Below are 280,267 nucleotides of genomic sequence, written 5' to 3' on the forward strand. Positions count from 1 at the left end.
TGTGAATAAATTGACTGAGAACAGATGCATAGCATACGAAAGCATTTTACCGTAAACGTAAAATGTATTTAAATCATCTCGAAAATCAACACTGCTGGAATCATACTGACCAATTCGCTATCGGCAGTACCGTATTCAAATTGCGAAATACATACTCGGACAACGTTAAGTTACACGAAAGCGGATGCGTGAGTGAGAACGCCTCTTTGGCGTGAGAATACTTCGCACACTCTGCGTAAATGTATTGCAACAACTGTACAACATACAAAAGTCGTGTGTAGAGACAGACCCGGCAGCACAGACATATTAAAACATCTCGAAAACCAATATCAACTCGCCAACGCTTATTGCCGATACATCGTACTTGTAGGCCTACAGTGTATTGTACCGGCGCGGTAGATAGATAACCGGAACATTTTACTTTCTACAGTAGGTGTATTACCATAGTCGTTTTCAGTGCTGCAAACGACTATGGTATAACATCGAAAGCAATAGCCCACACGAAAGTCCGGCAATTGCTGCCTAATGCAACACAGTCTTCTGCACATGGTACCATTAGTCATTTTATCGCGTGCAAATTTGAAAAAGTGTCCTCATTTCAGATTTCCAAAATATGGTAACCCTACGATATACTGAGTATCCGATAAATATTTACCCGCGACAAGATAACAGAGAATTCCGAGCACCAGATTGTGTCGCATTGGACAGCATATACTATGCGCGACATTTACGTCATACCATAGCAATTTACAACGTAGTAGAAAACGTTGTGAATTGCTGATATGTCGTACACATGCATACAGATGAACTAAATATTGTCATTTTAAATCTTATGTTTCACATATTGTCGGCCATGACTGAAATAATTTTTTTAAACAAGGCTCGGTTTTAACCATTCGTGAACCCGTGTTTACACAACACAACAATATCTCATAACCATTGCAGCTGGAAATTCGCATATAGTTCACAGTGACCACATTTTACCATAACGTTATATTTCCCACTTGTTGAAAGCTTGTTAAAGAGCATGATAAAACGAACAAAAAATAACAATCTTTAAGGGATAGGCGTAAGGCAAATATCAACGTTGAATGAGTGCCTGGCGCTGTTGAGCGAATGTACGAGTCAAGTCGGTACAAAATACACACGACACTGCACAGTGCACAGTTATTGTTTCTCAAGGCATTAAACGCCTCAAATGACTCTTAAAAGATCGACTTCCTTTATTGCTGTCGTGGAGTTGAATAGAGATATTAAACTTCGTGAGGTTTACGACAAATATATATGTGAACAAGACGCGTGCGAGATTGAGCTTTAGTTGCAATTCATTAAAACTGACGGGTCAAACACGACTCCGTCAATTTTACGAGTTGTAGAGTTTACTTTTTCGTCTAATGACAATGGAGAAGATATTTGTTCTGGCCTTACGCCAGCAAACATGCAACCAAGTATAGCCCTCATCGAATCGAAAATTCTGCGTAAACGCATCCGATCTGCAAACCCGTGAACATAACACGACAGCTATATCTCATTTAGAGCCGATATCGATAATTTGCACGTTCACCGATAACCCCGATATATGCAGCCGATATTTAAAAAATATAGCGTCTAGATTAATGCGCGTTTCCAAAACTTATGAGCATTTATTAGAATAGCTATACAATCATTTATATGCTTGGACGCGGAATAAACTAGAAAATCGGCATCAGGAAGCTGGAAGCTGAGATCGATGTTGTTGCTATTAGTGGCGTTCATGGTGTTTGTCGACTGCAATAGTCATTTCCATCAGGCCGATATCCTTTATTGTGATTCCGTTGCTGCCGACTTGCCGCGCAGCAGCGTGGTTGCGTGCAAAAGACGCGCAATTGCGTTATTGCTAACGCTGTGCTTGTTGATGAAATCGATGGATTGTGACGCATCCGTGACAAGACACTGCTCTCGGTAGGCTTGTCACCCGGTTTATGATCCCAGCTTTCGGTTGATAACACAGCACCGCGTCCTGCGCGTCCACGGTACCCTCTTTTGTACCGCCTGAAATTGAGACTGAATTTATTAGCAGTCGTGATTTTAATTCTAATCTAATTCTGGCTTTACTGAAAATGGTAGGAGAACTGTATGATTGTCAAAGTCTGCAATTAGGCATACGCATTCAGGTATATAGGTTCTTAAAGCGATTCCTGTATTTTTTACGCGCAATGATTCATAATATTTATTTAAATGTTCAGTTCATGCATGTTCATTCAGAATCGACCTTGTATATATACCTGTGATATAAATCTTTCCCCCACAAGCCGTGACACCGCAGTCGTCCAGTGGCTCCTTTGTGCGCGCAGCTTCGGCCCAACCGTCCGTCAGTGGGTCGTAACAGTACATGACTTTGGATTTTCCGCCTGTTCCAGTATGATTATGAATATTTCAACATCTGATTCCATCTCGAATAGACTCATTCAACGTTCCTTACCGACTACGTATATCAAGTTATCCAAGCTGGCACCCACGGCGCACCTTTGCGGTGCTGGAATAGGAGCTTTGTATGTCCATTGGTCGACGTCTGGGTCGTAACACTGCACCTTCACGTAGATAGCTTAGTTTGTTGCGGAGATCGGTGTTTACTTTGGTCAAAAATCGCCTCATACCTTGTCTGTAGCCCTGGATTCGTTATTTTCGCCTCCGACGACATAGATTTTTCCGTTGCACGCCGCCATGGCGCAAGAGCTGACTGCGGTCGGCATCGGCGAAAGTTCTTGCCAGGAATTCGAAAAACTGCGAAGCAAAAGAGCATGCCATTACGGATATTTGAAAGCGTTGCGTCGATATTGTGCTAATAAATCCGACAAGGGATGTTTCACCATAGTGTCCTAAATGGTGTGGACACAGCGATATCGAACGGCTCACTGCATTTGGGCTACGTCTTAATTCCATTTGACCAAAGGCAATTTGGCCGGCTTGCCAAGCGCTAAATTTGATAAAATAGATATCAATGGAAAGCTGCTGCTGTACTGATTACGAAAATAGAAATTTTGTTTTGCCCATAGCTCTGGAACCCCGAAATCAGCCTCGAATTTTACATTGTGATGGAGTTTGGCTTTGTGACGCAACAATGCTGTTTGGCAAACCGAGACGGCAACTCAGAAGCCAGAGCCAGACAGCATTGTTGTGTCACAATGCCAAACTCCATCAGAATGCAAAATTCGAGGCTGAGATTGGGGGTTCCACGGCCATGGGTAAAATAAAATTTATATTTTCGTAATCAGTACATCAGTAGCTTTCCGTTGGTACCCGTTTCATCAAATTCAGCACTTGGCAAGCCGGTCAAAAATGACCGTAAAATTGTCTTTGGTCAAATGGAAAGTATGACGTTACCCAAATGCAGTGAGTCGTTCAATCTCGCTGTGTCCTCACCATTTAGGACACTATGTTTTCACAGAATATGATAATGAATTCTTATATACGGCACTCAGTGGATTCTGGATTAGCAATGTAATCCCTATTATGTTATTATGAATCAATATATCATTGATAAATTCGAAAATGAATGTTTCACACAATATGAACGTGAATTCTAATATACGGCACTTGGTGAATTCTAGATTAGAAATGTATAAACTATTATTATTATTATGAAAGCGTTGCATCAATATTGCATTTTAATAAATTCGAAAGTGACTGTTTCGCAGAATATGACCTTGAATTCTGATATAACGCATTTAGCGCATTCTGGATTAGCAATATATTAACTATTATTATTATTATGAAAGCGTTGCACTGGAGCCTACGATATCGTAGGCCCCGGTTGCACCAATATTGCATTGATAAGTCCGAAAATGAATGTTTCGCAGAATATGACCGTGACTTCTGATATACCGCGCTTAGAAATACAATCACAATTATTATTATGAAAGCGTTGTACCAATATGACTCTCGGAACTTGATATGTATGTATTAATGTATTGGTGTCAAGGGTTTAGGGTTGTTTTTGTTTTTGCTAATCATGGTGTTTCGACTACATTTGTCATTTTACACCAAACCGATATGTTCTTTATTTTTGTTCCGTATTTACCGACTTGTAGCTCGGCCCACATCTACGCTTTTTATAAGACACCGTTTGCGCGGATCACGTGGTGAGGAGGAGCCTAGATAAGCCCACAACCCATTGGTGTTGTAGCTGTAGATTATACCACTTAACGCTATCTCGCCCGACTGGGTTTAGGGTTGGGTATTAGTCTACGTTTAGAGGTAGGTTCGGGTGCACGATATAAACAAAGGGCGGATCGGGACTTCGATTGAATCATTCTCCTTCCGCGCTCCGGGAAACAGGCATTTCGCGGGCACGAGATTCCTTCAACCTCGACGAAAGCCCAATTCCCGACGGGCTTGTTGACAGTGGGCTAATTTCAACTGGCCATCGACGCGCAAACCCAACATATATAAAGCAGCTCCATTTATCGACCGGTTTTGTGATCATTGTCGGCGAGGTAATGTTATGAAGCGACTTTCTTCAGACGCTACCGACCGGCACGCACCTGTCGTATCGACATATCAGACAACGTTATCTTTCGTGTGTAGCCGGGTTACTGCCGTTTCATTGTGTATTTGTTTCAAAATGGATTAGCAGATTCACCCTTTTGTGGTTATTGATGCTATTCTATAAAGCACCCGACTATTCTTTTACTTCGTAGTCCAAAATATGATATGCAATGTTTTTTTTCAATTCTCTACTAGCTGCTGACGATTACCCCTGACTTTTGTATCCCAATGGTACTTATCCGGGGTTCAAGGTTCACGCTTACCCCAAAGGTTCGCTGAGCCAGTCTCGGGAGTCCAGCAAAGGTCAAAACACATACATCCGACTCGTACACAGCAGAATTTACGCTGATTTGCAGGACATATTCATCTTGTTTTGTATCGAAATAGTGTTTTAATGGTCGGTGATGCACATATTGTGGTCGATTTTTGTGTTTGTGACTGTAGTCGAAATTTTATGGTTTGCGGATGGGTTCCCCAGGTTAGTAAAAGTTGATAACCACTGTCGCATTCCGAAACTCCTCGGTGAATTTCGCATTACCCATCACACTGTTGAATTTACAATGTGTAGTATCGTGTAACCTCCCTTAGCCGCCGCAGAGCCAATTATAATTTTTATTTATTAAGAAAAATAAAAAATTAAGATTTCAAATTTTTCTGTCAACCCCATGGAATTGTTGAGTTGTCTTCAAAAACATTTTTGAAGACAACTCGACAATTTCATGGGGTCGACAAAATAATTAGAATTTTTTTTCAATTTTGCTTAATATCGGTAAATTAAAAATTTTGTGGCGGCTTACACTTGTTAGCATTTAACCAAATTTGGTGTGCCACGTTTTTTAGGGTAACCTGACAATTTAATCAGTGAATGGCTGGAATCCGAAAAAACAGTTCTTTGTGAACAACCCTACTGTACACGTACAGTGGAAGCGGAGTTATTGCCGTCGAAAAATTTGGATTTGATTAAAATAGTATTTACGGTGAGCAGAACTATAATAAATAAACAAAGAATCGGTCACCGTAAATACTATTTTATTCAAATCCAAATTTTTCGACGGCAATAACTCCGCTTCCACTGGTTGGAATTGAACCAAATTTGGTGAGCATCGTTTCTATAGACAGCCTAACACTTTCATGGGGTGAACAGAAAATTTTCAAATTTTTCTATTATGTATTTTTATATAATAAATAGAAACTTTCTTCTCCTGTAGCCAAGCGGTTACTGGCTGGAATTGAACCATATTTTGTGTGTAGGCTTAAATTAGGTAACCTAACAATTTTATCAAGTAGCCAGTACGATTTGAGAAAAAAAGTCATTTTTGAAGAGCCCTACTGTGCATTCTCATTGACCACGGTTAAAAAGGCTGTCAGGCGACCAGCACCAAACCCTTTTGTTCAACATACAACAACAACAACCTGTCGTATCGCTCCACGCTGGCCAGCTTCGATTTCCCGTCGTACCCGCCAACACAGTAGACATGACCGCCCAAGGCCGCCATACGATGCTGCCGCCGGCCCTTATGCAGCGATGCTCCCCTCACCCAGCTGTTCAGATGTGACTGAAAGAGAGAACAGGTCAGGTTTATTCACAGGGATTGCCGCAATGATTCGACTATACTCGAATCTGAATCGAGTATTAATCCTAATGATTCAATTCTAGTAGTAAGATATAATGTCGTTCGAGCACTGGAACGATACGCTACTTGCCACTGTAACTCTTATAACAGTTAATTTATCAACGAAAATTATAGTTTCGATACTATTTTACACTGTGTAAGCCTGCAAACCTTGATTGATCATTGCGTACGAAGCATGTTGTTCGAAACACAAACAAAGTGTAATTAAATATTGGCGTTATTTTATTTGTGGTTGCGTAAAACGCATATATTTCGACTTTAAACGTCATTAATACAGCTGCGATGTCATAACGCGTGATACTCGACTCGAAGAGAATCGTCGAGAGTGTGAAATGTTGTGATGGCGATGCCCTTTTGTGATACGCTTTATCAAAACATACGCATAGTTTTATCGCACCTGCGAATTCTACGTTACCATTCAAATATAGTCAACGGATTTTTGATTGTCAATATTCGATATCCGCGCACATTCTTTATCGCGAGCGCCGAATAGCGCGATTTAACAATGGAAAACGTAAAGCCGGGAATAGCACGCGCGGGCATTGTGCATTGTACACCACCAATCGTGGATGACGCATACAAGGTTAACTGATTCGGTTAATGGCTAGTTTCATGTCACGATTTCAATTATTGCGCCAAACGTAATCTATGGCTCAACTGAACATAGCGGAATTGGCCATTATGAATTAGACTAATTAGAACGCAATGCCGCTTATATAATTCCAAACGTTTCTACGCTCAAATCCAATTTCTGGATTTCCCGAAAATGCGGACTTGAAAAACTAGATAATCCGAGTTGCCTAATTAAACTAATTTAGAGCAAAATGCCGGTAATGTAATTGTAATCTAATTTGTGTAATGTTTCTACGCTCTAATTTTAATTTTAACCGAATTTCTGCTTTTCGTAAGACTTGGAAAACTAGATAATTCGAGTTGCCTAATTAAACTAATTTAGAGCAAAATGCCGGTAATGTAATTCAATCTAATTTGTGTAATGTAATTCGGGATTTATTTCAATGCCAGAGTTTTTGCAAATTCAGCAATTCTTATTCGAATCTGATTTGGAAGAAAATCGGTGCAGCTATAATTCTAATTCCAAACAAATTTTAAAATGCTTGAAATTATCTAGATTATCTATTTGCTAACACCGCTCCTAAGACGCAACCCGCACAACGTATAGCAAGCGCTCACCTGATACAGCCAAACATCTTTCGCGTGGATTTTCCCGCCGCTGAGTATAATACTGTTCCCGAACGAAGTGACTGCGTATTCCGCTTTGGTGTAGGCCGGAATTTTGGCTAGCTGGGTCCAGGTCTGCGCGACCGCGTCGTACGCCTCCACGTAGGGCATGTTGTAGCCGCCGTCTCTGTCGCAGCCGCCCACGATCACGACAGCCTCGACGCAGCCCGTCGAGCGCCGAGGTCGGGTGCGCGCGCTGTTGGATTCGTTTACGGTGCCTGAGAGTTGGACAATGGACATTAGACAACTATAGACATTTTCACCTTTTCCATATCATGATCAGAATTAGAATTACAGCTACACAGATTTTTTCCACAATAGATTTTGATTCGAATAATAGCTTCACAGTTTTGCCCAAATTATATTATTATTATAATTACTGAATACGCAGAAACTTTGAAGTACGTGCGTGCACTAGGGCTCTTCAAAAATGACTTTTTTTCTCAAATCGTACTGGCTACTTGACAAAATTGTTAGGTTACCTAATTTAAGCCTACACACAAAATTTGGTTCAATTCCAGCCATTAACCGCTTTGCTACAGGAGAAGAAAGTTTCTATTTATTATATAAAAATAAATAATAAAAAATTTGAAAATTTTCTGTTCACCCCATGAAAGTGTTAGACTGTCGATAGAAACGAGGCTCACCAAATTTGGTTCAATTCCAACCAGTGGAAGCGGAGTTATTGCCGTCGAAAAATTTGGATTTGATTAAAATAGTATTTACGGTGACCGATTCTTTGTTTATTTATTATAGTTGTGCGATTGTTCGACGATTGGAGTATTTGGTTGTATTAAGGTAAGCATCGTATTGTGAGGCGTGAGCCCTTGCGATGTGTTGACCCTTACATATTTAACCAGACTTTCCAATCACTCTCACACCCAGGACGAGTATGGCCGCCAGGCTTTCATAGTCCGAAACCGGGATCTGAAACCGCTTGACGGGGCAGTATCCCAGGCACAAGTATGGTAGCGGAGGGATATGCGGCCACTGACGCACCCCTCCAAAGCCTGCTTGTGCCAGCTCTTTGGAGCCAACAGGGCAGGGTTTTTTCGCCGGGTTCTCCGGTTTTTTCCCGCAAAACCCCTGTTGGTCGCACCGTATACCCGAAGAGTAAAATTAAGAAGAAAAAAGAAGACGAACCGTAGTAAACATGGGTTCTTCGTGTCCTTTTCGACACCTAGTAACCCTATTACCATCGGGGAGTGCCTACAGCTGGGTGGAATATCTCAGCTGTAGTCACAACTATCCCCACGGGGGGAGGTTGGCTGTGGCCCCTCCAGACCCCTAAAAAAATGAGCATCGTTTCTATAGACATTAGACAGTCTAACACTTTCATGGGGTGAACAGAAAATTTTCAAATTTTTTATTATTAATTTTTATATAATAAATAGAAACCTTCTTCTCCTGTAGCAAAGCGGTTAATAGCTTGAATTGAACCAAATTTTGTGTGTAGGCTTAAATTAGGTAACCTAACAATTTTGTCAAGTATAGCCAGTACGATTTGAGAAAAAAAAAGTCATTTTTGAAGAGCCTTAGCGTGCATACAAGGACGCACCCAATATATGATATTTTCTTGTCTCGAGGAGGATTTGCTGACAGTCCGGATTACCCGCGATCATCTCGTCGCATTCAATGTCATTCATAAAGTAGCTCGGATGGATCAAAGGCAGTCGGACGTAGGACAAAATTTCAGCCAACTCGCGGGATCTGTAAGGCAGTAAAATAAAGCGTGCTGGAGTTGAAAATTTTCTGTGCGAATCCACAAGCGGGGCTATATGAAGGAGCTTCCTGCCTTACCGTGATTCGATATCGTGTTGGATCCATCTTTTGACCGCTTCGTATACCACTTCCTCGCGCGGTACATTTATGGCGTCGTCCATGATATATTCGACGATCCGATGTTTTGGTAGCTCCATGAACTCTTCATGCTGTCACGAAAATAAAGCTCAATGGTACGGCACCTATCTTAAAGATAAACTCTGGAGATTGTGCTACGGCGTGCAGGCCCCCGTTTACATAATATATTCGTATCGACATAAACCTAAATATTTTCGGCTGACACCCGTCAGGGGTTAGATTTCATCTTCGAAATACGATAGTTGATATACAATGTTCTTTCCAATTCTCTACCAGCTGCTGACGATTACCCCTGACGAGCGTCAGCCGAAATATTCGGGTTCACTTCAGTATGAATATATTATTCAATTGTGTATTGCAGTTCCGCAGTTCCAAAAAGCTCTTCAAATAAATTCTTCTATAGCAGTTTATGTATATAAGTGCCACTGTGATTATGGCTACGTGGGAAAAACCAAACAACGTTTGCAGGACAGTATAAAATAGCATGTCGCTAGATTAGAACACGCGCGTCACGCTCGGTGAAAGGCTTGATTCAGAACAAGCAAATGTCATAAAAGTCTGCCATTGGCAAACATTTGTTGGATAATCCTGTTTGCGCGAAAAATTATCGAGACGTGTTGTCGGTAGATGTCGTTCACACTTTCATTTGGGTGCCTTGAAGTCGACTTTTATCAAAATACGCCAACCAAATCTGTGCTTACAGAAGGAGTTGTGTTCCTTCTAAGAACAGCACATTGAGCTTAAGCGCTCTCTTCGCCCCGATTATTCGACATTTCATGCCTGAGTTGATATGCAATGTTCTTTGCAATTCTCTACAAGTTGCCGACGATGACCCCTGACGAGTGTCAGCCGGAAATATTCGGGTTCATTTCAATATGAATATACTGCACTACTGCAGTGTTCATTTGTAAATTCTTCCATGGTAAATCCGCATTTTCCAGAGTTCTAGCGTCATCTAACGGAAAAGCTCACACTCACTCGGGTCACATCAGAAAACCGTTCCGTGATCATAACAGATGCCTTTCGGTGCAAATCGGCGAGCGAATGTGCCTCAGCGAAGTCTTTCATTCTTATGCAGTTACACGGGTCCAGCTGCGCTTCGAGGAAGCGGCTACAAGCCTCGGTAAGGGGATTGATCTGAAATAGATCGTATACAAGTGAGACATATAAATAATTTATCTATTTGAAGATGATATTTAAAAGTCAAACTTTTGGTGGCTATTGAACACAACGAACAGATCATCATCATTGGTACGCTTGTAAATGAGAAATAACATTGAAATGGTGCGCACATTAGTCATAAATAGGTAAATATCGCATTCGTTTTTAGAAAGTATCTCATCAATATGTTTCAGGCCCCGGGGGCGGGAAAGTTATAAGACACATATGGAAGGTGGTATCCGAACTAAGAATTACGCCCACCATATGCTGTGAAATTCGACTGTACGACGCCGAAAGTCGTAATAGGGATAACTTAATTCGACCATTGGATAGTAAATTCAGACCAAAGTGAAAACAATCAGCGTTGCTACACTCAAATACCTACTTGAGTACTCCGTAAAAGTACAAGTACTTTGTTACTGTTTATATACACATCGCATATATTGTCAATACTGACGACCGGAGCCTAAATTCGATGACTATTCTAGTGACATAGTTAATTGTGTGACTTGGTGTCATTTTCGAAATGATGTTATGGTCAGTTTCGAACCGAATGCGCGAACTTAAGTCTTCTGGCACGTTTTCAAGGCTGTTCATCGAATCCTATGATATCATTACTCTAAGTTTAGCTTCAGCGGTCAGTTGGCAGCAGATATAAACGACTATACACGAACGAAATAATCTCAAGAGTTGGGATATCGCTATAGCATAAAAGTGAGAGAGTTGTGGTCGGTCAATACACAGAGTGCTGGAAGTTTATCTAGGCTCCTCCTCGCCATCCCATCTATGTATGCGGCGTCTTATAAAAGCCTAGAAGTTGGCCGTGCTACAAGCCGGCATCTACGGAATACAAATGAAGAAAATTGGCCTGGTGTAAATGGCCAATGACCATAGTAGTTGACAAACACCATGAATACCACAAACAACAACACAGAGTACTCAGACTATCGACCAAGACAACAGCTGTGTGTGTGACCGAACATAACATTGCCAGTCTGATTGTAAGCTCTTCAAAGGCAAATACCTGAAACAGGTTGGACGCCTCTAGCAGCAATTGCACATTCGCGGCCGTTATTGTAACGGTAGAAGTGTACAAATACCCCAGCAACAGTTCCATGATGCGGCCTCCCATCCCGTTGATTTGCACCAGCATTTCGCGGGACTCGCGATGGTCGTTGCAGAACATCGCGCGAAAATATTTGCTTTCTGTTGATTTCAAAACAATTCGTGTCACGCGTGAACTCGCGAACTCCATTACGTAACTACATCGTCCGCATACGCGGGTGTGTATTTAGCGGCCAAGACATGCTTTGTTATCGATATCACAAGGTCCGGGGAACATTATCTACACAAGCAAAGCAGTAGGAGACTTCTGGTTATCACGTGGATAGATCAGATTTCAAAATATTGTTCTGTGGGAATGGCCTACTGTAAATATTCCTGCCTGAACAAACATCGGTCCATTAGGCTTGTAGAACCATGGATGCAACTATGCAGGATGAAAACTTGAGAAGGACCATGATGTTGCGTCGCAAACTCGCAATAACTCGCTCGAGCTCTAGTCATAATGAATAAGTCGAAAACTTGATAGTTAGCCGCTCCCCGGCAACGCCCACGCGTGCCGCTGGTACTACGTAGAGTTCAGTGGACATTATGCAAGCGACTATCATGTCGCGCAAGACAAGTATGCTGCTGCGGCTATATACGCTTACCTGCAACAAGTACAGCTCTGTGGCACGGAAATTCGCGACCGTCAGCCGATAATATGACATCAGTGAAGGCGTTCTCGGCCCGAAGCTGGTTGAAGCACGATAAAACCGATGCAGCGTGCTTTTCGTTTTTGAATGTGAACTCGTTGTCTGGTCTTTGCGCTACGTCCATGGCTTGCTTTTTTATAACAGGCGGATTAACAGTCACAGACGAACTAGTCCTTCTTAAGCGTAGCGGCATTACTAATTAATATATCTTTTGACTGTTAATATAGATGAGACAACTATTAATTCATATCTGCCTCCGATATGTATGTATTCGGATACATTTCCTCCGGACATCAATAGTAATCAATAATCGTCAGATTATATCCTTCGCAAACCGTTCGAGATTTCATTCACTCAAGCTCACGTGGGTAATTCCGTGACTAACAGTCACCCAGCATCAGCAAACGACACAAAGACATTAGCCTGAACCCAAAAAGATCTGCGTTATATCAACTATGTTGAATCACGTGATTTCGTGGATCCGCTGAAACAAAGAACAGTTGCGCGTCTGGAATTTGAGAATTTCGTACTATTATGGCCTGTGTTAGCTAGCTGAACGCTGTCCCTTCAAAGAGACACTTAAAATATACATAAACGCATGTAGGCCTATACGGAGTGGAAATTTTCCGCTCACCTACACTCGACTACATTACATCAAGGTAAACAAATGGAAAGCGTAGTAAACATCTCTCTCTTTCGCGCTATTGATGACATGGTCATCTCGTGTTTGAGAATAATTCAATAGTGGCGGTAAATTCCCTTCGTGAGGTGATTTTCACTTTTGATTGTTATCATTGGAGTGGGTTTCGTAATTGGCTAAGTCTGAAAAGTGTTCTTTTTACGTTACATGCATTTATTGTTGAACTCGTCGGGATTAAGTTTCAATATTTGCTTCAAAATGTGAAACACAGACTAACATAGCTTCTTTACGGTATAGTGCTCCTGTTTATATAATTCTGTCTTAATCTGGAATAGAACTGGCAGTCTGGTTCCAATCCTGTTTCCGAAAAACTGACCGTTTCCTGTTTCATTGGAATCCATCATCATGATCCTGTACACAAGATGAGTTCCTGGGTCTATCGATATACTACCACTATGCTAATAATTATCGACGGATTACACCACTTTAATGTGAGATGTGCATTGTGCAATGTGCATGTATCGATTGACTGGTAAAGGACGATTACTAATCTCCTGCAAAGGCTACGACATCTACTGAACAAGACATAGTCTGATGCATGGAGTAATTGACAGTAGAAACGTCGTAACAGTGAAATTCAGTTCTCGTTACGACATTTCAAGTTAGCATTATAGTTAAGTTCTACTCGCTGATTGCTAAAGCTGTTTTTCGTAACGTTACCTCGCGAAATTCATGTGAATTGTACGTTTACGACGTAGCCTACTTGTGTTACGTTGCCATAAGCATTAGTCATTATTTTAGGAGTTTCGTGTTCATTTAGTCTTATTCTCCAATCGCTTTTCATTCTTTACTCAAAATTAGACTCTGCACTCTGCAGTCAACCACTCGCATATTATATCTTGTTATAGCTTGAGCTGTATACACCTCGGATGAACTTGGCGAGAATGATGAATCGTCAGCGATGACGATACGTAATGCATGTGATATATTGCAACCTAACAAGTAAATGACGTAATAATTTTCAAAATTTAATACGAATGACTATGTTGTCTTCAAATATGCGTTCAGTCAAGTGCATATAGCATAAATGTAATTCCATGTAATCGTAATCGTAATCGCGCGATTACGAAGTTATTCTAATCGCAATAATCATTGACATTTATGCAGTAATCGTCCCATGTGTGACCACTATTGCTATGCAAAATCTTCGATGAGGTGCCACGTCACGTCAAAGCGCAATTTCATTGACTGTAATCCACAAAGCCAAATTTGATTAGATCCCTGTTATTTGTTCAAGAGTCCTATGTATTTTTGTCTGGGTGATAAATAGATCACAGTTTTCAATATCAATTTCACCTACCTACAAATGCCTCTTCATATTCATTATCTGTTTTTATACTTCTGTTTTCACTATTTTTTCGTCATGTTATTCTCTTATTGGTGGCTGTAGGCCATAAGCACAGACCGATGGTGGCAAACCTGCGGCGTAGAAGGAAATTAGTGCGGCTGTGGGATACGTAATTCAACTAGTATGTGTTGGCTGCCGTCGACATGCAATTGGAATTTACGAATTGACTCCCGATTTCTTGAGAGATTTTAACTGATCGTGAAATTTTCTTCGCGCTGAGCACGATTCAATGGGACTTCGTTTTTGGATCTAAATATATAGTAGCGCCCTTTCCAATCAGCGCCCACAGCACAGATTCGAAGAGCATTGGAAAATGATGCGCCCCATATTGCTATACAAACTCGCAATCGTGTGGGCCTAACTATACCAACAATCCTGATGGGAAGTCACGAAATAACGGCATGCAACAAAGTGACTAAGAACAATTGGCTCACCCGAAGACGCCGCATCATTTATAACTTGCCCTAAATTTTAGAAAACGCCCTCTCCATCAACTTTACCAGTGAATCTGATCACATGGGCTAAGAAAGGGTAACAGTCTGATAGTAATCTGTAAAACTACTAATATTAATGAAGAAATTCATTAGTGAAACTGAAAAATAATTCGCGACTGTGAACAGTCCCATAACATGACCATGACCACGCAATCATCACTCACGACTTTGCTGCGTATAGTAAGCCTATGATTAAATAGCTTAGTCCGGAGTTAACCGGAAATGGCCACAGACACTTTAAAATGAGTATTTGACGTCCAGCTAGTTCATTACGACAATGCCCTGGAATGCGGCCGTAGGCTACATCAGTTGTCAAAATGCGGCCATGAACGGCAAACAGGTTGGCCAGCCCTGGTAGCCTATATAGACCATGACAAGTCGGTTCGAACCCTTCCTTTTTTTCCACCACATCCCTTTATCGTTGTATTGGAACTGATGAAGCTCTTAATAAAACTAAACGTTCAAACACCAGCGATTTCATCAATTCTCAAAAACAGGTGAATTTTTCCCACTTTGTGATCGGTTGACTAAAAAAAAGGTCATCTTTTCCGCTCAGAGCTCAAAATACCGTTTTTCTCTCCACATTACCAGGTGGATGGCTAGAAAAAAAAAAAGGTCAAATTTTCGCTCAGAGCTAAATACACCCTTTTTCACTCCTAAATACCCGCCGGAGCTTCACTTCTGTGCTAATTTGCGGCATATCACTCGCAATTTGCTCTAAATCTGACCTAAAATTTCAAAAAAGAGGACAAAAGGGCATCCTCCGAGGACACTTTCAAAAAAGAGGACAAATCCTCTTGAAAGTAAGCCTAATCAATCAATCAATCAATCAGGTTTATTAATATTTTCATCGTTTCAAGACATCATAAGACTGCGATACAATGAAAAGATAGGAAGGTGTCGAAACAACTTGGAGTATAGCCATTAAGATCAGACACCCACCTTAGCCTAGGCGAAGTAGGGGAGATGTGGTACCGATGGATCCATGGGACCGAAAATACTTTGAAAATTCTCTATGATAATTCCATGATTACACTCCGTGAACTTGTCTACAATTGCATGCTGGCAAAATCTTTCCTCACATACATAAAAATTCGACGTGCGCGAGCTATGGGGTCTCTCACAGATGTTTTTTGTTTTGGGGGGTGTAAACTAAATTTAGATCGACATATACCTTTTTCTTTGTAACCTTCAACACAAACGAACTAGCAATCATTTTTATTTTGAAGTGTAGGGCTTGTGCCAGGCTATATAATGGCACCTATTATTTTTTTCAGTACCTTCCTTGAGTTGAATTTTTTTCGATTCATGTATAAAATTCGTAGGGTGGGGACCGATGATACAATAGCCAAATCAAGCAAAATAATCAAGCATACTAATCATAAAACAAATGAAACATGCATATGTACAGAAAATCTTCATGTAATAATTGCATATGACGTTTTATCGCTATATCGAGGTATTTGGAAGTCACACTGTCGATTTTCAGGCAATATGTATGTACACTCAAATTTATAAGTTCGAGCCTAAATCGAGACGTGATTTTATGACAACATTTCAGTTAATATTTATTCTATTTTTTGACGGTTGCGACCTAATATTCTTCTTTGGCTTGTTGTAGCTTAGATTATAATACTGAGCAAGAAAAGTTGTCACATCTGAGTTTTTTAGGGTGTATGTGTCATAGGTCCCCGGGTCGTGTGCCATTGGACCCATCGGGTGGGGACCGATGACACGTTCGAGCAACAAATTTCGAACGTCCATAAATATTTTTTGAAAAGACGGATATTCATGTATATGTGCGCGATAGGTAGAGCTTGTATCAAAGTGCTGAGCCAGCAAAAGATCTGCTGTTTTCGGCTGAACATTTTGGGGCCAGCGTTCATTTTCCAATTTTTGATCCATCGGTACCACATCTCTCCTGAATAAGAGGCATGCACACAGAATGAAAAGTAATGCAGAGAATATAAGACGCAAGCGACCAAAACCTCAAGTGAGAGTAGTGCTACTAGTTGGATAGAATATAGTTGCTTTGGAAAGCAAATTTTGGTAAGGGGCAGATCGATGTGTAGTTCGATTAAAATGGTATCTACAATGCACGGGATAAAAAGGACGGCAACAACAACAACAACAACAACAACAACAACAACTGGATAGGACATAATATCTTATCTATCAGCGATCAGCATCCAAGCCGTCCCTTCACTCGACCCCTGGTGGTTTGTCACAAACCAAAAGTATCAACACTAGAGGTCCCTGTACCCTAAGAATGCCGCTGGTTGTTTTTATGGTGATTTTAGAAAATACGGTACTACGGTAGATCTCGTTCCCGGGTCGCGGGTTTGCTAACTGGCTATGCGCTGTTCGCTGCCGTGGGAGGTTGAGCTGCGAATCCAGGTATATGCGTAATGCGCTTAGTTGAGTTATGTCGAATGACAGCGAGAGAAACTTTACTGCCATCAAAATACTTGATTTAGTTATAGTAATTAAAGCAATAAATATGACATTGTTGTCCACTGTCCAGTGAAGCTATAGTATAAATTCATTTGTTCTCCCAAGTCCCATCGGTTCAAAATCACCACAGGATTGCGATACGACAGAAAGATGGAAGGATCCAAGGTCTATTTGTTTATAACGCAGCAAATTCTTGATGCATAGCATGTCCTAATCCAGGTATATGTGTCCCTCCTATGCTAGAGCTATGTGCCTAAAGCCCCGTCTCCCTGAAATAGATCAAAAAGCTATGTTTTAGTCTTGTAGCTATGGCGTTAGATGAAGTTATTTGACGTTAGCCATTTAGTTAGTGAGCTCTTCGAATTTGTAATAATTGCTAAGGTTGAGTATTTTTCCAACCAGTTAGCAGCTATAGCCTAGCAGTATTCGGTTTGGATGAGATGATGAAAGATTGAAAGATAATGAAAATATTGGTCATCTCCTGACATATAAGACCTTATTTTTTATTGATGTGTTTTGCCACCATTGCCCGGATATAACTTCACTAAAAGTCCTATAGGCAAAAGGAATATTATGACTGGTATGTCTTTTACACTTTACAGCGTCGCTGATCGCTACAATACCTGATTTGTAGACCATCATGTGGACTGATCATTAATTGAAACGGATATACAAGCATGGATAACAGCACCGAAAAGTCTTCCGATGGACACAGGAAGAGTGCTAATGGATTTACTGGGAATGCCAATGCGCGGAGCAAACTTGAGCTGATGCGGAAACAGTTTGTTAGCAAGCAGGCGGTTCGGTCAGCTCAAGCAAGACAAGTAATGTGCTTCATCTTCAAAATAAATTGTGATGTCATATTTCTTTCGATGCCCCTTGTGGTACATTTCATTGTTGTGTCTTTATATAAAATGCTCTCTTCAAGTCTCTTCTACTTGCTGACGATTAATCCTGATGTTTGTCATCCGAAAATATTCAGTCTGATGATCTTGACTATGCTGAAGTATCACAGAAGTATATTTGTTCGTGACTAGAGAATTAGCTAACGGGACACAAAATAGCCATAGACCAGTGCTTTTCAACCTCTTTGAACTCCATCCGCACTTTTTTTTGCAAAAAAAAATTTCGTCCGCACAAAACCACCGTAAATTGTCCCACGAGTAAATCGGAATCTTGGGCAAAGAAATTCACGATACCCCGTGTGTTCTGCTGTTTAGCTCTATCTATCTTGAATTCGTATAGGAGTTCAATGACCTTGAAGCCCTGGTTCTTTAACTTTCGGAACCATGACAAAATTATGAGTTTTAGTGGTATCTCGCGAGCGAAACCTCACACATCAAAAAAAATGCCTTTTTAATGTTATAATAGTATGCTGCGATTTTACGGGCATGTATGACATCGAAAACGCGTAGACAATAGCCCAACATAGCTCCGCGCAATATGTCGGACACACGTGATATCAAATTGAGTGAATTATTTTACACTGCGCGTCGCGATTGTACTACTACCTACTCAGGTTGCGAGAATGTGACTATTTAGGGCTTGACCGAGCGTATTAACGTCGAAAGTTCTGGCCAACCAGAGACCGTCATTTTTTGCCAATGATTTGTCGCCACCGATCTTTTTGGCACCTCTCTTTCCCACCGGTATATTGACCAAAACTTCACGTCTTCATGAGTCCCGACGCTGAAGGGGTTGGCCCTTGAAGTTGCAATGAATGTGCCCCCCACCCCCGTTGCACACCTACTAAGCCTAAAGCAACCCAAATATCATCGACAATGTCTTCCAGAAATTCTAGGACAACACTTATCAATTTAAACCAATTTGTGATACAAAGGTCAGCACAGTTTCATGATCAAGCCATAGTTTTGCCCGTGTCGCTTGTTGGCTACTGTACCCAACGCAATGACCTTGGATATATGAAAGCTATCCACAAGAAATGTTTATTTTATGGCATACATATTAACAGATTGCTCTGGTGACGTGCCGACCCAAAATTGTACCCTTTGCTAACCATACTTTGAGACCCATTAAAGGGAGAAAACTTGAGTTTCAGTAACTGGCAAATGCGAGACTGTAATGATGGTATTTACTACTGTCTTTGTGCCTCGTGATAATCGAACCGTTATTATGAGACTATCATGATTGTTCAGAAAAAGAAAGCTGAAAGTTAATTTTACGTCATTTTTCCCGCGCGTCGCAGGCTCAGACCGACTGATAAACCGTATGCGTGCCACCTCAACTGCTTTTGAATGAGACTTCGGATCGCGTAGTGCGCAAATAATAATTCACTGCATCTGGTGCGAGTCAAAGTTATTGTAAATGCCAAGATTATAGTGGTGCGTCGTAAGTCAAACAAGTTTTTACAATTGCGTACGTTTTTACAACAGTCGGGGAGCCACTGCACCGAATTTCCTATTAGGTGTACTCGAATTATTCCATGTCGGAAAAAGTGAGGAATATCCATGGACAATTGTCACTTAGTCCGGGTTCTCATCCGTACCGGTGCGCACCATCACAAAAGTTGAAAATCACTGCCATAGACGTTCAATAGTTTGGATTCTGTACAAACTTTTTACCACTGATGTGACAAAGAGACCCCCCCCCCCTAATCATGTCCCTCTCTCTGTGATTGTTTTGCAGTTAGGCAATAAAATTAAATTATAGATTGATTAACTATTTAATTCTAATTGATTAATTAGAGTACACCAATCGACCGATGGATAGCATGTAAATATACCCCATATTGGCATAACCCTCAGCTGCAACATGTGATTGCTTTGCTTGATGCATTTATAAACCGCTATCCAGGAAAAAATTATATATATTGTTGAAATGGGCTGATGATGTGGCTGCAAGCCACCCAGAGTATGATAATATATAAGCCTACATGTGGTTTGTATTTTTCTCAGTATCAAAACCTATTATCAATTGTGACTGGAGCTGAGCAGCAACACCTGAATACTCATAACCAAGTTCCCCATTGAAAGAATGTTATTCGAGCAGCCATTTTTCAAATTCCTTCAAAGATATGAGTATCATAAAGTCAGCAAAAGCGTTACGGACACTTTGAAATTCCGATTCTAGTATCGTGTTCAATAGCCTACTTGAGACACCTGTACGACCTATCTACTTTTATTTCAATTTCAACAGCGCAAGTTTCTTATTCCTTGTTAATGTAGTATCTTGATTCCAGAAGACTCAAAGCGAAAATTCGGACAAGAAAAGTTCCCTGCCGCGTCAAGTTCAAAACGCTAGAAGTTCCACCGCCGCCGGAACGCGAAAAGACGTCAAACTATCAAAGCTGAACCCCAATGGTAGGTCCAAGTTTTTATTCAACTCTTCTCTTATTAATTTATTTGTAGTTTATGGTGCGTTATAATGTATGAGTAGATTTTTTGTATTTGTACGCGTGAGATTTGAAGAAATTCACTGAAAATGTATAGATAGTATTGTCGATTTACATATAGCTGTCCTACTGCACTGCTGCAGGAATACTGCACAGTACGAATCTAGCCAAGCTTGCTATACAGACATTTTCTATTCTGGTGCTTACGAGATTGAACTCTGGTTCGATATGAGCTGAACTTGGTTCAATTTTCAAGGTTTCACGAATTCAGTAAATATAATTCTGACTAATCTAATTTTGAAAACTTTGTGTAGCTATAATTCAAATTAATTTTCTTGTCTGTGTGCTTAGTTATATAATGAATGTTGTTCCCGCTTCGAATGATTTCCTGTGCTCGGTCTAGTGTAAATTCTCGAGACTAATCACCGTTTGATTTAGATCCACAAATCACGACAGAAAGCAGCTCCAAAAATAAGTCAGACGAGGGTCTGGTCAAAGTCATGCCGACTCATGATAGAAATGGCCCCAGCGAAAGCAGTGAGGTTAAGGAGAAATCCAAAAGGCAGCACATCAGAAGGCCTATACACCGGGCCGGTGTGACGTACCGCGTCAAAGACCACGGTAAGGTTTTCCTTAACTGCAAGGATTCTAAAACTGCAGTAGGTTCTAAACAAAGTCCCGTTTTTTTTTATAAGTTCAACACATAAGCCCTTTGGATCAGGACCAAAAATAGGCCTGCAACCAATTATTTATGTTTGTTTCATACATCTACATTATTTGATACCATTTTGTTTGAAACAAACTAGAAATCATGCTGAATTGGTTTGACTTATCCCATATCATCTCAAAAATATAATGCTCATAAACATCGTGTACGTCATATTTGCGATCACGTATTTCCTCCTGTTTTCTCTTCACGTGTGTCGATTTTGACTTCACGAGTCATGTGAATTGCTATCGGTCCCGGCTTACCTGACAGGTTGACATTGAAGTTGGTTTATTTATCCTTTTCTCAGTTCAAAACATCACAAATTTTAAAAGATGTAAATGATTCGAATGGTCTCGGCTTACAACAAAATGAATGATAATTGTATAGCCCATAGCAAATAATAAAATACCATTAAATTGCGTGAAACATCTTCGTTTTGTGCTAATTTTGGCTTAGCTTGTTTTCCGGTGTACCGGTATGTGTAAATATTGTACAAAAGCGATTTTGAATACTTGAATGTTTGTTTGGTTATGTTATATTTCAAATACACTTACTTTTTTTATTCCAAACTGGTAATTTGATTGTTTCTTGTCATTGTTTTCATGCATGTTTTTTCCTGTGTAAATGGTGCATGTGTTTTTCCATTGTAGGCTGACGCTTGAATTGAAATTGTTTTAAATTTTTGCAGTAAAACCTCCCAGCGACGATACGGAGCTGCAGAACGAAAATATCTTGAATCAAATCCGTGCCAAAGGCCCCATGGTGGGTAAACAGTGTAGGCCTATTATCGCAATAATAATATAGGCCTATGTCTGAGACAATTTGTGTTGTGAGAGTGATATTTCGTGCTGCCTTGGCAGGTCGTTAAAAACAATGCTACCGTGACTGAATTAGAGGCTGGAACGGAAACCAACAAGGCAAATTGCACCATTCCTGAGGTGAGATGTGATAAGTGTTGCCTTTTTCTGCGTATGAAATGTTTCTCTCTCACTTTGTAAGCCGCTACTACAACAACTGCAACAATGTTTGTTATTGTGTCAGAGCGGCATATGGAATTTGTCATTCAGAGGCAAATAGATGCTTCAACCTGACAGCGCAATGCAGTTGTGTATACGTTAGGTTGAATATCCGTCCTTAGCTGCACTCAAACTGTGGACAGAATAAGTGATAAAACTGACATGATACAAAATATGTAATTACTTGCATTGCATCCAAGAATCATATCGAATAATACTATCTTTTGATCAGTTTTTGAACTGCATAAATACTATGTACAGGTTTACCAATACAGGAATTTAACAATTCAGGAAACACTTGGTGGTTACCCTAACTAAAGGAAACATAAGATATGCCCAATAGTGAAGCCCACTACAGTGGAATGATATACAAGTCTTTATACAGTGTATAATTAGTAACTGATGGCTTTAAAATGGACAATTTTTCTTTCTGCTAGCCTAGATGGATACAGTATATATTTTGGTTAAATAACGATGAGCTTCTTGGTACAGAACTTCAATATTACAGCTGAATATCATATTGATATAAGCACAAATCTATTTTCGGCTGACACTGACCCCTGGACATTCGGGTTTAATTAAATATGAATATACCATTCGATTGAATAAGACTTTAACAGCTTGATGGCACTTTGCACTTTACCTACAGAATTTTAGCCCATATCCTTTGATGTTTCTCTGTGTACTTTACTGTGATAAACCATAATTTTCTGAACGAAGTCGTTGTTTTTGTTCCAATATGATTTTGTCCTTTGAGTTTAAATTGCAATATAACGTTGGCTGAACCTTTATTAATATTGATCATGAATTCTTAGAGTAGGTTATAAAAAATTAGAAACATCTCAGACAATGATTTTTATTGGCAGACGAGCAGGACAACAAGTGTGACGTCGCCGAAACTTGCAGGGAATCGTGCTCAGGTATGCTGTAAGCAGGGCCGCGCACAGTGATTCGAGTATTAATTCCAATGCTCCGAGTCCAGTAGCGTCAGAGCACTGAAATTTTACAGTCTTTGCCACTAAGAGTTAATTTCATCAACGAGAATTATTGTTCCGATACTGTTACGCGCCGCGGGAAGCCTTGAAATCTCAATCAGTCATATCGCAGCATGCCAAATATGTAGTGCAAATCTATTGTAAGTAGGGCATACCAAATCTTCGACGGTGCCCTTACCCATTTGCTTTGCGGACAGGCCAGCGACCGGGGGAGTCCGAAAATCAAAAGGATATCAAGTCCGGTGAGCCGTGCGCCGGTGAGGGGCCGTAACCCCTCCCCGAAGGGCCGCAATCCGTCTCCGTTGAACAGACCGCCATCGCCGAACACAGACGGAATATCGCCCTACAGTCCGGAAGACACTGCAAAAAAGGTATGTCGATATGTTGACAACAGGTATTTCGGGTAAACTCGTTTATTTCTGGGAGCGATATTTGGTTTTTAAGATTGGATTTTGAAAAATAGAAAGCAGTTTGGAATCAGTTTGCGTTGCTATTACGAGTGGAATTGTGCCTGCACCGCTTCGACTGTAGCCTATATATTTTCGAAGGTTTCACGTATTTGTAGTTTCATGAGTAGGGCGAGTTTTTGTTGCACTTAAATCGTGAGAAATTTTAACAAACGTTACAGTAAGCTACAAAATACCGACAGTAGGGTTGTTCGAAAATATTTTTTTTACCGAATTTCGGGGTTTCACCAATTGAATTGGTAGGTTGCCCCAAAAAAAACGCTGCACGCCAAATATGGATCGATTCCTACTGGTAGATGTGAATGCGCAGGAGTCTGAAAAGTTTGAATGTGTTACAAAAAAATATTTTTATAAAGCGTCAAATTTTTCTGTCAACCCCGTGAAATTGTTGAGATGTCTAAAAGAACGATGCTTAACAATTTTTGCACACTTCCAGCCGGTGGAAGCGAATTTTTTGCAGCTGAAAATCTTGGACATGCAAAAATAACTTGACTGGTGGGTAATCCCAGAATCATCAATGAGAAGCTCAAATAACTGAATGTCGTTGCATTTCGGGTCCGTTTTTTCTAATTTCTCACCCGTTTAATTACAATGCGTCACAGACGTTCGATGCTTGACTTACATTCCAAATATGTCGATAAATATTATTTACGTTTTCATGAACACAATACACGTTCCCTTTGATACCACGCCGCAGTGTTCAAAGTGGTTCTTGAGGTTTTCGAGGCATACTCTGGCGGTCCTTGATGCCCTTGTTCGCTTGTACAAAGTATTTGATCTTTGATCTCTTATTGACGAGCGTTTTCCTCGTTTGTTCCAGGTCGCCAGGGTGATGAAGGCGCGACTCTACCTTCTGCAGCAGAACGGGCCCAACTCATTTCGTATCGGAGGTGACTCGCCCGAGCATAAGTTTCGGATTATTCTGGGCCCTCAGGTACGGTTCTATGTCAATTCTGGATTGTTTCCCCGTATTGCTGTCCCGAATTGACATGAACGTATAATAATTCTGTGGTAATTTATAGAGCTTGGCAATATCGAGTGTCTTGGGCTTGGGTTGAGTATTCGAGTACCATTGGTTATTACTAGGACCTAAAAAACGGAAGATTTTGACCTAAAAATCAAAATTTTGACATTGTTTTACCTTACAAACTGAATTTTGACAAAATTTAGCCCTCTTTAATGTAAATTAGGCATTTTCGCACATAGTGTTAGAATTGTACTACTCATCTTCATTTCTGGATGGAACTGTCTGTCCTCCTTACGAAGTAGTTTGGCTTGAAAAATCTTTTTGCCTTGAAAACTGACAAATTTTCATATGAAAAAACTTTATTTTAACGAAATCTGGACCTATGAAGGATTCTAGTAGTTACATCACGCGTTATGGTAGAAATAATAAAAATTTGTTGTAGTGCAACGGAAGATAGTTTCCTACATTCTTCGGTAGAAAGTGTCTGTCCTTACTAAGTAGCTTGCCAAGACTTGAGAACGTTTAACAGCAGCAGCTGTTGGCTGGCAACACTCAAGTTGTGCGTACACTGCTGGCGACACACCGCGTTTCTTCATTCTGACAATGTTGTCCACACCTTAATACAACCAAATACTCCATCGTTTCAGCTTACATTACTTTATGGACTCTGTTTTGCAGACTTGCAGCTGCGGCCGAACGTTCTGCGCCCATCTCCTGTTTGTCATGTTGAGAGTCTTCAAACTGGACCCTTCCAGCCCGTTGCTGTGGCGTCGGAAGCTGAAAAATTTCGAGGTGCGTCCCGACAATAATATATTCCGATATATTCTCCTTAAGTCATAATCCTTCTCGTTTAGGTGGAAAGCCTTTTGCGGGATTATCAGGAACGATGTAACTCTAGAATTTCTCCCAAACGCAAGTCAAGAGTCAAGCGAATGGTGAATCAGATATCCCACGGCAATCAGCAGGAGACTTCCAGCAACAGTGATGACCAGTATGTATTCTCTTTGGCCAAACTTGATAGTTGTATATAATTATATAATTAGACTAAATGGAGTGAAATGTTTCTATGCTCTGATTATAATTCTTGTCCAATTTCTGGTTTTTGGCTCAATCCCAACCAGTAGAAGTTATCGGAGTACAAGATTTTGGATCTGCAAAATATAGTATTTACTGCGGCAAATTCTTCAATTAAAATTATTTATTACAGATCCACCCACCGTAAACACTACCGTATGATTTAAAATCTTAAATTTTGAATGTCAATAACTTGGCTTCCGCTGGTCGGAATTGAGTCAAATTTCTTGCGCGTCGTTTTTTCAGACGACTCAATAGTTTCACGGGGTAGCCAGTGAAATTTGGAAAAAAATGATATTTTTATTTTTATTAAATGAATCGTAAAATTTTATACCACAAGAACTTCACGCCGGCAGGTTGAAATGGAGTCGAAATTGGTGTGCAGCGTTTTTTTAGGTTGCCCAACAATTTTTTTATCAAGTAGCCAGTTAAATTTGAAACAAATAGTTACTTTTGAACAGCCCCGCCAAGCTTTGTGTACGGACGGACACTTGGCATTATCGTGCTTATGAGATTGAACTCTGGTATGATTTGAACTTGATTTTTGTAGTATTTCATCTAATCAGGAATTTAAATCAATGTCCAAGTTTTTCCGAATTCAGTGAATCCAATTTTAACCTGAATTGGAAAAGCTGGATATTTTCTAGTTGTTGGCGTTTTTGTGAAGTTTTCTGTTTTAATCACCTTGTAATGGATAGTTGTATCAGCAGATATCCACGTTGTTGTGGTCGCGCACGTTAAACAGAACCGCCCAAAGGCACCGATGATATACAGAGGGCCGTAATTACGTTGTGTTAAATTTAAATAATCTAGCAATTTAGCCTCGAGTTATGGTTGTATTATTTTAACGTACTTCTAGTCGACTGTTTGGATTCCGTATAACGTTTTATGATTTTTCGCTAAACCGTAAACGTGTTAATAATTGCCACAGTCGTAATGGTCCTAGCGATAATTTTGTCATTGAAATTTGATATTCTCCCTCCCCCATAATTATGACGCTCAAAGATGACTCGGCAAGGTAGCTCTATCTAGCAAGGACTAGTTCTAAACGAGAAATCGGTATAAAACTGTAAAAATAACGATCACTGCTCCATCCTGTATCAGTTCTGTGAGTTTGATATCGTAAGATCAAAAATATTTGAAGTTAGAATCTCTCTTTATGGACGGCATTAGACCGCAAACACGCTTGTATCATTGCAATCAAGTTGGTACATCATGCCTCACCAAATCGGTTTCATTCGAACCTCTGTTTATATACTTGTTATTGTGGAGTTACCTCTTGGTAAGAGGCACAAGTAAAGTCTACCAGTAAATTATCCTGTGAAGACAACAAATTCACGATTATTTTATTCTGTGTACATTGTATTCAATCAGCCTGGTATCAATAAATGCGCGCAGGAAACTTGGTAACTGTACTAATTGCAAAATCTGCAAAAACAGTGGTCTATGTGTCATGTCTCTGACGGCTTTATACGTATTTTGTTAACTATGCCGGACTTCTTGTGTGATGTATCATTCACTCATGCATCTGAATCGTACTTTCGATGCTTCAAAGTTTATTTAAATTGTATTAGATATGAGTGGGAACGGGCTGTGCTATAATACACACTCACACGAATTGCAAAAAGTCCGAAAGATTTTCAGAGTCTCGACAGTCAATACTATTTGATATGTCATGTAATTCAAATGTGACTTGTGTTGGGGCGTTGTTGTGTTAGGTCTTTTCATAAGGGTGCGGGATTTGGTGTCTTGTTTTGATACAACCATTGCGCCGGTCATTATGTACAGTGATACGTAAAGCCATGCTTCAGACGTAGGTAGAGTTATTTTGTCTGCGCTCGTTTGAGAGCTATTCGTGCGTTAAGAGTGACTGGATTTTCAGTGCTTAAATTGGCAGGTTCTATTGTATCTCGAGTCGTTAAGTTATCACATTTGTGATCTGCAAAAGTAATAGTCACATTTGGAACTATTTCAATTGCTGGAATTCTGTTTATCTGAACACTTGGCCAATTTTTACGGTGAAGACCAAACCCTACTACGTGAAACTTCTATCACCGATGGCGTTGCATGCTGTGATGCTCACTAATCCTTGTGCAACGATCTGTCATTTGTTTTAGACAGTACGCCTCAGTTAACTGGATTGGTATTTACAATCGTTGTGGGCGTACTCAACAAAATACGTTAGCTTCAAGACTACTTTGTAATAATTCTGCTCATACTCGATCGACACATTATGAATCACTCTCCAATGCGTAAGATGACCGTTACGTCAAAGAAATCAATTAATTGTCGTTTGACGTTGCGATTTTGATTGATATTGTTCCTTTTGACCTGTTGTTCAGCCGTTTCTGATACCATTGTATAGTGTGGTTCACGTTTTCGTTTTTGTAAATTAGCGAATCGGAAAGTCCGCTTCGTGATAGTAACGAAACATGTATTGGCAGTGCCGTTGTCTAAGGGACGTTTCTGTAAGTATGTAACGCGATGAAAATAATGATTATGTACAACAGTTGAACACCAAAAGTCATGTAAATATGTTGTGTGGATGTCTTGAAATTTCTTGTTTCTTTGTGTATTGCAGTCGTGTCGAATGATTCTATTTTGGGGCAGACGTAATCACGTTAGCACAATATCTGATTCCGTGCATACGTTTAAAAGCAATGTTCCGTTTTATTCTCTGTATTTTGTTGGTTAAAGTTTGCATTACTTGCTTAATAACTCAATGCTAGCCTACCTTCAGCCATCTGTTTCCTATCTCCCTAGTATTCATTTTCAATGTGCTGATCTTTTCATTGCTTAGGCTCCTGGTATCGGCAGCATTTTAGTTTCACGTATATCAAGGACTCGAGGTTAATGCCAAAGTGACACAGCTCCTATCCTAATTTGACTTTCAAGCTATGTTTAGTTTGCAAAAAGTTGGACCTACTTGGCTACTTGTAATTAAACGGCCCTTTTTTGAGCCAGTATTTTCAAATCATACACAGACACTAGCGTTGTTCAATAATAACTTTTTTTTTCCGAATTCCGGGGATTCTCTGATTACATTTTTAGGTTGTTTAAAAAACGATGCACACCAAATTTGGCTCGATTACAGCCGGTAGAAGCGAACTAATTGCAATTGAATATTTTGGATTTGCAAAAATTGCCTGGACGGTGGGTAATCCCAGAATTATTAATGAAAAACTCAAATAACTTCGCCTCTACGGGTTGGAATCGCGTCGCGTTGTTTCGCGTCGTTTTTGCAGACAATTCAACAATTTAATATGGTTGACAGCATTATTTAAAATCTAAAAAAAAATTATAACAAATTCTAAATTTTCAAACTCCTTTTTAGGCAACCAAAAAATTTAATCGGTAAATCCCCGGAGTCCGAAAAAAAAGGTTAGCCCGAAATGAAGAAGGTCATTATCGTCATGGAGCCTGCAAAATTATAATATTTCGATCTTGTAGATTTCTGCATAGATTTTTTCAAATAAAATTTCAGGTTTTAAATTTTGGTTACCGCCAGCATATAGTTCCATTTCTTTCCCCATGTTTCTGATTAAAACAGGCAGGCCCGTTTCAGCGTAAGACTCCTCGTTTTTGCGTTATCGTTTGGATTTTTGTGTATGTCTGTCAACTTTGACGTCTCTCGTTCTCAATACATAATAGGGTCGTTGCTAATTTTGTTCCCTTTTCCGCAGTTCGTCGAAGGGAGAGGAGGAAAACTGCCCGATATGCCTCCTGCAAATGATCGACGACGAACCTATCACCGTGTGCGAGGTCGGATGCAGAAATAAACTGCACACACACTGTGTCGACATATGTAAGTATCACTATCCAGACTCACATTATCTAATTAGACTAATTAGAGCGAAGCGCCAGTAATCAAATTCTAATCTAATTTGTGAATTGTTTCTATCCTCTTATGTTAATTCTAATCCAATTTCTGGTTTTCTTGAAAATGCTGGGCAACTGTAGCCTATGCCGCGAAACCAGCCAAGCTTGCTGTACAGATATTTGGCATTCTTGTGCTGTGAAAATGAACTTTGGTTTTATACCAACTGTACTTGATGGTTGTCGTGTTTCTTCCTGATTCGGAGAATAGTTCAATGTCCAAGTTTTTTCCAGTGTTTCGAATTTGATTTGGAAAAATCTGCGCGGCCAGAGTTCTAATTCAAATATAATTTGGAAAAGCTGCAAGTTTTCAAGCTGTGCAGTAGGGTTGTTCAAAAAAAACTTTTTTTTCCAAATCTCACTCGCCTAGTGACTAAATCGTCAGGTTGTCTAAGAAAACGATGCACACCAAATTTGACTTAATTCGAACCAGTAGAGGCCGTGCAATCTTGAATTTAAATTAAAATTTATTATTTAAAATTAAAAAAAAAAATTTCAAATTTTTCTGTTAACCTCATAAAATTGTTGAGCTGTCTTCAAAGGCGATGCAAAACAAATTTGAGTCAATTCCGACTTGTAGAAGCGGAGTTATGTGAGTTTTTCATTGATAATCCCCGGATCAAAGATAATCCGAGAATTATCAACGAAAAACTTGAATCATTCCGCTTCTACAAGTCGGAACAACAATTTCATGGGGTTAACAGAAAAATTCTAATTTTTTTTTAATAATTTTTAATGATAAATAAAAAAATTTAATTCAAGATTGCACGGCCTCTACTGGTTCGAATTAAGTCAAATTTGGTGTGCATCGTTTTCTTAGACAACCTGACGATTTAGTCACTAGGCGAGTGAGATTTGGAAAAAAAGTTTTTTTTGAACAACCCTACTGTGCAGCTGTGCTACCATGGTCTGTGTCGGTGATCCTGCTGCAGCTAGATTGCCGCTACCTTTCCAGGGGCGGAAGAATGCAGGAGAAACGCGGACGCGTTAAAGTGTCCTTTATGCCGCGTCGTGTGGAAGCCGGCGGAAACGACACGGAGGCCGTTTATGGTGGAAATTCCCAGGGAGTACGAGGACACCGCGGACACCTGGGTTCGGGTGAGTGCTGGGTACAACCGAACTAATATCGGATTTTTGACACGATAAATCTGATAACTTGCACCTTCGCTGATAAGCTAGGGCAAGTTTTTGCAACTTTTTCTTTACAACTTCCGACAGCTTCCTAAATACTCGGAACTCATGTGGTGTGGTGTTTTAAGCTGTATGGAGCGATCTTATATTGCAGCTTTTTGCAACCTATCTTTATTTTTTCATGCAACATTCTGAAACTCTTTTCGATTTTTCATGCAAACAACTTTTTACTGGAAATATTTTGCGCTATATGTAAATAGATCGCTTGATTATTTCAATATCGTATAAAATTGAGGTCCTTTCTGATTTGGCATACGCTCAGGGTAGACCGCTGAAACTTATATTTTTATTGGGTCAATTTTTACATGTGATTGATTTTGTTGAAAATAACTTAACATATTCGGCCGATATTCAAAGGATACGGCATCTAGCACAATGCACGTTTCCAGAGTATTTCTTAGAACAGAGTCACAACCATTGTTACGCTTGGAAGTGAAATAACCGAGAATGGCTGCATCTGGACACCTGTCAGCGAATGTGGTCGATAGGGTTGTTCAAAAATAACCTTTGTTTCTGGATTCCGGGGATTTACTGATTAAATTGTCTAAAATAAATAACACCGCGCACTAAATTTGGCTCGATTCCAACTGGTTGATGTGAACGCGTGGAAAATTTTGAATTTCTTGAAAAAAAGTTTTGAAATTTTACTGTCAACCACATGACATTGGTAAGTAGTCTGAAAAAACGATGCTCAAGAATTTTTGCTCACTGGCAACCGGTAGAAGCGAGGTTATTGCAGTTTAAAATTTTGGCTTCGTTTAAAATAACCTGGACGGTTGGTAATTCCAGAATGATTGATGAAAAACTAAAATAACTTCGCTTCGACTGGTTTGAGTTGCGTCAAATTTGTTTTGCGTCGTTTTTGTAGACACCTCAACAATTTCATGGGATACAGTAAAATTAGGAATTTTTTTCAAACTTTTTATAATAAATTAAAAATTTTCAAACTCCTGTGCGTTCACACATCTACTAGTTGGAATCGAGCCAAATTTGGTGTGTTGTGGTGTTTTGGGTAAACTCGCAATCTAATAACCAGCGAATGCCTGGAACCCGGGAAAAAATGTTATTTTTGAGCAACCCTACGTAGGGCGGAGGATTAGATCAATGTTGTCTAGTCTGGCAGTCTGTCTGCCAATTTTGTTTACCTCAAACGGGCGATACCGATATTTCTTTGAAACCGGGATATTGACAAGATGTTATGTGCGATGATTTCCCGATAATTGACTCGAGCCGATCGAATTTGACTCGGATTTTTTGCTGACACCGTTGTTTTTCCAGGCTTTCGGTTGGGAGCTCGTCACTTGCTTGTTTTCCTCGCATGCCAACATCAGGGAGAACGGTCTGCGGAGATTGTCGCATGATATCACGGGGGCGCTACTAACTACGCAGCCATACGACATCCCCGATGATCACTCTGAAGATTCGGACCGGTGAACATGCTTACTTTTGTTGGCAGTTGTATAAGATTTTCCAAAAGACGTCCCGATATATGGCCCCTAATATTGAATGATATATTTCAACTTTTATCAAAATACACCAACCTAAACAGAATTTTGAGGTCCTTTCCGATGTGACGTACATTTAGGCGGGACCGCCGAAAACTATATTTTCGCTGGGTCAATTTTTTCAGGCTGTTGATTTTGCTGCAGTCGCCGACATTGAGTTTCTCTACAGTGCCTTGGATAGGAAATGATTCGAGGATCTCACACCCTCATAATTTCGAGGAACTTGTCCATGAATGCAACTTTTTAACGCAACTTTTGTGAAAGTTAAATGCAACCTTTTTACTGCAACTTTTGCGAAAAATTATTGTAACTTTCCACGGATTTGACTGCAACAAAAACTTATAGTAATCATCTTGTGGGCCAGATGTGGTAGTAGGGTTTAAACGAAATTTGATATAGACATCCAAACACGCTTGACGTGCACGGAAAAATTTTAATATTTGCAGGGGAAACATTCATCATAATATCGTTACGATCCGAAGCCGTCGCGTTATTTGTATATAATTCACATTGCAAGTGGATTATTTTTGTAAACGCCGTAACCCGTCCTGGTGATGGATTGCCGCAAATTTTCAAAGACACCCGTAGATTGCCAAGTCACGTTGTCTCTCTGCCAAAAGTAGGTTCTGGAATTGCTCGGTTCCGCGACTGCCAACGACGCCACCGCCTCTGTTTTGGATAGTAATCAATACGGGCTAGACGGAATCTCGCCTGTCACGTGCGCGTTTCGAAAATGTGCTTCCCAATATTTTGTTATCTGATGTAGCGAAGAGCCGTCAGACTTGTAGAATTGGATAATTCTAGTTGTCTTATTGAACTAATCAGAAAAAAAGGCCGGTAATCTAATTCTAATCCAATTTGTGAATCACTTTTATGCTGTAATTCTAAATATCTAGGCCTACATGGGAACTGTATAGTAGGGCTCTTCAAAAATGACTTTGTTCTCAAATCGTACTGGCTACTTGATAAAATTGTTAGGTTACCTAATTTAAGCCTACACACAAAATTTGGTTCAATTCCAGCCAGTAACCGCTTTGCTACAGGAGAAGAAAGTTTCTATTTATTATATAAAAATAAATAATGAAAAAATTGAAAATTTTCTGTTCACCCCATGAAAGTGTTAGGCTGTCTAGTTTCTATAGAAACGATGCTCACCAAATTTGGTTCTATTCCAACCAGTGGAAGCGGAGTTATTGCCTTTGAAAAATTTGGATTTGAATAAAATAGTATTTACGGTGACCGATTCTTTGTTTATTTATTATAATTGTGCTCACCGTAAATACTATTTTATTCAAATCAAAATTTTTCGACGGCAATAACTCCGCTTCCACTGGTTGGAATTGAACCAAATTTGGTGAGCATCGTTTCTATAGACAACCTAACACTTTCATGGGGTGAACAGAAAATTTTAAATTTTTTTATTATTTATTTTTATATAATAAATAGAAACGTTCTTCTGAAGCAAAGCGGTTACTGGCTGGAATTGAACCAAATTTTGTGTGTAGGCTTAAATTAGGTAACCTAACAATTTTATCAAGTAGCCAGTACGGTTTGAGAAAAAAAGTCATTTTTTAAGAGCCCTACTGTATAGTGCGCAACGAGCCAAGCTTGCTGCGCAGACACTTGCTATTCTCGTGGTTATGTGATTTAACCCTAGTATACACTTTGCGAATGTGAATTTTTCTTGCCAAACCAATTAAATAACTCTCTCACTATTTCTGGCAATAGATCGTCGCCAAGGGGTGCCACCGCCGACCCTGAAATATCCACGCTAACGTCGAACGCCAACCTCTGTTCGTGCTGCGCAATCCTGGCGATGGTCTGCGCCGATCCCGAATACAGGGTGTACGTTACCGCCTTGGTACGTTTTGCGCTGTTGTATTTTGTGTGGCTGATGTCACACATCGATTTGTTCCTGCGCAGAGAACGCTACGCGCCATGCTGGCTTACACGCAGTGCCTTTGTGTCGCCGATGTGAGCGCGTTTCGGAAGATCTTGTCGCCTGTTGTCGAGACTATTTTGTTGCGATGTGCTGACAGCACTAGGTGAGTGTTTATATACACAGTATAATTGTCTTTTACTGACCTCTACTTGAAATACGTGATCACACCATTGTCAACATGTCGATGGTTCCCAACCCTTTTCGACTCCTCCCCTCCTTGTCAAGCTCGCACAAATTTTCGCCCCTCATATCTACGGATCTGGAAAAAGACATAAACGGGAAATTTATCCACCCGACTCTGATCGCTGCTGAATCGACTAAAAAAGGTCATTCTTTCCGAGTACGTGCTCGGAAAACCGATTTCCGCGTGCAGAACTAGCCGTGGTAATTGAATATATGTTGCCGGACTGAATACAGATTTTAAAATACTTTCGTAAGAAGCGTTTATTAGCTCGAAGAACTTTTCGTGTGATCCTTGTTAAGAGATACCGGTTAAGTTGAATGCAAGATCAAATGATGTATTGTGCCGCTGTATATGAATGACGAATTTTCATGTCTTGCAATGTCACATTTCGTGTTACGACTGTTGATATAGGCTTACAAAGTTCTTTTGAATTCTCCTCTAGTTGCCGACGATTACCCCTGACAAGTGTCAGCCGAAAATATTGATTTTTTTTTCAATACGAATACTTTATTTAATTGTACATTGAAATTCTGTACCTCCGAAAGTCTCTTGAAAAAGAACTCGATATCAAATAAACCATCATCGAAATCTCGTACTGCTCTTACGCATACGCGGATGTTTTCTTTTTGTGTATTATTTAACTAACAACAGGTTATTTCAAGAAAATTTAGTAATTCCAGTGTTGTTTTTGACGCACGGCTCAATGCGGCGATACTGATTTCTTGCATTTTGACGTCAGACACCTCCGCAAATGTCTTCGGGAAACGGACCGCATTCACGTGATTGTGTTGACGCAATTTTTTGTGCAATTGGGTGTGTCGTGGTGTGTGGCTATTTGTGATCGATGGCAGTCATTATTATGTAATGTTCCGCACTTCGTAGCGTCGGAGTTATATTCCAAAACGTAATATATTCACGTCCCTCACGCACAGATCGCTATGTGTCTAATAATGCAATAATAATATCTCATGAGATGTAATATAATTTTTTTTACATCATCGGAATCCGTCAGACTCACACCTTCCATCTCTTGCTTTTCAGACGTGCCTTACAACTGTCTGTGAGTACGATCATGGAACTATGCAATGGTCAATCCGGGGAACTGGCCGTGGGCAAGGAAATTTCTGCGGGCACCGGTATTGCGTTTGGGATATTTGTTTGTTGTGCTGTGTAATATATCGCGACGATCCGTTACATGTTATCTTATGCGCCTTATGCGAAATCCCAACATGATCTGCATCTTCATCAGTGGTAATGTCATGCTGGCTTGGTCATGGTCACCCTAGTTAACACAATGGCTTGATTGTGTTTGACTCGATATCCTAGATGCTATATGCCAGCGGTCGGGAACCTGTGGCTCGCGAGCCATATATGGCTCTTTTGGGTATAAGATAAGGCTCTTTTTCAAATAAATATTTTTTTTTACTGAATTGATCAATATCGCAGCAACTGGTTAGTAAATTTTCATCACGACCACAATAATTATTCTCGTGAGCGTATAAACATGTCTTTGAGAGGTAAAGAAAATGCCGTCTTCAGGGTTAGGGGCTCGGACAGCCCTTTTCAAAATCCCCAAATTGAAGTTACTGTCGCGCCGGCGACCAATATCACTCGCGAATTCGATGTACCTGACCCGAAATCTTGGATTGCACGATACGTTGATTGATCAAAGAGAATAGCAGAAATGGTGATGCCCATAAATGACAACGTAGTTATCAAATATAGCCTATATACGCACCGTTTTCCCGATCTACTGCGCGAAATGAACTGCCGTGGAAGTGACATTCACAATTACAAACAACGCCATATCCACGTTCTTGATTGGTGTGTCGCTTTGTGACACCAGCGATAAAATGTAGGCATGTAGCGCAACGTTATATGTTCTCGCCAAATACTTTCAGAATTGAGAAGTCGATCAGTATTTAGATTTTCGGAATCAATGCAACAGTTACATTCGGTTCACATCAGTTATTATAAATTCTAAGCTATTCACGATGAATTGCGGTATCCATGGCGAAGTTTGGCCCGTCTGTGCCTTACCTATCGCATTGGGCTGTACTTTCGAATAATAAATATGCAAGTCGCCTAATTTTGGGAGGAAAATGTTCAAAATTCAGTCATTCATTAACATCGATAGAAAATACCAATAAAACTAGCAATAGTAATTGAAATTTTCACAATTTTCGTTCACTCATCGTAGCGACAGGTGACGAACTGCCTCGCTTGCCTCCCCTGACCCCATGTCACTGATGTATCACACCTTACATTGGGTATATACGGCTGTAGTGATCATGTTTGGCTCCATTTACGCATGTGATCATGGGTTGTCGCATTTAAAAGCAGCATCACGACGAAGCTACGTTCTCGCAACTCAAATTTCGCATGCTTGAATGCGGTTACCAGCATGATTAGTACGAATTTTTACAGATAAAATGAGGCGCACACGACGAATCCCCAATGTGCTACCATGACGTCACAAATTTTCAATTGTGACGTAACAGTTGATCGACATGTATGGCTCTTCGGGAGTTGAAATGGAAAAAATTGGGCCAATATGGCTCTTCGGACGAAAAAGGTTCCCGACCACTGCTATATGCTATCCATTATAGTGTGGATACAGTGTTGTGGCTCGAGTCCAAGTTCAAGTCACTTGGTTCTCTGTTCAGTAGGAGTGCTCTAAAATGACTTTTTTTCTCAAATCGTACTGGCTACTTGATAAAATTGTTAGGTTACCTAATTTAAGCCTACACACCGAATTTGGTTCGATTCCAACCAGTAGCCGCATTGCTACAGGAGAAGAAAGTTTCTGTTTATTATATAAAAATAAATACCCAAAACTTTGAAAATTTTCTGTTCACCCCATGAGAGTGTCTATAGAAACGATTTTAACCAAATTTGGCTCAATTCCAACCAGTGGAAGCGGAGTTATTGCTGTCGAAAAATTTAGATATGAATAAAATAGTATTTACGGTGGGCACCACTATATTAAATAATTAAAGAATTGGTCATTGTAAATACTATTCATTAAAACCGCCAGCCTTATCAGTCTCATTTTTAATTGAATTGAAATTTTCAGCGTTGCTTTGCCTTGAATACCCAATTCTGACTGCTTTGATCAAAAAATCTGTTGATTACGGCGATGTTTATTGACATTGCACAAAAAGTCAAAATTTTTTCAAAAATTGTCAAAATTGTCTATGAAGTCAAAATATTTTTGCAACCTGCATTTCGTTGGTGTCGCAGATTCCGTTTTTTAGGTCGAAGAAATATCCATCTGAAATCGGAAAAAATGTAAATTTTACAAAAACGCGATTTTAAGTTTGATAAAATGGACATACGCTGCGTTAATTCCACCGCGACGATATCTCGTCAGCACCTTGAAATATTGGCGACATTAGTTTTTACCGGTCGTTCTTTTGTTTGCAAGAATCACTTGGCGTAGGCGACGTCGATTACTTCCTGGAGTTTCTCGAATCGGAACGAGCCCCGGACTCGGCGTCTTGGCAGTGGCGGCTAGGACGTCTGAACGTCCTCAACGAACTGTTTAAGGAATTCAAGGAAAAATTCACGCATCCGTGAGATTCTTCGTCTGGCTTTTGGTGATTGTATCGTGTCTCAATTCGACAAAATTTTAACAGGGAGAGTCACACCGACGGTGCAGTGTCTGCTAGATTGTCGAAAGTGACCAAGTACACTGCCGACTGTTTGAGGATATCGAAGCATCAGTACGTGGTGAAGATGGCGCACAAAGTGTTTGTTCAGGTAGCGCGAGTTTGTGACTACATAATGACAACAGTTTAGATCACTCATAAACAAAAGCAAAAAATCGTTCATCTTTTACTGTAACATTACTTCTCCGAATTTGCTGTTACCAACTATAGATTTGAAGCCAACGCATCAAGCAATCTTTCTGCAGAGTGATTTACGGAACGACCTAAAACGCTGTTTCCACAAAAAATTTGCCTTTTCTGTTTTGTCTGAAATTAAAAGCTGTTAACGAGAGAGATGGCTCGGAATTGACGACGAAATGTGGTGTGCTTGAACTCAATCGCGTTGTCTATGTTCGCGTTGACACGTGAAGATGGAGTTTTGTGTGCCACCAGCTAAAAAAGTTTGGGAACCACTGATTTAGATAGATCGAAAGAGAGAGAGAGAATCTCTTGAACTACGGTAGCTGTGTACTGCCTACGATAGCAATCTGATAAAAAAAATGGTGAGGATAATCGACTTGAATATACAATTGGATAGTATATTCATATTGAAATGAACTCGAATATTTTCGGCTGACACTCGTCAGGGGTAATCGTCAGCAACTAGTAGAGAATTGGAAAGAACATTGTATATCAGCAATCGTATCACAAAATATGACGTCACCAGCTTGAAATTTCAAACGGTGACGTCATATTTTGTGATACGATTGTTGATTGACAATGTTTTTTCCAATTCTCTACTAGTTGCTGACAATTACCCTTGTCGAGTGTCAGCCGTAAATGTTCATGGCTATTTCAATATGAATATACTATTCAATTGTATATTGAAGTTTTGTACCTCCAAGAAGCTCTTCAAATAATCGACTTGTTGTTCATTTTCTGCAAACAAAATGAACACCGACAAGTTTTCTACCTGCGCTGCGGCGCATATGAGATATATACTTGACCGCCAACTTTGACAATCTCATTCCGATTATTTTCACAACGCAGGCAGTCAATTTCGGGAGCAAGGACCCGCAATTCATGAACGTATGCATGCAGCTCCTGCAGAACTTGGATTATCCCAGGCTGCGGAAGAGGGTGGCGCAATTTCTACCCGAAGACGTATCGGTGCCAGTGGAATGGTACGATATCGTCTCATTTCTTCTTTACTCCCGTATCTATCCGTGTCGAATTCTAGGGGTAATCTGTCGGGGTCGTGCGACGAGCAGAGCGATTGGATCACCGGTCCGGCCGCGATTAAGAGCCCGGTTTTGGATTCCAACCCGGGGGCCGGCGAGATCGGGATTGCGTCTTCGAGCGTGGCCAGATACCCGTCCTACGTGGTCACGTCTCACAGGGCCACGTTTCCGTCTCCGAGTCTGGCCGAGGCGTCCATGCAACTGGCGTCGTCGCCGTCGACTAACGAAGAATATGACGAAGGTAGGTTTCTGGCAGTGGGTAAAGTTTTTTGGGTTCAGATTCATAAGTCAATCTGACTTTTGTAATTTTGACTCGAGTCAAGTCGACTCATTGGTGATTCATCACCGAGTCAAGTCCAAGTAGGTGAGTAGAGGGTCGAGTCCGGGTCATGGTGTCGTGAATCGAGTCCTATAGTCCAAGTTATTGTATTCACTCTTCGGTTTTGAGTTCAATCCAATTCAACCTAATTCTTTCAACTCCGCTCAGGTGATACAGAAAGGCTCACATTCATGATACACTAATTTCCATAATTCTTAAAAGTTTCTGACTCTATTTTCCAAGTATCAGGACTGATAGACGAAACACCAATCGTGCGGTGACTTCACTATTCTTCGAAGTTACAATGAAATGTATGTCTCGGCCGTCCTAGTCGCGAGTCATATGACTTGGTTCGAGTTTTTTCGAATTCGGTTATTCTAATTCTGATCTGGTTTGGACAAGCTTATAGTTTTACACTTGTTCATCTCTGGTGACGAAACCTTTGATTATTTGAATTTTCATGACCGTGACATATTTTGTGTTACGATTGTCGATTTACAATGTTCTTTCCAATTCTCTACCAGTCGCTGACGGTTACCCCTGACGAGTGTCGGCCGAAAATATACGGGCTCATTTCAATTTGAATATACTGCTCATTTGTGAATTTCGCAGAATTGAACAACATGCATCGAGATGGGATACTTCTGGGCGGATCGTGCGCGCACCCGCCTACCCCGCCCCCATCGTCGGACGACACCACTAATTTAACGGACGCCATTCAGGTAAGACTGACTCATGACTCTAGTACAACGGTACGAATTATGTGGAAAGTTGAAATGTGCACGTTTTATGAAGTTGAAATATGCACGTTTTATGTGACCATGAAGATAATTTGGTATTTTTCAACCATACGTATTTCAAGGCACTTTGTGGTGACAATGATGTATTTTGATCATGACCTCACAGTTACGTCATTTCCATTAGCGTGCGTAGTTGGGGTGTTCAAGTTTCATCGGCTTGGTTGTCAAATTGTCGGGTTACCTAAAAAAAAACGTCGCACACCAAATTTGGCTCAATTCCAGCCGTTAGATGCCGAGGTCAGCCAGATTGAAATTTTGGTCATATTTGGAAATAGCAGTGTTATGGTGGCAAATTTAGTCACTACTCAACATGGCCAAAAATCGTATACCCTGAATGGGGCAGGGATGTTTTTCTACTGTGTGATTTGTATGCTACGTAAGACAAGTCAAGGTCTGTAGGCTTTTTCAGTGAAAAGTTGTATCGTAACTGTAATTCTCATTAGTAAATTTACTCTTGGTGGCGAGGAGGGTATGATTTCAGTCTTTGAAAAAAAATATTCGTTTTGCGTCGCGGCATAATCAAATCCTGGGACTACTTTTTGCAGGTCAGCCTGTTTCGACCGATTCGCAGCGCCAGCCCCGGCGCGGATTACTCCAACGCGAGACCGCCCGTCTTGGACGGGCGTCACCGGGACATCTCGGCCGACGTCCCGCCGCCCCTGCCCGCCAAAGAAAAGAAAGCGGACCAGACAAAATCCGTTACAGACTCGACAGCGTCACCAAACGCGCGTCGCCAGCGGCCCACGCTGCTACGCCTTAGGTCCGAAGTGTCCGCGTTTAGACAGACCACCTCTAACACCATGTCCAAAAAGGCCAGGACGCCGGATTCAGACGCCAGTTCGTCGTGTAGGGAACGTAGCAGCAGCAGAGAATCAGATTCGTCTTTGGGCAAAAATTCGGACCGGCGGCTCAGCGTTAAAGAGCTGGCCGAGAGCATAAACAGAAAACACACCCGGCCCACCGGTCCCGTCCTCAAAAAAGACCCCAAAAATATCACGACACCGCAATCAAAAATGACCCCCGGCCCTGGTTTTGATCGTGACGAGACATTGTCAAGCACCCTGGACTCGCCCACAAAGCCCCCACCTTTACCGCCACCGCATACAAAGCCCCACCCGCCCGACCCAGACCCGGGGCAGAACCCGAAAAAGCCTCCGATGCTGCCATCAAAATACGAGAGTCACCCAATCAGCCGTAACATAGCCCGTCGGGGCACTATGGAGCGGTACAAAGAAAGGAAGAGGCTGGAAGGGTTCGCGAACCACCCGCAAACATTACATGAGGTGCGCACCCCGGACGAACCGCCGGAGGCGTGCCCCGACAAAAGTGCCCCGCCGTTAAATTTGTACAATCGGTCGGCGGCTGAAATTTCGTCGAATAAAACTAGACTGCCGATGAGGGGGATATTGAAACACAGTGGTAGTGTGGAGGTGGGGCGGCGTCCGGCCCCTGTCCCGGCACGGCAAAAATCAGTCACAACTGATAGTGGTCATGCGTCGTCCAGCTCGATTGATTGTGTGTCAGATGATAAGGATAATTTTAACCCCGCTTTTAGCCCCGGTAAGTGCCCCGATGTGTTCCCGGGTCCGTATGACGATCACAGGTTAGAAGACGGGTATCCGTTAATACCACCCCCTTTACCACCGAGGCCACAGCTTGAGTCCGGGTCCGACTCGGATTGTGTTGGTTCTGAAAAGCGTTTCGGTAACGCGAGGGACTCGTTAATCGACCACCATGGCGCGTACAGGGTCACGTTTGGTAACGGGCAGGGCGCGAGGCCTATGCGTCCGAAACATTTGAAGCGCAATGCGAAATCGCCGACCCGCGACTCAAAACACAGTGTGATGTCACCGACGGGCCCCCCTAAGACAGGCGTGACCCACGTTACAGAATCTGTCCCGTCTAAGGACGGGAAGGAGTCGTTGTTTTACGTGCGGACCGCGAGACAAGATGAGGAAAAGTGAGTCGTAGGTTATTTTCTCTTGGGTGGTCATCGAATTTCCAATATAATCATTAGGGCTGTTCAAAAATAACTTTTATTTCACATTTTAGCAGCTCTTTGATAAAATTGTTAGGTTGGCTAAAAAATCGATTCAAACCAAATTCAGCTCGATTCCGAAGAGTAGAAGTGCAGCTATTAGAGTTGGAAAATTTTGAATTTATTACGAAAAATCTTATTGAATTTGCAGCTATTAATTAGAGTTGGAAAATTTTGAATTTATTACGCAAAATCTTATTGAATTTTGCCGGCCAACCCATGAAATTGCCTACAGAAACGCTACAAAACAATTTTGACTCAATTCCGACCTGTAGAGGTGAAGATATTTGAGTTTTTCATTAATAATTCTAAGATTGTCCTCAGTAAACAGTAAGTTTTCTACTCCAAAATTTTCAACTCCAGTAACTTCGCTTCGACTGGTTGGAAAGGAGTTAAATTTGCTGTACATCGTTTATTAGACAACTTTACAATTTCGTAGGGCGGAGTTATTTTCGAACGACCGTAAGCCACAATTGCAATTGCAAGCCTGAGAACCCTCGCGTCCGCTTTTTTGTTCTAGCCACGAATGCTTTTTTCATTTGCAGGCCGGGCACCAGCGCGCAAATGAAGCTGCGTACGTCGTCGGACCAGTCCGGAAGCCAATCGCAATCCACCAGCGCCAACACGCCAGAGGTAATAGCAACAGCCGCATACTAAATCCGCGCGCACACCCTGAAAACATTTTTCAATTCAGAGCCAAGCGACTCTCGAAGATCTGGAATCGGACACTTCTCAAGCCGACAAGACGCCAATCACTTTCAAATCGGAAATAGGTGATCTGTCTTGCCGTGTTATGTTTCTTTCTTTTTTAACATTTGTTTTTTTACCTTATCACATTGATTTATCCTGGCAGACCAAAGCTTGGACTGTGTTCTGCGCTGTGCAGTTTTTTTCTAAATTATAAGCATACTAGAATTACGGTATGTGTGTGGTCGCGCGGGGAGCGAAAATTTCGCCCCTCGAATGGATTTCGTTGAAAATGTTGGTAGTTTCACATATTACTGTCAAAATTTTATTCATTCGCAGCTCACATGATCAGATTAACCGTAGAGCCGATGGAGGGGTGTCTTCGAAAATTTTGGAAACAAAATTAACGATGACGCATCCTTCCGGTTTTTATTAATGATCACTTTGCAGCATGTTGTTATTTCTTGGCCTCCCGTAAGGATTGTTTGTATTGTTGTTAGAATCAATGACAGCAGTGGTAATCGCCTGGTTTTACGGTTGAATGTGGCCGTACGTCCGCAGGTCGAGCACCCCTGGCCTAACCGAAATAAAGATGAACATTTGAGCAAGGCTGACACGTATTGGAAATAGTAAATACGAATCAGGGCTCGAGGTTGCTGGATCGCCATCTGACGCAGTGGTTCGCAAAGTCGACCCCCTGGCTGCGCAATCATGTATCCTGCGCTATTTATAAGCTTGTCGCAGGAAGCACCGATTCAAAATGTCTGAGCTATAGCGGTGGTTTCCTCGAGAATCGTTAGACAGATATCACAAGGTGAACACACGCCAACTCCACCCTGTTCTACTCCAAAAGAAACTAATAAGTCCATTACCAAAGGCAAAATGATGGGAAACATTGACATCACATTGTACGATATTACACATCCAGTCAACCTGTTCTGAAGCGTAAACTGGCGTATTTATTGTGATAGCTACAGTCATCGTCTCATCGGTTCATTATAATACGGATCTGGTACACCCTTGTGCACCCCATCCGAGCGCTACACCCTTCAAAAATCATGGTAAACCCTAGGGTGTACGAAACACCAGGTTGAAGAACACTGAAATAGACCACTTCAACTCTTGTTAAAATGTCGGCCTGAAAATGTCGGCCCTCAGTAGCTTGACGTAACATCGTTTATGATTGAGGATGACGGCTAATCACATGCATTATGTTACGAATTAGGATTTGGAAACGTATGACGTAACAGTTTGAAGCACCGACCTGGTAATTCCTAAGGTTACGTAATGAGGTTACATGTACAAACTTGACTTCAGAGAAATCGCATTTCCGGTTCAGATTATACCGCCTATGGTTTCAGTCCACACGTTAGGTTAACATCGTTAAATAGATTTGATGATCACTCCCGTCTCGAGAACAAACGAACACGCATCTTCGGCTGATCACGTTGAGAAATTTAGGTTACAGAAACTATTTTCACAAATGCCCGAATCTGTGGTGGGCTCACAAGTCAAGACTTTTGATATTGCGAGCCTTGCAACACATCTTCTTATAGTTGTGTTTTCGTAGTAGCGCAATTAAAAATCGATAACGCCGCATCAGTCTGTTCGCAGCCAGTATGTATTTTAATCAAATCCATTCTCTGACGCGATAGTTCCGGCCGGCGCGTCAGATATCATGTTTCTACACAGCAGGAGATTACAATCGCAACATTTCGCGCAGTATCGAGGCCTAGGTCTTGTCGTCACGCGTTGCGTCTTCTAATGACTTGCGTTCGATCAATGCATCGCTAATTGGCTCACGTGAGCAGCAGGATGTAGACAAAAGACATTGCTCATGTCTAGATAGCACAGTTGACCAGCTAGCTTACTTGTCTGAATTGCGGTTTAGCTGCATACCCAAAATATTTACTAGGTAGGTACGGCATATGCTATATAATATAGGATATATGTAATGTAGGCCTATATAATCTGCATATTGCTTTCAAATATATTGTTATACATATTATTGCGTTGGACTTTTTACAACATATTTTTGTCTTCATATGTGTAGGCCTGCCATGTGTCCTCTTCTAAAAGGATTTGTCATCTTTTCTCCACGAAAGTGTGAATGGTCCTCCGAGGACGCCTTTTCTCTCTTTATAAATGATCGTTACTGGCAAAAGTCGAACCGCAGAGTATTCACGGACTGAATCTGAGAAATAAATTTGATTTATTTTTTTGGTGTTTTTGTAACTTTTACGTGCAACAGTGGCCGTACCGCTGGCCACCATTTCACTGAATTATTACCTGTTATTTATTATCCTGCCTGTATATAAGTGTCTAGACTGCCCCGCTGCTGTTTTCAGGCGACTGCCTCACTCCCGGCGACGAGGTCAGCAACACGACCGATTTCAGTGCCATTGTAGGCGGAGATTATTCGACCGACATCACCGCGGCTTGCTCCTGTCAAGCTTCTATCGCGGAAGAGGAGAATAAGATTTTTGCTAGGGCGCTGGCTGTGAGCTACGCCCAAGATGCTATACCCGTGATACCCCATTTGTCGTACTCGGAAGACGAAGCAGAGTTTATTCGTACCCAAGATGAGGTGAGTGTTTTAAATCCAAGTGGAGTGTATCAATAGAACAGGGGTTGCCGATCACTAGGACTTGCCCCGGGCCCATGGGGGCAATGAACAAATTTCAATAAACTAACCAAATTTTGAATTTATTTTAGAAAAATTGACAAAAAAAAAATCAAATTTTACTGTCTACCCTGTAGAATGGTCAAGATGTCTATTTAACGATACACAGCAAATTTGGCTTAATTCCAACTGGTAGAAACGAAGTCAATGGAGTTAAAAATCTAGGATTTGAAAAAATTAGTATTTACCGTGGGTAATCCAAGAATTATGAATGAGAAATTGGAATAACTTCACTTCTACGTGCTGGAATTGACTCGAATTTGCTTTGCATAGTTTGAGTGGACAGCTTAACAATTTCATCGGTTAGCCAGTGAAATTTATTAAAAAAAATCAGTTTTTTTTCTATTAAATTCAAAATTTTCGAACTCTAATATCTTCACTTCTACCCGTTGGAATTGAGCCAAATTTTGTGTGCAATGTTTTTTTAGGCGGTCCAACTATTTTAGCTGATGGCCGCAAAAATCGGAAGGAAAAATTTATTTTGGAACAACCCTGTTGTAGCTTTGTGCTATGTTTTTTGCGTACTTTGATACGACTAATCTAGGTTTGAAGGCCTCCACAGTTATAAATAGTATTAAAACCACAATTTTTGTTGATAAATAACATCTAACTACGTGACTTAATTTGAGTAGTCCAAGCGATGTGTCCAGCCAGCCCGATTAATTAATTAATAATAATGGCCAGGGCGAATTTTTTTACCTAAAAACAGGAAGATTTTGACGTAAAAAATCAGAATTTTGACAGCTTTTTTACCTAACGCTACAATTTTGACAAAATTTTGACATGTCAAAAAAATCACGCGTCCGCAGAACACGGAGAAGGCACGCGAGTATCGCGTTGACAAGCAATGGATCAAGGGACACCAAATCGGGCTCGGCGCGCTCTCCTCTTGTTTCCAAGCCAGGGACGTCATCACCGGGACCCTGATGGCCGTCAAGCAGGTGTGTAATTTTGGGTTGCATAGGATTTTATGACAGTGAAATAAAACACGTAGAGTAGGTATTTTTCAAATTTTACAGGCTAGTTGATAATATTGTTTGGGAAGCCCATAAAAATCGCTGTGCACCGGGGTGGTAATGACTTGACTCGAATAATCTTTTCGAATGCGTAAAATAACTCGAGTCAATTTGTGTGTTAACTCAACTTGTTTCCGAGTCATTGTGCATGACTCGTACTAAGTCATATGACTGGAGTCTCAGACTTCCAAGACCAACATTTCATTGTAAATTTAGAAGAATAGGAAAGTAACCACATTATTGGGATTTCGTCTATTGGTACTGGTACTTGAAAATGCGACCAGAAACTGTTACAAGTGAGGAAAATTAGAATACCGTATTTTAAACGCAAACCATTCGATATCACTAGAGTCATAAAAATTGGATTTGACAAGACTGAACTCGAAACCGAGCAGTCAACACGATGACTTGAACTCGGACTCGACTCGGCGGTGAATTGAAAATGACTCGACCTGACTCGAGTCAATACTATAAAAGGGACATTGACTTGTGACTCGGAACCTTCTGACTTGGTCACAACCCTGCTCCACACCAAGTCTGACTCAATTCCAACCGGTAGAAGCGAAGCTGTTCGAGCTCAAAATTTTTGATTTGGAAAAAGGAGTATTTACGGCGGAAAATTCTTTAATTAATAATTATGTAACTACAGACAGTAAATATTATCATTTCAAACCTCAAATTTTGACCTCTAATAGTTCCGCTTCTACTGGTTGGAATTGAGTCAAATTCGCTATCCATCGCTTTTTAGACGACTTAACAATTTCATGGGCCAGTAAAATTTGAAGAAAAAAATGTAGTAAATTAGAAATGGAGTCAAATTTGGTGTGCAGCGTTTTTTAGCCGGCCTGACAATTTTATCGAATAATGTTCATTATTGGAATTGAAGCGAAAAACATCAACCATATGATGTGGGTTCCGTTGTTGTGATTCAGCGGCCGATTCCTTTTTCCATCCTCATTCAGGTGAATTATCAGCGGTGCTCCGAGAAGGAGCAGGCTCAGGTCTTGGAGGTGATCGACAAAGAGATCGAGGTGATGCGCCGCCTGTCCCATCCGAACGTGGTCCGGCTCCACGGGGTGACCAAGGAACGCGGGATGTACAACGTGTTCTTCGAATGGTGCGCGGGTAAATAGCGGCGTCACTTCCGGATAGTATCGTTTTTCGTTGAATTTTTTTTTACTTTGAAGGCGGGTCGGTGTCTACTCTGCTCGGCAAATACGGGGCTTTCACGGAGTCTGTGATATCGAATTACACGCTGCAGATTTTTCGCGGGCTGGCTTACCTGCACGAGCTTTCCATCGTGCACAGGGATATCAAAGGTATTTATCGCGATTTCAAGACATTTGAGCATGCGACATAACGCAAGCATGTGACTTTTTAACCCCAAAATTCTTCCCGACCTAACCCTAAATCCAACCCTACCCTAATTGGAACCCACGCGCTCAAGTGCCACAGGCCCAAATGACAAGTGTAGTGTGTTGAAATTTCGCGTGCTCATTAGGGCTCTCCCAAATTCATTCTTTTTTTCAAATTTCACTGGCCTGGCCTAAACTGTAAAATTGTTCGGTTGCCTAAAAAAACGCTGCTCGGCAATTTTGGCTGAATTCCAACGTATAGAAGCATTGCTATATAAGAAAAATGTTTTAGATTTATTTAATAAACGTGAATGTAAAATTGTTTCAAATTTCACTGGCTGACGCGTGAAATTGTTAGGTTGTCTGAAAAAAAAACGATGTACAACAAATTTGTCTTAATTCCAACCTGTAAAAATGAAGTTACTGATGTTCGACCGCAAGGGTTTCAAATCATAGTATTTACGGTGGGTAGATCTGTAATAAATAAATAATGAAAGAACTAATAAATACTATTTTTTTCAAATCCAAGATTTCGTATTCCAATAACTGGGATTTTTGTTATCGTAACCCCTGCCCTCGTTTTTCAAGGTGCCAACCTTCTCGTGGACTCAACCGGGCAGCGTCTGAGGATCGGCGATTTCGGGGCGTCCGCCAGGTTAGCCACAAAAGCCACCGGGGCAGGCGAATTCCAGGGCCAATTGCTCGGCACGATCGCATTCATGGCGCCCGAGGTACGGGCTCTCAAACTTTTTTCAACTGCATACCTTTTCATGCATGTAGAGTAGAATGTGAAATCAAAGCTCTTGTACGACTGTCGAAATTCAAACATTCTTTAGCCAACAAACTCTCCTGCACTTTGACGGTAATAGGGGATGCCATATCTTCGCCTCAATGGAAATTGAAATAGCTGAAATCGAGTAGCCAACAGAAGTTCCCGTACCAGTGCCCCAGTTCGATAACCCCTGGTATAGGCGGGTACGACTGTTGCCCACAGTTATGTGTATTGCAACAGGTGCTTCGCGGGGAACACTATGGTAGAAGTTGCGACGTCTGGAGCGCGGGATGCGTGATCACGGAAATGGCTACCGGTCGCCCGCCTTGGGATGCGGACCAGCATTCCAACCATCTCTCGCTTATTTTTATGGTGGGCTAATATTGGGATTCTCCTTCGTTTAAAGATTTTTCATTACTATATATACTGTTGATTTGTGTATTCATATTGAATGCTGTTGACGTCATATTTTGTGGTACGATCGTTGGTATACGATGTTCTGTCTAATTCTCTGCTAGTTGCTGACGATTACCCCTGACGAGTGTCAGCCGAAAATATTCGGGCTCATTTCAATATGAATATACTTATCAATTGCATATTGTAGTTCTCTACCCCCAAGAAGCTCTTTAATATACTGCTCATTGTCTGTCCAACGTCTTCCGAGTAGTGCATGATTTGATTCCTCTCATTTCTTTGTTATGACTTTGCCTAGCGTTCTTTTATATTATCACACTGTTTTGTCATGCTTCGCCAATTTGGTTTTTAGTTGAATCTCTTGATAATGGGCACACGAAAAGGCCACCAGTAAATTATCCTGCAAAGAGTCTCGCACTCGTCAGGGCCAATCATCAGCAACTGAACTTTGCTTATCGACAGTGGTATCACGCAATATGGCATCACTGGCACATACATTTTAAGATTATACACAAACTCCTTATGTGTATAATATATTCTAAAGTAGTTGATTGAACCTGCATTGTACACCATATTAATATTAACTACAATTCATATTAAATCAGAGTTCGGTGATTAGTGTAGCATTTCCAGGAACACCAATAATTAGATTAGAATTAGATTACCGACATTTCGTTGTAATTAAGCGACTAGAGCGATCTTGTTATCAAAGTTTGGTCGAAGGTATGTGTTTATTATCGCCGTTAGATTTACACACCGATCGTTTTCAGATCGCCAGCTCGCCCAGCACGCCAATTATACCCGATCATCTGTCGCCGGCTATGCGAGACCTGTGCAGGAGATGCCTCGAAACCGACCCCAAGGAAAGGCCGCCCGCGGAGGACCTTTTGAAGCACCCCGTGTTTATCCGATGGTGAAATCACGCAAATCATTGTTACCAACTGCACCATTTTACCGTGCTTTGAAGTCGTTAAAGTTGCTTTTATTTTTACTCTAATCGCCGATACTGCTTTTTCTTTTAAAGTGGGATATCGATTCGATATTATCGGCGAACTGATAATAATAATCGGTCCGGCTCTACCTATTACCATGCTGCCGCTATATCGCTGTTTTTGTAAAAGATCACTTTCATATATCGCGTCACTTTGTACTTCTTCTGTCCGTAGTCTCTTCATGCTTTTTAACCACCGATCGATTACAGATCACGTCAAAGAGTTCACGGATTGGCAGATTATGTAGTTTTTTTTATGGATATATATGGTGGGGGAAGCAATGCGATTTCTTACCTGTTATGAATTTATAGGCTTTACCGCCGCCCCGTTTGCAGTATGCATTTTAACGGTCTTCGATTTTCTGTTTTAATGAGGCAGTTTTTCTGTTGTGTGATGCACTAACGCAGTCCGGGCCATTACGCTGCTGCTTTTTGTAAGATACGCTGCTTTGTGTTTGTCGGAAATTTGTGAAATATATATGTTACGTTCGTTCCGCGTTGACTTGTTTGTCGGTCTGTGGTTTTTGTAGATTCCTTATTTCAAAATTGAATGCGTTTGTGACGCCGTGTTACGCGCGACTTGTGTTCTGTGAAATACGTATTCGCCCGATGCTAGTGGTGTTTTTTCTATCAAGATCATTTGTTAATAAAGCTATCTCTAGTTGATTTACTGCCAATGTGCGATGCAGTGGTTCTTAACCGCGGGTCGGTGTGACAGTCTCAGGGGTACGCTATAATAGGGGTCATGAGCTAGAGCCCGACCGATATTGGATTTTTGGGCCGATACTGATGAAACCGATATCTAACACCTTCGCCGATATATTCTACCGATATTCAAATATGGTGGAATCTACCTCAAAAGGCACATTTTCACAACTTCAGAGCACATATTTCAACAGCGTTACATCCATTTTCATACTTATACATGAAGTAAACTAGAAAGACTGCAACTGGGGACCTTGAAAGTGTAAGCTATATGAAATTTAGCAATATTCCCAGTCTAGCGGCGAAGGATTATAGTTTTCTGACTTCCTACCGCCATGTTGTGACGTCACGAAAATGGCCGATATTTTTTCACCAATGGCCGATACCGATAATTCTTTCAAAGCGTGATATCATCGGCGAACCGATAATCGGTCGGGCTCTAGCTCGACACGCACGGCAGTGGTCACGTTGAACTGCGGTATGCTATAGGCTAACCTTGTGTTGTGTGAAATCATGCTTTAATGGTTTGTACGTTCAACACTGTTGCTGATGCACAGTTCATGTTGTTGGCAGTATTCCATAATACTCGATTCTCTTCAAATCTGTGGTTCCCTCCCAACTTTTTTCGTTTGTGGCACAGCATAAAAATTATAAAACGCTCGTGGCACACTTAAGAAAGTTGCCTAAAAATCCATTCTCGTGGTAACGCGATTGCGATACTCTTATATACGAACATACATTCGACTGGAACGAGGTTTCATTGTTGGCATAAATCCCCGCATTTCGTCGGTTTCCAAGCAGCGTCTCTCGGTTACAGCTTTTACTTTCAGTCCAAAGGGAGAAAAAAACATGTTCACATACCCATTAACTGTACCCACCCATATTTGTTTACAGCAAATCCTGAAAAGTATTGCAGTGTAAGATGAAGTCAAGACAATGTGATCATAATTTGCGGCGAGGTTTCTTGTTCATAAGTTGATTAGATACGAATCAAAGAATATCTTCACGACATATAGCAGCCCAATTATGATGGGGTCATGGTCAATGCACATTGCACAATGCACATTACTCTACTCGTCTGCACTCCATGATCCATGGAAATGGCTGGTCATCTGTGATTATTATTTATATCACCTATTGTTGAAATTAGACCACTTAAGAGTCTGATCTGCTTGTCTGCACGCCTTATCTTCAATATTATACAGTCCCTTTCGAAATTCCAGAAAGACTCGCGGCACACCTGCGAATTTGTGGCGGCTCACAGTTTGCGAATCATCATCAATGCATTTTTGATATTGGTAATATGCTACATTTTTAGGGGCATATCTGACATAGAGGCCGCCCAGACAACGATTGAACGCAAGGCAGCTTTCCATGAAGCATGTCTGATGCAAGTGATTTCAAATTGGGATCCATTATATTATTAAATTATATCCTTCGCGACCAATACTTTAAGAACAACGCCCTTGTTATGTTATCTTCTATTTATATGAATCCAGTGTGCACTGTGCACGTGCAGTGTGCACTCGTGCAGTGCATGCTGCCTCCTCTTTACATATAGCCTAGGCCCAGATAGGTGTCTGATTTTAAAAACTGCTCCTAGTCGTTTCGACACCGTCCTATCTTTACTGAACTGGATGTATTGGATGCAATGTGGCAGATACTTTTGTGACTAATAGATAAATATTTGATGTTCGCTGTGGGCTTGCAGATTACAGTAAGGGTTCGCCGATCGCCAGGTTAGTAAAGATTAAAATCGACTGTTGTAATGTAGGCTAAGGGCTGTTCGGTTTCGGTGTAATAGTTATAATATCGCGGGCTGGGAGGATCGCTAGCGCAGAACCGAAAAAGACAATGGTTATTCGATCCCGTGTTGACATGATGGCTTGGTTTATAAGAGATTCCCACGCCACGCTAACTGCTGACGTACGGTTTTCCAAACGCGGAAGTTCAACTAGAGGCCAAGGCCCACCGAATGGAACTCTTGGACTAAATAGTCAATACGTGCTGACAACTTGAGCATCATGGTTAGTAGTATTCAGGTAAAATCTACATCAGGGTTGGACAACTCAAAACGGGTCGTGGGCCACTTTTCAAATTTCGTAGCGGCCGAGGGCCGCATGAATTCAATATCGATATGAAGTAGGTATAACCACGGTTTATAATTCTACGTCAGTACAACGCCGTGCTACCTAACATAGGCGATGGGCATAGTGACCACAAAAGAAGCAATCTTTTATTAAAGGAATAAAAATACAACAACGGATCACTGTCATCAATCTCATTTTATTTTGAACTCTGAGCTGTGCTTGTGCAATGTGCACGTGTGCACGATACCTGAAAACGCTTTTGGGGGCCATATCGAGATACGTTACTAACTGAAAGACCATCTCGATCCACGTCAAGCTTGATCGCGTGGGGCCGAAGCCCTTCGCCAGTGGCTCTCTAACCTTTTTAGGCATGCCCCCTATATGAAACTGAAAACTTTCGAGTCCCCCTTCTCGTCATATCACAAAATGCATCCATATAATGCTGGCAGTTCCCAACGGATAGTTTGATGGCATGGATGGTTATGAATGTTGATGGGAGAATTCTATAATATGAATTCCATATTGTACACAGAGCATAACTATAACTATCAAGTCGATGTAAATTGCGCTGAGCGCGAAATTTTTTTACAGTAGACGGCAGCTCCGCGCCCCCTTCAGATGCTTTCAGGCCCCCATAAGGGGGGCGCGCCACCCAGTTTCAGAACTACTGCCCTGAGCCGTTTTCTAAGCGTCTCGGTATTGGCAGTGTTTGTGCCATTGCACGTCAATTTCAGCATTTTAAAATGTTTTCTTAGCTTTCTTCCGAAATCTCAAATCAAGTTGTGGGCTACAAAATAAGACCTCGCGGGCCGCGTGTCGGTGACCCCGGATCTACATTCTGTGTAATATGTTACAAAATGCCAACTTCGTAATCCGAGCTCACGTTAGTCAAAGTTGTATATCATAAAATTTACATCTCCGAGTTCAGTTAGAATTATTCTGTTTTAATATAATGTAAGAATAGTCTTGATTCTGGTTACAGAATATATAAATTTCCGGTGTATCACTTCATATCCCATTCAATATACCTATGTTACGGCAGGCTCTACATCCGTACGATACGAATGACTAAACGTGTATGACTACTATGGCTTTCCAATCTCCTTGTGAAATGTATGAGTCGTTTGATTTATCTGTAACGCTAACCACGCGCCGGCAGCGTAATAGTATAATTTGGTCAAGGGAGGCTTATATGACTTTGTACTTGATAAATGATTCAGTGAAGCTGAACCAGCCCTTCGGCAAAACAACATCATTAAGAGTACACAATAGTAATGCGATATTTCGTAGTTTGCCGTACACGCTTTTACCATGAAGCGGCAATAGGTTTAATTGCGCGGTATAGCTTGCAGCAAGATCGATCGGGTGATTTCATAGTACACGTACACGAGTTTTAGGAGATAAACTACGTATAGCCAGTATACGCTGTAAGCTTATATGAACGATTCAGCGTCAAGAAAAATAGGCTAAGCAATGCGTACAAAAACTGCCCAAAGAAACAGCGAAAGAGTAGCAACCGCGAAGCCGGCTGTGTCAGATTTTCAAACAACCAATGAGACTAGGAAGAAATATTATCCGAAATTACCTTCTGTTGAAGTATTTATTTGCACGCTGTTGTGGGGTGGAGGAGTTATCGTCACAGTATGCAGTTTGATTCCGGTATCGTCGTCTTACGAGAAGAAATTAGTAAAGGAAGGACTTTTAGATGACGGGTGGATAGATTGGCTTGGGCGACACTTGGATAATACCGATTCCGAATGGTCACTCTGGAAGGACTACTTTTGGGATGGCTACATTCGCGGATTTATTGGACATTTAATTATTGGTAGACTGGCAGACAATATATTCCCGGAAAGAAGATTCCAAATACTACTGGCGTACAGCTTGGCATTCACAGCGTATTTCCTGCACATCGAGGGCTTCTTGTATCTACTGTTTCATGTGGCGATCCAATTTATGTCGGTCCGTTTGACAAAAAGCGTGACAGCCTGTTGGATTACCGGTTTAGGATTGATGTACTTTCTTCACAACACGAACGAAGCGATGGCAGCATTCTATAAAACCGATCCTGATAAAATGTACATCTTAGTGATTTGCGTGGGTATGAGCAACTTGCGGTACATAGGCTTCGGGCTCGAGTATGTTTGGCAACATCGACGAAAGAGTGAGCTGAATGCGGGAAAGTCAAAAATGTTGAAGAAGACTAACACCCGATACTACGATGATGGCGAAGATCCAGACCTGACCTTTATGGACCTGCTAACGTACCAAATGTATTTTCCTCTGCTTCTTGGCGGGCCTGTTATGAACTACAACGAATTCGCGGAGCAAGCAAAAAAGCCGCCACCTCCTTGGACATCTGGAAGAACCACTAAATTTATAATGAATTTGCTAAAATACGCGACTTTTCATGTGTGTATTGACTTCGTGCTGCATTACGTGTACGCGTCGGCGTTGCTGTACGAGAGTTGGTCATCCAACGAGAAATTGAAGATATATCATTTATGCGGACTTTCAATGGCTCAAGTTGGATTGTTCTACTTTAAATACCTAGTCATGTACGGTTTACCCGCTCACATCGCAACATCCGACGGGATGGACCCTCCCGGACAGCCTCAATGTGTATACTCCAAGCACAGGATGACTGATTTCTGGAAACTCATTGACAAAGGTCTTCACAAGTGGCTCGTACGGTATATTTATATTCCTTGCGGAGGCTCACGAAATGGGTCGCTCAGGGCCATTTTAAGCTTGACAACTTCATTCACGTTTGTGGTGCTGTGGCACAGACCAACGCGGCGACATATAAAATGGGGTGCCATGAGCTGGTTTGGCGTGCTGGTAGAGTTTATTGCGATGGAGATCTATCGCACGGACGCCGTGAAAGAGTTGGAAAGGAGATACTTCACGCCTCAGTGGAGCAGACGTTTCAGAGGATTTTTGTCCTGTTTTATGTTCGGGTTTCTCATCGTCACCAACTTGATTTTTCTGGCTGGTGTCAAGATGGGGGATGTTTACATTTCGAGATTTTATACCGAAAACCTTCTGGCCACCATTCTCATCCATGTTTCGTTGTATGGCGGGGCGCAGAGCTCTATGAATTTAGAGTAAACCGATAGGATTTTTGAAACAAACTGTTATTCCGTGCCTTACTTTTAAAGCTATTTCTAACACGCAACTCATTCATGAATGATGAAATTGACAAGAAATCAATCAGCGAAAAACAGTTAATGAACGATTTAGGGATGGAAGAGATGATAGGTAGGACCGAGGTATAGGCCTATTACCGATCATTACCCCCTTAGCAAACGAATATACTATACACTGTAAACGAAAATCGAGTGATCTATGGATTTCCACGCTACCTAGGGGTATAAATAAGACATCGGCATTTTCTGGCTCAAAATTTTGCATTCACACCTGTTCCAGCTCGTGTAGATGAGTCAAATGCATCATTTCGCATGGTGATATATGATGTGGTGGATTCTGTTTGCGCGTATACCTCTACGAAAAGCGCATAGAGATGAAATGATTTGCGCGCTATGTCATATGGTTATCATCTGGCAGAAATTTTGCAGTTCTTTTGTACCCATTTATTGACAGTTTATACTCGGTAAAATTAGGGCGGCTGTTTCGTAGAATATATCTTGCAATAATAATGTCTTATTGTTCTATGAAATGAAGCACGTGCTATTGCATATATAGTAGATATAATTCTCGTTCACGATATTTCGAATGTTTATCTACGTAGTTAAGTAAAAAATATTTCATTTCTGTAAAATACGTATTCTTTTCGTTCATTTTTGGGTGTCTTTGAGTCATTCGATTTTGATCTCATGTCGAGTCCAAGTCAAGCAAAGCAATCTTGGAGCAGTAGCTCGAGTCAAGTCAATGGATTCAGAAAATGTGACTCGAGTCATCCCAAAAATTGCTCAGGTTGTGAATAATGATCAACACACAGACACATTATCCTCGGAAGTACACGCTGGAAATGATGAAAATCGACGAAGGGTATGAATAGATCTCTATAACCACTTAGTTGTTGACCAGTGACGTGCGGGGAGGCAAGTGAGGCACTGCCTCGCATGTGGCCAGGATGAGTGAAATTAAATCGTAAAACCTTCAATGAATATAACACCAATAATTTACGGGCATTTTCTATCGATATTCATGAATAACTGAATTTTAAAAATTTCAACACCAAAAATCAGAGAATTTGCATACTTATTGTCAAGAAATATAGTGTGAAAGGAGAGGTGATGAGGCACAGACGGCCAAAGCCTCGCCTCTAATAGCGCACTTCATCATAAACAGTTTAGAATTTATAATAACTGGTGTTAAGCGAATGTTATTGTTGCACTGATTCCGAAAATCTAAACATTATTCACGTCAGGGCATTAGAACCCCCTCAAAATAGCCAAGGAGTGTGAGATTATCGGCTTTGTTACGTGTAATGGCAGCGCAGAGAAACAAGGAAGTGAGGCACAGTCACAGTCACCACACTCACCGTTAGCTAGGGTTACCATACGTCCTCTTTTAAGAGGATTTGTCCTCATTTTTGACTTTTTTGTGTGTCCTCGGGGGACGCCCAAATGTCCTCTGTTTTGAGAATTTTGTTTAAATATAGGGTATAATTCGAGTGAGATACAGTAAATCAGTACTGAAGAAATGCTCCGGCGGCTATTTCGGGAGCTGAGCCGGAAGCTCACATTTTTTTCTTTTAGTCGACTGACCACCAAGTGGGAAAAATTTACCATTTCCTAGGATTTTCCTCCGGTGTATTGCAAGTCTGAATATTTTGAAAAAGTGTCCTCTTTTCAGATTTCCAAAATATATTGGTAACCCCACCGTTAGCTATCAACTCACACGTCACTGGTTGTGATTTACATTAAGATATCAGCTGGATTATCGATCGGGAGAGAGAATCTTCATTTGTCAAACGTGTAAGCCTAAATCAAAAACATACGCAACAAAACATAATTGGGTGAAATATGATATGTTGATATACATGGTATAGACGGGAGGATCGATCTTACAGAGCTTGGTCAATGATCAGTCGACGGTGATCTTCCACCTCTGAAGTTCCATACAGCATTGAACACCCGTATAGTAAGTAAAATGGAACAGAAACGCTATTTGAAAGCTTTCGCGGTAAAACTTGTTCCAATACGCATTTCCGATGTCCATTCCAGATTGAAAATACACGTTTATTGTTAAAGCTGATCCAAACATAACGGAAGACAGCATCGCCCGAATCCGTCTGCTCCACGCCCTAGTCAAATACTTTGCTTCAAACATCTGTACGTGTTTGATTCGGTATATCTTCAGCGCTAATCCTTCTGCGAAAACGCCCATCCAGCTAAGCACTGCCCAGTACAAATATTGATGATCACCTCCATGCCAAATCGCAGTAAATAAGAACGGTAAAAACGTATTTATTATCAACTGATGGAGCTTAACCTTGGACCCCCCTAAGGGAAAATATATGTAACGCACAAGCCATTCGTGGAGCCCCTGATCAAACGTTTTCCACATATCAGTCAAACGATGTTTCGAATAGACACAGTGCGGGCCCTTGGGCGCGTTGAAATTGTCCGAGGTTGCGATGTGAGAGGGGAATCCGTATAATATCACGTGTTTTATGTAAAAGAATCCGACCTGAGCGACTCCAAGTCCGAATGCATGAAAAAACGATGGCATCTTGGTGATTATACGTTCGTCAGACGATAAGCTAGGTAGATAATAGAAATGCAGCGTAAATTCGATGAAAAAGATCCAGAATGCGAAGCGTAGGATTCCAAAAGTGAATTGTCCTATTTCCCTAACACTCCAAGACCTCGGAGCATTCTTAGTTTCGGTAACGAATCTTTTATATGACATGATAGGACCCCCGTACATCAACGGGTAATAAAATTGGAATGTAAGCAAGTCAAAGAAAGAAAATGCATGGCCATTAAAATCTCGTTGGGCTGTCATTGTTCTTTGAATAACAATCTGAGATGCATTGCGACGTGGCACTCCATAACCCTCAGAATTTATTTCAACGCTGTCAGTTTGACCGGATGACTCCATCAGTCGATCGGATTTTTGTGCTTCTTGTTCCCACACGTACTCGAGTGTGAATGCTATGTATCGTAAGTTGCACATGGCTACTACAAAAACTAGGAAGTCCGCTTTATCGTCATCTCCCTGATAAGGCCTCACAAGTTTTAAAAACGTAAACCCGAAAATAGAATCTTCAGAAGAAATGGAATCTACCAGCGATAAGCAAAGTAGAAACCCAGTAGCCCAACATATCATTACACTTTTTGATACCACAGCGAAAATATACTGGATCGCACAGTGTACAATGACAAGAATAGTTCCCGAAAACCCGAAAAAATATACCGTGAAAGCTATTCCGTATAAGCAAAGGACGTGAAACCTCCGTTCCCACCATATCCTCTCCATTATCCGCGCCACAACGAAATGTCCAGTAAATCCTACAAGATATATATCCCACATGAATTTCGTCATCATCATCCACTGATCATCTGACGCGTCTTTTAGTTTTCCTTTGATTGCACTGTTGCTGGACACGAGATTTCCAGCATAAACATATCGATCTTCGTTTTCTTTTGAAATACCGTAAACATGTGAAACCGAATAACAAACACATCCCACATAAAAGATAAAATACGCAGCTACTTCCGTTTTTGGAAGGCAAGGATAGTACGATGGCATGATAGGACCATGACCTTTCACACTTTCTTCTTCTGTCTGCATTCGACTCGCAGATGTTATACGGTGACGTACGAGTATTTTCTTGAATGCATTAATCATAATAAACCTTTCTTAATCCCTTCAGTAGATAGATATCACGAGACTATTGCAGATTTCCACAAAGTCACATCTCCAAATGTTTAGAGTTTCTACCAGCATAATCAGGTGCAATATTAGGCTACAGCAGCGCTGATATTATTTGACTTGCTCATTTTGTTAGGCACATGTGATTGAGTAGCCCGGGGCGACAAAACCGTTACCTGAGACAATTATTATATTCCTGCCTGCATTTAGTAGAAATTATGTGGACCTACCTCCGCAGAGCGCACACGTGCATTAGTTTATTATTCTAATCATAATATCGTTGAGTCGGTTGCATATAATAAGGAAATAACCTCGCTAAGTGGATTTCGTAAAGTATTTTCAATAGTATGTCCTCATGGAAGTTATCGTTATGACTCAATCCCAAACGGTGTTTGGAATGAAATTTTAGGACTAAGAGTGTGGAGCCTCAGCCTATTCAGTACTGGGGGTCGCGTGAATCACATAGAATTCTAGGTGGCCGCACTTTTTTGTCACTTTCAAAATCTGTATGAAAACCTAAAGTAGCCCATACACGAGCTGCAAGAGCTCTCTCGTGGCTGAATAAATGAGTCTTTTCCCATGGTATGAATCGTGCGATGTGTACTCGAACTGAACATGATGCTATTTGCAATGATCAATTGTTCATTTCAATGTTTTCAGCAGTTATTCCGTAGAGAAGCCTAATCTACGGCAGTGATGGAAGCGACATGTACTGCACGAACACTGTAGCACTGGTCTACTTGTACGTAAAGTCGTACACGTACAAGTTGTTTAATATAGGTATGTAGGAACTCGTTTCCTACTGAGTAGTTAACTAACTACGTAACTCTCATTTCGATACTGAGAACGCCAGACAAGTACAGTTACACTCAATCTGTAATCACAACAACAATAATATGAACATGCTCTCTGACTGGCACCTTTTGAGCGTGCAAGTCAGAGCGGTACGAATGTATCAGAATGTTAATATTCGAACGGTAACGCGTCAGGAGTAAGCGTAATACATTTGTGAGTCACGATCGCTTGGATATAGTTTGTAGGTGTATTATGTGTAGCTACACCACCCTCCACCAGATCGTGACTAGCCTTTTCATGCTCGGAATCGAGGGGGCACGTTAATCATTCTTCCGAAGCGAGTCTTCATCTGCTTGTTGCGCGTATACGTCGTGTCATCCTGTTCACGTTGGGAGCTTTCGGGTGATCGTTGCTCATGATCTGGAGATGGTATCGAACGATCACGCAAGGGCGGTCTACCTCTTGTAGGTGGTTGCGCCGCCACGAATGGATGCTCTTTGTCAATGTAGGCTGGCTTGAGTCTGTCCGCCGAAACCAGTTCTTCGCGCAAGCCAATCCTCAGTCTGAAGACCTTCTCTCCTGGGGAGATTACCTCGTATGGTCCGTCATACGGTCTTGTCAGCGGGTGCCCATGTGCGCCTCTTCGCACGAAAACGAATTTACTGTTTGATAAGTCCGAAGTCACGTGAGCTGATGTGTTTCCATGAGACGAGGTAGGGGTTGGGCGCAAACTTCCGGCAGTTTCTCGGAGGCGGTTAAGCAGTGGATTGTAGTTTGTAACGGTCTCAGGCGTGGCCATGAAATCTGCTGGCACTGCTATTGTCTCACCGTACACAAGCTCCGCCGAAGTCGACCCTAGGTCCGCTTTTGGCGTGGTTCGAAGTCCAAGTAAAACCCACGGTAGCTCGTCTACCCAGCCTGGATGCGTGCATCGAGCACGCAAGGCAGCCTTCATAGAACGGTGGAAGCGTTCCACCAGTCCGTTGGCTTGGGGATGGTACGAAGTGGTCCTGTGAAGTTTGGTGCCAAGAAGTTCACAAACTGCGTCCCATAGTCTGGAAGTGAACTGAGGCCCTCGGTCAGATGACATATCTGCCGGAACGCCAAATCTCGCCACCCAATTATACAGCAGTGCGCGGGCACATCCGGCGGCGGAAATGTCGGAAATCGGTATGGCTTCGGGCCACCTGGTGAACCTATCGACAATTGTGAGGAGATACGTGTATCCCCGCGAGTGAGGCAAGGGGCCTACGAGGTCGATGTTCAGATGACTGAAACGCCTTTCCGGAACACGAAACGTTTCAAGAGCAGTTTTCGTGTGTTGGGTGACCTTCGACTGTTGGCAGGCGATGCAAGACCTGCTCCACTGGTTCACGTCTTTTGCAAGACCCTTCCACACATACTTGGCGCTTACCAAATTCTTGGTGGTCCTAATGCCCGGATGGGACAAGGTGTGTACAGCGTCGAAAACCCGTCGTCGCCACGATGGTGGAACCACCGGCCTCGGTGTCCCAGTGCTGACGTCACAAAGCAAGGTGGACCGCCCACCGTCAAATGGAATCCTCTGTAACTCAAGGCTGGTATCGCGTAGATCAAGGTCAGTTTGTTCTCGTGCCATCGCTTGGAAATCAAGGCCGTCGTCGATAGCGTTGACAGTGGCACGCGATAGTGTGTCCGCTACCGAGTTGCTTTTCCCAGAAACGTGCCGTATATCAGTCGTGTACTCACTGATTGCGGCCAATTGTCTGGATTGCCTGGCCGACCACGGTACAGATTTCTTCGCCATAGCAAAAGTCAACGGTTTATGGTCGGTGTAGACGGTGAAGTGACGTCCTTCCAGAAAGTAGCGGAATTTTCTGATGCTCAGATGAATCGCCAGCAGTTCCCTATCAAAAGCACTGTACTTTCTTTCAGCATTATTCAGTTGACGGCTGAAGAAGGCTAACGGCTTCCAAACACTCCCCAACTTCTGTTGGAGGACGCCTCCAACAGCCACATCCGACGCGTCTACTGTTAAGGCGGTTGGCGCGTCTGTTTTAGGATGCACCAAGAGCGTAGCCTTGGCTAAAGCAGCCTTAGTAGCGTTGAAAGCCGTGGTCATGTCTGTTGACCACTGGACAGTTTGAGTCTTGGATTTACGACCTGCGGTTGCTCTGTATAGAGGCTGCATAATTTCCGCAGCACTCGGTAGAAATCTGTGGTAAAAGTTCACCATTCCATTGAATTCCATAAGTTGCTTGACCGTCCGAGGCGCAGGAAAATTGCGGATTACCTCCACCTTCTCAGGAAGAGGCTTGATGCCGCTGGCTGAAACTCGATGGCCGAGGAAATCGAGCGTGGACCGGCCAAATTGACATTTGGTGGGGTTTATCACAAGCCCGTGTTCACGAAAACGGGAGAATAATGTCCGTAAGTCTGCTAAGTGCTGTTCTTGGTCTTGGCTCGCAATTAAGACGTCGTCAAGATAAACAAACACGTTTTGAAGCCCTTGACAGACAGAATCCATCAAGCGTTGGAATGTTTGTGCCGCGTTTTTCAAACCGAACGGCATTCGTAGAAATTCAAAGAGTCCGAAAGGCGTGGTGATTGCAGTCTTCGCCACGTCCTGTGGCCTGACGGGGATTTGAAAATATCCCTTCACAAGGTCGACTTTTGAAAACACCGATTTTCCATCCAAGTTGTGTGAGAAATCTTGAATGTTAGGCAGGCGCGTATCCAGAGCTCGAAAAAGGGGGGGGTTTTGCGTTACGAAATTGGCTATTGTGACGTCATCATTACGACCACTCGTCTCCACACCATGGCGAATATTTAATATATTATAGTTTAATAATAAACAGAGATTTGCGGTGAGTGGGAGATGTACGAATACGATACGGACATTGCCTGAAAATCGCGTTTCTTTTACGGTATGATTGAAAGAAATTCGTAAATGCTCACATTTAGTCATGAGCCGGCAAACGCCGCCCGTCTTCAAGCGCCTAGTTCCGGTCAGAGATGCGCGATTTTGTTGGGTTTTGACGATATTATGCGCACGCTCGGTAGTATCGCAGCGGACGAACAAGCGCGGAATAGGGCGGTAGCATAAACGAGGGCGATCGCCACAGAGAGGTGTGGTGTGAACAGTGTACGTCGTACACGAATGTGTGCTTTTCGATGGCTTTACTAGCCGTACGGCTGAGCGTGTAGTACGCGCGAAGATAATTAGACCTTAATTGCAAGCACGCAAGTCAGTCAACTAATACAGAGTATACACTGGGATAATAACTTGATCGACAGAGAAACTTGTCAGCCGATATAATTAGGTTAACTTTACTACTAGGCCTACTCAATTCTCCCGTTCAGCGACAACATAGGCCTGTATTTGGACGACAGCAAGCCACCTAACAATCGAGAACGTGGATTGCTAGGCTTGTATTTTGAAATGTGAATGTCAATCCTAGGCCATTTCTCGCCAATAATCGCGAATACAATGTGGATTTGAGAATAGCATTGTCGTACTGGTGCCGTCGTGTCTGCGTCTCGCTGATCAATCAACACGCCGCGTGCAATTCTTAATTAGGATTTCATGGCGAGCAGGTGCAGCGAATTCGCGAGCGATGTTGATTGCCGACAACTTCGTCTTTCCAATTACGTATCGCGTCGGCCAATTAGATTAGATTTTCCTAAAATGCGTCTCTCGTTTTAGCAAGGCGAGAGAGAAATCGAGGGAAGAAAGTTGAGAACGTCGGCAATTGCCACAGCTGAAATGTAGCTGAACAAGCGCAGAATTCGTATGGAATTAGCGAATTATAATGACCTATTTTATCCTTTCGACTAATTCGGCGCATAATTCCAATATTTTGTAGGGGTGTTAGTCCCCTTAAATAACATTAAGACGCCATATTCGCCTTTTCATACGTAAAAACGAATATGTTAAACTAATAAATTAGCAAATATTAGAGGCTATATTTGACATCAATTTTTATGATTTTGAAAAGGGGGGGTTCCGACCCCCTAAAACCCCCCCCTGGATACGCCACTGATGTTAGGTACCGGGTAACGATCCGGTGTCGTGGCATCGTTCAAGCGCCTGTAATCGCCGCAGGGGCGGCTTTCGCCATTGGCTTTTGGAACTACATGCAGAGGAGACGCCCACTGGCTGCTGGACCTGCGTATAATCCCCAGTCTTTCCATGTTGTCAAACTCATCTTTCGCGGCTTTGAGACGGTCAGGGCGCAATCTGCGTGGGCGCGAAAAGACGGGTTGGCCGGTCGTTACGATGTGGTGTTCCACACCGTGTTTCGGCTGTTGTAGTTCAAAAGACGGTTTGGTAATCTCGCTGAATTCATCGAGAAGCTTCGAGTATACCGTATGTGGATGCTTTTCGACTACATGGAGTTGCATGTGACGAGACCATGACAGGTGGCCTACGACAGCTGTACGGCATGTAGAAGCTTCAAGGAGCCGTCGCCCACCTATGTCAACTAGGAGGCTATGCTGCAAAAGGAAATCTGCTCCGAGAATGGGACGAGAAACGTCCGCGAGGACAAACCGGCACTCGTACGTTTTGGTACCGATGTGCAGTATTTCCGTTCTGTATCCATAAGTCTTGATCTCTGAGCCATTTGCTGCTACCAGAAGGGGACCGGTATTGCGAGAGAGGCGATCAGAGCGTAGAGCGGGAAGGATGCTAACCTGGGCTCCTGTGTCTACCAGGAACCCGCGGCCGGATTTGGCATCGTTGATGATCAAGAGGCAGCTACGAATTCCACCAACCGCGTCAGCCTCTAACCGCGATCGGCGTCGTCGTTTCCCTGTCGGGTCTTTCTGCGACGGGCGTAGCGCACCGTGTGCGGTGCCGAAGATTCACTTTTCTGCTCAGACACCAACTGGGCAAATGTGCACCCTTGTTTGCAGTTCGTAGCCTTCATACCGAAAGTTTTGTGGTAGTGACAAATGAAAACTCCGGTTGCGCTGTCTACTTCTGCCTGTGCGGCGATATCCTGCGCGTCATGGCGTAGGGTGCTCACGTTGACTGTCTGAGTTGCGAAAAACACTCTATCCGCAACTTCGGCCAGTTTCTCAACATCTGTTTCTGCGGATGTGGCCAGCGCTGTTCGCACTGCAGCAGGTAGCTGGGCCAACCAGAACGCTCGCAGTAATGTCTCTTGACTGCCACCTAGCGCACGCATGTGTCTCAACAAACCAGACGGCTTTCTGTCTCCTAAGCCGGCTATGTTAAGAAGTTCAGAGTCCTTAACTTCTTGTGGCTTGCCATATACTTTGATTAGCGCGCTTTTGATAGCAGGGTACTTTTCTGTTGCTGGCGGTTCAGTAAGCAGAGAGGAAATTTCGCTAGCAGTGGCGTTATCCAACACCGAAACCACATGGTTAAATTTCTTATCATCTCGAGTGATGCTTGCAGCCTCGAACTGAGCTTCAGCTCTAGCGAACCACAAAGTAGGGTTGTCAGTCCAGAGTGACGGAAGTTTAACGCTTACCGCATTAGCTGACGAAGGGATGACGAGTTTCTTCAGTGCGTCGGTCAATCCTTGCATAGCGGCGGTATCCATGTTGGAAAGCGTCCGTATAATCCTGGCTGTGCACAATACTTGCGGTCTTCTGGAGTCTTCCAGGTAGTTCGGGGTCACCAATGTAGGAACTCGTTTCCTACTGAGTAGTTAACTAACTACGTAACTCTCATTTCGATACTGAGAACGCCAGACAAGTACAGTTACACTCAATCTGTAATCACAACAACAATAATATGAACATGCTCTCTGACTGGCACCTTTTGAGCGTGCAAGTCAGAGCGGTACGAATGTATCAGAATGTTAATATTCGAACGGTAACGCGTCAGGAGTAAGCGTAATACATTTGTGAGTCACGATCGCTTGGATATAGTTTGTAGGTGTATTATGTGTAGCTACAGGTAGGCTACCCCATGTTTGATTGCAGAATCATTTGAGCCCGATTTGACCTTGAAAGTCCGTACAAATATCCGCTTGACTGCAATGCTACAGGTACAGGTACACTGGTACAGTGGTACACCCAGCGATCCGCATCTAAAGCAATTTATAAGGACGAGGCTCCGAAAATCATGCTGTCAGCCTGCCACTACATATTTTTGAGGCAGCTTGCGTTTCGCCTAATATCATTCCAGTGTGTTCTCGATTTCTTGGTGGTTGCCCGGTTCGCCCGCCTTCGCATTGGGTTTCAAATGTGCTCGCGGGCCGAATTCTAATATCTGATGACGCCGAAGCATCAATAACAGGGGTAGGCTAATCATTGTATTTCCAAGTAGGCCTTATTTGACGGGACCTTGTAGACTGGCATTACACAGTACACACACACATCGTGAAAATGTGATGTACTATCCCATCGTTATAGAATGCCGATGGTTGCCATACCGACCTGCTCCGATAGCGAAATCCGCTACGGTACTCAACGCGCGCTAGGACCTTTTGATATATTATATCAATTAAATTGAATTATATACCTAATGACAGTTTGATAGTATTATTGTTGTGTACATGGCATTACCAACCCACAGCATTCCAAGTTTGAACCAACTCAACTCGGGTTATTTTCATTTTATCATCTATAGTCAATTCGAGTTCGAGTAATTCTACGATAGTAGCCTACACGTGTAAGTCAAAATCACAATTTTCAGTCACGAATGGTCAGAGGGTAAGGTTTCATCGTCATGAACAGGTAACGTGACGCATAATAACATATATTATATGCACTCAGGACCTCAACATTTGCCGTATCACCATCTGACATATCGACCTCGCTTTCCGAGCGAGATAGTGTAATGGTTATGCGTCCGGCATCTCGATCGGTATGTCGTGAGTTCGATCCCCGGCCGGGTCATACCAAATTAAGACTCGAAAATTGGTATCCGCAGCGCAGACTAGATCACCTCACGGCCGTATTGCAACTCCGTCGTCAAAAGCATCTCGATGGGCAGGCGAAAAAGAATATCATATCTCTTTCATATCTCCGTCACAAGTCACTGGATTTTGTCACTTATCATTTTATATTATCTATTTTACTTTCTTTCAGTGTGCAATGTGCATGCCTCCCATATTTACATCGCCTTGGCCCAGGTGGGTGTATGATCTCAAAGACTACTCCAAGTCGTTTTGGCACCTTCCCATCTTTCATCGTATCGCAGTCTTGTAGTGTGTTGAAATGGTGAAATTTAATGAATAAACTTGAACTTGAACCGTAACTGCCGCACCCCAAAACGAGCGGGTTCGAAGGGGGCCCAAAATTATTTGAAAATGAATATAAATTAGAGAGTTTTTTTTGAAAATTTGTGCAACGTTTTGCAATTTTTTTCGCGCTACGCGCGAGTTAGTGTTTAAGGGTTTGTAGAGCAATTCGGCGTCGGTCATTACCGCGCCACACTAAGCAGACGTATAAAGTTTACGCCAACATGGGACGCCGTGAGGTGTGCCAAAAAGTGCTGCAGCGTGAAAATCTTGGCCATAAAGGACTGCCATTATGTTCACCGGAAACCTCGATATATACATGTCTAATTATCCGTTGGCGCCTAAATGGCTGGTGAGGAATCTCCCTGTCCTAGCAATCTGAACCAAACAGGACAAATGCTATCTCACGGAGAGAAAATGGCAGTGAAGAAATACCAATTTGGAATCGTGTGCGTCTTTTACTTTAGTGTACGTATGGGCGATTTCAATATCTTTTCACATAACAAGGGTTATGAAATAATAACATGAAAAGAAGTAATTTGCCAACGGGCCCCTCCGAATATGTTTAAATATTATTACGGGCCTTAAATCTTCCAAGGCAACACATCAGTCACCTCCGTCGTTATTCTGATTACGATGACTGAGAGAGGATAAAGCATTTTTAGCAGAATATATGCAATTACCAATATCATTGACCGATTCAATCATGAATAAAGGAAAATCCTCGCGCTTCGCGCGATCAGTTCACATAAAGTAACTAATTACTGCAGTAATTAGTTAGCATGCCGTACAAGAAATCTCGCTCACAAGCAGAGCTGGTCATGGTCAGTAACGAAGTACTTCTACTTTTTGGAAGTACTCAAGTAGTTTTCCTCTACTTCTGGTACTTACTCAAGTAGATCTGATTTTCTCTACTTCTACTTCGTAATATTTTGTGATCTACTTACTTACTTTTTGCTATTTTCAGTTTGTCAAGTAGAAGTAGTTTAATCCCCCAATACGAAAGATAGCCTCATGAATTTCGGGGCAGTTTTCACGGATTACCAACATTTAATATTCATAAAAGTCAAGTAACGCCCAGAAATTTTGTTGCGCTTCGAGCACAGTAGTTATGGAGTGACATATATCTTTTCACGAAAGTATCAATGAAAATAATTTAGGTACCGGATTACTTATGGCTCCGCTCACACCGCATTGTCGCCCATATCAAATATTTCAACACAGTTAATATGGCCCACCATAACGTTTGAAACTACCGTTTCGCAATCTAGCAATTACCTATCCTATCGTTATATAGCAGCCCATGACATGTTCTGCCAATGTGGAAAATCCGGCTTTTTGGAACGTTACACCTGTTTAAGCAGATATCACCTTTGAAGCTTTATAGACAAAAGACATGAAATATATGTTCCGCTTTCTAGAAGTGGTATTTGTATTTCACTTTCAATTCCGAGTATGATACTCGGAGTATCATACTTTGAGTTCTAATTACTTTTCAATCAATTCTTTTGAACATACACGTTGAAGCATAAAAGCGAGTGTAGTAATGCCTCTATTTTCCGAAAATAAAGCTACACTAAATATAAATTTTACGATTCACAATATTCGTTATGAATGTATACTATTTGCGCAAAGTGTTGAAACCGTATCCGATACAACTTCTCCGTATTGCTCTTCGCTTAAACTTGGGGCCTTGTAATATGGGTTAGGGCGCCGTGCCATGATATTCTCTAAAGCGGGGTCTTCTAGTAAAGAAAGGGTTAGTATCGCATTTTCATATCAATACTATAATATGCATCCCATGATGCGAAAGAATTCTTATTCTGTCGAAAATTGATACCTCTTGGGATGCATCAATACGAATCAAGCTTTCTGCACCTTCCGCATAGCTCAATTTGCAGCTTTTGACAGTCCATGCGAACGTATTATGACCGTTTTCAAAACTACTTACCTACTTGAGTAAATTCAAAGACAGTCTATTCTACTTCTACTTCAAGTAGTTTTAGGTGGCTTATGGAAGAAGTACTTCTACTCGTACTTGAGTAGATTTTTTCGTCACTACCTACTTCTACTCGAGTAGCTTACTTGACTACTTTGACCACCTCTGCTCACAAGTAGCGGTGAAAACGAAGAGCCCGTGGGGGGGGGGGGGTTAGGGGGCGAATCCACCCAGATGTTTGGTTTATCACTCTATGGGGGCCCCAAGACCAATGTTTTTTTTTGGGGCCTGAGGAAGTGCTGTTTCGGCCCTGCTCACACCTCATGGTAGCTATTTAAAGTGTTGCTCTGATGAAGTTTGATGAGTAGTTCAAGGTTTTTGAAGCAGTATTGGAATGATCTCAAATCTAAAAAAGATATGTGACAGTTAAATATTGTCCAATAACCTATACTTGAGAATCCAAAATGCCGACGCGGGCCGCATAAAATGTTATCGCGGGCCGCATGTTTGAGACCACTGAAATAGTGGATCAATGTTCGCGACTGCCTAGTGACGAACTCAGGAATGCAATAACCTCTTATCCAGAAATATTGTATTCCTAGCTATCGACTTTCCTTCTTTGATCGAAAACATTTCCATTTAATTGAAACTCCTCTTGTAAAGCCACAAGTCGTCGATTAATTGGTATACCTGTGCTAATCAATTACGTCTACAACTGGATTACTGGTAGACAAATTTGCAATAAATATTTTATACGAGGACATGACTGCGTGATTTCAGATGTATTTTTCGTGCTGATCCCGAATATGCCTTCAGCTTTTTTCTACCACATCACAGTTTCAAGATATCGTCGAATTCATATTTTCCGAAAAATAAAATATAGCGGTCAATGTCCCTCAAATTTCAACGACTACTTCACCACTGAGTCAAAAGCGCACAAGAACAGCACACGCACGTCAACGAAGAACAACTACCATATGATCAGGACGGAATACAAGAAAACGCATTGCTTTGTCAAGTATGCCGGACCCCAATTGCGGAACAGCATCTCACCGGTCGAAATACAAGCAATTTCTTCTAAATGAATGCTAGCCAGCCTACAGGATTACCGGACCACGACCTAACATCGACCTCGGCCTCTACACATGCCACTGCCACTTCATTTTTTCGCTTGCGTCTTATATTCTCTGCATTACTTTTCATTCAGTGTGCATGCCTCATCTTTACTCCGCCTAGGCTAAGGTGGGTGTCTGATCTTGAAGGCTACTCCAAGTTGTTTCGACGCCTTCCTATCTTTTTCATTGTATCGCAGTCTTGTGGTGTTTTGAAATGATGAAAATATTAATAAAACTGATTGATTGATAAGACCTAGAGATATTTTTGAATGTCACTCGAAAATATTAGCACGAACGGCGGCACGGTGAGATCTTCATCCCCGGTCGGGTCAGACCAAAGACTCGAAAACTGGTATCCGCGGCTATCCTGCTAGGCGCTCAGCATTCACGGATAGCACGGAGGAAAAGCCGGGGGTGCAGACTAGATCAGTGGTTCTCAACCGCCGGTCCGCGACGACATTCCTACCGGTCCGCCAGGTATATTACAATTTTATACCTTAATTTCAAGATGCAATGTTGAAAGCATGTCCATTGATAAAATAAATGAAACTTCAAATTTTAAACTGATTCAGAACTTCGTGAGGTAACATTAGGGGTCGAAACATGTTCGATTTGACTTGAAGTTCAAGACGTGTCATTTGACGACACGTGAGCGACAACTATATAGAACAGATGCGAGCTGACTCATCGGTAAACAGCGCAGTTTGCGCGATCGTTCGTTTTTGATTGATTCATTTTGTGCAGGACCGTAACTGGGGCACCCCAAACCGCCCAATTGGAGAAGTGCCGGGTTGTAAAGGGGCCCGAAATGATACGTATAATTCATAGAAATAGGCATTTCGGCGCCAGCCATTACCGCACCACGACGTATCAACAAATAATGAAGTTTAGATTAACATGGGAGTCAGAAAGATGTGCCAAAAATTCGGCAGCGAGAAACCCGATTCAGTCATGAATGATCGAAAATGTTCGCTTTTGGCGCAATTAAGCTACCTAAACTCTCTACTTACACTGAGTAAAATGAATGTGCTCACAAGTACAGGTGAAAACATCCACCCAACTGTGGAGTCTGGGGCGAAGCCCCGGAAGTTTGGCTTATCGCCCTGTGGGGGCCCAAGACCAACGTTTTGGGGGGTGGGCTGACGAAGTGTTTTTTCGGCCCGAATTTGCGGATGGCTGGTATAGCTGCCATAAGGTGTTTTTGTGCGGCGCATTGTATTCGTAGTTGCCAGAGTAGCCTGCGTCTGGTGGTAGTGGGCAATGCGCAAGGTAGCACGACAAGGTGCTTGGTTCGACTCCGAAATGCTTCTCTCGATATTGTCAAAGAGAAGAATATTATTCGAGTTGACGTGGTCAGTTAAGACTGTAAACGACTCTCGGCGGTAGGACGTTTATCTGGACAAGGCAATTTTACCTCAACCCAGCAGACTCACTATCGTAAAATCCCATGGATGCCAACATGAAGATAACATTTGCGATCAAAACCCTCTAAATGTCACTCTCTAGCACCATATAATTGCAAAAATCGGTTGCATACTTTGCATTTTGGCTTCATTTCAATTTTTGAAAGTACACCGGTCCGCCAGACATTTTTTGAAATTTTACCGGTCCGCGAGGTGAAAAAGGTTGAGAACCACTGGACTAGATGACCTTACTATAAAGGCCGTATCGCATCTCCGTCGTCAAAGCATCTCGATGGTGCAGGCGAAAAAGAATACCATATATATCTCTCTCTCTATTCTGGAATCGGGAAAGGAGGACATTTTTGGCAAGTCATAGAAGTTAGCTGACCGAAAGTGAAAACAGCAGATTTTGATATATTTACTGGATATCTTGTTGTGTTGGCAAAAAAAGTCATCACTTTGACTCGACTCCCAAATGACCCTCTCGAGCGTCCATTTACATTCGATAGTATTACCTATTTCATGTCATTCATGCCGATTTTCAGTTGACCTTGTCCAGTGTCCACATTATCATAAGCTGTAAAGGGGGACGAATTGTCAAAAAGGAGGACGTATGGTAACCCCATATAATGGCTAAAATCGGCCCAAAAGGCGACCGCGGCCTCAGCCAATAATTATTAGAGCATCAGTTGCTTAATTGCCACCAATTTCTGATTGTTCTCAACTGTGCAAGGAAGGCCTACATCTACGAAAACTAGGTCCGGATCGGACAATCGCGAATTGACTGTAAAATTTTACAGTGGGACACGAGTCACCCCAAAGCCGTCATATATAATGTACATCAGGGGTCACCATTGAAAACACGGACCGAAAAACTCCGATATAGTTATATCTACTCGCAGGAACTTAAAAACTCAAAGATCAAACCCTTATCTGAAGTAATTATGCCAACTTGGACTTAGCATGTGGTTTATTTCCATGAACGTCTCACTTTAACTATTGATTCGAGGGTGGGTAAGGTTGTCCTTTTCTTTCCTTTCGTGAAATGCACTGATCCGGTTCCGACCAAAAATGAGAAAATCCTGCCGGATATCCAGCTCCACTAGCGACGTCCCATATCGAAAACTATGGAGTAAAATCTCCTTGTGTGAGACTAACGCGCATTTCAATCTCGTCGCAGGGCTCCTTATTTTATCCGTGGGTCTCATTTGCACGGTGCGACTCGCTGCGGGCATAGGACTATTTGGCATCGGTCATTTCGACGCCTGGGCATTATGGCGCGGCTATGGCACGCGCTACCTGAGTATGGACTATACGCCGCGTTCCCTCTAGGGTCCGCAACAGAGAGTCGGCGAATACGTTGGCCAGCACTTTATTGTACAACATAAACTCGAACAGACTAAGGATAAAACATTGGATAAAATAAACAGCGTTGGTCGTGCAGCGTCGGTAGATCGTCAGATAAAAAGCCGGCATGCATCTAACGAAGGTCTTCTTTATATAGTCGGAATGCAGACACCGTCGCGCACAATGATCAGCAATGATTGTTAATCGTTCGTCCGACGTCGAGAGGGTATGTGCGGTACACCAATCCGCCATAAGGGTCCCCCCGCTTGGAAAAGCTTTAGGTACCGGATGAGAGCGATTCAGATCGAGGAAAAAAATCATTAGAACGGAGTGAAATAGCATAGCAATCAGGCATGTAATACACACATCGAATAAACAATACATGTTCAGTACGTACCGAGGGGTGATAACAGTGAGACACCACAAGCGATAAAAAAAATTCAAATCTGCATTTCAAACACTGGTGCGAGTATGAAATTCTGCAAGTGACTGGGTGTTCTGACAACACGACCACTATTCGTAATCGTTGTAGTTTGAGATTCGGGAAGGGTTGCGTTTTGAGCGGTATCATTAGATTGGCAGTTTTCAAAACATTGCAAGGGCAACCGACCCGGAATCAAACGATCAGTTGAGGCGTCATAAGGACCTTTACTAGTCTCGATAGTAAAACACTTCGGAGTGCGCTTCAACACTTTGTGCGGACCAGTATAAACGGGGTCAAGTGATCGGCGTGAGCCGTCGATCCTTAGGAAAACGTGGGTGCAAGTGGTTAAATTATTGGGAACCTGTGACTTTGGGTTACAGTGAAAATTAGTGGAGGTTTGACCAATGGTCGAAAAGAATCGTCTCATATTGCTCACGAAGGTGGGATTGTCGGTGCTATTCCTACACGGAACGGGATCAACTAATTGACCAGGCAAGCGTAATGAAGTACCATAAGTCAATTCGGAAGACGAGTACCCTTAATCCTCTTTTATTGCACAACGCAACCCCAAGAGTACTAAGCCTAAATTATGATACCAATCGGACGGGCTCTCCTTTGTACGCAACGCGTCTTTCAACGTGCGATTAAATCTTTCGACCATTGAATTTTGCTCAGGTTTACGGGCTAGGGTAGTAATATGATGAATTCCAAGCAATTGCATAAGTTGGGACCATTCGCTAGACGTAAATTGGCTACCTCGATCAGTTATAAGTTTCCTGGGTGCGCCGAATCTAGATATATAGCCGAGGTTAAAAGCGTCAATGACTGTCTGGGTGCGCATATCACACATAGGGATACACTCCGGCCAACGAGAAAATCTATCAATGCACATCAATAAATATGAAAAACCGCAACTGTTAGGCAAAGAAAGGATATCAACATTTACGGTATGAAAACGTTCAGAGGGCACTGGAAGGTTGGTTATTGGCGTTCGAGTATGTCGGGTTATCTTCGAGCGTTGACACGGGAGACACTGTCGAACAAACTCGGTTATATGCCGCTTCATATGAGGCCATACGTACCGGTCCGTTATCAGCTTCGTAGTCGCTCTAATGCTAGGATGAGAAATGTTGTGAAGTCCGTTGAGCACTGCGTCGCGCAAAGAATGCGGTACGAACGGGCGATGTTTGCCAGGCAGCGACCTGTCGAAAAGAACGGGGCCATGCAATCCTTCAACTGTTACCTCCACAAGATCCAAAGAATGTTCGTCGGAGTTAGACAGTAGATCTCGCAATTCGTCGTCGTCTTTCTGGGCGTCAAACAGCATCTGTGGAGAAATCGGTACGGTATCCGGGAAAACCACATTGACTTTTAATCTTGAAAGAGTGTCGGCGGCAGTGTTCAGCGACCCCTTGATGTGGCGGACGTCGCTCGTAAACTCCGTGATGAACCTTAATTGTCTTGATTGGCGCGCAATGAGTCTTTCAGTAGGGTTCTGCAACGCTTTGACAAGACCATCATTATCTGTGACTAGTTGAAATTTCCTGCCCTTCAATTGTACGTGAAAATGTTTGATAGCAGAATACGCTCCTAAGAGCTCGCGATCGAATGCTGAATACGTTCGTTGGGTACGATTAAGGGTCTTCGAATAAAACCCAAGAGGTGACCATATACCTTTGTGTTGCTGTTGCAGAACTGCACCCATTCCTACTTCACTTGCATCCACGACTAGAGAGAGGTCCGAGTCATGAATAGGATGGACAAGTAATGCATTACCCGATAGATCAGATTTGATGCGGTCGAATGCTGACAATGCGGAGTCCGACCATACAATACGTCTGCGTTTGTTGGATGATTGATTTGCTATATCGTAGAGCGGCTTCAATATAGTTGCGCAGTCTTTCACAAATCGATGATAGTAACACACAAGTCCAAGAAAGGATCGTAGTTGCTTTACGTTATCTGGGCGAGGGTAATTTGTTATCACATCAACCTTTGCAGGCAGGGGACGGATTCCTTCGAGACCAACTAAATGTCCAAGGAATTCTATCTCCTTTTTACCAAATTCGCACTTGTCAACTTTAATAACCAGACCAAACTCACGGAGCTTCGAAAACAGTGTTCTGAGCGTCGTCAAATGTTCCTGTTCAGTGCGGGTGGCGATTAAAATGTCATCTAAAAACACGAAAATATGTTCGATTCCGGATGTAACCTCGGAGATAAAGCGGCTAAAAGTGCTGCATGCATTCGTCAATCCGAACGGCATGGTAGTTGGTTGAAACAGTCCTTCGGGGCAAATAAACGCGGCCTTCTCTTGGTCCTGGGGGTGGAGAGGAATCTGACGGTACGCCTTCTGTAAATCAATCTTGCTGAATATGCTGCAACCGTGCAATTCGTTAGTGAAGTCTCGTAAAAAGGGGACTGGCCATCGATCTTTGATTGTTTGATTGTTTAACTTACGGTAATCGACGCAAATCCTAATGTCGTCTTCACCTTTAGGTACAACGGTAATAGGTGACGCATACGGCGATTTTGAACGGACAATGTCTCCGGACGCTAAAAGCTCGTCCAATCGATTCCTTATACCTTGCGTCTCAAATACGGCTGTAATGGGCGACAACGCGAACGAACAGGACCGCCAGTAGTCAATATCCGGTGTACAGTGCCATGCTTACCACGTAGGGACGCAATCTTTGGTGTGGTCAAATCTTTGAATTCCTTCAAGATATCGGCATATGGTTGCTTATGGTGGGGTGAGACTAAGTTGAGGCCGAAAACAGACGCAGGTTTCTTCCTACCTCTCACGAGAGTGTTCGAATTTGGGTCCAACATTACGTTATTTCTAATATCGACTACAAAAGAGAACTCCTCCAGGAAATCAGCTCCTATTATCGCAATCTTTGTATCAGCTACGTAAAATACAAATTCATACGTGTACCCGTTCGAGAGTCGGATCTTGCGAGATTTCATACCACGAGTCGGAATAGCGGTGCCGTTCGTTGCATACAGGTTTGGTCCACGGTCTTTGTTACGACGATCTTGCCATGTGCTGGGCATGAGTGAAACGGATGCGCCTGTATCTACTAAAAAATGAGTTCCAGAAATTTCGTCCTGTACATGTAATAGAGACACATTATGAGAGTTGTGCGAAACAACCAATGGATCTGTACGGCGTGGACGAAATCCTACGCCGTACCTCTGTCTAAAAAAGGACGAGCAGATTCGTAGTGTACACAACCAGGGCGACAATTTCGCGCACGATCACCAAACCGTTCGTGATAGTAGCAGAGACCGCATTCCTGACTTCGCGGAGGGCCGTCAGTACGCCAGCCATTACGAGAAACGGGATTTCGATGACTAGAGTCGGTATGCACGTCTTCAAATCGAGGGTGGTGACGAGTCGTTGCCCCAGCGGCATAGGTCGGTCGTGGAGGCACATGGACAGGAAGTGTATCCCGTACAGGCGGTCGAGATTGAAGCTGCCTAACGTCACGATTCAGGCTTGAAATTTCTCTTCGCATCTGATACAAGTCAGAGTTACCGGGCGCTTGATGATTGGTATGACGAGACCCGCGGGCGTAGATATTGTCAGCTCGTACAGCCAGTTCATCCGCGGTATCAGTTACGTGTGACGATAAAATATTGGCGAAGGAATCAGGCAAGTGGTGCAGGAAGGCCTCCCGGAGGTAGCAATCGACACCAGGCCCTCCATGGGACATTCCCGTCACAGTCCTCAGCTTCTTGAGTATCTCGGACGGTTTCAACCCACGACAGCGTCCACTATATAGCTCTTGAACACGATCTCGTAGCGGGACAGTATATTCATCTAGCAGGATTTGGCGTAAAATTACAAAGCAATCGGGGTTCTCGATGCCAGGAAGCCGTATTCGGATAGATTCAAGTTGGTTTCCGTCAAGGCAGCGCAAAACGTAGTTGTACCGAGCAACATCATCGTCGACGCCATAAGACTGGAATCCAGCTTCTGTAGACACAAACCAGGACTCCGGTGCATGCGACCAAAATTGCACTACAGGCATAGCTCCCCGCAGATGGGTGTTGAAAGGCTGGGCAGCAAGCTCCTGTCGTTCATCGTGCACGGCTCGTCGTCGGCGACTTCTTGTAGACATCACGTTAAGCTGTAATCGCGTCGTCTTCAAGAATAAGCTTGGATCACGTAAGGCGTTAGATCACGTCAGGCTTTGATCACGTCGGGGTCACCAAAAGTATGGCGCGGCTATGGCACGCGCTACCTGAGTATGGACTATACGCCGCGTTCCCTCTAGGGTCCGCAACAGAGAGTCGGCGAATACGTTGGCCAGCACTTTATTGTACAACATAAACTCGAACAGACTAAGGATAAAACATTGGATAAAATAAACAGCGTTGGTCGTGCAGCGTCGGTAGATCGTCAGATAAAAAGCCGGCATGCATCTAACGAAGGTCTTCTTTATATAGTCGGAATGCAGACACCGTCGCGCACAATGATCAGCAATGATTGTTAATCGTTCGTCCGACGTCGAGAGGGTATGTGCGGTACACCAATCCGCCATAGCATATCAACACTCAGCAAGGAACGTTTTGGCCAACATGCGGCGGTTATTTAATTTCAAAACTTTATCACTGCCAATCATGGGAGCTCAGTTAACGAAGGGGCATGTTTCACCAAACGTTATATTTGTTGGTGTCTCCTGGCATAGAAACACCCAGCGCCGAAATGACTGTTCCTAATGGCCGCGTTTCCACAGGCTGCACCCCTAGACTATAGAGCAGGGCCGGCCAACCCGTGGCCCGCGAGGTAATTTCCGAAATTTCTAATGTTATCAAAAATGTATTACACAGATTGCGAACTTGTGAGGCCAACCACTTGAGATGTGATGACTAAAATATCAGTTCCGACGCATTGACAGATCCATGGGCCAGTCACATATTGGTAGATCTTCGTACACTACAATAAAGCAGAATAATTTGTGATATATTTATCAAAAGTAAAAATTTTCTACACGTTTCGCGCAACATGTTGTCACTAGATTTCTTGCTTTTAATATTGTTGCCCCTTTGTGAAAATGAAAGAACGCCTAATGTATCAGATTGAATCTAACTATATTCGCGATTACGAGACAGAGCATATGCCACTTTGCGTTTGCACTCGCAGAAAGACCGTCGACTATGAAACCTACGCACCAACTGATTGACGCATGTTGGTCGAAACTTTCGATATCGATATGTCCAGACGCCAATAGCCCAGTCCTTGCTAACTGAGCCCAGCGATATACAGCACGCCCGCAATATAGTCAGGTGACAATATTATTGACCTGTGAACTTCAAAAAAATTTCGCGCTGCTAGTGGCCCGCGCAACAGTTCGTCAATCGAATGTGGCCCTTTGGCTGAAAAGGTTCGCCAGCCCTATTATAGAGCATCCCAACGGCCACATAGATATTATCATGCTGTAGTGTATATTAAGCATATTTTGTATTCTTTCGATGTATTTTTTGGGTATCCACAATAAATTTTTAATCCGGTCCAACTAAATCGCGCCAAGCGCGGAGAAAATTTTCAAGATAAACGGAGCCTGTGACTAAATGCCCTACTTTATATTGATTTACGAAATAACTTTTGGTCACCTTCGAGCTTTTTCATTTTGAACATTTCTTTTTGACTTTTTGCCACAAACATGATTATAGCCTGTCGGGTGTGTCACTTCATTTGGCGTGCCAATTGTGCCAGGCCAGGGGTTGCCGACCCCTGCCCTAAACGATTGTAGGTAGAGCAGCCAAAGCCCGCGGCGCGATAGTTCAGGCCAGCGACGGTATCTTACGCAACACGCACGGGGCTTATTACAGATGCGATTGCTCAGGCCAACGATTATATCTTGCGCACATGGCCTGTTGTAGATGCGATTATTTGTTCAGTTCTGTCGCTGACGCGATGAATGAGCGAGGGTGGCCGCGCGCGCGTGCAGCAATCAGTGACCTAATTTCGCTCGCGTACAAATAGCAAACCAACTCAGCAGGAGATCGCGTGCTGATGTGCAGCGCAGATGAATCTCGCTAATTGGCAGCGCGCAACGTAATACGAATTACTGGGCACGATGGCCGAATGTGATGCGCGATTGAAAACAAACATGAAGAAAGGGGTGATTTCAAGTTTTATTTCCAGGGAGATTTTTTTAAGGTTTGTACCCATGCCTGATGCGCACCCCCGATTTTTGGACAAAAATCGGTAAAAGTTTGCGCATTATACATGGGAAATTACGGTAGTAACCCCGGACGTTTTATTATCTAAAAAAGTCATTACCACTCCACTCTACCAGTATCATTGATAAGTTGATTATCATTGATAAGTTGATTATCATCAAAATTCATTCAATAGCACTCTGGATGAACACAAGCAAATATATAAGGCCAATAAATTCTACACACACATGATTGTAAATTCTAAACCTGATACACATAAACAACCAAAATAAATATTTAGTTTTAGCTATGTAATGTGCTATACACCAGCTCTTTGAAGTTCCATAGACGTCTGACAACCAGAATAGTGAAATACAATCAAAAAAATTGCAAATTGACAGTTTTCTAAATACAGCCTCTTACAGTACAGTAGTGCCACTTGAAAGTTAACAAGGAAAAATAAGTTTGACGTCAACAACAGAGATTGAAGAGGCGCAGACAGTAGGGCTCGAATACGACGACTCCATCCAAGGGTTAAATATTTGGACTCGAGTAGTCTAACGTATTCCGTTTGATAAATTCGGTAGCTCACACTTTCCACACACACACCAAACCAACTCAACAGTGCCCAGTAAGCTTGACCGTACCCAAATCCATGCCAGATATACACGAATGCAAAAGGCAACACTGAATTTCTCACGAATCTCCATAAACACACTTTGGACCCACCGAGTGGGATGTATATGTATCGTACGAGCCACAGATGCAAACCTTTGTCAAAATATTTCCACATGTCCGTCATTCGGTGCTTCACAAAAACGCAATGCGGCGGACCAGGTACATCTAAGTTATCTGACGACGCATAAAATGACGTGAGACCATACATACAGACATATTTCAAGCAGAATAACATCACCAGTGCCAGTCCCAAACCCAGCAAGCTAAACAGTGGCAGTCTAGATACAAGTGCGAAGTCTGAAGAAATTGTAGGCACATAAAACCAATGTAAAATCAAGTCCACAATAACGTGCCACATCAGAAATCTTGCCATACCAATTAAAAACTTGAAGGTGAAACTCAAGCTCCATGAAACGGGAGGCTTTTTCATTTGCAAGGCAAAGTCATTGTAATTAATCACAGGCCCACCATAACACAAGGGATAATACATTTGATAAACAAGTAAAGCTTTAAAAGGGTAATTCACTTGTGCACGCTCATACTTGGTCCGAATACTTTCAAGAACTTTGAAAAGCAGCGAACGTTTCGGTCGCTTATCGACTTCATTTGATTGATTATGAGTCAAAACATCTATAGACCAAACATATTCAATACTGAAGGAGATATATCGTAAATTACACATTGCAGTGGTGAAAAGAAGAAAATAGGTTTTATATTCTTCCGCTGGATAATACGATTGTAAATATGATATTAATGTGGCATTAGTCAAACTGTAGGCCAGTATACAGCCTGACACCCAACACATGATAATACTTTCAGTAAGAACAGCTATAAAGTATTGCATAGAGAAATGAAAAAGCATAAAAAGCATACCGTGAAGTTTGAGGAAATACGCAGTGAACATGATACCATAGACACAATAAATGTTATATCTATAATCTGGGTATTTGACATCGGCTATTCTAGCAACAGTAAAATGTCCGACAAAGCCAACTACCACAGTAATAAAGAAATAGTGTTCCCAAAAATTCCATTCAAAATCAGCGATATCTTTGTGACGACCGATCCATTCATGCCATCCAGTCGCGAGATTGTCATGGGCAAGATACTTGAATTCATTTTCACTTGATACAGACACGAGCGTGTGGATACTGCAGATTATTATCGAACAGTACACGAAGAAGTAGTTGAAGACTTCGAAACTTGCGAGAACGGGATAATATTCTTTGCTGATCAATTTCTGATTCTTCATTTTGATTCTTAACGCGAATCACAAGCCCAAAGAAACGGCGAGGTAGGGTGCTGCAGTTACAGACTCGCAAAGTAACTGCTGCAAAGTGCAAGAACGTTTCCACTTGAAAAACAAGCTTCTGTAGTATATTTGGAATCATTTATCCATAACGAAAAAAAAACACAGCTCCACCATCTAGTGTACGAGTAATCGTAGTGCAGCGAATAGTGAGCCATCCGTACCATAGTTCTGGTGTTCGCGGGCGTTTTCACTGAGATTACGGGCATGTAGTGTTATTATTGCCTACCTTACAAAGCCATCTCTGAGAAAGTTAAACTGCTGGTAATCTCAGCATTACTCTTCATCAAATGCTCGATACTAAATTTTCTTTTACGATCAGTCCCAAAACAGTGTGCAAACTCAAGTTGCATGGAGTGACGCTACTGTTTTCTAAAGTGGGTCTCGCGAAGTTATGAAACATGGATCGTCAGATTTCTAAAACGTAAGTAACACGCTGAATGGTAGGAACTTTGAGAGTATTAATTACGTTTCATGTACCAGTCCCGTGAGGTTGCTAGCTGAATTCAATGTAACCCTACTTTAATACTGTTATTTTAATTAAGTCATTTTGGTTTAGAAATGATCGTGGGAAAGTAACCCTGGATGGCAGGCTGCTCGGGAGGAATCACGGGAAGACGTCGATGGGATTTACAGGTTTCAAAATTGTAAACTCCAACCTGAAAGTCATGAAACCGGTTGAAGTAAAAAGTTCCATCATCCGACCGAAACATGACTCCGTATCACCACGAAAACTGAAGATTCCATCAACCGTCGTGTCGGTACAAAATGAGAAGCCAGCAAATCCGGGCTTGATCGAAAACGAATCGCCTACCAAGCAATGTACGACCGACGCTTTGAAAGAAATGAGGGAGCGAGTTCAAGCAAAGAGAAGAAATCATGGGTTGTCACCTCAGATAAGTCCTATCAAAAACGGTATTCACGTGGATGCGTCCGTTGCTTCAACCGATGCTATTTTGAAAAAGAAGCTTACTGCATCATTAAACTCTCATGTCGAAAGTGAGACGTTACAACAGATTTCGGTTATTAAAAGTCAACGCGTGGATTCAAAGCACTGTCCTCCGGAGATGTTATGTACTGAGAATTCGTACGATCGAAATCACACAGACGCATCACCTCGCTCTAATGACAGAGAATCTGGTTTATCTGCGAACCATTTTGATTCTCCCAAGGGCAAAGAATCGCAAACATCCTCAAGATCAAACGGTAGCAATGAAGATTATAAAAGTACAAATCAAGGCAAGCGACATGATGAACGCAATAACAAGAACCGCAGACGAGCAAGACGTGGTTCAGGCGACGATGATAGCCATGAAAAAAACACTGACGTATCGCGAGATCACTCATCTAACCGCGGCAAACACAGCGTACACAGTCGTCTTGGAAGGAAGAGAGATTCTGAAAAGGATAATTCTCATTCAAAACCCGATCATCACTCAAACCGCTCGTCTCAGAAACATTCAGACTCTAGGTAGCATTGCTTACTTGAATTAGATTTAGAGTTATCTTTGTATAGTGGTACGGTATCTATTTTTGGTAGAGAACTGGAAAGAACATTGCATATCAACAATCGTATCACCAAATATGACATCACTTGCATAGAATTTTGAATAATTGGGGCGAAGAGATCGCTTAAGCTTTGTATATCAACAGTCTTAGCACCAATTGATACAATGATATCGATGTTTCTTTGAAATTCTCTACTAGTTGCTGACGATTACCCCTGACGAGTTTCAGCCGAAAATATTCGGGTTCATTTCAAAAGGAATATACTATCCAATTCAATATCAATATAATTATTTTGCAAATTGATTTTTTTAACATACGGTAGTATGGTTTGCGGTTTCATATAAACCAGTGGCTCCCAACACGTTTTTAAGCTGATCAGTTCGAAAAAAATTCAGATCAGTAAAATCTCACAGCCCCAACAAATTATTAGAATTTTTTTTTTGCAATATTGGTTTGAGCACTAAGTAACGTTTCTTGAATACGGGTCATGATGTCCACGTTATTTTTTCGCCTCAGATACAATATGCCTGAAAACCCATGCGTTGAGAACCACTGTTTTGGACCTAAGTTTACGTGGAATTCAACTTGACCATCTTCTGGCAGCGCCTTTTTGATTTAAAGACGTACTTCGTAGATGACGCAGCTCTAGTGCTGTTGGGATTGTTAATGCTACATATTGCCACAATAACATATAAATGATATATTATGTTCTTTAATTTTGATTAACTCTTATATTTGGAAATTTACTGCATCTTGAATCTTTCAGGAAAAATAATGATCGGAAAAATTCACCGCACCGCGAGCGCCGTCACAACGACAAAGATAAATACGAATCTTCCAAGAAACTCGCATCGAGAGACAAGTCGAGATCGCCATACCGGGATAAAGATAGGGATGTATATTACTGCAGAAGCCATGCCGCTGACTGGGACAGCTCCTATCGCAGTAAAGAATATTCTGAAAGTCATTCCCGGTAAGCTGTGCTTTGAGCATCAAAATATTGGGATATTGCACTGGGGTAGGCCTCTTCAATGTAAAATAAGTTGCGGTGTTATTTATAGCTTGGTCGAACTTGAAACGCTACTGTTGCATCATTGAGCTTGCCACTGTATATATTCAAGTCTTTTTTAAGCTAGATTCAGAACAGGCATTGGCCAGGAATTTTGCGATTGGCAAACATATGTTGTATAATTCTGCTTGTGCGAAAAATTTCCCGGAAACGCTGTTCACACTCTCATTTGTTCTCCTTGGAGTCGACTTTTATCAAAATACGCCAACCTAGTTTGTAGCAGTCATGCACCAACTAAAAATAGTGCATTAAGCTTAAGTGATCTCTGCGACTCGTTTATTCTAAATTTCATGCCGGTGACGCCATGTTTGGTAATACGATTGTTGATATACAATGTTCTTTCCAATTCTCTACTAGTTGCTGACGACTACCCCTGACGAGTGTCAGTCGAAAATATCTGGGTTCAGTTCAATACCAATATATTATTCAATTGTACATATTTGTTTTTATAAATTTTTCATCAGTCGACTGTATGTGTTTTATTTGAACTGTTTTCGTTTGTGTGTTCTTTTTTTTCTGGTTCGCCGCGTTTCATTTTTTACAAAGAAATTGATATTTAATGTTAGATTCAATTCAATCTACGTTGGCTATCCTTTTTGTTAGGCCTATACAAATCTAAGATCGTCTTGAAAAGCAATTTGCGCAAGTATAAGTAATTATTCCTTTGCATCATCGTCATTTTTTTCGGCAGGGAGAAAAAAAAGCAGAAGACGTCCGCTCGGAAATATTCCCTCCATGCCAATTCTAGGGATAGTAAATCTCAGTCTTCGCATACCTGCTCCCGACATAGTGACGCCAGGAATAAATATGACCGTGCCAATAGTCTACACGGCAGAGGGTAAGAAAGTGACACCGTTTTGTATATTCCCCGACGCTACAATCCTAAATAGATAGCGAGATAGGTACCATTGAATATCTGTTGAAGGATTGGTGTTAGTGAAGATTACAATATAGGAAACGATCAAGATGCTTCCAAACTCAATTCAAATTCCGCTGTTTTTTGAGTGAGCCGGTGTAACGGGGTGCAATGCCATCTGATTCAGAGTTGAAGAATATAATCGTGTTGAAATCAACGCGAATATTTTCGACTGACACTCGTCCTTGGTAATCGTTAGCAAGTAATAGAGAATGTGAAAGATAATTGTGCATCAACAATCGAATCACCAAATATTCTACTAGTTGCAGACGATTATTACGCCAGACGAAAATATTCGGGTTTATTTCAATATGAATATACCGTTCAATTGTCCTGTTCCCTCCAAGAGTCTATGCTGCGTAATAGGTTTCAGAAGTTTTGAGACAAATCACGGCCGAGAATACTTGCCCTTTTCCTTACTTGGAAATCTCTCCCCATACTTGTACTCGTGTAGAAATTTACAACGTTATGTCTGTTTCAGCACCAAAATGACTGCTTTAACCGTCTCTGCAGGTCGTACATCCTTTCTAGAGTGTGATTGTGAGATTCTATATTGCCACGTGGCAAAGTTTCAGTTCTAAAATTGTAGGGAACAAGACTGCAGACATTCATTTCTGCGATATAACTAGGTTGTAGATTTTCGAATAAAAACCGTACCATTTCATTAATTTATTAGCTTGCTCGTGTATCACCGGGTTTATATTTTACAGCCACTCGCCAAGATCACAGAGACGGAGCGCGGAACACTCGAGTGCAACACAACATTCTAGTAAAACCTCTTCCAGGCGTATCGGCGACGAAGGCAAAAACGAAAACGACGGTTCTCGTAAAAGCGAAAACTCGCGATCCGAGAATGCGACAAAAACTACCGTTAGCAGTTCTGACGACAGGAAGAAGCGTACTAAAATTGACGGTGGATTATTTTCGAAATTGTCGATCGCGTTTTCGCTGGAGGGCGAGGACGAGGATTATGAAGTCGAAATGTCTGGTTCCGAGGAGGAGATGTCTACGGTAATATTAGATTTTCTATGTCTCGTGTATTATGTACATTGTGCGTCTTGAGAAGAACTCCCGACTATAATAATGAAACCGTGATCTCTCCTGTGCGATTTTGAATTGATTTAGTGAAGCTGATTCTATTTTGTACAGTCTCATTTTCTCGTGTGCACGACTGAGCGTAAGTGGCCTCCTAGAAATTGTTCCGAACCAATGAAAAACTTTAAATAATTTACTCTAACTATAATTACAATGATAAGATTTTGCTTGCTTCTTGTTATCTATATCGTCTGCTATCGGCTCAACGAATTATTAATAAATACAATGACAGATTGTGAGTGTGATATTTTAAAATTCAGTGAATTTAATGGAGTGAATGTTTCAGTGCAATAAGTGTCCGACTGATGCAAATTTTGGTATATGCGGCGATTGGTTGGCCTATTGATGTTTTGCCTTTGTTGTTTAAGCCTAATTTGAATTTAGCTGTGATTTTGAAGCGACTACCCAGAATCTCAGTAGTAGATAGACTTCATTGTATTTACTACGCGATAAAACGATAGATCTCCTCTCCATGTGTTAACTGTGATTTTTCATGGATCATTTCCTGCTGCCGGGTTATACTAGCACTCTCCAACATGCGCGTCTAATCAATTTGTTTGTCCTCACAAATTGATACATTGATTTATTTTCTGATAGTCTCAAGTTTAGGGGTCATTCATCAGACCATCTCGTGTTGTTTGAATCTGTTTAATTTGATTTTGAATTCCACCATGTTACTCGAAAGATATAAGTTGGCACTTGGCAGCATACTGCTTTTTGAGATCTGATTTAACATACCCTCATCTCGCCAAGAGCGTACTGTAACGATCATATTCAGTGAGTGGTAAACTAAATAACATTTGTGGTGCTATTCAAATACGCATCTCCCGGCCTAGGTCTAGGTGCTTGGGCGGTTAAGATGCGAATGAGTCTCTGAGTTATCGAGTCTGCACTGCCATTTATCTGTCCATGCAATACCAGTGGTCTGACCTCATAGCGGGGATATGGATACCTGTTTCACGGTCGAGTCTCTGGTCTGACCCTGCTGAAAAGGGATTGAACTCGTGACCTACCTAGCAAGGAGAAAGATCAGAGGTGTCAAACATTCGGCCCGCCAGACCATTTGATCCAGCCCGCGAAGCAATTCTGATTAGATGGAATAATGCTTGTATTATTCAGCACAATTCTAACGAATGTTGAGGGTTCTGTAAGAAGTACTCCCATTAAATATCAAATATCGAGTATGTTTATTGTTCATAGGCCACATTGACCACGTGACAGCGGTAATGTGGTGTCACTTAGGTCGCCAGTACGAAGAAGTCGGGGACATTGACACCCTATTCCAAGAAGGCAAAAACGTACACGTTGAATTCCCTCCAGAGTAACCCAAATCACGATAATGAACCAAATTTCAACGTCTGCTTTTACAGTTAGATCTCTTGTCACTGTTTTAGCGGTTTACAAAAACGATCAATAACAGTCTGTTGAAGTAATTTTAGTCTTATCAAGATACTACAGAATCAACAGTTTAGAATGCATTTACGTCGCAGGCCGAAACAGATCGAAGCAAGTGTCAATCGGAAAACGCCGCAAACGCTGTGAAATCTTTGCCAGGCCACGCGCCGTCACCAAACTGTGATACAAACGATGAAAACACTGACGATAGTTTCAACGCCACTGAACGAAACGATGACTCGAAGTGCGATTCCGGCAACGATTCCGCCGACACGGTGTCCGCAATGATGGTCGTCGACCAATGTGGAATTACAGACGACAGAAATGACTTTGACAGTGCCGACAGTGTGTCTCACGATGAAGATTCTGCCGAGAGACATCCGTGTAACGATAAGGACCAAGACGACACTGGGTATACTTTTAAAACAGACTTGGATACTGTAGCGGAGTCTTGTAATCGTCACGATTCCGATATCGTAGATTACAACGTCTCTATTCCATCCCCACCGACCCCTCTTATGGACGAACCTCAAGATGATACGCGGTATGTTAGCCGTTGTACTGATGGCAATTATACGACACATAACGTAACACCTGTTGCGTGTCTCGTATCTGAAACTTCAAACGCGGGCTCATCTCGCGTTGATTGTACGACACAAAATGTAACAACTGCTGTGTGTTCTCTGTATGAACCTTCCGAAGTGGGAATATCTCGCGCTGATACAGTTTCTGTGAAATCGAGTCCGACTCAAGTGTTGTTTGAATGCACTGTTCCTACATCTGACGCAAAAACGTTGGCAACTAACACTGTACTTGGCGATACGGACCGTGAGCAAAACTCATTGTTTGAGTTTTCCGATTCCGGCGGGAATAGCGGTTCAAACCCTGTAAAGTCTACACCGGCGGCGTCCGATATTGATACCGCATTTCCGAGCGACTCACCCGGTAACTTTTCGCAAAATAGTAATCTCACTTTGCCGGGAACTCATAAAATACCTAGCATCACGTCGAGATTGCAGAACGTGTACCAGTCCCTTTTGGAGACTAGTTTTGAGAGCGATGAACACGACATTGCGGGTATCGCAGACGATAGCGCGGTAAAGCATGCACCCCGGCCGAACGGCGCTGTTTTAAAAAGGTGTGGCGAGCCTGATAAGAAAATCAGCTCGTCAGATATACCTGACTTCAACACGACCGATTCTAAAGACACAGGGAATGCTGAAGACTTCACAGAAATCAAGATAGCGGACAACGGGCCAGACTTCTGTGATCTCACATCAGATAGTATGATGGACAATGAGCTGGACGAACCTAGTGCTGTGAATTTGCCTCATAAATTAAAACTGCACGCCACCACTAAAACTCCATTGCCTGCCAAGAAATCATACGTGCAGCAAGTTCATCCACAGCTGGAGACGCAGAATGCAGAATTGTCGCCTTCTTCGGTTTCTATACCGGCGGGTGTTCAGTCTTCAAGTAAACTGCAGAGCGATCTTACTGAATCGTCTTCGTTAAAATCTGCGCGCAACAGTCCGAACGGTCACTGTGCAACAAATTCGGAAGCAGTCGGGCTGCGCCCTGATGAAGCCGGTGAGTGTATTTAGTTTTCAAAAATCAATGGCCACCACGTAATTTTTCAACCTTTGGAGACTATGAAGAAATGTTATTTCAAATAAACAACAGGTTTGTACAGTAACGGGCAATCAACTACGGTATGTTAAACATAAAACACATTGAAGCTTATGATAACTTCCATCATACTTCCTGCTTTTAGCAGCGGTAGCCATTGTACGAATTTTAAATGTTAGTATTATAATAAATCTGAAAGTAAAACAAAGAAAGTAAGCTCGAAAGCAAGATGTAGCTTATTGCTTACTAGTGTACCAGCATTTTTGTAAAATTCTACTTATTTCTGGTTTGGTGATTGTGATATGTTAGCGGTTCATGTCCGTGATTACGTGTGCCGCATTGAGGACAGTTTCCTGAAGATATTGGTTGCGACTGTGATGGTTGTAGGAGGACACACAGTGATAGTTGGTGTGCGTGGCGAGTACTTGGTTGTACACTAGAAGCTCGGTACTGTTCAAAGGATGATACGTGTTTATCGAACACGTCGTAGTTGGAAGTGGTTGCCCAGCGTTTGAGCATGCGACACAATGAGAAATGACAATTGAGCATGTGACACTTCAGAATGCGTCGCCTGAGCACGTGTCTTTACTACCACAAAGTTACCGTAGCTCTAATTCCAATCCTAACTGTTGGATTAACCTTTACATATATCCTAACCCCAACCGTAACCCACCTCAATGACTTAATACAATTCGTTCAATATCTACATTGGCACACCTACTAAATACTAACTTGAAAAAAACTTTGCACAATTGTATGTGTGTGGGGTATGCACTATATTTTGTGGGTTCAATTGTAGATGCATGTTTTTGTTCTGTAGCCTAAACTGTGGGTTGAAATTTATTTTCACTCGCACACCACTGCTGTTCCGTGTTGGCAGTCTTATAAATGATGAATTTGTTTCGGAGATTCGATACCTACCCACTTATGAATCATCTTACAAATGTTACCAATTTTTCAGGTCTGTCTCGGCAGGACTCGGCCAGCTCGGGTGGCAATGATAATGAGGAAGGTAAGAGAAGGGTGTTGTGTTAATAGAAAATTTGCTGCGGTGTCTATGTAACTTGCTACTTTGCTATGTTCTGACCATTGAATAGGTCAATATGATTGCTCCACGCTGTTGAGCTCCTACTCTGTAATCTAAAAATCAACCAAAAGATTTTTTAAGCAACTTTCTTTTAAGTGCGCCGCGAGCGTTTTAAAATTTTTATAGTGTGCTACAAACGAAAAAACTTTGAGAACCAGTGGTCTATATCAATTTCAAATATTCAAGATATTGAATGCGTTTGATATTGGAGTTGAAATGCCGACGTCATTGTCAGGTCCGAGAAGGTCTGCTCGGATACGCACGAAAAAGACGGAAAGGTCGATAATAAAAAAGCGTACTTCACTTTCACTCGTCGAGAAGCAACAAGCCCAGGTGAGTCTCACACACACCGTTCGTGCTTCAATCCGCTCAATTCATCTCAGTTATTTCGTCGCACACAGCTTCAAGATCCGGCGGCATCCACTGTGGTTAAGTCCGAACCAATTCAACTTTCTTCCGTCGCTGTTTCAGATACCAGTTGCAATATTCCTCAGTGGTTTGTTACTGTATTTTGATGCCTTTGGCTAGTAACTATGTCTCTGTAATTTTTGGTAGCGCCATGAAAGATCTAACAGAGGAGGAGATATTCAAGTTGAAAATTCGCCTCGCTGCCGGGATACCGGACTGTCCCGATCGATTTGATTTACTGGAAGAAAATCTATACCTCACTTCAATGTATGTTCGCGCTACTGCTATGTGTATATCTTATCTTTCGCAATTTTTTCTCAAATGTTTCCATTACGATGAAGTTTACAGCAGTATCTACTATCTTTCATATTGTTAGTAAAACAGATTTGGGTTTAAGACATTTCGGGGGTTGTTGGGAACTGTCAAATGACCCGCCCTGTGCTGTGGAAAGATGTGATCAGTATGGAAGTCATAATAGGTGAATTTGTACTCGCAGGGTGCTGCCACATTAGCTATATGAGTGGTTGTGTTTTGAGACATATGCTGTGTAATGTTCTCGAGACTCGTTACTTTGAGTGAGGTTGTGTGTTTTAGTGAAGTTGTCATAAACGCTCGTGTTATATTATTATTTAATCACAACCGCAGACGAGGCGCCATGCGTCCTCCATAATTTTGATAGCATTAGCTGCGAGAACACTATTTATTATCATACGGTTGATTTCGGAAGTTCAAAGCGTCTGTATATTGCTTCAGATTCAGATTATATTTGGCAGAATTTTACTGCGAAACTTGTTACAAACACCATGTACTACGTAGATCACCGTTGTATCCTCTAGGCAGTTTTGGCCTGACCACCGTTGAAATATATTTATTTCTATCCAAGGATGAGTTTGTGTACTAGTTATTCACTGTGAGACGACTGATAAAGAAAACCGTCAGTCCGTTGGCAGCGAATTGGTCATTTGCCATCATGGTGTGTAGGTTGAGACATGCTGTGAAATGGGTAAGAGCATCTTTATTGCTACACTGTTAAGACCCTGGAAACTAGTCCATTTCTGACTAAGAGTATTACGCTGCCAATAGAGGTTTGTCGCGTGGAACATCGTGTGTTCTGTATGGAACTGTGAAATATCAAAGTCTGAAGCTGCTGTGGTCAATGCCGTAAGGTTTTAATTTCCATATTCGTGAATCACTTGATACGGCGGTGAGCGGTGACATAGTTAATCGCTACTGTGAGATTTGAATCGGCACTGTAAGCTGTTTTCTTCCCAGTAACAGTTTCATGTTGAGGATATGCGACATGGTTCTTTTGTTATGTGCTACCTTTTTTTGTCTTGCGATACAGGTTTTGTGATTTTTGTGCTTGCAAGATTATCGTAACAACACGCACACATTCGTCAGCTTATTAGATCCATAATTTTATGTTCCTTGATAGAAAAAAATCACGTGCCCGCAAAGAAATCAAGAGGATGGTCTGCGAATGTGGTCTTGACGACGGTACGGACTGCGGGGCGCCTTGCGCAGAGAACTGCCTCAATCGTTTGCTCATGATTGAGTGCTCGTCCCGGTGTCATTATGGCAGCAAATGCACAAATAAAAGGTATGTTGAATCGTACGATCTTCCGAGTTATTCTGTGGTGGTAACTGGTGCTTCTTGTGATTGATAAACACCTCAACATTCGACACACTTGGCATTCAGGTTACTAATGAAATCTGCGTTTTTTTTCAAGTGTAAATTTTCTTCCTTGTTTCACTACGGATTTTGCCCTGTTGCTGCCCCGCGTTATACACATCAAGTTACATATTTGGTTCGTTACAAGTCCGGTTGAATCTTCATTATTATCATGTAGGCCTAATTCAGCACTTATAGACCTTTCTTAACCTTGCGAACCCTTATGCTTTATCTGCAGGCACATCTAATACAAAAGTAAATCCACAAAATGAACTGTACGTGTACCCGAGTGATTCAATTCTAAATCGAGTATTCGGCTGAGGACTTGATATGATGTTGAAGCAGTATTAGTTTTGTGGAAGGCTCAACTATGTATATTTTATGTGCCCACATTGAAGGTTACTTGGTACTTTTTCAGCCATACCTATTTCTTCGCACTTTGTGACAATGCTGACACATGTGTCATTTCCACTGATGTGGGTAGCTTTGGGGTACATGTTTTGTATGCGACGATACGACCAATCAAGGTTTACAGCCTTCCATAACGGGAAACAGTATCGAAACCACATAATTCTCGTTGATAAATTAACTCTTAGTGGGAAAGGAGCGTGTAATTTCAATACTCGGAAAAATCATACCTCATTACTCTACTCGAATCATGAATAATGACAGCCAATCTGTGTGACCTGTGCTGTATGTGTATGGGCCTTTGGCGAACCCCTATGACTGGCTCAGCAAACCCCTGGGGCTCGTGTGAACCACCGATATTTCAACTTCCAAACCTACTAGGATAGGGAAAACCCATTTGTATCGATTTTGAGAATACATATTCCGATTGCTCAACAGTCCCTTTTTGTCGTTCACTTTTAATAAATGACACGGCGTGGCGTTAGGTTTCAGACGCGCAATTACGCCCCCACCGAAGTCTTCAAAACTCACTACAAGGGATGGGGAATTCGGGCCGCCTCCGATATCGTACCCGGCGAGCTTGTCATGGAGTATTGCGGCGAGGTCGTGGACCAACGCGAGTTTACCAGACGGTCGCTGGAATATTCGAAAAGCAACCACGCCCATTTTTACTTCATGGCTTTGTCTCAGGACGAGGTATGGCAGTTTCCTGTTATATTTACAGTCAGTTGTAGCATTGGTACAGGCTTGCACAACTAGATAATTGTAGTTGTCTTATTAGACTAAATTATGGGGCCTAATGCCAGTAAACTAATTGTGAAATGTTTCTTTGCTCTAATTTTAATTGTAATCTAATTTGTGAAATGCTGCCATTCTCTCATCATAATTCTAAGCTAATTTCTGGTTTCCTCCGAAAATGCTACATAATTGCATAGTGCAAAATGAGCCAAGCTTTCTGTGCAGATATTTGCCACGCTTGTCCTCGTAAGAACTATGATTTGATATTAACTCCTAATCTATGCATCGTTTTTTAGATAACTTATCAATTTCTTCGGGTTTCCAGTCAAATTTGAATTTTTAAGCAATTTAAATTTCCTAGCTTCAATAGTTTTGCTTCTATATATTGGACTTGAGCCAAACTTGGTGTACAGCATTTTTTTTAGGCAACCTGCCGATTTTATGGAGTAGCCGGTAAAATTTGAAGAAAAAATTTTAGGTGAACATTGAACAACTCTAGTCCACACATTGTGACAGTGTGTTTCGTTGTAAATACTCAGTATTTAGAAGTCTTGTATGCCTCACGCTGGTAATGGGCTTTCCGTTCTGGCACTGTGGTCTGAATAGCAGATCAGCAGACTGTGCAGATCATGAAAAGTGTGTATTATCCAAATAGGTATGTAGAGTTGAGTGCAAAATTAGATGCATCATGCAATGCAAAATGCAATGCAAAATTCTGGCTTGCCAGTGGTTACGGCTAAAGAGGTATTAATCCAATTGAGGGGAGTCATTATATGACGGACTTCGCTGAGTTTTCATATCTCAACATCTCAGCGCCGGAATCATCACAATTTGGAAGGAAAAATAACACTGGTCAACGCACATGTTGGTGCCAAGAAAGTTTCAACGGTTTTAGGGTATTTTTAGGTCGCTGAATCGAAAAATGACATTAGTTTTCCTGAATAGGCTCGATATTTTCAAATATTCCATATTTTTGGTTTGAAAAGTGCTAAAAATACAGAAATTGTGACATAGGTAAAATGCTCTTTGTATACTGCGGATCTTTGTGTAGTACGGTTTTAGGGCATTCTTATGTCGCTGAATCCGAAAATGACATTATTTTTTTCCGAATAGACCCTATTCTTTGAGATATCCGACGTTTTGCTTTGGAAAAGTGCTCAAAATACGCAAATTTTGGCATAGGAAAATTCCACTTTATATTCTACGACTTCGATGAGTTCACATCTGTCTCTGCAAGTGCGTGCATACAGTATTGTTCTATTTCTGAAGCGATATCGTTGAAGACGCAATCGTTAACGCAGAGAGCCATCTATACGCGAGTCCTGTTTCATATGAAAATCAAGCAAAAATTATAAAAATTAGGCGATATTGGCGGTAAACAACATATTTTTGTAAATAAATGACAGGTGCCGTCAAATCCCAAACACTACGTTCAGTAACGCTCAAAGTTCAGTTAGGAAGCTGTCAAAGCACGCTAATCAATCATGCACCTCCATTTTCAGTAAAAGCCCTTCGATGTCTTTGCAGTAAAAATGTTCATCTTGCTGGCTAAAATACGGAAGTAATTCTTTCTCTCGTGTACGGTAAAATGTTGTTCAAGGTCCAGTTCGAAGGCAGTTTTTGTTTCCGAGTCGGGTACTTCCTCAGAGTGAGGCACAGATCGACGAGAATATTCTAAATCTGCGTCCTTCCAAGTATTCTACTTACGACGATTAAATAAAATAAATAAAAAATAAATAAATAAAGAATATCGATATCTCAAAAAGTAGAGCCAATTCAGAGAAACGGATGTCATTTTCGGACTCAGCAGCCCAAACATACCAAGAAACCATAACAATATCTTTGGCACTTCAAAATTAGTTATTTTTTCTTGGCCAGTGTAATGAACTACCGGTAGCTTATGAAAGAAGTCTAATGCTCAATTCCTCGATTATCTTAGTCAGTTATATACTGTTTTTATTACGAATAACATATGTTTTAGTGAGGAACTGTTCTGTTTGCAGGTGATCGACGCCACTTACAAGGGTAATGCGTCGCGGTTTATAAATCATAGTTGCGACCCGAACGCAGAGACTCAGAAATGGACCGTGAACGGGAGATTGCGTGTTGGATTTTTTACCGTGAAACCGATTAAAAAGGGCGACGAAATTACGTTTGATTACCAGTTTGAGAGATATGGGTAAGTGTGACAATACCTCTGTATACATTTGTCAAATTTTGCTATTGAACTATTCAGATTCCACCTTAGTGCCAGAATAATAGACATTTTATGTGATATGCGACGCGCGGTAATATTAACCGCTAAATCTTCTGGACAAAAAAATATTTTCAAGACCAATGTAGCGACATACCAGCCGATTGTCAGTGATGTAGAGATGGTAGAAAATATCTGGCTTGAAATTGCGCGGTGAATTCAATTAACAGCTATGGACTATACACCCTCGAATTCTTGCCTCGATAGGATTACGTTTGAGGGCAGAAAAATCGTCCGAACGAAAATTTGTCTATATTTTCTTGAAAAAATTTGTAACATAGTAGTTGGCTTTGCCAATGAATTGAGTCGTGAAATTCTTGACTCGATAGAAATACGCATGCAGGCCACGAAAACCAGCTGAAAAAATGAATTTTTGTCCATATTTTTTTAAAACGCTCGGAACTATAGTGGTAGGCGTTGCTAAGGAGTTAAATGAATAGTTATGGATCCTATAATTCTTGACTTGGAATTACGCTTGCAAAAATGTGGGTTGCAACAATCTACTGAAAAAATGAATATTTCTCATATTTTCTTGAATTTTTTTTAAATATAGTAGCAGGCTTTGCGAAAAATGCAACCAAATCACCAAGTAACACTTGTCGCGATAACCTTGGTATTAAAATTGAAAGTACTCAATTAGAATATGACCTCTGGCATTGCATTGTCGGGTTCAAAGAAGTTTTGACGGGGAAATCTTGGAAAAATTCAATTTTGTCAACATAACAACATTTGTTCAAATTTTCTTGAAGAAATTTGAAATATAGCAGTAGTCTTCACCAAAATGCAACCAAATTAGCAATCAACACTTGCCCAACTGACTTGGGATGAAAATTGGAATATATAGCTTTGATATGGAAATTTTTGGGGAGAATCAAAATTTATTCACATGAAAAACATTTCGCTTCAGAGGAGTTACGATGGGAAAATTTCTATACTTACCGCTAACTGCAACCAGGCCCTGTTACCAGCATGTTGCGTTGAGCGAGACTGTTTTTATCGCAGTAAAATCGCGCAAAAGTGTTTCTGCGGCGCCGCGAAGTGTCGCGGGTATCTCGGCAAGGCGCCAGACGAGAACGAGGAGGACGAGTCCAAGTATTCGCGGCTGCTGTCCACCGAGACCTTCGCCGAAAGCGAGGACTCGCCGGAAAAGACGCAGAAGAAGAAGAAGATCTCGTTGTTTCGTGACGATACGGTGCGTGAGATTTGTCATGAATTGTAATTCTTTGCCGAAAAAGCGAGTTTCACATTGTGCACCGGTACTACACTCGAGCATGAGTCGTTGTAACCCAAAACTGACTCTAAACCCGACGCTGACCTGAGGTCAGTAACCGAGTGCTCTAGAAGCGGTTCTCAACCTTTTTAACGTCGCGGACCGGTACAATTTCAAAAAATACTTGACTAACCGGTGGACTTTCAAAAGTTGAAATAAATCCAAAATGTAACGTATACAACCGTTTTTGCAAGCATATGGTGCGGTCGAGGTAAAATTACCTTGCCCAGATAAACGTGCTGCCGCCGAGTGTCGTTTGCAGTCTTTCGCGCCAAAAGCCGTGCATTCAACGGATCCCGCCAACTCGAATAATTTTCTTCTCTTCGACGATAGCGAGAGAAGTATTACGGAGTAGAGAGAAGCACCTTGTCTTGCTGCCATGCTCATTGCCCATGCACTACCACCGGACGTATAGGCTATACTCTGGCCACTACGAATAAAGTATGCACGGCACGAAAACACCTGTCCACAGCTATACCTGGCCATTCATAAAATCTTGGCTAAAAATGCACTTCGTCACCCCCCCATAAAGCGTTGGTCTTGTGCCACCCATAGGGTGATAAACCAAATTTTTGAGACCCCACAGTAGGATGGAGGTTTTCATCAGTAGTTGTGAGCACATTTATTCTACTCAGTGTAGGAAGAGAGTATAGGATAACCTAATCGCACCGAGCGCGAAAATTGTCTATAATTTGTGACTGAATAGGTCAATAATTTTGGTAATTTTTAATTGCATATATATTGCTATAATTTTATTTAATCACTCGGAAATCTCAGATTTTCCGGTCATCAAAGGGCAGTAGTTTTCGGCCAAGGTTTCTCGCTGCCGAACATTTGACACACGTCTCGGAGTCCCATGTTAACCTAAACTTCAATATGTGTTTCGTGCGTCGCGGGGCGGTAATGGCTGACGGCGAAATGCTACGATCTATAAATCATGTGTACGTCTTGGGGGAAGGGGACCCAATAACGAAGACATTTTGTGATACCAAATCACGTAAAAATCGAACATGTTTCCAGACCTATAGTGCACGAAGTTATGAATCAGTTTAAAATTAGATGTTTAATTTTTTTTTTCTATAGACAAGCCTTCAACATATCGCATCTTGAAATTAAGGTATAAAATTACAATATACCTGGCGGACCGGTTGAAAAGTCGTCGCGGACCGGCGGTTGAGAACCACTGCTCTGGTAGATTGTGCCTACTTGGAGGATTATGATTAAAATAGTATTTACGTTATTTATTATAGTGGTGCCCACCGTAAATACTATTCTATTCAAAACCAAATTTTTCGACATCAATAACTCCGCTTCCACTGGTTGGAATTGAACCAAATTTGGTGAACATCGTTTCTATAGACAACCTAACACTTTCATGGGGTGAACAGAAAATTTTCAAATTTTTTGTTATTTATTGTTATATAATAAACAGAAACTTTCTTCTCATGTAGCAATGCGGCTACTAGTTGGAATTGAGCCAAATTTGGTGTGTAGGCTTAAATTAGGTAACCTAACAACTTTATCAAGTAGCCAGTACAATTTGAGAAAGAAGTCATTTTTGAAGACCCCTAGTATTCATATTGAAATGAACCCGAATATTTTCGGCTGACGCTCGTCAGGGGTAATCGTCAGCCGCTAGTAGAGAATTGGAAATCACTTTGTGTATCGACAATCGTCAGGGTTGTAGTGACCCGAGTCACGATTTTCTGATGACTGGACTTGACTCGAGTCATTTTCTCAGAATACTGAAATGACTCGACTCGACTCGAGTCATTGCGCGTGACTCGAACCAAGTCATATGACTCGAGACTCAGACGGCCAAGACCGACGTTCCATTGTAATTTCGTAGAATTGTGAAGTAACCACACTATTGGGATTTCGTCTATTGGCACTGGTACTTGAAAATGCGACCAGAAACTGCTGAAAGTGAAGAAAATTTGTATATTATAAATGTGAACCATTCGATATCACCAAACAGAGTTATCAAAAACAGGATTAACAAGACTTTAACTGGAAACTGAGCAGTCAACACAATGACTTGGACTCGTTTGGTTTCGATTGTAGGCTAGCAAGCTCTTTCCGAGTAGGACACGGCCACTTGATTAAGAATCGCGCGTAGACAAAACACAGCCGACAACCTCTGTTCAGATGCTCGATTTTGCCGAGCCTAAATTTTTTTTTGGTAATTTTCTTTCAGATGGAGAAAGACATCTTGAAATTGAAAAGCGGCCTGCAGTCGACGAAAGACGTCTTGACGCTGTCGCGTTTGATGGTGCGGTGCGACACCCACGCGCAAAGGTCGATGTGCCTACGGGTGCTCGAAGCCACCACGTGTCAAACCAGACTCAAGTATGTCTTCTTTTGTGCGGATGTGCTGTGGTGTAAGCAGTCAGCGCTGATAGTTGAGAAGTATCAGTAATGCGGCGAATTTCAAGACGTGTCCAGGTGTAGTCGCGAGTTTTGAAAAGTTCTACTTCTAGTTGCGCTTTTTCAAAACCCAGTTTGTACTGTACAAGGCCGAGTTCCATATCAATGGGAATCTGTCAGCCGATTACAATACCGACCGTGCTACGATACGCCCAAATGAAGGTACATTGATTTATTTCAACTCGCGTAACACCAACCTTACCTTGGCAGAACGTTTCTGCGATTCCACGGCCTCTCGATAATCTGGAGCTGGATGGTGGACGTCAGTTGCGAGGTCAGCGACGAGGCGGCCACCCTGCGAATGGACATTATCGATACGCTCTGCATTCTGCCGATCACCAACAAAAACGTCATCGAAGACAGCAAGGTGTTGTCGGTGGTGCAACGGTGGGCGAAGCCGGAGGAGGAAGAAAAGCCGGAGGCTGATGAGAAAACGGAGACGGGAAAGAGCGTGAAAGCGGAAGAGGAGACTGAGAAAGGTTTGTGACTTTAACAGATCGTAAGGATGGGGCCGTAGTTTCACGAAAAAGAAATTTTTTTGCTTTTTCAAATTGTTTTAGAATTAGAATGATAGCCACACTGCTTTTCACAATTTCGCTTAGCATTAATGTTGAAGCAAACTTTTTTTTTTACAAATTAGATCAGAGTTAGAATCATAGCCACACAAGTTTTTTTTACGATTAGAATTAGAATTAAAGCAAACCTTTTCTTTACAAATTACAATACAATTAGAATTATAGCAACACTGTATTTTACAGTTTCGATTAGAATTAGAATTATAGCAACAAAGTTTTGTTACAAATTACATTACAATTAGAATTATAGCAACACTGTATTTTACAATTTCGATTAGAATTAGAATTATAGCAACATAGTCTTGTTACAAATTACATTACAATTAGAATTATAGCAACAATGTATTTTACAATTTCGATTAGAATTAGAATTATAGCAACATAGTCTTGTTACAAATTACATTACAATTAGAATTATAGCAACACTGTATTTTACAATTTCGATTAGAATTAGAATTATAGCAACATAGTCTTGTTACAAATTACATTACAATTAGAATTATAGCAACAATGTATTTTACAATTTCGATTAGAATTTCAATGATAGCAACACGGTTATTTTATAAATCAGATTCGAAATGTTGGATTCGGAAAATTCGGAAATTGAATCCATTCAGCCTTTTCCAAATTCGATTAGAATCAGAATTGTGGCGACAGTGTTTTACAATTTAGACTGGAATTCCAATTATAGTAACAGTTTTTACAAATTTCGATGACAATTAGAATTCTGATTGCCTAGTTGTCCAAATCTCGGTGGTGTATTGGTTAAAATGCAGGTTATTTTTCAGACATTGTCTCTACTGCAGAACCTAGTGATCCAGTTTCTACCGTCGACGATGAGAAAGTCTGTGACGTCCTTAAAGTTCCGGTATGAAACTATATACTAGGTGTTCTTAATCTTCACTAATTTAGCGAACACCAACGCTCCTCTGCAACCCTTCACGGAACCCAAAATTTTCGCCGTGTCAAAAAATCTGTGAGATGATTAAATAAGGAGTGGAGATCAAGCATTGAACGTTACGTACCCTCGAATTCGTTTTGTTATGAGTGTGTTGGTGGGATTTTAAAATTTTGGTGTGTAATATAATCTTGTTTGCCAGGAGGCTCCAGTGCCAGATGAAGCAAGCAAGGAGGAAAAGGACAAAAATTCGCCCGATAAACTTATTCAAGCGGCGGCAAAGTTATTGGAATCGTGGAAGGATTTGAAAGAGATTTACAGGTTTGCGAATTTCAAAAGTCAAACCTATGCTAATCTAAGCAGCAGGGATGGGATTTTGTTTGAAAAAGAAAGGAATTTGATGGTTTTGGCTAGATTGAGACGCGTGTTCAAGATTTTTTTGGAAACCAGATTCGGACTTTGGAACTTCAGCCGTTATCGAAGTCGTACGTGGGTTAGGATGTGATGCGATACTAATTCTGTATTCTGATTTTGACTTAGATTTGAAAATATCAATTCGACGGCACAAATTGAATGAAAATAGTCGAATCCTAAATATTGATTACGGAATTCAGAAAAATTCATCGTTTTGGCCGATGAATAAATAAATGAATACCAGGTGAATAAATTAATTACACAATTGAATAATATATTCATATTGCAATAAATCCGGATGTTTTGAACAGTCACTAGTCAGCCGTAACCGTCAGCGACTAGTAACGATTTCAAAAGAACGTTGTATCAGCAATCCTGAAATGTGATCTCACAGGCATAAAAAATTTGAATAACCAATGCAAACAGATTTTTTCAAAATAAAAAACGATGGATTTTTCACTGAAAAATGAAAATTTTGACCTCGTGTATGTAAATTTCATACATAATGTTACAGTTGTGTTACTTCTTTTCATTTGGTTGGAACTGTCTGTTCTTACGAAGCAGCTTGGCATGAAAAAAACTTTTTGTCTTGAAAAATGACAGATTTTTGCATGAAAAGGCTGTGAAATGTCAAACGATAAGTTCACCGACAGTGCAAACGTTTGTGACACCTACAAAATGCGGGTTGCGAAAGAATTTTGACTTTAGATTTTTGACCTAACGCTACAACTTGGACAAAATCGCCTTACTTTAAGCTGATATAAGTTGAATTATCCTTTAAATTTTTGCCAACGGCAAAATAAATAGATTCATATTATTGAACAATAAACATTAAAAAACTAATACTAACAAATTACCGTAGATCAAACTTGTCAACGGACATTACTTTCATTACATCCATTGCCAGGATTCCGAAACGCGCAAGGCCGCCGTCGCCCGGGCAAGACTCGAACTCGCGAACATCATCGCCCACCCCGAAGCAGCCCAAAACGGAAGACGGCGAACAGAAGTTTTCGCGGTCCCACAACGCTTCCCGTGACGCCAGTCTGGAACGGTGGAAAGACCATAGTGAGAGACATTCGGAGACCAAATTTCGGGAGGGCCAGACATCGCCGGGCAGCAACACCAGCAGCGAGAACAGACGAGAACCGGGCCGGAGGAGGAGGAGGTTTTCCACGGACAGCGGTGGGTGACCAGTTACCGCGCTGGACCAAACTTTTCACTCTAATAGCAATTAGTCAAAATTTCAAAAAAAACTTTTTTCCCCGGATTACGGGGATTCGTTGATTAAATTGTTAGGTAGCCTTAATTGCAACCAGCAGAAACCGCCCTAGAGACAATTGAAATTTTTGAATTTATTAAAAAAGTATTTAGATATTTTTTTCAAATTTCACTGTCAACCCCATGAAATTGTTGATTTATTTACAAAAACGATACAAAAGACATTTGACGCAATTACAACCCGTAGAAGCGAAGTTATTTGAGTTTTTCATCAATAATTCCGGAATTACCCACTAACAATGCTGTTTTTGCAAATCCAAAACTTCTTGCTGCAATAACTTCGCTTCCACCGGTCGGGAGCGATGAAAAATTGTCGTGGGCCGTGCTTTTAGGTAACTTCACGGGGTTGACAGTAAAATTTGTGAAAAAAAAATTTAATTTATATCTAACGAATTTAGAAATTTCAATTTGTGCTGGTTAGAATTGAGCCAAATTAGGCGTGCAACAGTTTTTTTAGGCAACCGTACAATTTAATCAGTGAACGACCCTACTGTACAGTAAACACTATGACTTGGACTCGGACTCGAGTCTTGACACAGTGACTCGAACTTGAATCGGTGGCGAATTGAAAATGACTCGACTTGAGTCAAAACTATAACAGTGAAATTGACTTATGACTCGGAGCCTTGTGAGTTGGTTACACCCCTGGACCACTCGTAATAAAATGGATATCCCCGTAACTGCGACAATTATTAAAACAGTGCCATGAAGTCGAGTGAGGACTTTCCGATGAAATTTCTGCCGGACATAATTTGAAACAAAAATGGAAATATACCGGTTTTTGATGAGTTGTCCCGTGCGAATTAGTGATGTTTCGTCGTTTCGTCAGAGGACGGAACGGTGCCGTGGTTGAGCAAGGCGCCCAGACCTTCGAAGATGTCCCGGGAGGAACACAGGAGGAGGTTCGAGAAGGACGTGGAGAAGAAAGAACTGGAGAAACGGAAGATGGAGGAAATGGAGGCGGATATGGCTTGCAACGCGATCATCAATAGGCGAGTATCTGCTTTCTTTGTGATCCTGCTTTTGAGGTTGATTCTTTGCAATGCTGATATAGCTCGGATTGACTGCTATGATTTTCCATGTATAATGCGCCCAAATGCATAATATGCATCACAAAAATGGCGTGTCAATGCTGGAAAAGAAGCGGCGTCCATGTTTAATACGCACCCAAATTTTGACTTTACTCAAGTTCGTCATTACATTGTAATTTTCAGGCCAGCGATGATATCTTGCGAACCAGGCCTATTGCAGATGCGATTGTTCAGGCCAACGATGATATCGTGCGCACCAGGCCTGTTGTACCTGCGATTGTTCAGGCCAGCGTAACCAGGCCTGCGCAGCGCATTCGCGACCGCATTGACTTGGTGCGAAAGATATCATCGCTGGCCTAACTATCGCGTTTGCAAGCTTATCATACGCGTAAAATCGTCAGCATGAGGATATTGTATGATCGTGATTTACGCATGTAGTTAACCCCAATTGAATTAATGCTATATTGGTAAATTTGAAAATAATCCAAACCCCCCTTTTATTTCGCCCCCCCCCTTATTTTTTGGCTGGCTGCACTCCTGATTACATTATTCAATTGTATACTGAAGTTCTGAATCGCAAGTAATCTTGTTTATTCCCGTTGCAGTCAAAACCCTTACCCAGTCGAAACAGTTCCGCCCATGATGGACCAGAGCATGATGGACCAGAGTATGATGGACCTGGGCATGTCCATGATGGCGCCCAGCACGACGTTTACTCCGGGCGGGGTTTCCGGAAATTTGATCCAAATCAACCCGGCCCAGGTTATGGTCGATCAGTACGGCCAGCCAGTCGACATGCAGCCTGTGATGCAACAGAGTATGTTCGACTCGCAAGTGGCCCTACAGCAGGGGTTCAATTTTCAGCAAGGCGTGCAGGGGGTGTATAGCCAGGTACGCATATGGCTGTTTTATTAACATGATTTCAACGGATTGTATGTATCCATTGCTTGGTGTAAGTAGGTATGGGTTTTTGATTGAGTTGGGAATGTATATATTTTTGGGGTCCTAGAGTAAAATTTTTGAAAAATACTGAATTTAGGTTGGAGTCCATGTATGCGAATGTTTCGGTCTTGCTTATTGTAGGTTCCCGAATTTATCACGAAAACTACCCTTTGCAGTATTTGTAGCGCTGTCAGACGGCCATTGTTGGGATATCCATGTGAAATATTTTAGAAACATGCACGGGAAGCAAACTAAATTGTTGAAGACACACGATCACTTGTTCACTCCTGGTTTGCCACTTGCGCTAACAGTAATTTGGCCAAAATTTGTGTATAATAAAACAAGTATTGCTTTCTGCTTTCAAGTCATCTGTTCGCCGTGATTATTTGAATTTTCATGCCCGTGAATCTGTGACGTCGTATTCGGTGATACGACTGTAGATATAAAAAGTTCTCTCCAATTCTTTACTGGTTGCTGACGATTACCCCTGGCGAGTATCAGCCGAAAATGTTTGGGTTTATTTCAACAGTTGTAGACCTATATTGCAGTTTTGTGGGCCTACCTCCCAAAAGTATCTTCAAAATTATTTCTTCAGTGGCATAAGTACCCTTGTTTGTCCTTTTACGCTAGTTATAGTTTGATCGCATGGAATTTATAGATTCTGTGGTCCGCTATGAAGTTTTTCCAAAGTCACAGGCCCTTTAAAACTAGGATAATCCGTTTTTCAGTTAGATAATCTACAATTGTATAATATATTATTAGAAATCCGAATATTTGCGGGCAAATCATCAGTAGGGAATTGAAAAAAACTTCATGCCACAACAGCATATTGAAATTCTGTACAATAGAATGCCAAAATACTTTCATATCACAGGATGTGGTTACTCAACAAGCATACCAGGATGCGTACGGATACAATACTATCGATATGCAAGGCGGCATTTCCATGGCGGCCATGAATCAACAGGTTGGTTGAAGTTTTGAATTCTGTTTCGCAGTGATTCCACTTTGATTTCCGTCCCATATTCTAGCAGCAAATGGTGAATGCTTCTATGGGTGTGGTGAACGCGACTCGCGTGCCGATGGAGCTGCAACCACAGCTGCCGGCTGTACCGCAACCGCAACCCGCCATGAGTAACGTTACCATTCTCGGAACGCAAAACGGTCAAGCTATCGTTATGCTGTCCGCAGAACAGTTACAGAAGGTAAAGTTTGATATGTTCAAATTCTGTTAAGAATTCAAGTGGGATATTTAGTGAAATGTTTCTTTGCTCTAATTCTAATCTAATTTGTAAAATGTTCCAATTTTAATGCTTATCTAATTTCTGGTTTTACCGAAAATTCTACAGGAAAACTCGGGCTTATCAGAATGAACTCCTATTGGATACGAACGGAACTTTATTAAATTTCCGAGTTTTCGCGAATTCAGTAATTTTAATTCTATTCTAGTCTGGAAAAAAAACTGAGTAGCTGTAATTTTAATTCTAAATTCTAATCTAATTTGAAACAAATTGAGTAGCCATAATTCTAATTCTAGTCTAATTCGCACCATGTTTTGAGGATTGAACGGGATCACGAAATGGCGACACCCTGAATTTCTTGCCGCATTGCTACAGTGTAAAATTTTTTGCCCTAATTTAGTTTTTAATTCCCACCAGCTCACGCAAGGCGACGCGCCGTCGGCCGCTCCGAGCGACGAGAAAGAGAAAAAATCCACAAAAAATCCAGAGAAACCGAAAGAGAAGAAAAAGGCCGCGGAAAAGAACAAGTCGCCCGAGCAGTTGCCGCCTAATTGGAAAACGGCCAAAGACCCCGACGGCCGCGTGTATTACTATCACAACATCACAAGGTACCCGAGTTTTCTCGATAAATGTGAAACTGACGTTAAGTTTTACCGTTGGTACCGATCCTTAATTCTATTACGACGCTAGTTATACATTGCAACAAATTTTAGTTTAGTAGGGCTCGAGTCACCATTATTGCTTGATTCGACTCAACTTGCGTCTATTTGTGTATTGACTCGGCCAAGGGGATCTTCTATGTCTGAGACATAGGTCAGACTGGGTGTTTATGGTGAAACGCTCTACCATGCTTTGATAGTATCGATCGAATTAGTTGAACAAAAGCGGTCGCTCGTGGCTTGTTTGAAAGAAGACATCTCTGTCGCGGCGAATAGCACGTTCTTATTGGCACTTGAAAAGTGGAGCAAAATTTTCTGGAAAAATCAGCCGGTGCCACCCGGTTAAAGTCTTGTTTAAGCCACTTTTTTGGTGATGTCGATTGCCTCGCATTTATAATATACTAATTTTCCTCACTTTTAACAGTTTCTGGTCGCATTTTCAAGTACCAGTACTGATAAACCAGATACCAGTAATGTGGTAACTAACTATTTTTCGAAACTACTATGAATTGTCGGTATTTGCCGTCTGAGTCTCGAGTCATATGACTTGGTCCGAGTCAAGTCGAGTCACCAAAAAATTGTGACTCGTTACAACCCTGCACACAACTATGAAACACCGACCGATCTAACGCCGACTGTGATGGTTTTGTAATTTACAGGGAAACGCAATGGGATCCTCCTAAATGGAAAGATGGTGATGTAGGGAAAGATGGACGCACCACCCCCGATGATGGGCAGTCAAAGGTAGGGACGTCGCTGGTTTTGCTATGATCAACAAAACATTTTGGCGTAACGGCATTGTGACGAGACTCTGACAGCCAGATAATTCTACCTGCTTAATTAAGATTAGTTAAACCAAATTTCCCTTATTCTAGTTCTAATCTAATATGTGGAATGTTTCGTTTCTCCTAATTTAATCTGGCTGAATGAACTATGAGATGAACTGAACTTGATTATGTCATATTTTCTTTCCGATTGAGAATTTCATTCCATACCCAAGAATTCAATAATTCTAATTCTAATCTCATTCGGAAAAGCTGAATATTTTCTAACCGTCCAACTGTCATTGTGACAGGACAAGCAGGACGGCATCACGGAAGAAGGCAGAAAGTCGAAAGACCAATTCAGGTTGAAGATGTCGCAATTCGTGGTGCAGTGCTTGAGCTCGTTTCGTAAACCGGACAGAAAAGTCGGACGCATCACGTCCACGGAAGACTTTAAGCACCTGGCCAGGAAGGTTCGTTATCCGGTGAACAATATCAACAGTAAAACTAGGACCAAAATGCGGTTTTTGACTAGATGAATTCAATTCAATTTATTATTAAAGGGGCACTGCACTCTGAAAACGATGTGGTGTCAAATTGAAGGGCGGAACGAAAAAAAAAATTGGCCGCAGCCGTTTTCTTCAGAACGCCACCGTAATGGAGCCGCAGTTTATTGACATTTCAATAGCAACTTCACGCTCCAGCAGTCACGCAGAGATCGGACTTTATATAGTTGTCAGCGTCGTACGCGTCAAGGTGGTTTAGATACCCCGTTCAACGGAAGATATTCAGGAGATTTATGTCAAAATCGGGCCTAGTGTATTCTATTTCTTTAGGGCATAGGGCATGTATGATATTTCCTTCATAACATCGGCTGACAACTATATAAAGTTCGATCTCTGTGTGACTGCCGGAGCGTGGAGTTGCTATTGAAATGTCAATAAATTGCAGCTCCATTACGGTGGCGTTCTGAAGAAAACGGCTGCGGCCAATTTTTTTTTTTCGTTTCGCCCTTCAATTTGAGACCACATCATTTTTAGAGTGCAGTGCCCTTTGACAATTCCATCATTTCAATCAACCGCGAGGCTGCGATACAATGAAAGATAGGAAGGTGTCGAAACGTCTTGGAGTAGTCTTTGAAATCTGAAAGGGATCTGCTCAAGTGATATAGAATGGCTTTCATACATAATATAATAATTTTCATCAGTTTTAACTGTTTCTGGCCCTATTTTCCAAGTATCAGGACTGATAGACGAAATACCAATAATGTGATAGCTGTATTATTCTTCGAAGTTACAACGAAATGTCTGTCTTTGCCGTCTTAGTCTTGAGTCATATGACTTGGTTGGAGCCATGCACAATAACTCATTTCAAAAAAAGACTCGAATCGAGTCACACAAGAATCACCACTCGAGCCATTACAACCCTGATCAGCACACGGCATGTTGAATCTTATGGTTATCATTCACAGCTGATCACAAAACCTATGGCCCTTTTACTCCTCGGTTCACTTCAGTTAATTATTGAAAATTCCATCCAATCATTACGCTACAAGATTGCGGTGCAATGAAAAGATTTGTAGATGTAATCACGCCAGCTGTCTTGGGCAAGATAATGTTAATCGTTCTGTATGGTGAATGTTTGAATGACACGGGAAAAGCCTTCTCCGTAACGCTAATCCCGTTCGATCTGATATCATGGATAAGCAGTCTAACGCTGTCATTTCTCTCACAGCTGACGCATATCATAATGCAGAAGGAGTTGAAACAGGTACAAGTCCTGGAAGACCTCGATTTTAACGCAAACGTGAAGCACAAGACAAAGGAATATGTCAAGAAATACATGGGTAAAGTGGGGCCCGTGTACCGCATCAAGGACGATACATGAGGCGTTTGAGCGGCAGATTTCGGCTGTGAAATCTGTGTTGAAGTCACCCGCTGATGCTCGGTCACGGCATTCCGTGGACGGTGTGAGTGCTGTGGAGTAATCACTGGGCCGTTTATTCCATTTACTGTGTTGGCTGGATCGAGAAAATGAACACGTCGGATGCATTCTAGTATCAACAGATGACTTTGCTGTGTTTTTTTTCTACTCTTACAATAATTTTAGCTTTAAGCTATTGTCTCTTTTTATTGTGACTGCGATTTAAATAAACCGATTTTACTTTGCTGATCCTTCTGAATCTGTCGTTTTCGTAATGTCTTGTAGCTGTGTTTCCTTTGGAGGCTTTTCTTTATTAAATTATGTTTCAATAAACTTTTTGTTAGGATTTTGCTAGCCAAGAGTCTGTGAATGGGAGCAACGAGAGAGCAAGATTCTATCATCGCGGAAGATTGGATGACTGTGTGTCCTAGGTTGCGAGAGACGAAATTATCGAAGAGTCGAGCTTCAATCCATTACTGGTGCCCGCGTACGCCAGTGGGGACTCCCAGGCTTACCTCTGAGATGAGGGAAGGCAGAATTTTTCATAAAATGACTGGCTATCATGTGACGCAATTGGCGGGCTGTTGACCGCGCGTACCCGTCAACAGCGCAACTCTTGATTTTGAAATGAATCTGAGAAGCGGGTTTATTGCTTACCATACTTATCACGCGCTTTGAGGTGTACACAATAAATTATACAATAAACTAATGACATGTTGTACCAAGTCCTTTTCTGGAGGTGTCTTACAAAAGTCTAGAAGTGCTACAAGTCGGCAGATACGGAATCGTAATAAATAATATTGGCCTAGCGCCCTATGATAGGGTTACCATATTTTGGAAATCTGAAAAGAGGACACTTTTTCAGACTTGCAAAACCGGTGGTAAATCCTGAAAAATGGTAAATTTTTCTCACTTCGCGGTCGGTTGACTAAATAAAAAAAATGCCAACTTACTCGCTCGGTGCCCTGCCCAAAATACGGTTTTTCCCTTCACATTTTCAAGTGGTTGACTAAAAAATAAAGTCATCTCCAGCTCAGCTCCCGAAATACCCGCCTGAGCGTTACGTCGCTGCTGACGATTTACGGCATCTCAGTCGATTTTGGCCGTAAATTTGACCTGAATTCTCAATAAAGAGGACAAATCCTCTTAAAAGAGGACGTATGGTAACCCTACCCTATGACAATTACCATAATTTGACATTCGAAAAATAGGACACTCTATACAAGCTACAAAATATAGAAGCGGACGAGAAAACGGGTAATTTAAAATTGGTTTGACTAAAGAAGAAGAAAAAAAAATCATTTTTCACCTCGATTCCCGACAGACCTGCTCCAACTTAAAGTCGGTTCGCTTATATTTTTAGCCAACCTTTGCCGTCACTGCCTTCGAAATCCAGATTTCGCGTCATTTGTGGCATTGTCCGTGTACGATCGCCTGGCTCTCAAAGTAGGACGAATTGCCAAAAAAAAGAAGTCATTCTCAATTTCATGATAGGTTTATTATGAATTTTATCAGTTAAATACACCGCAAAAATGCGATGCAATGAAAAGATAGGAAGGTGTCGAAGCGACTTGGAGTAGTCTATGGAATCAGACACCCACCTTGGCCTAGGCGATGTAAAGAGGAGGAATGCACACTGAATGAAAAGTAAAGAAGATAGTATGGAAAAGAAGCAAGCGACAAATTGGGGTGGCATGTCATGACTTCAATTTCTTGAAAATGGGGGACGTATGGTTTATACAGCTTGGTGATGGTAACCCTACCGTTGTAGTCGAAAAGCACCATGAATGCCATAAAACGATGACGAGATAGTCAAGAGCTTGGAAATGTGGATTGTTTTGGCTTGCGTCTTATATTCTCTGCATTACTTTGCATTCAGTGTGCACTGTGCAATGTGCATGCCTCTTATTTTGTTATTTACTTCACCTAGGCTAGGGTGGGTGCCTGATCTTAAAGGCTACTCCAAATTGTTTCGACACCTTCCTATCTTTTCATTGTATCGCAGTCTTGTGATGTTTTTGAAACGATGAAAATATTAATAAACCTGATTGATGATTGATGATGATAGCCCATTATGAAGGCTATGGTTTTGGCAGCGCAACTGCTTTGTGTCTTTGCCCAATCATTGCCTACGTTGGGGGTCGATAAAGAGCTGTAAATAGGGCAATAGTTCTGAAACAGAATAAGCCAGACGACGACAATGACTGGTTCCCTTCCGATACCATAGCATGTGATGTTTTCAATCAGCTCGGTTAGATTAGGTGTATGTAGGTAAGTGCGTGGAAGGGCAAGGTCGTCAGCACTCATCAGGCCATATCTATCACGATGACATGAGTGGTGATGGGTGCGGTTACATGTCCACATCGCAAAATGACGGCTGTGGATCTTCGTTATGCTACAGATTTGTAACATGGTTTTGATGGAGGACTTATTTTTCGCGGCGTCGACAGTTTACGATCAGAAAGTCATAAAGTGTGCTCCTATTCCGATGACTGGGAATCGTCAATTTTGTCAGATGATATCGTATAACGTCATGCACTAATGTTCTGGTGTTTCTGTCTATATGACTTGTCTTTGGGATAGAATTCATTGTGCACCCAATTTGCACCACTGATTCCGTGAATTGCTCGGTAGCGTCGTGCGTTACTATCAGAATTGGTTAATGTTCTGGAAATTTCTTGAAAACAGCCCCACAATCAATGCAGTGGAATTCTCCCGCCGTTGTGCATAGCCCGGTATTTGACCAATGTCTCGGAATACTGTTTGATAGGCAGGCTGATGAATCTAAGATCTAATAAACTGAATATTACATATCCATGCATATTTGTCTAGGATAAACAAGCATTATATAATTTTATCATTGATCATTAAAGTGACAATCGTGATCTGCTGCCTGTTCAAGTTTGATATCAATTCCCATATTTATTTGGATTTACACAGCTACTTTAACCAACACGTTGTTTGAATACAAGTAAACTTATCATTTAATATGGACCCATGTGTCTTACACTCGTATTTATTATGTTGAATTAGTGACTTCATTTTTTTTTCTCGCAAATTCAGCATTCTTTCGAGAGGTGAAGGGACCAAAGTTCGCGGAGACAATTACTCAAATTCTATTAGATTTCAAGAGTGAACATTGGGCATTCTTATTGTAGTTACCTTGAAGTGTCAAATATCTGGGATACAGTGTAAAACCAGTCACTTGGCAAAGGCAAAGGTTACTTAATTTCAATTGTATTCCGCTCATTGAGTTCAATTATTGTAATCACTCTATAGGCTATAGGCTAAGATTTCTGCATATGAATAAAATGTAATTATTTTGTAGCCCCTACTATTACAATGTGTATTACTAGACTTGGACAACTACATAATTCTGGTTGTCTGATTGCAGCAAAATGTCGGTAATCTAATTATATTCTAATTTGTGAAATAGCTCTTCTATAATTCTAATTATTTTCTAATTTATGACATGTTTCTATGTTCTAGATTAATTCTTCTCTAATTTCTGGCTGCAGAGAACTGTATGGTGCGAAAGAAGCCAAGCCTGCTGTGCAGATATTTGTTGTTCTCTTGCTCATAAAATGAACTCTGCTTGGATATAATCTGAACTTGATCAATTTCCAAGTTTTCGTAAATTCAGTAATTCTAATACTTGGAAAACAAACCGTAGTTATAATTCTAATTCTAATCTCATTTGTAAAAATCTGTGCAGCTATTATTCTAAATGTAGTCTAATTTGTAAAAACCTATGTCGCTACAATTATAATTCTAATCTAATTCGAAATAGCTGAAAATTTGCTAGTGTATTACATGCCTTCATCGAACGCTATGTCTGAAATACTTGAATCAAATAACCCTTTAGTGAAACATTCAGAACCAACTTCGCAAGCAAGTTTTGTTTCGTAGATGTCATTTTAGAGCGATTTTATTATAAAACCGTCATCTCGATTCCTATAAATACTTAACCGCCGCATGTATGTTTGTTAGATGGGGATTATTTGTGTCTCAAATAAGGGGACTTGAAAAAAAGTTGGTTGCCAAGCACTGACGGACTGAAGAATAAAGAGCTATCGAAGAAGAAAGATATTGAAGGATACATTTCGTGTGACCTTCATCGTTTTTAACATCCGTACCTAAGACGACGCACAGCGCCGATAATCGCCACTTCCGAATGCGGTGCCTATATGGTCAAAGTATCTTGCTTACTAACTCAGGTATGGATGTATGGATGTATGGATGTGTCTTTGAAAATCGTCAGTCAATTTTTTTGTCAATAGTCAAGCTATATAGTCGATGCAGATATATTATTTATAGTTGATGTCATGCTCATCACTGTTTATCCCATAGAAACATCAACACAGGTATTAATAGGTGTTAATTTATGAAATGAGAATCATCATTCCCTAATGGAAGCGGATTATGCTGTTCTTGTAGTCATACAAAGCAACAGGTTTGCAACAAAAGTGCCATATCAGCATTAAGAACATTGCAAATTGTCAATGTTGTTTGTCAGTATAGAGAATGCAGAAGTATTAGCAAGACAATCTGTTTTCATGACTTTGTTTAGCAGCGAGAGAAAATGATCCACCATTAGAACAATGGGCAACCAATCTCTCTGTTACTTTTACGATACAGTCATAGGCCAATAAGATTGTGCCGGTTCATGAAACTGAATATTTGAATATCTGCGCCATCATTTGAAATTTTCGAATATCACTTTATATTGTACTGTAGTTTTGCATGTTATGGTAAAGTGTCAGGACAACTTTCTACGATATATACTGTTGAGAAGCCATCTGAGAAATTAGCTAACGAGGAATTATCAAGGATTTGCATAAGGAAAAATTAGTAGCACAAGTTTGAAACTGCTGCTATTCTCTTGCGGCTGTTTAGCCGTGAAAAGTAAACCTCAGTTGATCATATATAATTCAAGGAATTCATCGATATCGTTATTGGTGTTTTCTCATGGCAAATATACTTAACGCTTCACCATCGGATTTGATGTATTGGATACATGTTCAGAGCGAGAATTGGATGATTGAAATTATACTACCCATGTTACACCCTTACAACTTTTTTTTATACCTACAGTCCTGTTCATTGAATTTATTTCCTGGCTGTTCATTGTTTTTCTAAACTTAAAACAGGCCCTAATACACTTTTTCTTTCATGTGTTACAAGCAAAATCTCAATCTTCATGAATAAATGCTATAAATTATTGAAATGTGTCCTTCACCCATTATGATATATGGGGTACTGATTGATATACACGTTAGCTCTAACAAATCTTGGTTGATGTTGAAAAAGTGTCTTTGTGTGTGCACGCTGGTGTTTTCTGGCACGTTTTTGAAATACCTAATCACATAACACTCGCGCCGCGGTGATTTAATACTTATGCAAACAAAACAACGGGATTTTAGGTTTGCTTTTGGTAAATATTTCTGTTTCGATGAATTGAAAAACATTTTCTTTCAGAGAGTCGCCAACCAGATACTTGGGTAGAGATTGTGGCACTGCGGGCACTATTCTTACAGAACTGTAACAATTTGATCTGCTCTGGTCCACAGCACCACTTCGAAGACATAGAGAATGGCTAGTGGGATCGACGGTTGGTGGAATATGTTATGTGTTTATATCGTTTGAAGATAATCGTTGAGGTGCAGCTGTCTTTAGCGTGCAGTGGTGTGAGTTGAGTGAGCACTTTTGTTATGCAGTGTCTGTTATATCTTTTCGCCTCTGTGCCAGCAGATTCGCATATTTGTGGAGTGTACATTAGAGTTGTCCAAAATAAGCTTTTTTCTTCAGATTTAACTGATGAAGTTGTTAGATCGAGTTTAATAACGCGGCACACCTAATTTGGCTCGATTCCCACTTGTAGATGCGAAGCTATTGGAGTTGAATTTTTTCAAATCACACTGTACACCCCGTGAAATGGTTGAGTTGTCTTCAAAAACGATGACTAGCGAATTTGGCTCAGTTTCAACATGTAGAAGCCAAGTTATTGATGTTCAAAATTTTGGATTTCAAATAATCGTATTTACGGTGGGAAGATATCTAATTGATAGGCTAATTGAAGAAGTTGCCACCGTAAATACTATTTTATTAAAATCTTGAACTTAGTACTTCAAAAACTCTGCTTCTACTGGTTGCATTTAGTCAGATTTGATTTGTATTGTTTTGTGACTCAACTTTACAAATTCATGTTGTTGACAGTAAAATTGAAAAAAAATTAAAATACCTAATTTATAATGTATGTGAAATATTCCAACACAAATAGCTCTGCTTCTACACTAGGGGTGTTCGAAAATTACTTTTTTTCTCAAATTGTACCGGCTACTTGATAAAATTGTTTGATTACCTAATTTAAGCCTACACACCAAATTCGGTTCCATTCCAGCCGGTAGCCACATTGCTACAGGAGAAGAAAGTTTCTATTTTTTATATAAAAATAAACAAAAATTTCAAAATTTTCTGTTCACCCCACGAAAGTGTTAGGTTGTCTATAGGAACAATGTTCACCAAATTTGACTCAATTCCAACCAGTGGAAGCGGAGTTATTTCCGTCGAAAAATTAGGATTATCAATAACATAGTATTTACGGTGACCAATTCTTTAATTATTTATTATCGGTGTGCACACCGTAAATACTATTTTATTCAAATCCAAATCTTTCGACAGCAATAACTCCGCTTCCACTGGTTGGAATTGAGCCAAATTTGGTGAACATCGTTTTTATAGACAACCTAACACTTTCATGGGGTGAACAGAAAATTTTGAAATTCTTGTTGATATTTTTGTACCGTATATAGAAACTTTCTTCTCCTGTAGCAATGCGGCTACTGGCTGCAATTGAACCAAAATTGGTGCGTAGGCTTGAATTAGGTAACCTAACAATTTTATCAAATAACCAGAAGCCTGTACAATATTCTACACGTTACAATTGAGCCAAATTTGGTGTGCAGCGATCTTTTTTAGCCAACCCCAAAAAATTTTACTGTATAGTTATTTTTGAACAATCATAGTGAATATTTCTGGCAACCTGTCAAGATTGCGAATTTTTTTTCAACCTCAGAAAAAAATTAGCATTTATTATTCTTCTCTCACGCACTGGTGTGTTGCTTGTGGAAATCTCAGGTCCTGGTGTCACCGGCACCAACTCACATTTGCACAACCCGGCGTCCGCTGTCGACAGAGGTATGGCCAAGCCTGTGAAGTTTCAGGTGTCTTTCGACGCCGGAATGGTCTACACTCCAGGTAAATTGCCCGAGCGCGCGCGCGCGATTCAATTGCCGACGTCGTTACTTTTGAAATTACGAGCGCATGACATTGTATTTATGGTTTAGCGTCGGTTTCGAGAAGCATGCAGGATATTCCCGTCGTCACGGTTACTGAAAGTATGGATAGTCATTTAAGTTTTTCTAACTTGATGCTGCGGCAAAATGCGGAACTGGAACCTCCAAAAGCCGAAAGGGTAAGTTCTACGTTCTTGTCGGTTGTAGGGCTGTGTCAATCTGGGCCTGTTTACCTGAGCGGTCATTTCATTAGTGTTGCGGTAGCTGATTTTGCTCACGTTGAAATTTTACTATTAGGTAATTCAAATTCTTGATCAACTTCCTAAATTCTGGGTATTCTTGAGATTGTCCATACTTTATAGCCTTGTTCTGAACGATTTTTTCTGTTGCCAAAATCTTACATTCATGTTCCCGGTGATCAGGGTAGACTGCGGTAACGGTGCACCCGTTGATTTCCAATTTCTCTCGAACGATTGGTCTTGTTTGGTTCTTGGCGGTGGGATGAGCGGAGGCGTGCGTGCGACCTTATCTGCTCCGTGCCAGGGAACAGGAAGCCAGTCACGTTTCCTGAAATGGCTTGCTGAATATGTGCGCGGCAATCGCGGCAGATGCATATCGTCACGGTTGCTACGGCATTACCTTTGGCCTCTGTTGTCATGTAAATGCGATTTTCTGCTGTACTTTTCATAATCGTTCATCCATCCCGTAGTTGACAATGTAACGATATGACAGTTTCAAGACTTGAAAAGTTTTTATACACTGCCCATCTACATCATCGTTATTTTTGTAATAAATCAGCAATATCAGCAATTCTTTGGCACTGCATTTTCTCTGCTACCTAACTATATCGTGATTTCTAATGGTTTGAACAACACATAATAAAGATTATTGATTATGTTACGTCCGTGAAAATACTGTGCATTCACTCGTTTCTGGTAGCGATTTTCTTGTGTCGCAGTTGCAGGAAACTCTTCCTTGGAAATGCTTGCTAGATTAATGACTATTGTCCCTAGCAATTTATTGTCTTGCTTTGGTAATGAGACACACTTGCTACTTCTTGGAAAGAATATCATGTGTCAGATTGCATTTCGGGAATGGTGCTGGTATTAGATTGTGAATTACGTTTGGACCATATGTGATGGCGCAATTTGGACATTGTGGCCGTGTAGTCATACCGTCATAGCGATACACAATCCTGTATTATCCCCTCATGTGTGAAATGAATACTTTGTGATCTTGATTACTATTTACTGTCTTGATAACAATTTTATTACTATTCCCTAAATTCTGAATTTTATTCACCTTCGCTGCGTTTCTGACGTTAGCTACTCACGAGAATTGACCGAAAGCTTTTGGTGAATATATCAACAGTTTCAAGTTGAATTCTGCAGTTCTGCACCCTTAATGACTTATTTTATGCTGTTGATAAATTGCAGCGAGGTTCTCTTATACCGGCACCCAGCACGAGAGCCGCCGACCGTGGCTTCTCTCGAAAAGGCTCTTGCTTATCAGAAGAATTTGACAAAGTATTTGACGACGGCACAGGTAGGCCAGCAAAGCCTGTTGTTCGGCTGCCAGTAACTGCTTTGTTTTTCAGCTCCCCTTGGTCACATATCAGGATATAAGAGACGTGTACATGTACTCATTTGGCGTCATAAGAAATGAGATGTTGTGTTTTGTGATCAATGTGTCTTACCGTAATTATTGAGTTGCGTCTATCAATTTGGTCTCATGTTTGATGAAATCGGTAATTTTTGGAGTGTTTGACTATTTCTTCCTGTTTTGACTATTTCTTCCTAGATTCAATGAATGATTTAAAGGGATTTTTGTCAAAATCTTGAAAAAAGGATTATTAGCTGTAGCTTACACAACTTGGCATCACTATTTTGATCAATCGTGAATATTTCCTTTGAGGGGTAGACTTGCCTGTCTTTCGTACGTAGCTGAATGACATCGAAGAGTATCTATTCGGATGTGACCTCAGTACCTGCGCATCAGTAGTACTGGTTGTAGGCTACCCATTGAATTATATTACTACTTGTGTCCTCGGTTTTTATATTCTTCAACTTTTGAACTGGTTCTGCCAATTGAATTAGAATTACATCCAGTAGTTTCCAAATCAGACCGGAATTAGAATTATAGCTGCAGTTTTCACCAAATCAGATTGAAATTAGAATTACAGCTTCTCATTTTTCCAAGTAAGATTAGAATTAGAATCACATTCAGGTATTTTCCAATTAGGCTGGAATTAGAATTATAGCTGCACCTTATTTTTCCAAATCAGATTGAAATTAGAACTATAGCCGGTTAGCTACTCATTTTTTCAAATCAGATTAGAACTACTGAATTTTGCGAATACTTGAACATTGACATTGGGTAAGTTCAGGTAAAATTGAATCAGAGCTCATTCTCTTTGAGCACGAGAATGCCACTATGCGGCCCTCCTGTAGCATTTCCCGGTAAAAAGATTAGATTAGAAATAAAATTAGAGCATAAAAACTTCTCACAGATTAAGATTTGAATTGGAATTGGAGCAAAGAAATATTTCACAAATTAGATTAGAATGTCCGAGTCGCGGGGTGTATCCACGACTTATTTTCTATCGTTTTTATATCCTCGAACTATTGATTCAACCTTAGTAAGGATCGGCAGGAGTGCTTGTCACGACATATGTTCTTTCATGTCGTTGTGTGTTTTAGGATCGCCGCCGTACAACGACCCACCGAATCTACAAATAGATTTCGGGGATCCCGATATTACGAGTGAAGTCTCGACGTATCCCGACCAACGGTTCACAGACTCTGACTATTCGTGTACGGGCACTGGTTTTTACCCGACGGTTAGCACTGGGCGCTAATTTTTTCAACTTTTCTCCGCCTACAGCCCACCGTAGAACCCAGAGACAACATTCGAAGCCTCTGTCTGCTCATTTGCCTCGGCAAGAGATCAAATCGCTCAAGTCTAGAGCGGCGGCGGGCTCTCCTGAAAAGGAAAGGTATGTCGAAGTGCGATCCATGTTAATCTTGGCGATTTGAGCCAGGGATATCGTGACTGTAAATAGACAAAGTTGTTTTGAAATCACTCGAAAGTGCCGGCAGTTACCCCTGACCAAATTTGACAACTAGAAAATACTCAGCTTTCCAATTTAGCTTAGAATTACTATTAGATCTACAGTTCTTTCCAAATTAAAATTGAATCAGAATTATTGCTCCACAAATTTTTCCAGATTAGATTGAAATCAGAATTACTGAGTTCATAAAAGGAATACAACAAAAATCAAGAATGACAAATGCATCTACACCAAACATGGCTCGTTTCGCACTACACAGTTCCCCTGTGACATTTTCAGAAAAAAACAAATCAGATTGGAATTGAATTTTGAGCACACAAGCAAGTCGCCAATTAGATTAGAAATATATTGCCGGCGTGATCAACGTAATTAGGCGAATATAATTGTCTAGTACAAGTATGCTCTTGACGAATGTCAGCCGAAAATATTCGGTCTTATGTCAATATGAATATCGAATGTATTATGCAATTGTATCTGTTGAAGTTGTGTACCTCCAACAGACTGTGCAAAAGATTAAGGAGCTGTATTTATGCAGTCATAAACCGGTAGTAATGTTAATCCCTTGTGTAGTGAGTGAGCTTCTAGGATGAGTTACAGTTATCTCTGTGCCTACGTAATGTGTGTAATGATGTCGTATTTGATAGATGCCAGATTATGATATGGTCTCCAGCAGTAAAAGATGCTGACACCTCGTGCGTAGACACGCCCCCTATGTTCTGTCAAAGGCTGTTATGTGTATACTGTCGCTTTACAACAAATTTTACTGGCAATAGTTTCGCTGCCACTCGTGAGTCGAGTTGATGTGTTTACGATTTGTCTGATTTGCTTAAGCAATGACTGTATTCTTTGACATAGCCTGGATTCTTAAATTAACAGGTAAACACTTCCTTTAAAATCCCCTTCCTTTATAATCCCTATTGAGCGTGGTATAGTAATAAAGTTTACGGTTAGGATATAAAACTTCCGATATGACCTCGCAAGGAAATACACAAGTCGGTCCAACAATTCATGTGTACGACCAAGGTGATAATAATTTGTGTATTTTTTGAAACTTTGGGTTGTCGATTTCCTGATTGGCAAACCAGAGTGACGTAACGGCGCTTGGGTTTACGTTGAGACGAGAAAATCTTTGTGCGGTCTGCAGCAGGGCTGTATGGAATTTGTCATTTCACGAGTGTTTGTCCTAGTAGCTAATGTGAATTTGAAACTTGGTGAATTTTCATAAGTAGGGGGGATTTTTTTACCTAAAAAACGGACGATTGTGACCTAAAAATCATAATTTTGACCAAATTTGAGCTAAAGTATGCAAATTAGGTGCTTTCCCACATAATGTTAGAAGTGTACTACTTATATTCATTTCTGGTTGAAACTGTCTGTCCTTACGAAGTAGTTTGGCCTCAAAATCTGACAAATTTTTACAAGGAAAAACTTTATTTTAACGAAATCTGGCCCTATGATGAATTCCAGTAGTTACATCACATATTATGTTAGAAATAATTCAAATTTGTTGTAGTACAACAACGAAAGATACTTTCCTGCATTCTCGGGTAGAAAGTGTCAGTCCTTACTAAGTAGCTTGCCAAGAATGGAGAAAGAACGTTCAACAGCAGCAGTTGTTGGCTTACAACACACAAGTTGTGCGTACACTACTGGTGACACGCCGTGTCGCTTCATTCTGTCAATGGTGTCTACATCACAATTTTTCATCATGCGCTTCTTGATATAAGAACCATGTAATCGCCACGCAGTCTTGCTTCAGTTGGGATATTGCGGTACGTTGAGCGTGACACCGTGTCAACCTATTTGTTTCATTTGAATGTTTAGCACGCTGAATTCACTGATAACCTTGAACATAATTGGTAGCCGCCGCATTTTGCAGAGATGATACTAGGTTATTACACAGTTTGTCTAAACGCACCATTATTTTGTCACTAGGACCAGCCGAAGACGTCACAGATCATCGTCGTCCTCCTCGTCATCTCAGGGCGGTAATACAAAATCGCCGTCAACCAGCGATCTCCTTCCGACCCAAAGGAAAATTCAGAGGAAGGAAAAAAAGAAGAAAAAGGTTTGTTTTGTCGCGAAAACTGGAAATTTATCCGTGCACCCGCAGTTTGACGACTTGTTTTTTAATCGGAAACGTCTGTTTTATGCGCGTCATCAAAATACCAAACTCTTGATGCATGGTTCTAAAATATGTACCCCTGAGTTAACTCATAACAACTAGTCTTTGTGGGTTGACACACACGGAAAATCTCTCGGCGTTTGTCATCTGTATTGTGTTGTCGTGTTGTTTTTGAGGCTGGGGGCTTTACAAAGTCAAGTCATGGCGTAGGTGACGTTTGTATTGTACGCGGTAAGCATCATACTTTTAAGTAACCCGTTTTCCCTCTCGTTGTGCTGGCTTGAAAATACAGACAGATAGGGTCTAAGATTTTGTTTTTCGATAGGGGCGAATTTACGTGTCTTGGTGGAGTGCTATAAATACTTGAAATTTATTGTTTGTTTGAACTGTAAAGAATTCAGAGTTATCACAAGTTCCTCTCTCGGAAGCTGTGTGTGCCGAGGCGTGACTTGTGTTTTTTCGGAACCTTTTTTGTCGTAACATGTAGGCCTACATAATATTGGGACTGTTGACTGTAGCACGTTTCTTTAATATGATGTTTAGTAAATTGTTTTTTTACCTTGAAATTTCATGCTGGTGAAGTCACGTTTGGTGATACGATTGTCGTTATACAATGTTCCTTTCAATTCTCTACTATTTGAAGACGATTAGCCCTGGCGAGTGTCAGCCCAAAATATCCCGGTTTATTTCAATATGAATATGCCATCAAGTTATTTACCTCTGCCAACGTAGGTCTTGATAATATTAGGAATATAGCACAATATTATTTGCACATTTCATTGCTAACACGTTCAGTCAGTTGTTTTTTCAACTCTGTACCAAATGTAGGTTAACCGTGGTCTTTGACAAGTTGATAGTCAATAGTTTTTGAGGATACTATTGCAAGTCTTTGCTGGCTTTTTCTGTTTACGCTTTGCCTGGTGCAGGCACTCTGCCGTAATTACAAACTTACCCACTTGAAAGCTCTTTGAGATTGAGGTTATGATTATGACTTCTCTTTTCTTGCTGTCCCGTGCTTTATGCGTTCGAGATTTCTTACGCTTTGCAGACGGTGGGCGCTATTTATAGCGAGCTGCAATCTGGAGATTATAAGGACTTTGTCCGCGGAGTTCAATTGTGTGTCTGCAATGTCGTGTTTGCGAGTGAACCCGCTTATTTCCATATCTCTCGCATATTTTATGTCATAATTGATGAACATTTCACAATTCCTGATTTGTACCAATACGTATGCACTGTTTGAAAATAAGTATTTTCAAATTCTACAGGCTACTTGATGAAATTATTAGGTTGCCTGAAAAAACACTGCAAACAAATCAAATTTGGCTCGATTCCAACCTGTGTAATCATTGCTATTTGGGGATGAAGTTTTGGATTTATTGTATAAAAATGAAATTTTTCTAATTTCACTGGCTACCCCTTGAAATTGTTGTCTTGACTAAAAAGACGATGCATATCGAATTTGACTCAATCCTCTATTTGATTCAAAGGACGTTATAGGGGAACAATATTTTTGATTTGATAAAATTTTTATCAATTATACTGTAGAATTGAAAAAAGTTATGATTGAACAGCCCTAATATACGTATTTTCCATTTGATGCTGTGATGTCACTTGCGAATAATGATTCCAGTTGTTTCTCCTTGTGGTGTGACTGTTCTTCCTCTATTTAAGGATGTCAAGGGTTATTTGCTCCCTAGAGATAACATTTCGTTGTAATCTAGCGGTAAACATGGATCTGGTCATGTCTTCTGAAGCTATGCGCCGTGAACTGTGACATGTGACATCAATTAGTCTCTGTATCTTCATTATGGAGTTCCCTGCAAACTATAAACTGTCTGTTCATCGTATCTATGACCTGGTATGGTAACTTTGGAAATCATGACTGTTGCAAGCGCTTGTCATGAATCTTATTTACATATGGTTTCATTTATGCCTGAGCAACCTGTGTGGTGAAGACGGTGCCATGACTCGTTTTGCAGTGTGCCACTAATTGATTTTTGCATTAAGCTTTTGAATAGTTTCATTCTTATTTACCGGGGATCTGACCTGATAATGCAGCGAGACCATGAATATATTTTAATTATATTTTCTGTAACTATTGCATTCTTCATGTAACCTTTGTAACGGTTTTGCATCGGCGTTTTCGCTTTCGCAAATAGCTGCTTTTTGGTTTAATATTCCACAGTGTGAACTTTTTGCCTTCTCGGAATTGGGAATTGGGTGTTAATGTCAGCGACTTGCTATTAATGGTGACCACAGATAATACATGATACGACCACAAAGAATATTATGTAGGCTCTGCAACACAAAACAGACGTTTCTGATCATACCTACTTCATGAGACTTTGTGACAATGCTCTGGGTTGATCACGGCTTCACAGAAATATCATTTTAACCTGCTAAGGAATCTGCGCCCGGTTTCTCCTTAACTGCTCCACCGGTGCCGTCTTTCGTGAGTTTGAAATGACGTTACATTCTGCACATTCGCTTCGCAGGTTGTTAGAAAATCGCTGACAGGCCCTTTGAGACAACGCACTCTCAGCATTCCAGAGGAAGAAGAGGGCGACGAAGAGTTTCAGGAGGATCAGGGCAACCTGAACGAGGAGAGCGAGGAGGAGGAGGACGAGGAAGAAGTGAGTTCCCCCTTTAAAAAAAATAATTAGATTCCGAAGATGTTAAAGCCAATGACTAGGCAAGGAAGATTTTCTGTTGCGATAATAATTTGGACAAACATTTTTCACAACATGTGAAAGTTTTTTTTTCTTGTTCGTAGTATTTTTCACGGCACGACCCTTTTTTCGGTGTATATTTTCCTATTATGGCACTATCTTGGGGGTATTCGAAGAGTTTTTGGGTTACAGCACTTTCAATATATCTTCAGATGGCGTATTCATTACGGCATGTGCAATGGAAGGGATGAATTACAGAAAAAAGTAACTAGAATATGTTTTTAAGGCATAAGGCATGGGAAACGGACTGAAAACCATCACTTTTTGAAAGTTGGTCAATTTTGAACAACCCTAATTGACATATCATTCAAATATTTGATGGTCTCGATGATGTGATCTGTCAATGTATTTATGATTATTTGAGCGTTGATGCTTGTGCCAAGCGTATCGTTATATTTTGTTCTCAGGAAGACAGCGATCTGAGCAAGGAGCCTAAAGAGGAACGGCCTGATGACGATGACGATAACGGAGGCGATTCCCCCTCTGGAACGGATGCAAAAGATCAGGTCTGTTCATTCGGAAATATGCTCGCACAACCGCAATTAGTAGCAACCTCAATAGGCAATATTTGTTACACCAGCACCTTAACGGCAATGCATTCATCCTCATTCTTGACCGCTAATCGTGGTAGGGCCTACTAATGCAATCTTGGACAACATGCATGACGTGCTTTGTCATTGGACGATGGTCGCCATGTCCATTAGCGATATTTATTGGTTTTATAAAGTTTTAGCGTTGGAGTGAAATTCAATGAGGTAAGAACATTCAACGCCTTTATAGCTTTAATCACATGCCCGTAAGTGATTTGGAAAACGAATGTATTTCAAGTGGCGACATCAAACTTCCTAAAAAGACATTTGAATTTGTCAGGCGAGTTTTCTTTCGCAAAACTGCATTTATCCTCGTTATTCGAGGTCAATTTATGAGCATGATCACTGATCAGCACTCTTGGTCCTTCATATGCAGTTTTGTCTGTGGTCACCATTTCTATAAACCATATTGATTTTTATAACATTTTAACATTATAGTGAGGTTCAATGATGCGAGATCTTGTAAAGCCGTTCAATATAGCTTCGATCGCGTACCTGTAAGCGATCTGGAAATGACATAATTCATATGCATTTTTGGACAGCGCGATATCGTTGACACTGGAAATTTATCGCCGGTTTTGTGCCCATACAGTAGAATTGTTACTGAATTTTCTTATCTGGGGTTGTGCAATGTGGAAATTCTCATGTCTCCGAATATTTCTGTGATATTGTTTGCACTCGGCACTGAGCAGCCTATTGATGAAGACTTGTTAGGTATCGATCAGGATACGATTCGCAGCCTAACAAATGGTCGATGATGTACTATTACGGCACAATTTTCTAGTGGCTCGCACATTTACCAGTAGCGATTCCAGGTAACTTGTTGTTATTGATCGTTCGAATGTCTTTAAATCGATGAAAACAGGCGACATTTTCTCCATCGCTCGTTAATTTTCACAAGCCCTAGAAGATGCCTTCCACTGAATCTGAATTATATGCGTACGGTGTAGATATCACATAATTTTTAGTTCGTAAAAATATGACAAGCCGCCTTTTTGAGAATACCTTTGAACATAGACTGTTCAGTTTCATTCTTAAACAGCCCTTGAATAATGCACTTTGCAGCTGGTGGCTGGTAGGTTCTCAGTGACAGGGTTTGGTGACTGTTTTCTGGCGATCAAATGCAGGAAGAAACCATAGCACCATCCATAGCGGTTTTTCGACTATAAACTGTGAAATTTTGAATTTTTACCTTAACAGAAATGGTTCTATCAATGAGAACGTTTGAAGTCGGAAGTGCCTTGGGATGCTTAACAAAATAGAAAGGTTTATTTTTTGTTAAGTAAGGGATCTCTCTCTCTTTTGTTCAAAATTTGCAATTTTTTTCAATTATTTTGAACTAAAAACTTTTTTCCTGAAAATAATCATTATTATGATGAAAAAAAAACTCGAGTTTGTAATTTGGAGTAATTAGAATCTATAAAAACACAGTGAAAATATCTTTTGCCAAAATATCTTACAAAAACCGTGGCAACACGGTTAACATCAAAAAATGTCGGCCCTTTCACACCAAATTTTTAGCCATTATTAGAATATCCACTGAATCACATTGTGCGCAAATTTCAGAAAGATTGCTTTCCCAGTTTCAAAGTTGTAGGGGTATGAGTGATTTTCCAATTCGAGGTGTAGCTTAGCCCGTTGAATTGGTTTCCCAGAGGCGCAGAACTTCAATATACAATTGGATAATAAGTTGACATTGAAATGAACCCAAACTTTTTTGGCTGACACTCGTCAGGGGTAATCGTCACTCGTCAGGCACTAGTACAGAATTGGAAAGAACATTGTATATCAACAATCGTATCACTGCTGTTTGTAGGGTCGCAAAGACTCGCCCAAGGGAGCTGGATTCTCTCAGGGTGACGCTACCGACGGCGGTGATGGGAATCAGGTAACGTTAGCATTGTTTGTCTGTTGGGAAAGTATCGATATCTTTACTTTGTGCAGGCTTTGATGAAAGAGGAGGCCCAACAGAAACCGAGTCATCTGAAAGCCCCGGTTTCCATCCTAAGTGAGATGCGTTAATGACTTTGAATGTGTGACTTTTCTGTTTGTAGCATTCTACATCGTATTGAGTTGCTTGCCAGTCGATTTATGGCCTATTTACAATCTGAGAGCTTAATGGCTGCCCAGTGAGGCTGTTCAAAAATAATTATTCAAATTTTAACGGCTTCGTGATAAAATTGTTGCACACCAATTTTGGCACAATTCCAACCTATAGAAGCATTGCTATATAAGTGAGTTTAGGTTTCATGTAATAAAAATAAATTTTTCCAAATTTCACTAGCTACCGTACCCCATGAAATTGTTAGTTTGTGTGATTTGGCTCGATTTCAACCTATTGATGCTAAGTTATTGGAGTACGAATTTTCGGATTGGGAAAAAATAGTATCAAAAGTGGCGAATTCTTTCATTATTTGAATACTATTACTTGAAAGCTTAAATTTTGAACATTAATAATGCCTGTTTACATCAATACTAGAGCCTAACCGCGATGTTGAATTTTCGAGGCGATAACTAGCCCCTTTGGCCTTCACCACCGATAACCGCAATATATCTAGCCGATATTCGATGTGGCATCCGGAGAATAACCCTTGTTGGAAAAAACGAGTTTCTTCCGGAAATTTGGGGTAATTAGAAGAAATTTCACTCAAAAATTTCGCTGGAAAAAATTTCACAAAAAATAGTCTAAAAATTATAAAATCTAATGAAAGTAAAAAACAAACGTTGACCATTTTTCACCACATTTTCACCAAAGTTAGGTTGTCCGACAAAGCACCTTGCGTCCAAATTTCGGAAAGATTGCTTCATTTGTATCAAAGTCATATCTAGTGGCCTCGGATTATAGTTCTCTGACTCTCTACTGGCATGTTGTGACGTCAGGAGAATAGCCAGCTAATAGTTAACACCAACATTTCTTTTGACGTTTGATGTTGACCTGATCGGCGAACTCATAATCAGTCAGCCACTTTTTAAACTCTTTGATTTTCCGTCAACATGTACAATTATGAACTAGAATCGATGCTATCAGCTGGTCTCTCTTAATCCGTGATTTGTTACGCATGACAGGCGCACGCCATCGCTAACGAGCGTTTGACGGCTAACGTTCTATTTTCGGTTATTTCAGCAAAGTCCTCCCCGGAGGGACGCCGCAAATCGAAAAATGCGACCTTTCAACTCGGCGGCGACCAATCCGTCGGAAGGTATGTGTCTTGCGCTGTCAGCATTCAGCATTCCAAAATCATTGGTGACTTGGTAACTTTGATTCATTTTCCAAGTTTTTGTGAATTCATTAATTCTAATTCTAATCTAATTTTGGAAAAAAACAACGTATAATTTTAATTCTAATCTAATTTGGAAAAAGCGTTTAGCTATAATTCGAAGCTTTAATTGTAATTCTAGTCTAATTTGGAGTAAACTGCGTAGCTATAATGCTGATTCTAATCTAATTTGAAAAAACTGCAGCTATATTTATAGTTCCAATCTAATTTCGTAAGAACTGTAGCTAGGCTATATTTCTAACTCTAGCCTAATTTTAAATAATCTGTGTAGTTATAATTCTAATTCTAGTCTATTTTGGAATAAACTGTAGCAATAATACTAGTTCTGATCTAATAGGGGTTGACTGTGCAGCTATAATGTTAATTCTAATCTAATTTGGAAAAATGTAGTGATATATATAATTCTAATCTAATTTGGAAAATAAATGTACCTATAATTCTGATTCCAGGGTAATTTGGAGAGAATGTAGTTATAATTCCAATTCTAATCTGATTTGTGTAACTATAATTCTATTTGTAATCTAATTTAAAATGGCTGAAAATTTTCCAGTCGCCCTGGTAGTACGTGTATGCATTCGGCTATATTATGTGCTGTTAACTTTGTGTGTGCTTGACACTTATGGAACCGGCACAGGACTAGCAAATATGTACAGTGTACATTAGGCCGAATGCTTTATGAATTTTGCGGTACTTACATAATGAGCGCTCTTAATATGTCATCTTGTAGGTATCTAACGGTAATGCGACTGCACACTTGAAGTCAATGTCGGTTATTTGACGATCAACAGGTTCTTTGCCACGGTATATGGTGCTTGTGTCTCCTTCGCTCTGCACGATATCGCTAATTTCTCTGGATTTATTGATCGGACATGGCGTTTATGACAAGTGTACATCGTGTGTAGTGAGACCGGGAATAGTGAAATGCTAATATTTAATTTGGTACCGCCGTGAAATCCTGTGTGGCGTGTATATTTGCGTTGGGAAGCTACGTCGCCGGCGTCTCCCTGTCCGATTTTGAACCTGGATGAACTTGGATGGTTTGTGATTATAGGGTTTGAGTCGCGCTGCTCGATTTGTTATAATGCCGTGTTTTCGCACAGCGCACTGTGTGCTGTACTTCTGGCTGTGTATAATCTGATAATTGACTTTGAAAGGGATATACCGCGGGTTTGACATATTTTACCTTGCGTGCATTGCCGCAAGACTTACTTTGTTGGAAAAAGATGCTGTTATTAATACTATTCATCTACGCTCCTCACCACTGAAAGTTAATTCATCAACGACAATTTCAGTTTCGATACAATTTTCCATTGTGGAGGCCCCCTTGAAACCTTGATTGGCAGTACTCAAAGCTACGAACGTTACTGGAAATAACTTAATTCCAAAGTCCTGATCATCCCACATCATCGCTACTAAGTGCAATGAAATTGGTGTGGTCGAAAAATAGCAAAGTGTCTTTATTGCGATGGATAAGAAGCATTATATTCTTTGAGTTGGCACGAAAAGGTACATATTTGAACTTTGACATATTACATTATCACTCAGCCCAGCTCTAGTCATGGGTGTTGTGGGCCCACCTAAATTGAAGGGTTATGGGTTTGTTTACTGTCAACTATGATACATTTTGTTTTATGCACCAGGTATTCTGGCCCACTGAAAATGTCTTGATACTGGTTTGTTTACTGTTAACAATCGTACATTGTGTGTCCTGCTTTCTCTACAAGTAATTTGTGTCGATACCAATCGAGGACTTGTAATGTTCCACTACGGTTTGGTCATGCCTCTGTCATAACATGATTTTGGGAATGACTTAAGGGGGAGATCATGAAGTTAGCTGATCCGGGAGAATGGTGATCTTGTGATTAAAAACTGGCAATCGTGGTGCATTTTAAGCGGAGATCGTAAAGTTTGAGATAATGCTAATCGTGTGATTGAAAATTGCTAATCCGGACGCATAAAGTTGCATAAGGTTAAGCGCGATGGTTGTCCTGAACAACGTTCCCTCTAATTTTTGACGAGTCTGCGCACACTCACCAACTCACTGCGCAGACCCTTGGACAACAGTGCGTAACGACTAAAAAAAAGGTCATCACTTCGGATTTGCGCACGTGCGCAGCTTAGAGGGAACATTGGTCCCGAAGTGGTACTGTTAATCAAACGGTGTGTGCGATATCTGTGGCGCCATAATGCGAAGAGGCGTTGTTGACTGTCGTCAATTGTCAGGTTGTTGAATGAAACGGAAAGCTGTTGATGAAAGATACTGCGACTGTAATAGGTAGAATTACCGTCGCGTAGCTAACGTGTCTGAAGTTGCAGTAAAATTTAAATTATGACATAAATGACGTGTCTACTCGCAGATCTGATGACGAGAAGATGGAGAAAGAAAGGAAGAAAAAGAAGAAGCGTAAGAAGCATCACCACCACCACCATCACCGTAGCACGATGAGCCAAAGGCGGGCTTCCGGGATCCAACTGAAGGTATGTTGCGAATATTGTGTAATGGAGCATGTTTTTGCGTTACGAGAGGACTTTTTTTCTCAAATTGTACTGGCTACTTGATAAGATTGTTAGGTCACATGATTTAAGCCTACACACCAAATTTGGTTCAATTCCAACCAGTGGAAGCGGAGTTATTGCCATCGAAAAATTTGGATTGTCAATAAAATAGTATTCACGGCGGCCAATTCTTTAATTATTTATTATAGGTGTGCCCACCATAAATACTATTTTATTCAAATCCAAATTTTTCGACGGCAATAACTCCACTTCCACTGGTTGAAATCGAGCCAAATTTGGTGAATGTCGTTTCTATAGACGACCTAACACTTTCATGGGGTGAACAGAAAATTTTGAAAAAATTTTATTAATATTTCTATGTCATAAATAGAAACTTTCTTCTCCTGTAGCAACGCGGCTACTGGCTGGAATCGAACCAAATTTGGTGTGTAGGCTTAAATTAGGTAACCCAGCAATTTTATCAAGTAGCCAGTACAATTTGAGAAAAAAAAGTCATTTTCGAACACCCCTATTCCTCATAAATCAAAATTTCCTCGAAATATAGTCACGGCTAAAGAATGCAAGTCAAAAAAACGATATTTAACAGGAAATGGACGAGCAAATGAAGGAAGAGCGTCGCAGGAAGCATCTGTCTGACGACGGCGACATGGAATCTCAAAGTGAGATTTTTGGTGTTTTTACTGCAGAAATGATACTGATTACTTCTCTCTCTGCAGGCCACCGTTACGACGTGCACCCCGGTATCAGGAAGCATTTGCTGCACCGCCCGGTACAGAAACGCAGGGCCAAACCCGAGACCAGCAAAGTGCCCACCGACAGGAAGCCGCACGAGGTTAGCAAATGACGTCCGTCGGGCTTGCAGAGTTACGAACGTTCTTACTATAAGACATTGTACGACTCGATAATTCTATTTGTCTAGTTACCTGGTAAAATAATTGTACTCTAATTTGTACAATGTTTGCATTCTTTAATTTTGATTTTAATCTAATTTCTGGTTTTTCTGAAAATGCGACAGGAGAACGGTGAAATAGTAAGAAATGCTGCGCGGACATTTTCCATTCCATCCCATTCTCATGGTGGGATTTAATTCAATTTCCCTTTTTTTTGCTAATTCGGTCATTGTAATTCTAATCCGTATTTATCAAGCTAACATATTTCTAGTTGTCCGATCTTGCGTACGTTACCCTAACCCTAAAATCAATTATAAATACACGGACCTGCAATATGTATATTAGGGGTGTTCAAAAATGATTTTTTTTCTCAAATCATACCGGCTACTTGATAAAATTGTTAGGGTACCTAATTTAAGCCTGCACACCAAATTTGGTTCAATTCCAACCTGTAGCCGCATTGCTACAGGAGAAGAAAGTTTCTATTTATTATATAAAAAATGATAAAAAAAAATTTTCAGAATTTTCTGTTCACTCCATGAAAGTATTAGGTTGTGTATAGAAACGCTGTTCACCAAATTTGATTCAATTCCAACCAGCGGAAGCGGAGTTATTGCCGTCGAAAAATTTGGATTTGAATAAAATAGTATTTACGGTGGGCACTATAATAAATAATTGAAGAATTGGTCACCGTAAATACTATTTTATTCAAATCCAAATTTTTTCAATGGAAATAACTCTGCTTCCACTGGTTGGTATTGAACCAAATTTGGTGAACATCGCTTCTGTAGACAACCTAACACTATCATGCGGTGAACAGAAAATTTTTAAATTTTTTTTCATTATATTTTATTAACATAAATAGAAACTTTCTTCTCCTGTAGCAATGCGGCTACTGGCTGGAATTAAACCGAATTTGGCGTGTAGGCTTGAATTAGGTAACTTAACAATTTTATCAAGTAGCCAGTACAATTTGAGGAAAAAGGTCATTTTTGAACACCCCTAATGTGTAATTTGCTTACAACTTCTTTAAACGTTGCCCCGGCGTCCAGGTGTTCGTGGAGCTGGACGAGCTGGTGTCCGGGGAGTGGAAGGAGACGGCCCGTTGGATCAAGTTTGAGGAGGACGTGGAAGAGTCTCAGAAGTGGAGCAAGCCCAGGGTGGCGTCGCTGTCGTTTCACAGCCTGCTCGAGCTCCGTCGTAGTATCGAGAAAGGTACGATCTTGGTTCCTGGCTCGCCAGAATCCTGAGTTTTGTTGTGTGTCAGTCTCACTTTCACTCACTTTTCGCCGGTCTCCAGAATACTGTTATCCAGGGTTGTAACCAAGTCGCAAGGTTCCGAGTCGCGAGTCAATCTCACTTTTATAGTTTTGACTCGAGTCAAGATGAGTCGTGTTCAATTCAACACCGAGTCAAGTCCGAGTCCAAGACAGTACATAGCGGGCCGTTTACGAGTCGTCGTGTCGTGACTCGAGTCCAAGTCATTGTGTTCACTGCTCAGTTTTGAGTTTGACTCGAGTCGAGCTATTTTACGTATTTGAAAAAATGACTCTCGTCAAGTCGATAATCGCGAAAATTTTAAACCGATTTTGCAGGAGCGGTGATCTTGGACCTGGACAACGACAATCTGACCGACATCGCCAACACGGTGGTGGAACGTATGGTCGTGTCGGACCAGATTCGCGAGGAAGACCGCGGAAGCGTGCTGCGAGTCCTACTTTCTAAGCACAAGTGCGTGCCGTCTAACGGGTTTTTATGTTTAGACGAGATGAAATACCATAAAATGTTTAGCTGGGGTTCCTAACCTTTTTCACGCCGTGGCCCCCTTTGAAAAAAACAATGACCCCCCTATTTTTCGTTATTCTCATTGAATGGCATATTCATATTGAAACGAACCCGGATATTTTCGGCTGGCAATCGTCAGCAACTAGTAGAGAATTGGAAACGACATTTTATATCCACAATTGTATCGCAAAAGATGACGTCCCAGGCGTGATATTTCCAGTGACCTATATTTTGTGATTGTTGATGTACAATGTTCTTGTCAATTCTCTACCTCAAAGGAGCCCTTCCAAGTTATATTAATTAACCGGTAGTTAGAAGGAAAATGTAATTATCATATAAGATAACACACGATGAACATGATAGGTGATTAAATAGTTATTACAGGGCAAACATTCGACTTTTTTTTACACTAAAAAACTTTTTGTCAAAATTTTGTCTTTTAAAGAACTCATGTTGTTGAGCCGCGCAATATTGCGTGGCAATTTAAAATTTCTTTTGTGACTTCTTGGTGATGAGGCTGGGAACCCCTGTTGTACAGAATATTACTCGTTGAGTATGTAATTTGGTGTACAATGGTGGCCTATTTCCGACAAAATAACACTCTGTTTATTGCTGCTGCTATAAAAAAGCCTGAATTCTATCTATTACACTGTTTTATTACCATTCTTGGCACTTGAAATCTTTATGGAAAAACTTACTCACTATTTGGACACATTGCATTCAATATCTATGCCTTTCGGTAAATGTGAAAGCGTCACGGTAGCTTGGCTGTTTTCGAAAGGCATCTTGCTGTAATATATAATTTCCCGTTGCAAAATTGCAGCTTACCACTTGAAGTGTTGGTCTCGCTGACGTTAGCTGAATGCAATGCAGTATTATGCGGATAGGTCATCGAGTTCACGTAACCTTTCTTGCTATGCGGTGATGCATAATAGCAAAACAATTCCAGCTGGTATAACATGATTTGGTCTTTTTAATCGTGGGCTGGCATGCCCGTGTGTGATCATCAGATGACTGATGTGCATATGCTTTTTATGAAATGTGTGCCTTACTCAATTGAATATTTCCACGGTGAAATGTCAAATGAATCTCGCACCTCTGGCACATCGGTAAGTTTGGATTTATCACATGATTCCCCCGCAAAATGATGCGTTACTATGTTATAAACACGTATATAATATCTATCTAGTTCCGGTATAATTGAGTAATAAAATTTTGAACTTGATGCAATGTGAAATGAAATTTTTTCCAGGCGTCTGGCGGCCAGATCTGGGTAATTTTCAAAGGAATATGTTACGTTCATGATTTCCTTTTTTTTCGACTTGATGTTTCATAACGTTTGCTTTTACGTTTGTTAGGAGTAGTCTCGAATTTTGAGAAGTTATTGTTTGCGTTTAACCATTGCCGTGCTTGTAACAGTTGAATTTAGACGGATCTATTAAATATGTGCCGATTGGCAAATTATAGTGAAATTGTAGGTGTGGTAGTGTCAAATTCAGCCCCTCTTGTGTCTTCAAATCGGTTGATTAGTATGTGAACAGACATTTATGGTGTCAGACTATAATAGGATTCTGAAAACTGTCTGAAATAACGATGTATAACAACCCCTCTATACAGTCTTGATAGGTGCATATGCATCGCTCGAGCTTCTTCACATTCTAAGTTTATGTGATAAATTTTCGAGTGCATTTGTAGTATGGTGTTATTGGGATTTGCTAGCACACTGTCATTTGTCGGTTTTATGTTGTCATATTGCTTGTAAATCGTTTCAACAGCAATGAAAAAGCATGTAAGCATACCAGTGATTACTGTTATGTTGGTCGAGACATTGTGTTCTGTTATCCGATTTTGATTACTATCGCTTGCTTGATGCCATCACATCATTATCCGTAGAGCGCTGTTTGTTTTAACTGCTAGTTTGCATATGCGGTAGGTAGCTGTGTTTTTCACTCGCTTTTCTTGTGTTTGCGTGATATGACTGGGTCGTTTTGCGCATGTGTGCGCGTGAAATTGACCGTTGGCTCCTTGATGCGTTGAAGTATTCCGATAATGTGCCGTGGTTATGTATATGGTAATGACTTGGTATCCTAAGAATTTGACTGCGATTCACTCGGAATAGTGTATTCTTGGATTTTATATTTTGCAGTAAATCCTTGTGTTCTTTGTGTAGGCATCTCCCCGGCGAGAAAGGCCTGTCCTACACTTTATCTCAGGCCAGCTTCTCGAACCTGTTCAGTCCGAGCTCGACTAACCTGAACAAAGAGGACGACGTCGCCGTGCGGTTTAGCGTGAGCGCCGAGTCCACAGAAACCAGACTACCGCTGCTGGATGGCAATTCTTCTGACGTGGAGGTAATTCAATTTGTTCCACAATCAGCGGTAGGATATGCCCTCCTTGTTTTGAACTGGGCGATATCAAGAGAGGTTTATTCATGCTCTTCTAGACCAGCGCTTCCCAACCTTTTCCAGTAGGCCGACACGACCCACAATGACCAAACGAATTAGGTACTAGCGTAATAAAGCAAAGGGGATAGGCACTGATTTTTCAATCAGTAGATTATGCATATGTGTTGTGTATCTGCTGTAGTTCTGTGTTTTCTTTGTTAAGGCTGGCAGGAGTGTGTCCATGAGCCGAGTCGCCTCGACTGTCGCCGCTAAGGATTTGAAAATAATGAAGAAAATACCTCAGGACGCAGAGGCCAGCGCCGTGTTAGTGGGTGAGTCATGGCTTCGTTATTTTTTGGAATTCGCTCCGAGTTTCAATCATGTGATCACGCAGCGAACTGATTTGTTTTGGCGCGTTGAGTTCATTCGGTGATCAATCTCAGGATATGCAAAATAGACTTTCACGGGCCGCTGCGTATGTGTTGCCTTGAAACGGAAGATCGAACCGAGCAATATGTAACTGGACTTACATTCATCTCAGCAGACGTTTAACGTCCAGAAATTGGGTTAAATCTGTCAGTGATACATGCTGTATGCTCAATATTCGTGTTTGTTCAACTAAGAAATGGTCTCACCTACCCCTGGCATGTTATTATTCAATTTAATTAGCCCAAACAACTAGGTTTTCTCCCTCCGTATCCATTACCCATATTTACGCTGCATGAGTTGTATTTAAATGCTCAATCTGCCTTCAGCCCTTCAGTCAAGGTTTGCTGTTTTCAAATTCATATTGGTAAGATATGAAGCTGAGGGTATAATTAATATATGTGCTGAGCTGAAATACAGGCATCTGTTTTATCACTTTGGTGGCTGATTTCATGCCGAGAAGATTATTCAAATTCCTTGTGATGGAGTATAGTATATTAATATATGTGCTTACAAACTTGCTCAACATACCTATCCTAATATAGTTCAATGTCGTATCAACTCCAAATTCACATTACAATGCGTATAGAGGATTCACACTCTTGATCCTATAATATATCTTGATACTTGTGTAGGTTTTCGTGTGACTTTACTGCACCATAACCAAAAAGTTGAAACTCGATTGTGATACAAACTGTATATGACACAAACTATCTAAGTTACGAAATAAAAGTAGACCACATTACATTATGATTCTGTCCACAATTGGAGCCTGACCACGCTCTAATATGCCCGTTTTTAACTGACGACTCCCCTGGCCAGATGTGAACAATTGATTAATTCATGGGGTTGACGGTGAAATTTAAAATTTTTCCAAATAATTTTTCATAATAAATTCAAAATTTTCAAACTCCTGTGCGTTCACATATACCAGTTAGGATCGAGCCAAATTTGGTGTACATCGTATTTTAGGCAACCTAACAATTTAATCAGTGAAAACAGGTTATTTTGGAACAACACTAGTCCTCATAATTTATGCTATTCAGAATCGAATCACTAGGAGATTCGATTTTTCCCAGCCCTTGTCGCGATGAAGCACACTGTAATTTGTAAAGTAACCACTTTCGATCTGCTATTTTCAAGCATGCGGTGTTCCGACTAAATCCACGTCTTGAAACTACTTGAGTTCTTCTCAGATCTCGATTGGCTCATTGCATTGCAGTTGCGTTGACTTCTATCTACTTTCGAGTAGAAGTTTACACCGTTACTGCAACAACAAGACTACCTTGACCACTTATTTGCAGGATCGCTCGAGTATCTGGAGCAACCGACGTTGGCGTTTGTCCGTCTGGCTGCCGGCGTCGACTTGGACAATGTAGTCGCGCTGCCCATTCCCGTCCGGTTTATTTTCGTGTTGCTGGGTCCCACGTGCGACGATTTCGATTATCACGAAATCGGAAGGTCCATTTCCACGCTCATGGCCGACGAGGTACGTACGGCTGATGATGGAACGAAAGATTTTGCTTGTTAAACGCTCTGCGTTACTTAACGTGTCGGCCTCTTCGTGTTTTTTGGAAATTATGGCTTGCGTACTGGTGGTTCAAGCAAAGGAATTGGAACAGGACGTAGTGTATTTTTGTCCTTTACGTTTTCTGCAGCATATACGCCGACTCATGATATACATACACACGATCTGTGCGTATGCATACCACGAGTGCATGATGTGCATATGCTGCTGGACAATAGGGGTCTTCAAAAATGACCTTTTTTCTCAAATTGTACTGGCTATTTGATAAGATTGTTAAGTTACCTAATTTAAACCTACGCACCAAATTTGGTTCAATTCCAGCCAGTAGCCGCATTGCTACAGGAGAACAAAGTTTTCATTTATTATGTATCAAAATTTTCTGTTCGCCCCATGAAAGTGTTAGGCTGTCTATAAAAACGATATTCACCTAATTTGGCTCAATTCCAACCAGTGGAAGCAGAGTTATTGCAGTCAAAAAATTTGGATTATCAATAAAATAGTATTCACGGTGGCCAATTCTCTAACTATTTATTATAGGTGTGACCACCGTAAATACTATTTTATTCAAATCCAAAATATTTCGATAGCAATAATTCCGCTTCCACTGGTTGGAATTGAACCAAATTTGGTGAACATCGTTTCTATAGACAACCTAACACTTTCACAGGGTGAACAGAAAATTTTGAAATTTTTGTTAATTTTTCGCGAATTCAGTAATTCCAATCCAATTTGGAAACAACTGTATAGATGCAATTCTAATTCTAATGTAATTCAAAAAAGCTGAAAATTTTCTAGTTATCCAACTCCACCTTGAAGTAGTTTGGAACATTGCCACTTCTACTTGCAACTGAGTAGAAATTTACGGCATTACTTCGAATTGAGTAGCGATGCTGATTGCTGTTGTGTTGAAAAGTATGTTGGTATTGAAATCTACCTGAATGGTGACTGACACTCGTCAGGGGTAACCGTCGGCAACTAGTAGAGATTTGGAAAGACCATTACGTACACCCTTGACGAATGTGTTTTCCAATTCTCTACTAGTTGCTGACTATAACTATATAACTCAATTGTATATTGAAGTTGTGCACCTCCAAGAAGCCATTCAAACACGGACCGCTTTGACGCATCTGCTTTTTAGGAGTTCCACGTGGCCGCCTACCAGGCCGACAACAGGGGCGATCTGTTGCGCGCCATCAACGAGTTTCTGGACGACTCCATCGTGCTGCCCCCGGGACAGTTGGAGAACCCGGAGTTGCTGCGAAACATCAACCTCTACCAGGAGCATCTCGCGCAACGGAAGAAAAGGGCGCAGAAAGCCATCGAAGAGAAGAAAGAAGGTATGAGGACGAATTCAGTGTTTCGTTTGAGATTTTTTGTGTGTTTTTCTTTGTATTCTACGGATCTTGTGCTATTTTATTGTGAACATCTTCGCCGGAAACGATCAAATTCGTCACTGTTGCTGCTCGAGTGGATGTAAATCCGTGAATATCTATTCACCTGCAAGTCAAGTCATTTTCAATGCACCATTGAGTCAAGTCCAAGTCACTGAGCATTAGGGTCAAGTCCGAGTAATAGTGTTGTGACTCGAGTCCGAGTCCAAGTCATTATGTTCACCGTTCGATCCGGTTCAGCCGCTGCTAGAGTGATAAAGAATGGCTCACATTCATAATATTGTCATTTTCCTCAGTCCCAACAGTTTCTGGTCCTATTTTCCAAGTATCAGGACTGATAGACGAAATACCGATCATGTGGTGACTTTACTATTCTTGAAATTACTGTGAAATGTCTGTCTTGGTTGTCCTAGTCTCGAGTCATATGACTTGGTTCGAGTCATGCGCAATGACTCGAGTACAAGCTGAGTCAATACAAAAATGACTCGAGTCAAGTCGAGTCACCAAAAAATCGTGACTCGAGTCGAGTCATTACAGCCCTGGTGCAAGTGGACCGAGATGATATCAAACTGCGAAGTGTTCCATACTCTATTTTGTGCCTTCGGCTGGCCCCCCGCTTCTAATGTAGGTCTATCTTACGAAGTTGCATTATAGTGAGCAGGTTTGTTGTCTACGTAGACGGTATATACAGCTGCTTTGTTTTACCTTCAGAGCCAGAAGAGCCTCCTGAGAATCCGTTGCAAAGAACCAAAAAATGCTTCGGCGGCTTGATCCGGGACGTGAAGCGCCGGTATCCGCGGTACCTCAGCGACATCACGGACGCCTTCAACACGCAGTGCCTGGCCGCTTTTATCTTCATATATTTCGCCGCCCTCTCGCCAGCCATCACGTTCGGTGGTCTGCTAGGTGCGTGGTTATCAACCTTTTGTCTTTTGTCTTGTTTGGTGATATCGAATGGTTCGCATTTATAAGATACTAATTTCCTCACTCTTAGCAGTTTCTGGCCGCATTTTCAAGTACCGGTACCTGTAGACGAAATCCCAGTAGTGTGGTGACTCTACTATTCTTCGAAATTACGATGAAATGTAGGTCTTGGCCGTCTGAATCTCGAGTCATATGACTTGGTTCGAGTCGTGCGCAATGGCTCGAGTCCAAGTCGAGTCAATATACAGATTGGCTCGAGTCGAGTCATTTCCGTATTTTTGGAAAATGACTCGAGTCAAGTCGAGTCATCAGGAAATCGTGACTCAAATCGAGTCATGACACGATTCATTTCAACCCTGAACTGTGTAGCTATGAATTTAATTCTAACTCCAAAATCTGATTTGGAAAAATCTGTGTAGCTATAATCCCAATTCTAATCTAATTTTTCAAAAGCTGAACATTTTCTAGTTGTCCGACTATGCCTCGGTATATTCCGCTTGCACGGCTTTGGGTGTCAACTCTGCATTTTGTGTTGCAGGAGAAAAGACTGGCGGCCTGATGGGTGTTTCGGAGATGGTTTTGAGCTGCTGCTTTTGCGGCTGTACTATGGCGTTGTTCTCCGGGCAGCCTTTACTCATCGTGGGCGCTACGGGACCTTTGTTGGTTTTTGAGGAAGCGGTGTATGCGGTTAGTTAACTTGTCTTTTTAAGAGACGGCTCTGTTTCAAAATAATTTAGGAAATCGGTCTTTTCCAGAGACTTGATTAAGCTTTTTGCTGATCATATCACGTAATGCTCGCAAACTAGTCAAATGCTTGTGTTGAATGGTGGAAAAAGTACGGTTTCAGTTATTGTAATAGATAGGCAGTTTGTTTACATATATTTATGATATAATATTATAAGATGGGCATGGTATTCCGATTGCACTACTTTTGCATATTATGCCGCTGTGAATGATAATAATAATAGCTTGATATATGATCTGTGTGATATCAATTTTTTGAACACCATCGACAGATCATGAGCTGCCTATTACTCATAAATGCTGCCCGCATATTCAGTAATGGCAGTTTATTTTTTAGTGTAGCACTATAGGTATGTACGGTATCTGTATTGAATAGTAATGGCTTCAAATGTGATCTGTGCCAGCTTGAGCTATGAATACTACAGGAAATGAAACTTCTTGGATTTTTTTGACTTGTTACATAGGCAGCGATTTGCATTCCTCGTGATGCGACCATGTTAATAAATTCCATGCTGAAATTTTGGTCGCAATTTTCATATTTTGCGCCTTATTTCCAGTTCTGCCTTGCCAACGGCTTGCCATTTCTCGCGGTGCGGTTTTGGATCGGGATGTGGATCTGCATCATATCGATCGTGACCGTCGCGTTCGAAGGGTCCTTTTTGATCCGATTCGTGAGCCGGTTCACGCAGGAGATCTTCGCCGTCCTGATAGCGCTCATTTTCATCTTTGAGACTTTCAAAAAGCTTATTAAGGTGAGCGAAAACGGGCTTGGATATGCTATACCGGCGCCAATATACAAGAAGAGTGGCAGATGTACAATGCGTTGCAGTCTTACGGCGTCACATTTGCACGGAGCCGTAGTTTTTTGTCTTTTTAAATTATGTAAGAATCAAAATTATCGCTACACAATTTATTTTGCCGAATTAGACTGGAATTATAATTATTGCTAGTTTTTTCAACGTTGGATTAGAATTGGAAGTACCAAATTCGTGAAATCTTTGAAATTTAATTAAGTCAGAGCTCTTCTAATGAGCATGAGTGTGGCAAATGCCTATAGCCAGAAATTAGATTAGAATAAAAATTCTAGCATAGTGACATTTCACGAATTAGATTGCAGACATTTTGTTCTAATTACTTTAGTCGAGTGCTTTTCAACGTTTCTGAGCACCGTCCGCATTTTTTCCGCAAAAATCTGGTTTTGCAGGTTTTCGAAGTATTTTCACACTGCAACATTTTGTTGGCGGACCCCGGACCCCAGTTTAAGAAATTATTTTGTGCGGTTAATAAACGGCCACAGATTGTGGTAGCTGACAAGAGTCTTGTGAATAAAGTGTATGTCGTTAGGTCTTCGCTACTGATCCACGGCCGTTACTACCCTGGTTTATATTGGTGACTTTCATGTCTGTAACGAGTTTTAACGTTTCACGTTACAGACGTATCAGCAGCATCCTCTCATGCTCACCTATTGCTTCGACGAGAATCTAACAGACTACGGCAACGTAACCGCCAACCTCACCCAATCATTTGCGAACAGCACCTTGCCAGACAAAGACGGTCAGTATTGTAATGCTTTTTACTCTGGTGTTATATTGTTCAATATAATTATATATTCATCGGAACTTGGGCAAACTACTGGAATTTCAAAATACGCAGCTAGAACTTTAACTACTCACTGATCAAAACTCACAACGGTAACTGCTCAAAAAACCTGTAATTAGTTGACCGTTAAGCCTGATATTGATGTTGAAATAAATAGATTTCAAAAGAACTTTATATATCAACAATCGTATCACCAAATCTGGTATTCATATTGAAATGAGCATAATTCAACGGAACTTTGTACATCAACAGTTGTATCACCAAATAAGGCATAAAAATTTGAATAATAGGACGCGCAGATGACTTCAGCTCGATCAGCTGCATGTTATCCAATTGTATATTGAAGTTCTGTACCTCCAAGGGTCTCATAATCGTGACTATCTCATGTTTCTCCGACAGTGAACATGGACCAACCCAACACTGCGCTGCTTTCGACCATACTGATGTTCGGCACTTACATGATTGCGATGCAGTTGAGATCTTTCAAGTAATTCGATGACTTTGGATTTGTGTTTGAGTTTGTAAAAGTATCTTTATTTTATGTCTATCAGGAATAGTAAATTTCTGCGTAGTTCCGTGAGGAGAACGATCGGAGATTTCGGAGTGCCGATCGCTATCGCAATCATGGTTCTTCTCGATTATTTAGTGAAGGAAACTTATACACAGGTTTGATTTTAAATTTTCTTTTTGCTACTCCGCGATTTGAATTGTGAGGCGACATTTTTTGTGCCATCCGAATTTTTTAATAATGCAGTCCACTATTGGTGCGAATATGTTGCTACGTGCGATGGAATATCAAAGATCGATCTATCCTGGTGAATGCTGAATTCTACTTTTAGCTCACGATTTTTTTTTCAATTGACACTTTTGACACACAAACGGAATTTATCGGCTGATATGATGAGTTGGCGTCCAATAGTAATGAAATTTTGACTGTTCACAGGAAATGTTTCTCGAATTGGTGCCGTGAATGGTGAAATGTTGTTGTGAATGCATTTGACTCCTCATAAGAGGGCGTAAGAGTGACAGTGTTGCTAATCAGGTAGAGGTAATGCTATGAATTTCTATTCAATCATGCCATGCTCAAATACTTGACATCCGAAAACTACTCGAAGTCCACGACAGGAATTTATGGCTACTTACCAGGGTTGTAACCAAGTCACTAGGTTTCAAGTCACAAGTCAATCTCACTTTTATAGTCTTAACAGTTTCTGGGCCTATTTTCCAGGAATCACGACCGATAGACGAAATACCAATAATGAAGTGGTCACTTTACTGTTCTTCGAAGTTACAATGAAATATCTGTCTTGGCCGTCCTAGTGTCGAGTCATATGACTTGGTTCGAGTCGTGCACAATGACTGGAGTACAAGCCGAGTCAATACACAGATTGACTCGAATCGAGACATTTTACGCGTTTGAAAAAATGACTCAATCCAAGTCGAGTCACCAAAAAATCGCGACTCGAGTCATTACAACCCTGCTCAAAACTGACGGATTTTTCATTTTTGCAGAAACTCAATATTCCTGACGGTTTTTCGCCGACCAACGCCTCCGCCCGGGGCTGGCTCATTGACCCGCTCGGCACGGAGAGCGACCCGATGCCGGTGTGGATGATATTCGCCTCGTGCCTGCCCGCTTTCCTCGTGTTCATTTTGATTTTCATGGAGTCGCACATCACCGAGTATGTTCACGTAGATTGTTGCTGGGAAAATTTTCAGACTGTTCTTATTTGATTAGAATTAGAGTTATAGCTACTCAGTTTTTTTTTAAATTTGATCGCAGTTAAAGTTGCTGAATAGGAAAAAACACGTGTCCGACCGTCTTCTATTTTGCAGGTTAATCATCAGCAACAAAGACAGATGTCTGAAGAAAGGCACCGGCTTTCATCTCAACACTGTCGTGCTCGGGATCGTCAACGCCGTCGTTTCTGTCTTTGGCCTGCCTTGGGTCTGCGCCGCCACCATCAGATCTGTCACGCATACGAACAGGTTTCCGTCTTTTTCTTATTGTCGTGAAGTGGGTGTTGCGACTCGTGCTCCGATTACTTCAATACGGTAATTCTTAACCGTTGCCAACCTGGCTGACCCCAAATTTCGGCTTGGTCACAAAAACTGCCGTCTACATCCCGTATGAATCTGACCGTACCGTGTAATCTGTAATAGTGGTCAAGCCTATTCAATTTCGTGTGCTCGCTGGTCTTAAATTCCAAATTCTATGTGTACAACGTCCTGAAAGTATCCCGACTAACTGCTAGAGATGGATGGGTCGTGTTTGTGGAGTTCGGAACAGACCTGGATCTTTTTTCCGTCTCCAATGTCAGGATCGATCCAACTAATACTACTAGAACTGATACCACTGCTGATGCGTCTAGAAACACCTACAGCTTAACAGGATATGCCGATACTTAAAATTCCATTTGCGGTGTCAATAGATAGCTAGAATCTAGTTGTATCAAGTTGATTTGTCATTTGAAATTAGTGTGTTTGGTCACGAAGGCTACCGGCTCTCCATTACCTACTAGTGTTGCAAAAATGTGTCGATTTGTTTCAACAGCCTGACCGTCATGAGTCAAACTCAAGCGCCCGGAGAGAGGCCAAAAATCGTGGCCACCAGAGAACAGAGGTTGACGTGTTTTGCCGTCAACGCTGTGCTAGGTACCGTCCTCTTGTGTGCTTGATGTAAATGTCTGCGTGATATGCGTTTGCGTTGAAGGTTTGTCGATCCTGATGGGCCCGCTACTGAGGAACATTCCCATCGCCGTTCTTTTCGGCATCTTTCTGTACATGGGCGTGGGTTCCTTGAACGGCGTGCAGATGGTGGACAGGATCAAGCTGTTGTTCATGCCTACGAAACACTATCCCGATTATAATTACGTCAGAATCGTGAGTAGAGGTTTTTGTGATCGGCTGATGTTGTACTGGCGGTGCTTGGGTCAGGTTGGTGACATTAATACAAGTCCTGAACAATTTTTGGTACGTATTCCATGTTGTGGTAGAGCTTTTACATCTGACTTATCCAGGTTTTTGAATGTCTGTCCAGCCTGTATCTGACCACATCATGGGTGGGAGTCGGTTGGGTTTGACTTAGGCCAGAGTGAGGCACTCGATGATATAAATTTAAAATGTACATAGAGTATCAATCTCGGGGTTTGGCTTCATGTACTGTACACGCAGTGGTGACCAAAGTTGTCAGCGTTGCTCCTTAAGTAGAAGAAATGTCACGAATTTCTACTAGGGTATAAGCAGGGGTAGAGATTATCAAGTAGACCTATGTAAAAAAAGTACCAAAGTCCCTAGAAACCTGAAACCGTTGTCATTAATTTCTACACTATTACAAGCCACGAGCCAAATTTGATATGCATCGTTTTTTAAGTCAAACTAACAATACTATGGGGTAGGCTTCTAGCTAACAATTACGGTGATACGATTGTTGATATGCAACGTTCTTTCCAATTCTCTACCAGTTGCTGACGATTACCCCTGACGAGTGTCAGCCGAAAATATTCGGGTCCATTTCAATATGAATATAATATTCAATATTATGGGCGGCAGTAAAATTTGAACAGCCCTAGCGTGCACACTATACAGTCCTCTTCCGTAACTGCCTAACGTTACACGTGTCTGATTTTCGGTTTAAAGGTGAGACCAATCAAGATGCACGTCTTCACCATCGTCGAACTGCTCTGTCTGGCCGTGCTGTGGGTGGTCAAATCCACGGCCGCCTCAATCGCCTTCCCGTTCTTCCTGCTCATGACGGTGCCTGTGAGAACACTGCTGTTGCCCAGGTTTTTCTCCAAGAAAGAACTGTCGGAGGTAATTATTCGTGCAAGCCGTGCGTTAGGCTTGCGTGTGTGTTGTAGACTGTCGTCGTTGTGAATGGCGTGTTGATGAGCAAGGGATATTGCCGAGGGACAGACGGCGGTATCCGCGTCGGCGTTGGAGCCATCGACTGTACATGACTCGCCGTTTGCTTTTGTTTTTGTACGTTTTTTTGTATTTTGACGTTTTTTGGGGCTGCGGAAAGGTCGTTTTGTAACCTATGTCGGGCGTGGCGTGTCGTATGCTCTTATCGTGAGGATAGTCGTGCAAATATGACTTGGTATCTTGAGTGAGTTTTGGATACCGTGATTAAGGTTGGGTGCAATGATATTTTCGAGTGCAAAAAAAGCGCGCCCCTAAAAATTCAATCAACAAGAATTATAGTTTTGATACTATCTTACACCGTGGTCGTATCACAGCAACCGAGACCTGTCGCAAAGCTACACACGTTAGCGGAAATGACATTTCTGTTGAGCTATCAAGCCATAGCATTGTCGCAAAGTGCGATGAAATAGGCGTGGTTGAAAAATGACCGAACAATCTTTCTGGCGGCGGGGAACTGTCTTTTTTTTTTGAGATCGCGTAAAAGGTACACATCTCAACTTTCCACGTTACAATAATAATTTTCTTTGTGGTTGCATAAAATGTAGCAGTAAAGATGATGCAAAGTATTTTTTACCTACGACTGTGCAGAAATGTCGCTTCTAGTAACGCGAGTAGCTTTACGTTACATGTTTTATGTGCTGTAACACGAACTTCAAGTTTCAAGGCTTTTGCAGTGGAAGAAAGTATTCGAACCATAAGTCTCGCCGATAGTATGATTGAGTAATGTATTCATATTGAAATAAATTGTCAGCAACTAGTAGACAATTGAGAGGAACATTGCATGTCAATAACCGAATCACCAAAAAAATACAGTTGCTGATGTACAGTGTTCTTAATTCGCTGCCAGTTGCCAAACATATTGGGGCTTATTTCAGTAGGAATATATTCAATCGTATGCCTAAGTTCTTCGTCTCCAAGAGTCTCTACAGATAATAGAATTCTTATGGCAGGAGTCATGTAATGTGGTTTCATTACAATTAATTCTCGATTTGGGTCAGAGTCTTGTAGTCTGTGTGCCCAACCCTAATTGTGGATATCCCGAGAGGTTTTTTGCGTGTCCCGATTTCCTAGAATGCTGCGGCATGCCATATTTCTGACATCTTTTTTATCCGAGGTATTCGGTGGCCTGTGTTTGCTATGATTCCGAAACCAGCACGGTTTGTTTTGAGTCCCTTTCTCTGCCGTCTCTATGAAATACGTCTCGACGAGAATCGCATGCCGAAAGGTTTATGAAATATTCATAAAATTTCGTTCTCATTTTCTACGTTGCTGGAATCTAGGAACAGCTTTGACTGGCTGTCGTTCCGTTAGCTTCTATGGTGTCGCTCCACTATAAATGCTGTCCTTACTCGATGTATCATAGAGTTATGATACGCTGAATCATGAATGGCTAGTTTCAGCATTGGTGGCATGGGATAACAATTTGTTCGAGACATGTTGAGGGTAAGAGGGTAATGACTAACGAGCACTATTTTTTCAGTTATCTGTAATTATTTTAACACTTGGTGGTTATTGAGGTGTAATTCCCAACTTAACCAGCATGCGTGTTGAACATGATGAAATTCATTTCCCGATGGTATAAGATGATAGCCAAATTAGTTTGAATGCTACTAGCAGTATCCAATCTGTAAAATGTAAAGTAGCGCAATGGAACTGGTTTTAGTTCATCCCTTAAAAGCTGTCGTGTGTCTCGGAAATGCAGTAGCATTCATGAATAATTTAGTTTTTTCGTTGCAACGTGACCAGCGAAGTATTCTTCCTTCCACTTTTACAGCTAGACAATGACGGCTCGAGTACGGTTGACAGCGATGATTTTGAAGAAGACCTTAACTCACCCGATTGATACGCCCCGTTGTTTGTAAACTTAACGCTACTCGACGTAACGCTGTGCATGGATCTAACTTCCTGTGCATCGCGAAGCTATGCTGATCGCAGGCAGACTGATTCCATTAAACTGGCACTGTTGCCTGTTTTTCTTTAACAAAACTTGGTTCTCAAGACTCCTCATTCTTCATTTGTTCGAATGTACATTACTATGTGCACGACCGCTTTTACCTTGTAGAGGATGCCCTTGTTTAAAGTCCCATTGCCTGCATTTACTCTTACTTGAAAATTTATTTGAATCCCCGATGTGTTGCATGTCTCGCGCAGCTAACTTCAAACGCTTTGTATACTGAAGCTTATTATTTTCTAGTTCATCACTTTCATTCACTGTTTATTTTTTGTTACACGCAGCTTGATGGATAGTGTGAGTTCCCTGACTTGTTCATGTCGCTCTCCAAGAGTCTACCACAAGTTCAAATTGGAAGTGACGAATGTCCGCTATAAAAAGTGGTATAACATTGTCTTGTGGCATGGGTGTGGTAGTGTGAAAATCAAGTAACGGTAATTGTTGTAGCGTGACAATCACTTACAGTGGGAGCTTGGTATTTCGAATGCAAGTTGGATTTATCTTACAAATTTGTCTCAATTGTTATTGACTACTGGTAGTAATTTACATTGTGAAGCGTTTTTGTCATCTGTTTAATGCTTATTTCAATAAATATTGGCGTTCTACATAGACGAATGTCATTCTTTTCGTCGGTAGCTCATTTTGCAGTAATTTGCAACCATACTAATTTCACGAAATCCGCAATTTTCACACAGTTTACTCAATTCATTGAAATCACGTAAAGACATGTCATCACAAGTGAATGCTATCAATAAAAAGTATGAATATATTGTTGATTGCGTTTGAACTATTGATTAGAATTGAAATTACTAGAATATTATAAAGCTGATGTTCTTGAAGCGTCTTATTCATGCTGGAAGTGCTGCAATAATCATTCAAAGCTTAGTTAGCAAGACGAGCAATACAAGTTATACAGGGACGTGCAAAAAAGTCTGACAGTCAGCAGATCAGGAAGTATAAAATTGTGCATGTTAGCGCCCCACAACAATACTACTCCGCAAAACGACCAGGATCAAATTCCGATATGTCTATTGTGGCTTTGCCACTAACTATCAAATCTGCAAGGATTTTACCAGTCATTGGCGCATTCAAAATGCCCCAACATGAATGTCCCGCTGCCACAAATACCCCATCACAATCGGACACTCTTCCGATGATTGGCATACCATCCTCGGTCAGCGGAAGATAACATGCTTGCTCTACATTGACGGTGCCACTTTTCAGAGAAGTAGACATTTCTGAGCAAAGATCTTTCAATGCTTTGCAGCATCCTTCACTGGGGTTTACCATTCCTGGTGGTTCTAGGTTTTCAGATCTCAAGGGATCTTGCACGATTCCACAAACAAACGCCTCTCCGTCAGGTCTTGGGTAGATATCTGCAGAGGATTCCCCGTATGAAATAAACACTGCGTCTGGAGTTAATGGCGTCTTTGGTTTCACTGTAATAGAGTGTGCTTTCTGACCATAGATTGATCGGGGTAGAGATGGAAACCACTGTCTTGCTATGCCTGTCCAGGGGCCCATCGCTAAAACTACGTTTTTTGTGCTAAGTTCTTTTCCTCCATTTATTGTTATTGTCTTCAATTTGCTCTTCGGGGTGTATTTTATATTAACGACCTCAGTTTGAGTCATAAATTCGACTCCCATCTCCAAGCATACTTGTTGAAGTTTTCTGCAGAATTGGTAAGGGTGCAGCTGCGCGTTTGTGGTCACATCGCCGATTTTCGACGGGCGTTGTATGGTACTTCCGTCGAGCCAAGCGGGGAGTTTAGCGTGACAAGACTTGCTGTATGACGAACTTTTTTGCAAGGACACGGAATGGGTTGTTAGTCGGCGAAACCCATATTGATTTTCTCCGTCCAGCTCCTTCGCTAGGGCACAGTGCAGGTCGTAGCTTAGGATTGCGAGTTCGTTGATCGACGTGCCCGAATTCCAATCTCGAGCTAAAAATCCGCCAGCTCTGCCTGAAGCGGCATTAGCTAGTTCGTTTTTTTCAAGGACGGTTGACCTAATGCCAGCTTTCGCAAGGTAATATGCCGTACAAGTCCCGATAATTCCACCGCCACAGATTATGACTTCCATATCGCTTGGTTTGCGTTCAGCTACTTGAAGCAACCATATCCTGTCATACCAGCCGCGACGCTATAATATTTGATGTCACCGCAGCCAGCATCTGTTCTGTATTTGCAAAATGTCCATTATCGTATTTGATTTAGCGGGAAGCACCCAGATGTCAGTGCCGGGGAGAATATATTTGTTATACAAAGTATCGATGTATCACGCGTGTAGTCAATGATAGCCAATAGTTTCTGGTAAAAAATGCTTTCAATAAAAATCTGTGACTTGACTTAGCCATTAGGACATGGCCTTCATAGAGCCATCCGTTTTTTTTTTAAAGGTCAACTGCATCTCAAAAATGACTTTGCCTTATTTCGTACATTATGTGGTTAGAAATATGAATAAAATAATGAAAATTGAAAATACCTTATAGTTTTCAAGTAATTTAAATTATAAATCGAAAAGTCAAAAAACGGAAACGAAACCATTCAGCCATGAAATGACGTCATGTAACTGACACAGCAGAAGTCTTGATACCTGGTTTACCACTGTGATTCTGCCAGAAAATGCTTACGTCATAATTCCGAAATCGCTGAGTCATTGTTGTCGGAATGATTCACTTGAGCTAAGATCAAATATTATAACTGGAAAAACAATTTCGCGACAAACTTGGAGTGCAAACGAACTGAAACACACGAGTTTTATCAATAAATGACGCAAACGGTATCATCAATACAATATGTCATCGAAACTTGGAAGGAGTGCTTCATTTTACAACCGCCAGGTAGTACTTATGGCATCTAAATTTTCAGCCGTTACGTAATCTACGCAGGCGGACCTACTACGATTCTCGCCTGTAGCCGAAGCATCAGAGGTTAATTTGTGTTCCTTCCCCCATGTTTGACTGTTTCTTACGGCGTCAAGACGCCCGAAGAAAGACTCCACAAAAGATTATATGTGATATCGAGCAGAAAAAAAAAACAAATAATAACGTTTAACGAAGACAGCCTATCCCACACTGTTACATCGGCCAATTGGCTTTAGTCGTTGTTTGATTAAAATACCATAATAGGTAAATGCAACACCTTCTTGCCGGTTACCTACATCGCATTACACACTATGTGTCTTGAGCACATCAGAATATAAATGATTACGATTATTGCGATTAACGTCATGTTCGTGTTTGGTATAGGTCGACTGTAATGCCGCAATTTATGAGTTATTCAATAAACAATAAAAACAAAAAAATGCAATAGCGTTGCTTCTGCTTCGGACATTTTATATATTCGCAAAACTATTTCATCGTATGGTTTTACGTAGCCTACTTTTTGAAGATCAAAACGCACGATTTTATAGTTTCAATCGACAATTAGGACACCCGAATTGTAACGGCGTGCCCTCTGCTTCGGATGTGTTACATATTGGGATAAGTATTAAATCATGATGTTAATGACAATATCAAAAAGTTGGGAAATTGCGTACTTTTTTATGATCAAAATGCATGATTTTGCGTTAAATGCGACTTTTCGTCCAATTCGATTTTTGGGCAGTTTCAATCGACAATTAGAACGCCCAAAATGTAACGGCGTGCCCTCTGTTTCGGATATGTTATATATTTCGATAAGTATTACATCATGATATTAACGATAATATCAAAAAGTTGAGAAATTGTGTACTTTTTCAAGATCAAAATGCACGATTTTGCGTCAAATACGACTTTTCGTCCAATTCGATTTTCGGTCTATTTCAATCAACTATCAGGACACCCTAAATGTAACGGCGTGCCCTCTGCTTCGGATATGGTATATATTTCGATAAGTATTAAATCATGGTATTAACGATAATATCAAAAAGTTGAGAAATTGTGTACTTTTTCAAGATCAAAATGCACGATTTTGCGTCAAATACGACTTTTCGTCCAATTCGATTTTCGGTCTATTTCAATCAACTATCAGGACACCCTAAATGTAACGGCGTGCCCTCTGCTTCGGATATGGTATATATTTCGATAAGTATTACATCATGGTATTAACGATAATATCAAAAAGTTGAGAAATTGCGTAATTTTTCAAGATCAAAATGCACGATTTTGCGTCAATTACTACTTTTCGTACAATTCGATTTTCGGTCTATTTCAATCAACGATTAGGACACCCTAAATGTAACGGCGTGCCCTCTGCTTCGGATATCGTATATATTTCGATAAGTATTACATCATAGTATTAACGATAATATCAAAAAGTTGGGAAATTGTGTACTTTTTGAGGATCAAAATGCACAATTTTGCGTCAAATACGACTTTTCGTCCAATTCGATTTTTGGGCAGTTTCAATCGACAATTAGAACGCCCAAAATGTAACAGCGTGCCCTCTGCTTCGGATATGGTATATATTTCGATAAGTATTACATCATGATATTAACGATAATATCAAAAAGTTGAGAAATTGCGTACTTTTTCAAGATCAAAATGCACGATTTTTCGTCAAATACGACTTTTCGTCCAATTCGATTTTCGGTCTATTTCAATCAACGATTAGGACACCCTAAATGTAACGGCGTGCCCTCTGCTTCGGATATGTTATATATTTCGATAAGTATTACATCATGATATTAACGATAATATCAAAAAGTTGAGAAATTGTGTACTTTTTCAAGATCAAAATGCACGATTTTGCGTCAAATACGACTTTTCGTCCAATTCGATTTTCGGTCTATTTCAATCAACTATCAGGACACCCTAAATGTAACGGCGTGCCCTCTGCTTCGGATATGGTATATATTTCGATAAGTATTAAATCATGGTATTAACGATAATATCAAAAAGTTGAGAAATTGTGTACTTTTTCAAGATCAAAATGCACGATTTTGCGTCAAATACGACTTTTCGTCCAATTCGATTTTCGGTCTATTTCAATCAACTATCAGGACACCCTAAATGTAACGGCGTGCCCTCTGCTTCGGATATGGTATATATTTCGATAAGTATTACATCATGGTATTAACGATAATATCAAAAAGTTGAGAAATTGCGTAATTTTTCAAGATCAAAATGCACGATTTTGCGTCAATTACGACTTTTCGTACAATTCGATTTTCGGTCTATTTCAATCAACGATTAGGACACCCTAAATGTAACGGCGTGCCCTCTGCTTCGGATATCGTATATATTTCGATAAGTATTACATCATAGTATTAACGATAATATCAAAAAGTTGAGAAATTGCGTACTTTTTCAAGATCAAAATGCACGATTTTGCGTCAAATACGACTTTTCGTCCAATTCGATTTTCGGTCTATTTCAATCAACGATTAGGACACCCTAAATGTAACGGCGTGCCCTCTGCTTCGGATATGGTATATATCTGGATAGGTATTACATCATGATATTAACGATAATATCAAAAAGTTGAGAAATTGCGTACTTTTTCAAGATCAAAATGCACGATTTTGCGTCAAATACGACTTTTCGTCCAATTCGATTTTCGGTCTATTTCAATCAACGATTAGGACACCCTAAATGTAACGGCGTGCCCTCTGCTTCGGATATGGTATATATCTGGATAGGTATTACATCATGATATTAACGATAATATCAAAGAGTTGAGAAATTGTGTACTTTTTCAAGATCAAAATGCACGATTTTGCGTCAATTACGACTTTTCGTCCAATTCGATTTTCGGTCTATTTCAATCAACGATTAGGACACCCTAAATGTAACGGCGTGCCGTCTGCTTCGGATATGGTATATATCTGGATAGGTATTACATCATGATTTTAACGATAATATCAAAAAGTTGAGAAATTGTGTAATTTTTCAAGATCAAAATGCACGATTTTGCGTCAATTACGACTTTTCGTACAATTCGATTTTCGGTCTATTTCAATCAACGATTAGGACACCCTAAATGTAACGGCGTGCCCTCTGCTTCGGATATGGTATATATATTTCGATAAGTATTACATCATAGTATTAACGATAATATCAAAAAGTTGAGAAATTGTGTACTTTTTGAGGATCAAAATGCACGATTTTGCGTCAAATACGACTTTTCGTCCAATTCGATTTTCGGTCAGTTTCAATCGACAATTAGGACACTCAAAATGAAACGCAAAGCTTTGAGATATTAGACATTTTTGGTGTTGGTAATTGGTTGATCTTCAATATGTTCAGTCTTTGTTTGCTTGAGGTGTTCATGGTGTTTGTCAGCCACTATGGTCATTTACACAAGGCCATTTTTTCATATTTATTTCATATATATTAACTGCCGATTTGTAGCACGGCTAGTATAGAATTTTTATAGAGCACCGCTTACACTGATGAGATGGCGAGGAGGGGCCTTCATAAACCTTCAACACTAAGGTAGGAATTCTTGAGTCAACCTCGGTAGCTAACGACTATATTGGCTGTCACTTGAATTCACGATCAATGATTGGTATTTTGCGGCGTAGACACGAAGATTATTAGGGGCCCTTGCGCCACAATTACGTTAGTTGATGAACCAGCTCGTGGTGTCATTTGAACTTGTGAACTATATGAAGAAGAAGCTGCAAAAATTAACCAAGTGCGAGGTCGTTTCTTTTTCACGAAAATGTCCGATTAAGCAGCCAGATCTTGAGAGCTGCGGCGTTTGCGTTGTCGCGGATCGGGTTTGTTTCGGACATTTTGCATTTTGAAGGAATGATATTTTTCGCAATGGCACTGAAAAATCAGGACTACAATTCAATATCAAAAGACTTTGGGTTTTCATTGGATTAATTGGACTGATATGAATGAATTCAAATAATTCGTTTTTTCTCTAAATACGTCCATCTCTAGAATCCTATATCTACATCGAGTATGCTTTACAAAATACACGTTTCGAAATTACATTTTCAATTTGCATATTAATCCGTCTGAAACTCATTGATTCGAGGGGAGCTGCTGACAAAACTTAGCGACGAAGAAAGCAGGACAGGACATAGCATGGTAAAACAGAAATTGACCAGGAATCGAATTATCGTTAATATCATGATGTAATACTTATCGAAATATATAATATATCAGCAGCAGAGGGCACGCCGTTACATTTTGGGAGTCCTAATAGTTGATTGAAATAGACCGAAAATCGAATTGTACGAAAAGTCGTAATTGACGCAAAATCGTGCATTTTGATCTTGAAAAAGTACGCAATTTCTCAACTTTTTGATATTATCGTTAATATCATGATGTAATACTTATCGAAATATATAATATATCAGCAGCAGAGGGCACGCTGTTACATTTTGGGAGTCCTAATAGTTGATTGAAATAGACCGAAAATCGAATTGGACGAAAAGTCGTAATTGACGCAAAATCGTGCATTTTGATCTTGAAAAAGTACGCAATTTCTCAACTTTTTGATATTATCGTTAATATCTTGATGTAATACCTATCCAGATATATACCATATCCGAAGCAAAGGGCACGCCGTTACATTTAGGGTGTCCTAATCGTTGATTGAAATAGACCGAAAATCGAATTGGACGAAAAGTCGTATTTGACTCAAAATCGTGCATTTTGATCTTGAAAAAGTACACAATTTCTCATATTTTTGATATTATCGTTAATATCATGATGTAATACCTATCCAGATATATACCATATCCGAAGCAGAGGGCACGCCGTTACATTTAGGGTGTCCTAATCGTTGATTGAAATAGACCGAAAATCGAATTGGACGAAAAGTCGTAATTGACGCAAAATCGTGCATTTTGATCTTAAAAAAGTACGCAATTTCTCAACTTTTTGATATTATCGTTAATATCTTGATGTAATACCTATCCAGATATATACCATATCCGAAGCAGAGGGCACGCCGTTACATTTTGGGTGTTTTAATCGTTGATTGAAATAGACCGAAAATCGAATTGGACGAAAAGTCGTATTTGACGCAAAATTGTGCATTTTGATCCTCAAAAAGTACACAATTTCTCAACTTTTTTGATATTATCGATAATACCATAATGTAATACTATCCAGATATATAACATATTCAAAGCAGAGGGCACGCCGTTATATTTTAGGTGTCCTAATTGTCGATCGAAACTGACCGAAAATCCAATTGGACGAAAAGTCGTAGTTGACGCAAAATCATGCGTTTTGATCTTAAAAAAGTAGGCGTCGTAAAACCACGATGAAATAGTTTTCCGAATATATAAAATGTTCGAAGCAGAACAAACGCCGTTGCTTTTTTGTTCTAACTGTTTATTGAATAATTCATAAAATACTGTATAACTGTCGACCTATACTAAACAAGAACATGACGTGAATCGCAATAATCGTAAGCATGTGTTTTCTGATGTGCTCACGACATAGTGTGCAATGCGATGCAGGTGATCGGCAGGAAGATGTTGCATTTACCTATTATGGCATTTTAATCAAAAACGACTTGAGCCAATTGGCCGATATAGCCTAACAGTGTTGGATAGGCTGTCTTCCTTAAATATTATTATTTTTACTTGTTTTCTCCTCGATATCACGTATAATCATTTGTAGAATCTGTTTCCGGGCCTCTCGCCGCCTCGAGAAATAGTCACACATGGGGGAAGGAACACAAATTAACCTCTGAGTCTTCGGCTACAGGCGAGAATCGAAATAGGTCCGCCTGCGTAGATTACGTAACGACTGAGAATTTAGATGCCATAAGTACTACCTGGCGGTTGTAAAATGAAGCACTCCTTCAAGTTTCGATTATATATTGTATTGATCATACCGTTTGCGCCATTTATTGATAAAACTCGTGTGTTTCAGTTCGTTTGCACCCCAAATTTGTCGCGAAATTGTTTTTCCGGTTCTAATATTTGATTATAGCACAGGTGAATCATTTCGACAACAATGACTCAGCGATATCTGAAATATGACGTAAGCATTTTCTGGCAGAATCACAGTGGTCCTGGTTTGCATAAGGTTATCCCTGTTGCTGTGGATTTGAGTATTTCAATGTGATCATGAAAGCTGTTAAGAAGATGAGGAATGGAGGTAGACATGAGGAATGGAGGTAGACGTTATGTCGCGTATGACTGCTACAATACGCAATATGCGGTACTCAAAGTGTCCTTACATCGCTTTCACAAGCCATATGCCGTCAGCCGACCGGACGCCTATAGCTGATTAGCTGAACAGTGCGGAACACCGTGAAGACCAAAATTGCGCACAGAATCATATTCATGCGCGGATCACTTCCAACCATCTTGCTTCAATGAAGTATCCGAGATACACAAGCTAGTTGACTACCGAACACAGGCAACTATCGCATGCACTCCCACTCCCGTCCACACTTTATTTTCACGGAGGAATACCGGTACTCCTCTAAAGCTACGTACTGTCCGAAATCGGTAAGTGAAAATGTATTGAGTCAGCTAGTACTATAAAACTGTAACTAACCGTTTCTATTAGTATTGACTGTGGTAGTGACGAAAGTAGTTATTGTTTGCACTCAAGTATACATGTAGAATTAAGTACGGTACCGTATGTGCCTTAAAAAACTTTTGAAGTGGAAGTATTCTAAAATTAAGCCACTTCACTCATTGAATGAAGTAGTGGCATTAGTTACTGAAAAGGGAGTATGTAACCAGCTGACTGCATGACCTGATGGTTACATCGCTGACCTCATTTTATGCCAATATGGAATAGTTGTCTCGTGCACACCAAAGATTCCACTGACTGCACACAGGTGTGACGCCGAAAACCGCCTTGGCACACCAAAGATATTGCGCTAAACGTACCGGGATTCCAACCTGGCAGTTTTATGGACTCCGTGGATAATTGAAAAGGACGCGACTCGAGCCAAAACTATAGAAGTGAGATGACTTGTGACTCGGAAATTTGCCACTTGGCTACAACCCTGATAAAATCATAGACTGATGAAGCTGTAGCCTATGAGTCAGGAAGCCTACTTATCATGTAAGCAGCAAAAGCAACACGATAATACCGATGATCCATTACTATATCGTAATCTATGTCCCTCTCAAGATGTTGGCAGCTCAGCGGAGATGAGAAAGTACCAGTATCACCATAACTGTCGTAAAGTACTCTGTTAACTGTTCAGAACAACCCTTATAAGATTTCACCATATTCACAAGCCATACGCATCATTGTAGGATGCAGTTTGCAATCCTTTATTTGATGATACTTGAGAAGGAATACTGCCTTCAATCTGACTGTGTTATAACACCTTGTGATATTTTTTTGCCTTCTCTAGATTACTGCAATGAAGAAGTCAATGCACTCGTCAAAACACGACCAGGAACGGCAGAGTTCATCAATTTTATTTGAGTAGCGGCATCGTCAAAATTAGCTCAGATGATGATATTGCTGGACACAAAACCCGATATGTTTCTCTTCCTGATACAGTAGCAGTGTTGATGGATTAGTTTGTTGCATGTACTATTTTCAATAAAACTATTTTCATGCGCAATGAAGCATTTCAAAATTGAAATCCTTTGAAACTACTGGATGTGACTTTTGATCGGATGGCAGTAACGACATGCGCAGGCAGGATTTTCCGTGTTGTTTTCTGCAGAATCCCCATAGCAATCGGACGAAATTCCTGTGCAGTGTTTCTCAGCTTCCTGAAAAGTGTAGTGTTAGGAAATTACTTGGCAACGGACTCGCCGTTTCATCTTAATGAGGCTCATTCACTCATGCATCAAACTAGATGTTATAATTCTGTGGCCATAATCCTGTTCTTATCTATAGTAAGACATCTTCAATGCATCACCATCCCAACAAGCTGATTGAAATCATGGTAATGCTGTGATTCACTCTTATTCTGTCAGCACAAACTCTCCCTGATAGTTGGCATTTAAGCTGGCAACCTCCATATTAACACCTGTGATTGATTGTAGCAAGATTCCTAATTGAAACGAAGTAATCCACCAAATTATACATAGGCCGCTACCATACTGCATTTCATTTAGCTTTTACGCTGATCACACTACAGATTACCAACCGACCCATCATACGAAGCTGATAGGGGTTCCACTGATGTGGGATCGAGCGAATCACCACCTGAAGCGCGTCCGCATTTCATACTTACATTCAAGTACTCAGATTCAGTTTTAACACCATACAAGCGAGTCCTTCGCCATAACTAACTCAAATATTCGCCCAGCGTCTTGGCGAACACACAATCACACATATCCCCTGTGGTGAGAATAGAGATGTCATGTACTTGACGTCACAATGCACATTCTGTTTTCTCTGTAAACATGCCAATATTGGGACTTTCAGTCAAAATTACGGCAATTTCCGATTGAGTAGAAACACGGAAAGTCGGTAATTTAGGTATAAAATAAAGTTCTGAACATGATTCCGCAAAGTTGTCTGTAGAGATGCAGTTGACCTTTAAATCTGGATGTACTTCAGAGGCCAATGGTTTGGTGACTCCTTGTATTCAGCAAAGCCACTCAACTATGACTGTGGTTTTGAGTATTGAGTAAACAAGGTATGTTTGCGAATGGACAAGAAAGAACCATAAGTAATAGATCAAGCGGGCGGTGGCCTAATTCGAGGTACATTTAGCAATTACTTGAAACTTAGTCGTCGAGGTCGTCATTCTTTCCATATCATGGAGTCCAATCGACATGATGAGCTACACAATCAAAACGTGATTACCACGGGTATGCCAAAAACAACAGCTGCTTCTGAGCCGAAGAAAACTAGTAATGACCAAGTTGATGGCCGTCCAAAGCCAAAGCCTAGAAGTCATAGCAAATGTAAGCTTATCCTCCGTTTCGAAAGATATCTTGTCGTAACCAAGTTACATATTTCTCAGCACAGCGGAAAAGGAAAGATGAAGGGTGCTTTGGAAGCTTCATGGGTATGCTGGCCGATATGATGCTGACAACAGACGAGGACAAAATTGAATATTTAAAAAGTTACAATTGTATGCCTCCGCCTATATTTATCTTGGTGGTCTCTATCACAGAGGTTGGTGGTAATTCTCACCACTGATGTGACAAAATCATAATGAATGAATCCTCTTCTGTAAGTTGGTGGTTTTCATCTACTTCAGTGCCATTGTGGAAACAAAACAATGGATCACAATGAACGAAGCTTTACTGGACAACGTTCTGGTGTATGACCCATATTTGAGAGAGCAAGTGTGGAGATTTATATCTTACATGCTCCTACATGCAGGGTAAGTTTGCATGTTTGTTTTATTAAAATAATGATAACAAATAGAGTTTGTGTCACAGAATAGAACATATCATGGGAAATGTATTGCTGCAGTTACTTGTCGGTGTTCCGCTTGAAATGGTGCATAAAGGATACCGAGTTTGTATTGTGTATATGTCCGGGGTTCTTGCAGGTGGGTTCTTATTTTGTGCCAAAGTCTTATTTTCAGGATATTGCAGGCAGAGTAGGACGAATAGCAAATTTTCAGCTTTTCCAAAGTAGAATTGTTCTAATTCTAATTATTGTAGTTAGTTTTTACCAAATTACATTGGAATTGATGAATTGTAAAAGACTTGGAAATTGAATTAGATTCCAAATTAGAAAGAAATGCAACTAAGAGCCGAATGGAATTAACAGTTTCGTAGAATGGCCTGCTACATGCAAAGAAATACGCAATGATATTAAATTCTACATTGATGTGCGTAGGCTACATTTGTATTACTGAAATTTTTGAATGAGCTACAACGTGAATTACGAAGGCTACTCGCACAGGACGTATTCTCGTCACTTCGGTTGATATGACGCAAAATACTCCGTGAGTCGACTTCGTTGTGATTCTCTATGGTGTCACAATCAGTACGAGACGTGAATTGGCCATTGTCTACCGGCGCTCCCATTGTTAGCAACAATGCCGATTTCGAACTTTGAAGGCGATTTTCGGGGGGTTCCAGTGCTCAGACCAGATTTTGAGTTATATTTTCGAAATCACTCTGAAAGTAGCGTTCGATTGATGCCGGTTGAATTCAAATTTGCGCTTTTGTCGCCAGCGCTAAGATTACCAACTAAAGTTCAGTTCATATCAAATCAGCCAGTTAGTAGCCATGATTTTGAGAATGTCTGCACACCGAGCTTCGCTGGTATCGTACTATACAGGTTCTCCTGTTGCATTTTCAGAAAAATTAGATTTCAATGAAAATTATATCATAGGAAAACTTTAAAAATATAATCAGACTTAGATTGCCGGCATTTCGCTATTATTAGATGACTACAATTGTCTAGTTGTCCAAGTTACCTCTAAAACTCCATCCTTGATTTCCAACATCCTGTGCTGGGCTTGAGAGCGAATTTTGGAAAATTCTGATTGAAATTGTGTGTTCCACTCCACGCCGGGAGTAATTCAATGGATTAGGCTACAATGTTGTACGTTTTACAGTTGTAATGACTTATCATTCTGTATTAGCTGTAATTCAAATTTATTTCAGGATCGTTGGCAAGCTCCATTTTTGATCCGTTCATGTACCTTGTCGGCGCCTCTGGCGGGGTTTATGCATTGCTGGGTGGATATCTCTCTAACATTTTGATGGTGAGGGGCACTTAAAAGTTAGCGTATTAGATTGTACATAAACATGACAAATTCTAAAGAAATGTGCTTTTGTTTCAATGGTCTGACTCTCACACAATCAGTGTGTGCACACTGTCTGAAACGTCCGATCCGTTTTGTGTACTTGGTAGTGTTGGGATTACTCAAATTGACTCTTTCTTGACTTGACATAGTGTTTCAGAAATGTGGATTGACTCGTAACCTAATAGCGACATTTTCCAGTAATTCGACTTGACTTAGACTTATCTTGACTCGAATCAAATGTGCAGTGACTTGTTCCCAACACTAGTACTTTTTGTGTGCTATTTAAAATGTGCCTTGTATTGCAGAACTGGTCACGAATGGCAATGAACGGGCTCCATCTATTTCTCCTCCTTTTTTTAGGTATGGTACGCATTAGCTTTTCGTGCTTGCTTTTATGTTAATGTGTGTATAATATTCACTGCAGTCCTTGGCGATTTTGCCTTCTCTCTGTATCGACGATTCGTTATTTACCCGGACGGCGGTGGCCAGCAAGTATCATTTGTTGCCCATATAGCGGGCGGACTCGCAGGTAACTGAGGCTTGAATGCTTCTAGCTTTTGTGGAATATATCAGAAGTGGTGCCGTGCCGATCAGTTCTGTTATTTCGAGGCGGAGATGTTTTCAATAATAAAATGAGGCCTCGGCGCCTTTGTTATGTCAGAAATTCGATACTATTGACGGGTGAAAAATCAGAACTCTGGGGTTTTCTCCATTGATTTTGGCGAAAATAAGAAAAATAGTAGATGAGAGGTAATAAATAGACTGAAAATAAGGTCACGTCTTGAAATGTGAAAGAAAACTAGCTTAAATTCAATTCAAAAGTATGTACACGATGTCCATAAGGTGAATTAGTCTTGAAGTCTAGATTACAATGTTAACATATTCAGTGTTCTGGATTTTACTACTATGAAATGTCGTCATCATTGTCGTTAAGAAATATGAGCTCTTGTAAAAGGCACCATAATAACCGCCTGTAATGGGTCATGCCATTTCCATAATCCAATTAGTCATTAGTTTGCGAGCCTACATTTATGTTATGAAGAGCTTCTTGGAGGTACAGAACTTCAATAGGCCTATACAATTGAATAGTATATTCATACTGAAATGAACCCGAATATTTTCGGCTGACACTCGTCAGGGGTAATCCGTCAGCAACTGAGAAATGGAAAGAACATTGTATATCAACAATCGTCTCTACTAGTTGCTGACGATTACCCCTGACGAGTGTCAGCCGAAAATATTCGGGTTCATTTCAATATGAATATACTATTCAATTTATGTTATGGTACACTGTAAACATCTTCATATACGGAGAAATGCCAGTTGCTTTGCAGAGATAGAGAGAGAAAATTTATTATATCATCACAAATAAATGATTGTCGGTCAATGCAATGTTGGGTAGCCGGACAAATATCAGTCACAAAGTCGTGTTATTTCTCGATTCTGACTACGGGCAGACATCGACCTAAACCACGGTCATCTCAATTGTCTTCATTTTCCAGGAATATCGATCGGTTACGTGGTCTTTAGTAATTTCAATAAGAAGCTCGTTGAAGATCCCAAGTTTTGGGTTTGCCTGCTGTCGTACGGCGTGTGCTGCTGTATCGCGGTGTTTTGGAATATCTTCCTGACTCCCGTCAACGATTGATTATATTGTTACTTTTTCTACTCGTTCAGTACCCTTATTCTTCAATCGTTACTACATTCATATAAGCCGAGTTGTGCTCTTTTGATAACTTTTTCATCGAATTTTTTCTCGATTTATATCAAGTTCCTACATATTGGTGCATAATATACATTTGTTGAATACCAGACGTTGTACCTTGTATGACAGACGAGAGGGGCGTGGGCGAAAATGATGATAGTTTTGCGGATCCACCAAATGCAAAATGAATTTTTTTTAGCAAAAGCTCTCATATGATCCCTTTCCGTAGATTGCATTTGTATGGTTTTCAGTTGTTCACACACAAATGTCGTTTTGGCCGATAATATTACAGAGGAACTTATTCAAAGCAAGTATTCATTCAAAGCAGCGGTAAGTTCACAACTTCTTGCCATCGAAGAGGTGCTTGCTTGGTCTTGCGTCGAAATTGTAACCATACCTACTAAATATTAATGACGAATTTATCAGATCAACGTACCACAAGAATGCGATACGACTTGGAGTAGTCTTTGAAATCAGACACCCGCCTGGGCCAAAGCGACGTTGAGAAGTGGCATGTACACTTAATGAAAAGTAATATAAGATAGCGTAAAAGGACAAGTGGCCATATGATAGGGTTACCGTATTTTGGAAATTTGAATAGAGGACACTTAATCAAAATTTTTCAACTTGAAATACCGGAGGAAAATCCTGAAAATATGGTAAATTTTTTGCACTTCGTGGTCGGTTGACTAAAAGCGCAGACTAGTATTTATTCAGTAGAGTCTGCTGCATTTTGACTTGAATGTGGGCACTGGACACGCTCGTCGACATCCGGATGACCGTGGAAATATTGTTCCACAGTAGTGGCCCGGTATACTTGTTAGAACGATGTGCATATATGATAGTTGCAAGACGAGGACGTTAGCCTGCCTATAGCTTGCAATGGTAAACAGCGAATCCGTGGACTACGGATAGCGACTTACAATTAGGGCTGGGCACAATGATTCGAGTACTCGAATCTGAATCGAGCATTAATTTTAATGATTCGAGTCGAGTAATAAAATACCATTTTTTCGAGTACTGAAATTTTACGCTTCTCGCCACGGAAAGTTAATTTATCAACGAGAATTACAATTTCGATACTAATTTTCACTGCTGAAGCCTTGAAACCTTGATTGGCTGTATTGTAGCATACGAAACATATGGTACGGAGCTACGAAGGCTACTGGACGTAGCACATTTCCGAAGTCATGATTCTTCCACAACATTGCCACCAAGTGGAATGAAATCGGTATGGTCGAAAAATACCAAAGTATCATTTATGAGATGGATAAAATGCATTATATTCTTTGTGGGGGCATAAACGGTACATATTTGAACTTTGACGTATTGCATTCTTTTATGACGTCATAACGAGTGATACTCGATGACTCGACTCGACTCGAAGCATATTACGTGATTCAGAATCGAATCACTCAGGTACTCGATTTTGCCCAGCCCTACTTACAATACACGTAAATGGAAGTAACTGATACGAACGTCCCGCGTAATTTTTGAATACAATTTTGATGCATAGCTTAGTAAATACAGTTCTAATGCCGAATTTACTAGTAGCCATTTCATTTATCATCTGAAGTCCGAAAAGATAGCGTACTATCAGTGGAGCGTTCAGCTTCTCGATCGCTAACGCCGGAAGGGAAAATGACAACAGACTTGACAACCAAACAGTTACTCCCAATCTCCATCGTTAAAGCACCTCGATTATGCAGACGAAAATAAACTGCCTTCCTTTCTCCTGCAGCGGATGACACAGAATTTAATAATAAAAAATTGACACTCTGTTCACCGTTCATATCCACTCGTTCACCGCAATTCGAGGCTATCTTACACCCGTGTTACCAAGTAACTAACCAAAACGTCTGCTCGGCTAGTAGCGACATCCTCGTCTCAACTGTCCTTACGACCTTCACAGAAGACATTATTATAATAGGTTCTACAAGCATAAACAGTAAACACTCTTGACTGCAGACCAGAAAAGGAAAGTGCGACTAATTGAAGCAAATGGATTTATTCCACAAGAATAAATAGTTTGCATAAAACAATCGAAGGGAATAAACAGACAAAGTAGTTATTGCACATTTCACTTATCAGCTACGCGAAACCACGGATATATATCTTTGTCGTGAGCGTAGACAATATACCAACGAAATGAAGGCACTGAACTTGTGAATCGATAGATGTAATCACTGATCTGAAAGAATGATCTTATAGTTGTATGATTTATTCGCGCAGAAGCAGCGTTTTGCGTTCATGTGCACTGAGCAAGAGAGTACAAGACACTTCAGGTCGATAGTTTCATTTCGCGATCTCGGGCGGTACGAACAGGAAGTCTGTAGGTAAGTACGTCTTGAGTTCGGCCATGTTCTTCACGTATTTCATCTTCCTCTGCACCTTTCGGCTTGAATGAGACGCACGTGCATTAGTAAAATATACAGTTATACACTGTGCGGAAGAATCCACAATACAGAAAGTAATGGGGGCAGTGGAAGTGTCATTTTATAGAACTGTTAGGTGGAAGTAGTAAATGAAGGGTTGGAAGTAGTTTCAGAAAGTATATTTAGCCGAGGTGTTAAATACTTTACTCAGTTACTTAGTGGCAATGTCAAACTACCTTAGGTGTAAGTGGAAAATGAAATTTTGAAAAGTAAGAAATTTCAAAAAGCAGAGGTGACTAACTTCCAAAATCGCAAATTAACGCAAAATGGGTAATAACGCCACTACAAATAGGATCGATTCTCGAAAAAAAATCAGTTTCCGGGATACGGGGGTTATTTCGCCACTCATAATGGTGATGAAAACGTAACCCAAAACTACTTTCTACTTTAAAAATTGAAATTGTGAAAAGTTGAGAAGTGAAATTTGTCTAAATCAGTGGGAGTAATCAAAATTTACTTGGGTATTCTGAAAAAGTACAAGTTAATCGTTACACCGACCACCTCTGTTTATCAAACCTACCATCGAAGGCCAGAACAGTGGGAAAAATTTTCCTACGCCAATTTGCATGGTAATAGGACTGGCGTCCGCACAAGATTTTGGACATAAGTAGGGCGATTTTTTGTATGAAAACGATAGATTTTGACTTACAAAATGAAAATTTTGACATTTTGTGACTTTGAGAAACATAATTTTGACAGCGTGTATGTAATTAATGTAAATAGGCATTTCCGCACATAATGCTAGAATTGTACTACTTATCTTCATTTCTGGTTGGAACTGATTGTCCTTGCGACGTAGTTTGTCCTTGCATTTGTTATTCTCATGCTTACGAATTCGTAAACTCTGGTTTGACACGAACTGAATATTTGTTGCATGTCGTTCAATTTTCGAATTCAGTAATTCTAATTTTTAAAACCAGAAAATTTTGTAGCAGTCCAACTCAGATCTCACCTGATAAACAGCTTGGCCACGGTTCGAAAGTAGAACGACGAGTTTAGAATGTAGAAGGCCTCGACGTTCTTCTTCAGCCGGTAATCGATATGCTCGTGCCATCTACGCAGAAGCGCGTTCGCAGGCTGCTGGTTTCTTGACCCGGCGAAAATAATGACGCTGAAGTTGCCTTGCGCTAGGAGCTCCACTGTCGCTAACACATATCTGGAATCGACAACACAAACCGTTCGCAAAGTCGCAATGAAGCAGGGACAGAGGACATACAAGTGTTTACTTACAGAAATATATTGTCCATAATCCAGTCATAATGTTGGACGTTTGTAGTGGGTAGATACGGCATGAACACTTCGATGATTGTGCTCTTTTCGTCGTAAAATCCTGTCACGAGAATACACGAGTTGAGTTCAAAATTAACTTTTTAGAGGGATTCACTGATTAAATTTTTAGGTTGCGCACCAAAAAATCGCTGCGCACAAAATTCGGCTCGATTCCAACTGTCAGATGTGAACGCACAGGAGTGTGAAAATCATGAATCTATTATTTAATTTTTTTTTAATTTGAAATATTACTGTCAACCTCATGAAATCGCTAAGGCAACCTAACAATTTTCCAGTGAATCCCTGAAATTTTTGAACAACGCTAATGTGTATAACTATACATTGTTACATTTGCTGTTGAATTGTTTTTCATTTCCACTTGAGAAAACAAAAATCAGTACATCTGCTTTGTATTAGTATAAAAGAGGTGGCAGGCAGAAGGAGCTCAATAGCAGTTACCAGACCTAGAATAGAATTTTTCGCTTGGTAAGTCAGTCTGGCATAGCGTCAATGATCTGTAATTAGGGTTTGAGTCCAGCAGAGAGAGATGATTATTTCGAGCATTGAAATTACACAGCCCTATCAAATAAAATTAATGTTTCCATAACATTGTCCACTGTGAAAGGCTGTAAACCTATACTAGTCATATCGCAACATACCGAACATAGTACAAAGTCACGGGTGTTACTGAAATTGACATTTGAATGTCAACTCGTGATCAACCCACAGTATTGTCGTAGTGCAATGAAATAGGTATGGTCGAAAAAATACCAGATAAGCTTTACTATGATGTAGAACAGGCATTATTTTTCTTGTGGTCACATAAAAGGTACATATTTGTCAGGTTGTAACCAAGTCACAAGGTTCCGAGTCATAAGTCAACGTCACTTTTATAGTTTTGACTCGAGTCAAGTCGAGTCATTTTTAATTTTCCACCAAGTCAAGTCCGAGTCCAAGTCAGCTAGTAAATGGCCGTGTCACTGTTTAATTTTCAGTTAAACCCACATTTTTCAACTCTGCACGAGTGATATAGAATGGCTCGCATTCATAATATCGTAATTTTCCTCAGTCTTAGCAGTTTCAGGCCTAAGACTGACAAACAAGATACCAATAATGTGGCAACTTTACTCTTCTTCGAAGTAACTGTGAAATGTGTGTCTTGGCCGACCTGGTCTCGAGTCCCATGACTTGGTTCGAGTCACACACAATGACTTGAGTATACAAGTCAAGTCAACACAAAATTTACTCAAGTCGAGTCATTTCGCGCATTTGAAAAATGACTCGAGTCAAGTCATAGAACATATGACTCGAAGCCTAATACTCGATTCAGAATCAAAATCGGTAACACCGCCGACCTCCATGCGCGATCACTCGCTTGTACGGTTGAACCAGAGCTTCGTCGATCCTATATTCGATATTCTTGATCGTAACCGTTTCCCACTTGACCACTCTTCGAAGCTCGGGCTGGGGAACGATCGGAATCACGTCTTTCGGATCGACCAGCTGGTATCTCGTCTTGATTATTTCAGGGGCCACGGGTTGCGGCGTTTTCTTCCGTCGTAACGAAGGCAGCCGCGGGAGCATGCTGCGCTTGTTACCTGTACGAGTGGCGTTTCGAAATGGGATACTTGAAAATGAAAGGGATGGAGTTACCTGTCGCTTCTCCGGCGCTGCTTGCTACGGATGTTTGCGAGCTGCTGAGACTGGACGAAAGACTTATTCTTTGGGAAACTGGTGTTTCTACAAATGATAATAATACGTTGCAGGTAGCAGGACATCGAAAAATGCTATGAAGAATAGCAAATTTGGTTAGACTTCAGCTACTAGGGCGGAGGTGCTCAAGCTGTTGGCCATTAGAGTGGAGTGAAAAAAAAAATTGAATTTCAAAAAGTGCCATTGATATTTGGTCCCAAATCTCAAATGCCCAACAAAATTTTGTTGTTAAAGCAGCAATATGACAGATTGTAACATGCAAATTGGCATCGCAAACTTAGTAAAACCAAGCGACATTTTAATGGCGGTCTAAAAATCAATGATTTGCTTGTAACTTTTATTCCGAACATTTTCAAGACAAAGTTCTATGGAAGGCAGATTGTAACATGTTGCTTCCGCATCTTTTAAGCCCAAAACTAGTTTTCTAGCATAAGCGGTTATCAAGATATGGCAAAATTAGCTATTTTCGGCTCGTTCGGTGAAATTGCACTAGAGGGTGCAGGAACCTGAAATCATGATAGAAGTAATTCATTTGAGATTTAGGACTAAATATCAAAGGCACTTTTTGAAATTCAAATTCCTCTTTTTTTCACTCCACCCTATTGGCCATGTGGTTGTTTTCAGACACCCACAGAGCTTGTATGGTATATAGTTAGGGCTGCCATTCCCTCCTTGTCCTCAATACACTCCAACTGGTAATCAGGACGCGACGGGGGCTTCAGACATTTATTGGGCGAAAGTGATGACTAGGGCAAGATGCATTGCTATATCAGAAAAAAAGTTTTGAATCATATTTTCAGACAACCACGCAATTCCATGGGGTAGGCAATAAAATTTGAAAAAAATTAAATTAAATTTTATTAAATAAATCGAAAACTCTTTTTAAATAGCCATGCTTCTATAGGTTGGAATTCTGCCAAAATTGGTGTGCAGCGTTTTTTAGGGAGCCTAACAATTTTATAAAGTAATAAGTAAAATTTGAAAAAAATTAAATTTTATTAAATAAATCGAAAACTCTTTTTAAATAGCCATGCTTCTATAGGTTGGAATTCTGCCAAAATTGGTGTGCAGCGTTTTTTAGGGAACCTAACAATTTTATAAAGTAATAAGTAAAATTTGAAAAAAAGGAAGTTATTTTTGAACAGCCCTAGCGAACATTCAAATATCTTGCAGTGGAAATACAAAAAAAGACATCAACATATTTAACAAATAGCACCTTGTATATCAGATTTGTCGGTGAGGTCAATTTCATCCAATGCAACCGACAAAACCAGCGATGAAGGTGGTACCAACGACTTTCGTTTAGCCGCCAATCGATTGTTCTCATCGGAGTCATGCGACGCGGTAGGTGTTGAATTGCCGGAATCATTGGCGAATGTATCGTCCTCCAGGGAGATAAGTCGACTGGACTTCTGAGATGCTGTTATGACGACAAAACCAGTTCAACAAATCAGCTTGGAATGGAAAAGAGGGACTTCAAATCTTACTTCAATGACTCTTGGAGGTGCAGAACAGCACCATACAACACAATAATAAATACATAGAGAAATAAACCCGAGTATTTTCGGTTGACACTCGTCAGGGGTAATCGTCAGCAACTAGTAGAGTATTCAAAAGAACTGTGTATACAGCATTTGTTGTGCTTCTTGGAGGTACAGAACTTCAGTATACAATTGAATATTATATTCATATTGAAATGAAACCCGAATATTTTCGGCTGACACTCGTCAGGGGTAATCGTCAGCAACTAGTAGAGTATTCAAAAGAGCTGTGTACACAACATTTGTTGTGGTTCTTGGAGGTACAGAACTTCAGTATACAATTGAATATTATATTCATATTGAAATGAAACCGGAATATTTTCAGCTGACACTCGTCAGGGGTAATCGTCAGCAACTGGTAGAGAATATAGAGATGAGAATTTTCTACTAGTTGCTGACGATTACCCCTGACGAGTGTCAGCCGAAAATATTCGGGTTTCATTTCAATATGAATATAATATTCAATTGAACACTTGTTGTATAACCATCATTTTCAGTACTCAAGGTGATAGTGATTAGTGAAGCACCAAGTATCTATGTGGTAGAAATGGAATTATATCTATCTTTATAAAGTTTGTTGATAGTTGAAGGTGTATAAAACGTTTTGGCAGCCGACGTTATTCTCAAAATGCAACTGCAGCTAAGGATTTTCGTGAAATGTCCAATTCCACTCCTTTCATCTCTGTGGTTGGTGGTCACATCACATCTAGAGCGCAGCAGCGTAAGTAGTAGTAAAAGTATATATTTGCATCATGTTCAAGAGTGAATGGTCATAATTACCTGCCTATTGCATATGTATCATGTTTGCAGCGTACGGATTTTAAAGTATTTGTCATTCTGCGTTATTCACAGAGATGTACCAGAAAATATTGAGTCGTGGGTTATTGCCAAAATATGCGAGATTTCTCATCTTAAACTGCTACTTCATAAGCACTGGGTTATATACACTGCAATTCTACATGACGTAGGTTTGCCTGCCTTAAAATCTGCACACTGTCCACACTTAAATAGCACGATGACTATGTAGACCAACTGCATCAAATTAACTTGACTCACCTTCTGTTTCATCTTCATCCTCGGAATCCGTTAGGTAGCGGATACTACCAGTTGTGTCAAATCTTTGCCGGCCGTGTTTTCTGAATACGAATTTCAATGTTGCAATGAAAAGGACAAAGCAATCAACAAACAGTCTTACATATATTCTTCATCCTGCGATGTCGACTGCAATCCATCACTCATTGAACTTGAAGTATTGAGTTCTGCCTGCTGGGTTGTCGGTATGTCTTCATTCTCGCTAGTAGTGATAACGGATGTTTTTGAAGTATTTACCTCTTCCTGCTGGGTTGTTATCACGTCCTCATTCTCAACAGTAGTAATAACGGATGCATCATTTCCCTTGCTATCTTGTTCAACAACATCGAACAAGCTCTCTGGTGGTAATACTTCCCCATTGATTTCTATTATTGGAATACTGTCCTCTAGGCTGTAGTCTGGTTTTGCTTCCACGCCATCATCAATATGTTGATACGATGGCGTTGATTTTTTAGCCTCTTCCACACTCGACACCAAGGTTTCCATTATAGAAGCGAGTACAGAGTCCGCTATTAAATGATAGTTGTGCATTGGATCAACTATTTCATCAAGACTACCAAAGCTATCATCATCACTTAAGAAATATTCCTTTTCAGAAGACGAGTATCCGTCCGACGCAGAGTCTACAGGTGAGATACTTGACCCAGCATGCTCAGTGTGCGAAAAACTGTCATCCGCCAGTTCGTTTTGCTGACCATATTCATCCGATATCACTATTGTCGGTGGCAATCGCGGAGGAGATTCACGGTCGACTATGTTCACAATAGGATTCACATTAATACCTTCCTTGACAATATCAGATGGACTTTCTTCGATTTGCAATGCTGATTTGACTGCAGGTTCATCCTCTGCCGGTTGTACCAGTTCGCTGACATCAGCGCTAGTAATCATTTCCGCAGACGACAGTTCTTTATCATCTTCTGTATTGACAGACTCTTCACTGCTTGATACACCCAACATAATCGACGGAGCAGTCACATTCGGTGCTTGTAAATTCGCTTCTACTAACGTTAGACTAATTTCCGAATCCGCAGACCGTTTTGTTTCAGAACTGTCATCAATAATTGAAGAGATGAGGCTTTCACGAGTGTGTTCTCCATGTTCGTCAGATGTAGCCTGTTCATTATTAATGACAAGCTCACTGCTGTTCTTTTTATCGGTCGATGGTTGAACTACTTTAGGAATATTGCCGGTTTCTGTGGTTACTGTTGCCTCAGATAGATCGATTTGATCTGGGTTATCAACAAGTTCACCAGTCGCTTCTCTTTTTGCCTTCTTTTTCTTTCGTAACGGAGGGGGTGGCGGTGTATCAGTGATAAGATGTGTTTCTGAAGCTACGGTCTCCAACAGCGCCTTTGAATCTTCCGCATTTGGAATCGAGGTATTATGAGGCACACTTTTAATATTGGAAACCTCAGGGTTTTCACGGGGCGCTTGTGGCAGATCAATGTCGGGTTTCATACAGGCTTCACTACGGTTGAAACATTCTTGTGTTGTGTCATTAGGTTGCACAGCATGGATCTCAGACGCATTCAGATCTAATGATCCTGTCTCCCCATCTGGAGCAAGTTGCTGCGCATCAATTTCCTCAAGAGGCAGAGAGTCCACATTTTTATCATCATCTGACAGAATACTTTCCACAGATAATTTTGGCAGAATATTATCTGCCTGTTCATGAACAGTGCTAATATCTGCATTAGCATCTGCATGGATACCGGGTAAGGTTGAGATGTCCTCGCTTTGTGACAGGTCTGTATTGGATTGCGCTGAAGATACATCTTCATGAAATATGGCCGTTGTCTCCAACGACGTTCGATCATAGAAGGAATTTTCATGTACTACATCTGCATCACTTGCTGAAGTCACATTCGCAGTATGTGTGATATTTTGGAGCATCTCTGGATCTGCCGTATCCAACTGTGGGGTGTTCGCAATGTGTTCCATCTTATTGTGAGAATCATCAGTCTGTTCCTGACATTGAACCTGTGAATTTTCGACTGATTGAATATCAGCTATCTCTTCATTGGCATCATCTAGTTTCTGTGTAGAATCTAGTATCATTACCGGTGAAATAACTGGTTGTGAATCACCAAGTACACTTTCCGAAGGAATGATTGGAGTAGGGGCTTTCTTTTCTGTCAAACCAGAGTCAAAATCTGCAAACATTGGATCATTCGAGGCAGTTGTTATATTATCCTGCATGACACTGCGATGAGCCAAATCAGATTCAACCTGAGGAAAAGATTCAGACTGCAATACACCATGAATGGGGGGTTCCGAAATATTGTCAACTTCCATTACAGTAGGTATTTCTGATGACAATTTGATGTCTGACTCCATCTCAATGACTAAGGAAGCTACTTTATGATCTTCATCTGCCACGTGGCCATCAGTCAACGGCTCCTGTATTTCGATGGTGTCCTGAGACAGCACCTCAGAATCAGGCATATTAGAATCCATATCTGTATCAGACTCAGTGTGCTGGTACAGGGGTGTTCCTGATGCAACCTCAACATTATCAACCGGTAAAGTATTCCTCTGCAGATTAGTACTTTCACTTTCCGAATCAGCAGTTTCAGTCAAAGGTATATCTTGATTTGTATCATCATCAGTATGCTGGTACCCGGACATTTCCTCGATATTCTCAACACTATCAATGGCCAAAGTGTTCTCCTGTGATTCGATAAGAGAAGCCACCTGAACTTGGGACGTGGTAGTTTCATTCTCTGATGGCTTATCAGATTTTGTGACGAGCACACCTTCCGTTAGCTCCATATTTTCATCTGTCGGCTTTTCCGGGGTGAATGCAATACCGCTATTTGTCGGAGTAATATGTTCTGCAGCTACAAACAAATTTTCAACAGTCTGCGGTTCAGAGGTTGCTTCACTAGCTGAAATTTCACTTGCACCCGAGAGCACTGAAGTTTTGATAATACATTCCATTGATTTAGACATTTTTTCCTCATCATTTTCAGAATCTAGTGAAGAATGGACTTCAGAAGTAATTGAAGTCAGATTGGTATCGTTCGAAGACTCTGGAGGAGTTATCGTGGGTGTCAAAAGCACATGAACATCTGTGGGTTCTTTTTCGAACTTCACTTCATTGTCAGTTTCAGTACTACCGATGATATGTAACTGGTCAATCTCTGAAGAGAAATGCAACACTGATTGGGCTTCATCACTTGTAACAACCTCGGCATTGGTGATGTCATGTAGTGGAACATCTTGAACAGGCTCCAGGTCATTCAATGTCAAAGAATTCTGTTCGTTGCGGGGCTGAGCATTTTCAGCAGTACCTGAACTCTGTTTCACCTCTTGAGAGAGCATTATTGATTTACTCTGAGGTGACAAATCTGCATTAGGCTGTTCTGACAGTAAATTCTCATCACTAATGATGCACACGTCTCTGTCAGATTGAGCATTCATTATTGATAGGTGGTGATCACTCGCGTTTTCGATTTCCAAAGACATATTGATTGGTTCAATTTTCTCACCAGCGTCGACAGCCCCAGCAGGTTTATTTACCGTTAATACGATTTCAGTACGATCTGCATCATTGAATATTGTTGAATGATCTTGCAACTTATTGTGATCAGCATTACCAACATTTTCCTTGACAGGACCAGGGAAACATTCATCTTCAGTTTGCAAGACATCTGGTTTCTTTGAAGGTCTATCCACATTTAAAGCGAGCTGCTGGTCGCTACATATTTCTGTTGCATCCAATGCCACAATTGGTAGTGAAATATGTTGTGCATTCTGCAAGCCTGTTTCAGCACTGTTATTTGACGATACCGATGCTTCCGAGTCTTCCAGCAAATTTGGAGTTATTTCAGGTCCAATATCCATTGTTTGAGGAAGAGTAGAATCACAAGCTGGTTGATGTTCAGTTACAATTTCCTCGTCCTTAGATGTCAACAAATCATCCATTTCATGGTGGTGCATACCAGCAGTGTCAAGTGCAGAATCAATTTGAGACGGAGCGGTAATAATATCGATTTTACTTTGAGACACTGGAGCAATAGCAGATTGCTGTAAAGACAAACCCATATCTAAGTCTTCTTTTTCCGTAAATGCTTCCACGTTAGATTTAACGTTTTCCATCGATGCAATCATATCTTCGCCAGTGACATCGTCATCATCGTTCATGTGATCTTGAGCATTTTCAGATCCAAAATCGGTCTTCGCAACATCAGCAGCAATAGTAACTCCATTGAAGGATGAAATTTCAGTAACAACGCTTGCGGATATGTCATTGTCGAATTGTAAAGACACGGCACCTTCACCCTCATTCTCATTATCAGAATTATCAGAAAACGAAATAGTGTCACCATCCATTTTCATGGGCTCCAAATTATCCCTGATGACATGGAGAGAGTTATTTTCCACAATAACTGAAGCATCGGACAAATATTCTGCTTCCTGATGTTTAATATCCTCATCAGAATGTCCGGTTTCAACGACCTTAGTATTCATGGTCGATGCAGTTTCATTAATCACATCCACAGATGGTGACTGTGAAATCTCAGCCTTTTTGAAAGACTGTTGCTGCTCTTCGGGTATTTCTATGCCACCCGACTCAACTACCGACCGTACATTCTGTGAACTTTCGGCTTCATTCGAAACGATTTCGGGATCAATGTTTTTTCCAGCGTTATCCATCAGTTGTGCATCAGCAGATGCTGGCAGAACAATGTCATCTTTGACCTGATCGAAATCTGAAACTACATGAGTCTCGAATTCCAAAGAACCAATTATCGGACCATCTGCATTTCGTGCTATGTCATGGATTTCATCTTCTTTCAGGATACTGGGTTGCTCTGGAAATATATGGGTGTAGGTTTCAAATCCAGCGATCAACGCCCCTTGCAAAATATCACTTTCGCGGGCTGACATTGTTGGTCGATTTTTGTCTGTCCCATTGTCCACAGTTTGTGACTGCGCTGAGTCAATTGATTGATCGATTGAGTATGTACTACTGCCTGATGAAATTTCAATACAAGTAGTGTCATTGTCAGTCTTGATTATATCGGAAGTGCTGTAAGCGGTATCTTCCGCTTCAGGATCCTGATTCTGCACCAACTCATTCTTTACTTTATTGGCGTCTGAAGTTGAAACATCTTGATTTGCAGTCTGATTTTCACTTGAGATGGATTCACTTTCCACATCCTCAAGTTTCATTTCGGATTTCTTTTCATGATTCACTTCCAAGGACGATTGGTCATCAATTTCCGATGCATGTTCTCCTTGCAACGGAACTGGATTCTCGGATTCTTCTCTCAAATCATCTTCGTTTATTGTCAAAGATTCATCCGTTATGATATCGTCGACATCTTCAAATGCGTACGTTTCACGCTGAGTTTCAGATTCATCTATTTCACTCGGTTCACTTTCTTCCGGTATGACTGGCAAGCCAGAATATCTTCTGAGAGGATCGGTGACAATATCTTCCCAATCGGTATCGTAAGCTTCGTAAGTGGTTGAAGGTTCTGGATCCAATTCAGGATAGGTGAATTCTTGATTCGGAATTTGCCTTATTCCATACTGCTTTAATGCAGATTTATATTGAGAAATGGAGTCATCATAATCATCTGTAAATGAGCTATCATTGCCATCAGCAGGGTTATAGTCGTTTGAACTTGAACTGCTGCCGGATTCTGCATCACTTCCATCGTCAGAAAATAATTCCCTGTCAATGAATACGGTGGATGGTACTGACGAGTAATTGGTGTAGAAGCTTGTCGGCAAGGAAACGGACTTTTTAATGGATGACGAAGAAGACTGTGCTTCCGTGTTCCCTTGCACTTTCACAGAAGAAAATTCATTGTCCTCCGTATATACATATTCAATATTATCGGCAGATTGAGAATGCATAAGTTCAAGCTCATCATAATCTGCTTCCGGAAGTGGTGGCGGTGATTGATATTGACCACGGTAGTCACTGAGCACTTGATTGCCATCTTGTTCATCCCGAGTCAAATGGCCTTCACCAAAAACTTCATCTGAATTCTCAACCGAAATGATGACAGCAGTGTTGCTGTCATATTCCGCATCTGATGGTATACTTCCATCTACTTCAGTTAATCCGACTATTGGCGGTATTTCTCCATTGCTTTCCTGGCCTGTTGTGATATTCATGTGCTGATCATGGATATCATGACCTTCAGCTCCCAAAATGTCCTGATCGCTGCTCTCCGAAGGGTTGTCTATCGATCCAATATTCCTTTCATCCTCGACATTATTTATGAATGAAGTGGACTCTTCGTCCTTTGGAAAACTTGTCATATTCTCATCAATTTTTAACAAGCTCTCATTGCCCTGAGTTGACTCGATTCCTTGTCTGCCAGCTGGCAAAATATCCATATCGTCGTCTGACATGGATTCCATTAGCGACATTGGCTTATCTTCAAGTTTATGAGCTGGATCGAAAGCAGAAACTTCTCTGGCACTATATGGCTGTGTGTGATGTATATCTTGAATGTTATCAAAATCATTTTCAACCAAGTCAGTTTTATCATTAGCAGAAACTGACGTTTTTTTCAGATTCGATTCCATATTGTTGTGAACTATTTCAGAACTGGCTTGCCAACTGCCTTGTTGCTTTTTCTCACATATTTCTACCAAGTTATTATTAATCCTCTCGGGATTACACTCACCATTCTTCTTGGAAGATTCGATCACTGGATCCATAGCCAAATCATCAGTCAGGTTTATTATTTCATTCTTTCCACTCAGCTGTCCAGCATTGACATCTCCTTTTATCTCGGGGATATTGAAGCCAGTGTTTGCCGTTTTTAATAGCGAATCATCTACTATTTCACATGCTTGGCCGCTATCATTTCCAGATGTAATATCCTCATCCTCAGTTGCCTTTTTCTTCTTTTTCCGTGTCGGAATTACCGGTGGGGCTGCTTCTATTGAATCGGACATTTGATTTGAGGGAGAAGATTCTGAAATTTGATGTTCCTCGTTTTCAACAGCAACCAGGTTGGTGGTGTCACTTGAATCCAGCATATTGCCATCATCAATATTGTTCCTTTTCTTTGTTCGAACTGGAATGACTGGCGAGGATTCCTCATCTTCGTCTAAATCCTCAATCGTCGATGTAGTATCCAATGTTTCATATCGTTCGGTGGTATCAACGGCGTCATCACTAGCATACTCCTTGTGATCAATACTTTCGTCACTAGAACCATCTGACATGTATTCTGCAGCAAGCTCCTCTTCCACAATTGATATTGCAGTACAGATGATATCATCCACAAACCGCTCAACAAGTGCTGTGGCAACAGATCCACTGAGCAAATCTGAAGTTGAAATTTCATTTTCGAAAGCATCTGCATTTCTATTATCCAATTCTTCAAGTGAATCGGTGTCTGTGATATCTGCTGATGCATCGGATGTGATGGTTTCTTCGGTTTTCTGTGGGTATACTTCTGTAGACAAAATGGAGTCTGCAATAAATTTACCTTCTGGTAAAAAAACATTTGAATGGTTTTCATCTGTTACAGACCCATCCTCAACATTCTCAAAAGAGACTGCTTTCTTTTCTTCTTCTACGAATGAACTGGGCTGTTCGTTATCTGGAGCGTTTCCCGATATATTCTCTCGCGTGTCCTCTAATTTATCATTGGACATCAAAACTGGAGAAACCATGAGGTCGTCAGAGTCGATTTGAAGTCCATGAGGTTCAGAAGATGCACGTTCGATCACAGACGATTCATCTTTAACCACAGGGTTAATGCAAGTGTTTGGTCCATCAGTCTCACTTTTGCTCAGACTCATTTGATCCACATAGTCGATACCAACCTGGCAAGACAATCCTGTGTTGTTTTCAGGATCTAATGGTAATATGTGTACTTCGTCTTGTATTTGGATAGGACTTCCGACGCTTTGTTTAGATTCAGGCATACTTGTAGCAAAAGAACTGTCCTCATTGAGGTCAGAAGTAGCACTTGAGTTGCACATATCATCCTCCGTATGAGTTGTAATATTAGAGGTATCGTGTTTGTCTTCGTCACCAGTAAGTCGTTTACCTTCACTCAATGCACATTCACTTACATCATTTATTGAAGTTGTTTGCATGTCATTGAATGCACTGGACTCGGTATAAGTTACAGTGGACTCACTAGGCTCTAACATTGAATGATCACTGTCAATACTTGCGTCACTGTTCCGTGAACAACCACTGTCTTTGTTTTCTGTATCATCATTAACTATATTTTCATCTTTACATAAATCCAAAGCACCATCTTGATTAACAAGCAATTGCTCATTGCTGTCAGACATCATCACTGATCTAACATCTGTTGTTGCACCTGACAGTCCAATCATATGATCCCCTTCATATTGAGTGTGTTTTGATATACCCTCTTGAAACGCTAGCTCACCCACACTATCCACGCCATCAGTAGAAGTGGTAATATCATTGAAACTTTCAAGTGTGTCTTCTATTATAGTATCACATTTTTTGGAAACATTTAACGATGAGACGTCCTGTAATAACAGATCATTGCTTTGTTCATCATGAACAACCAAATAATCCTTTGTCCCATTGTTAGCTTGTGGATTTTTGAATGGCTGAAATGATTCGACATCATGGCATGATTCGCCAGTTTCAACACCAAATATACCCTTTTCGGTATGCATCGAGTGTTCAGCGATATTACCAACTACAAATTCAAAACCGGTGTCACGTTCAAAGGTTAATATGTCTTCCCAATCTTTCTTATTGGTCTTTCCATTTAATGTATTATCTTGCAGCAGATCAACATTTTCTGTGCTTGGTTCCATTGTAACACTGCCCAGTGGCAACATCACATCTTTGTCTGGCATTGGATTGTCACTATTTTCAGGATTTGACAGTAATTCGGATGTATAAACATCATGGCTCAGTAGGTCTGGCAGTAAACTTTGCTCGCTCTTATTAAATGCATTCTCCTGATGGACAATATGTTCATTAGATATTTCATCTTTTTCTGCAGACCCGTTATCTTCAACAACCAACAATTGGTTTTCTTGTGGCATCATCATAGATAGTTCGAGTGAGACAATCTTGTTTTTATCAGTTGGAGTTACGGGTGATGCATCATGCTGCTCCGTCAAATGACAGTCATCACCATCAGGCAATAAGGTAGTAGGTTCTTTAAAATCAACCTGTTTTCCATCGCACATTGCCAAATCAATTAATCCACTATGGTCTTGCTGAGGCTGATCTATAATGGGTTTTTCAGATAGTGTTAGCAATACGCCTAAACTATCGGAAGCACTTGTAGCAATTACAGGTGATTTAGCCGATTCAGGTTCATGAGCAATGCTTGGTTGAGTGGCTGCTAAAACACGGTCATCACAATTTGCTTCAGCAGCAGTTGAACTTGCTTCACTTTGCAACAAACAACTCACGGAAGCATGATGCGGAGAGTTCTGATTGGTACTTTGCAAAGTTATATTACCTTCTACGTTGAGGGATATTAATCCAGATTGATCAAAAAAGTTTGACTGGTCTCCTGATTTTCCCACTGCACTGGTTACATTCAAAGGCGACAAATCTTGCTCTACTGTAGCTTGTACTGGTGCCGTACCACACTCGAGCAGCTCATCAACATTTTCAGCATTCCTCTCATTTGGTTTCACATATTGATCACCAACGGTTTGTCCTATTGAAACCAAAGCATCTTCTGAAGAAATATCAGCTTTATCCATTTCAATGCTTCCACCGAGTTTGTTAGGGTCCGAGAGAACAAAACCTGTCTGGATACCCGCTGTATTTTCAATCTCATCCAAATCAAACAAGCTATTATTCTTGTTAACAACTACAGAGTCACTTATTTGAAACAAGTCACTATTTTGGAATCCAAACCCAGACAAGTCCCTGTCAGCTGTTGCCTCACAAGCACCGGCCTCCAATTGCGAAAACCCACCTGAAAGATCAACAATGGAGTTGTTTGCTTTAGTCTGGATTGATTCGCTTGTATCGAAGATGCCCAACACGTCATCGGTATTTGCGGAAGTGTTAGATAGCATCAGCGAATGTACATTTCGGTCCACATCAAAACCTGATTGAGACGCAGAGTTGCTAGCTGCATTCCCAACATCAAAATCCAGCAAGCTACCACCTGGTACATTTTGTAATGCTAGACTGTTGCCAGCTATGTTGCTGTCAGCATTGTCAAATTCCAATAAAGACTGATCAACTGCATTCGACTCGCTGGCATTGTGTCCATTTTCTGTCTGTGGTACATCATTCCCGAATATATCCAATATATCATTTGCAGACATTGTCAAAATTGAAACACATACTTCTCATAGCATATAGAAGAAGATAACAGAAAATATAGTCCTTGAGCTCACGCAATCTTGTAACTATACATTTAATAAAGGCCCTTGTTGCTGGGAATCACTTTCACCACATCTGTCACGTACCCAACACCAAAAAGTACGCTGCTCCTGGTCAATCATTAACTTCAATCAATACGGAGCCCCGAGTCCCTTTTTGCATGTATGTTTACCTTACTGTCATATATTTGTTGGAAACAAGAATTGGCCTTGAAACAAACTATTCCGTGCCGGCCACGCAAACAGCAAACATTGAATGCAACATTCCAATGCGACTTATCAATAACATCAACAGCAAATATACAATTATGCCCTCGGCTTTGCGGCAAGGGTTGGCATCAAAGGCTAATAGATTATATTGATAGAGTCAAGTAAGGGGTACGGTGAAATGAATAGCTTAATTTTGTACCTATGCATGAATTGATGTCTTCCTAAATGTAAGCAAAATTCACATTCCTGATTTGAAGAAGCTGTGGGGAATATCTTCAACTAATAGATGATTGTACGATTGGCAGCAGTTGTTTTCTTGATGCCTTGACATTGTGCATTCTGCAATATATGAAGTTTTGTGGTATTGTATTTGTGCAACATCAGGTAAATATAGGTATAAACTGAGCTACCGACAATACAGGGGTCAGTGTGTACAATATATAATATTGGTTGTAAACAGGGTAAAAAGAATCATAACTTACACGCCTGAGTTGGGAACATGGCATGGTGTTGTAGCTGCAACACACTCATGTAATAATCTATTTAACTTCAAGTTTCAGAGCATATGAAAAAATCTACCTGAAATATGTGAACTTTTCTCCATCATCGGATACTTCCACTTCTAAATTTAAAATGGGATTTTGTGCTTTCTTCAAGGCATTCTCCACCTGCAGAGCAAGACATTGTGATGATATCAAGAAGCGCAGTTGGAAAGGTTGGAAAAGTTGGAGCTGAGCACAATGATTCGAGTACTCGAATGCGAGTCGAGTGTCGAGCGATTTACCAGTAGTAACCAAGAGTACTTGTCAATGAGCAAGTATTTTCTTCCACAATGGTAGCCTTGAAATTTCGATTGGTCGTATCACAGCATTCAAAATATTTAATACTATACTATCATCAACCCGCAGCATGGGCACAAAGCGCAATTAAATAATCATGGTCAGATAGTTCCAAATTATTGTTCGTGACTTGCAGCTGGCATAGTGGCATTATTTTCTTGTGGTGGTAAAAATTGACATATTTGAACTTCTGAATCATTATTGTAGGACATTTAGGTCAGTTGCAAATGATATCCAGCACACAGTGCTGATTCAATGGCCACTTTCGCATAACTCACATACCTCATTCATATACATTATATGGTGGTATAATATATCTTGTATAAGACATTTGCTAAGTAATTAGTTGATAGAATGATCGTATGTTGACAAATATATTTCAGCAACATATTACCTCATGTTTCAGTTCAGGTTGCTCCGCGTAGAGCAAAACAGGTTTGTAACTATTACCGGACAAACCACTCTCAACGGGATACAATGCCACCAACAAATTTGCGTTTTCTGCCTTGACCAAGTCCGATAGACTTTGCTTTGCGAGTTTGTCTTCGAAAACCCTGTTTATCCCGGCGTGAATTGTACTGAAAATGACCTTCACCGATTTGTTTGGGTTGTGAATTGTCTTTTGGTCCTGAAAAAAGGATTTGGTAGACAAAGCATGACAGTTGTTATTTTAATATAGCCTATGGTTTTCACTTTTCAGTGATTTGATCAACCAGAAGATCCCAGGTTTTTTACAAATTTAACCTCCACACTGAGTGTGAAAACAAAATTGAGAACGTTTTTGGTAACTACTGTATGATATCTACCTTTAACAAGAGATCTTTCACTGTGAGCCCGTCCACACAATACTTTGCATCACACAGTTGTTTAAACAAGCTGAAAATTGTTGGTGTCAGTAGAGTTCCTCAATTTTAGAGCTACAGAAGATTATGTCACCTGGAGATCTCTTGCTTATCCTCATCCTTCCATAATCTCTTAATTATCTCTCTATCGCGCACTGTTACCTTACCAGCAGATTCGGACAAGTTAACAGTGTCTAACAGAATAGGACCTGAATCAGAGAGACTTGAGTAAAATCAATTGAATCATTTTTCCAAGTTCGCAAGAATTAAAACGTGAATATTTACCAGATACGAGTAGCGTTAGTTCTCTCATGTCGGAGTCGGCGAGAATTATTCTTCCAGAATCAATGCCGCGTAATATCTTCTCTGCTATTAATGTCATGCATGATCCCACAGGAGCAATTTCAACCTCAACTTTGTCATCGAATGTTTGCGACTGTGGCCTGTGATCAATAATCTCCTTGACGTAGGGAGATAGGAATTCATCCGACCTGTGAAATAAAAGAGAAGCTAGGAGTGAGTTGCCATTCTGTCTCCAAATCAGGACTCTTTAAGAAAGGAAGTCGTCGCCCAAACTGTATTTTGAAACTTTTCATCAATATTTCGAAATCAGGGTTATTGAGTCCAAATACGACTTGAGCAGGGTCATAACGATTCAAGTCATGACTAGAGTCGAGTCGCGATTTTTTGGTGACTAGACTAGACTCGAATAATTTTCTTAAATAGGGAAAATGACTTGACTCGACTAGGGTCATCTTGTCTTGAGAGTAGGACGGCCTACGGGGAAGAGATCTAGTTGCAAAGCATTGGGATTCTTACCTAACCAAATCCAGTTTTGTTATATTCGATTTAAAGAATTCCAAACGGATCCACTACAGAAATCATATACTGCGCCCTAAAATGCATCTGTGCACAGCACTACAATGACAATATGTTTACTGCCAGTGCGCGACTGCGCGTGGCAGATCTTTGTTTCATTTAAAAGTGTTGAAGTCTACTATTATTCAGTTGCACAAGCCTATTTAATGCAGACAAAAAGATTTTCTCTATAACTTACAAATTTCTCATTAGTGCATGTTGTTTCGTGTGTGTAACTGTTTATTTACAAATTGCGCTGCTACTATAGTACTGTATGTCCGTATACTTCAAAGTTGTTATTGTTGCCATTGTTACAATGCGAATTTCATGGTCAGTGATTTTTATTGTTGCATCATACATTGCCTTTTTGGTTTTGCTTTTAAATTTGTTTAAATCCCTTCAATGCGTCGTTAACTCTTGAAAAGAGGCACCCGAAAAGTCTTCGAGTTCAGTAAATAATATATATTCTTTTACAATGGATGTTGCATTGAAAGCTTTATTCCAGTTCTGTACCACGAAGCAGCTATTCAAGACAAGCATTTCATTGTAACTTCGATGAATAGTAAAGTTACCTCATTATTGGTGTTCCGTCCGTTATTACTAACAGGTACGTGTAAAATATGGCCAGAAACTCTGTTAAGAGTGAGGAAAATTAGCGCATTCTGGATGTTAGCCATTCTATATCGAGCAGAGTTGTAAAAATGCTATTGAACATGATTTCAACTTCAAAATGAACGGTGAACACAACAATTTGGACTTGGACTCAAGTCACAACACTACGACTCGACCCTATGCACCAAGACTTGGACTCGAACTTGACACTGTGGCGAATTGAAAATGACTCGGTCGTGACTCGAGTCGAAACTATAAAAGTAAGATTGACTTGTGACTTGGTTGCATGTAGCTGTAGCATGGTCACATCTTGCAAAATATGTGATAAAGATTGAAAAGCACGAAGACAGGGGTGGCCAACCTTTTCGGCTAAAGGGCCACTTGAATATTGATGTCCGTTTTTAGTGGTCCGATAGGAGCGAGAATCGGATTAGGTAACGGTAAAAATAGGACTCATATTACTACGTATCAAAATCCATAACAATTATGCCATGAAAACTATGTGTACATGTGCTAGACCACGGGTTGGACACCCCTGCACTAAGGTATATGACAGTACCTTTGAAGGACGTGGTGATCAACGAGAGTGACATGTGCATCCAGTGCATGTGTTCCAAAGAATTTCTCGAAACTCAAGGTATCACGAAATATCAAATCCTTCTTGCCAACGCCACATCTCTGCAACACATAGACTGTTTCTGTCTTCAGTCTAAACATATCCTCCTCAACGTTGAGAACCGGAACGTGGCATGTGTGGTCATTTTTGGGGCGTGTCTGTAAAAGAGTAATGTATTAAATCATTCGGGTTGCCGTATGAGTTACATGCTGCGTAGGGTTGTTCAAAAATAACTTAATTTTAGCTCATTTTGGCTAAAAAAAACGTTGCACACCAAATTTGGCTCAATTCCAAACAGTAGAAGTGAAGTTATTGGAGTAACAAATTTTGGATTTGAAAAAAATAGTATTTACAGTACCAACCATGAATACTATTATTTCAAACCCAAAATTGTACAAAATAAAAACTTAGTTTCTAGCCTATTCGTTGGAATTGAGCCAAATTTGTTATGCATCGTTTTTTTCATACGACTTGATAATTTTATGGGGTTGCCAGTAAATCTTCAATAGCTTCTGTTTAACGGGTTGGAATTGAGCCAAATTTAGTGGGCAATGTTTTTAGCGAACCTAACAATTTCATCGAATAGCCTGTAAAATTTGAAGAAAGAATTTACTTTTGAACAACCCTAATGCGACTGAGATAGCCTACAAAACGACCTACCTCTGAACAAAACCAGGCGTATAGTAGCGCAGACAGAGCAGAGTCTTGATCGCATGACTCGTTTCCGAATATAAAATTGTATCTCTCGTTCCGTGGATTAGCGTCGTTTTCTTTGAACTATAGATTATTTGCACTTCAGTAACAAATATAGGTATATTCATTTTTTCAAGGCCCATTCATAGTCGCTCCGCCCCGAAGACACTTTTATCCGTTACCTCAGATATGAGATCCTTTCTCTCGGAAGTGTGGAGGGTATATCCGTGATCCTAAACCTAATCCTGGGAAGAATTTGCTAGCGATATACCCTTCTCCCTTCACCTGGGTCTAGTGAAACACTGTCGACTGATGACTAACATGACTTGATATGGTGCATGTCTCAAAGAAGTGCCGTTATTTTAGGTAATCGAAATGTCGATGTTGGATTGCGAGAAAATGGTAGTATCATTCATAAGTCGAAGATGATATATCCAAAGATATAATTGAACAAGCCATTTGGGGTACAGAACTTCAGAATAAAGCGAAACAATAGGCTAACTTCATATTGTTAATATATAGAGAGAGAGAGATATGATATTCTTTCTCGCCTGCACCATCGAGATGCTTTGGCGACGGAGTTGCGATACGGCCCCATGAGGTCATCTAGTCTGCGCCCCCGTTTTTTTTTTCTCCTCCATGCTATCCGTGATTGCTGAGCGCCTAGCAGGATAGCTGCGGATACCATTTTTCGAGTCTTTGGTATGACCCGGCCGGGGATCGAACCCACGACCTACCGCTCGAGAAGCCGGACGCATAACCATTACACTATCTCGCTCGGTGTTAATATATTCGCTAAAAGCTGCGACAGCCGATTCTCTGTCGCCAGAAGGAGCGCCTCTACACTCTTAGAATATTTTATTAATGTTTTGTGTCGTTGTCTCCGGTTATTTATAACCAAATATGTACTCGTTAACGTTTGTTTTATATCGCAACTACCGTATCTTGCCTGTCTACTAGTTGTTTGTTTTTGTTATTATTACGTCATACTACTGACGTTCGCTACTGATGAGAGTCAGTCGAAAAGCTTTCAACGAATAAATTAACAATATGAAGTTATTGTTTCGCGTTGAAGATATATTTGCTAAATAATTCTTTTGTTCAGAAATACGCCTAATGGTGTGAAACTGTGCATTGATCAGACGAGATATTAATACCACTGGATTAAAGAAATTTTCAGTAATGGCGAATATTGTTGAAAGTAAGGCTTGCCTCCTTGCACTACCCACTCAAGTAGATGTTTCAGTCTACTTTAAATTCCACTTGATGGTTTTGAAGTAAAATACTTTATATAAATTTTATTTCGTAAAGGAGTAAGTAGTTCTGCATCAATTTTACTGGTGAAATCGTCATAACGACTGGGCGCAATAGGCCTTGTATCTTGGTATCTGAATATTTTTAGAAAAGTGCACCTAGTGTTATTATAGTAATTTAATGTATTGTTACTTACGAAGAAACTACTTGTAATTGAGTAGGAATTTACACATTACTTTTACTTTAACCGCGTCTGGACTTTCATATGACCAAGAACTCTTGCTAATTTGAAATGTAAAACAGTTTTTGCTGGTCATCCACGAATCACGATTAGATTATACCCATGTTCTGAGCTCAGTGAATTATTTTAAAAGAAGGAATAAATATATTTACCTTATTCACTAGTTCCGTGCGCTTTCCCCTTAAGAATCTCGAAAGCATTTTACCAGGAAGTTGCGAAAAAACGGCGTACGCTCAACGGCGGACCGCGGAACCGGCGATATTGTTTTCGCGATTAGCGTTTTTGCATCACGAATTTTGCACCAATTTTGCACATTTGCCATTGTCCATCCCTAATAACGCCCCTCATCCCTCGTTTCGCCTGAATGAGCACACTCCCACACGGAACTTTGTCTCGATCGCTCGTCGTTTATACAGTTCAGGGGTCTGGTTAGAACCAAGTATAGATAACTAACCTAACTAACGTAGGTTAGTTATCTATAAACCAAGACTAAACAGCGGACCGCCTGGGGCCGTGTTGCTTCGAATGGAAGGGTGTCGTCGCAGTGTTCGGATAACAAATGTAAATTTGTGGTACATGCTCGTTCGTTTTTCATCTTGGTGCACACTGCACAACGTCTGAAAACCAAGTTTATATATCAGTGCCATTGTGGTCCCTGGTCACAATCAGTCAGTCAGTCAGTCAGTATGCTTTTATGCATCCCACCAACAAACACAACATGTATGTATTGGGAGACGACGGGGAACCGGAAGGTCTTAGATTCAGTCGCCACCCAGCGGAGTTATAAATGAGTAAATATGGCAAGATGTAAGTCTATCACTTACGATTATGACAGTTAACCAATGGACATAAAAATAACAAAAGATCACAATACCAAACTCCGTTACAAAGCAATATTCGATACTGATTTTTGGGGGTTCCAGGGCCACGAGCAGAATAAAGTTGATATTTTCGAAATCAGCACCTCGGCAGCTTTCGATCGATACCCATCTTATAAAATTTAATTCTCGGAAAGCCGGACAAAAATTACCATCAAATTCCCTTTAGGCAAAGAGAAAGTGTGACGTAGCCCAGTTTCACTGATCCGTGAGATTTGCTTGGGTCCACTGTCCACTAGGGCTGTTCGAAAAAAACTTTTTTTCCTGAATCTTGCTAGTTACGTGATTAAATCGTTAGGTTGCCTTAAAAAACGACGCACACCAAATTTGAATTCATTCCAACCAAAATTCGCGGATTTCGTAGAGTTTGAAAATTTTGAGTTTACCCAAAAATGCAAAAAAAAAAAATTTCATCAAATTTTTCTGTCAACCGCATGAAATTGTTGCGCTGTCTTCAAAAACAATGCAAAACAAATTTGACTCAATTCCAACCCGTAGAAGCTGAGTTATTTGAGTTTTTCTTTGGTAATTCGGGGATGATCATTGATCTGGATAATCCAAGAATTATCATCAAAAAACTCAAATTTGCATTTGCGCACGTGCGTAGCTTAGAGGGAACATTGGCCCTAGCTATATGTTACGGAGTACGTTATGTTGTAATTTTTGCAGTGGCTCGAGTGCAGTTTTACTGGCAGCCCCCAACAGAGGATGCCCTATTGTAACTTCGATTGGATTAAGTATTTAAAGAGTATCAGAAGAGCCCAGGCTGGCATGAAGCGTCTAAGGCTGTGGGCTGTCCGAAAATGGTAACCCTTATATAAGGATCTCCCGCAGATTTTGCGTTTTCAGCATTGCATTTTGAGATCAGTTTGTTACGGACAAGTGTGGGTTTGTATATGACGTCACCGATTCATTCGCAAAAATTATCTGCCAATCCAAGTATTATATTCATTTTGCGGCGTCTCAGAGGCTGTCTTGTGGATGCCAGATTAAGAGACCGCAACTGCTGGCCGTTTGGCATCCTCCTATCTCTTCATTACACCGCATTAGCACTTATCGCATTGTAGATTGCGTGTGTGTTGATCAGAGGAAAATCTGACGATTATAATATTTGATATTGATATATTATTAATTATACGAGACTTCTTGCTGACAGAATGCCCAGGCCAGATCGTCACCGCTTGTGGGCACAGACGAGTCATAGTTCGTGTCGAAGGCAGTGTGCAGCACACTACAGTGTGCACTGTTCAATTGTGCATTGCGATGGCGACTCGAATTACGAGCCGCAAGTTGCCAGCAGGGCTGCACAAAATGAGTACCTGAGCGATTCTATTTTGAATCGAGGATTAAGCTTCAAGTCGAGTCCAGTCCACTAATGACGACGTCATAACTATGTGGCTGATGCGAAAAGTTCAAATATGTTCCTGTTATGAAGGCACAAAAAACATAATGCCATAATATCTCGCATATGTCTAATAAATTGCATTAGAGATAATTTTGGCATTTATTCGACCGTACGTATTTCATTGCACTTTGTGACAATTTGGCGGGCTGATCACGACTTCACATGAATGTCGTTCGTACTAACGTGCATAGTTTTAGTGTAGGCGGATCGATAAATTCTCTGATCTGACTCCGATCCGAACCCTAGGCCGGATTCTTGAAATGACTTGAAAGATCCGATCACAAAAAAAAAACGATAATCATCATCTGCGTTTCTACGTTCTATATATTTCTAGTAAACTACAAAAACAGTAGGTCATACGATACGGGTTCAGAATACAATAACAGCTCACAGGTTCGTTTTTGACACAGGTTTTTATTGGCGGCTACCATCGCCTGGTTGGTAGTTACATACAACATTCATGATGGCTAGGGCGATTTTTTTTTGACATGTCAAAATTTGTCAAAATTGTAGCGTTAGGCCTACCGTTGTAAACGGCTAATTGTCTGCTCATTGTGAATCATAAACGGTCAAATAAAACAAATAGGTAGACATGGTGTTATGGTCAACGTACCGCAATATCCTATCTGAAGAAAGACTTCTTGGGCATTGCATCATTCTTATATTACGAAGCGCATGATGAAAAAGTGTGATGTAGACAACATTGTCAGAATGAAGCAACACAGTGTGTGACCAGCAGTGTACACTCAACTTGAGTGTTGTCAGCCAACAACTGCTACTGTTGAGCGTCCTTGGCAAGCTTCTTAGTAAGGACATGCACTTTCTACCCAAGAATGTAGGAAAGTATCTCTCGTTGTACTACAAGAAAATTTAATTATTTCTACCATAATACGTATCGTAACCACTGGAATTCTTAATAGGGTCAGATTTCGCTAAAATAGTGTTTTTTTTTCATGTAAAAAGTGGCCTGTTTCTATGCCAGAAACGTTTTTTCAGGCCAAATTACTGCGTTAGGACAGCCAGAAATGAATTTTAACATTATATGGGAAAACACCTAATTTGCATACAGCTTCTTTGAGGTACAGAACTTCAATATTTCAATTGAATAGTATATTCATATTGAAATGAACCCGAATATTTTCGGCTGACACTCGTCAGGGGTAATCGTCAGCAACTAGTAGAGAATTCGAAAGAACAGCGTATATCAACAATCGTAACACAAAATATGACGTCACCAGCACGAAATGTCGAATACGAGAGCGTTGAATGTACTATTTTTAGATGATACACGAACTCTTTTTGTTGACACAGCCTTGGCTGGTGTATTTGATTACCCCTGACGAGTGTCAGCCGAAAATATTCGGGTTCATTTCAATATGAATATACTATTCAATTGTAATTTGCATACGTAAGGTCAAAATTTGGTCAAAATTCAGTTTGTTTGGGTCAAAAAAAGTCAAAATTAATATTTTTTAGGTCAAAATTTACCTTTTTTTAGGTAAAAAAAAACGCCCTAATGATGGCTTTTGCGACAGAGCCGGCTAAAAATATGACTTTGTGATGGAACCGGTTAAAATATCCCTTTAGTCAGTGATAGAACCGGACCGGATGTCGAAAATCTGAATCAGCGGCGGATTTTGGAAGTGAATATCAAGATAACAGTATAATAGTTTAGTGCAGTGGTACTCAACCTGTGGTACGCATACCACTAGGGGTGCGCAAAGTCATTTCACGTGGTAGACAATAGGCATTAAAAGCATTTGTTTTTCAGTAAAATTACAGTCGTCATATATCGTAATTTCTAATGTAACGAATGTCGTCATCGAATGAATAGATGAATACTGGACTCGGCTTCTCCCATTCTTGATCACCTGTGCAGAAGTAACAATTGCAACCCTCACCTTAATTTTGCCTTGCTAGTGCCTAGGCTGATATTCTTTATTATGATTTCGTCGCTGCATTGTCAGTGTGCCTTAAAATAATCAGGGGTGGATTCGGAATGGGCAGAGGTGGTCGAAGTAGTCATGAAAACTACTAAAGTAGAAGTAGAAAAAGCGAAGCAAAGATCTACTCAAGTACGAGTAGAAGTAGTAATGTTAAAAGCAACCTCAAACTGCTACAAGTAGAATTAGAATTAACTGACTTTAAATCTACTCAAGTGAGTAGTTTTAGTAAACAGTCCTAATTCGTTCTTATGGACTGTCAAAAGATGCAAATTGAGCTATGCGGAAGGTGCAGAGAGCTTGATTTGTATTGATGAATCCCAGTAGGTATCAATTTTCGACAGAATAAACATTCTTTCGCATCATGGGATGCAAATTATAGTATTGATATGAAAATGCGATACTAACCCTTCGTTTACTCGAAGACCTCGTTTTAGAGGATATCATGACATGGCGCCCTACCCTATTATCAGGCCCAAAGCTTAGGCGAAAAGCAATACGGAGAAGATGTCATTTAGTGTAGGCTAGCTATATTTTCGGAAAATAGAGGCAATACTACACTTGCTTTTATTCTTGGAGATGTATGTTCTGCAGACAAAAGAACTGAAAGTAATTAGAACTCAAAGTATGATACTCGGAATTGAAAGTGGAATACAAATACCACTTCTAAAAAGCGGAAAATATATTTCATGTCTTTTGTCCATAAAGCTTCAAAGGTGGTATGCTAAAACAGGTGTAACGTTAAAAAAGCCGGATTCTTCAGATTAGTAGGACACGTCATGGGCTGCTAGATTACGATATGATAGGTAATTGCTAGATTTCGAAACGGTAGTTTCACACGTTATGGTGGGCCATATTTAATGTGATGAAATATTTGATATGGACGACAACCGACAATGCGGTGTGAGCGGAACCACGCAATCCGGTAACTAAAATATATTCACTGATACTTTCGAGAAAACATATTTGTCACTCCACTACTGTGCGCGAAGCGCTACAAAGGTTCTGGGCTTTCCTTGACTTTTATGAATATTAAATGTTGGTACTCCGTGAAAACAGCCCCGAAATTCATCTTTCTCATAGGGGGATTAAACTACTTATACTTGACAAACTGAAAATAGCGAAAAGTGAGTAAGTAGATCTCAAAATATTACGAAGTAGAAGTAGAAGTAGGAAAATCAGATCGACTTGAGCAAGTACCAGAAGTAGAGTGAAACTACTTGAGTACTTCCAAAAAGTAGAAGTACTTCGTTGCCGACCACCTCTGGGGATGGGTCGCATTTATTGCGATATGCCCGGTTCAACTTGTTTGCTAATCCGCCCACGTTAATAATCATATAAACATTTTGGGTGAAGTTGAGTTCTCATTAATTTGTTGTCACGTACAAAAGTCATAGAACCTCAAGGTAAGAAAAGGTTGAGAACCTCTGGTTTAGTGGGATCAGCACCTGATATACCCAGCAGCTACTCAGTACTCTTGCAGTTGCATGTTTGCAACACGACAAAATTATTGGGGTGATAGGCTACCAGTAATGAAGGCATGACCTGTTGACATGGCAGTCGATAAATTAGTTTGGAAACGGAAAATATGCCCTGACGAACATGATGTTGCAAAAATCCAGGTCGAAGAGACCAGATCCGACTGGAAAAATCCTCGAGTGGGATCTCAGGTCGATAGCCGATAGCGCATTGTTTCACTGCGCTGCTATTGTCCGATTGTTAGGCGAACAATCGGTGAGGCAAATTCTTTTTTCCATCACCTTACATTGTTTCATTTTATTTTGAGATAGTTTTGGTGCTCTGACATTATTAATATTTGGATATTCCGAGTCGGAGTGCGACAAAAGCAATCGATTAATACCGGTTAATACAAATTATGAGCTGTTTATGACGAATCACGCTATCTCACGTGAAGCTTGGCTCGTCCGTGCCTCACCAGTGCTGCACCTCTCCTTTCGCCCTATATTTTGAACTATATATATCCAAATTGTGTTATTTTGGGTGAAGAAATGTTCAAAATTGGTCATTCACGAACATCGGTAAAAGGATTGCAGTATTTCGTCATTTTCTTTTACTTAATTATTCTGACGACAGACTTGCTTGCCCTGATTCATGATGCAACATAGTGTAACCGAGACATTGTGATGAATAGTGCACAGCTGCTAATAGAGGATTGCCGACCCCAAAAATATGGAGGGAAGACACCTTTCTAACCCTGGTTACGCCACTGGGCTCTACCAATGAATATGAAAATGTTTCTAATTTATTTCTTCAATTTAAGCGATCCGGCAAGACAGACATGATGGAAAGCACGAAAACAATAATTTCAAATTAAACGTAGGCCTATGGACAGAAAAAGGAAGGGACGATACGACCTGATGTTCAAATGGTAATTCCCTTCTCGAGAGCATAAGTATAATATTACGCATAAGTGGTTGATCCTTGAGACAGAAGAAGAGAGGAGTTTAAAAACACAAATAAAAACTGATCCGAAGGCACCTAACATGTCAAGTCTATTTGTTATTTATGTGCTCTGGAGTCGACATTAATCAAAATTCGCCAACCTATAGTTTGCGCCAACAAACAGAGTGCATAATCTAGAAATTGTATTGAGCTTAAGCCATCTGTTTGACTCGTTTATTCGAATTTTCATGCCTGGTCGGCGTGATTACGTCCAAAGGTAGCAAGTAGCTCGAAAGACGGCAAGAAGAATAGGAAGTCGATGAGAAGGGGAAACTTCAGCTAGTATCTCTACTATATACTATATCTACCAGTGGCGGCTCGTCCTATAGGGCAACTGGGGCATTGCCCCACCTAAAATTCTGTTCAATAACAATTTAACCATTTATAGACGCACAGCAATCAGTATATACCGAGATCACGGCGAAACCCGCATTATTCTTGTGCTTTCGCTAACAAATGCCCATACATAGCGAAGTCTCTGCGAAAATCGAATTCTCTTCTGTGTTTTCGCTTTGTGGATGCCTAGCCGGGGCTTGCCCCGGTAGCGCTCATAACAAGCTTTCACTATCTATTCTCTCAAAGCCGCGCACAATAAAGAAACGGTGATTTACTCTCTCCTATTCGTAAAATGGCCGAGCAAGTGGGGCAACCATGCCTGTCGCCCTTAAGGTGTGATGTAACAATCGTATCTATATCTGAACTCGGTTACCGTGATATGCGTTGACTCGACCTTTGCTGGTATATGTCGATTTTGACGGTGTTTCGCACCATGATAATTCTTGAAACTTGGTACGATATGTCGTGAAGGTAGTATTTAGCACTGCTCCAAGTTTCAGGCTTGCTACTCAAAGATAAGGGTGGTAATTTCGTTTCCGAAGTTCAGTGTGTGCTGATCTATCATGTACATTGTACAGCAAACAGATTTTACTCAAAAGCCGGTATTGGTCTCCATTGATTTTGACGATGTTCCATACCGAGATCGGTCATGATATTTGGCACAGTAAGTCTTAATGTTAGTATCGACCGCTGTAATAAGTTTTAAGTTTGTCACTGAACTATGTGGGTGGTAATTTCGTTTCCAAAGTCGAGTGAGAGCTGACTCTTCATTTATCGCTAACAGATTTACGCAAAAGCTGTTATTGGTCTCTATTGATTTTAACGATGTTCCATACCTAGATCTGTCATGAGCTTTTGCACGGTATGTCTTGATTTTAGTATCGAACGCGGTGCCAAGTCTTAAAGTTGACGCTCAATGATTGAGGCAGTTATTTCGTTTTCGAGGTCGAGTATGGTAGAGATGCGCGCTGATCTGATACTTAGCCTACCTACATCATTGGGGATCTCACGGAAAAGCCGGTGTCTGTCTGTGCTAATCTAGTCTGCGTTCCATAACGAGATCGGTGATGATATTTCCAATGGTATATCTCGATGATCGCATGAAACAGCTAACTAAGATTCTCGGTTTGCATTCAAATATTCACATAATTTTATGTTCGCCAATGTGCATTTCACTGTGAAATTGTGGCCTTCAAACCATTTGCTTACAATCCCCTGTCAAATGCGATAGCTATTTCATTTTCGATGTCGGCTAACAGCTGATCATTCGATCAGCCTATTCCTCGATCTATTTTACTCAAAGTTCGGTGTTCGTCTGTTTGTATTGATTTTGACAGTGTACCATGCCGGAATGGGTTATGAGATTGCGAATGCTACTTCTCGATGATTTCATGTAACAGTATGCTAAGTTTACGGCTTTCATTCATGTATTTATTGATTAATATATTTTCCAACGGCGATTTGGCAGCAGACAGTAAGCCGTATGTGTTGCGTCACAATCTCCAGTTTCAAGGCCAAAATGTACTATGTTGTTCCGAGACCGAAGTTCCGAGGCTGCTGTCCTTAGTTCTTCAAAGACCATTCAAATTGATGTTCTGGATTCAATATGACAGGCCCAATCTATGAGATAACAATTGCGTATGTGTCCGAAGTCGTTGACCTTTGCAGTTAGGCTTACGCAATCTCTCGAGTTCTAGTCATTGGAATTAGTCTGGTCAAGTCAAGTGCGAACATGAATCGTATTGAATCTTTGCTCCGTACGTAGGCTAGTTTACGCAGTTGCCTTTAGAGCGAAAATTAAAGGTCTAGAAGACTACTCCTTGTCACTTCGACGTATTCCTGTCTTTTCATTGTATCGCATTTTTGTGGTGTATTGAACTGATAAAATTGCTAATAAACCAATGATGATGATGATAGAAATTGTCCAGTCCATTGATCCAATCGTACGCCGGGTACCTCCGCTTTGGTTGCCTATCACCTGGTCGTAACTCGTAACCACCAGCTCAGTGGTCGTAACACACCAGGATCGTGTACGAAACACTTTCGGACGGCCTATCGATTTGCGTAATCTCTAACTCTACCATGAAATCATAACGCATGCTACTAAGGATGACCTGATAATTGATTCGTGGCATAGGGACGATTCTTAGTTCACGTACATTATGTAAAATAATCCTTTGATTAAAAAAAAATGAATAAAACATTTGTTACCACACTTCAAGTCACGGCTCACCGGCAAACCTCTCACGGCACCTACGTTAAAATCACTGTTGTCGGGAAATTCATGTGACCATCATATTAAAGTTACTTTTTTACGTTGGAAAACGCCATTGTGACGTCATGTTGATAAAAGTCGCTCGCAGCCCTTGCCCCACCACCCGATATTGTCACGAGCCGCCACTGAATCTACTATAGGTCCTGAAGTAGGTGCATCCAGACATCGGAATCTCCAGTAAGGCCATGAGCATTATTTGGTGATATGATTGTTGATATACAATGTTCATTTCAATTCTCTATAGTAGTTGATGACGATTACCCCTGACGAATGTCACCCGAATATATTCGGGTTTATTTCAATATGAATATAGTTTTCAATTACATACATCAATTAAAAGCTCTGCAGTATATATTCAGGAAATAACAAGAACACACACTAATCACAGACTAAATAAATATTTAATTTTCAAGAAGATATAGACTATGTCAATGAACATTTAAATATGTTAAGACTTCGTTCTCGAATTGTAACGGGTTATGCTATTCCCAATAATCCTATTGCTTCGATTTTTTTTCTGGAGTCTTTTACACACAAAGGATTGGTACCGGATCGTCGTACTAAAAGGCAAAAAAATCCATTTATAGTAAGCCAAATGAAACCTAATTTATTGCAGAACGGCGAGATAAAGAGGTTCGTCGCTAAATAAAACAATAATTTATGCATATTGAAACAGAGAATCATAAATCGATAATTTCACTTCGTCGGAAATCTCAAGACTTTGTACTGAACAAATCGCAGTCTACAGAGAGACTGCCCAACGGCAATGAGTCAAAACAGAATTTATTACCATTTTTACAAGCGGCCAAGACACCCTTGCGGCTTTATACCGACCGGTGACCCAATTTTCGTACAGGTATAGCTCGACGCGAACGCGAGCCGATATCACCGAAAACATTACCTTCGCCATTTTGTACGGAGTAATCGCTATTCGCACCCGTGCCATTGACATGTAGGTAGATAGTGTTAGATAAAATCCTTACGTATTAATACGAATTACCAAATAATTTCGTGTTTGCGCTTCATGTTTGATGCGTATTGCAATAAGAAAGACCAATTACTCGGCTATTCCTATTCAACAATTGTGCTTACTGTGGATGTAAGAGCAGAATAGCCACGGCCACGGCCACATTGGTAATAGTAATCAACGATGTAAAATTTGTACTAGTTTTCGGGCTCTTATTAGGCTGCAGGTTCTAATGAGGCTTGGTTTCGGGCTCAAACGTAATCGGGCTGTAGGTTACTGTTTCGATGATTTGCTTACTTTTCTCAATAAAAATACACCAAGCTGACATTTACTAGGGCTGGGCACAATGATTCGAGTACCAGAAAGTGCTACTGCAACCCACTCTATGGCACAAGTATACGTTTGTTCATCACGATGAGGGTAGTTGTGTATGATAATCATGGTGTTTCGACTACATTGGTCATATTACACCACGCTGATATTCGTTATTATGATTCTGTATTACCGACTTGCAGCACGGCCCACTTCTTGGCCTTTCCAAGGCACCGCTTACGCGGATCCCGTGGCGAGGTGGAGCCTAGATAAACCTCCAATACTACCGTAGGAATTCTGGGGTCGACCTCGGTCAGACTCGAACCCGCAATCCATAGGTAATAGGTGTTCCATCTGTGGAACGTACCACTACGCTATCTCGCCACTCACGATGAGGGTGCATCTGTACTAAATAGTTTCCGATTGTATTGAAGATCCCGTATGTTTGTTTCCCGAAAACCTTGGAGTTACGCCGTGGCAATAACGATGTTTACTGATTATAGTCAACGAATTTGCCTCCCTAACTACCCCTGCTAGTCAACCATAATTTATTGGTTGTCTCGACAGCCTGGACGTTTCCCTTCATTCGACCGTTTTATGGCATGTGTGCCGTAATGATTGCTGCTGATTACTGTTTGTACTGGTAAGTAAACAAATGGCTATGTTACCTCATAACTCATCGGCAAGTAAGTCTCTCTCTCTCTCTCTCTCTCTCGATTGTTGATATCTAAATTTCATAGAACATCGGGAATGATGATCTACATCTGTGCACTTCTGTTCTACAAGTTTCCAGGTCTCTGCATTAGAGGTAAGAGAGATCTGCATTCTCTTGCGGGGTGTCGTCTGTAGTATAGGGTTGGTGTGAACGTGAGGTTCACGTTCGCGTTCTGTGTGTGAACCTCAGAAATTTAGCGGTTCACGTTCACAAACGAACCTTGCATGGTAGGTTCTGCACATTGAACCTTTTTCATATATTACAATTTTCACGTCATTATAACATCTTTGGTTTAAATTTATTGCATTTCAACCGCGGGCCACTCCATGCACGGCGCTGGCAGCATGAAAGATCAACACTAAACGAGCATGCACCTTGAAAATCTCAAAAAATTTACTTGCTTTGTTACAAAAGTTTGCTCGAAATATCCAGCTTTCGCTTTGTGAATATTTAGTGACTCTCGGCTGTGAGCTTGACCCGCAATCATACAACATCAAGAGCGAAATACAATACATGTTGGTAGTCAGCGAATGATGCTCGTTCAACCAATCAATGAAATTGATATCGTTGTCTGATAGGCCTACTACCCATTTCATCTTTGTATTTCGAATTGCAATCTCCATATTTACTGACGGCCACTCCCGACGAGGGTCAGTTGAAAAGCTTAGAGTGAATAAATTGCGAATATGAATGTGCTGTCCGTTGCAATATTCAAATTCTGTACCACAAGCAACCTATTTAGATACAATAAACATATGCAATCAAGATTCACCCCGTACGCGTGCTAGACTTTTTACATCAGACAACGATATCAATTTAATATATTGGTTGAATAAGCATCATTCGCTGACTACCTACATGTAGTGTATTTCGCTCTTGATGTTGTGTGATTGCGGGTCAGGCTCACAGCAGAGAGTCACTAAATATTCACAAACGGAAAGGTGGATATTTCGAGTAAACTTTTGTAAGAAAGCATTCAGACCGTTCATTTTCTGCTTCAACAAGTAGATTTCAATATCCAATTGACTAACAAACGTCTGCAAAATCTGGTCTTGACCTACTTTTTGAAACTACTTCATGAGTACTATTTACCATGATATGATGGTATATCTTATAAGTGTATGTGTGCACAAAAGCAACCCACAATAGGTAGAAAGTTCCTGCCACTGTCCATTTCAGGTTTAATAGACTTGTGCACAGCCAATGATATATAAATGATTGTTCACAGCATATACTTTGCATAGTCATTTAATTGTAATGTTGTCCATGTCCAGTATGTCAATTCCTACAATCATAATTGACTTGCAAGATGGTGACTTCGAAGAATGGGACGGAATAGAGACTGTCCAACAATCCCCTTCACTCAACAAATTTCCGACTTACACATCATAATCTATTCCTTAAACAGTCGAGGTGATCATGGAAGAAGTTGATCGAATCCGAGCGTCATAACAATGTGTCATCGGATGGGTATTACAGAAGCAGGATTTTGAACAGCTTAAATACCTCACCTCTTCATGGACTCCTAAATGCGCTGATACTAGTCGTGACTAAATTTCAATGAGGATGCCAACACCATAATATCATTGAGAATTTTATACAGGGTATAGATATTTCATTTACTATAGCACTTAAAAACTGCATAAACAACTTTTGTTATAATGTCAGACTTGTTGTCATCTAAATTCAGAATAACAAGAACCAAAATCCTAGTCAACAGAAAGCATTTAAGTCAAGTCAATATGTAGCAAAAAGGGATTTTCCTGTTTATGCAAATTACAATCTCTGATATAGCCTACCTATGTTGAAGCCATTCGATAAATGTACTGTGTGCATCTATTTTTGTTGTAATTTATGAAACCGTGCTTTGCTATTATGAACAATCGAATAACTGTGCCTAATAGTTGATAACGTGAATGTTTCTTGTCACGTAACAAAAATATATGTTCTCAAATGTTATTTTTTCGAGCTTTCTTATTCTACCTTAATGACATAACAGTACCGTACTGCAGTTGGATGGTAGAGCAGCGATTTTACATGACGTTGAGCATTGGAGGGCATTGAAGCATCAAGTACCATGGCAGTTGAACACTAGTATGTTTCCAGCCTCTTTAGAAATCAATTATTCTTTAAAAATTACCATATCGCAGGTAAGGCCAGATTTCCTGATCAGGCTAAAAATGATTCCAATAACGGGTCAAGACTCAATCTCTTGGTGATAATGAGGTAGTCTGCTCGATGGATTGGCAAAACTGTCCGTATCAAATTTATCATTGTTGTTGTTTTCTTGTCTCCTTGATAAGCTTCCCTGCTCACGAATTTTGTTGCTGTTTCTGCGGCATAAGAATATGTCCAGTTTTGCAGTAGCGGCATATCTTTTTCCAGCTAGTACAAGTGAAGCAATATTATCTTTAATGCAATATGGCTTAAAATGGCAGTTGTAGCTGAACTTGGTTGTGGTATTCACAAGGCACACAAAATTATCCACAGATTGCATTGTAGTGTCCATCTCCTCATCTCTCGCACTCGAATAATATGCATAGTCTTTCAGCAAGACTATTTTTCTCTGCATCAATCGATCCAATGAGTATCAAATCCAATCCGGCACCAATCGTCAAAGTATTATTCATTTTGACTACAATCTTTGGAAATATCTCAATGTCTGAAGCAGAGTGGAACATGACATGGTTGCTTCTCATGGACTGCCCGGCGTCCCAGAATCCCATTTAAGATAATGATTTGCACTTTTATTAAGATCCCTAAATTCTTTTCAATTTCCTCGCGGTTGTGGGTTGCTTTGCGGCTGTTTCAATACACAAACAATCTTTTCTTGAAAGTTAGAATGGGCTACAACTTTTAAATTGGTCAATTACGGTCCTGTAAAAAATTTATGCATTAGACATTTACAGAATGGGAATTTGTTATGTCACAGTTTTGCCAGTCAACTACAATTGAAATCAAGGTAAATATTCAAGCCGTCAGTATTTTCCGTATTACCGCAATCAATGAAATTGATATCGTTGTCTGATAGGCCTACTACCCATTTCATCTTTGTATTTCGAATTGCAATCTCCATATTTACTGACGGCCACTCCCGACGAGGGTCAGTTGAAAAGCTTAGAGTGAATAAATTGCGAATATGAATGTGCTGTCCGTTGCAATATTCAAATTCTGTACCACAAGCAACCTATTTAGATACAATAAACATATGCAATCAAGATTCACCCCGTACGCGTGCTAGACTTTTTACATCAGACAACGATATCAATTTAATATATTGGTTGAATAAGCATCATTCGCTGACTACCTACATGTAGTGTATTTCGCTCTTGATGTTGTGTGATTGCGGGTCAGGCTCACAGCAGAGAGTCACTAAATATTCACAAACGGAAAGGTGGATATTTCGAGTAAACTTTTGTAAGAAAGCAAGTAGATTTTTTGACATTTTCAACGTGCATGCTCGTTTAGTGTTGATTTTTCTATGCTGCCAGCGCCAGGCATAGAGTGGAACGCAGTTAAAATGCAATAAATTTCAACGAAAGATGTTACAATGAAGTTAAAGTTTTAGTATACGAAAAAGGTTCACAGTGCAGAACCTACCAAGGTTCGTTCGTGAACGCGAACCTCTAAATTTCTGAGGTTGACACACAGAACGCGAACGTGGACGTCATATTCACACCATCCCTATAGTCTGTAGATACCATCGGTTTTCAACCGCAAGCACGCGTCTACTTTTCTGCCGGAGCGCCAGATGCATCACAATTCTGTATCTCAATTTCAAAATACAAGGTGCTGAAAGAGTGTTTTTCAACCTATTGATAGCTCTGGCCCACGATCTGTTTTGAAAATAGCCCCTGGCCTCTATCAAAATCCCGCTCGAAATATTCAATTAATGATATCTTGGTGACCTATAGTAGGGACAATTGAACGACATGACTGACTTCTTGGAGTTACATAACTTCGATATACTGTAGCCTACTATTGAACAATATATTCATATTGAAATAAACTCGCCTAATTCGCTTGACACTCGTCAGGGGTCATCGTCAGCAATTAGTAGAGAACTTAAAAGAACTGTGTATATCAAGAGTCACATCACCATTTTTTTCAGTACCTGATATGATAGTGAGCGCTATGTATCTATGTGGTTTCTTCTCTTTCTAATGGACCAGGAAACCAGAACATGAACTATGGGATCACGTCCATCGTTTAAGGGGCGATGTGCTTTAAATATGATGCGGCGTCAAATTATAGTTGAATGCGTGAAAACCCCCAATATCTTCGGATGACACTCGTCAGGGGTAATCGTTGGCAACTATAAAGTTATTGTCTTATGGATAATTTTGTCCTAGCGTGGCAATAAATATCCATCCATTTGCCACAATTTTAAATGACGGGTAAAGCTATATAACGCTTGCGTAGCGAAGGGTGTATAATCTCCAGCGATTGGGAGATAACACTCAAATAATGTCATCATTTCCAATGCTTGTATTTTGCATATGCTTCAATTCTCTCGTCAATCGTTGTGCGATCTTTGAACATATGTTGATTCTGATTTCATTAAAGCGGACAAAATGTAATCGTGATTACTCTTTTGATGTAATCGTAATAACAATCGAATAAGTTGTGTTTTCGCGTAAACGTATTCACCGATGTCAGGAGGAATCGTAATCGTGATCGATTACATTGGCACAGTGATCGCGCCATATCTGAACTTAGTGATTAGCGGTCAGCGTCTAAATGAGAGGCATCATTCACGAAGGAGGGTACATTGCATATCCAAAAGCAATATTCCCAATGTGAAATAATTTTACCAGAAATTATTCATCCACTGTGTATAGTTTCACTTGTAAACATATGCTGACGCCGTGAGAAACTTGGTGCGGACAACTGCTGGTAATTGCATTGTCCATTACCTCGCCAATGGGGTTGAATAGCATTACAGAATGGCCAGTGGAGAACTTCTTAGAGGTACAGAACTTCAACATACTATTAAATAGTATTGGACTTCATTTCATATAATATTCAATTGAACAAAGACCAGTCTACACTGCTAGCGTAACGCTTAAGTCACGTCGATCGTAGTATGAGAGTTTCACATTCTCGATGAAGGCTGATGTAAATTCGGCCTAATCTGCAACTCCGTTTTCAATGTGTCATAGGTTTCCCGTCAGAAATGCGTCACATTATGAACAGGCATGTCCACAAGAATCGGCACAAAATTCATGCAATAGGCGACACTCGTTTGTACATAATACAACACTAGCATAACATATTTAACACATATCGACTTTATCTCCGGCTTACTTATATGCGAACAGAATGTACGGCACAGTATTGATTTTGCGTTTTTTTTTATCATAGCTCATTCGTTTTGCCACTGTGCGACGACGTTAGGTTTTTAAATCAAAAGTAGTAATATAATACGATGAAATTGAAAAGATGCATGCACAAAGCACCATCCGAGAATATATACATAGATATTCTTGTGCTATGTAGGAACTTAAGTTGAGGTAGGTGATATCGACAGCAAGTAGATTGTATTGCTAGAGATTTTTTAGACTCTCCACGCCCGTAATGATAGATTAATAGATGTCCATCATCTGCACAGGTTTGAATGCTGAGCATGATGAGGGCGATTGAATTTCAGGACAACGTGCTGTCACTCCATTATCTGGCTACCCTTGACTTCTATCTTCGCAATATAATCCCAACGGACCAATCGGAACAAGATAGAAGATCGTCTAACCTGATCGAGGGCGTTAATCTGCTACTAATCTGTATTGGAATACTTTATCCTCACTTTTGTAGATTATGTTTGCACATCGCAAGTAATTTTATCATTGCTGAGCAACCTAACGTGACAACGAAAATCACGCCCAGCGCAACATGATTTGCAATGCTTCCAATGTTGTTGTCGTATTTGTGTTGTATATACCGGAATGCGTAACGCCTCTGAAATTATAGCTAGTCAAGACGGCGCTCATATCGCAGATTACCGAAATACCGTCAACGCAATCACGACACGCGGCGCCTTTGAAAGCCCCACCGAGCCTGACATGGCCGCAACAATATACATGTCGGAAGCGATACCACCTTTCCTTTCGCTTATTTACACTGTGTTCTAATGAAGAGGCATAAATCCAGGGAGAAGTGACGTGAGTTTGCGCGAAGAGGCTAGTAATTGCTCATTTCTCCAACTTTGTAATTACTGTTTTACCATGAAAACAAATACGAGACGCACGCAGACGGCGTGGTTTCATTGATCTCAGGCGCCACTGAGATCAGAGCGCTCCACGCGCGTTATATTGTGTTTGCAGTCATATTTTGTATCACGAAACAATATTTCATTGTTACCATCATATCACAGAACCAGATTGAATTCCATCTAGTCCCGTCCGCGTCCGCGAGGCTGAAAACCGCCTTGTAATAAAGTGAGTTAACACAAGTCAGGGATGTTCCATGACGATATTCCGACACATATATGCTGGCGGTCCTTGTGATGTTTTGTCGTGACTGATTTACAATGAATTAATAACACATGACGTCGGTGAGCGTAACAATACGGGATTTATAGCTACGGCACATTGATTGCACAATTAGACTTGCAAATACAATATTTCATTACAACGGCCCAATAAAGCGAATGGGTGAATTTCTTGTGTGGTTGGATTACATCCTACGCGGAGCGTGAGGAGATCAGGAGAAAATATGGGAAAAACATGCAACTTAAGTTTTTCGCGATGTTGAGCATCAGTAGTCTAATTTTCGTTAACGAGAATCATCATTTCCGCGATCATGAAATCCCGGCACATCGTAAAATGAGAAAAAGATACATTCACGATGCCTTTAGTAACAAGAAACGCGAGATAGAAAGTCAGCGTAAAGAAATCCGTGGCCGAGTCGGCTAATCATAAATGTAGCTCTAAGGGCAATAAATGTCAAAAGCATTAGATGGAGATTTCTACTGCTGCCTTTATATGATGAATTTATTTCAACTCGTTGTAGGCATGCTGGCTTTACGGTCTTTCTATTGCTTTATGGCTACGAGGGGCGAACGAGGCTGAAGCTGGTTATCTGCGTCTTTCTCGTCACAGCCTCGCGCAAATACAAAGAATACAGAACACAGCACAGTTTCAGTAGGTAGAATCGACGCTGTGCCCGTTCAGGACACGAAAGCAGACTTTAAATTGATGTATCGCAGAGAGTTGACGTGGAACGGACGCGATTGCAGATTGTAACCACCATCGGACCTGGATATATGTCGCTCAAGCGTCATCTGATTGAGTCAATGTACATGTACACTCCCATATATTTGTAAAGCTTTGGAATATGTGAATACACCGTTGGCACTGATTAGCAATACTGTTCTTCGTGTGAAGATGATATCGTCGGAGGCCACATTTCCGATTTACTGATTACCAAAGGGAAAAAGCATCGTTGCTATTGAGTTCAGATAGATAAGAACTTGATTAGCGTATAAACAGGCGCAAATGTTACTAATGTGTCCTGTTTAATTTGTGGAGATGTGATTCAGTACTATATTCGCCACAAACACAAAACACGCGACTGCACCCGAGCATTTATTTCTGTATCATTGATTCAACAGAATGATGATGGAAGTTGGATTTAGCGAGCGCCATCTTGACTAACTTAGTTACGTCATTTGATTGCGCCGCATCGCAAATAGTTGGCGCGATAACAGGAGTATTGATGCCTCTTTTTCAGATCAGATAAACGACCATAATTTTATTGCTTATCAATAGTGGCGCGTGCCAACATTTGGTTAGATCTTCAAATTCGTGGATTTCGAAAGGGGAAGAGCACTGAGCTGGCTGAAGAAGATTTAGGCTATATTTGATCACGGCGATAAAGCGTTGGTAAGTGGTTTCAATTACTTGTGTAGTATGTCAACGACTACGTGCTGCGATTCGAATAGCCTTTTCTGCAATACTGGATAGCGATTTAGAGTAGCCTGTTAAAAGCCACGAAAACAAAATGGCGACTGTGAAAGCAAAGGCATTTGCAAAGGCCGTTTTATAGCCTACCGTAAAATAAGCGTATGTGCTACATGATTATAAGTCTTGTTTATTTGATACAATATATATTGTATTCCTAGATTGCTGAAATTTTAAAATAATTATCTATTAAGCTATAGCTAGAGAACGACATACGATTACATTTTCCAACTACAGAATTAAAACGGCAGGCAACAGTGGTCATTAATAGGGCTGGGCAAAATCGAGTAGCCGAGTGATTCAATTCTGAATCACGTAATATGCTTCGAGTCGAGTCGAGTAATCGAGTATCACTCATTATGACGTCATAACTGAATGTAATAAGTCAAAGTTCAAACATGTACCGTTTATGCCACCATAAAGAATATAATGCCTCTTATACATCTCATAAATGATACTTTGGTATCATTTTGACCATCCGATTTCATTCCACTTGGTGACAATTCTGTGGCATAATCATGATTCTGGAAATGTGCTACGTCCAGTAAACTTTCGTAGCTTTGTACTATATGTTTCGTATGCTATGATACCGCCAATCAAGGTTTCAAGGCTTCAACAGTGAAAATTAGTATTGAAACTGTAATTCTCGTTGATAAATTAACTTTCAGTGGCGAGGAGCGTATAATTTCAGTACTCGAAAAAATCGTATTTTACTACTCGACTCGAATCATTGAAATTAATACTCGATTCAGATTCGAGTACTCGAATCATTTTGCCCAGCCCTAGTCATTAATAGCCTATCTCTGGAAAATACTGCACTGGTAACATGCGATATACATGAAGCCCATTGTGGCCATAATTATTCCCTTGTCCCTTGTTGCACTGGTCCTTGGATCACATTTATAAGTACAGTATAGGCACAGTATACTGTTAATGTAGTGAAAAATGAGTGAATTGCCGAAATACTTCGGTGAATTCAAACATATAGGCTGCACTGGGTGCTGTTATTGCCGGATAAGATCTGAGCAAATTATCTCCTCCTAATAATATAACCAGTACGATCATTACCATATATAAGGATACTGGCCGTGTCCCGTGTCTATATGAGCGCGTATTGACTTTTAGGATTAAAGTCAGATACTATATGTTAGGCGTGGATCTGTACAAGTGGTGGCGTCACACCCTGGGAAATTTGTTATTCAGATTTGAGACCGACACACATAGCACGTAAAATTTATTAACAATATTAGTATACATAGTACTTCTGCATTAGATAGGAATTCGTTCCGATACGGCAGGTGGCGGGTTTACGAATGAGACTTACTTTGGCGACTATTCTATTGTAGAGTTCAAACATGATGAGTTAGTCGGTATCAGTATCTGTATCTGTATCAGTTTATTAACAATTTTATCATTTCAAAACATCGCAAGACTGCAATACAATGAAAAGGCAGGACTTGGAGTGGTCTTTGTAATCAGACACTCATTATCTATATCTTCGTCACACCCGTGGTTGACCTGATCAAGTCTTCTTGAATAGTATATTTATACTATAGTCAACCCGAATATTTCTGGCTGACATTCATCAGGCGTGTGACGTCATAATTGGCGATACGACTAGTGTTGATATACTAAGATCTTTTGAATTATTTTGACGATTACGCCTGACGAGTGTCAACCGAAAATATTTGGGTTTCTTTCAATATGAATATATCATTCAATTGTATATATTGAAGTTCTATATCTGCAAGAGTCTCTGGAAATAGCCAATAGAGTAAGTGGTATAAGTAAGCCAAACCTAATCGAGTACTCCGAAGAAGTAGAATTGCCGCGTTACTGACCAACACTTTTACAGACTATATCGTCACTGGTCATTTACACAAGGCTCCAAAGTCTGTTGCTGATTTGTGTAATACTGCAGACTTATACCAAGACCAAATTTGATACGGAGTGTGAATCTCCAATACTTTAACAGGTAATCTTGAGTCGACATATTAATCATGCCCACAAAGCATCCCCAGAAGTTACTATTGCAGGCAGGTCGAAATGGTGGTTGATCGGCAGGCCGTCGCTTTCGCTAGACATGTAGTTGTAGATTGAAGCAGCCTACTTTCTGTCATAGGATAGGGGCATGTGGTAATGGCACTATTACAGCACCAGAGTAGTCATATATTTCGCATAGCATTCTATATTTAGACTAATAGGAAACATGAATAACAGTTATAGGCTAATATGCTTCCGTTAAACTGGCAACAAGAATCAAAACAGCTTACTGCCCTTGACATCCATGAAACGATTACGGGAAGGGTCAATCGAGTTGCATATTGCCCATGATGGAAATAGAGAATTGAATTCAATCAATGATGACACAAATGATCATAATTTTGTATAATTTATTGCTGTGTTGACTTTTGACCGGAATTCAACCGCGTATTCTCGGAACAGATATAAATATGTAATATGTAACGCAACCTCCTTACCTAGGAATTCCCATGCTGGGATCACGTCGAAAAGCACGTTTATCTAAAACATATCCCATGCTGAATCGTTAATTAGAAACGATATTTGCTAAAGTGGTCTGGAAGACACTACAAATTTATGCCACTAAATGAAATAGTTATGGGTATACATTATACTCGATGGCCAATGCATTCAAATATTCCACATTTACTTTATTCAGTAGTAAAATACATAATGCGGTAGCACCCAACTGGATTCGAAATAAATTTTATGAAACCTCTTTCAGGTCTCCATGTATCCAGCATGTGGCATGTGTTGTGTAGTAGCCTCGTTAAAATGGCGGCACAATTTATATCTGAGATAAATGATTGTAATGACCCAATATAACTCATTTAATTGCCTTTTAAAATAAAAATGTCTGCAAATTACGTGGCTTAGTGTCAAGGCCGCAAACATTGGACATAAAACATCATTTCGTGATTTGAGTATAGTTTCGATGGCGATTTGGCGGATCATTACCTCGGGCCAAAGCCATCGACTGTTTGCGACCTATAGCTTTTTATATATCATTGTTTACAAACTCCCATCGATCTCATATACCTAGGAATTACTGCCACCTCTCTTTACATTGACTTGGAGTTTGTTGCGTGATTACTATTAACACCTCCATCGTTTGGTTGATCCTTAACCTAATCAAGCGTATCGCTCTTAACGACATTATTTATTACGCGCAAAATCGTTTCATTACTTTTGAAGAGGATTCCATTTCGTTGTCGCACTTCATATAAATATTTGTATCGACTAATTTGTTATCCTTATGATTCTTACAGTATTCGTTATGTGATTTATCCATTCTGCGGGCTAATTTCAGAATAAAACAAAGTAGTCCTGTGTCATAGAATTAAATATGCTATTAGCAACAAACCTCAAACACTGTTTACGATGAGATCGACACGGTATCATTAAAGCGCTAATCTTCACGGGGACGTCGGAGAAGTCAGGTGCAAATGACGATTGGTATTTTAGATATTTTCAAACTTTTGACATCGCTGTTCCGAATAGAATCGGGTCAAGCAACCCGGATCATGGTAAAAGCATCGCGGGCCGTTTTATTAGTGCAATAAAATGGATGACGATATTAATCACCCGGAGCACTGTTAGCTGTAGCTGAGGGAAGGAGTCGTAATATCAGTATGGTACATTGAGAGTATCGAGTCTATTCCGTTTTGAATAGTATACTTGTGACTATATATTACCAGTAACAAGATGGCGTCTGTGTCAATTTAACCGCTCTTTTAGAATCAAATTCGCTGCGGCCCGGCGAATGTCGTGCTAGACAGAAATCCCATGTTAGACGCAGGGATGATTGATATAATAGCCGAACGATTCCTGTGTCAGCATGTCAACACTGCGCTTGACTTTTACGTCCATGTCCCCGTAAATCAAAACCTCTACCACAAATATAGTCACAAGGATGCAAAAAGAAAGCGTAAAAAACACCCGGAATCAAATATTATCTGTAGGTTAATAGACAAGGAGAGGTGCGGATTTTTAAGATAGCAAGCTCTCTTAGGAATGAATAGTTCGCATGGTCGCCGTAACTGTAGATAGAATATTACTATGCCCATGATTCAAGCCGGTCCCTGCTTATGAGTAATTAAGTACAGTAGCGGGTTCTTTGGTACTTCGGATGAGCTAGTGTGCCTGCAATCTGGAAAATTGTTCTCCTGTACAGAATGCTATATCTGTTTACCGTATCGTTATTCACAGCGGCGCCCTTGTGTTGCAGATTAGCGGTACTGAGCTAGATGTGAGCAAGATGCCAGGCGGTGTGTATCCTGGAGAATCTCAATACCCATTACAAGTCTCATCTGGATACAACCAAAGCACAGACAAGGACAGCGGGCACGGAGTATCTAACCACATGAGTCAAAGTACAATTGCAACAATGTCAAGGAATAACCTGCCGCCAGCAGAACACAACAGTAAAATTTCGTCAACGCCAGAAGGCTTGAACCGACATTCCCTGCCGTTGCCTGACTATCAGGACAGTTTCGGGCATCAGCTGATGAAAGACCGCGCGCCTATGCAACTCCCGGACTACCAACAGTTCGGAAACGCCCCGCCTATAGACGTTGGTATGAACGGGACTCATATGTTCAATCGAGTCGATATGGAACACAACCCGAGCCCAGTGAGCGACAAGAAGTTTTCATATTCCACGCTCACCACGAAGCCGAAGAAGCAGAACGGTCAGTACGTGCAGCAACTCGCGGGAGACGACCCGCCTTGCTACGGGCAGCGCGTGAAAGCGGAATTTCTGAGCGCGGACGTTTTCTCGCCGCGATCGTCGGCCTCGGACGCATCCAGTTGCGATCGGCGGATGATGACGTCGTCGTCTGTCGATTCGCTCTCCACGGACAAGTCGCCGGCGAAGCGCGACTCACTGGAATACGACGTGGACGCCCCGTATCAGGACAAGGGCGAGAAGAAATCGGAAGGTGGGAACTGATCTTTTTGGGTCCGAGGGCATGTGAGCATGCGACAGTTTGTCATGAGACATTTCAGCATGCGGATTAAAATTAGGTTTAGATTTGGATTAGATTTCATGTTAGGTAGGTTAGGGTAAGGATTAATTTTGGGGTTAGGAATAGTTGTGGAGTTATAAAATCCTATGGTGAAGTGTGGCATGTTCAACAATCATTTTCGTTGTGTCGCACGCTCAAATGTTGCATGACCCTTGTTCATGAACTGCCTTATATTGGTGATAATTATCATATGAGCCTTTTAGGCTTTGACGGTCCGCTTTATATGGGCTTTCCAGTAAAGTCTACATTTGGTGGTCCCGCCCATGGAAAATGCTGAAGCTACACTTGATGTGAAGTTCGTTACTTGGAATTGGTTCCAATAGTTCAATGGTGACAAGTCTTGAGATTAAAGTATGGGCGAACAATTAGGGCACCCGTAACCAACAGTCTGCACTAAATCGAACTGATCGTATTGAATTCAAACTCTGATAAGCCATGGGCCGAATCAGTGGTCCAAAACTCCGGCGAAAGGCCACTGTAATAACTCGTTAGACGCCGAACGACGTGGGTGTCCGAGCCTACTTCGATGAAGGCCGTATTTCGCGAGGTGAAACAGTCACGTGGCATTTAAGCATTCGTATTCTAGGGATGGTGCTAACGTTCGGTTCAAGTTCGTCGTCCGTGTTCACTGTTCAGTGTAATCCAGAGGTTTGCGTTAGCAAGAGAGGTGCAAATATTGTGAAGCACCAGACTTTTCCAGTAATTTGAACATCATCTGATCAAAATATATTGAATTTCAATTTGATATCATTCGATCCATCACGGTAGCAGAAAGGGCATTCAACATATATCTAAGAAGTCCTAAAGTAACTCTGTTTGTGAGAATTTTGTTTGTCATACCATGCTATTCTAACTTTGAATATTAAAATGAATCGCTTCCGTTACAGCTACGTGCTTCGCCGCACCTTTTTAGGCCAATATTCCCGTGCCACATTCATTGGCAATGCTATATATCTATCGATGATCAGACTGAAAATAGTATATTTTGGTCCGTGGTGCAAAGTAATTTGGGAGCTACGAAGAATCTTCTGAACAGCCAACCAATATTGTGTGTATAAATCGTCGATAAGAATTTCGCTAAAGTCACATCGTGATGAATGACATCTTAAGAATTACACCATGTGTACTATGTTTTTTTAATGATTGCTATTTCGAGTCAAACTTACACGGACTGGGTGCGTGGACACAAAGCCACAAGTGCTTTCCATTGCAACTCTTATCGAACCCAAATTCTAAAGAATTCAATCCGAATATATAGGCTATGCTAATTCCTTTAAGAGCGAGAGAGAGAGAGAGAGATATGATATTCTTTCTCGCCTGCACCATCGAGATGCTTTGGCGACGGAGTTGCGATACGGCCCCATGAGGTCATCTAGTCTGCGCCCCCGTTTCTTTTCTCCTCCATGCTATCCGTGATTGCTGAGCGCCTAGCAGGATAGCTGCGAATACCATTTTTCGAGTCTTTGGTATGACCCGGCCGGGGATCGAACCCACGACCTACCGCTCGAGAAGCCGGACGCATAACCATTACACTATCTCGCTTTTAGCGAGGCTAAAAGTGTAAAATCTATCAATCTGAAGAAAACAGATGTGGACCTGGACATGTACGACCTATACGTATATTTGTACGTATGTATAATGTACAGGACTAAGTATGGTAAACAACTATGGATTGTTTGGATTGGAAGCGTCTCTCCAGTAAACTGCATTGTGGCCTTGTGGGTACGTAGTTGATGAAGTATGCAATGTGGTGTAACTTGCAGTCATAGGCTCGCGACAATCTTTCAGGGGTTGTTTTGTGTTCATGGTATTTCGACCACATTGATCATTTATGTCCAGGCGAGTGTTCCTTATTACAATTCCTGATATGCCGACTTGTTGCAGTGTTTCGTATCCTCCCCGCGTTCATAATAGACACCACTGGCTGTTATAAGGTCACCGATCGCATATACTCAAAGTCCATGTATAGCCCACACGATTTGCTGTCGAATAGAATGTTGATACTCGTAAAACCGAGAAAACAACTACCAAAATAACGGCACGATCCTGCGTAAAATATTAAATTAATGGGAACAAGCCCAAGACATGATAAAAAATAATCACAGCACTGGAGAAGGAATTTACTCGGAACGGTTTTCAAAATCATGTAGCGTGCCGCATGTCTGAGAAATGGTTCTAACTGATACAGGTAAAAGCTTTTTTTCCGTTTTGCTAATATTTTAAACAATACCTGCTGTTATCACATGCCGGTTTCCCGTAAATGGAATAGAATATTTTTTTAATGTGAGACGTTGCTGGCAGGAACCAGTAAATCCGCGATATCTTCATTTGATTACGCATTAACTTAAAATAAAAGGCTTGAACGAATATAGACTTTTCAATACACAATCCAATTTCATAAATCTGGGAGAATTAATAGCTTCAAAGGATGCATATTAACCGATAAATTTGACTGATTGCGTGCTAACCAGACGGGGATATATTTATAGCTCAGGCAAATCTGGAATTAGGCTGAATCTATATCATTCGTATATATTACTGTATGTCATTATGTATAAATATGGCACAATATGTTTCTTAATGTCAAGTTATGCTTCATTTATGCAGAATTTTTTTATTTATTTGAAAAAATACCTCTTTACAACATAGGAAGTTATACGTTTTTCGGCGACCGGATTTATACGCGTTTACGGGTCAGTGAGATGCCGAGCGATTCCGTAATTCTGAAAAAATTAAAATATGAATGTATATCACGTATGTATTATATACTACTGCGCTGTTAAATCATTATCATTGGCGACTCCAAAATGTAAAGCCACACTATTTCCAGCGCCATGAAAATGAAACTTCTAATCTACGCCGCGCAGACGGCAGGCACGTGCCCAACGTAAGATTGATGATCGCTACGTGAATGCTGATGAAGATTAACGAGAGGAGATTTTACATCCAATTGAACTACGTGGCGACACCGCATACCTGACCGAATGTGTACCGTTCATTAAGTCTGAGCCAGTAATTACCTTACAAGGATATAATATATACTTCATTCCCGTTTTAATCACAATCGCCGCTATATTTACAGCATACCGTCCTTATAATACCTGATATTCATAACTATATTTCAAGTGTTTCTTGGAGGCACAGAACTTCAATATACAATTGAATAATATATTCATATTGAAATAAACCCGAATGCGGTTGACACTCTTCAAGGGTCAGTAACTATAGTAGAGAATTCAAAAACTTTGTATATTCGTAATGAGATAAACTCGGATGTTTCGGCTGAATATGGGACCATCTGATAGGTACCTTCGACTCCAGGAGGCAGGGTTGTAACCAAGTCACAAGGCTCCGAGTCACAAGTCAATCTCACTTTTATAGTTTTGACTCGAGTCAAGTCGAGTCATTTCAATTCACCACCGAGTCAAGTCCGAGTCCAAGTCAGGCAGAGGGTCGAGTCCGAGTCATGGAATTATGACTCGAGTCCGAGTCCAAGTCATTGTATAGACTGCTCAGTTTCCAGTTAAAGTCTTGGTAAACTCACTTTTTATAACTCTGTTTGGTGATATCGGATGTTTCGCATTTATAATATACCAATTTACCTCACTTTTAGCTGTTTCTGGTCGCATATTCAAGTACCAGTACCAACAGACGAAATCCTAATAGAATGTTGGCTTCGGAATTACAATGAAATGTCGGTCTTGGCCGTCTGAGTTTCGAGTCAATGACTTGGTTCGAGTCATGCGCAATGACTCGATTCCAAGTCGAGTCAATACACAGATTGACTCGAGTCGAGTCGAGTCATTTCCGTATTTTGAAAAACTGACTCGAGTCTAGTCGAGTCATCAAAAAATCGTGACTCGAGTCGGACTCGAGTCGAGTCATGACTCGAGTCATTACAAACCTGCCAGGAGGTGAGATTTCACTCAAATTTGTGAGATGCAATATCCATAATAAATCTAAAAGTACTGCACCGCACTGTAAATAGATAGGTGGATAATAATTGTATTTACTAGATTTTACAACATATGGTGTCATTGGCGAGGCGTGAAAATCATCGCTGTGACTCCTTCTGGTAGGGTCGAGAAGACGCATATGAGTCAGATGCACCATTTCATATGTAGATACATCCCAGGAGGGCACCATTCTACACCAATATATCCATGTGGATTGTTACATTTAGTTCAGTTATTCCAACCGGAACGGGGAATGAGTAACAAAGTTTCAATTAAAGTTTCCCCTTAGCGAAAAGAGTGTGCAGTGCACTGTGCATTCACACCTAAAGGGCAGACATGGGTGCGGTAGGCTTCATGAAAACAGAACCTAACTCAGAATTACATCGCGGTCATAAATCCTACGTGTCTATCTGCATACCTTCCTACACGATCCTATTTACATGTCGTACATGCATTGCATAATTTGGAATAACTAAGTCTGAGACTGGTATCATTTGTATAGCTTCATTTAAACGCATGCATTCTTACGATAAACGGACGGAATCGGTATTGATTTCAATGCGCTTCAAGGATTATAATTTGTTAACGCGTTGCTATCTCTCACGCAGACGAAGACCCCACGAAACACTGGCTGACCGCCAACGGCCGCAAGAAAAGAGTTCCGTACACAAAGTACCAACTACTCGAACTAGAGAAAGAGTTCCATTACAACCAATACCTGTCGCGCGAACGCAGACAAGAAGTAGCCAAAGCGGTCACCCTATCCGACAGACAGGTCAAGATCTGGTTTCAAAACAGGAGGATGAAATGGAAGAAAGAGAAAAAGGAGGAGAAGGTCCGCGACGGAATCAGTCTCCCCCCGCCGCCTCATATTCTCCACCCTCACAACCACGGGAATCCGATGCATCAAGCTCACTTTTCGCCACTTACTCATTACTCTGGTACGGCAGCAGCTTTCGCAGCAGCGGCTAGTATGGGCCACCACCATCATCACCCTTCAGCTGGCGGTATCGGTACACATCACCACCCTCACTTCAACGGATCACTATCAGGACACAACGGCCCGCCTTCTCACTTTCAACACCCCTCCTATTCAACCCCCCATTCCGCCATGCCTGGTTCGATGGCCGCTGTCGCCGCGGCTGATTTTTTTTCGTCATTCCAGCACCACCATGGCTATCAAGTACCCCGCGATCCATCGGGCGGGTTACAGCTGGGGTGCATGTATAACTGATAGCTAAATTCGATTCACCCCTACGTTTGGAATACGGCCATAAGTTAAGCGTGTATGAAACCCTGTTTCAACGTGTAGAAATCTCCCGTAATGAAGGGAAATGATTTCGTGTCACGTAAACACGTTATGCAAACAAACTATGTTCGTGTATGGCGTGTAGGTATTTGTTGCTGTTTTATTATTTATGGTGTTTCTACATCTACTGTCATGCTACATCAGGCAGATATTCTATATTTTGGCTCATTGCACGGCACAACTCCGTTCTATAGACTTTATTGCTTCACCGCTAATGCGGACCGGGTGAGGAGCTTATAGATAAACCTCCAACGAATAAGGAAGAAATTTTTGAGTCAACCTCGAACTGGCACTCCGCCAGTGTTGCAGCAGTGGAATGTACCACTACACTACTCGCCACCATGGCGGTAGTTGATCCTCGTTTAATTATATGAAGCCTTCTTTTCTGTTAGCGAAAAAGGTTCATATTACTATCCTATATGCGCGTAAACAGACCCCAACTCCATCTTACCACATATCTCCAGTCACTGTATGTATAGGTGTATTTGGCTCAACGGGTGTTAAAGAAACATTTTGTAGAAGAACGTGCAGCTGATGCACTTTGCTACACGCTATTGGGGGTATCAGTAGATTCCACGATTTTCATTTATCGTATATGTGAGTATTATTTCCAATGCAGTATATGCCTATACTTTTGAAATTCGTCTAGGTTTGTCTACAGGGTACATTCAATAATTTTAAATTTCCGTCGACCACTTTGTGCCAGGCATAATATATGTCTGTTAATGTTTTTTCAGCCATTTATTTTATGTATACCGATCATATTTTATGTTTTATATGCTCCGGTAGAATGCGTTTTTTACGACACTAATCGATCTACCCGTTCTGTTTCTACAGTAATTAAATTCCATTTCATATGCAAAGAGGGTGGAATTCGCTCATTTTAGATGGGGACTAATTTTATAGGGCTTACGTACTGTAGACAATGATACAGCGATTTAAGACTTTATATTATATCACGAAGGCGATGCATTTCTTTGACGCTCCAGCGAAATATTAGACAACGCGATTGTCCGTTGAATTTTGATCAAAAACAAAATGTCACCTATACGTCGACGCGGCATTCAGATCTTTGCTCTCATCTAAATTAAATGTCATTCACCGGAGGTGTTTTTTGTTTAATTTCCTCCAGATTATACAGCGATGATTAATGGGCAAACGATGGGCAGTTTCTTGTGCCCACAGTTTTATTATGATACAGGGAAATTTACTGCTTTGCACAAGCTCATCTTATTGCTTGCGAAACAAGTCGTTACATCCCAATCACATACATCAGCTTATAGCATGATGTGTAATGAGGGTATAGTGAGCAAATAACTGAACGTTTGGCAGTTGGTTCGCTTTACTTTGGAAACTATATGCGGTTTCCCGTTGTGTTCCTGATCTTTATTCACTTTAATGCGGACCACGAATTAGCGCCAATATATGATTTATTGCAAATGAAATAGTTTATGCAAATGAGGATCCCCCAAAGTAAACTATAAAGTCGTATAGAATGTATAAAAATATTATACAGACCTATCGCACTATCGTCTATAGCAGGGTGATCCGACTCTGCGAGCAAAGCGGGCCCGGGGCCTACGGTCGGATGGCGTACCGCCAAAAACGTAACGAGGTTTGATGAATTTTCGATTTTGTCGGAAATAGCAATGATTTAGCTTAAAAGCTACTAATAGGGTTGGCGAGGGCCCGCCTGCCATATGGCTTGGAACACCCTGGCGTACCGTTTATGCATATCTATACCCGACGAAGAGCCCTCCTTACCAGGGTGTCAGGAAATCCTGTGATAAGCATGGAAATGGTATATTTGTTACGTGGAGCAAAAGTAGTTCCCGGGCTCCGATGATTCCCCGAACATCCCTACAATACTGGGTGCGAATGCGGTGCGATTTCACAGAACTTTTACCAGAACATCTTGAAATAATCCATTTCGTTCACGCCACATCGTTATGAGCACCAGATACAATATTTTATGCATACAGGAGAGTGGACATAAAGGCAAAAGCGTTTACCAATATCGCTTCTGTCGAAACAAAATTCGAAATGATTCAATCCATATTTTTGCTCATTTCGTTAACCAGAGATATGTTTAATGGAACTTTATCAACAAGCACAATAAGTTACATAAGGCCTCAGTTATTATGCACCATACAATCAACAGCAGCGTAACCGTACCATAACACAAGCATGGATGTACGACTGCGCCAGCACGTGTACATACGTACGTAAATAACTTTGAAGCCAGCTGGCCCCTAATAGTAACTGACCCAAGCTCAGGATTGAAATTGTACAGGAGTTCTAGTTTTGACAAGCCATGTAAAGTTACATTGACATGTAATCCAAATTACGGAAGTCCCATTGCTTTAATTTATGTTACCGACTTTTATTTTCATAAATAGACGTAATCAAACCAAAACCACACCGCGAAGAGTGGAGGTGGAGTTGTCTTTAAGTGTGCATAAATTGGTTATGTCTATATATGGGGCAGGAAAAAACGAGTACCTGACTGATTCAATTGCTAGTTTCAGGTTTAGATTAGATTCAGTAATTTGGACATCATTTGCTTTTACGTCAAACTTAAAAAAAGATTTAACAGTAGAAATCTGAGTAAAAAACGTTATATTTTACTTTCGGGAACAATGGCAAAGAAGTGTCTTGCTGAAACGAAAATAGTCTTTTTTAAATGAGCCCCTCCACGACGAAGAGGGTGGGTGGGTATCTGATTCCTAAGACTACTCCAAGTTGTTTCGAGACCTTCCTGTCTTTTTATTGTATCGCATTTTTTTGTGCAGTATTGAACTGCTAAAATTGCTAATAAACCAAGCTGGCTGACAAGAAAAATCTAGATATTACCCGAAACAATATTCGTTCTCCATAAATTATATTATTCAGAGGCTGTAGGAGCAGGATTCCTATACTTGAAATGTCGCTTGTCCCTCCCCTTCCTACACCAGCATGCCGTTTTTACAGTGCTCTTTATTATCATCTAGCGACACACATCACTGCAAGCAACACCACGCAGGTGTGGCAGTGGAGAGTAATGATTTGAATCGGATCCAATGAATTAAACGTGACGCACAAAACCTGCGGTGTGATAAGCGCCACTATATCACGATTTTACTGCTACAAATAATAATAACAATAATACCAACTGCATAGCGTTGGGATCAGCATATATGTACATTGTACAAGCAATAGAGTTAAATGCAACGGAGTAGTCAGACTTCATCTCATAGCAATTGCTTAACTTACTAAAAACCAGTGGCGGCTCGTGAGTTTTCACAATATCGGGTAGGGGGGCAAGGGGTCCACGCGATTTTAATGGCCTAACTGACGTCACAATAGTGTATTCCGACGTGAAAATGTGACTTCGTAGTGGTCACACACAGTTTGTATGGTGTATAGACATTGGGCATGGTTAACTAGGCTTACGTATTTCAAATTGTTCGGAAGAAAATATGGAGTGGAGTAGTTCCTACCTGCATATTTTAACGTTTATATCAGTAGGCCTATATTGCGCGGCGTGATTTCATAGTTGCAAAATATTCAATGACGAGTTCGTTGTAATCTGGAATACCCAGAATGACAGTGCTGAGAATCGTGGGCACATCTAACGCATCGAGCCTATATCTTTACGCATCCCGATTCTAAGAAAAGTCGCGATGCGGTTTAATTAGGGGTACCATATTTTGGAAATGTGAAAAGAGGACACTTCTTCAAAATTTTCAGACTTGGAACACCGAACGGAAAATCTTGAAACATGGTAAAATTTTTGCACTTCATGGTCGGTTGACTAAAAAAAGGCCAACTTTCTGGCTCGGCTCCCAAAATACAGTTTTTGCAGTCTTTCTTATCAGTTGGTTGACTAAATAATAAAAAAAGGTCATCTATCGGATCCAGCTCCCGAAATAGCCACCGGAGCGTTCCTTCAGTGCTGATTTACTGTATTTTGCCCTATATTTAACCAAAATTATCAAAAAAGAGGACAAAATCTCAAAAAAGCGTACGTTGGGCGCCCGCCGAGGACACTTTCAAAAAAGTAAAAAAAAGGACAATTCCTCTTAGAAGAGGACGTATGGTAATCCTAGTTTTAATGTGCTGAAACCATGCTCGTATTCTACGGACGGAATCGGGGTGGTAAATATGATATTTAAAAAGTTAGTTACTTACTGCTGCAAAGTTGATAGAAAGCGATTTTTAACTATCGGAATTTTGAAAGTGGTTAAACTATACTTCGGAGAAAGATGTATTGGAATATAAACAAGTCAACTCGAGTCGAGCAATGTCGACCATCCGGTAATATCGAAACACCGTTTGCAGTAGACCACATGCTTCAGATCACAATACCCAATTTCGTTCTAACTAGAGACATTTCCTCTGGCACCAGCAGTGTAAAATGGTATGACAAAGCGTCCTTATCCTCGCTTACACGCCAGCTATTCATTTTTTATCGAAATACGTTGGGAAAAGGGTAAGCGTGCGCTTTCCTCCCGCGTACGATTAGATCAATGGACAATTTATAGGCTGATAAGGACCGAGTCTCTCTACCTCTAATTATTGCTCTAAAGCAAACTGCATAAACGGCGTACGGAGCAGAAATTCAACACGATTCATGTTCGCAATTGACCTGACTAACAATCTGCAGATATGACCAGAGGTGGTCGAAGTAGTCAAGAAAGCTACTCAAGTAGATGTAGAAGTAGCGACGAAAAAAATTACTTGAGTACGAGTTGAAGTACTTCTTCCATGAGCCACCTAAAACTACTTGAAGTAGAAGTAGAATTGACTGACTTTAAATCTACTCAAGTAAGTAAGTAGGTTTGAAAACAGTCTCAATTCGTTGGTATGGATTGTCAAAAATTGCAAATTGAGCTATGTGGAAGGTGCGGAGAGCTTGATTCGTATTGATGCATCCCAGAAGGTATCAATTTTCGACAGAATAAGCATTCTTTCGCATCATGCGATGCAAATTATAGCATTGCTATGAAAATGCTTTTGTTTGCTAGAAGACCTCGTTTAAAAGATCATCATGGCATGGCGCTCTACGGCCTCTACCCCATATTATAAGGCCTCAAGTTTAGGCGAAGAGCAATACGGAGAAGTTGTATCGGATACGGTTTCAACAGTTTGCGCGATTATTTTACGTTACAAACAAATATTGGGGAGCGTAAAATATGCATTTAGTGTAGCTATATTTTCGGAAAATAAAGGCATTACTACACTTGCTTTTATGCTTCAACATTTATATTCTGCAGAGAATAGAATTGAAAGCAATTAGAACGCAAAGTATGATACTCGGAATTGAAAGTGAAATACAAATACCACTTCTAAAAAGCGGAAAATATATTTCATGTCTTTCGTTCATAAATCTTTAAAGGTGATCTGCTAAAACGGGTGTAACGTTTAAAAAAGCCGGATTTTCCAGATTAGCAGGACACGTCATGGGTGCTAGATTACGATATGATTGGTAATTGCTAGCTTGCAAAACGGTAGTTTCAAACGTTATGGTGGGCCACATTTACTGTGATGGAATATTTGATATGGGCGACAATGCGGTGTGAGCGGAACCAAGCAATCCGGTACCTAAATTATATTCACTGATACTTTCGTGAAAACATATTTGCCACTCCAGAACTACTGTGCGCGAAGCGCAACAAAATTTCCGGGCTTTACTTGACTTTTAGGAATATTAAATGTTGGTACTCCGTGAAAACAGCCCCGAAATTCCACAGGCTATCTTCCGTATTGAAGGATTAAACTACTTATACTTGACAGACTGAAAATAGCGAAAAGTAAGTAAGTAGATCACAAAATATAACGAAGTAGAAGTATAGAGAAAATCAGATCTATTTGAGTAAGTACCAGAAGTAGAGGAAAAGTACTTGAGTACTTTCAAAAAGTAGAAGTACTTCGTTACTGACCACCTCTGAATATGACTATAACTCGAGATATTGTGTATGCAGCCTAATCGGAAATGACAACGAGTTCAGACACATACGCCATTTTTATCTCATGGATTTGGCCTGTCTTGTTGAATCCAACACATCAGTTTGAATGGTCTTCGGAGATCTAAGACGAAACAACCTCAGAATCTCGGTCTCGGAACAACATAGGAGATTTTGGCTTTAAGCAAAGTTGCCCCATTTGCTCGGTAATTTGATGAATAGGAGAGAGTAAATCGCCGTTTCTTTATTATGAACGGATTTGAGAGAACAGACAGTGAAAGCTTGTTATGAGCGCGACCGGGGTATGTCCCGGCTAGGCATTTACAAAGCAAAAACACAGAAGATAATTCGATTTTCGCAGAGACCTCGCTATATATGGGCATTTAAAAGCGAAAGAAAAAAAAAGAATGTGATTTTCGCCATGATTTCGGTATATATTGATTGCCGTGCGTCTATAAATCGTAAATCATTGTTATTGAACATAATTTTAGGTGGGGCAATGCCCCTATTGCCCTATTAGACGAGCCGCCACTGCCAAAAACATTTCGATCCAATATCTTGTCGTTGTGCATTATTTCCACCGGTACTGTTTCCACAGTTTTGAGATATGGTCAATTGGTCATAGACATTTAATTGACGGGAGTCGTGAGCCTCCCGTCAGCCATACTATGATAAGTGGAAGATTTCTGCTATGGACAATGGACATGCAGCTTGGCTAGAAGTGATCTGTGATTGCGAAGCACCGTGGATTATGCAGTGATATGCTGGAGACTACATTTAAATCTCATGTAACAAAGTAAAAAGACGTGCGAAAAAAATCCTATCGATATCAATTAATAATACCATACTCGCAATTGTTTCCAAGAGATTCTTACTAATTTTATGCTGTCAGATGAAATCTAATCTGACATTAATTTGTGTGCAGTCACGTAGTTATATAAACCGCTTTTCCTGATGAAGAGGCATGATCATAGTTGTGCTTCGTGGAAGCAAGTTAATCACTGATTTTCAGGCCTGTTTATTTTTGAATATTGGGTTTTATTTTTGGAGACTCTCCCAAAATAAGATTTGAAAACATCCAAAAATATGTCAGGGGCAAAAGCTTGGAATAGTGAGGAGTTTGGAGAGTTAGCCATCCATCCGTTTTTGGACCCCTAGGCTCGATGTTTCCCACAATTGAGACGGTCGAGGCCGATTTCTCGAAAACCACGTGGGTGGAGGGTCTCGACCGGGCGTCTCTCACAGATTTTTCTTTGGAGGGCATTCTCCAGGCCAAAGACTTTGTGACGAATGTATTGGAAAGTTATATCAAGATCACTGATGATGTCGATGTGTAAGAGGACTTGAATATATGATAATAACATACTGTCGGTGGAGTTTTCCAGTAGTATTAGGGCTAAAAACACCTTTATTTCTCATTTTTGTAGTTTCTCCAAAAATAAAATTTGAAAACATCTTAGACTAAGCTATTTTGTTATTTTTGGAGAAATCCGAAAATGATCATGCTTGCTGATTTCGCGTCGAGTATTAAAATTCGAGTCGAGTTCTCGACGATCGCTAATTTTAACGTCATACACATAGGAAATATTTAAAACTTGAAATAGGTACCTTTCATTCGGTCATTAAGAAAATATTGCCTGACTAACTGCTGTCTAATTTTCTCTGCTTCTCAGATGAAAGGGAACGTTTGTTGTTAACTTTGGTATGTGAGCACCGCCCTAATTTGACATGAATTTGTGTATATGTGTAATTATAAATTATCGGGTTGAGTGACGTCGTGCGGGCGGTGGTTACTAGGGCTATGGGCAAAATCAAGTATAGTGGTCTAGTATGAACCTTCGAATAGAGTCGTTTTCTCGAGTATCACTCAATATGAGATCATCCACAGAGCCATAATTGCAAAGTGAAAATATCTAGCTTTCATTCGGCCTCAGATCAAATATTGCCACTTCAAATTGATTAGAGATAACTTCGAATGTGTCTAACTGTCTACCATACATCGCGCATTGTGACAACGCCTGGGTTTGATCACTATACTTCAAAGTAGTGTGTCGTTTTTATGGACATACGTAACCTGTAATACGTGTCTGGATTCTATAGCGTGAGGTAGTTATCGGAATGATAATTCCCCTAAAAAATCTTAATCGCAAGATGCGTATAAATTAGGTACTTGAAAAATGGCTCGTGGATTTGTATGAATTTGAAATTGTAAAAATCATGAAACAATATAATGAAAGAACACTACCTGAATATTTCGACAACTTTTTTCAATGCCCCAATTCAATTCACCATTATAACACAAGATTCTCACAGAATCAGTCCCTATTTGTTAAATTGCATTCATCAAGACTGTCAAGAAATTCCCTATCTTATATAGGTGTGAAATTTTGGAACAATGTACCAACTTTCTACCGTACTCTTCCTTATCATACATTTAAAGCTCGCTATTGCAAATTTATATTATCCAAGTACTAAGAACATATCTCATGACCACAGTGATGTTGTTTGTTGTTTTGATTCATTTAATATGCTACAATAATATTACCACTGTGTACATGGGTCAAATTGTTATTTTCTGATCACACTGTTAACTATGGTAACCGTCCTTCACTAGTGTTGCTGTCTTTTATTTACTTTTGTTTATTTCGTTACTCTTTGCGTTGCTACTCTGAGAGAAGAAATTGATCCATATTATAATTAATACTGCCATTATGCTTGGGTGACTCCGGCCTAGAAGACTTCGGTCATATCGGGTCTCCCAGTCTATACCATGTAAATTATAGTTAGGAAAATTTTAAAAATGTATACTATTGGACGTGAATGTTTGTGGACATTGCCTTTACTATATTTCATGGTTGACGAATAAAAGAACTCTCTCTCTCTCTCTCTCTCTCGTACTATAGGCCTACTCGAATCCAGTCCTTATTGTAAATGCTGGACTCGGATTGGAGCATCAGAATCGTTGTGCCCAGCCCTAGTGGTTACATGCTAGCGTAAAGATACAGGCAGGAATGGATTAGATCACTGGCCTATCCTATAAGAGACTGGGTTTTATAATAGCTCCTCATCTCTGTCTCTGAGTGTAATTCAAAGAAGGAAAGATGAAGATGAACGCACGGATCTAAAAGAGGATACATCAGTGGGAGTGCGAGAGGGAGAGGGATTGAAAAGATGTCAGTCGCTAATGAGCAATGAGACTGTCTGATTACAAACGTAACGTGGTGCACATGACAGTTCCAGGCGATGAGCATCTCAAGTTGCCACGGTGATAACAGTAATAATAATGACACCAATGTACCGCTGGACTAATTTACAATTGGACATCAGTAAACTGTAATTTCGATTGATCATTCGATTCTTGGGTGACTCTGGCCTAGACGACTTCGGCCATATCGGGCCTCCCAGTCTATACCGTGTAAAATATAGTTGAAAAAAAAATGTACTATTGGACGTGAATGTTTGTGCACATTGCCTATCCCCATAGTCTACTATATTACATGGTTGACGAAAAGAGAATTTCCTCTCTTCTCTCTCTCTTCATATTTTCAATTATCTCTATTATAGTTAATTCTGCAATCTAACCTTCATGCATGTGTTGCATAGGAATAACAATTTGGCCTTATTAGTGAAATCGTAAACGTCTATTTCAATTCGTCCTATCCTTAGGGGCAGGCTTCTCCCCGGATTGTGAGTGTATTTACCTGTTTTACTGTGAATACAGAATATAATAAGGATTCGAAATATCACTATATTGGGCACGGTGAAATGTGCATATTCTTTGGAAGACCTTGATTGCACTTCTAGACTGAAAAAGTTACAGCATAACTTCTGTAATTCCTATTCTCAATTTTCAATCAAAACCCTTGCCAATTCTTGACCCGATGCATTTCTGTGATCCGATCATGTATGCATGGGAATAACAATTCGACTTTACTAATGAATTTAAGTTTACATCACTCTCGCCATTTTCCTAAGGGGGCAGGTTGCTCCTCGGATTGTGTGTGTATTTACCAGTTTTACTGCGAATAAATAAGATCAAAGGGACAGTATGTATGAAATATGTTTCTACTATCATTGAACAGGCATGACCATATCCTTTCCAGGAGGTATTTCGCGATATTATTAGGGTTGCATTGAAAACAAACGGTGTTTTAAAACACTTTGTTTAAAACATGTTTTAAACAGTGTTTTAAAAAAAGTCATTTAAAAAAAACAAAATTGTGTTTTTCTTAAGTTGTAAAATTATGCCATAATTGTGTAAATACTTTCCAAAAAACATGCTGTATGAGCCTACGGTCAATTACCATCAGGTATAGCCGACGTATATCGATACGGGATGGTTGGAACTCTAAAAAATAGTCGGTTCAACATTAATAGTACAGATATTTCGTCAAAGGGGCTATATTTACTCTACAGTTTCAATTGTCAATGTCATTCCACTATGACGTCACAATTGGATATTCGTGACGTCATGGCTTTTAAAAAACAATTAAAAAACATGTTTTAAATTAGGGTCTTGTTTCAAACATGTTTGTTTTAAATTGATTTTTGTTTTAAATGCAACCCCAAGTGTAACCCAATCCTGGTTTCGGGCATACTCCTGATCAGCAGGCTATTGATCATGTCAGTGCCAAAGTCAAATTAAATCAACGTTAGACTTACCTTCAAACATTAGAACAGATGAATAACAACATACATTTAAAATTAATGTGTCATTGTAAAGATATGTCCAATCGCCTACAATCCTTGGTGTTATTACAGCTGTCGAGCGTACCACTTTGTTACTCCACTTTCAATTGACACTAATAACATTGGTAGATAGACGCAAGATGTAAATAATTATGGATCAAGGAGGCAACAGAATGCCAATCGTTGCCATATCGACCTGCGTATAGATAGCGAAATCAGCAACGCCCACTCCTAAGTTTTGATATATTACTATATTCGTAATGACAATTTGATAGTATGTTGCGTCCATGGCTTTACCGGCCCACGGCATTCCAAGGCACAAGTCCTCTGATTTTAACGTTTGAACCGGCTCAACCCTAGTCATTTGCATTTTATCACACAGTCAGCCCGAGTTCGAGTAATTCTACGAAAGATCGCGTATAAGCCGAGATCACGATTTTCAGTCACCAATCATCAACGGGTCATGTTTTGTCATCATGAACTGATAATGTGTCGTAATAGCAGATCTTCCACCGCATAATTGGATTTGAAAGTGCGGGTCGCGTGTTTGAGACCCCAGGCCTAAACCCTGTCGCGTACCACATGAATTGTGAATGTTCATCATGGCGTGAACAGGTACAGCACTTGCAATGAAATTAGATATCATAGATATATCGTGATCGTGTTCGATTTCGAAGATTACAGCATTTATAAGTAAAAGTAATAATCGATTATTTTCGAAAAAACTAAAACAATCGTAATCGTAATCGCAAGCGATTGTTCCGCATAAATTACCGTTGCTTTTCAAGCGCACGATTTACAGTTGCACAAGTACGAGGACTACGACGGAAGCTGGACAAGGAATAGTGTGACAATTATTACATCACACGCATTACATTTTCCCGTCAATTGTGCTGTAACGAATAATCCATACACACTACACAGTCACGCAGTCCGTAGGTAGACCAATGATTCCCGAACTGTGTGCCGCGGCACATTAGAGAGCCGCCACAGATTCTCAGGTGTGCCGTGACTCTTTTTGTAATTTCAGGAAAGAACTTCATAAATATGTAAAACAAGACATGCTGAGATTCTGGCAAGCATATGCGACTTAAAAGCGCTGTAACTGCTTCATAGTTGATCAATAAGCACATGCAACCATTACAATGAAACCAATTATGGTATTGCCGATGAGTATAGGGTGTTATGTGTCGCAGCAGATAGTCTTAATTCGTTTTACGCTCTTGGTGAATTAACTGATAAACTCCGCAAAACATGAGAACACAGCCTGGAATTCAGCTTGCATTGCAATATTAGTCCTCAGTATCTGTTGCTCCGAATTTAAGATGGGTCGTTAGCCCATTTCCATTTGGAAGCAGTGAAATAAGCAATTTTTTTGCAGCGAACAGCTCATTGACATACGAAACGTCCCGTTTTTTTTTAAACGCTGTTTCCACAGATAAGATATCGTGGTCTCAATTCAAATGCTATATCATGATAGGAATAAGAGCAGCCAGAACTTTAATGCCAGTTACATCCGTGCATCCACGCATTCTAGCAGTGAACATAGGTTCTTTGTTTTGACTGGAATTAAAAGCTGTGCGAGAGAGACTGCTTAGAATTGAAGACGAAATGGTGGTATGTCTGCAACAGTGCAATGTAACGTCGTTTTAGTCGTATATCTATCTATGTTCATATAGACAAGCATAGCCGTCGCATTACCACATCAATTCTTTTCGCGAAAAGCAACTTTTTTGCAAGTGTGTCGCGAGTTTTTTTTATTTATTTTCTAGTGCGCCAGGAGCCAAAAATGTTTGGGAACCACTGCCGTAGACATTTGACCATTGAGAAAATCACAGATTTGCTATACTGCTGATTAGGTCCGGGCAAAATCTAGTACCTGCGTGATTCGATTCACAATCGACTATTGGGCTTTGAGTCGTGTCGAGTATTCGAGTATAACTCAATATGGCGTCACAGCAGCATAAGTCATAAGAAAATAATTCCAAATGTGTACCGTCTATTTGACTCAAAGAATACAATGCCAGTTCCACATCACAGCATCAACCACAACAACTATTTCGTTGCATTTCGTGAAAATGATGTGGATTGCTCAGGAATGTCACAGAAATTTCTTTTCCACTAACGTGCGTATATATTTGTACCACGACCACATAATACAAAAAATCGACCTGGCGTAAATGGCTATTGCAGTCAAAAACACCATGAATACCACAAATAAAAACAGCGACGACGACTGAAAAAGATTTGACCGTTGGCTGTTGAGCGACGGTAACGTAGCCAACTACCGTAACTGTATGGATGCATTTGAAACCATAATAAATTTAAAACAGACAAGTTTAAAACATGGCACTTCTTCAAAAAATAATTTTGTAATGACGTCACCGATCTTTAATTATGGCGTCATAAAGGATTGCATCTACAATTGGAAATATAGTGTAACTATGTCGACTATGTCTCCTTTGACGAAAAAGGCTGCCGACGCCTGTCTTGAAAGGACCAAAAATGTCTTTGACCGGGGCTTCATCGTTATGCAGCATTTTACGATCGGCGGCCATCATCATCATAACATCCATTCAGTGCCGATGATATATCTACCTGCTATAACTGTCGAACCAATGACGATTTCGAGGGTTCCAACCATTCCATATCGTATACGTCGACTATATCGGGTGCAAATCGTCCGTAGGCTCATACGACATGTTTTTCGAAAGTATTTACACAATTATATCATAAATATACAACTTGAAAAAAAACTTTTTTATATGTTTTTTTAACTCTGTTTAAATCACTCCGTGTCTGATTAGAAGGAACGAAAATCAGTTTATTTTTGTTCGCACCAATTCGCATGGAAGATTATCGAGTCAGCATCACCATTTTTACTGTTCACACACTCCAGGTGAGCTGAGCGCCTAGCGGGAAATCTGTAGACACCAGTTTTACGATCAAGTCTTTTGTCTGACCCGACCGGGGAACCAGCGATGTAGGGGATGCGGATGCATCACCAAAAGTTTTTGAATTACGGAGCGAATTCGTCGTGAATTGATTTTTATTTTAAGTCGCGTTGTAATTTTGAATTGATATTCTACAGTCTATACCAGTGTTTCCCAACCTTTTTTCACCCACGTACCACTTCGAGGTTTTATGCAGTGCTCGCGTACCACCTACATAATTTACGCGCGCCATAAGTAGTCAAAAATGTTCCCACCATTAATAACGTCATAATCACGTATTTGACCTGTGTGGGTATAATAACTATGGCGATTTTTTTACCTAATAAATGGAGGATTTTGACCAAAAAAGACTTAATTTGGACCAAATTTTGACCTCACGTTTGCAAATTAGGTGTTATCGCACATGATGTTAAAATTGTAGGCTACTACTTATATTAATTTCTTGATGGGAGTCTATGTCCTTACGAAGTAGTGTGGCCTGAGAAAGCGTTTCTGACTTAAAAACTGGCAAATATTTACATGATAAAACTTTATTTAAATTATATCTGGCCCTATGAAAAATTTCAGTTGTTACACCACGTATTATGGTAGAGGTAATTAAAACTTGCTGTAGTACAACGAAAGATACCTTCCTACATTCTGGAGTAGAAAGTGTATGTCCTTACAAAGTAGCTTGCCAAGAATGGAGAAAGAGAGTTCAACAGCAGCAGTTGTTGGCTGACAACACTGAAGTTGTGCGTACACTGCTGGTGACACACCGTGCTGCTTAATTCTGACAATGCTGTCTACATCACAATTTTTCATCATGCGCTTCTTGATATAAGAACCATGCAATGCCCAAGCAGTCTTGCTTCAGTTAGTATATTGCGGTACGCTGACCATAGCACCATTTCAAATGTCAACCTATTTGTTTCGTTTGACCGTTTATTGTTTGTTTTGTTTTTGGGGTATTCATGGTGTTTGTCGACTACTATGGTCATTTACACCAGGCCGATATTCTTCTAATTTTCCGTAACTGCCGACTTATAGCACGGCCCACCTCTAGGCGTTTGTAAGACACCGCTGACGCGGATGAGGTGGCGAGGAGGAGCCTATAGGTAAACCTCCAACACTTAGGTATCGGAATTCGGAAGTCGACCTCGGTCGGACTCGAACCCGCACCCATTGGTGTTGCAGCCGCGGATTATACCACTATGCGCTATCTCGCCACCCAGTTTAACCGTTTATGATTCACGATGAGCAGAGAATGACATGTCAAAAAATCGCCCAAGTAATAACAAATTCTATTAAACTAGGCATTATCAGTCAGGGTTGATGGGATGCATGGAAATGTTTTTTCACCACTAGTCAAAAACTTTGAACTACCTTCGGTCGATAAAAAACAAAATCTACTCGCGTACCACCTGAAAGACCTTCGCGTACCACTAGTGGTACGCGTACCACAGGTTGGGAACCACTGGTCTATACCTTTTCCTCACTATTTTAAAATTACATTAAGTGACAAGAACACACTATAGCAGGGGTGTTCAGCCTTTTTTCTTTTCGTGGCCGCATTTTGATTGCGTGTAATAGCATACGGGTGCATTCCAGCGGACAGTAGTAATGAAGCACCTGGGGCGCCAAATATATATTTTAAATTGGCTTCTGGGCGACTTCGCATTACGCGTCGCCTTTGTGGAGTTCTGTGGCATCACTGTCTTCTTATGAAATACCCCACTCATGACAGTTCCTAATTGCAGAAGTAGAATGCTCCCTCCCGCAAGCTTATTATACGCACCGATATCACGAGTATTAATGTTATGAAACGTATTTGGGATTCGTTGTCTAGTCGCGCGTATTCCGAACATTCTTCGGTAATACTGGTAGTTTCACATATTACCATAAATATTGATCCCTTCTCGACCCACGTTATCAGATTTACCACTAGAGCTGATGAAGGGCCATCTTCGAAATTTTTTGGCACATGAAATGATAATGCTAATGAAAATGGGTTGCTATTAATCACTTTGTTGCATGTTTTTTTTCTTGAACTCCCATCAGAATTCTTGTTTCAGTCAAAATATATATTGAAATCGCCCAAACGTCCCAGAAAAGCTTTCATTCGAGAGACGCACATGATTCCAAATCGTTATTTCTTTATGGTGGGGTCATTTTCCTCTGTGGTTCGTATTTGTACGGCGGGGCTTAAATTGCAAGGACACTGCTATATTAAAATCCACAAATGGCACTCGCGCGAAGCGCAGAGAAAACTTTCCAGTTGGATACAAATCACTCAAAAATTTGGGAACCATTCGTAAATTCAAATTGCATGTTGACGGCCGCCAACACACGCTAATTTAGTTATGTGTAGACGGCCTCATACGGCCGCAGGTTGGCCACCCCTGCATTATAGCCTACAGCAGGGGTGGTAAATATACGGTCCGTCGTATATGCAGCCCGCGAAGCAACGCAGAGTAAATGAGAAAATGCTTGTGTTGTACAATCCGTTTCCATCAATGGATTTTAATAAGAAATAACTCGCGCTTATAATCTCTCAAGACAGCAAATGTCGTTCTCACTATTACAACTTTTATCTTTTCCAAGTCCCAAGTGTGTATAATGTGCCTCCAAGGCGAATTGTCGCGTTATGAGTCGACATAGTTGGGCGCGTTGCAATTCCGGGTTCGTTTGTGGTTAACTTGGCAAAAAATGTTTTCGCATCCACAAATATTTCCTTCCCCTGCACCTATGATTGAACCCAAAATCTAATAGCTAGCAAGATGTTGGATGCTCTTTACGCCATCTCGTAAATAATATCTATCCAAACGTTTGTGTGTGTCAATAAACAATACCTCATCGCGATGGACGCAGTTCACGAAATTATAGTCCTGCAAAGTAAGTTGCATACGTACGCGTGGGCTATTATTTACATTTTGTTAAAACGCAAGTCTAAGTATTTTCAATGTAGCCTATTTATATGTGAGGTAATTGCATTAGACAACGTGTCTGATGCGTGATAATTGCATATTGTGATGTGAACCGACGTCATTTGCTGGTGACTTTGTCGGACCATTATATAATAACATTCCTTTTCTCAGGCAGCGAAATGTCCGTCATAAATCATACCCGTGCGATTCGTTGGCGTAGATGACGACAGAGGATGAATAGGCCTATAAAAATGGCGGGGATCTTTCTTCGCCATTTTAGACTATTAGTTCATAGCAAACCTGTTTGAACAGTAATTGAGCAACGGTCGGTATGAAATAACAGTTTTCTGAAATCGACAACGCGCGCGAGTAAAAATTAACGAAATCATCCGTCGAAGGCGGGGGTTAATGTTCTGATCTGAGCGCCATAACACAGTGCATACAGGAATCCACGTTATATTCACTTCTTGTTGTGATATTGCATGCTGCACAGTGTACATATTTCACTAAAATGCTGAAAAACATCGTCAAGCAGAAGAAAACATTACATATTGCGACTTATTATATACATAATTGTTATCCGTCTGAATACACAATACACATTGACTTCGTGCGCCTTAGTAAGATATCGAGTGTTTGCTCGGATTGCACTTGGGAATAAAGTACGACCGGCATCTTTGTCCTGACTGCAGCGGGGCGAGCTACATGGCAAAACTGGAGAGTGGTGCGAAAATCAAATACCTTGACCGAACACGCGTGCCAGTTTATTATTATCTTCTGTACAAGAAAACAAGATCAGCAGGTCATAACAATCACTCGGCGAAGACGATGAGATCATGTCTCATTCAAGTTTTCAGCTGATGCATAGTATATAATCCACGCGACTCTCGAAGGCAATCACCCAGAACACAAAACGTAGTTTGCAATAACCGAACGGCATAAATCCTTCGATAACATGCGAGAACGGCTATGCATAATATCGTAGTTCAGTATCAGAATCAGTTTGATAGTAATTTAATCATTATTAAACACAACTAGACTGCTACAGAATGAAAATATAGGAAGGTGTCGAAACAACTTGAAGTAGTCTTTGAAATCGGACACTTACCTGGGCCTATAGACGATGTAAATAAGAGTTCAGAAATATATGGGCTTCTCTTTCTGATAACCAAGGGTTTTGGTGAAATTTTTTCGTCGCCAATGCTTATTTATATTCCGGAACGCGCTAAATACAGCGATCGTTGACAATATATGCCCACACTGATAAGTGTGTGATGGGCATGCACGATCTTGATAAACAATAAACATATTCCAGGGCAGACGCGAAATTTCCAAAAATAAATGTAAGATATGCCGTCACAATGCCATATGATGACGTCACAATATTGGGATCACAGTGGGCGTCACTGATCTCTCCTTGTCTACGCTACTATAAAATCATATTGTTAGAAATCATTGACACGTAACAATTCATAAATTTAATTCATACTTCGACTATACATCGTTCCGGATCGACCATTGAACGAAGCGCAATAAAATTTTCAAGCATTTTGGGCAAATAAAAAAGACGACATTACGAGGTGCCACAAAATTTCGCATCCACGGGACCGCGGATTTCTTTTGTCGAAGGCATCACATGAAAGAAATTAATGTATGCGGTCGTTGTATTAACCATACAGTAAAACCATTCAACGGTAAAGCTCGGAATATCGCCTACTCTTTCGTTTCCACCGTGAAACGCATTGTGCCGTACTCGCCAGGGAAAGGCTCTGCGGCAGTAAAACATATGCAAATAAACGGCCTCGCATTATATCCTGGTTAGAGATGTGACCCAAGTACCTCGTCGCTTGTCGTAGTCAGGTAGCGAGCTGTGCGTAGCCGTGCGGTCGCGATGACAGTTCTCGCAAATAAACGGGATTTCGAAAACACCTGACGTGCACCGATGACTTCGTCGGCAGAAGGTTGAGTGCATGAGAAACGTCCAGTCCATCCAAATATAGCAGCCGCCAATTATGAGTAACGCAGCTGGCAATAAATACGCTAATGCATCTGGATCACTAAATTCGTTATAGGCTACTTCGATTTATTTGGGCTGGAGGAAACGGGGCGACTGTCATACAGAGCAGGATAGAGTCATGCCGCAAGCAATGTAAGCCGTCTGTAAAACTAGAAATGCCCAGCAGTAACGACGATTAACCCGTCTTGTGGCTTAGCCGTAACCGTGAACAGCGTGGAATAGTTATGTTTCACTTATGGGAGCAAACAGCTAGGTAGTTTCAAGTTGTGGAACGTGGCCAGAGATCCACACCTGTGACTGCCTGTTTGTCGACCTCCCGCAAGCTTCTACGACAGGGTATTTAACAGTGTCGAATGGTGATCCAGGGACCAAGTTAGCCCTGGATCGTTGTTGACCATGGTTGGCGGTATGGTACTAAAGCTTAATGAATTATGGAAGACTATCTATATAGTTAGCAATGTTTCGTTTACCCTGTTATGTAAGACTTGTGAATAAATGCGCAAGTCTTATCCCCAGGGTGACCGCAATTTTGCGTTAGCTCGCCTGAAACCGGTACGCAAAGCTTAAAAAAGTACATGACTGTGCAATACACTATTTCTGTTTTGCTCTATCTCGTAGACCCCTAATTTCCGCTACTCAAATGCTAAAAATTGTAGAATATACGATTAGCTGATGCATAAGTAAATATATAGGGGGGAATGTTGGTATATATCTGTATCCGATAGTGTATTATTATTACTTGTCGAGAACTCCTTATTTCAGATTTTCTGAGAGAAAAGAATACCACGAGTTGGTTGATGGATGATTCAATATATGATCGCGAGATGTGCGTCCCTCACCAATGCTACAACGCGATTCCTCAATTGCGCATGTATAGACCAAATGGATGCTTGAAATTGATTTGACAGGAGTGAGTTTATTTGATGTAAACGCCATCGCTGATGGAAAACGGGTAGAGGTATTTTACCATGCGCTGGTTTCAGAAAAAGGAGGTGGACCAGTTGAAAGATGCCAGCTCCAGAAGACTACTTACTCATCATCAAGACTTGGCAATGTGAATTGAAATTTCAACGCGTGATCGTGTGCTAGACTTCGTGAACTTTGTTGCTGTAAGCCGCGCAATACAAAAGTTATGGAATACACAAGTTTACTTTTTTCCAATACCTCTGGTCTTCAAATTCAAAGCTTCGATAATAGCTGGCCTTTCTGTCATGCATTCTTCAGCAACGTAAGGCGTGTCGGAATGGGTCATAATGGAGTAGTTAAGATTTTATTGCCTTCGCGCTTACAGTTGCAAGCGTTTGATGAGCCGTTTGTCCCAACAAGGGGGACAATTAAATGAAACAATTAGACAGTCGTCTTTTGAAGTTCGTGATAACAAGCCGTAACGCAGTTCTCCGCTGAATACAGTGCAGTATAGATACGTAGCTATTGTACCGACGTTTTAATCGCCTATCCGAAATGACCCCACGGTTGTTAAAATTGCTGGCGGTTTGCATTTGGCAGAAGATCAAACGAAACAGCCAATTCGATCAATATGTTAACCGCGCAATCCGCATTACTATTCATTGCGCGCAGCATGGTAGGCGGAACGCCCAGGCGTCACAAGAGACTGTAGAATCGCTTACTGTCTTTTCAATATACATTCGTTAAGGTACCTCCTAACAACATGCAGTATCACACGACAAATGCACATTTAAATGTAATGTATTTCTTGAAGATTTTTCGTATCACATAAAATCATAAAGATTTGAGAGGAAAATATATATAAAAAAAGGAAAACGTCGTTAAAAAGTACGTTGATATATGGCTCTTGAGTGCGTTGCGTTACGTTGACACGCGTGTTTGTGAGTGGCATCGGACAGAATTCATTATCTTACGTCGTTTCGGCTTTCGAGTTCAACTCCCTCATGGTTTTATAGTCAGCGGTATGTTTTCAGGTATTCCGCAGCCCGATTATAAAAGGTCGCAGATATTTTCAATCAGGTGTCCCCTTCTTCTTCTTCGTTATCATCCGACTTCTTATCAGCCGACGGCTGCTCTCTTAATTTCATTCGTTTCTTCTTCATCCTCCTGTTTTGAAACCATATCTTGACCTGCCTGTCGTTAAGAAACACCCGCTTGGCAATTTGCAGTCTGTTGCGAGAAAGAAAAACACCCAGCGTTACTCATACGTAAACAAGTCCGCTAAGGAGTCGAATACTTACCGCAGCTCCCGACTTATGAATTCGTTGGCCAGGAATTCTTTTTCGAGCTCCTGCAGTTGAAATTTGGTGTACGGCTTCCGCCTTTTCCTGGTCGTTAGCGTGTGAGAATGGTGAAAATGAGAGGGGGTTATACTGATTGGACTGTACGAGAGATGGGAAGGGTAGTGCGTCTGACTGAAGCTCATCATATCCGGAGCTGTAACGAGGAACATCACACATCACTTTTTGGCACTACAGCGCCCAAACAGTTTTTTTCTTACCTGGAGGCATGTGCGATATATTGTAATCCACCGGCGAGTACGTTTGGGTTTGAGGAGGGTTGTGGAATGCAGGTTTTTGTGGGTGAGGGTAAGTCCCGTGAAATGCAGTAGGCGGGTATTGATATGGGATTCTCTGGGCGTAGGGAGACGGATAGGCGGATGAGTGCGGTTCGAACGGGTTGCCGAAGCCAGGCCGTCCGTAGCTGCTTGCGAAATTCCCCTTTGGATCAAATAAATGACTACCTGCACAAGCGAAAATAAACATTATGACCCATCTCAATCTAAACATGTTTATGTGACCACCAAACCTACCGAATGCTTGACTTTCGTATCCCATTGGCGCTCCCTGATAGGGTTGTTGTGTTACTCTAGAGTCGGCAATCTTCTTGTCGTATGGATGCACAGATGAATAACCATTAGTGGACTCGGGGTGACCTGGAATCATTGGAAGTAGAGGGCACTTTCCTAAATAGCGGTCTCTCGAAGACGTACCCTGTCTAGAATAATGAATGTCATGGTCCGCGTTTTCTGACGTCATCTCATCGGCGCATCTGGTTTCGGAATATTCACTTTTGGGGGCGGATGCCGTATTCTCGGCGTGGTTGCGAAAATCTGATTTCATAAAAGCCCGATCTTCTGCGGGTACTGAATTGCGTGCTAGCGAGGCTGAGTCGTTTCCCGGCAGCCCCCCTTGATATCCGAACGGCGACTGGGTGGTATGTGACACGTGGTACGGAGACCTGTCGTTTGAAACAGTTTTAACGGCGTACCGCGAACAGTCGCCAGGATTGCTTAAAAATATGTCCGATTCGGAGTCGGATTTTTGACACTGTAGCGCGCCGTCCGGACTCCGGTGCGAAGTGCCTGAATTTTGATTCGCTTCAGACTGATCGTTAAGGATTGAGTAGGTTTGCTGCGGTTGTCCGTCTACAGCCACTATTTCCGAGTCAGAGCACGATATCGTCCTTTGCTGCATGTGGTGTACCAAATTGAGAGGCTGACTGGATTCCGTTAACTCTGAATTCGCCCGTTCAATATCGGCCAACGATTGCAATCCGTAACGCTTCATGGGCGAGTATCCATTTTTCGGACTATCGTGATTCGCCGGCAGCCTCGGTCCGTATCCATATTTTGTAGAATCGCCAGTATCCGGGCACCGTCTGTGAGATCGAATTTCATTTTTTGCAACAATCGCTTCCCTCGAAGACCCGACTAAGCACGGTTCCTTAACAGGGTCCTGGACTTGCGCGGCGTACTGATACGGTCCCCCTGTTACTCCAGGCGCTGCGAAATATTCTCCCTTACCGCTCAATGTGCTCGGCCTCCAAGACTCAGACACGCATAGTGATATAGGCGCCTGGGACGTGCAGTATAAAGGGTCATAACCGCTACTGTATCCCATAAAAGTCGACATAGTTTATGAAATTAGCTCTTTTCTGCTTCAATTTTAGTTTTGTTTTAAGACCCGCAAAGCAGTAAACCGCGGAATAACGATATTCGGCAACGTATATGGTTAGTTCTGAACACAGAAAAATCAGACCAGTAGAATAGCAGTAAATATTTAGCGCTCAATAAAATGGCCTTATGTTACCTCACAAACCGCCAACAAAGGCGCTGCTCGCGCTCTAACTGAAATCACTCCTCAATGTTATTTTCCGAAGCCGCCTGCTACCTTAGAGTACAATCATCTGATAATTTCATTCCTTCAGACTGGCATTGCTACGATCAAGAAGGTGTTTGTCGTTACACAGCACCAGTCATATGCCGACAGCGGTGCTTGCTCGATGGACACGGCAAACAAAACAAAATGGACATCGCGCCCAATATAGGCGATCGCGTAAATGCGTATTGTTTCGCCCGTGATTTCGCAAATGGAGAGGAACAATTAACGAAAAAGAAGAAAGAAAAATTACCCACGAGCTACCTCTCGGGCAAGCCACAAACTTGAAAGTACCGACGAAAACTCCTTGCATTATTCGGAGCAGAGTCTTCATCATCCGTGCTACAGATCTCTGAAGGCGGTTGTTAGAAACGATGCCCGTTTTGTGTATTTTGAATAACCCTATTTGATTAATACAGTCTTCTATGTCACTGTTTCGAACGGAAAGCGGCTAGACAAAGTATCGCTTGCTTCCTCGATGGTAAATTATATTCCTAGAAGCAATCGCCCTACACTCAAGCACAAATGTTGCTGTAAAATGTGCACTCATGTTTCGAGAAAACGTGATCATCGCATCATCTCAGAGCCCCCTGTCGGAATTTCCATTAGTTACCGTTTTAACTTAACTAGGCGTGCACGTCATAAAAACACATAGACGATTGGTAAAAATATAACAGCCATGACCTTACGGCCTGGTCATAGATGAGTATACCTCGGTGCTCGGTACATATTCTACATTCGTCATATTGATTCAGGATTGAGTAGTCAGTGGTAGAAATTGCCTTGTAAGCCAAGGTAAATTTGAGCTGTTTGTGACAAGACTGCGGTCTTGAACATCCGCTCGGGGAATTCGGACCTATTTTGCGTGCGATTTATGACGTTACGACTTCTCCTGTCCTTTTCAAAATTACGTAATAAAGTAGTTGTTAAAAAGTTATTACATATGACGTACCGTTTTAGACTATACATTTGATACTACATCCCAAACCAAAAGATACGGCCATGCCTAGCACGTTGCTCAGAGCCAGTATTCTAAGCATGGGTTAGCCTCGACCTAAATTTGCGTCTGCATCTGTTACAATTAAAGATTTCGACAGTGCGCGAATATCATATTCAACCTCAAGTCATAATGAATATTCGTTGTTCTATCAATATTCAATATCACATACAAGGCCAATAAAATACAATAAGCTTTCATCAACTGCTTTGAACTCGTCGCATAAAACAATTAGATGTCGGTGCGATCAATGACATTTACAGGCAAATCGACTGTTGATTCCCACGATACCAAAATCAAGCTCGCACGTGTCAAGATGACTTACTCTACAAATCAAATCTGACGAAAATATTGGCTGTCTCCTAAAAATTCTCTCCCTGAATCCCGCCATTAGTGACTTGATATCTATAGGGGAGGTTTGGACTTGAAGCGAAAGGTGAACTCTGCAGTACCGTCGGCCGTACGACTGCCATAAAAGAAATAGTTAGTTGCGTCACGTTAAGAATATTTCAGAAATTCAGCCTTGGATGCGTAGCCCCGGAACACGCGAAATCATCAAGTTAATCAAATGGAGACGAATGTCAAACGGAAATACTTCCGCTGTCTATAAAGTAAACTGAGGCCGCAAGAGATAAATGCGAACGCCCAGAATATATCTACTTAAAAATTACAGTGAAGAGCTCGCCTGACGCATTCCAGAGTAACTAACAAATCGAAAATCTTCGGAGGAATATCTGTATCCAACTATCCATGCACTGGCTGCCATGCTATTTCAATCTGCAAAGTCAACCAGTGTATATCTAGTGTTGGAAATTACAGCCTTGTGACAGCCATAAATCTGTTCGGTGTTGGGAAGATATTCGTAATAGACGGCAAACTAGTGAGGAAGAGCAAGCAAACGTTATTGCAAATATTGACTAATTATTTCGGTGACGCTGATGCAGAGACAGAATGTATCTCTCAATACGATCAAAATACGGCCCGGAAAATATCATTCTCGTTATTTTACGGCTTAATGAAGTAGTCACGAGGAAACGGGATGAGCAAACTACGCGGATGAAAGAACAAGTCCTCCACAGCTACATGACAAGCGTTGATCCGCGGAGGATTATTAAAAGGATTATGAAAACTGTTAGCTTTGCAATAAATTTCCACATCCGCACGCTGTCTGTCACGGAATTTTGAAATGATCCGTAAACATTCACGAGAATAGCATACCCGACTCGTCCGTTACATACCACACAACACCTTTCACCCGCCTATAAAATATATTACATTGTGAATAAAATACGCCGGGAATATATAAACATATAGGCTACTTCCGTCCACACAGTTTCGTCCTATTTAATCAACCGGACAGAGAACATGAAGGTATAACCACTGGCACAATAGAACGCCATAAATTCTCGTCGGTCGGGCAGAATACATAAAAACACAGGACGTCGCGCGGGGCCATTAATTACACCGTCGCTGTGTCTAATTATGGATGCTAAAACGCATTCATTAATCACATTAGCTGATGTTTGCCCGTCACTTGTAAAGCTACATAACACATTAAGTACGTGGGGTTGAATGCAAGAATACCATAGTGTTCAAATGAAATTTACATTTCTTTCTTCATGCACTTTTCTGCGTGGTTGAAAGACTTGTAGCTGTGTTATTTTCACGGCACGCAGTTCAACGCGCCAGAAGAAATTCATGCTATCCGCGAAGCGTTCAGACAAAAGCGTTCGGAACGCACAAAGATAACCAAACACACACATTGGAAGACCGATATCTCCAACGGTCGTTACACCGATCGGGAACAATAAACACCCAAAACGTCCGATTTTACGACCTATGGAAGAGTTACTATTGCTTTTTTATTCTCGCACGGAGCTCCCTCCCCATTGCGATTATTATTGTATTTTAAACTCTTTTCTCTAGTTCAAAGGGATCGTATAATATCGGCGAGGCAACGAAGAGCGGACGGATGCGAAGGAAGGCAATAAACTCAATGGTCATAGAAATTTCGGCGATTTCACTCTTTGATCCTCCGACACGGAAGAGTACAGGCACACAGGGATTGGCCAAAATGGAGAATAGAGTTCAGTGCGTTGTGCAGTCAATAAGATTGGTAAAAGATGCAGTAATGGTAGTCCGTAATTGTTCGGAGCGAGGCCCAGAGACAGATCATTGATCCGATGTAGTTCTTTAAAACACTGTTCTTTGTTAGATTTATGTGGGTTAGTGTGTCTTGAATCTCGAGCTAATAGAGATGCAACGGGCCCAACAAATCGGCGCCGCATTGCTTGTTTACATTTTTAACAATTTGATTGAAACGGCAATCAGCTCGCGGCAAGTATAGCAAGGTCATATTGACTCAATCAAAGTCGCGATAATTTTACCTTTTTTCGAACTGGCGACGCTCCCTTGTGAATCAAGTCTCATTAATTAATGTTATTTGTCTTTTCTTTGCGGTTATTTCATAGTTTGCATAGCATAATGGCCTGTCTTGCACGTTAAATGATAAACTGTGCAAACTTGTTCGAAACACAATCACTCTGTTGGTGGTCCACTCTTTTTATATACATGTGTATAATTTTGATGGCGTTAGGAGTCCATGACCATAAATTGTTTATGGCGGCGTATAAATGTATGTTTTGGTTGAATGAGGTACGAGTTAATTTTAAAGTTACTCATTATCGTTTTCAAGTATTATGACCAATAGCTGTTTAATTCAAGTTATTTTACGATTCGGGGGCTCGGTTTCGTGATTGGAAGTAAATTAATTGTTTGGTACACACTGGCGGTGTTTAGCTGGCTTTCACGGATGACAAGCCGCAGAAGACATTATTACGTTAACCTATCGATGACATGAAGATAATTGATCAGACGCAGTGAAAAATACTATTAGCGGTTGGACTACACAAATTCGCCAAACAAAGTATACGTTACGCGTTTGTGGGGCATGACTTGAAAATTCTGATCAATTTCGTCTTACCGAGATATAATAAGGCCTTAAGTGTTCTTTCGTAATTATGACTAAATTCAATGTTATGACGATCAGCCTGGGTGGTGTACTAGTTGCAGAATATCATTTGGGGCACGTTGTGTCACGGAAACGCAATATCAATCCTGAACCGGGTAAGATTCGCCCATTCAAAACATATTCCACGGTCTCATTTCGTTCGAAAATAAGTGAAATTGTCGAGGTTGAACTAATTTGATCGTGCCTTACCCACGCGTATCGATCCGACGATACGAGCAATTATGTATTTGATGGATGGCGGAAAAGGGCAAGGCGAACCCGGGCGAATGACTCGCGATTTGGTTTGTTTCTTTACAAAACGGTATTTTACGAAATACTAATTTTTGGACCTATTATGTTGCGATCGAGTGAATGATTTTTCAAGGTGCTTTACTATCGTACCGGATGTTTCGTGCCTCGTGTTTGCTGAGAAAGGGTAATGGTTTGCGAAAGGATTAGATTCATATCTTTTTCAACAGCACCCAATGCATACCGGTTGAAAGAAAATCCTTTTAGGAGATGTATCACACCAGCGTTAGGACTGGTTAAGCCTTGATTGTATTCCGATACTCTACGAGAAGACGTCTTGGGCTGCGTTTGGATGGGAACAATTTACGTGAAATTTTCCGCTGACTTCATATCGCAGCTGTATATTCAGTTGTTTAGTATCATGACGCGAATATTCAAAAGACATTCTATCAGTTTATCATCAATACTTTCGGAAGACGAGACCTAGAAGAGTCGCAAGTTTAGTTTAGTGCGCGATATTGACCAAGAGACGAAGTTCTAATAGTATTTCACGATCGCTCCGACTTGAATTATATATATTTGTGACATTAGGCATTAACTGCGAACAGCGCTTTTAGAATACATAGTACGAATAGACAATGAGAACGGCCATTTTGCTTGTGTACGTGAATGAAACAACGATGGCGCGCTCACAGGTAAAGTTGTCGATAGCATGGGCAATGGACATCAACAGTTTTAGTTCTAAATAAAATAAATACACAGTTTTGTCGTCACTTCGTTAACCAGATAAGTTGTTATAGCTTCGCATAAAAAATAAGTAAAATAACTAATTTTATAGATAATAAAGTTATGTGCTACAGTTTTATATGAGCAACAAAATTACAGTAATGTATATTACTAGGTATTAAAAGAAGTGACATGGATGTAATATTAACTCGTATACTATTTTCCATTTTGGCATATTCGAAACTTTATTCAATCGGTATATAGATACACAAATGTGCAACGTTTGGGAGGCATCTTTCTCCTCCAGTAAAAACATGTAACGGAAACAACAATATCATTATTGCTTGTCTATATAGTCAAGGACTTATGAAATCGGTGACTATAAATCGCGCTTATATTAAGGTAGGTGGCGTATTCGCTCTCATAACTTTTTATTCGCTACAAATATCGGGAGTAAAATACTGAGATCGTGCAAGGACGTGTAGGCTTGAATCATTGGAAGCTGTGTAGTGCGCATTTAACAGCCACATTTAATTTTCACGACGTAATCAAGAGTAAGCAACATGCGCCTATGTGTTATTCATAGATAGTATATATGAATGCTGTATATTTTGATGGAAATATTTATATCTTAATGTGGTTGACAGTAATAAGTGATCTTTTCTGGGCGACGAATGGTTTATATACGACGTACATTAGCAATATCTGATGACAAATGTAATATTTCTGGTTGCAAAGATTGGATCAGTATTATAGTGTCGTGCTTATAAAATATAAAGTTATGCAATGACATTTTAATGGCATTTCATTCCTTAAATTATTCCATTTGTTATAAACCAACGTCATAACTAGGAGCGGCTATACCAGTGGTTCCCAACGTGGGCGATATCGCCCCCAGGGGGCGATTTGGCGGTCTAGGGGGGCGAAAATGACAAAGAGGGCGATAGGGGGGCGAAAATGGACAAAGGGGGCGACAGGGGGCGAAAATAGCGAAGGGGGCGATGACGCGGTAAAACGGCTATATTGGAGTCAAATTTTAGTCAACCCACCAAAATTTAGTTGCAAAAGTGTAAAATTCGACATCGAGCCGAAAAGTTGACCTTTTATTTTTTTAGTCAACCCGCCGGTGATTACAGTTTGTATGCCCATTTTTCGGTTCACAAAATGAGGGGGGCGATGATCGATGTCGAGCTTGAAAAAGGGGGCGATGAGTCGAAAAAGGTTGGGAACCTCTGGGCTATACGATAACATATTCTCCCACACAACTTCCCCGACTGCTGAATGCAAATCCGTAATATGTTATATTTCAAAGACACCCACAAAATATTCTCAAACCAAAACCCCTCCTCGACACGGCAGCTCAAGTTAAAGTATAAATATGACGGGTATCTTAACTTACAGTAATTATTCTTGAAGGGAGTCTGTATAACTACAAGCCGGGTTTCTGAAGAAAGCCACCGGGGACTTATTAGAGCAGGGGCGGTCAATCCGTGGCCCGCGAGAAGGTTTTAAGTGGCCCGATTGGTAAGTCTCGAAATTAGTTATATTATCAAAAATTAAATTACCAAAACCAAATAACCAAAATTTGATTAGCCTGACCGCGAAATTTGGGATTTTGATGAATAAAATATCAGTTCCGACGCATTGGCATAGCCAGGGGCCAGACACATTTTTAGTAGATAGCCGTATATGACCAATCATAAAGTACAATATTTCACATATTAGCCGAAATCTTCGATATTTATAAGTCCAAGAGCCGGATAATCCTGTCCTCGCCAGATGAGCCCAGCGGTGCGCAGAGGCGACGCGGAATAATGTTATGCAAGTAACATTATTATCGACAGAGTTCATTCATTAACTTTGAATAAGTTTCGCGACGCTCGCGGCTAGGTCGTGTATGCACAGTTGCACACTGAGTCTTCATATCATAATTGTTATTGATTTTTATGCGTATTAATATAAGAATTGTTTTCCCCGTTACCTAAACCGAGGTCGACTTCAGAATTCCTATACCTAAGTGTTGGAGGATTATCTAGGCTCCTCCTCGCCATCTCATCCGCGTAAGTGGTGTCTTACAAAAAGCCTAGAAGTGGGCCGTGCTATAAGTCGGCAGTTATGAAAAAATGAAGATAACGGCCTGGTGTAAATGACGATAGTAGTCGACAAGCACCATAAATACCACAACAGCAAACAAACAACCGTTACCTAATTCATTTCGCTCCTATCGGAAGACTCAAAATAGGACGTCAACATTCAAGTGGCCCGTACAATGGTTCGTAAATCTCATGTGACCCTTTGGCCGAAAAGGTTTGCCACCCCTGTATTAGAGAAAGACCTGTGCGGGATACACAATTTCGAAATAATCAGCAGGGAGCCATTTGCTATGTCATTTTGGCTATGGATATTTATGCAGACGTATTCAAGTGCATACAAAACGAAAGGTTCGATTGTACTCGATTTGTTTATTGATTTGTTATGCTTCTCTCTGCCTAAATAGGAATTTGTCTTCACCACGCCCAGCGCGACGCACATTGTTCATTACTTGGGCAAGTTTTTGTTGCAGTTAAATCCATGAAAAGTTGCATTTATTTTTCACAAAAGTTGCAGTAAAAAGTTGCATTTATTTTTTCACAAAAGTTGCACTAAAAGACCACATTTTGGTCGGTTGACAAAAACAGTGTCAACTTCCCAGTTCCACTCCCGAAATACAGTTTTCCATCCACATTCTCCATTCCACTCCATTCTCCACAAAACAGATGGATGATATTATAGATGCTTATTTAATGTTTACATTACAAGAAGGTGTGGGGCTTCAAATGCCGGAAAGGATCATATAACATCCTTAATATATACTTGTGTCTCATTCAGTTAATCTGTGTTGTCACATTGACGCCTGAAATGTGCAATACCGCCGGATTGTTTTCCCGCAATTTTCTGCCAACGTGCCTTTCATTAACCGGTCTTTCTTCGGCTCGCGATACGATTTTAATTTCAACTTCAGTTGAAATGTTCTCTTTTGGGCATGACGACTTGCTAGGTCCAGACTCAATAGTTTCGCAATCAGTATACCCCGCGGCCTGTTTCTCCTTGCATCTATATTAATATCAGGCTATAGTAGTATTTAAAAACTGTGATGATACTTATACGGAACATTGTATGGATTCCTATGGTGGATTTTTTTGGAGCACATAGTCGGTCTGAACATTAAATATACAGCGCAGAGGAAGAGTTCGATCAGGGTTTCTTAAAAACGATCTGGTCGGAATCGGGGTAGCATCTTTTTAATTCCATTGATAGCTCAAGTAACCCGTTACCTATCTGACATGTCCAAAAAGTTTTTCCGGTTCAAAGCAGGTCTGCCAAGTTCAGGCTCATAGTTTTGAACTGTGGTCGGGTTGGACAGAACTAAACCAGTCCGCTTTTATCTATGCTGCGGAATATCTGGTATTTACCACATTTAGTAAGGAAGACTAACGCGTAATCTCGCAATTGTTTTGTATGGATTCAGAATTAACAAAATATGTGCAAATAAGTATCGAAAATGAATATGATGGAAGCTCCGTCTGGTGGTCCAGGAGGATATTTCTTATCCCACCCGAGCCAGTTATTTTACCATCAGACTCAAAACATGGCCTCCAACCCGTTAATTTCGTTTCATCATGGAGGACAGAACTCGCCGATGCCGGGATCTTCCACGCCCGTGCAGAACGCCCTTTATCAACAAGCAATGCAACCGCAATACCATCAACAGATGCCCTTTCATCCGTCACATCCTCATCACGGATCGGGGCCACCGGATCCAATGCAGGGACAACTGACAGGGATGGGTGAGTCATCCACATTTGTGTGATAGACGTTGATTGGAGACTGATCGCAAAATGCCTATTTCGAATGTGCTGAACAGTGAATATGCTATTAAGGAAGTATAAGATGGGGTGAAGTTGTGTTTGTCAATTGCATGGAAAAATTCCACTTTCCTGAGCCGTCAACATCAGCCATAAAAAATTACGAGTCAGTTTCAAGTCGCCAAGTAATCGGTGTAGATAAAAATCGCCGTGTCTTTCATATGTTCGGGTTGTTTTCGAGACGCTGGTGTGACCTGTGAGAGCGTCCAATTTCATTCATTCAATGATTTTGCGTTTGCTGAACCTCCATTGTTCTATCACAAATAAATTGACCACAAACGAAGTGATTGGAGCTCACAGCTTTCGTTGTCGTAAACTAGTATAGCATAGTACATTGTCGTAGTAGTCGTACTAGCAGGAAAGTAATATAATAGCAAAGTATCTATCTCTGTTCTATAGACTGGTCATTGGTACCCGGTACCTACCTTTGTATCTTAACCATACCTCTTGTATGATTTAAATTGAATTCGAATATAGTTTATATCACTCGTCAACCATTGGCGCAAACTTAAATTGTATCACATGGATATGTAATTGGGTAGTAAGCGCATCATATCAATTCGTTTCAACTATCTGAAGTTTCGTCTTCTATTCTCTATTCAGGCGGATAACTATATACGTAGGGTAGGCCTATACACTTACTTGCGTAGTTTTGCAATTCTACGCATGCGTGACCTATACAATTCCTTTTTGCAAGTCTATATAATTCTATGTGCTGTCCTCGACGGCGAATGCAATGACTTAATCATACCTCGTACTTCAAAAAGACAACTTGACCTGAATTGCGACTTGACTCGAGTCACCTCCAAAAATCAAGTGACTGACTTGACTTGAGTCAAAATATACAATGACTCGAGATGACTTGATGTGACTTGAAGAAAGTGACTTATCCCAACACTGTCACCTGGTGACTTGACTGTGTTTGGCTCATTCCGATCGACAATGGCATGGGTAGCTAAGATAATATTGTACCTGGAAGGGTAACTGAATTGATTCGGACATCCATAAAATTACAATTTCTGTTGGACGCTTTGAAAGATATAGAACGTTATCAGAATATGATCTACGAGCAATGATACGCGATAAATTTCGCTATAAAGCACATTATAAAATGCTCTGACTGTAGTTATTCTTAACTGTAGTAAAATATATATATTATGATTTAGTTGGTAAAATTAGACTATCCTCGCAGTCAGGGCTTCGGAGTCGGAGCCGGAGCAAGGAGCCGGAGCCCCGCAGCCAAGCATTTTCAGCGGAGCCAGAGCTAGAGCCGGAGCTCTCCATAAAATTCAAGAGGAGCCGGAGCTGGAGCCGGTTCTATGAACAGTAGCTCCGGCGCTGATGTATTTCATAAGATGCTATGCTTTTACTGGTGACTGAATTCACATAATTTTCAAAAAAATTAAGAATTGTTGCCTCGTTGGCACCACCGTCTCTAACTATTACTATTATTATATTATTAACCAGTAACCTTGTTTATACACGGGCGCCAAACCTGGGTAGGCTGGAGTTACCACGCTTATTCCATAATTGCTGTATTAGGTATACCCTCAAATTCGTAACCAGCACACACCGATGGCCAATTGTGTGGTTTGAAAAATATTGAAAACCACGCATGTCACAAAACGAGATTGATGCTAATGTGAGATGAGCTATATATCTTATTAGTAGGGCGTTTTTTTTACCTAAAAAAGGAAAATTTTGACCTAAAAATCAAAATTTTGACTTTTTTTGGCCTAAACAAACTGAATTTAGACGAAATTTTGACCTATGGTATGCAAATTAGGTGTTTTCCCACATAATGTTAAAATTGTACCACTTATCTTCGTTTCTGATTGGAACTGGCTGTACTAACGAAGTAGTTTGGCCCTATGAAGAATTCCAGTGGTTACCAGAGTTGGATCAATTACAATATTTTAATTCAATTACAATTACAATTACAATTACTCAATGCTAAAAATATCAAATTACACTTACAATTACTGTTAAACATGTAATTAATTACAATTATAATTACAATGACAATTACTTTTAAACAGGTAATTGATTCAGTAAAGAGGCGTTCTTTGACAACCGTAGCGACGTAATTAGCAACAATCTCAAGCTATTCATGTTTCATTCCTGATATTTAGAATACCACTTAATTAAAAAAAAAAACTCGAACGTATTCGAACTATTCCTAATCATGAGTACTGTAAACAACAAGCACAGAAAAATGTTTCAAGCGACTGTTAAGAACCAAAGGTTTGAGCGACTAACAGCGAATAGGCTACAGGACAGTCAATGAATGTAATCAAACGATTAGGCTACTCAGAGCTGAGTCAGGATAGTGAAATGTAATTGGTAAGGCGTTAGCGATAACGATGATACCGATAAGGTGCGTAAAATTGAAATAAATGCAAAAGCAAAGAACCTCCTGATAACTAAGAATTACAATATTTTGGTTCGCATTTACATTTTCACTTGCTCGGAAACTGTTAGATTGCATTTGATGAACATTAGGGTGTGAAAAGTTTCTGGCCCCAGTAAATTTGGCTAAGATTGGAGGTAAGATTGGGATAACATCTCTACAAATGCGTGATCAAGTTTGATGAAGCCTTGGTTGGACACTTGAATTTTTTTGCTATTGTTGCAACAAGCCTCGGTACTGGTCAGAGATTTAAAAAAAACTTAGACCGTGGTGTAGAAAATGGTTCAGCACAGGTTTCAGAAGAGTTTATTTGCTGTTCATCCATTTTTGAAATATTAAGATTTAGTTTAGCCCACTGGTTCTCTAACTTTTTTAGACACGCCCCCCTTTATGACAGTGGATATTTCGTGCCCCCCTTATTGTCATAGCACACAATGAAACCAGAAAGTTAGAAATCCTTACATATAGTTTGATGGTATGGAAGGTTATGACCGTTGATGAGAGAATTCTCCCATACGAAATTCAGACTATACACCGAGCAATAACCATAAAACGGAGGTGAATCGGGCCAAGCGCGGAAAAGAATTCAGTTTACTGGAGCGTCGCGCCCCGTCCAGATGCTTTCACGCCGCCCAAGGGAGCACGCCTCCAGTTTGAGAACCACTGGTTAAGCCTATATTGTAATTCACAAAGTTTTCTGTTGCTACTGAAGTATGGGAAACAGTTTCGCGTGACTGAATTATCTAGTTATAATGCAGCACGCATAGAACACCAATGTAAATAGGCTAATTATTACACGTGGTGACTGTTTACTAAGGCCTTAAGCCCCTCGTCGTTACCCGGGTTCGTACCGGATTTTCACTGGTGCGACGAATAATTGATTGATTAAATGATTATTTTATGTTGTGATTGTCAGGTTTCCATGATAATGTAATTGAGATTGTAATTGAGCAAAATTTTGATCAAATAACAATTACAATTACATGAAAAAATGTAATTTATTACATTAAGCTCAATTACAAATTACAATTGATCCAACTCTGGTGGTTACAATACGTATTATGGTAGAAATAATTAAACATTTTTGTAGTACAACGAGAGATATTTTCCTACATTCTTGGGTAGAAAGTGCATGTCCTTACTAAGAAGCTTGCCAAGGACGTTCAACAGCAGCAGTTGCTGGCTGACAACACTCAAGTTGTGCGTACACTGCTGGTGACACACCGTGTTGCTTCATTCTGACAATGTTGTCTACATCACAATTTTTCATCATGCGCTTATTAATATAAGAATGATGCAATGCCCAAGAAGTCTTACTTCAGTTAGGATATTGCGGTACGTTGACCATAACACCATGTCTACCTATTTGTTTTATTTGACCGTTTATGATTCACAATGATCAGACAATTAGCTGTTTAGAACGGTAGGTCTATAAAGTAGGCTACAAGCTGTAAAATATCAAATGATAAGTTCACCGTCAGTGCAAAATCTACGATACAAATGAAATGCAGAAGTCAAAAAATCTTTGACTTTATGAACAGTTTTGACAAATTTTGACCTAACGCTACAATTTTGACAAAATTATGACAAATTTTGACATGTCAAAATAAACCGCCCTACTAGTTAGTAATGAATGAGACCATTCATTCAAGTGCACAATCGTTTACTCCAGTATCGATTTGCGAATGTAAATAGGGAAATGCATCGAAGCAGCCCAGATCGCTATTATAGTCCGCATAGCTTACAATTGTCTCGATGCGGACTAGTCAATGCAGTGTCCGAACCCTGCCCTGGTGTTGAATATAAGAGGGCAATTAGTGATTGGATGCGGGCTTTCCAATTTCTAATCATCAATTTTGAGTATTCATTCTTGTCTGCTTGATACACTCCTATTCTTGAATTATTGCGCAATGTCACTTGCGTGCTTGTAGTATTATTGGTTAGTGACTTTACAGTGCAGGACGTTGAATTAAGTTCTTAAATATTGATGCACCACCAGTTTGTCAGGGGCACTAATTTTGAGTTTATTCGATTCGTTTGAAGGGAACCTTCTATACTCCACTATACTTGATCGACGACGGACGGACTGGTAACCAGGGATTGGGAGCAGCCGTAAATTTGCATTGCTCCAGCTCCGGCCCCGGAGCTTTTTTCTATCATACACTAGCTCCGGCTCCGGCTCTGTAAACTATCGAAGGTGTCTGTCTATATCAGGGGTGGGCAACCCGCGGCCTGCGGGCCATATATGGCCCGGGAGAAGGTTTTGAGCAACCCGCGAGCTAATTTCCCATTATAGTATCGAAATCCTGTTATATTATCGAAATTGAATTGCTCAGATTGTGAACTTGCAAGGCCAACCAAAAATATGATTAGTCTGGTCGCGACACTTGGGATGATGATGACTAAAATATCAGTTCCGACGCATTTGCAGATCCAGGGTCCAGCCACATTTTTAGTAAATCGTCGTACATTACAATAAACTAAAAGAGTAGTAAAATGTTTCTTCACGCTTCGCGTGTTTAATTGTCACACGATTTCTTGCTTTGTAGCCTACTCTCTCCTGAAAATGAAAAAACGCCTGATTTAGCCGATTGAGTCTAACTATATTCGCAATTACGAGAGAAAGTATTTTCGCGTTTGCGCTCGCAGAAAGATCGTCGAGGATGAAATGTAGGCACAAAATGATTGTCGTATATTAGCGGAAATCATCGATATTGATATGTCCAGATGCCGAATAGTCCTGTTCTTGCAAACTGAGCCCAGCGGGCGGTATACAGTCGACCCACAATATACCCAAGTAATAATAATATTACCTTGGAAATTTTTACGCGTCTGGCGCGGCTAGTGGGCAGCGCACTCGTTCGTCAATTTCATGTGCATGGCCCTTTAGCCGAAAAGGCTGGCCACCCCTGGTCTATATCGATTACTTATTTACCCGAAGGTTAGTTATCTATAGTAATCTAGAGTCTGTCAGCCGTCAGTAACATCGGGTGCAACAACGAAGACGTAGGTGCCGCCGTGTCGGCTTGTGGCGTCATAGTGAATACTTCTCAATTGTCGATATCATCATAGTTGCACTAAAACGCACTTTACTCCATGCCATTGCTGTGTACAGTATGAAAATTCTGGTGCGGCGTTTTAACACTGGCACTGTACTCGTTAACATTAAGCCATACAGCTCAATCCAATCTTTAAATAAGCGATAATTATTCAACTGTAACTGTAGTAAGAGCAATCTGGGCGGACATCACGACCTGATCAATAGAAATTCGATTTGTACCAAATGGCCAATGGTTTGACGTTCGATATTGGTGCACTCGTTACCAGTCCATCCGGTGTCGATCAAGTTTATCGAAATATAATATTTTCCCGTTGAAACAAATCAAATAATCGAATCGAACACTGTGCCATGCACATTGCGCCATGCCCATAACGAATTAAACTATGCAGTATGCACATTGCACATTTACAAATCACAGTGCGCGATAATCCGGGAATACTAGAGATTAAGCAGACATGAAGAAGGAATTTACGAAACAGATGATTACAAATTGGAAATCGCGTATCAAATCAGTAATTTGTCTCCAACATAAAATACCATAAGGTCCTGACATCGCATTGAGTAGCTCGCCCCGCGACAATTGTTCGCTGAGTGTAACGGCGTTTTGGGCTACTCTTCTGCCATCCCCTATTCACGCTCGAAAATCCTTACTGGAGTGAATGACGATCATGCGCAGTAATGAATTCCAATTCGCGTGCATAATTGCATACTCAATAACTGTCCAATTTCGCCCACCGATTAAAGAACTATCACGAAAGAACGAGTATTTGGTCATCCGATTCATAGCAACGATGAGATGGAATTTCTCGGCTCGCGCTCGTTATATCGACATGTGCAACGAAATAACGTTTTTATCCTCTCTCCCGTTTCGCGTAATACATAGTGATCATTATTTTCGAACCGTACAATTGGCCAACAAGGTTGTGCTGATGATGAAATTGCGGGTATGCCGAATACCACAATATTCACGGGCATATCTAGCAAAACGAGGTTCGGCACTGATATATGAAAATTGAGCATTTAACATATGAATGCTTTGCTGTTAAATCCCAAAGAACATGGTTAGTCGGAAAAGGTCGCGTTAAAGAGGAAAAGATTCATAATTTCGCGAAGGCCTGCTGTTGAATTATGTGAACTCAGCAGATATGGTTGTTGCATATATAATAGCATCTTATGAAATATGTCGGAGCCGGAGCTACCCCTCAAATAACTAGCTCCAGCTCTGGCTCCGGTTGAATTTTATGTAGAGCTCCGGCTCCGGTCCCAGCTCCGGTAAAAATGCACGGCTCCGGGGCTCCGGCTCCAAAGCCCTGCTGGTAACGACCGCACAAATATCTAATCTGAAGCCATTCGATATATTTGGTAAATAGTGGCTTTTTGTTGATAAGGTCGCGACATGCGCTCATTTCTGCAGTTACATCTGAACAAATGGCACCATTTCAAGATTAAATCGGACTGTATCGCTTGATATTAACGAGCGCAGAACTGGTATTAAAACATCACGTCACTGTTTTAATGCTGTACAATGTACAATGTACATACAATAATGGGGTAAATTGCGTTCTCGTGCGGCTATGACGTCATCGACAGACGGCACGAAGTAATTATCACGTCACATGTCTTATATATACCTCCACGAAATGATGGTTCCTTGCGACGGCTACAACCGAAGATAGTTGTCGGAGCTGGAGCAGCGGTATCAATGAGCTCCGGAGCATGGAGCCGGAGCTGATTCATCAGAGAAGAGAGCTCCGGAGCCAGAGCTGGAGCAGTTCAAAATTTACGACTGCTCCAAAGCCCTTCTCGCAGTCCCTCATTTCGGTTAAGAGATGTTCAATTGTTCATTCAAGTCGAATGGAGCAGGTGGTGGTTAGACAATTTCAATCCCTATTCCCTTCCCACTCACAATCGGAGCCGCGACCGCTGTACTCACGCCATTAACAGCATTGTCCACTTGGTTGTCGCGTTTGCTTTACGCAGACACCAGACAATTAATAAGTTCAATCTACACATAAATTTGCGAGACATGATCAACAGAATATTACCGTACACCGTAAGATGGCGCAGTCAGATACTTTATAATGTTGTACGTTGTACCGCAAGTAGGGCTGGGCAAAATCGAGTACCTGAGTGATTCAATTCTGAATCATGTATTACGCTTCGAGTCGAGTATTCGAGTATCACTCATTATGACGTCACACCGTAATGTACTATGTCAAAGTTCAAATATGTACCTTTTATGTCACGACAAAGAGCAATGCCTGTTATCCGTCACAGTAAAGATACTATGGTATTTTTTCGACCATACCGATTTCACTACACTTCTTGACAATGTTGTGGGATGATGATGACTTCGAAAATGTGTTATTCCCAGTAACGTCCGTACCTTTGTACTGTCTCGTATGCTGCGACATGGCCAATCAAGGTATCAAGGCTTCCTTAGTGGAAAATAGTATCAAAACTATAAATCTCGTTAGTAAATTAACTTTCAGTTGCGAGGAGCGTATAATTTCAGTACTCGAAAAAATCGTCTTTGACTACTCGTCTCGAATCATGAAAATTATTACTCGATTCAGATTCGAGTACTCGAATCATTGTGCCCAGCCCTAACCGCAAGCAGTCGTAGTCGTACTATAGAGTTGTACCAAGCTCGACTGACATAATTTCATGTCTCAACACAATGTACATTCGACCGTGCCACTCACTTGCAGTGAAACCAATTTGTCGTCGGAATTTCCACCAGGTCTGCAACATTATGTGTGGCATGAGCAACGGCGTGCACATTTCAGAAGTAGCCTAGCAGTGAAACCTACATTAATTCGTCATAGCAGAGCAAGCAATAGTTGTTGTTATTGATTGCATGGCGTTTGGTCGCGGCCTTGTCATCTTCCGCGTGATAAGACATGGAACTTGGTAGCTGCTATGGTTTTATGGTGACTTGCAAAAGCAAAACCTGTTTTTCATCTTGAGTTTAGTAAGGCAATAAATACACGCAGCATGGCTTTTTAGACAAAACTTTTATACTTTAGTAGTAGTAATGAGGGGCGGATCGACAACTTTCCTAGTCCGACTCCGATCCTGTTTCTTTAAAACGGAATCCGGATTCAATCTGACGGTACCAAAAGAGTCTGAATCCGGCTCCGAACAAAAATGAAGCAATCTTTCCAATATCCACTACGGATTTGGCTAAATGTTGCACACTACTCCCCTGTAGCCTACTCCGGCCGTAGCATTAAAAGTACGAATCCAGCTCCAGCCAAATAAAATCTGGCGGATATCTAGTCCACGGACAATCCATTCCCCGCACTACTAAGCAGGGGTATTATAGTGCCGACCTGCATCTGCATCGGACATGACCCCGCATCTCAGAGGTGTCTCAGCGGTTGAACATACCACCATAATAGTTAGCTTTACAAGTTGAAAACCAGTTATAGTACAATACCAGTGAATTCGAAGGTCCCTGGCATATTATCCCGATACATTACCGTCAAAAACCGTGACTAATTTTTTATTGTTGAAGAGAAAATTGAAAACGCACATCTGGCGCTTATCACCTCTAACGTCCGCCGTGGAAACGTTCAGTGTTAAATTGTATCAAATTAACTGGATATTGATAGGTGAAATAAAAGAATTGTTGGTAAAGCGAACTCGGCAAGTGTTGGTGGAATTTCAGGTCGCACTAAAACAACCTATTGCTCCGCGCGCCAAATGTGACCCGCGAAGCAATTCTCGACACTAGTTATAATATCAAAATAATAAATTAGCAATGCGATTTATTGTGAACTTGGAAGGCCAACCAAAAATTTAATTAGCTTGACCGCGAAATTTGGGATGTTGATGACTAAAATATCAGCTCCGACATGTTGGCGTAGCCAGGTCCCAGCTACATTTCCGTACGTCTTCGTACTAGGGTTGCATTTAAAACAAAATTCAATTTAAAACAAACATGTTTAAAACAAGGCCCTAATTTAAAATATTGTTTTTAAGCCATGGCGTCACGAATATTAAGCTGCGACGTCATAGTGGATTGTCATTGACAATTGAAAATATAGGGTAAATATAGCTCCTTTGACGAAATATCTGTAATATTAATGTTGAACCGACTATTTTTCGGGTTCCAGCCATCCCATATCGATATACGTAGGCTATATTGGGTGGCATAATTGTCCGTAGGCTCAGACGACAGGTTTTTTGGAAAGTAGTTACATAATTATGGCAATACAACTTTAACAAAACACATTTTTATAAAGGTCTTTGTTTAAAACACTGTTTGTTTCAATACAAACCTACTTCGTACGTGACCGTAAAGAAGAATATTCCGTGGCAGATTTATTTGACTTGGTATTTTTGTTAGCACTTCGCACGATTTATTGTCACTCGTTTTTTTTTTCTTTTAGTATTGGTGCCCCTACTGATAATTAAAATTCAAAAACTGCATCCAATTCACAGAATTCAGTCTAACTATATTCACAAATCGCAATTATAAGAAAAGGAGTCGTCCAACATGCGACTACGCGCCTGCACTCGCAGAAAGGTCGTCGGCGATAAAACCTTTGCACAAAATGATAGACGCATGTTCGCCGAAGTCTGCGATATTGATAAGTCCAAGCGCCGAATAATCCTGTCCTTGCCAAATGAGCTCAGCGATATACAGAGGCGCCGCGCAATATCTGCAAGTAGCATTATTATTGACTGAATTCATTCATTACCTTTGAAAAGATTTTGCGCTTCGCGCGGCTAGAACATGAATCCACTCATAGTTTTCACGATATATTTTAATGCATAATAAAATAGATCTTGTTTTCAACGTTACCTAATCCGGTTCGCTCCTATCTCTTCAAGTGGCCCACGCAATGGTTCGTAAATGTCAGGTGGCCCTTTGGCCGAAAAGGTTGGTCACCCCTGCACTAAAAGGTGGCATGTTGTAACTTGTAAATTCAATTTCAGACAATAATCAAACAAATGATCGATGGTGTTCGTATTTTCGGAATGCGAAGATAAATTTTCACCATTTCGGTAACGGGAAATGAATCACCCGAAATTGTATGTTGCATCATCAAATGCGATTCACGCAATAATGTTCGGATAAAAGGCGAAGAATTATGACGTCATACTGGCGATATCTGCGCATTGACGATAACCATGTTTGTACGAAAAGCTTCGGGAAGAAATATGAATACATTATTCAAATGTGTCATGAAGTTCTGTACTCCAAAGCGGCTTTTTGTACCGATTTATGAAACCTTTGTTTTGACTCCGCGTCTTAACTTCTCAGTATTCGTTATGTAACACGGTCCTAATGCAGCCTACTTCGTGATCGACGTCCGCACACCAGATATTGGGCGCTTTTTCCTCGAATGGTAGAGAAGCTATGCTAACCAACGTATAAGAGTTTAACAGGAGTGCACTTGTGTCCCGGAACCTGTCCGTCAATGCACCAACCCGACAAGATGGCGTATTGGTGGCTTCTTGATCGGTAAGACCTGAGTTCAATCTCCGGCAGGGTCAGACCGTGGCTTCACTGCTTGGCATTGAACATTCCGAGATGGCATCTAGGCTTGGTGGGGTGGTGCAAGACTTAGAAAGCCTAACAAGGCTATCCACGCCTTCCTTGTCCACGTCCAGCCGCATATATAAGCTACATCACGCTCTCTGGTATGTATATGAGCAATGAACATGTACGTACTCATTGTACATCAGGAGTCGGTGTTCTGCAAAACATCAAGAACGAAGATAGAAAACTATGTCGCTTCTGCTGTGATTCCTAAAGGATCTCAATGCCCAAACATGCTAAATTAAGGATCAAAGTTGAATCAAGACGGGTTCAATTTGATTCGACGTCTCATAAATCTCTGCTGATCGCGGTTGTTTAGTTCCAACCTTAATTAGCAATTTAGGACACACGCGTTAGCCAACTGAGATGAAGTGGCCATGAATCGCGTTACTATAAAGCACAAAGACAAATAAAAGACTACACTAAATTAAATCGATATTAGGCGTGACTGTTTAAAGAAATGTTGTAATGTTCAGACTCATATTTACCACACCAACATACCTCGCCATGGTCTACAGAAGAACTTATACCATAGCGCGGCGCGACGATTAAACACGTGCTTGGTGTCGCGTACCAATAAAAATCCTGTCAATATCTTGATTCGGTTACGACTGTGTGTCCTCGCGGAAAGCCGCTTTAATGTCGGTGAGGCAGCCTTTTAACAGAGACTGTTAAATTTAACAACTGAATTTTGTAATAAAATCGGCGTAATGCGTGCAGAAACATCATGAGATCTGTCGCTGGGCACGGTAATAAATTGTTATACGAGCTCTCAGTTGCGCCAATTTCGGCAGAGTGCGGGACAAGTCCGTTTGCGTCGATCTGTCCAAGTGTCCATCATATTATGTCTTGTAGACATATTGTTTCATGCTGAACATTTTCAAAATTATGACCAAAGCAGATCATAAGTGCAATCTCATCCTTCAGCAACAGCATTTTGCAGGATATTTACAACACCACCTTCCTCACACCCACACGCACCACCGCGCGCCGTCTTACGGGGTCCTCCATCCGCCGCACGGCCACCAACAACTTCACACCGCGCACCACCAAAGGAAGAAGCGGCAGCCGTACACCAAGTCGCAGATTGCGCGCCTAGAGAAAGAATATAAGATGAACAACTTCATCACCAGGCAGAAACGAGAGGAAATATCGCGGGACCTGAAACTCACCGACCGGCAAGTGAAGATTTGGTTTCAGAATCGACGCGTTAAGGATAAGAAATTGCGGCAACGGGAAATTAGAGAAAATCAGGTGTGCTGGACATTTCTGTGTTAGCTAATACATCACTGTACAGTGTACAGAATTAGCCTGCATATATAGATCGAGAGTAACACAAGATCGTAAAGCATGGGTTCTTAAACTATTGGTCGCGAAGGGTATACTTTTGGGTGGCGACCGCACCAGAGCGATCTTATAATATATATGTAATATTTGCTGAATTTATTACAACAACAAATGTTTGTACGTTTCTAAGGTAACTGCCGTGGGTAACCTACTATAGCCAATAAGCGAGACACGCAGAAAAGTGATTGCGGCAATACAGCTTGATACTGAAAATGTACCGACCCTATTTGTATTAAGCAAATTGGTTCGATGTACTGATAAGATTTGTCAGACATTGGTGTCCCCCTTCAGGTAGACTAATGGACAGGGTCAACTGAAAATCGGTATAAATGACGCGGAATAATCCGGACGTTCGAGAGGATTTTCCTTATTTTTAGTCAACACCAAATCAGTATCGTAAAAATGTGGGTAGTCCTGGGGTCGAGCCAAAGTGGTGAGAGTTTTAGTCAACACACCAACATTCCCGGTAAATATATCAAAATCAGCTGTTTTTAATTTCGGCAAACCGAATGAATGAATGAATTTTAAAACTCCTATCGGGATTTCATAATATGGTAACCCTAGTGTTCCCGAAATGGTATAATTTTGGCGGGTTATAATCGGGTAGGGAGAGGGAGGAAGAGAGCGGCTAATAACTGAAGCACCTCATATTTTTAATTATTTTTGACTTTTCAGAAATTAAACTATCTGTATTGTCAATTGTGTAAGAACAGTAGATTCCTATAGTATCGATTAACAACGTCGGATACCGTGTAACGTGCGTCAACGGAACTATTAGACACAGGCATTTTTGGGTCGACCTTTTCCTCCCCGGGACACATGACGATGTGAAGTTTTGGCTAGCATACGCCTTGGCAAAGTGCGTTGCCAAAAAGACCGGCGATCAAACCTTGGTCTGAAATGACCGTCGCTGGCTGACCGAAACCTTCCATATTGATATGCTCGGTCGTCGAAATAGTCGGCACCAAATAGTCCCGTCCTTGCAATCGGAGCGTCGCGGTGCCTTCGCGGCCCGCACAGGAAAATAATGCAATGCAAATCAGTTCAGTTCGGTATATCAGCAATTTTTATCAGTTCAATACACCACAAAAATTGCGATACAATGAAAAGACAGGAAGGTGTCGAAACGACTTGGAGTAGTCTTTGGAATCAGACACCCACCTTGGCCAAGGCGATGTAAACAGGAGGCATGCACATTGCACACTGAATGAAAAGTAAAAGAGAAAAGTATAGAAAAGGCAAGCAACAAAAAATCAATTTGAAATCACGCGTGTCACATATGTTTCATAGAACTGTGTTGTGTAAGGCCTACCGAAGTAAGCAACATAATTACCTGATACGTCTACCAATAGATCAGAAACATAGAACCTAACGGAGTTGTACCACGTCGTTTTGTGGAGATTTATGAGAATCCATATCTCACGATTAGTTCAGTGCGAGTATAGTGCCTGCTAAACATTGCGAATATGTTCGGAACCGAAAATCGATCCTATGTTGCTACTCATGGATAGTCAGTCCGCACAACAATGCAATATGAGTTTGATATTTCCGTTTCATTATCCGAATATTATTCGACAGACGAACGGATATCCACCACAGCCGTCGAGTTCTCCGTTAGAACAACATCAGCTCCGCCCGATGTCGCCAATACCTCAAGTACCAATGCCTTTGGACCAACGCCATCTCGCGTCCGCGAATAGCAACACTTTACTATCCCAAATCGCCAGGGACTATTCCATGGTTCCTCCAAGAATTGCTTGACGTCCACGATATTTATGAGGAATTCGAATAACGCAGGTCAGCGGATAGCCTGGATCCCCGCCCCAGTTAAACGCCTGGTGCATATCCCAAGGATGTAAAACGACATTGCATTGCATAGAAATATCGGGAAAAAACTATTGCGTTTCATATGTTCCAGTTATCATCTTGCTTTTTTGCACTACTCATCCCAATAATTATGTTCCGTACGTGTGTTCGCGCCGATTAGGTGCTTCAGGGGCATGTATGCGCACAATACTGATACACGAACTCTAAATACACGGAAAAGAATATGTGAAGTCTCTGGACGGAAGTATTTCTTTGAATATCATGCCCGCTATGCAACGAAATACTGAACATGCAAAAGGCGATGTGGCGTGCACTTCGTAACGTACGAAATGCGAAGTCATTACGACTGTGCTTTCATTATGCCTACATTACCGTGACTTCAAAAATCATTGCGTACTCAGATCCCCAGTATACATGACCTCACATTTATTAATTAATTGTTCAGTAATTAGCCTTGCCATAGATGGCTACTGACATATAAGACATGGTTTGAAAGGGCTGTACCCTTAAAGCCGCGACTCAGATAATATCGGGACAAGATCCGTCTATAACTTTCGCGATGTTTTAACAGTCGCTATAAATATACGGTAATAATCGTTGGCAGCCTGGCCTAAACGCGACGCAGTTTCGTAAACTAAGCGCGGTGCAGTCACGCAGTTAAAGTATTATACAATGTAAAACAATATGCGGCATAATTATCGGCGAAAAGAGTGTGCATTCACACCGAAACGGTGGTACACGAAAACATAAGAGGCGTCTGTCCAATATTTCACCGGAAGTGTTAGCGAGTGATCAGCATTTTCTCATGTGTGTGTTTCAACTCAATTATTTGAGCGAATGAATACATTCAATCGCTAGCCTAGCTCCTTCAGCCAATTCATAGAAAAAATGGTTCTGATTGATTCATGGCGCAAAGCATCAGGGTTCTCGAACTAAAATTTGTTCGCAGGTCAATATCTAAGTTTTTGATGAAGTCGCGGGGAGCAGTATCAATAATAACGGTTTCAATGTTTTAACAAGTAGGCCTTATTTGACGGGACCCCGCAGAATGACATCCCTCGCCCGGCGTGAAAATGTGATTTACTACGTAGCACGAAAAAAAAAATATTTTAAAATATTTTAATAAAATTTTTGTTGTACTTCCTTTCGATGTGGGCCGCGTGTTTGAGACCGCTAACGTAAAGCAGTGTTTTAAATCCCACGTGGCTTGCCTTGTCTATAATGTTCCTTGGTGCTCCATTTTTGCTTATTCTAATTCGTCAAGCATCAATTGGATCAACATATAGACTTTGATCAACACCACAGTATATAATTCCGAAGTAGGTTCTGTTTTTGGTGCGTAACATCTTTCGGGTTTGAATACACAGTGTGTATTACACACTCTGTTCGCAAATAGTATACAGACAGAATCGTTGACTAAACCAGAAATTATGCAGGCACATCTCATATAGCGAGAAATTCAAAGTATTTGAAGAGCTTCTTGGAGGTGCATATCTTGAACAAGCGATATACAAAATACAATGTTCTCTTCATTTCTCTATAAGTTGCAGACGATTACCGAAAATATCCGGTTCATTTAAATATGAATATACTATTCAATCAAAATTAACGGTTGTATATGCTAAAAACAGAAGACGGAGAATTACAATAGCAAATCCAATCTAGGACCAACATTCCAAAATAATACGTGATAGGTACACGTAAAAATTACACACGTAATATCACGCACACAGTTCCAGCCGTACGGTATGAATTTTTTTTATTAATTTGTAAATTTCAGCATCTAAAATCCGCACCGCAATCAGTACTTCAAAAGCGAAGCGTGGATTGAAAGAGCTATCGCAATATGCCGGTTCAGTCGCGCCGCGGCGAGAAGGTGACGCCGAAAACCTGCCGGGATGCGTTCGCCGAGACTCCATTTTGTCTGCCACGGCACATCCGGCGAAGCCCGCGTCTCCGCGACTGACGCGGGATCGGCGAGATTTGATTGCGTTTAATAACGGTAGATTACCGCCGAGTTTCGAAAGAATTTGCGCGGCCAATATATCATTTTGTGGCGTAATGACGAGCTTCGCGCGGATCTTGGAAGCGACGGCGTCGCGCCGGTCAAATATCTTCAAGACGCGGGGAGGTACGGGAAAACGTTCGAGTATCGGTTATGAGGACTTTGGCCGGACAGTGTAGCGAACCAAGCTAATTATGTTTTCAAATATTAAAAAAAAATTTCCTTTGTCACATAATACCAGTATACATCACCCTTGTCGATTTTAACGCGAAGCATTCTCTTATGACACAAACACGGTATGTTTCATTTGATTCAAGGCAAATATGGCGCAATCTCGTAAAGCGAAAAATTGTTTTTACCCCACGCGCTGTTCAATTTCACATTCTAACTTCTACATTCTAACTGTGACTTAATTGCGACTGTGAACCACGTTTCGATCTTTCGTACGTAATCAAGTACAAATGAACACGAGCTCGATGTAACTGCAAAAGATCCATGCTCAATATCATGGAATAGCCCCGTGAGTGATCTCCATACAATAAGAAGATAGTGCATTGTTGTAGGCACCGTGACCGTCACGTAGGCGAAGGAACAGTTGGGTTATCGTGTCAGTACGACCATTTTCTTCTCAACGTCAGCACGGTGTGCCGAGCTGCAAGCGGGGAGGTTATGGACACCGGTTTGGAATGAATGTCATCATCCTAACCTGATTGGGGTCTTGGGATCTAGAAGCACACACTCTACCGCTACGCCATCTAGTCGAAAACACGCAACGCCCTCTAATGATTCTGTTGTATCAATCCCAAAGGAGCTAGAATGGTATCAGGGCAGTGGATCAGTCAGCATGACCAACTTGTGAGACTGGAAACCTAAATCCGAATTGGTTGACATTCAATTAATAACATTCGACTCCTTGATTGTATTTCGACGCCGGCCGTTATCACACCGCATGCAAGCGTCGACGATGAACGTGATATATTCGCGACGCCAATTCTCTTCACCAAACGATATCAATATTGATGTGCAACCTTGATAAATCAGTCCGCCGGCTCGTCGGTGCGTAAAAATAGGCGAATTTTCGATCAGTGTCAGGAATATTTGTGTGAATCATAAAAACGGATCAGATAACGTCGACCAAAGCCTGGAAAATCATGGCACGATTATATTTCATCTATATTCGATGGCTTCTATTAAGTTACTCACTGGGTATGGTCGTCAGGTTACGGTGACGTCAAGTGGAACTTGTACACGCGAACGGAGACTTTGGATAAGCCGATGCACTCGAACTGAACCTCGATCTGTGTAATACACGGCTCGTCTCCTGGTACGAATTTTATAGACGAGGTTGCCGTGCACACATGCGGCAGGGGAGCTTTAATGCACGCGTTATCATATAGGTTATATTCTCGATATTATTGGCGAATTTAATTACATTAGGTTATACGAAAGCAGTGTATATTTTCATGGGTTCCGATATATAGGCTGCAAACGGCCCTCTTTGCTATTGTACGGACCGAATTATAACAAAACCAAATATTGAAAACGCGATGAGAAAATATCGAATGACCTTCACATAAAAACGGACCAAAACGCACAATTGATGAAAAATTCCCGGCACGCGCGGAGCGATGATTCTCAGGAAACCCAACACCTTCCACGCTAGCAATATTCCGTAACTATTCAACGGCACAATATTATCTGATGCTACAAATCGTTTACGCGCGTAAAATGCCCATACGTTCATTGATTGTACGAAAAAGACATGATTTTACAACAAAAGACAATTATTTTCCGTTGCCAGCACGGAGCGATTACTATATGGCGAGTTCAAAAGGTTAATGTTTCCACTTGGATGCAAAGTTGCTCGTTACTGATCCATCAGGTACGACGGTAATTTTCGTCGACCGAATCCAATAACTGCCCTTGAAATACCAATTGTGGGTTATCACACTGTATATATGAAAATAGGCAAAGTTCGTAAAGCTATTCACGAAGCGTTCCAACCACGGGATCTATAGTACGTAGTGTGTATGAATGTAGAGACTGGTCGTGAACAATTAGGTTAATTGTCGCTAGTGGGCAGGCAGTCACGCGAGTGGCAATTAAGCAAATGTTAAGTGCTAATCTGGTGTGGCGGTCAGGCAGGGACAGATCTAACCACATGAAACTTGAAGGATGCGAATCCATGTATGCCAGAAGTCCAGACAAAGGAGTCGCGAGATAATGAATTATCAACTGCAGAAAATCAAGTTGCGTGATTGAAAATGCGAAGTTAGCGGACTTTCTTTCCCGGCAATATTGCATCGACAGTGTATGTCGAAGTTGTGTAGCTGGGCAGCGTATAGATAGATAATATAAAGCGTCATGGCGCACTGAGATATCCATCTATGTGGCTTGTATGCGACAAGCGATAGCAATAAACAAGAGACGATGACCAATTAAAACTCGTGGCTACGACGTCACAATCAAAAGGTCACAAGATGGCACCATAATTGTTCGTCAAAATATTTTCTCGCTACAAGCCGTTCGAAATTCCTTTGGCGATAATTAATTGCCTTTTCCGTATACCGACTGTGGGCAGTTTTTCTGCTCCGCGAATACGCGAGTGTGCCGTAAATATATACGCGGTGTAGATATGGATAGATACGATAATATGTATTCGTGAAAATATTAACCATACCCATGTACCTTCCGCAAACGTTGTGGGTACTAAGATACGATCGAGTTGGTATTCCGACAAATGATAATTATAGAAGCAACACAAATCTGATTCGACCTAATATCAAGATTAATGTAAAGGTATTTTATCAAACATATATGAAGAGATGACGCCTATACATCAATATTGATGTAGATCTTGTGCTTTCACTAATTTCTTGTTTACACCTCCGGATATACTGCGTTAATGTATGGACGTTGGACATTCGCCAGCGCTAGTCAAATGGAATTCGTGATCAGCAGTGCTAAGCGATTTCGTCATCTAAAAGGTATCCATAGTGCAGAAATAACCCCGTAACAAATCATTAATATCTATAAATTATCGCTTGACCTTACGCAAGCTACTGTGTATAGTTAATTATGTATTTTGAGAATTCTATTCTCCTCATGCGCGATCTGAGGCGTTGATACGGCCGACAGCACGGTGAGCAGTTCAGAAATAGTCACCGTTCCCGATTGTAACTATATTATTGACTTTTTGACATAATGTCGCAGTCGCAAACCTTATCCCTGGATGATGACTCCTCTTATCAAGATATGGAGACTGGAGACGAAGCACATTTTGGGCAGGTCTCTTTTGAAGTCGAACTTTCGCGAGGGAAGTGATTTTCGTCGGCATCCACCAAAGTGTAGGTATTATTGCGGTATTCGTTCCTTTTCCACCATTAGATCGGGTTCTCCGCGTCGGCGAAGATCAAACGAGGAGCCCTAAGGCCAGGCTTACATTTAAAAAAAGCACGCGAACTATATCGCTTCGGGTGGAAGTTGGCGAAAAATATATTTTCATATGTCGGACAAAGCGACCCGTGGGTTCAGGCGCACTTAATAATTTCTTGAATGGATTACGGGGAGTGTATTTAACGGCTTTCAAAGGAAACTCCTTCTCGGTCTGTGGTCATAAAGACCGACTGATACCCAGGATCGCCCACGTGAAACGCAAAAACAGAACGACTCACCCCGAAACGAACAATGGCAAGTTTAAACCTAAATTGTACGAGGGAACATAGAGACTACAAGACCCATTCCCCGTTCGTGTGTCGTATAACAAACACCATGAATGCCGTCGACGTCCTCAAGGTAGTTCTGCTATACATTCGAATCAACATAAATGCAATGTCTTTGTGGCGGTTTATTTGTGACTTTGCGCTATGAATCGTGATGCCATCTCAGTATATTTCCCTAATCCCGCTACATCTCGAAAAGATTGAATTTAAATGAGATCGCTTAGTAAGGAGAGTATATCGTTGTCTGTAATGTACGTACCCGTACCAGAGTGTTGGAAATTTCAATATAAGACGTGTACGAATTTTGTTCAAAGTGGGAACTTCCAAGTTGCTAGTCTGTATACTTGTAGGCCTACGACAAATTAGATAATAATATGTGGACGTTCAAATCCCTCCTATAAACCTTCTAACTAAGACATAGTCGATTTATCCGCATTGCTATCGACAACACCCCCCTGGTGGGGGAAATATCTTGGATTAACAGAGGATATATTGGAACAGGTCTGGTTTTGTTGTTGTAGTTGTTGTTTTGGTATAAATGGTGCTTCGAAATCAATTGTCAACTGGTAATTTCATACCAACCTTATTTTTTTTATAATTCCGGAGCAGCTGCGGGCAGCGAACTTTAGTTAGAGTTTTTTTGTTTGTAAAGTACCGTTTCGTGTCTCGATGCAGTTCTGAAACCGACGTGAGCCACGTGGCGTTCTACCACGATTCGCAGACATTTCGCAGATATAGAGAGCTAGGTTCAAAACTCATAAAGTTACGGACATATCAATCATACACGATTTAATTATAAATGGCAGTGGATGCAACAGCGAGTATAGTAAAGCAATAAAGCTCCACCAAATCATAACCGAATGACAATGCCAAAATACAGACGGACTCATTGCCTTATGTCACCACAAAGATATTCCGACGAAGTCTCAACATGATCATACTTGCATCTGAGTCTACACCAGGCCTACTCAGGATGTGTTTAGTAGGACACCAGTCTGCTAAGTGTTTGCGAGTTAATTTTATGAGGTATTTGTCGATTGTTTGGACTATACATGTATGTGCCCGTGCCCGCTGTAATTCTTGTCAACAATTCATTGCAAACGAATCGCATCACTGCATGTATAAGATCACGTAAATGACGAACTAAGTAACGGCAAGGTAAGGTACTATCTTCACAATTGAAGTGCTCATAAAGTCCCGCAGAACATGCGAGAAAGATAGTAATTATCGTGAAGTGGCGATGCTGTTATTTCGCTTGGGATCAAGTTTCCACTTATATTCCGGCGAAACGACAGAATTCGAAAATATGATGAAACGCGGAACAGATTCAAAAATTTTGTTATTCCTTATCAACATGCTGTTAGAGAAGCTATATGGAAAAGTCAGTCTTTCGTTTATAAATAAAGCTTCTTGGACTAATCACGAATCGGGCCGATTTTACTAATGTCATTCTGTGATGTGTCATATGTTGTATATAGAGAGATCGCACATTTTAGGGGTGAACAGATATTAGGAAAGTTGACCATAATGACCTCCGATATATACATGATAAATATGTGATGGAATATAATACTTGAACAGCATCATATTTCACTGATACTTTGTCAAACCGATTGCCATTTGATATTTCTATTGCAGTAGACGAATAAAATAATGGTCAAGTAATAGTCTGTAGTCTACAAAAATGCCATTACATACACTGGATTACAGAGCCACTTATGAATTGCGGTGTTTATTCGGTAGCAGGACTAATAATTGATGCACATAATAATGTACTAATGCGCAATAATCGCAGGTAACGAAACGCAGAATGCCACAACATATCGCAATCGCAGAGGAAACACCCACTAAGAAAACTGTTAATTTTCTTAATTGTGTATCAACAATATAATGCTATTATAGGCGTAATTACTGGTAGAAGATCGACAGAAGATATCTTCAATCGTTACCTGCAGAGCGTAAATGAGGTGGCCATTTTGCTCGTGAGCGTCAGAAAAAATGGGATTATATCTCGCGAACCGACACCTCAAATTACTGTCGAGCGAAAAGACACGTTTCATTGTAAAGTCACGCGTTTTGAGGACAATTCTTTATCGCGATCCGTCGTTGTAAAGTGACTACAGACTCATATAACACTGGATAAATATTGTTATTTAAGACTGTTGTTAATACACCAATAAGGTGCTATGACTGTGGTTGCATAAGCATACGAACGACACGGCCACGGACACGAGATATGCAGATCGACAAAAGTATACGGGATTTATTGATTAAAGAACATTAGGAGTTTCTCTAATAATTATCAGAGATATTACCACAGATTCGTCAACGTGTTTACAGATTGTTCCAGAAATAATGTCATACAGAAAATGGCTTTCGTCTAGGATATTATATCTGAATAATATAGGACTACAGTGTTGAGCCGTATCGCCGGTGCATATATAGTTTCAGGCATCGGGACTATAGCGAGTAACACATAACTTTTACGTGTTCATCCATTCACCCAACATAATCCGGAATACCATTTTACCACGAAAAGTAGTTCATAAGGATCACGCGCTGGTCACACACGTAGATGCTGCTACCGACGAATTATCGCTTCATCCCGATAACCGCCCTTGCGAAATCCGGACAATTCAGAAGAACTATGCAAATTTCAGCATGTACGGTGGTGACAATTGCCGCCAAGAATGATACAATGAATCATATAGTTGTGGATATTCCACAAGTGAATGTGAAGTAGAATTGGTTTTCTAATCTCCACACGTGCTATAATTTTGCCATCAATGTTGGGAGCGTATAGGGGAACGCCTACGTTTAATCCCATATGCAGTGATTCAGGGTCAGGCCACGCCATATAACATTATTCATTACCGGCGCTGTGGTAATGTGCCCTTAAGGCTGATGCAGTATCATACGAAGATGCCTAATCCCATTCAGAATCTGCTGCATTACGCATGTAAGAGGTTGTAATCCGTATAGATACGAACCTGCCAGAAAGACTTTTAACTCGGAAACGTACGTCTGCGCTTACGGTGATGATGATACGTTCGCGTATCAAGAGGCTAAATGAGATTTGCAAGAGAGCGCTTTGATGTGATTTTTCACAGACTCCGCAGAGTCAAAATATCTGAGGCGTCCGCGAGCATCGTTGGCGCCATGATTATTGACCACGAAAATATCGGCTTGTCATTTTCAATTCATGTCAGACGTCACGAACCGTTCAGTGTTGAGAGGGTTAATACTGGATATGCTGCTCCACGGATAAAGTATATCTATATTTATATTGTTACTGTCCCCGCCACGTAATCCTCGTGGAAAAGGCGAACCTAGGCCGCAGGAAGGCTTTCTCAAGGTTAAACCAGACTACTATGAAGGTTGTGTCACCATATATTTAGTTACAACAGCAAATGCATCCCTACAGGAATGCCCTTGTTTAAAACATGTTTTTGTTGTTGTTGTTTTTGTGTTTTTTTTCAAGTCATGACGTCACAAATATTCAATTGTGACGCCATAGTGGATTGACATTGACACTTGGAAATATACGGAAAATATAGCTCCTTTGACAAAATATCTGTACTATTGCTGTTGAACCGACTATTTTGAGGGTTCCAACCATCCCATATCGATTTACATCGGCTGTATCGGGTGGTAATTGTCCGAAGGCTCATACAACATGTTTTGTGGAAAGTATTTACACAATTATGGCATAATTTTACAACTTGAAAAAACACAATTTTGTTTTAAACCAAATGTTTTAAAACACCGTTTGTTTTAAATGCATCCCTAAATGAACATGTCTAGTGGTTTTGGTAACATATAGCATATGACAATACTGCTTATAGCCTACATCAGACTTGTATTGTCCCTATTTTATGGCAAACGCATGGAAATAAGTAACATATACATGGCGAAGTGGGATTCTTGAGTAGTCAAGTTATCTCATGATGAAAACAAGCAGTTATCTTCTTTTGGATATGCACCGATCAGGATACTTGAACTGAAGCGCGGTAATAATATACAGTCCACATTCGAATCGCATCGTTCGAAATCATCAACAGTGTTACAAAAAGAACCTAAACTCCATCCTTGAACCAAACAATCCACTTTGACAGTGTTGGAAAAACGTATGGAATGAACTGCAATTTCTACAAATAAATATATGATTCATCACGCCTGCTTTAACCATATTTTATATAAAACAAAAATGAAATTCACATGTATCTATTTTACGACCACTTTGCAACAACTCGCATTGGCATATACACGCCGCTGCGAATAATGGGATTATGCAAAAATGTATGTAAGTGGGAGACAGTGTTAATTTAATTGACTCCTAATTAATCACCCCCATCCATAGGGTTTCGGTATAACGAACCAATTTTATTCACGATTCTAATAACCCATTCGATGGAACACCGCAGTCTGTGATTCACCTGCCCGAGTCTATTCTCTGATATTGAAGTGTTACAATATAAAAGCAATAAGGAACGGTAGAAGGTCACAATACAACGAGATCCCGACATATGTTATAGACATCGTCCAAGGCCTACGAATAAAATAAGATAATCCGTCAGCTATCATTTCTAATGGAAAGTGCACGTTTAGATTTATATTAATCCAATAAAGGATACGAGGTGCCTCCTAGCTTTACCTCCCTAATTTTAGAATTTCACTTTGGCGCCTTTAAAACTTATTTTACTGCTCACATTGTTCCAGCTGTACTTGAACGAAATAATTAGTCTCATCAATCGCGATATTAGGTGTAAGTTGTTCGACATTCCTTGTGGTGCGCTGATGAGATCTTGGACGCGATTCGAGCGCGAAAGTATACCCGTCTCATGTGTCTGGCGTCAAAATTACGGTTCATCTATGATTCTACACTCTGGCCACTTGTTTTAATTATTGCGATCGCAAGATAATAGTTGTGGAACGCAATCGGTAGAGGAAATGGGACTGGTGCCGCCAACACAGCGTTGCAAAAATCGGTGTCGCGAAAATGATTGAATTCATAAAGATTTTCGAAGAATAGGAATACGCTGCCAACGCGCCAGGGCGGTATCAGCATTGACATTTCCAACAAGAGGGTATAGAAAATAATTAGCAATATTGTGATGTAGGCTGGTGATATCTCGAATGCATCAAGTTATGATTGCTTTAGATCACTGCTTACTAACCTATTTTTCGCTCCCTGTTTGTTCTAGACTGGGGAAGTAAATATAATTGCAATAATAGAAATCAATCTCAATGTATTTATAACTGACGAGTCGAAAACATGCGCCAAAAACAGTTGTGTAAGCAATGTACGGACGGCTCGAGGCACTGTCCTAAAATAACCTGATTAAACTCGGACCCGAAGTATGAGAAATATTCGTTTCTTGGAGTCCAATTTTCGAGCTAATATACAAGTAATTCTGCTTCGCAAATCATTCTGAACATGTCCACCGCATTCAAAATTTACCACTCGATCAATTAGGGTTGCATTTGAAACAAACGGTGTTTTAAAAAATCAATTGAAAACCAACATGTTTTAAACAGTGTTTTAGTGTTTTAAACAGAGGCCTTAAATTTTTTCTAAGTTGTAAAATTATGCCACAATTGTGTAAATCAGGGGTGGCCAACCTTTTCGGCTAAAGGGCCACATTCAATTGATGAACTTGTGCGCGGACCACCAGCCGCGCCATGCGCGTAAAGTTTTCAAAGTTTATAAATGAACTAGGTCAATACTATTATTACTCGAGTATATCACGGGTCTGCTGTATACCGGCGCTGGGCACAGTTCGAAAGGACGGGGCTAATCGGCATCTGGACATATCGATAACGAAGGGTTTCGGTAATATGCGACAATCATTTTGTGCCTATACATTTCATCGTCGACGATCTTTCTACGAGCGCAAACGCGAATTGGGAATATAGTTAGACTCAATCTGGTAAATTGGGTGTTTTTTCATTTTCAGCAGGGGGCAGGTTACCAAGCAAGAAATCGAGTGACAATTAAACACGCGAATCGTTAAGAACAATTTTACTACCATTTTAGTTTATTGTCATGTACGACGATTTACTAAAAGCGTGACTGGACCCTAGACCTGCAAATGCGTCGGAACTGATATCTTACAGTCATCAACATCCTAAGTGTCGCGGCCAGACTGATCAAATTTTTGGTTGGCCTTGCAAGTTCACAATACGAGCAGTTCATTTTCGATAATATAATAAATTTAGGAACTTACCTCGCGGGCCACTCAAAACCTTCTAGCGGGCCGCATATGGCCCGCGGGCCACGGGTTGGCCACCCCTGGTGTAAATACTTTCGAAAAAAACAAGTTGTATGAGCCCACGGACAATTACCATCCGATTTAGCTGACGTATATCGATATGGGATGGTTGGAACCCTCAGAATAGTCGGTTCAATAGTTATAGTCCAGATATTTCTTCAAAGAAGCTATATTTACCCTATATTTTCAATTGTCAATATCAAAACATCATAACGCCACAACTGAGTATTCGTGACGTCATGGCTTAAAAACACACTAAAAAATGTTTTAAAATAAGGGCCCTGTTTTAAACATGTTTGATTTTTATTGATTTTTGTTTTAAATGCATCCCTACGATCAATACGAATCCTTTATTTTCTTGATTCCATCCCCATTTACGCTTTTTCAAATACGACTGTATAATTCCGCCAGCAGCGGCATCGCAGACAAAACAACTTCGGTATGCCCTTAATTGTCTTTATAATGTCATTAGCATTACAATATTATTAAGACTATACATGAATTTATTCAATACAATTATCGTTTGGATGAGACTATAGCGGAGGCTTCTCTGTAATGAATACGAACCATAATGATCGCCAAATTTTAAGTTATTTTCTGACTTTTCATCCCATTTCGATTATTGAAATGCTCATTTAGCCTTGAAGGCTCAAGATTTGAATTTGCCAACAAACCCGACGTAGATAAATTGAAAAGTATCTGAGTACCCCTGTTATAGATTGGTGACACATACACACATGTTGGTTGCATTAAAAAAAATTGTTTTTCAAAACCTGTTTTCAGTGGTCATCAGACCATTTGTGGGTCTTTTGCTTCTTGTTATGCGACATAAATCCACTGGGTGAGTTTTGAGACATGACATCAAATGACAGAACTCCATTTGGGGATGCGATTTCGTCAAGTATTGTTTATGGCCCGAAAATGTCATACTTTGGTATCGCTGGACAACGAACAAAGGTCGCATAATTATGAGGACGAAAAATTATAAACAGTATATTAAGGACTCGAGATAATTCCACGCTTATATTTCATTGAAAGTATACTTAAAATCGCTAATTTTACTCGACCAGATTGAAGCGATCACAGCGTATCCGACCTAGAAAATGTCCTGTTTATTTGCATCTTCCTTGGATTGGGAAAGTGTCCAACAGGTTTGAAAAACAAATTAAATCGTCAGTGAGCCATTGTTTTTCACAAGTAGAACCACAGATAATCTTCATGACGAAATCTCTGATGCCTGCAACGCAAAAGGATGTCCTACCTGCGACAAATCAAAGCAACATAATATATGAATACACGTGCCGATGTGACAGTCGGTATGTAGGTCGCACGTCTCAGCGCTTGCAGCAAAGAATTCGCCAGCATGTCCCACGGCAAATTAGAATAAATAATGTTTCTCCAACTCCTTCATCGCAGTCTGTTGACACACTGCGTGATTATGATCAAGTTACTGCTTGTAATTCGGCTATTGGACAGCATCTCTTATCCCATCCAGAATGTGCTGGTCATTACAATGACAGTCAATTTTCTATACTCGCTCGTGGCCGTTCTCTTTTTCATTTAAAGGTCCTGGAATCTACGATCATAAAGCTACGAAAGCCGATTCTCTGTCGCCAGAAGGAACGCCTCTACACTCTTGGAATATTTCATTAATGTTATGTGTTGTGTTTTCGGTTATTTGTAACCGAATATGTACTCGTTAACGTTTGTTTTGTACCGTTACTACCGTATCTAGCCCGTCTACTAGTTGTTTGTTTTTGTTATTATTACGTCATACAGACAAAATAGTTCTTACATTTCGAATTTGATTCACCCCATCACTAACGTTCGCTACTGATGAGAGTTAGTCGAAAAGCTTTTAGCGAATAAATTAACAATATGAAGTTATTGTTTCGCGATAATATAGTTCAGATGAATTATATATTACATAATATAATATACGCATTCCTTAGTAAAACTGTTTTTATAACTCCATTTTACTGCTATATTGTTATTTATTACATACGAACTCAATTTATCGCACTTGCTAAACAATAGATAATGTAGTTAGCAACTTCTATTCTGTTAAAATCCTTTAAAATTGCATTCTCTAACGGGAAAATAGAAAAATAATCCATATTGATGTGTATCCATCAAGTGAGGATGCGATTGGTGTCGAATTATGCACGATAAATTCCAAACCGCATTTTTATCAAAACCGGTGCAAGTTCAAAATAATCATACGCTTCACAAGAATCCTAAGATATAGTGAAGTGTGACAATTCAGGTTCGGCAGTATTTTAGTGCACCAGGTGATCAGATAAATATATTCAAATATAACGATCTTCGGTGCCCAGTCTAAATCGCCGTCTATCGTCTAAAATTGTTATACATCTGATATAATTCTAAGCGCACAGCATGAAGAGGTACAGCACCGATACGATGCGTCATAGCCGATAATTTAGAATTACTTCAGATAACAATAACATCGACGTGTGAATATATACAAACAGAAGAGGGTAAAGCCGATCAAATGATATGTCAAAGGCCGCCATTTTCAAGATCTTAAAACAAGTTCATGTTGTCGGAAATTCACAGAAAGGCAATACTTCTATATTAAAAGCGTGAAAAGTGATTTTTGAAGTTCGACTTTGATGTTTGCAAGCGAGATTTATTCCTAAAATGAGAAGAGATAAAATGACAAATATGCCCAAACAATCATAGTATTCCTTATTCGGTATGCGACCTATATGGCGTTTTATCTCGAGCTATGAAGGTATATACAAGTCTGCATCGCAAGCCGATGGGATTCTCCTCTGTCTAATTACAAGTTGTAACCACATGGTGAACTTGTGAAAGTAGCAATTAGGATGCTAAAATCGATGTGAGTCGAATGCCTTCGGTTCATTTGTATCTATCGACGTGTTGCGGTTGAACTTGTTCCGTTCCGACGGTACCAATTAAGAATATTCTTGGTCGCACTCAGTCATGATATGTTGGAAGATATTCGCGTACCAACAGAGACATTTTGTTTCGCGAGTAAAATAAAAACAAGAACGGATAAATTGGAAGTAATCAATGAGCATTGAGCAACCTGCTCTGTGGTTGGAGTGAAATTTGGGAAATTCACAACCGTAGACTTGATTTTGGCGGTTCAAGGAAAGATACTTTAATCCACATACACCACTCTGGCGCTAGGCTTTTCTCAGATTGTGCAGTGTTTAAATTGGGAGGTGATGACGACGTTGACAATCCCACAACTTGCGTAAAGGTTGACCATCTAGTCCAGGGGTCGCCAACTCAAAATAGGTCGCGGGCCACTTTTCCAAATTCCTGGAGGCCGCGGGCCGCATGACATCAATATCGATATAAAAGTAGGCAACGCAGTTCAACAACCACGTCTGATAACTCTACGTTATTACAACGCTGTGCTTTCTAACATAGGCGACGGTTATAGTCACCACAAAAGAACTAATATTTTATTGAACAAACACAAATACAACAAAAAGTATCATGATCATCAATGTCATTATATTTTGGACTATGAGCTGTACACGATACCTGACAATGACAACACTCTTTAGCCGCTAAAACGGGGGTGGCCAACATTTTTGTAATTCACGGCCGCATTTCGCGTACTCATGTAGCCTGCGGCGACATACCGGTGGTTAGTCGTGATAAACTAGCTGGGGCCAAATACCCACGTTATCATGTCCATGTCCATTGCCGGTACACTCCGAACTAATCTATATGCACATATCGGCTGACTATGCGCACCAAATCGTTAGTAGTTTTGTTGTAAAGAGCCACAGAGAACCAATCTGTAGTCGCGCGAAGCGCGAAAAAATTTTCATGTTCATGAGTGAATTTCGTCAATAAATATTAGTATAGTTTCACATATCACTATAAAATATTTATCCTTTCTCGGCCAATGTGATCAGATTCCC

The 280,267-nt window shown here is 40.8% G+C and overlaps 14 protein-coding genes and 1 long non-coding RNA gene across 23 annotated transcripts; 8 read left to right on the top strand and 7 right to left on the bottom strand.

Annotated features, from left to right (window-relative positions):
* Positions 1-1,613: 1,613 nt before the first annotated feature.
* Positions 1,614-25,312, bottom strand: LOC145433095 (kelch-like protein 24). 2 transcript variants are annotated; one of them, XM_080310025.1, is made up of 12 exons: positions 25,297-25,312; positions 12,134-12,393; positions 11,446-11,627; positions 10,239-10,397; positions 9,201-9,331; positions 8,959-9,110; positions 7,353-7,618; positions 5,941-6,083; positions 2,637-2,763; positions 2,462-2,570; positions 2,265-2,390; positions 1,614-2,031 (listed from the first exon to the last, which is right to left on the bottom strand). In XM_080310025.1, the coding sequence occupies exons 2-12, from the start codon at positions 12,369-12,371 to the stop codon at positions 1,877-1,879; spliced, it is 1,788 nt and encodes a 595-aa protein (XP_080166151.1). In that variant the 5' UTR covers positions 12,372-12,393; positions 25,297-25,312; the 3' UTR covers positions 1,614-1,876. The 2 variants fall into 2 exon arrangements, with proteins under 2 accessions (XP_080166151.1, XP_080166150.1); XM_080310024.1 differs by lacking the exon at positions 25,297-25,312 and having other exon boundaries at positions 12,134-12,703.
* On the top strand, positions 8,174-51,095 carry LOC145433089 (mitogen-activated protein kinase kinase kinase 1-like). Of its 4 annotated transcripts, none has more exons than XM_080310010.1 (32): positions 8,174-8,198; positions 17,777-17,998; positions 20,374-20,494; positions 20,965-21,147; positions 21,924-21,997; positions 22,096-22,173; positions 23,118-23,171; positions 23,444-23,617; positions 24,534-24,647; positions 25,359-25,472; positions 25,535-25,671; positions 29,438-29,559; positions 30,586-30,728; positions 32,100-32,251; positions 34,055-34,187; positions 34,250-34,371; positions 35,494-35,588; positions 37,880-38,027; positions 38,091-38,214; positions 39,153-39,286; positions 39,343-39,584; positions 40,275-40,384; positions 41,008-42,422; positions 43,046-43,133; positions 43,195-43,273; positions 45,536-45,774; positions 46,680-46,811; positions 47,849-48,011; positions 48,074-48,205; positions 48,830-48,972; positions 49,254-49,385; positions 50,198-51,095. In XM_080310010.1, exons 2-32 carry the CDS (start codon positions 17,852-17,854, stop codon positions 50,342-50,344), a joined length of 5,391 nt encoding a protein of 1,796 aa, XP_080166136.1. In that variant the 5' UTR covers positions 8,174-8,198; positions 17,777-17,851; the 3' UTR covers positions 50,345-51,095. The 4 variants fall into 4 exon arrangements, with proteins under 4 accessions (XP_080166136.1, XP_080166139.1, XP_080166137.1 ...); XM_080310013.1 differs by having other exon boundaries at positions 20,377-20,494; XM_080310011.1 differs by lacking the exon at positions 8,174-8,198 and adding an exon at positions 17,029-17,117.
* A 3,299-nt stretch (positions 51,096-54,394) lies between these two features.
* LOC145433102 (protein-cysteine N-palmitoyltransferase HHAT-like) lies at positions 54,395-56,994 on the top strand. The gene has a single exon (XM_080310034.1). The coding sequence runs from the start codon at positions 54,687-54,689 to the stop codon at positions 56,322-56,324; it is 1,638 nt and encodes a 545-aa protein (XP_080166160.1). The 5' UTR covers positions 54,395-54,686; the 3' UTR covers positions 56,325-56,994.
* Positions 56,995-58,193: 1,199 nt separating this feature from the next.
* Positions 58,194-60,190, bottom strand: LOC145433101 (protein-cysteine N-palmitoyltransferase HHAT-like). The gene has a single exon (XM_080310033.1). It carries the CDS (start codon positions 60,033-60,035, stop codon positions 58,266-58,268), a length of 1,770 nt encoding a protein of 589 aa, XP_080166159.1. The 5' UTR covers positions 60,036-60,190; the 3' UTR covers positions 58,194-58,265.
* A 19,441-nt stretch (positions 60,191-79,631) lies between these two features.
* Positions 79,632-82,524, bottom strand: LOC145433103 (protein-cysteine N-palmitoyltransferase HHAT-like). Its single transcript, XM_080310035.1, has one exon. The coding sequence runs from the start codon at positions 82,383-82,385 to the stop codon at positions 80,775-80,777; it is 1,611 nt and encodes a 536-aa protein (XP_080166161.1). The 5' UTR covers positions 82,386-82,524; the 3' UTR covers positions 79,632-80,774.
* A 43-nt stretch (positions 82,525-82,567) lies between these two features.
* LOC145460055 (uncharacterized) lies at positions 82,568-110,401 on the top strand. The gene is made up of 28 exons (XM_080338464.1): positions 82,568-82,706; positions 82,765-82,866; positions 83,002-83,913; positions 84,718-84,924; positions 85,712-85,858; positions 86,647-86,947; positions 88,522-90,016; positions 91,017-91,067; positions 91,378-91,475; positions 91,544-91,638; positions 91,698-91,817; positions 92,986-93,150; positions 94,116-94,326; positions 96,372-96,547; positions 97,625-97,814; positions 100,090-100,241; positions 100,530-100,798; positions 101,683-101,762; positions 101,995-102,113; positions 103,114-103,391; positions 104,317-104,585; positions 105,095-105,409; positions 106,335-106,427; positions 106,492-106,665; positions 107,119-107,309; positions 108,020-108,104; positions 108,436-108,597; positions 109,859-110,401. The coding sequence occupies exons 2-28, from the start codon at positions 82,844-82,846 to the stop codon at positions 110,009-110,011; spliced, it is 6,531 nt and encodes a 2,176-aa protein (XP_080194590.1). The 5' UTR covers positions 82,568-82,706; positions 82,765-82,843; the 3' UTR covers positions 110,012-110,401.
* Positions 110,402-113,764: 3,363 nt separating this feature from the next.
* On the top strand, positions 113,765-149,969 carry LOC145433104 (band 3 anion transport protein-like). Of its 5 annotated transcripts, none has more exons than XM_080310038.1 (35): positions 113,765-114,264; positions 115,526-115,658; positions 117,185-117,304; positions 117,394-117,521; positions 118,779-118,887; positions 120,042-120,155; positions 120,226-120,337; positions 122,348-122,480; positions 125,033-125,170; positions 125,674-125,772; positions 127,673-127,744; positions 127,801-127,864; positions 128,981-129,056; positions 131,492-131,612; positions 132,238-132,310; positions 132,368-132,483; positions 133,594-133,756; positions 134,137-134,272; positions 135,579-135,599; positions 136,497-136,677; positions 136,934-137,042; positions 138,441-138,625; positions 139,803-140,001; positions 140,767-140,961; positions 141,518-141,666; positions 142,281-142,475; positions 143,157-143,277; positions 143,722-143,809; positions 143,874-143,988; positions 144,835-145,004; positions 145,159-145,311; positions 145,877-145,977; positions 146,036-146,205; positions 146,962-147,135; positions 149,482-149,969. In XM_080310038.1, the coding sequence occupies exons 2-35, from the start codon at positions 115,640-115,642 to the stop codon at positions 149,491-149,493; spliced, it is 4,131 nt and encodes a 1,376-aa protein (XP_080166164.1). In that variant the 5' UTR covers positions 113,765-114,264; positions 115,526-115,639; the 3' UTR covers positions 149,494-149,969. The 5 variants fall into 5 exon arrangements, with proteins under 5 accessions (XP_080166164.1, XP_080166162.1, XP_080166166.1 ...); XM_080310036.1 differs by having other exon boundaries at positions 113,767-114,264; positions 149,021-149,969; XM_080310040.1 differs by lacking the exon at positions 117,185-117,304 and having other exon boundaries at positions 113,767-114,264; positions 149,021-149,969.
* LOC145433105 (uncharacterized) lies at positions 149,875-151,452 on the bottom strand. Its single transcript, XM_080310042.1, has one exon. It carries the CDS (start codon positions 151,277-151,279, stop codon positions 150,188-150,190), a length of 1,092 nt encoding a protein of 363 aa, XP_080166168.1. The 5' UTR covers positions 151,280-151,452; the 3' UTR covers positions 149,875-150,187.
* A 9,198-nt stretch (positions 151,453-160,650) lies between these two features.
* Positions 160,651-164,610, top strand: LOC145433106 (rhomboid-related protein 2-like). The gene is made up of 8 exons (XM_080310043.1): positions 160,651-160,990; positions 161,050-161,204; positions 161,267-161,415; positions 161,474-161,586; positions 162,656-162,756; positions 163,104-163,158; positions 163,223-163,327; positions 164,301-164,610. The coding sequence occupies exons 1-8, from the start codon at positions 160,843-160,845 to the stop codon at positions 164,444-164,446; spliced, it is 972 nt and encodes a 323-aa protein (XP_080166169.1). The 5' UTR covers positions 160,651-160,842; the 3' UTR covers positions 164,447-164,610.
* A 1,885-nt stretch (positions 164,611-166,495) lies between these two features.
* On the bottom strand, positions 166,496-182,892 carry LOC145433107 (uncharacterized). Its single transcript, XM_080310044.1, has 8 exons — positions 172,657-182,892; positions 172,518-172,597; positions 171,137-171,340; positions 169,861-169,947; positions 169,563-169,805; positions 168,169-168,268; positions 167,891-168,094; positions 166,496-166,901 (listed from the first exon to the last, which is right to left on the bottom strand). Exons 1-8 carry the CDS (start codon positions 182,829-182,831, stop codon positions 166,799-166,801), a joined length of 11,196 nt encoding a protein of 3,731 aa, XP_080166170.1. The 5' UTR covers positions 182,832-182,892; the 3' UTR covers positions 166,496-166,798.
* A 150-nt stretch (positions 182,893-183,042) lies between these two features.
* Positions 183,043-189,430, bottom strand: LOC145433108 (exopolyphosphatase PRUNE1-like). The gene is made up of 9 exons (XM_080310045.1): positions 189,206-189,430; positions 187,526-187,642; positions 186,809-187,023; positions 185,065-185,270; positions 184,874-184,988; positions 184,744-184,813; positions 184,332-184,565; positions 183,678-183,766; positions 183,043-183,437 (listed from the first exon to the last, which is right to left on the bottom strand). The coding sequence occupies exons 1-9, from the start codon at positions 189,251-189,253 to the stop codon at positions 183,374-183,376; spliced, it is 1,158 nt and encodes a 385-aa protein (XP_080166171.1). The 5' UTR covers positions 189,254-189,430; the 3' UTR covers positions 183,043-183,373.
* Positions 189,431-208,045: 18,615 nt separating this feature from the next.
* Positions 208,046-219,481, top strand: LOC145433109 (uncharacterized). Its single transcript, XM_080310046.1, has 3 exons — positions 208,046-208,227; positions 212,555-213,266; positions 217,918-219,481. The coding sequence occupies exons 2-3, from the start codon at positions 212,585-212,587 to the stop codon at positions 218,541-218,543; spliced, it is 1,308 nt and encodes a 435-aa protein (XP_080166172.1). The 5' UTR covers positions 208,046-208,227; positions 212,555-212,584; the 3' UTR covers positions 218,544-219,481.
* Positions 219,482-236,263: 16,782 nt separating this feature from the next.
* Positions 236,264-238,274, top strand: LOC145433112 (uncharacterized). The gene is made up of 2 exons (XR_013913046.1): positions 236,264-238,039; positions 238,113-238,274. It is a non-coding gene; the product is annotated as an uncharacterized LOC145433112 (long non-coding RNA).
* A 597-nt stretch (positions 238,275-238,871) lies between these two features.
* On the bottom strand, positions 238,872-242,473 carry LOC145433110 (uncharacterized). Its single transcript, XM_080310047.1, has 4 exons — positions 239,905-242,473; positions 239,597-239,835; positions 239,337-239,532; positions 238,872-239,265 (listed from the first exon to the last, which is right to left on the bottom strand). The coding sequence occupies exons 1-4, from the start codon at positions 241,008-241,010 to the stop codon at positions 239,112-239,114; spliced, it is 1,695 nt and encodes a 564-aa protein (XP_080166173.1). The 5' UTR covers positions 241,011-242,473; the 3' UTR covers positions 238,872-239,111.
* Positions 242,474-249,564: 7,091 nt separating this feature from the next.
* Positions 249,565-264,572, top strand: LOC145433113 (uncharacterized). Its single transcript, XM_080310048.1, has 3 exons — positions 249,565-250,065; positions 262,112-262,422; positions 264,094-264,572. Exons 1-3 carry the CDS (start codon positions 249,780-249,782, stop codon positions 264,274-264,276), a joined length of 780 nt encoding a protein of 259 aa, XP_080166174.1. The 5' UTR covers positions 249,565-249,779; the 3' UTR covers positions 264,277-264,572.
* Positions 264,573-280,267: the final 15,695 nt, after the last annotated feature.

Source organism: Botryllus schlosseri, chromosome 2 (assembly GCF_051294905.1).
Source record: "Botryllus schlosseri isolate E-star chromosome 2, Bs_hap1, whole genome shotgun sequence".
NCBI classification, from domain to species: domain Eukaryota; kingdom Metazoa; phylum Chordata; class Ascidiacea; order Stolidobranchia; family Styelidae; genus Botryllus; species Botryllus schlosseri.

Excerpts from the sequence above, each read along its gene's own strand:
- LOC145433095 (XM_080310025.1), bottom strand. The coding sequence starts at position 12,371 with ATGCCGCTACGCTTAAGAAGGACTAGTTCGTCTGTGACTGTTAATCCG. Across the intron at positions 10,398-11,445 it reads AGGCGTCCAACCTGTTTCAG|ATCAATCCCCTTACCGAGGC; the intron begins GTATTTGCCTTT and ends GATCTATTTCAG. Across the intron at positions 2,391-2,461 it reads TAACTTGATATACGTAGTCG|GCGGAAAATCCAAAGTCATG; the intron begins GTAAGGAACGTT and ends ATACTGGAACAG.
- LOC145433089 (XM_080310010.1), top strand. The coding sequence starts at position 17,852 with ATGGATAACAGCACCGAAAAGTCTTCCGATGGACACAGGAAGAGTGCT. Across the intron at positions 23,172-23,443 it reads TTGCAGGGAATCGTGCTCAG|GCCAGCGACCGGGGGAGTCC; the intron begins GTATGCTGTAAG and ends CTTTGCGGACAG. Across the intron at positions 25,672-29,437 it reads TCCAGCAACAGTGATGACCA|TTCGTCGAAGGGAGAGGAGG; the intron begins GTATGTATTCTC and ends CCTTTTCCGCAG.
- LOC145433102 (XM_080310034.1), top strand. The coding sequence starts at position 54,687 with ATGCGTACAAAAACTGCCCAAAGAAACAGCGAAAGAGTAGCAACCGCG.
- LOC145433101 (XM_080310033.1), bottom strand. The coding sequence starts at position 60,035 with ATGATTAATGCATTCAAGAAAATACTCGTACGTCACCGTATAACATCT.
- LOC145433103 (XM_080310035.1), bottom strand. The coding sequence starts at position 82,385 with ATGAAGAATCAGAAATTGATCAGCAAAGAATATTATCCCGTTCTCGCA.
- LOC145460055 (XM_080338464.1), top strand. The coding sequence starts at position 82,844 with ATGGATCGTCAGATTTCTAAAAC. Across the intron at positions 86,948-88,521 it reads CCGAGGAGGAGATGTCTACG|GCCGAAACAGATCGAAGCAA; the intron begins GTAATATTAGAT and ends TTTACGTCGCAG. Across the intron at positions 100,799-101,682 it reads GGAAGAGGAGACTGAGAAAG|ACATTGTCTCTACTGCAGAA; the intron begins GTTTGTGACTTT and ends GTTATTTTTCAG.
- LOC145433104 (XM_080310036.1), top strand. Across the intron at positions 118,888-120,041 it reads AGTATTTGACGACGGCACAG|GATCGCCGCCGTACAACGAC; the intron begins GTAGGCCAGCAA and ends TGTGTGTTTTAG. Across the intron at positions 147,136-149,020 it reads CCAAGAAAGAACTGTCGGAG|CTAGACAATGACGGCTCGAG; the intron begins GTAATTATTCGT and ends CCACTTTTACAG.
- LOC145433105 (XM_080310042.1), bottom strand. The coding sequence starts at position 151,279 with ATGGAAGTCATAATCTGTGGCGGTGGAATTATCGGGACTTGTACGGCA.
- LOC145433106 (XM_080310043.1), top strand. The coding sequence starts at position 160,843 with ATGGAGTCCAATCGACATGATGAGCTACACAATCAAAACGTGATTACC. Across the intron at positions 161,587-162,655 it reads TATGTCCGGGGTTCTTGCAG|GATCGTTGGCAAGCTCCATT; the intron begins GTGGGTTCTTAT and ends AATTTATTTCAG. Across the intron at positions 163,159-163,222 it reads ATTTCTCCTCCTTTTTTTAG|TCCTTGGCGATTTTGCCTTC; the intron begins GTATGGTACGCA and ends TATTCACTGCAG.
- LOC145433107 (XM_080310044.1), bottom strand. The coding sequence starts at position 182,831 with ATGTCTGCAAATGATATATTGGATATATTCGGGAATGATGTACCACAG. Across the intron at positions 168,095-168,168 it reads ATTATGGACAATATATTTCT|ATATGTGTTAGCGACAGTGG; the intron begins GTAAGTAAACAC and ends TGTCGATTCCAG. Across the intron at positions 166,902-167,890 it reads GTGGCCAAGCTGTTTATCAG|CCGAAAGGTGCAGAGGAAGA; the intron begins GTGAGATCTGAG and ends GTCTCATTCAAG.
- LOC145433108 (XM_080310045.1), bottom strand. The coding sequence starts at position 189,253 with ATGCTTTCGAGATTCTTAAGGGGAAAGCGCACGGAACTAGTGAATAAG. Across the intron at positions 187,024-187,525 it reads ACGCCTGGTTTTGTTCAGAG|ACACGCCCCAAAAATGACCA; the intron begins GTAGGTCGTTTT and ends ACTCTTTTACAG. Across the intron at positions 184,814-184,873 it reads GATAAGCAAGAGATCTCCAG|CTTGTTTAAACAACTGTGTG; the intron begins GTGACATAATCT and ends AACAATTTTCAG.
- LOC145433109 (XM_080310046.1), top strand. The coding sequence starts at position 212,585 with ATGCCAGGCGGTGTGTATCCTGGAGAATCTCAATACCCATTACAAGTC. Across the intron at positions 213,267-217,917 it reads GGGCGAGAAGAAATCGGAAG|ACGAAGACCCCACGAAACAC; the intron begins GTGGGAACTGAT and ends TCTCTCACGCAG.
- LOC145433110 (XM_080310047.1), bottom strand. The coding sequence starts at position 241,010 with ATGTCGACTTTTATGGGATACAGTAGCGGTTATGACCCTTTATACTGC. Across the intron at positions 239,533-239,596 it reads TATATCGCACATGCCTCCAG|CTCCGGATATGATGAGCTTC; the intron begins GTAAGAAAAAAA and ends TCCTCGTTACAG. Across the intron at positions 239,266-239,336 it reads TTCATAAGTCGGGAGCTGCG|ACTGCAAATTGCCAAGCGGG; the intron begins GTAAGTATTCGA and ends TTCTCGCAACAG.
- LOC145433113 (XM_080310048.1), top strand. The coding sequence starts at position 249,780 with ATGAATATGATGGAAGCTCCGTCTGGTGGTCCAGGAGGATATTTCTTA. Across the intron at positions 250,066-262,111 it reads GGGACAACTGACAGGGATGG|GATATTTACAACACCACCTT; the intron begins GTGAGTCATCCA and ends AGCATTTTGCAG. Across the intron at positions 262,423-264,093 it reads GGGAAATTAGAGAAAATCAG|ACGAACGGATATCCACCACA; the intron begins GTGTGCTGGACA and ends ATTATTCGACAG.